We start from the raw sequence: 267578 nt of genomic DNA on the forward strand, positions 1-267578 counted from the left end.
AATCTTATAGAAAACAACATGCAGACAGAATTTTGGAAGTAGAAGGGAAGAAGACCCACACAAAGTGGGGACTTGAGAGATACAAGTTACAGTTAGCAGAACAGGAAGCAAATATTCATATATTAAGAAAATTACAAAGAGGAACTCGAGTAAGTAAGTTACCTAAAATTACAATAGAGGAACTAAAAATAATGAGACATCCATATTGGGAGGGAGGAGGGTGTGAGTGAACTAAATTCTCATCTATCAGAATAGGAAGGAAGTCCACAGATAAAGCCTGTCTGTCTGATAAATAAAGAAATGGTGATATAACTGTATTATTTAGAGATAGGGAAGTAACCACCCAGAATAATTTTTAAAACTGTAGCCGTTAAAAAGTCAGACTTGTTCTAGGGCTTGAGTGGAAGGCAACGGGGTGGGTTGGGGGCAGGATGGAGTGGCAAAGCTTTCTTACCTCTTACAATAAGCTCTTCAGCATTGTTGACTTTTTTGTAAATATGTGCATGTACTGCTTTGGTTAAAAAATTTTTTTGAAGACAACACAATAGTAAAACCATCAGACCCAAGAAAATGTCCCTTTCTTCAATAATCTAACCTAGTGCTGTTTCACTTTTTTTTTTTTTTTTTTTTGGAGATGGAGTTTTCACTCTTGTTGCCCAGGCTGGAGTGCAATGGCACAATCTCGGCTCACTGCAACCTCCACCTCCTGGGTTCAAGGGATTCTCCTGCCACAGCCTCCTGAGTAGCTGGGATTACAGGCGCCCACCACCATGCCTGGCTAATTTTTTGTATTTTCAGTAGAGACAGGGTTTCACCATATTGGCCAGGCTGGTCTCGAACTCCTGACCTCAGATAATCCACCTGCCTTGGCCTCCCAAAGTGCTAGGATTACAGGCATGAGCCACCGTGCCTGGCTCTATTTATTTATTTATTTATTTATTTTATTTTATTTTATTTTATTTTTAGTGAAAGCAAGTTTACTAAGCAAGTGAAAGAATCAAAGAATCCCTATTCACTTCTTGACCTGTGTTGCATACTTGCTAGTAAATTGTGTACATTTTCATCTTTTAATTGGTATCCTGGAATGACCCTTTTTCTTTCTGTTTTTCTTCCTTTTATTTTTTGCCCTCTGCAAACATTTTAGAGTTGACTTTTCTATACAAAAGATTGAAGACTATTCACTTATGGAAAGCTTGTTTCTGACAGACAGTTAAACAGAAGTTTATAGAAGTTTATAGAAGTTAAACAGAAGTTTATAGAAATTTATAGAAGTTAAACAGAAGTTTATAGAAGACAGAAGTCTTCTATAATTCAAATGGGTTAAAACATGCCTATGACAAACAGAGACAGAAAGTAGATTTGGGCAGAGGGAGGGTGGATGAACAGTAACTGCTAATGGGTTGCCATCATGTTTTCTGGGGCGGGGGATGAAAACATTTTGGAATTAAAGAGTGGTGATGCTTACACATCTTTGTGAATATACTAAAATCCACTGAATTGTACACTCTAAAGGAGTGGATTTTATGGCATGTGAAATATCTTAACAAAAAAAATGCCTATGAAAAATATTGCAAGGGAGTAAACAAAAATGACAGTCATTGTGTTATACTCAGGGGATGTTTTTTCTATTTTCTATTTCCCTAAAGTTTTGGTAATGTGATAAAAGTTTCATAATTTAAAAAATATTTTATTTATTTTATTTTTGAGACAGGGTCTCACTCTATTGCCCAGGCTGGAGTACGGTGGTGCGATCACTGCAGCCTCAACCTCCTGGGTTCAAGTGACTCTCCCATTTCAACCTCCTGAGCCGCTGGGACCACAGGTGCATGGCACCATGCCTGGCTAATTTTTTATTTTTCATAGAGACGGGTTCTCACTGTGTTGCTCAGGCTGGTCTCGAACACCTGGGCTCAAGCAATTCGCCCGCCTCAGTCTCTCAAAGTGCTGGGATTACAGGCGTGAGCCACTGTGACAGGCATAAGAAATATTTTAAAGTAACATCATTAGCCTGGATGTATGGTACTATCTTCAATTGTCCAAGTTTTCCTCTTAATTCCATAACACTTTTTATTTTCTTCTGCACTCTAATGCACATAATTGTTCATGCTCTAATCTGTTTTATTTGTAGTTTTGGCTTTGGTGTTACTCTTTTTTAAAATATTGTTTTGAGACATGGTCTCTTTTTGTCACCCAGATTAGAGTACAGTGGTGCAGTCATGGCTTACTGCAGCGTCTGCCTCCTAGACTCGAAGAATCCTCCTGCCTCAGCCTCCCAAGTAGCTAGGACCACAGGTGTGTACCACCACACCCAGTTATTTTTTTTTCATAGAGACAGGGTCTCACTACGTTGCCCAGGCTGGTCTCCAACTCCTAGGCTCAAGTGATCTACCTACCTCAGCTGCCCAAAGTGCTGGGATTACAGGTGTGAGCCACTGTGCCTAGCCTGGCATTACTCTTATAAAGGGTTCACCATGGTAAGGTTATAAAAACATTTCTATGAATTTGTGAATTTTGTTCCTAGAAATTTCATACTTTGCTTTTTTTTTTGAGACAGTCTTGCTCTGTCACCCAGGCTGCAGTGCAGTGGTGCAATCTCAGCTCACTGCAACCTCCAACTCCCAACTTCAAGTGATTCTCATTCCTCAGCCTCCTGAGTAGTAGCTGGGATTACAGGTGTGTGCCACCATGCCCGGCTAATTTTTGTATTTTTAGTAGAGATGGGGTTTTGCCATGTTTACCAGGCTGGTCTCGAACTCCTGGCCTCAAGAAATCCACCCACCTCGGCCTCCCAAGGTGCTGGGATTACAGACATGAGCCACCATGCCCGACTATACTTTGCTTTTTTATTAAAAAATGTCCAAGTCCTTGAGCTATCTGGAATTTAGCTTTGTATATGGCTTGAGAGGGAATTAATATTATTTATCCTAATCAATGGCCAGATGTCATAAACCAATTCATTTTATATTATATACTGATGTTGTTTAAAATACTAAGTGTGTGTGTGTGTGTGTGTGTGTGTGTGTGTGTATACAAAGTCTATCTCTACATTTTCTAGTCTATTCCTTTGACTTATTGCCTGTTCCTAAACCAGTACCATGGCTGCTAGGTTTTATGTCTAGTAGAACAAATTCCATCTCCTTGCAGTATCTTTTAAAAAACAAAAATCTCACAAATAAGTAAATAAAACTTGCATCCAAATATGCTAAATGACTTGGTCATATATCATTTAGAGATACAATTCAGAGAATAATCTCAGTCTTCTGAGTTCAGTCATTTATTTGTTCTGTTTAACAGATTTTTATTGAGTATCTACTATATAACAGAGTCTGTTCCAGCTTCTAAGGATCCAGTAGTGAAGGAAACACAAAAATCTATGCCTTTATGGAGCAAACACATATTCAACATTATTATTTATTTTTAAATAGCTACATCTCTGCTAAATTTTCCAGTTTTTGAGAAATAAATTTTAGTTATTAATTCAGCATAATTAGAAGAGTTGAAATCTTACACTTCATATCTCACAGCTTATTTTTCTTACACATACATTTTTTATTTTATTTATTTATTTTGAGATGGAGTCTCGCCTGTTGCTCAGGCTGGAGTGCAGTGGTGCAATCTCAGTCACTGAAACCTCCACCTCCTGGGTTCAAGCAATTCTCCTGTCTCAGCCTCCTGAGTAGCTGGGACTAGAGGCACATGCCACCACACACAGCTAATTTTTGTGCATTTAGTAGAGAAAGGGTTTCACCATGTTGGCCAGGCTAGTCTTGAACTCTTGACCTCAGATGATCCACCTGTCTCAGCCTCCCAAAGTGCTGGGATTATAGGCATGAGCCACCGTCCCTGCTCACAGTTTTTTTTTTTAAACTCTACAGTTTCATTTCTCTTTTTTTAATGCAAAGTAGTCCTTTCTCTATACCCATGGTTGATTTCTAAAAACCCCTTTGTAGGAAAATTCCCTGTCAAGAGCATAAGACTTTATGAAGCAAATGAGGAAAATTGAGGCCACTATTAAATTACAAAGAATACATATTTTCCTTAGCCATTTGTTCAAATAGGACAATACATCTGGCACATATTATGTATCTAAAATTAGTAATTAATTCCCATTCACCACTTCTTGCTTTGGGATAACTTTCTAGAACTTCTCTTTTATGAAGTTTCAGCAAGACGCATGATTATTTTACAACACATGATATTCATGATGAGTCTTTTTTCCCCTGTTAGTTCTGGTTGCTACATTTCTTGTTTTATGACTTACAGTTAAATTACTTCCACTCTCTACACCCAAAATGATCCCAAGAGAACTGAGTAACTTGAGAGAAGTTAAATACAATTACATGTTTGAACTCCAGAGTTATACAGATCTGCTTCAGACTTAGCTCCCCCACAGAAGATGTGACTTGGATAAGCAAGGTAACCTCTCTAAGTTAGGTTTCTCCATCTGTAAATTGATAAGAATAATATGTACCTGCCTCATAGGATTGTTGAGAAAATTAAGTGAGGTACAATATGTAAAATTAATATCTCAGTGCTTGGCACATAATACATGTTAAATAAGTGTTAGCCAATGTTATTATTGGTATGTTTGTTAAGACCATTTCACTACAAAGAACAGTGGTTCCTCTGGGTGATGGGAGCAGGAGTATCGTGATGGTATTTACGGTAATAAGGACTTTAAGAACCTTCTGGCATATCAAGAAAAGCTGTCGAGCTGGGCCTCTTGAACTCTGGAAGTCACTCAGGAACTAGAAGCATCCAGTGGAAGAGTCACTGATCTGAGTCATCTTCTTGCTGCCTTGGCAAGTTCTGGGATCCCATAAATGCAGTGACTCAGCATCCCTCCATCTGTACTGCTACCATTCCCATTTCTACTAATTTTTCAACTCTCCTATAAATACCTTTTGATTTTGGCTTACCTATAGCTTCTGCTTGTTCGTAACTGCTCACTCATCCTTTCTGATAACTCACAACTTCAACTTATTCACAACTTCTCAGTTCCACATGAAATTTCTAGGCAATAATGTCTGTTTGACTCAATAGTATCCCTATTGAAACAGAGGTTCTACGCTAAACCTCCTTGTGGGCCATAAACCATAGAAAAATTGATGGCCTTTGGATCATAAGCACATTCCTGATTCTAGTCAGCTGAGCTGGCAGAACTGGGGGTTGAGGGGTTCTGGAAGCGGGGTAGAGAACGTGGCACAGAACATGGCGACCTTCTTAGTAGGACCTACAGGCTCTGCAGTTCCCCCCAGAAATGGGCTGTGCGGTGACTGGCTTGTCTGTAAACTACACTTTGGGTAAATTACATCTCATCTATTCAACATAGCCAAAAAGAAATGTCTCACTCCTCCTCCATTTATAGTTTTTATTACTTTGGTTGGTTGATTTTAAAGGGCAGTAACCTAACTTGAACTAACTTAGACAAAAAGAGGAATTTATTGGCTCACAGAATCCAGGAAAGGTTTAAAAAGTTGCTGTCCAAGTCCAGTCTTCCCATATAACTTTGTTTCTTATTTTATTTTTATATTTATTCTTATTTTTATTTTTTGAGATGGAGTCTTGCTCTGTCACCCAGGCTGGAGTGCATTGGCACGATCTCGGCTCACTGCACCCTCCGCCTCCTGGGTTCAAATGATTCTCCTGCCTCAGCCTCCTAAGTAGCTGGGACTACAGGCTCGTGCCACCATGCCCGGCTAATTTTTGTATTCTTAGTAGAGATGGGGTTTCACCATGTCGGTCAGGCTGATCTCGAACTCCTGACCTCATGATCTGCCCGCCTCAACCTCCCAAAGTGCTGAGATTACAGGCGTGAGCCACCGCACCCAGCCTGTTTCTTATTTTAAATTTAAACCCTATTTCCTTTTTTTTTCTGATCCCCATAAACTGTGACTCCAAGCTTGAATGATCTAATGCTATCTCAGTGACCTGTTTCTCACTTATATAACACTTGGCCCATATGTGTATGGTTCGTTTTTAGCTCCTCCAGTTTTCTTTCAAACTCCTTTTACTCTCTCACATTCTTCATGTTTTACTTTCTTTAGTCTTGGGATTCATGTTACTTCCCCTTCCTGTATTCTGTCTTGAGTAGCTGAGGTATCTCCATAGTGCTTCTCATTTCCTTTTAGTTTCATTCCATTCACTTCCCTAAAGTTCTCTCCTGCTTCTTCCTTGCCTTTTTCTCATTGAGCTCATGAAGTTCTCTCCACTGTCTCAAGACAAAGGTATAACTGTTGGAATAAGTAACCTTGATTTTCTCTCCTCAGCAAAAGTTCATGTTGGGGATCCCTGGTGCACTTTTTCTTATCCTCTTATTGCTATCTCCACTATTTCCTGAAATTCATCTTCTTGTTTTTATCCAGTGTCTTCTATTGTTCCCTTTATCTCCTCTTTCCCTTATAGAATCAGTTAATTCTCTATATTCAAAAGAGTAAATGTTACCAGGTATTTCCCGTATTGCTTTGCTAGGGCTGCTATAATGGAGTATACCACAGAGTGGGTGACTTACACTACAGAAGTTGTTCTCACAATTCTGAAGGCTGTAATCCAAGGCCGATGTGTCCACAAGGTTCATCTCTTTTGAGGCCTCTCTTTGGCTTGTACATGGCCATCTTCACCCTGTATCCTCTTAGGGTCTTTCCTCTCTGTGTGTCTGTCTTAATTTGTGCTTTTCATGAGGACACCAGTCATATTAGATGGGGCCCGCCCTAATGACCTCATTTTAACCTAATTATCCCTTTATAGACCCTGTCTTTGTTTGTGCTGCTATAACAGAATACCACAGACTGGATAATTTGTGAAAAAAACAAAAAACCAGAAACTTATTTTTAGCATTCTGGAGACTGGGCTAAGATCAAGGCATAGGAAGATTCATTTTCTGATAAGGGTCCTATCTCTGCTTCCAAGATGGTGCTTTGAATGCCATGACCTCCAGAGGGGAGGAATGCTGTGTCCTCACATGGCAGAAGGCAGAAGGACAAAAAGGGACAAACTCCCTTCATCAAGCCCTTTTATGAGGGCACCTCATTCCATTCATGACGAAGGAGCCCTCTTGGCCTAATCACCTCTTAAAAGCCCCACCTCTTAATGCGATAACATTGGCAACATTTAAATTTTGGAAGGGACAAATTCAAACCATAGCAGATTTTATCTCAAAATATACAAAATACAGTCAGTCATATTTGGCATACTAGGGGTTAGGACTTCAACATCTAAATTTGGGGGTGGGGGCAATATTCAGCCCATAGCATTGCCTATACTTTAAAATCCAAATCAAAATTTTACTTCTTACCCGGCACAAAGGCACACACCTACCATCCCAGGCTACTGAGGAGGATGAGGCAGGAGGACTGCTTGAGCCTAGGCATTCACCTCCAGCCTGAGCAACATAGTGAGACTGTGTCTCTTTAAAAAAAATTTTTTTTTTAAATTTCTTTTCTTCTTCTCCAGGAAGTTTCCTGATCCAAAGAACTCACAGTGATTAGGTCCTTGTAGAACTTGTATCAAAGTTTTTATTCTTATCATTCATTGGTAATCAGCCTGTTGTTTTGCCATATTAAATTATTATGTGTGGTTTGTGTTGTTAATTTCTTAACCAAACAAGATGAGATGAAGATAAACCACACCTTCCACTTTCTGAATCTCCATAGTATGTTATGTAGCACTTTGCTTGTTGTATGTCCTCAATATGTAATTTTAATAATTTAGTCAATGTTCTACCACTTCAGATTCTCCTAAGTTCAAACCATATGAAAGCTGTCCACCCATTAATTGTTTTCAGTCAATTCCTAAAAAATGTATTCTTTTTGAAAAGGGTCCTATTCCGTCACATTAATAAGAATTCAGTTTGGTGAAATCAGAACAGTTGTGGATAGTGTTTGAGGTTGACCCTATCTAGATCAAAACCAGCAGAAATTAGTGGTAAGGCTTCGATGGGGTCAGTTCAGGAAGAGGTTTTTAATAAGATAATGGTCAGAGGGAAGGTGAGGGAGTCCCTTCAGTTGGCAAGAGGAATTTTGAGCACAGGACACCCCCGAGCTGCAAGTCAGGCAGAGGGACACTGCAGATTCTACTCAAGTCTGTGGCAGAGGAAGAAGCATCCGCTCAGAGGACAGCACCCTGGGTGAGTCTGAGGGAGGATGCATCCACTAAGAGGACAGTGCCTCAGGTGAGTCTGAGAGAGAAACGCTGCCTCATTACTCAGTGGGTGCAGGAGCCCTTTTTACTGACTGCTGCATTGTCAGGATCCATGGTTGATCTGTGGAAGAGATTTTATCTCCCTTTGTGGAGAAAAACCCTCCTGATCCAATGAGTGTGGCCTTGCAGAGGTCCTCAGTTTCCACTTCACCAGAGATGCTTCCACCACTGGTGCCTCAATCTCCTACCACTGGGTCTTGAAACAACTCTCCAATATTCCTAAATGGTCTTCAAAGAACACGGGGCTTGAGGCCTTTCTCATGTAGCCACATGCACATCACTAACAAAGCAGCCCTCTCACAAAGCAGCACGTAACTTCCTCTTTCTCAACAGGACCCTTGCCCCTCATTGCCTTCCTTTCTCAAACATGGTCATCCAAAATTCCATCTACTGTCAAGGCTTATTAAATATTCACTGTTTGGGGGGCACAGTGGTAACTAACTTCAGAAACATTTTTCTTTGACTGCAACAATTTGCTGAAGTGTAGTACATTGCCTTTCTATTGCTGCATGACAGATTATTACAAACACAGTGGCTTAAAACGAATGTGTTCTCTCACAGTTTCTGTGGGTCAGGAGTGCAGGTGTGGGTTACCTGGGTCCTCTGCTCTGGGTCTCATCAGCTCAGACATGGAGTTGTAAGCTGGGGCCATGACCTCATCTGAGGCTCACGGTCCTCTTCCAGGTGCACTGGTAGTTGGCACAGTTCATTTCCTTGCAGTTCGTTGATTGCTATTGTCTAAATTTATGTGTTCCCGCCTCCCAAATGTGTATATTGAAACTCTAACTCCCAAAGTCATGTTATTAAAAGGCGGGGCCTTTGGGATGTGAGTAGGTCATGAGGGGGGAATTAGTGCCTTTATAAAAGAGGCCACAGAGAGCTCGTTTGCCCTTTTTGCCCTTTTACAAAGAGAAGGGGCCATCTATGAAGAGGGGGCTCTCACCAGACACTGAGTCAGCAGGCACCTTGATCTTCGCTGTCACAACCTCCAGAACTGTGAGAAATAAATTTCTGTTGTTTATAGATTGCCCAGACTAAGGTATTTTGTCATAGCAGCACAATCAGACTAAGACAGTGACGAAGGTCATTGCTAACTCTTGCTAACTCTCAGTCAGGGACTGCTTTCAACTCTAAGAGGTCACCCTCAGCTTCTTACCAAGTGGCTCCTGCAGCTCCCCATACCTCTTCTCAAGGACTGTTTGATTTCTTCTGTGCCAGCGGAGTCTCTCTGAGTCTTCACCTTCTAGAAAGTTACCTTCTTCTTTTTTATTTTTCTTTTTTTGAGATAGAGTCTCACTCTGTTGTCCAGGCTGGAGTGCAGTAGTACAATCACAGCTCACTGCTGCCTTGACCTACCAGGCTCAAGCAATCCTCCCACCTCAGCCTCTTAGTAGCTGGGACTGGAGGCACACACACTGCCACATCCTGCTGATTTTTAAATTTTTTTTGTAGAGATGGAGTCTCTCTATTTTGCCCATGCTGGTCTTGAGCTCCTGGGCTCAAGCAATCCTCCTGCCCTGGCCTCCTAAAGTGCTGGGATTACAGGTGTGAGCCACCGTGCCTGGCCAAACGTTATCTTCTAAAAGTTAGGCTCACCTAGGATTATCTCTCTTTTGATTAACTCCAGCATAACTAATTAATAACCTAATTACATTACTTCCATCTATCAAAGTTCACCATAATTCTCACTGCCCTCATGAAGTCCTTTTGATTAACCACCCCTGATGTTGACCAAAACTAACCCTCATAGCTCCCAGGTATTCCAAACCATCTATCTGTTAAATATATACAAGACACACTGTGTATCAAAAACTAGTATTCTGTGTTTATGCTGGAAATATATTGACCGCTTTGTGTGACTGGCCAATGGTGTCAAAAAGCCTGAAGAATATTTTGTCCCCAGGAAAGCCTAAACATGATCTGAAACACAAAACTGAAAGCTTCACTTGTTTCCACCCCCTCCAAAGGCTACAATCAATATCATGCCCTTAGACCAAGAGATAAACTGTATTGGAAAACTAAAGTGTCTTTTGGGGATTGAGCCGACAACAGATGTAGCCTCATTGTGATCCCAAACTCCAGGCCAGGCTAAAAGTATCCAGACCAGTGGTCTAGAAGAAGCTTTGCTTTCTAATGCAGAGGGTCTCAAACTTGAATCCATCAGATCCCTCGGGGGCTGTATCCCTAAGCCTCTTCCCCAGGGTTTCTGTTCAGTAGGTCTAGGGTGGAGCCTGAGAACTGCAATCCTAACAAGTTCCCAGGTGAAGCTGTTGCTGCTGGGGCTGAACCACATTGAGAACCACTGTTCAGGAGGGAAGAACCAATGGGCAGAAAGTACAGAAAAGCTAGGTTTAGCTCAAGATCTGGTGGAATCTTTCTTTAAAGCAGTTCCTATTCTTCAACAGCAGAACAGGCTCTTTGATAAAAAGAGTTTTCTATTATTGGAAATAAGCAGACATTGAATAATTGCTCATTGGCAGATATAAAAATGATTGCTGCAATAAACAGTAGTGTCCTAAGTACAAGAAGCTGGGATTGATCTGGGAAGATTCATGCAGCAGAGGCACATGGAGTCCTACTAGGACACATTATCAGGAAAGGAAGTGTAGATGCTGCATGAAATATCCTTGGTATTATCTGGGAGGGAATTTAAAATTTCACCAATTATAGATGTGAAGTTAAAGTGGTAATTAGGAAGCAATGATTAGACTAGGGCCAGGAATAACCAGACCTGTATCATTCTAGAAAGGATTATGTGGTTCATAACTGAAGGGTGAGTAGAAATAAAAAATCAGAGCAGAAGGAAGGAAACCAAGGCATTCCAAGATGGTAATTCACAAGTGCTGGGCATCCCATACAGTGTCCCTATGGCACAAGTCTGGTCAGTTGTTTCTAGATTGAAAGAGTGGGTGGAGGATGGGGTGGCAAAGCAGGACCCCTAAAGGAGATGAATTAGGCAAAACAACAAGTTGTACTAGAATTGCTTCTCAAACCTGGCTGATCATCAGAGTCACCAAAGTGTAGCTTTTAACAACTACTGATCTCTGAATCCCATTGAATTCAAAATTAGCAATGGAGGGTCACAAGTAGTGGGAGGAAGATAGGAATCTGTAATTCCCAGGCACTGCCCAGTTTATAATTCATTGGCCCTGATGATCTCTACCAACGATGCCTGGTAGTTACACCTAAAGCTGTTTGGCAATAGAAGACTTGGGCCTGTGGGGTATTTCATATAAGCAATCCCTTCCAGTCTTCTTGATAAAAACAAAATCATCTTTCTGCATAGGCCACTTCAAATGAACCAGAGCACATCCACTTTTACGTTTGTTTTCTCTATACTGAACTACAATATAGTAATTTTATTATATTTTCATTAAAAAATTTTAAAAACTTCCACTTTTGTAACAAATTGTTTAAAAACCATCAGATAGTTGTAGAAGGAGAGCCAGACTTTGAAGACAGTTGAGAAGGAGGGCCAGAATTTGAATCCCAGCACTACCACTTAACTTGCAGTAACCTTGGGTGAGTTGTGTAATTTTTCTGAGTCTCACTTTCCTTATCAGTATATTGTGGGAAATGATGCCAACCTTGGAAGTGGTTATGCTCGCCTTGAGGTCATTGTTGTATTCCCACTTCCTGGTACTTTGCAGTTGCTCACAGCACATTTGCTGAATGAGCTAAGAGTTTATCTGTAACCGTCTAACACAGCCCCTGCTTAAGAAAAGGGTGTTAGTGTTATGATTACTGCAAGCTTTCCTTTTCCTGTTTTTTTTTTTTAATTTTGTTCATCATTCTGAAATAATACATATGCTTGTACTCCAGATTTCCGAAAAAGATACGCTGGGGAGGGTGTTGGGATTTGGCAGGGTAGAGTTGAGAGATGGTCCAAGGGGACTTCATTTTGACCTATAAATTTTGTAACTTTTTCAAGGAATATATATTCATGTATTACTTATTCAATTAGAAAAAAATAGAAAAATCGTAAAAGTAAGCTAAAAAACCTCCCGGCCAGGCGCAGTGGCTCACGCCTGTAATCCTAGCACTTTGGGAGGCCGAGCCAGGTGGATCACGAGGTCGGGAGATCGAGACCATCCTGGCTAACACGGTGAAACCCCGTCTCTACTGAAAATACAAAAAATTAGCCGGGCGTGGTGGTGAGTGCCTGTAGTCCCAGCTTCTCGGGAGGCTGAGGCAGGAGAATGGCGTGAACCCAGGAGGCGGAGCTTGCAGTGAGCCGAGATGGCGCCACTGCACTCCAGCCTGGGCGACAGACAGAGCGAGACACCATCTCAAACAAACAAACAAACAAAAACCTCCCTTATATCACCCCATGAAAGCTCTGCTTAGGAGTTCATCTTTAATTTTTCACTTATAATTCTGCCCCCCAACACACACACACCCATAGTAGACAGCCCACTTTCCATCTAATTAACATATTTTCCTTCCATTGTACAAGCTGCCCTGGATTGCATAACCTGTTTCTGCTGGAGAAATATATACATCTCTTCTTTTTTAGCAGCTGCCTCACCCTCTCTCATCTAAACCCTACATCTTATCATGTTCAGAACCATTTCGATTAACTTATTTAAGCCTCTTACCTTATCTCATCTCATTGTGAAAGCCTCTGGTTACCACATCTCTTTTTCTCAGTAGTACACACGCTGAGTTTATTGCGGCCTGGGGACAGAGTGGCCTCTTAACCCTTTGCTGCCCCAAACTCCCTTTTTGACAGCTATCAGTCCAAAATTCTCTGCCTGGCTGTCAGGACCCTTTGGAATGGGGCCTCACTTGACTTAGCACTTTCTTGCACCCAGAGGTAGATCCTCCGCTCCTCTAGTGAATGATAAACTTCTTGTGAGTAGAGCCTGAGGCTTTAAACTGTTTATGTCTCTTTTGTCGAACGGTGCCCCTTGGTCATATTGGAAAGCCTCCTACTGAATGAATGAAACTGGAGTTTTGATCTTGTATTTAAAAAAATTCATTTAGTCTCTACTTTTTGTCTCTGGTAAATAGAAGTTGCGGCCAAGAAGCAATCTGTCATTTTTGAAACAAGTAAATGGTCTATTATTTTTCAAGGTTATCTTTAACCTCTGATAAAAATTTTTAAATGTTAAGGTTTTAGCTTTTTTTGGCCATGTACTTAAACCTGTACGGAACTCTGCTCTGGGGCACCCTTTGTAGTTTTCCCTCTATTAATGTGGCTGAAAACATCTTTAACTTCTCCATTGGCTGTAGCAGAATATATTGATTTTATAGTTTATTTTCAGTGACAACTAAATCATTTGTTGGAAATATATTATTGGAGAAATTTCAATATCTTATCAAGAGATTTCGTTTGTTTTGTTTTTTGGAATGTAGGGGATACTACTTAGTAAAGACCATTGCCTTTGGAATTAAACCTGGGTTTGAATCTTGGATTTGCCGTTTAGTAGTTATGGGGCTTTGGAATACTAATTTCACTTTTCTTTTTTTTTTTTTTTTTGGAGATGGAGTCTCACTCTGTCGCCCAGGCTGGTGTGCAGCAGCGCGATCTCAGCTCACTGCAACCTCCGCCTCCTGGGTTCAAGTGATTCTCCTGCCTCAGTCTCCTGAGTAGCTGGGACTACAGGCACACGCCACCACACCCGGCTAATTTTTGTATTTTTCAGTAGAAATGGGATTTCACCATATTGGCCAGCCTGGTCTCAAACTCCTGACCTCGTGATCCACCCACCTTAGCCTCCCAAAGTGCTGGGATTACAGGCATGAGCCACCGTGCCCGGCCCTTATTTAACTTTTCTAAGCATCATTATCTCATCTCTAAAATTAAGATAAAAAGAAAAAACTGCCCATATATGACTATTATAAGGATTGAATGAGAAAATGATATTAAAGACAGACCACAAAACAAAAATGAGACATTCTCTTCCTGCTTTTACTCTATGCATATACATCTGTGTGTGTGTGTATTCCTTTACCATCTCTCTATATTTCACTATGCAAACCATGGTGATATATGTGATAAAGCAGTACCTGTAAGAAGTTCCTAGGAAGCTATAGTTACATATGTAAAAAAGGAGGACTACACGTAATTAGAATATCAAGGTACAAAGCTTTCGACTGCAGATCAGTGGTTGTCAGCCTGCTTTCAGCCAGAACACACCTGAGGAATGGTGATTCACAAGGACACACTCCCCTTTTAAGCCTGGGTTCTGGTGTGTCAACACATGCCCTATTATTCTTACTCACCAGGATTGAAAGTGAGTAAGTGTAGTGTTAGGGGTAGCAGTAGCTCTGAAATCAATCATTTTTTTTTTTGAAAAAAAATTACATTAGTAGCAAATCTCATCACTTTCACTGCTAGCAGGCACAAATGATTTGGCTGATGTTGAGAAACTGTCAGAAAAGGGCCAGAAACTAAAATGTCTGCAAGGCCAGGCTGATAAATGAGTGAAGTGAACTGAATAGGAGAACCCACAGGAAGCCATTAGGAAGACCTTGGTGCACAAGAGTACACGTACACACACAAACACACACACACTCACACACCTCTAAACTTTCACATGCTCACCAGCTCCAGCACATCACAGGTCCAGTAATGCCAGCTCCTCTAGTGTCTCAAAAACAGCCAGAAGTGGCTCACACCTGTAATCCCAGCACTTTGGGAGGCAGAGGCAGGCAGATCACAAGGTCAGGAGATCGAGACCATCCTCGCTAACGTGGTGAAACCCCGTCTCTACTAAAAATACAAAAAATTAGCCGGGCGTAGTGGGGAGCGCCTGTAGTCCCAGCTCCTCAGGAGGCTGAGGCAGGAGAATGGCGTGAACCCGGGAGGCGGAGCTTGCAGTGAGCCAAGATGACACCACTGCACTCCAGCCTGGGCGACAGAGCGAGACTCCGTCTCAAAAAAAAAAAAAAAAAAAACAGCCAGAAATCTGGAATTTTATGTGAAATCTCTGGATTTTATTCAAACCATTTTAAAACAGTACGAGACAAGTCAAACACGTTCACCGTTTACAAGACCCATGGGCTACTAGCCTGTAACTAAACTTCTTCAGACCAAATGTCTTTGATTCCATACTCTTATCAGTAAAATCACTGAGCATGCAATCTAGAATATAATTTGTAAATTATAAGCAAGTACTAAAAATCTGTAAATTAAATATTAATAATGCCTTTTTTTCTCTTAGGAAGAAAGCAAACATAAATATGTTGATGCTTTTGTAGTTCATAAGCATGATGATTAGGTGTTCACATTCAAGTGTGGGATGTGCCATCCTCAAACCTTGTCATGATGTCAGCACTTTGCCCTTCTGACATGAAAATAAATAGCAGATAAATAGATGTTCTCACATTTCACTTCGACACCCTCATGAATCTCTGTGGGTGTGCAGCGCCGTGGAGACCACCACTTGGACCCTGAAAGCTGTAAGGACTGGAAGACAGGGGGACCTAAAGAAGTAAAAGTCAGTTCATTTCTCCCGCTCTTCCACTCCTGACACTCAAATTCTCAATTCCTCTCCCAAAGCAGTCACTATAAAGAGTTGTGTTCTTTTTTTTTCCTTTCTGTGTGTATTTTTTGTTTTTATTAATTTATTCTAAAGAAATGGTTTTCAGCACCTGGGGACAAATATGGCTGCCCACATGGGACTTTACATTCTGTTAGGGGAGACAACTAATAAAAAACTAAATATGAAATAATGAAAAAAATAATAAACATGAAATACGGTGGTGCACATCTGAAATCCCAACATTTTGGGAGATCGTGGCGGGTGAATCACTTGAGCCCAGGAGTTTGAGACCAGCTTGGGCAACAAAACAAGACCTCATCCTTACTTAAAAAAAAAAATAAGGCCAGCAACAGCAACAATAGCAATGATTCCCTTTCTTGTGTCTGTGTTCCTTTGCTCTGTAACTCTGAGTGTACTTTCCACTTTGGCTCTGACCTTGACCATGTGACTTGCTTTGACCAACGAAATATGACGCAGTAGAGGCTTGAAGAGTCCTTGTGGTTTGGGCTCTTGGACCCCTGCTGTCATGTGATGAACTAGGCTCACCTTCTTGATGAGGAGAGAAACATAGTCCAGTCGTCTCATCGCTGCAGCCAACACCAAGACACGTGTCAGGCATTTGAGTGAGGCCATCTGGCACCAGTCAGCCCCAGCTAAACTGCCAACTGACCACAGATGCATGAGTGAGCCTAGCTAAGATCAGCCAGAAGAACGGCCTAGCAAAATTGTGAACTAAATAGATGGTTGTTTTAAGCCACTGCGTTTTGAGTTGGTTTGTTATGCAGCACAAGATAATTGATACAAGCTGCAGCATGAACCAGATACCATGCTAGGATCTCTCTTTACCATCATCCTGGGGCTGTCCTCTGCTTTTTCCTGTATTGGATCTCATGTTTCTAGTAATCCACATTTTCCTCCTGCTTGGTTTCCTTCAGTGACTTCCCAAGAAAGAGTACATGAGCAGTAAATTAATTGTATGAAACCTTGCATGTCTGAAAATGTCTTTTTTTTTTATTTTTTTCGATTCTTGTGTTTAAGTGCTAGTTTGGTTGGGAGTAGAATTCTAGGTCGTTAATTATTTTCTCTTAACATTTTCAAAACCTTACTCCATTGCTTTGTAGCCAATACTCCTGTTTACAAGTTAAAAGTCTATGCCAAAAGATGATGAGACCACCACTTAATATCTGAAGTAAAAGGACAAAGCTGAATTTACTCCTTGCTCTAGTGAGAGCTATGATGGTCAGAAACAGTCTTTCCACGCGGAGCAGGCTACTACAGTTTTGAGGAAGCATGAGTTCCGGGAGTTCAGAGACTTCAGTAGGATGTCATTATTTGCAGAATCACAGTTCCTTAGGGGAGGGGAAACTTTGTTGATTGTTCACCACTCAAAGGTGTTTTTACAGGAGTGAGTCCATCTACGACTGGCTGTTTTTCAGAAACAAAGACCTGATTTTGATGAGTTGGTTTGTAAAAGTGTGTACATTGAGGGGAATTGTGTTGATTGATTACATGGGTTTAAAACCAGTTTTTGATAGCTACTTCTTATAATGACTACAGAACAATTGCCTTTCCATAAGTTTTGGGAAACATTTTTATTCTCATAAATTGCTGATCCTGTGTATATGACCTGTATATTTTTCCGCTTTCTACAATCTTGCAGGATCTTCTCTTTGCCTTCAATGTATGAAATTTCACAATGTGTGCATTAGCCTAAGACTGTATTCACTTAGTAAATTTTTCCATCTGGAAATTCAGATTATTAACTTCTCTTCATTTTTTTCTTTTGGATGCTCTATAGTCCATTTTCCTGCTGCTGATAAAGATACTCAAGACTGGGTAATTTGCAAAAGAAAGAGGTTTAATTGGACTTCCAGTCCACATCACTGAGGAGGCCTCACAATCATGGCAAAAAGTAAGGAGGAGCAAGTCACATCTTACATGGATGGCAGCAGGCAAAAAAAAGAGCTTGTGCAGATAAACTCTCGTTTTTTAAAACCATCAGATCTCGTGAGACCCATTCACTATCACAAGAACAGCACAAGAAAGACCCATCTCCATGATTCAGCCATCTCCTACTGGGTCCCTCCCACAACACATGGGAATTATGGGAGCTACAAGATGAGATTTGGGTGTGGACACAGAGTCAAACCATATCAGATGCTAACATCCTTGACCAGTTTCCTAATCGTCTTATCTTTGTATCTCCTGTTTTCCATTCCCTTTTCTTTTTGCTGGAAAATTCTCAACTTTATATTCTGACCTTTCTATTGAAAATATTAATTTCTAGTTGGGTGGATTGGCTCACATCTATTATCCCAGCACTTTGGGAGGCTGTGGCTGTAGGATCACTTGAGCCCAGGAGTTTGACACCAACTAAGGCAACATAGTGAGACTCATTTCTACAAAACATAAAATAAATTAGGCAGGCATAGTGGCATGCATTTGTAGTCCCAGCTACTCAGGGAGCTTAGGTGGGAGGATTGCTTAAACCCAGGAAGTCCAGGCTGCAGTGAGCTATGATCATGCCATTGCACTCCAGCCTGGGTGACTGAGAAGGATCCTGTCTCAAAAAAAGAAACAAAGAAAGAAAATAAAATATTTCTTTCAGCTATGTATTTAATTTTCAAGATCTTCTGTATGTGTTTTGTTCCATTTATTTATTTGCTTGTTTATTTTTGCATAGAATTCTTTTCTTGTTGTGTAGTTATAGTAGCTTCTCTTTGTGAGATGTTTGACTTTTATTTTATCTTTATTTCCTTGACATTATTTTTTTTCTTTATTCATTTTCTATCTTCCAGGTTAAAGGCTTTCCTCACATATCTTATCATCTTTGTATCTGATAATATTTAAGAGTGAGATGCTGAAACACTGGCTGGAAGCCCTGAGAGTATGAGAGCTGGGCTGGTCTGATGTGGGTTTCACTGTAAGAGCATCAGGGTGGGTTGGGTCTACTGAGGGAACTTCCGATGTCAATATCTTTCCAAGGTCAGGTCTTTCATCATGGACCAAGCATATTTCCCAGAGAAGACTCCATGTCCTGCCTGGAGGGAGAAGGTCTAACTTCCAGTGTTCTTGGCCCAGAGAAGGAAAAGACGGATATGTATGGGGTATCCCAGAAGCTAATATGCATAAATTCACTTAATCCACTGTTTTTAGTACAATTCTCTCACACTCAACTGCACTGGTGTTCTTCCATTGTAGAACCATCTATTTTACCCCATTCTGAAAATAAACTATCACTCTTTTGTCAGTTAAGGAAGGTGTAGTCTCTGGGATGCTATACAGATCTGGGGAGAAGGCTAGGGATCCAATCAAATTCCTCCTAAAGAATACTTCCAAACAATCCTCCTTATTTAGTCCATATCCCTTTTACCCTCACTTCTTCAGGGACCTGCTGCCATTAGTTTCCAAGTCTTCAGGTATGCTATAAATCAGATTAGTTTTTAGTTTTCTCTTCTGCCTGATGGGATTTAAATTTCTCAAATCTGCTCATTCTATCACTATGTATTCACCTGTTTTCCAGCTTCCAAAATTGTCCCTTCTTCAGCTCTCTCCATCTATTGGGTTTAAGCCTTAAAATATCTATTTACTGGTAGTTTTACTGGGATTTCCGGAAGTCAACAAAACAGAAGTGTATGTTAGTCTCCTACCTTTGCACAAAGCTTGCTTTTAATTTTCTATTTATGGGAAGTGTGTTAATGGCTTCATAATTGAATCTAGTTTATAATTTATTTGTGATAGATCTAAAACTGCTTAATGAAAGATGGCTTCAATTACAGTAGGCTTAAAGCAATGTCTTTCTCCTTAAAAATACAGAAAATAAAAAGCAACTCAGCACTAACCCAGTGAAGGGGGATACAGATAAGTCAAGATTTGTATATGGGGGATGGGCACGGTGGATCATGCCTGTAATCCTAGCACTTTGGGAGGCCAAGGTGGTTGGATCAACTGAGGTCAGTATTTCAAGACCAGCCTAGCCAACATGGTGAAACTCCGTCTCTACTAAAAATACAAAAATTAGCCTGGTGTGGTGGCACATGCCTGTAATCCCAGCTACTCAGGAGGCTGAGGTATGAGAATTGCCTGAACCTGGGGGCGGAGGTGGCAGTGAGCCGAGATCACACCACTGTACTCCAGCCTGGGCAACAGAGCGAGACTCTGTCTTAAAAACAAAAACAAAAGTTAAAAAAAAGATTTCTGTATGGCAATATTCTTTCCATGCGTTTGTATGCCCTTGCTAAAATGCAGGTTGCATAACAGCCTTAGTAAGAAAATTCCTAAGCCTGTGTAAACTTGTGGGAGGGGTGTAGTCATGCATAATCTCACATCGAAATCTGCCAAGGCAGTGAATACTATAGAATTCACAACTTCAGTTTTCATTCTGCCCCACAGCTCAGAGCTGGAAACATATGTGCTTATGAATCTTTGTCAACTTAATCACTTTTTCCTTTTGCACCAAAAATTTAAAACAGACTTTTTAACAACTGTCGCTAGCGTAATCTGTTTACTAATCATATGATAAATCACACTCGAGGTAAGTTACTGTTGTTCTGCAAGTTCCTGTTACTCTGTTAATTGCTGTCATTTTTTTCCAGAGTTGTGCTCTCCTGCAGCCTTTTGCGGATGGCTGGCTATCATACCCAGAATCAATCACACCGCAACACTGAAAAAAAAAAAAGGAAAGTAAGTAGAGTCAGCTATTTCATCTCTGCGAAACGTCTCCTCATTCTCGGCCTGACACCATAATTTACCTTCCCAATCTTAAGAAAATCTTTTCTGCATTCTGCCACTTCTTGAAAGTTGCCTTTGACCTTCCAGTGGTCTTCTCTCACTTCCATTCTCTTTCAGCCCTGGCAGCATTTGTGAAGATGACTCAGACCCTCTTAACTGAAAGATAACTTATAAAACAACTCACATGTCATGAGCCTCCACAGAAAAGCTTCATTTCCCACTTCTAACCCAAGGTTTCCCTCCTTTAACTATATCCTAATTGGTAATAACAAAAGCATATATTGAACAATGACTTAAATATTGTGCCAAGCACTTTATATATATTAACTCTTTTCACCACCACAATAACACTATGAAATACAATCTATTGTTATATCCATTTTGATAAATAAGAAAATAGAATCCAGAGAGTTTATGTAATTTGTTCAAGGAAAAACATTGATCAGTGGCATGCCATTTGGTAATTGGTACCACCAACCATGCAGTCAGTTGTCCACACCAGAAACCTAAGAATCAGGATTATTGCTTTCTCTTCCTTTCTCTCCACATTCTTACCATCTTAGGCCAAGCTACCACCATGTCTCACCCAGACCACTGCACCAGCCTTCCAGCTATTTCCATTAATGTTCCTTTATAGACTATTCTCCATATAAATGACATATGAATTTGATAAATCCATAATCATAATGAGAGATTTTTAAAAACCTCTTTTTTTTTTTTTTTTTTTGAGACATAGTTTCACTCTTGTCGCCCAGGCTGGAGTGTAATGGCGTGTAATGGCGCTCTCTGGGCTCACCACAACCTCGGCCTCCCAGGTTCAAGCGATTCCCCTGCCTCAGCTTCCTGAGTAGCTGGGATTACAGGCATGTGCCACCATGCCCGGCTAATTTTGTATTTTTAGTAGAGATGGGGTTTCTCCATGTTGGTCAGGCTGGTCTCGAATTCCCGACCTCAGGTGATCCGCCCGCCACAGCCTCCCAAAGTTCTGGGATTACAGGCATGAGCCACTGTACCTGGCTGGTAAAAAACCTCTTTCAAAAACTGACTTAATGCAGACAAAATAGTCATATGACTCAAAAATATTTATATTTATTGTGCAAATAACACAATTAATGATCCAAATCTTACGGAAATATCTGGAACACTACACACACACAAACAAATAAAGAATACACAACAACACTTAGAACATTTACAAAAATTGGCTGGGTGTGGTGGCTCACACCTATAATCCCAGCACTTTGGGAGGCCGAGGCAGGCGGATCACTTGAGATCAGGAGTTTGAGATCAGCCTGGCCAACATGGTGAAACCCCATCTCTACTAAAAATACAAAATTAGCCAGGAGTGATGGCACATGCCTGTAGTCCCAGCTACTCAGGAGGCTGAGGCAGGAGAATAGCTTAACCCGGGAGGTGGAGGTTGCAGTGAGCCGAGATCACGCCACTGCCTTCCAGCCTGGGTGACAGAGCAACACTCCAACTCAAAAAGAAAAAAGTTTACAAAAATTGACTATGTCTTGTGTCTCAAAGTGAGTCAACAAACACCACAGTCATTATTATATAGACCACATTCCCTGATCACAATATAATAAAGTTACAAATTAGGAACAAAAGGATAGTTAACCCCTCTGTGCGTTAACTCTTCTTTATTCTTCCCTCTATAAAAAGGAACTAGCATTTCCCAGCTCCCTTGGTCTCTGGCAACCTGGTAGGCTCCGCAATGGGAAGCACTGACTGCAACCTGGGGAGTCACAGGGGGAAAAGCAAGATGTTCCCCACTTCCTGTGGATTGCTGTGGGGGCACGAGGAGAAGATTCCTTATAGAGAAATTTATATCCCAAAAAGCAAGTTCTAGTTTTGAGCCTCCTCCTCATTTTGCTGACTTCTTTGCACTTTGTTCGCCAGTCTAACTTTTTTCCTTTCTTTCACCATCTCTGTATAATTCCTTGATTTTTTATTTATTTATATATTTATTATTTTTGAGGTGGAATTTCGCTCTTGTACCCAGGCTGGAGTGCAATGGCACGATCTCGGCTCACTGTAACCTCCGCCTTGCAGGTTCAAGCGATGTTCCTGCCTCAGCCTCCCAAGTAGCTGGGATTACAGGTATGCGCCACCATGCCTAATTTTTGTATTTTTAGTAAAGACAGGGTTTCACCATATTGGCCAGTCTAGTCTCGAACTCCTGACCTCAGTTGATCCACCTGCCTCGGCCTCCCAAAGTGCTGGGATTACAGGCTTGAGCCACTGCGCCCGGCCCCCATTCCTTGATGTTTGAATAATCTGTAGCTCTGTTAGGAGCCTCTACCTGTCCTACCATCACCCCTGAAAACAGTGCTTTCCTCCTTCATGTCTGCCTCATAAACTTTATGCTGGCAGAGAGACTCTAAAACGTCTGTCTCTTGCCTTGACTTTTCTCTTGACCTTCTTTCCCATGTTTATAACTATGTACAGGACATCGCCACTTTACATTTTCAGAATGCCAAATTTTACATGGATAAAAGTAAATTTACCATTTGCCTCCCCACTCTCTAGAACATGTTGTTTCTAATGCAGCACTTGACCCCAGCACTTTCCCACAAACACCCCTCCTGGAAATCTCAGATACCCTCGGGGTACTGACTGCATCTCTGTCTGTAATGGCTTTTGTTCCAAGCCCAGAGCCTGACAGGTATGCAGTAAAGATTTTTCTAATGATTGTTAGACACTCCTTTCTCTTTCTCATTTCCTGTCCCTTTCTAATTTTTTTTTTTTTTTTTTTTGAGACAGAGTTTCACTCTTGTTGCCCAGGCTGGAGTGCAATGGCACAATCTCGGCTTACTGCAACCTCTGCCTCCCAGGTTCAAGCGATTCTCCTGTCTCAGCCTCCTGAGGAGCTGGGATTACAGGCACCCGCCACTACGCCTGGCTAATTTTTGGTATTTTTAGTAGAGACGGGGTTTCACCATGTTGGCCAGGCTGGTCTCGAACTCCCGAACTCAGGTGATCTGCCCACCACGGCCTCCCAAAGTGCTGAGATTAAGGGCATGAGCCACTGCTCCCGTTCTCTGATTTTTATACCTCTGTAATGCCCCCTCGAATCCCTTCTCCTCTTTCTATTTTCATTGTGACTAGTCCTCTGGCCGCTCACCTGGAAAGGCAGTGGAGAGGGTTGTAACTCTGGGAGTTGAATTATAACTAATCTTCTAATGATGGTGTTTAACAAAAGCCATGTTAAAGGCAAAGTGCTTCTGTTTCAAAAAATACTCTCAAACCCAGTTTTCTCTTGGTTCTCACACCACTATGGCAACAATCAAAAACACAGAAGAAGACTTCTTTGCCTAAATATGTGGGGAATTTCCTGACTCACATAGCAGCAGACACCAGCTGGATGTCCTCCAATTCAATTCCGACACCATCTACCTGGAGATAGCATCAGATTCTATTGGTTTAGGGCTTAGTCCCCAAAACTGCCCAATCCACAGACACCCATTGCAAATCTGGGCCTCTGGAACTTCTGACCAACCAACTTCAAGCTGGGGTTCCCACACCTTCTCTTTGTGTTCGGTTACTTTGCTAGAGCAGCTCACAGAACTCAGGAAAACACTTAAGTTTACTGGTTTGTTATAAAGGGCATTACAAAGGATACAGATGGAGAGATGCATAGGGTGAGGTATGGGGGAAGAGGCGCGGAACTCCCATCCCCTCCCTTGGCGGCCACCGTCCAGGAACCTCCATGTGTTCAGCTATCTGGAAGCTCCCTGAATCCAGTCCTCTTGGGTTTTTATGGAAGCTTCATGATGTCAGCATTCCTTCCCCCGGCTTATAGGGCAGGAGCATCTCTGGAGAGGATCTTAAGACCCGTAGTCAGAAAGGTGGGGTAAGATTAGAGTCCTGCCTTGGGGAAAGTGAAAGAAGGGCAGGAAAAGGTCAGAGAGATTCTGTTTTCTGAATCTGCTCCTGAGGCCTAACACACCCAATGTTATAACGAAAGGTTGTAACGAGGGATCTGGGAGATATGGTCCAGGAACTGTGGATAGAAATGAGTATGTGTGTGTGTGTAGATATATATATATATATATATATATATATATATATATAAATAAAATAACACCACAGCTTCCTAGCCAGAAACAAGAGGAGGCTGACCTTGACTGTAATGTCTTAATGCTGTTAACACAGCTGAGGAAAAAAAGTGTCAATCAGATGGGGCATTGGCAACTGGAAAACAACAGCAAAGGCTAAGGCCAGCGGGTCTGGTCAAGTTAGTTCAGGATGCCTCTGTTGTGATTATTTTGTTGGATTTAACTTCTCTAGAACCAAATGTAAGCAGTCTACATTTCTGGCAGTCTCACACCATTCCTTCAGTGATCCAGGCTCGAAATGTATAAATGATCGCTGACTCTTCTTCCCCTGTAGTCCTCATTATCTACTTGATTGAGCCTTTTTAATGCTTACCCATTTTTTTTCTCTTCCCTCCTCCCAGCCAACCATAATTTCAGGTGCTTATTAAAACACACTCAGATTAATCCTCTGATTAGACCTCTTTGCCTCTTCCTGACTCTCCCTAGAGTCCTGCCCTACTATTAGGTAATGACATAAGACCCAACGAGCAAGTATAAGGATTCCCAGTGGCCTTTCCGTCCTGGTATTTAAAACAGGCACCAACAGGCATGGTGCTCGTACCTGTAATCCCAGCACTTTGGGAGGCCAAGGCTGGAGGACTGCTTGAATCCAGGAGTTCAAGACCAGCATGGGCAACATAGGGAGACCCCTGCCTCTACAAAAAACAAAAAGCAAAAACAAAAAATACTAGCCACTTGTAGTCCCAACTACTTAGGAGGCTGAGGTGGGAGGATTGTTTGAGCCTGGGAGGTCAAGGCTGCAGTGAGCCGTGATTGCATCACTGCACCCAGCCAGGTGACAGAGTGAGACCCTGTCTTAAAAATAAATAAATAAATAAATTAATTAATTAAACAAACAGGCCTCACTTTCCTTAGGGATCCTCTCCCTACCCCGGACACAGTGGGTTCAGTTGGGTGAGTTCTCTGCTTTCCCCTAAACATGTTATGCTCACACTGGGCCCCCAGGGTTTGCACTCAGGGTGCCCAACTCACAGCCATACTGCAAAGTCCCATTTCCTCCTTGAGTCCTTTGCTGATATGCCCTGGTTTACATTGATTCCTTCCCTGGCTTTCTTTAGGCCCAAAGACATTTAGGCAAGGGCAGATGGGACATGTTGCTAAGGAGGCTTACACTTGAGGGCCCCTTACTTGGACAGTCCCCTCAAGACTGTGTACCTAATTTTTATTTATAATTTTGTATTATTTTTCCTAAGAAGATCATTTAAATTGTAAAAGCCTCAGGCCCCACACAATCTGGATCTGTCACTGCATTTAGACATTAATTTATATTCTTTCTTTGAAGGATTTTCTAGCTGGTTAATGTACAACAAACCTGTTTTCTCAACTTAGTATGAGCTTCTTTGCTAAATAATGCTGTGCAGTGTATAGTGTGGTGGTTGAAAGGGTCATCAGTAGAGTCCCACAAATCTGTGTCCAAAGATCACCTCTGCTGTTTCCTAGATATGTGGCCTTTGGGCAAGTTTAAATTTTCAACTTCATTGATCTTCAGCTTCCTCAGCTGTTAAATGGGAATGATTATGGTGAAGGTTGCATTATGACTTTCAGAGGCCCAAGGCACTTTTGCCTTCATAGGCCCCTTTCTCCATGAAAATGATTACCAGTTATATTTTGTGACTGTGTTGGTAAAAAGACTAATATAATTCAACAGGGATTCTGTTCTTTTTTTTCCTTTCTGATGCTAAAATGAACAAAAACATTTTCATGAGCCCCTAATAGTATCATGGACCCTTGACATAGTGCCTAGTGAGCCTAATGGATAAGTTGACCCTGATTATAGAGCACACAGAGAAGCCTGGTGAATAATAAATGAGACAATGTGCATACAACATTTGACGAAGTGCTGGTGTGTATTAGGTGTTCAGCGGACATCAGATATTACATTTGTTATTATTATTTGCCTCTTTCATATAGAAATGCTTACTAAATGGGATTGAATAGAGCTTATTTTACACTAAACCATTTATAGCAATGGGAGTTTGGAAACAGATATCACTTTCTTATATATTATAACAGAATGTCAATTAAAGCTTTTCTGTTTCCCGACTTGGTACCCATCCTGTATTTACAAGCAGTTATTGCCTACGGACCAGGTGCTTAGATGTCTTGAATTTGAACAGAGCTCCTTAAACACTAGGTTCCCAAGCTCTACTCAAGAGATTCTGACTCAGTGGCTCTGGAGGGAAATCTGAAAATGAGTACTTAAAAAAAATCTTACTTCCATGGTGATTTTGAAGAGCAGCTAAATTTGTTGGAAACCACTATCATAGGCAAGCCGGTAGAGGTCAGTGACAGCTAAAAGAGTGGTATACGGGGGCATTAGCTTACCTCTTCCCAAACTCTGTAACACCCACCCTCAATCACTGCAAATAAAATGAAGTGTCTGCTATGCAAATGCAGCTTCCAGACTAGTCCCCTAGGCACTCCCTTCCCAATCAGATTGTACCACTAGCCCCCCTTAGTAAAGTAATTTTGGAGCAGTCTGCAGAAGAGATATAATTCATATTGTAGCTTTCAAGGAACTTCCAGGATAGATATCAATACAAAACCAAGGTAGCATACTTTTAAGATTGTAAGGACCGAATGAGTACTGTGGATATTGAGCACTCAGAAGAGGAAGCAATCATGATAGACTGAGTTGCTGGGGGAGCCTCAAAGTGAAGAGTGACTTATGTTGAATCACGAAAGAAGGTGGACCTGAGACATATTGAGACAGGAAAAAAAGAATAATGGACTGGGGGTTAGGGGATGCAGGAATAAAACTGGCTTTGCCACACACTAGCTGGGTGTCTTTGAAAATGAAGATATGAAAAAATGTAAACTTGTCAACACCTATTCCAAACAAAAGAAACCTGGTATAAAAATGCTGATATTTGCAAAAATATAATTTAAGACAAAAAAGCATTATTAAGAATAAAGAGGGGGCCGCGTGTGGTGGCTCCCACTTGTAATCCCAGCACTTTGGGAGGCCGAGGCGGGCAGATCACGAGGTCAAGAGATCGAGACAACCTGGCTAATATGGTGAAACCCTGTCTCTACTAAAAATACAAAAAATTAGCCATGCCTATTGTCCCAGCTACTCAGGAGGCTGAGGCAGGAGAATTGTTTGAACCCGGGAGGCGGAGGTTGCAGTGGGCCAAGATTGCGCCACTGTGCTCCAGGCTGGGAGACAGAGAGACTCCGTCTAAAAAAAATAAAAAATAAAATAAAATAAAGAGGGATACAACACTCTGATAAGGAACAGTTCACCAAGAGGATAGAATCATCATGTACTTGTATGCACTAAAAAAAGAAAAAGAGTCCTGGAATATGTTAATTCACAAACTGGGAGAATTAACACATGCACATCAGATAATGATGGATCAAGTATTTAAAACATAATAAGGACAAAGAATAAGTGATTTGAACAAGAAGGAAAAACGAAGGCACAGAGCAATGAAATAACTTGCCCAAGATCTTGTAGCTAGTAAGTGAAGAGCTGGGATCCAGACCCAGGAAATCTGCTTTTACGCCACCCTCAGCTAAAGTTTCATCTTGAGTGATAGAGCCTTAAAATGTGTTTACACCAAAAAGAAATATTAAAGATAAGTCAGTTAAGCATTTAATATACAATTCAAGAAGTTAGAAAAGAAAGAAGAGGCCGGGCGCAGTGGCTCAAGCCTGTAATCCCGGCACTTCGGGAGGCTAAAGGTGGGCAGATCACGATCTCAGGAGTTTGAGGCCAGCCAGGCCAAAATGGTGAAACCTCATCTCTACTAAAAATACAAAAACATTAGCTGGGCATGTTGGCCCGTGCCTGTACTCCCAGCTACTTAGGAGGCTGAGGCCAGAGAATCGCTTGAACCTGGGAGACGGAGGTTGCAGTAAGCCGAGATCATGCCACTGCACTCCAGCTTGGGCGACAGAGCGAGACTCCATCTCAAAAAAAAAAAAAAAAGAAAAGAAAAAAGAAAAGAAAAGAAAGAAGAAATATCCAAAAGGAAAGAGAATAAAAAGTAAAAACAAGAATAAAAAAGAAGCTGGGCACAGTGGATCACACCTGTAATCCCAGCACTTTAGGAGGCTGAGGAGGGCAGATCTCTGGAGCCTAGGAGTTGGAGACCAGCCTGGGCAACATGGCGAAAACTCATCTCTACAAAAATTACAAAATTAGCCAGGCTGGGAGGCATGCACGTATGGTTCCAGCTACTCAGGAGACTGAGGTGGGAGGATCACCTGAATGCAGAAAGTTGAGGCTGCAGTGAGACATGAAAATGGTAACTATGTGGGGTGATGGATATGTCAATTAATTTTGTTGTGGTGATCATTTTACAATCACATATTGATATATGTATCAATATGTTTTGATACATATCAAAACATCAAGGCCAGGTGTAGTGGCTTACACCTGTAATTCCAGCATTTTGGGAGGCTGAGGTGGGAGGCTTGCTTGAGCCCAGAAGTTTGAGACCAACCTGGGCAACATAGTGAGACCCTGTCTCTATAAATAAATAGATAATAAAATAATAAAAAAGTTTAAAGGGTCATTTTGTTTTACAGTATACATATAATCATATAACTTTGCTATTTGCATATGGAGGGCGACAGTGAATATTCATTATCAAGAAGGGCTTTGGATTCAGAAAAGGTCGGATTTTTTATTCCAGTTGAAAATGGTCTGGAAATAAACATGCACAGTTGTTTGTCCTCGTTCACTCTCTCTTTCTTTCTCTCTCTCTCTTTTTTTTTTTTTTTTTTTTTTTTGAGACGGATTTCACTCTGTTGCCCAGGCTGGAGTGCAGTGGCACAATCTCGGCTCACTGCAACCTCTGCCTCCCAGGTTCAAGTGATTCTCCTGCCTCGGCCTCCCGAGTAGTTGGGATCACAGGCATGTGCCACCATGCCCAGCTAATTTTGCATTTTAGTAAAGACAGGGTTTCTCCATGTTGGTCAGGCTGGTCTCAACCTCCCAACCTCAGGTGATCCGTCCACCTCGGCCTCCCAAAGTGCTGGGATTACAGGAATGAGCCACCGCACCCAGCCTTTGCTTTTTCTTTCTTTCTTGTTTTTTTTTTTTTAAGACAGAGTCTCACTCTGTTGCCCCAGGCTGGAGTGCAGTGGCGTGATCTCGGCTCACTGCAACCTCCACCTCCTGGATCCAAGTGATTCTTCTGCCTCAGCCTCCCCAGTAGCTGGGACTACAGGCATGTGCCACCACGCCCCGCTAATTTTTTGTATTTTTAGTAGAGACAGGGCTTCACCGTGTTTCGATCTCCTGACCTCATGATTGGCCTGCCTCGGCCTCCCAAAGTGCTGGGATTACAGGCGTGAGCCACCGTGCCTGGCCTTTGCTTTTTCTTTTTTGTGACTTGCAAATGTTCTTTGTTTTACTGTTTTGAGTTTTGAGTTTTTACAATTGGTTCTTTTTTTTTTTTTTTTTTTTTTTGAGATGGAGTCTGGCTGTGTCACCCCAGCAGGAGTGCTGTGGCATGATCTCATCTCACTGCAACCTCCACCTCCTGGGTTCAAGTGATTCTCCTGCCCCAGCCTCCCAAGTAGCTGAGACTACAGGCACAGGCCATCACGCCTGGCTAATTTTTGTATTTTTGGTAGAGACGGGGTTTCACCATGTTGGCCAGTCTGGCCTCAGACTCCTGATCTCAAGTGATCTGCCAGCCTCCGCCTCCCAAAGTGCTGGGATTACAGGCATGAGCCACCGCCCCCCACCTGCAGTTGGTTCTTTGTTGTTTTTTTGTTTCTTTGTTTTGTTTTTTTATGCTGCCCCACCCCCTCTGGTTCTTTGTTTTAGAGAAAAAACAGGCCCAAATTGAAGGCTATTCTGTGAAGTAGCCAGCCAACACTCTTCAAAAATGTTAATGTTGTGAAAATGAAGATTGAGAAACCATTAAAGCTAATTTCCTGATATTAATCATTGAATATTTATTATTAATTAGTCTGAAATTATGTTGCAATAGTTACTAAGTGTACATAGACTATGTAGAAACACCGTGCTCCATTGCTGACAGAGTGCACATTGATGCAATGTCCCTGAAGGATAATTTGGCAATACCCTTCAAAAGCAGAAACGTACATAATTTTTGATCAAAAATTCTGCTTATAAGTAATTATCCTACAGAGTTGGTTTCACATGTGTGAAATGGTTTAAATAAAATCGTGTATTCATTATAAGGGCAGCAGGCCGGGCGTGGTGGCACACACCTGTAATTTCAGCACTTTGGGAGGCTGAGGTGGGCAGATCACTTGAGGTCAGAAGTTCCAGACCACCCTGGGCAACATGGTGAAACCTCTTCTCTGCTAAAAATACAAAAATTAGTCGGGCGTGGTGGCACATACCTGTAATCCCAGCTATTCAGGAGAGTGAGGCAAGAGAATCGCTTCAACCTGGGAGGTAGAAATTGCAGTGAGCTGAGATCACACCTTTGCCCTCTAGCCTGGGTGACAGACCTAGACTCTATCTCAAAAGAAAAAAAAAAAAGACATTGTAAGGGCAGAGTTTGGAAACAATGTACATGACAGTAATGGGATTTTTTTGTTCGTTTGTTTGTTCTTTTGAGATGGAGTCTCCCTCTGTCACCCAGGCTAGAGTACAATGGCACGGTCTCGGCTCATTGCACCCTCCACCTCCCGGGTTCAAGCAATTCTCCTGCCTCAGCCTCTGGAGTAGCTGGGATTACAGGCGCCCACCACCATGCCTGGCTAATCTTTGTATTTTCAGTAGAGATGGGGTTTCACCATGTTGGCCAGGCTGGCCTCGAACTGCTGACCTCGTGATTCGCCTGCCTCGGCCTCCCAAAGTGCTGGGATTACAGGCGTGAGACACCGCACCCAGCCAGTAAGGGGGTGGTTTTAAGTAAATTATGATATACTTTTAAAATATAGTAAAACGGACACAAAAGACTTCTATAAATGTACTTTTCTGGAAAGAATCCCAAGAATAGGGTTATTATTAACAGAAAAAAGTAAAGCATAGAACATTTGGTAGAATATGCCCTCATTTGTATTTGGGAAAAGGTATATGTGTATGTATGTGTATGAATTTATTTTATTATGCACCTATTTATATTTTATATGCACATATACACAGATATTTGTATACTTCTGTATATGTTTATGTACATATATTTGTAAACATTGGTATATGTATATATTTGTAAATGAATAGGACAGCTCTCTAATGATGCCTAAGAAAGTTGAGAAAATTTTGGCCTCAGAAAGGAACTGAGTTGCTGGAAGAGAGAGGGTAAGGGAGACTTACCTCAGTATTCCACTTTGTATTTTGTGCAAAATATGAGTATTCCTATCTTTAAAAAATTAATTAATAAAAAAAGCTATGTAGAATGTTAGAGAGCCAATATGAAATCAATAGAAAAGAGTGAACATTTGTTAATAACATCAGTGCAAGCAGATGGAGAAGGAACTTGTACTGAACAATTCTCCAAATATAGAAATAATTTGATTTTTTTTTCTCCAAAGGCAGAAGAACAAGGGGCAGGAAGCCAGAGAAAGTTAGACAAACATGGCATGTTCAGAAATCTGTTTCCAGCTTAAAGGTTATCTTTTTATAGGATGAGGATTATCACGTGATCCATTTCTTCTTTTTCAAAACCAAAGTAAAGTGGTTAATTTTATGGTATATAAATTATACCTCAATTTAAAAAATAAATTAACTTTTAAGAAGTTAAGGATGATGATACATTCATCGGCCATCACATTAGCCGGGCGTGGTGGCATGTGCCTGTAATCCCAGGTACTGGGGAGGCTGAGGCAGGAGAATCGCTTGAAGCTGGGAAGTGGAGGTTGCAGGGAGCTGAGATCGTGCCACTGCACTCCAGCCCGGGCGACAGAGTGAGACCCTGTCTCAAAATAAATAAATAAATAAAATTTAAATAATCAAAATTACTATATAATAATAGTTCAAATAAAAAGTTTAAAAAGCAAACAAATTCATTTAGCAATAAAATGAAAGAAAGTTTGGTTTTTTTTGAGATGGAGTTTTGTTCTGTCACCCACGCTGGAGTGTAGTAGTGTGCTCTCAGCTCACTGCAACCTCTGCCTCCCGGGTTCAAGTGATTCTCCTGCCTCAGCCTCCCAAGTAGCTGGGATTACAGGTGTGTGCCACCATGCCCAGCTAATTTTTGTATTTTTAGTAGAGACTACGTTTCACCATGTTGGCCAGGCTGGTCTCAAACTCCTGACCTCAAGTGATCCCCCGACTCACCTCCCAAAGTGCTGGAATTACAGGCATGAGCCACTGTGCCCAGCCAGAAAGGAAGTATTGATACCTGCAACAACTTGGATAAATCACAAAGGCATTATGCTAACTGAAAGAAGCCAGTGTTCAAGATTAGAGGCTGTAAGATTCCATTTACATGACATTCTCAAAGACAAAACTAGAGGAAGAAGAACAGGTTAGTGGTTTTCAGAAGCTAGGACTAGGTGAGTATAAAGGGATAACAGGAGGGAGTTTTTAGGGAGTGATGGAATTGTTCTGTATCCTTATCATGGTGATCTGCTGGGTGCGGTGGCTCACACCTGTAATACCAGCACCTTCGGAGGCCGAGGTGGGCGGATCACTTGAGGTCAGGAGTTAAAGACCAGCCTGGCCAACATGGTGAAACCCTGTCTCTATTAAAGATACAAAAAATTAGTCGGGCGTGGTGGCGGATGCCTGTAATCCCAGCTACAGGGGAGGCTGAGGCAGGAGAATTGGTTGAACCTGGGAGGCAGAGGTTGCAGTGAGCCAAGATCGTGCCACTGCACTCCAGCCTGGGCAACAGAGAGAGACCCTGTCTCAAAATCAATCAATCAATAAATTAATTAATTAAATTTAAAAACTCAAAACCACTATATCATAATATTTAAAATAAAAAGTTTAAAAAGCAAACAAAAAACCCCAAATAGAGTTGTATCAACAAGCTTTTGCTTGTGATTTGATTTTGTGGCCATAAATATCCTGTTCTCTTTCAATACAATAACCCTAACCCTCTCCCCACTTCTTTCAGAAAGAGTGAGGGAGTAATTCTAGCCTATTTTTACAAGAACACAGTGGCTATAGACAGTAAGTACTCTCCCATGTGAAAGCACCAGCTAATTAGACTTTGGTGGATGGTCATGACGTACCCAGTGACATGCTTTTACAGTTCGTTGTCATTGTCCTAGGTGCCGGTATGAAGATGATTCAGCAAAAGTGGAGAACCAAAGATTCTAGGGCAGCATCAAAACTGGGAAAGCAATTACAGCAGAAGTTGCGTTCCCCATGGTAGCTTAGCAACTTCGTGTATCTCCAAGGCAGAGAGGAAAATCAAGTCTAACAGGCCTTCCTGAAGGCTAGGTGTGAAATACCAGAAGCCATCTTTGTTTCCAGCGATGTCACTAAATAAATATTTGTTGATATAAAGTATTACACATCTGTTCTCCCACATCTCAGCTAAACTGCCAAAAGTTAACCCTTTCTGGAGATGCAGAATGGAGCAATGTACCCAGCTCTCATTCATTTATTTCCCTTGTTGATATTCTTGCATAGCTTTTAGTTTATGCATTTGTCCCAAATAAACCTAGAAAAAGCCACTTGTCATAGGACAAGATGAACTGATGATTTGAATCACTCTCCCACTGAGGAAGAAACCATCTGTGGAAAAGACTGTATAAGGTACTTCCTGGTTGAACGGTAGGGCTCTGGAGTCAGAAGTCTTGAATTTGAATCCCACCCCTAAAATGTATCAGCTGTGTGCCCTTAGGTAAGTAACTGAACTTCTCTGGCTTCAGATCCCTCTGTGTGTGTGTGTGTGTGTGTGTGTGTGTGTGTTTTGTTATTGTTTTTGTTGTTGTTATTGAGACGGAGCCTCACTTTGTCGCCCAGGCTGCAATGCAGTGGTGTGATCTCAGCTCACTGCAACCTCTGCCCCCCGGGTTCAAGCGATTCTCATGCCTCAGCCTCCCAAGTAGCTGGGACTACAGGCGCCCACCACCATGCCCGGCTAATTTTTGTATTTTAATAGAGACGGGGTTTCACCATGTTGGCCAGGCTGGTCTTGAAATCCTGACCTCAGGTGATCGGCCTGCCTCGCCCTCCCAAAGTGCTGGGATTACAGGCATGAGCCACCGCAATTGGCCCTCTCTGTTAATTGTAGGTGCTGAAAGGAACCCAGTGAACTAGTGATAATACTTATAATTTACCTAGTGCCAGGTCTGATGTTTAATTCATATTCAAAAAGTAGAAGCAATTTTCATATGATAGATCATTAATGCCAATTTTATGTATCTGAAAATGAGGATGTCGGGGGTTCCAGGAAGTTATTTAAATGCTTTTGGTGCACAGTTCCTTTACCCTGCCTAGGGTTACCTACAACATACCTTCGGGGAACTTTGCCTGCTTCTTTGCTAGGCTGGGGTCCCATTCTCTTGGATCCTTTGCTAATCTGCCCATCAATCTTGTAAACTACTTATTGCAGAGATGTTAATGACTTTATTTGACTTTTCTACTTAGAGACAGATAGATTAAGAAGTGTTTCAGGCTGTGGCCAGCTGGGACCATTCAGCAGCCTTCAGGTAACACCTCTTTTGGCACAGGTCAGCCTGGCAGCCTGGGCTGTGGCCCCTGTGTGAATTGGCCTCTTGCACTAGAGGATGGTTGGGTGGGTGGTTGAGGCTGTCCTTCTCATACTCCGGGGTCTTTGTTCATATTTATGACATCTACATTTCTGCTTCCCTTTCTAACTTCTCCCTTCCTTCCCAGATCAAAGTAGAATAGAGCTCATTAAAGCTTTATAGGGGTAGTGCCAATAGAGAACTTTAGGTCTGGAGAAGAATCATTCGTAAAGATCGACTGTGTGCTCTGGGTGCCTTTAGGCAGCCACTGTTTCCATTGGTGTTTAATATTTATTGCTTTCTCATAATCTTCCAGCTGCTATCTTGTCACTGTTAGGAAGACTGGGGAAAATGTCCCATGGATATTTATTTTCTACCACATATTTACTATATCACTTGAAAGTTTGAGTTTTGTGTTTCTTATATAAATTATGAATAATAAAATAAAAATCACTACTGCTTTCAGGCCAGATATATTTTTATTGCACAACATGTATTATGTACAAGAATATCACAAGATTTGGAAATGTTAGTCCTAGAAGAGTTTGACACAACACAATGATAAGACAGTATGAAAAATGGAGCTATGAATAAAAAAGAATCCATAAGTCCCCAGAGCCTATGAATGTATTATGTTGCATAGTGATGTAGTTTGGATGCCTGTCCTCTCCAAATCTCATATTGAAATGTGATCCCCAATGTTGGAGGTGGGGTCTGGTGGAAGATGTTTAAATTATAGGACCTGATTCCTTATGAATGGCTTGGTACCCACCCCATGGTAATGAGTGAGCTCTCATTCTGGTAGTTTCTGTGAGAGCTGGTTGTTTAAAAGAGCCTGGCACCTCCCCTTCCTCTCTTGCTCCCTCTCTGTCTTGCCATGTGACACTCCTGCACCCCTTTACCTTCTGCCATGATTGGAAGCTTCCTGAGGCCCTCACCAGAAACAAATGCCTACATCATGCTTCCTGTACAACCTGCAGAGCCCAAATAAACCTCTTTTCTTTATAAATTAACCAGTCTCAGGTATTCCTTTATAGCAATGCAAATGGACTAACACACATAGCAAGGAGGAATTAAGGTTGCACATGGAATTAAGGTTCCTAATGAGCTGACTTTAAGATAAGGAGATTATCCTGGATTATCTGGATGGGCCCAGTGTAATCACAAGGATCCTTTTAGTAGAAGAGGGAGCCCAAAGAGTGAGGCAGAAAGAGATTTGAAGATGCTACCTGCTGTCTTTGAAGATGGAGGAAAAGAGCCACAAGCTAACGAATACAGAAATTGGAATAGAAAAAGGCAAAAAACACAGATTTTCCCCCAGAGCCTCCAGAGGGAATGTAGTCCTGCCAACACCTTGATTTTAGCTCCACGAGACCCAATTCAAACTTCTGACCTTCAGAACTACAGGGTAATAAATTTTTGTTGGTTTATGTCACTAAGTTTGTGCTAATTTGTTGCAGCAGCAGTAGGAAACTAATACACTGCTGTTGAGGGCTTATGTCACCAAAGACAATACCAATATGAAAATACCTGTAATATAATTGCAAACACAAATATCAAGTGCTTAGTGGACAAGGATAGAAGAGCCTTCCCCCATGTAGAGTTCAGATGTTGCTTGATGATGGAGTTTACATGGGAAATTATATTATACATTACAGGTATTTAATATGTATAGCAACCCCATGACATAGTGATTGTCTCCAATTTATAGAGGAGGAAACAGATAAGAGAAGTTGTACCATGACCCACAGCTAGTTAATTGAAAGAACTAGGATTTATAACATGCATTGACTGTATCTGTAGCCTGTTGTTTCAGCCACTGGGCAATTTTGCCTCTTGCTTCAATGGTTGGTCAAGGGGATATGAATGGGTCATCAACAGTATCTACTAAATACCTCAAATCAACATGCCCCAGACTGAATTCATGATCTTAACCTCCAAGACTGCTCTTTCTCCTGGGTTTCCTGTCTCACTAAATGATCTCACTGCCAAACCAGAACCTTGAGCCTTTTCAGTATTATGCTAGATTCCTCCCTTTCCTACACCATCCATATCACATCTGTCACCAAGTCTTGTCAATTCTACCTTTAAACTTTTCTCAAATCCACCCACTCTGTGCCTTCCACCACCAATACATAATCTCAGGCTACCACCATCTCTCACCTGGATGCCTCCATAGCCCCCTCATTGGTCTTTCCAACTCCTATCTCCAGACTTTGTCTCTTCTAATCCATTTGCAATGGAACAATCAAAGTGGTCTCCAGAAATATACATTCAATTATGCATCCTATCTGCTAAAAACCATTCAGTGACTTGCCCTGAGGATAGAGGCCACAAGTCCTAACAGGTGTTTCTAGACATTCCAGGACCTTGCACTTGCTTACACCTTTAACTTCACGCGTTATTCCTTTCCTATTCAACAATTCCCTAAAAAATGTGTCTTTTCCCTTCACCTACACACATACTTTTTACCCTCAGTGCTTCAAATATGCCATGCTTTCTCCACTCTCAGGGCCTTTGCTCACCCTCTCTTCCTCTAGTTATGACTTACAATCCCTGAGATCACAATTACAAGTCACTTCTTTAAGAAAGTCGTCTCTGATCTCCTTTTCTTTTCTTTTTCTTTTTTTCCTTTTATTATACTTTAAGTTCTGGGATACATGTGCAGAACGTGCAGGTTTGTTACACAGGTATACACATGCCATGGTGATTTGCTGCACTCATCAACCCATCATCTACATTAGGTATCCTAATGCTGTCCCTCCCCTAGCCCCACACCCACCAACAGGCCCCAGTGTGTGGTGTTTCTCTCCCTATGTCCATGTGTTCAACTCCTATTTATGAGTGAGAACATGTGGTGTTTGGTTTTCTGTTATCTGTGTGATTCCCACAGCATCTTGTATGTCCTTATCATGGTATTTCTCACCCTGAATTGTAAGCTGCTTACCTGTCTAGATCCACCTCCCTCCTCCATAACTGAGAACTCTGTTAGGTAAGAACTGTATCAGACTTGATCATTGTTGTATCATCAGTACACAGTACTATCTGGCACATAGTATATACCTCTGGAACAGATAAATACCATTGTTCACTGAGTGAGGGAAAAAAAATTTTCTGCATCCTATGGCAAAAGTGATAAACATGTAAATCTGGCTGGCTATTGACTGTTTCCCAAATGCCTGAAATCTGAGAGTTCAAAGCAGTTTTTTTCTTTAAACACCACATAGCAAAGAAAAGGCCTCTCTTTGAAGTCAGCCTAGGAAGCCCAGGGCCGGGAGAGAGTGTGGTATAAATAGGCCTACCTCTCACCTGCTGCTGGAGGAATTTATCACAACTCTGAAGAGTATCCAAGAAGATATGTTTCCCGGAAAATCAAACCAAAGATCTTTCCAGAGCCCCAACTTTTAGTAATCCAGTACAATCGGTCTATTCATCTTTCTGGTAATGATTTCTTTCCCCCTCAAAGCACTCAATTCATTTTCCATCACTGACATGTAATCCAGAAATAATAGAGGTTAGTCTTGTATAACTCATATCCAAAAAGGGAAAGTGCCAACACCCTGAAAGAAAAGCTCTGAATTAAGTATTCCCAAAAACAATTCTCAGCAAATCTGGGGGATGTGAAAAGGCCTATTCAGTTGTCGATGATAATTCTTTTTGCTGTTAATTATAAATGTGGTTCCCCAACAGAAAGCGTTAAGTTTAAAAACACTACTCTGGCACAGTTCTTGTAATTACATCCCAGTATTCAAATCTGAAAATTGTTTCTAGTTCTATTTTCTAATAAAGTCTTACTTAGAGGTGCTAATACTTGAAATTGGTCTTTAAGAACTCTTAAAAAAAAAAAAAAAGGACCAGGCGGGGTGATGCATGCCTATAATCCCAGCACTTTGGGAGGCTGAGGCTGGTGGATCACCTGAGGTCAGGAGTACAAGACCAGCCTGGCCAACATGGTGAAACCCCATCTCTACAAAAATACAAAAATTAGCCAGGCATGGTGGTGGGTGCCTGTAATCGCAGCGACTCAGGAGGCTGAGGCAGGAGAATCGCTTGAACCTGGGAGGCAGAGGCTGCAGTGAGCCAAGATCATGCCACTGCACTCCAGCCCGGGAAACAGAGCGAGAATCTGTCTCAAAAAAAAAAAAGAAATTTAAACTCCCACTGTGTGACAATGCACAGTCAAACACATGATGAGACCCCCAGTGAACATGTATCAGGAGTGAAAAATAAATCTTTGTTGTTTTAGCCATTAGGATTTGGGTATTCTTTGTTTCTATAGAAGTAATAATTTCCTATCAATCCTTTGATTTAAAAGCCACTTCGGAAGTGAACAGAAGAATCAGGCAGCTTGGAGGAAAAAGAAAGCCCAGTTCTATTACTGAAAGGGCTAGTTTGGAGAATAAAGCATAGACATTAGACAAAATCGGGTTCCTAATAACTTCCCTCTAAATTGATCCAACCCATCCCAAACTTTAGGTCTCTCCACTGTAGGGCCAGATCCTGATATAAAAAGCATATTACCTTATGGAGATTCAGAAGGAGGGGTTCTTGAGGAGAGGCAGGACAGAGACACAGAATATAGCAAAGGGACTCAGCTGAGCACGCTCCGTTCCTTCTCCCTACACTCCAACCAGACAGGGCACTCCTCCCCGGAAGTATTCCCACATTTTCCCTTCCTGAGGGGAGGAACTTCTTTCCCTGCATTGAAAAACTCACAGTTGAAACAATGGAAAGTTGATCCATTTAAGCCCAAAGTAAGGCGGGAGGAACATGCAAGGCCTTCTTTCGCCTTAAATTATTTTTGAATTTGCAGTTACTAAAATTATGTAGTGTGACATCTGTCCTAGGACGTGGATGGTTCAAAGCCATCTATTTTCAAGGAAAGCAGGATCCTGTACTGTTTCTGAAGCTGTGAGAAACTGGATCAAATAAAACTATATCTGGGTAATAATAGCTTTATCTGGCCAGGCGCAGTGGTTCACGCCGGTAATCCCAGCACTTTGGGAGGCCAAAGCAGGTGGATCACCTGAGGTCAGGAGTTCAAGACCAGCCTGGCCAACATGGTGAAACCCTGTCTCTACTAAAAATACAAAAATTATCTGGGCATGGTGGTGCACCCCTGTAATCCCCGCTATTTGGGAGGGTGAGCTATGAGAATTGCTTCAACATGGGAAGTGGAGGTTACAATGAGCTAAGATTGCACCATTGCACTCCAGTCTGGGCAACAGAGCGAGATTCCATCACCCCCTGAAAAAAAAAATAAAAAAGCTTTGTCTGATCTCTAAGAACAAATCTGAAGGGGGAAAAGTCCTTAAAAGACAACCTGGATAGAGGGATGTGAGAGGGAAAGAGACAGTCCTATTATTTCGGCTTAATGAAAGAGGGCCCTGGGCTTGAGGACAGGCGTACCAGCCTCAGGTGTTGTGGTAGCAGATGATAGAAGCCCACATCCTCTTCTCATCTGCTTTCCTCAGCAGCTGCCTCCTTCATTTACCAAATGAAGTTTAACACGATGCACTGAAATCCAAGATTTTCTTGTAGGTTTCATTATAGAAGTAGTATGGAATTTGGCTTTAAGTTAATGACAAAGAAGTGTATTGCTGAGGAATGGGACACCACCAACGCTGAGCAGTTTTAAGCAAGAGGAGAAGCGTGATGTAGTGACGCCTTGGAAAAAACAACTAACTCATCCTATGATTGTCATGTGGAATTTATCAATTGAGTAACAAACATGTGTTTGACTTCCAAAGCCATAAAATGCCTTTGGCCTTTGCCAATTGTAAAACTGTCTCACTCTCTCTTTTTCTCTCTCTTATAGAAAGTCAGGATACATAGACAGATAGACAGACAGATAGATAGATAGATAGATAGATAGATAGATAGGTGGATAGATAGAAAGATGGTAGATAGATAAAGATAGGAAGGGAGGAAGAAAAAGGGGGTGTCTTTTAAAAAAATTTGTGGACTATATAACAAATTGAGTCATTTTTGGTCAAATGTCTTTATTACATGCAACAGCTGAGAAACCACAAGCTCATCATGTGAAGAGGAAGAGTTTGGCAGCTCGTCTTAAATTGTAATTATCTTCTTTGCATGAATCCTGGAGAAAAGGTCTTCATATCAGTTTATTTTTATAAAACCGTCTGGTTCTGCTGATGGTAAGACATCACTTGGATGAGCTACACAGAAGCTAAGGAACTGTCAGGGTAGGCCCACTTCATTGGTATTGCTATTTAGATGTAACTTCTTTTGCATAAAGCTTTGCTACTACTATTTGTTCACTACCTTTATAGTTTCTTGAATAGAATGTAGGAGCCTGAATAAAACTCCTGGAGAAGGAATTTTCTTTTTCTTTTTCTTTTTCGGGGGAAGTGAGGGTGGGGAGGGGCTGGGTCTCACTCTGTCACCCAGGCTAGAGTGTAGTGACACCATTACAGGTCACTGCAGCCTTGACCTCCTGGGCCCCACCTCAGCCTCCTGACTAGCTGGGACTACAGGCATGCACCACCATGCCTGGCTAATTATTTAATTTTTTGTTGAGATGGGGTCTCCCTGTATCGCCTGGGCTTGGACGTACTTTCTGATGGCCATTGTTTCTGGGGTTCCCCAAACTCAAAACATTAATGTATCTCATTGTAAAAGAAAATATGTATTTTCAAAAACATTGGTAGCTGATTATAAATGGTTGTTACATCTTCCCTGTGGAATACAAGTAATTTAGTTTTGATGGATAAAATGACAATCCTTTAATATTATATTGCTTATTCTGATAGATCGGATTTGAGGTTGGGTATATTTATAAATTTTATTAAATGGATGTTTCAGAGAGCTGTGATTAAGATTCTAGGAAATTTTTTAGCCAGGGAAGCACATAGAATCTTGATAGTCTTCATCACTCGTGAACACTTTTTATCAATAGTTTTAATTTCAGGTTAGAATTTATGATTTATTTAATCTCTGCTTGTTGGCAGGAATTCTATTTATATTATATATTTTTTCTTTTTCTTTTTCTTCCTGGCTTGTCTTCAGTATGATATACTCTAAATTTTGCTGTAAATTTCCAGCATGGTGCTAATATTTGGGTGAGACAGAATTTCACCAGTGGGATGTGATTTCTGGTGCTTTTAAACCTGAATTATGATTTATTGTGATGAATTGTTTCTGGACTCTGGTAACTCTTCCAAGGTGGGCAGCATTGAGCCCCAGGACACCAGGGGAAGAGATAGAAATCTATTTCCTATGGCAGAAGAGATTGTAATCACTTCTGCCCGCTGTGGCCTGTTGGTTACAAGAATCAATACAAATAGCAGCTCTCCACGGTCCATTTGCTTTATCGGTGGCCCTCGGGTGAGCAATCATCTCAATTTACCTGGCACTGTGGGGATTCCCCAGAGGGACTCGGGACTATTTTCCCACTTTTTTTTTTTTCAATTTTAGAAATCCTATTGGTTTGCAGTGGTGCCTCACTGTGGTTTTGATTTGCATTTCCCTGATGACCACTGATGTTGAGCATCCTTTTACATGCTTGCTGACCACTTGTATGTCTTTTTTGGAGAAATGTGTATTCAAACTGTCTTCGTTATAGCTAAATAAAATCAAACAAAATCCCACTTCACATAAGGTGAAGTTTCCAGCTGTAGAGCGGATGAACTTTTAGGTCACCTGAGCAACCCCTTTTCTGACACGTTTGAGATAAATTAATCTTCTGATGACAGCACAATTGTCATGGGACTTATCTCAGGTCCAGGCGTTGTGCAGTGAGGTGATAAACAGATCCAGAATGCTTCACCCAGCAACTCCACTCAACTTTTGTAATAGGTTGGATTTTGAGTTCCTGCAGAACAGGTAAGATGCCAGTCAACCTGGCTCTTGGTCCTTCACTCATGGGTCAGTCCAAGCATGTGGTACAATTATTCCTCCAGTGGCAAGTCAGCAAGAGGGAGCAGATGAGGTCAGCTACAGACAGGATAATAGAAAGCAGGAGAAGCCTATTGTCCACCATTGCAATTTTAATTGGCTACATTTGAAGCTGGTAGGAATACGGACCACTGAGTGCCCTGGAGGAGGCAGTGCTTTAAGCCATTTTTGTTCAATCACTTCCTATGATTTAGTTTATTGGCATAGTAGAAAACATTATGAGGGCCGGGTGTGATAGCTCACGCCTGTAATCCCAGCACTTTGGGAAGCCGAGGTGGGTGGATCACCTGAGGTTATGAGATCAAGACCAGCTGACCAACATGGTGAAATCTTGTCTCTACTAAAAATACAAAATTAGCCAGGCATGGTGGCGGGCGCCTATAATCCCAGCTACTTGGGAGGCTGAGGCACGAGAATCTCTTGAACCCAGGAGGTGGAGGTTGCAGTGAGCTGAGATCGCACTATTGCACTCCAGCCTGGGCAACAAGAGCAAAACTCAGTCTCAAAAAAGAAAGAAAGAAAGAAAACATTATGGAATACTGAGTAAACAAGTTCAAGCAGGGCGCAGTGGCTCACACCTGTAATCCCAGCACTTTGGGAGGCGGGCAGATCCACGAGGTCAAGAGATCGAGACCATCCTGGCCAACATGGTGAAACCCTGTCTCTACTGAAAATACAAAAATTAGCTGGACATGGTGGCACGTGCCTGTAGTCCCAGCTACTCAGGAGGCTGAGGCAAGATAATTGCTGGAACCCGAGAGGTGGAGGTTACAGTGAGCCAAGATCAGGCCACTGCACTCCAGCCTGGCCACAGAGCGAGACTCCACCTCAAAAAAAAAAAAAAAGTTCAGATGTGTGGGGAGGAAATAGGAAATGTCCTGGAATAGTGAGTGATGGATGAGTCTTATTGGGAAAAGCTTTAGGGGACTAGAGGTGGCACAAAAGGACTGGGCCACGTTTCAAGGGAGAGAAGGGATGCAGGGGTATTGTGGCCATTGCCTTCTTCTTCTTCTTCTTTTTTTTTCTGAGACAGAGTCTCACTCTGTTGCCCAGGCTAGAGTGCAGTGGCACGATCTTGGCTCACTGCAACCTCTGCCTCCTGGGTTCAAGCTATTGTCCTGCCTCAGCCTCCCAAGTAGCTGGGATTACAGGCACGTGCCACCACGCCCGGCTAATTTTTTTGTATTTTTAGTAGAGATGCGGGTTTCACCACGTTGGCCAGGCTGGTCTCGAACTCCTGACCTCAGGTAATCTGCCCGCCTCGTCCTCCCGAAGGCCGAGGATTACAGACTGGGATTACAGGCATGAGTCACCACACCCAGCTATGGCCATTGTCGAACCTGTTTCTTTCTCACTCACCCAGACTGCAGACTAACACAGGTCTTTTCAGACAATCCCTTACCATGCCGCTCCAACGTGAGGAAAGGTAAGGTAGGAAGAAGCTGCGTTTAGAGGGAGGGGAATTGTGGGAATGATGCACCAATAATACACAAAGGCTTCATTAGGGCACATCAATCCAGGAGTCCTTCACTTTATAGTGTCCTTTAAGAACTTCTCCTGGGACTGAATTCCTCTGGACTAGGACAGTCTGAGCTTTGGGACAGCCCAGGAACTTCTTGGAAGAAGTGAAAGGCTCTTGAGTCTGTCAGTATTTGTTTCCTTGCTCTTACATACACAGTGCAAGAGTGCATTCCCAATGCATGCAACTCTTGAACTGTAACAATGATAATGATGGGTTGGAAGCTTACAATATTACAAATGTCTCTAGTTTTCCCAGAAATTTTTCTGTAATTTGCTTTCCCTTTCTCCGTTGATATTTTGAAACCCTTAAAGAAAAGCCACTTGCACACTGGATTTTGTTTCTGTTAGTATAGGCCTTTCAAATGACAACCTAGTGACAAATGGAACGCCAGGACCTAAGATCCAGGATCTTACCACTTCTCTCTCTCTTTTTTTTTTCTTTTGAGACTGAGTCTCGCTCTGTCACCCAGGCTGGAGTGCAGTGGCACGATCTTGGCTCACTGAAACCTCTGCCTCCTGGGTTGAAATCATTCTCCTGCCTCAACCTCTCGAGTAGCTGGGATTACAGGCGTGCACCACCATACCTGGCTAATTTTTCTATTATTAGTAGAAACGAGGTTTCACCATGTTGGCCAGGCTGGTCTTGAATTCCTGACCCCAGGTGATCCACCCGCCTCAGCCTCCCAAAGTGCTGGGATTACAGGTGTGAGCCACTGTATCCAGCCCCCCTTCTCTTTTTGAATATTAATTCACAGGGCTTCTTCCTGTTGGCTACACCAAACAAAATTGTATCTATTCTGTTTTTGTTTTTCCTTTTTTGTTTTTTTTCCAGTTTAGAAAACATTGGCCCTTTTAGCTGTAATTATATGGTTGGAAGAAGAAACAAAATTGTGAGCTGCAATGGAGCTGAATGTTTGTGTCCCCCTCACCAATCCCCCTCAAAAAACTCACAGGTTGAAATCCTAACCCCCAGTGTTATAGAAAATGGGGCTTTGGGAGGTAATTAGGTCATGAGGGTAGAGCCCTCATGAAGGGATGAATGACCTTATAAAAGGGACTTCAGAAAGCTAGCTTGTCCTATTTCTGCCATGTGAGGACACAACAAGACAGTAGTCATCTGCAACCCAGAAGAGGGTCCGCACCAGAACCCAACAATGCTGGGACCCTGATCTCAAACTGGCAACCTGCAGAACTCTAAGAAATGCCTGCTGTTTATAAGCCACCCAGTTTATGGGACTTTGTTATAAGCAGCCCAAGCTAAGGCATGGGCAATGAAAATATCAGAATTATTTGAAACTTTAATCTATTGTATTAACTCCTTTCACATTGTGTATAATACATTGGTTTAAGAATACGTAATAAAATTTTAAAACAAAGAAGGCATCTATTCCAAGAATTAATTAATTATATTAATTGAACAGACACTTACTAATTCATTTAAAAAGTTGCTGAACACCTGATATGTGCCAGATATTTTTCTAGGTGCTGGAGATACAGTAGTGAAAACAAAGAGCAAACCCTGACCCTTGTGAAGCGAATTGTCAGGAGTTCAGCTGAGCTGGGAGAGAGAGAGCTGTCAGAGTAGCCGGTTATAGCAACAAGCCAAAGATAAAAGAACCAAGCCTTTAATCACTCACTGCAATGGTAAAAGCAAGAGCTTAAAGCAGTTTTATGGAGCCTGAAGCAGGAGGGCAGCGGTGAGAGCTTGGAGTGGAAAAGTCCTGGGTGATGAGTCAGAGTAGGGAAATGTATCACCAAGGTCTCCCTCCTCCCCACGTAAGGAGGTCTTGGCAAAGGCATCTGAAAAGGTCGTCTACCCAAGGTCTGCTAGAGACTAGCAGTGAAGACTCTGGGGCTAGGAATGTAAATATAGGAAAAGCATGACTGACCAGGAGAGCCTGAGTCCTTGACTGCAACTTCCTTCAGAGACCGTGACCCACTGGCTGTGCACCAAATGTCTCTCAGAGAGCAGCAGCTTTCTGTGCGAAGCCTGCCAGGTAAGGCCTTCGTAATTGCCTGTAGTCAGGCCTGAAAGATCACATGTTTGGCTTAAGCAAAAGCCAGACTCCTCACTAACATTCTAGATGATACATATTCAAGCCAAATATATGCTATATTAGTGGTAAGTGCTGACAAAAAAGGTAAATAAATAAATAAGCAAGCAAGCAGGGAAGGCAGATAGGGTGTAAATGAGAGTTAGGGAGTAGGAGTGTAATAGCAATTTGAGTCAAAGGCAGGCAAAGGAGGCTTCATTGAAAAGGTGGCATTTGGTGAAACACTTCAGAAATTGAGACCTGCAGCTACTCAAGAGAAGAGCAGGTCAATCAGAGGGAACAAGAGGTAAAAATTTCAGGAGGTGGAAGTCCGTTTGTCTAGAGTGGAGCAAGCAAAGGGATAGGGGCAGGGGTGATGGAGACAGAGAGCTAATGAGGCACCGGGTCTTGCAAGGCCCTGTAGCCACTGCAAGGACATGAGCTTTTTTCTGGGTGAGACAGGAAGCCACTGAGGACTTTGCATGAATAACATGCTCTGACTCTAGGTGCCCTCCTGAGAATAGATTTGGGAGAGAAGAGGAGGAGATGTTAAGGACAGAAGCAGGGAGACCTGTTAGGAGACTACTGTAATAATCCAGGAAAGAGATGATGTTGGTTTGGACCAGAGAGATGAGACTGGAAGTAGGGAGAGCTGGTTGGATTTTTGGAGAGAGAGATATATATATATATATATTTTTTTTTTTTTTTGAGATGGAGTCTTGCTCTGTCACCCAGGCTGGAGTGCAGTGGCACGATCTTGGCTCACTGCAACCTCCGCCTCCCGGGTTCAAGCAATTCTCTGCCTAAGCCTCCCAAGTAGCTGGGATTACAGATGCCTGCCACCATGCCTGGCTAATTTTTGTATTTTCAGTAGAGACAGGGTTTCACCATCTTGGCCAGGCTGGTCTTGAACTTCTGACCTTGTGATCCACCTGCCCTGGCATCCCAAAGTGCTGGGATTACAGGCATGAGCCACCGTGCTTGGCCTTTTTGGATATATTTTTAATACAGTGCCCCCCATTTCATTCATTCTAAACACGTTTCCCCCCTTACATCTTAACATATCTAAAATCAGATTGCATCTTATATTGGGATGGTATTCTATAGTTGCTGTCAAGCAGGTGACAGCTGTGATGTAGTTGTCTATTAGTTGAAAACCTTCCAGTGATACTATCTGGTAATTGCCAGCATCAATCCATAATGCAGTTATGTTGTGACAAATCCAGGTTTTATTGTCATTAAATTTCAAAGCTTAATATATTTTCTCAGAAACATATCATAAATGTGGCTTCTCTGCTTACGTTCATGAACAATACCTTATTTGTAAACCTCATCCTTTTCGTTCCAAAGCTGATCCTGTCACTCAGTGTGTATGTCTCTGATGCGGTGTGGGACTGCAGAATTCATCCCAACCTTGACAGCTTCATATATGACCGTCACAGTCGGCCTCTCATTACATCTTCAGCCTCATTTCCCACCACTCCCTAACTTCATATTTTCTGCTTAGGTTGCACTCAATGCTCAGTTGCCTGTGAGACCAGGACCTTGTCCCAGCTGTACACTCTTCCAGTTTTTTTTTTCTTTGTTTTGTTTTGTTTTTGAGATGGAGTCTCGCTCTGTCACTCAGGCTGGAGTGCAGTGGAGTGATCTCGGCTCACTGCAACCTCTGCCTCCCAGGTTCAAGTGATTCTCCTGCCTCAGCCTCCCGAGTAGCTGGGACTACAGGTGAGCACCACCACGCCCAGCTAATTTTTTTTGTATTTTTAGTAGAGACAAGTTTTCACCGTGTTAGCCAGGATGGTCTCAATCTCCTGACCTCATGATCCACCCGCCTTGGCCTCCCAAAGTGCTGGGATTACAGGCGTGAGCCACTGCACCCAGCCTCCAGTTATTTTATCTGTCTTTCTCCCATTGGCTATTATCCTTAAAGATCCAGCTCAGATGACACCTCTTTTGTGAAACTTTTTCGACCCTCCAAACAGACTTTTGGCATCCCCTGAACATAGTGCAGCTTGAACAACACTGGCTTGAACTATCCTCGTCCACTTATATATGAGTTTTTGTCAATAAATACAGTCGACCCTCCTTATCCTCAGGTTCCACATCCACAACCAAAAGAGGACGAAAAATACAGTGTTCTTGATGTGAAACCTATGATACAGAGGGCCAGTCTTCATACAGGTAGTTTCCCCAGGGCCAACTGCAAGACTTGGGTATGCCTGGATTTTGCCTTCATAATTGCCTGCAGTCAGATCTGAAAGATCTGCAGTGGTCCTAAAACCAATTCCCCCAAGAATACTGAGGGACAACTGTAATATACTTGGCATAGAACAGTTATGCAATATTTGTAAGTATCCGTTTTTATTATATTGGATTTGATGAACCACAGTTTCCTGTTCTGCAAAATGTAGATGGTAATAGTAAATAGCATAAAGGTGTTTTAGATGTTTTGAAGATTACTTAAAATAATACATACAAGCAGGCCAGGCACAGTGGCTCACACCTGTAATTCCGTCACTTTGGGAGGCCAAGGCAGCCGGATCACTTGAGGTCAGGAGTTTGAGACCAGCATGGCCAACATGGCAAACCCCCATCTTTACTAAAAATACAAAAATTAGCCAGGCATAGTGGCATGCACCTGTAATCCCAGCTACCTGGGAGGCTGAGTCAGGAGAATTTCTTGAACCCAGGAGGTGGAGGTTGTAGTGAGCCGAGATCATGCCGCTGTACTGCAGCCTGGGCAACAGAGCAAGACTCAGTCTCAAAAACAAACAAACTAACAAAAAACAAAAAAAAGTACAAGCAAGAATAATGTTTAGTACTTAAGTGCTCAGTAAATGTTTGTTTTTTTTCTTTTTTTGACACAGGGTCTCACTTTGTTACCCAGCCTGGAGTGCAGTAGTATGATTATAGCTCCCTGCAACCTCGAACTCCTCGGCTCAAGTAATCCTCCCGCCTCATCCTCCTAAGTAGCTGGAATTACAGGTGCCTGCCATCATGCCCAACCAAATTTTTGATTTTTAATTTTTATAGAGATGGGAGTCTCGCTATGTTGCCTAGGCTGAGTTCAAACTTCTGGCCTCAAAAGATCCTCCTGCCTAGGCCTCCCAAAGTGCTAGGATTATAGGCATGAGCCACCATGCCTAGCCACGCTTTTAAAAATTTGTATTACATTATGAATACTAATACATTTTAAATGATCATATTTCAACCCCATATAGAAATAGTAACATCTATTTTTAAGCCTTAGATTTGTCTCATCACAGAAACTTCTAGTGTATTCAATGCAAAAGAAAAAAGCAATGAAAAGAGGAGATAACCCCATTTCATTTTTCTCTTGGTGCTAAAGTGCTGCGATCTATGATTATGTGAAGATTCTAAATATAGATGCTGATGACCCAAAAGCTCTTCTCAAATTTCATTTTTTTTTTCTAATAGCTTCTAAAAAATACTCTCAGGAGTACCAACTCTTGGTGTCAATTAGGTAGTTTGTGCAATTTACAGTAGTTCATTGCATTTAATCATAATGACTTTATCTTACAAGTCCTTTCATGTCTAGTCTGCCTTGGTCATGATAAATATACCATTTAATTATTTATTTAGTCTCTTTTCTAATAACAATCTCGTCTCACTGCAACCTCCACCTTCCAGGTTCAAGCGATTCTCCTGCCTCAGCCTCCCAAGTAGCTGGGACTACAGGCATGCACCGCTACTCCTGGGTAATTTTTGTTTTTTTAATAGAGACAGGGTTTTACCATGTTGGCCAGGCTGGTCTCGAACTCCTGACCTCAAGTGATCCGCCTGCCTCGGCCTCCCAAAGTGCTGGGATTGACAGGCATGAGCCACCACGCCTGCCTAGATAAGCAATTTAATGCATTGGTTAAGTCACTAAAATAGACATTATTGCACTGGGTCTGTGTTCATTCTATAATGCATGACTCTGAATAAGACTTTGACACCTTCTTCCATCCATGACTTAGGAGTTTTCCTGATTGCTACATCAACATTAATGAATGCTATGGTTTGAACGTTTATCCCCTCTAAAACTCATATTGAAATTTATTTTTTAAATTTGTTTTTGTTTTCATGTTGAAATTTAATTGCCATTGCAACAGCGCTAAGAGGTAGAATCTTTAAGAGCTGATTAGGTCACAAGGGTTATATCCTCATTGGTGGGATTGGTGCCATTATAAAAGGGCAAGTTTGGCCTCCTCTGTCTGTCTGTTTCTCTCCCTCTGCTCTTGCCCTCTCACCTCCCACCATATGGTAACACAGCAAGAAGCCCCTTGCCAAATGCTGGCACCTTGATATTGGACTTTCCAGCCTTCAGAACTACGAGCCAATTAATTTCTGTGTATTATAAATTACCCGGTCTTAGAGCTGGGCACAGTAGCATGTGCCTGTAGTCCCAGCTACATAGAAGTTTGAGGTGGAAAGGGTCTCTTAAGCCCAGGAGTTCCAGGATTTAGTGTACAATAATCACACCTGTGAATAGCCACTGCACTCCAGCTTGGGCCACATTGGGAACTCTGTCTCTAAATTTTAAAAAATTAAAGTAGAAATAAATAAATCACCCAGTGTATTAGTCTGTTCTCAAACTGCTAATAAAGATATATCTGAGACTGGGTAATTTATAAAGGAAAGAGGTTTAATGGACTCACAGTTCCACATGGCTGGGGAGGCCTCACAATCATGGCAGAAAACAAAGAAGAAGCAAAGAGACGTCTTACATAGTGACAGGCAAGAGAGAGCTTGTGCCAGGGAACTCCCATTTATAAAACCATCAGATCTTGTGAGACTTATTCACTATTAGGAGAGCAACATGGGAAAGACTCTCCGCCATGATTCAATTATCTCCCACCCAGTGACTCCCATGTGGAAATTATGGGAGCTACAATTCAAGATGAGATTTGGGGGACACAGCCAAACCGTATCACCCAGTCTCAGGTATTTTTGTAGCAGCACAAAATAGACTAAGACAATACAATTTCATCATGTGATTATTAAATTCCCCTAGGGATTTTTTTTTTTTTTTTTTTTTTTGAGACGGAGTCTCACTCTGTCACCCAGGCTGGAATGCAGTGGCGCGATCTCAGTTCACTGCAACCTCCACCGCCCGGGTTCAGCAATTTTGCTGTCTCAGCCTCCCGAGTAGCTGGAATTACAGGGGCTCACCACCACGGCCGGCCAATTTTTGTACTTTTTTTTTTTTTTTTTTTTGAGACGGAGTCTCACTCTGTCGCCCAGGCTGGAGTGCAGTGGCGCGATCTCGGCTCACTGCAAGCTCCACCTCCTGGGTTCACGCCATTCTCCTGCCTCAGCCTCCTGAGTAGCTGGGACTACAGGCGCCCGCCACCACGTCTGGCTAATTTTTTGTATTTTTAGTAGAGACGGGATTTCACCGTGTTAGCCAGGATGATCTCCATCTCCTGACCTCGTGATCCGCCTGCCTCAGCCTCCCAAAGTGCTGGGATAGCAGGCGTGAGCCATGGCGCCCGACCAATTTTTGTACTTTTTAGTAGAGACAGGGTTTCACCATGTTGGCCAGGCTGGTCTCGAACTCCTGACCTCAAGTGATCCGCTCGTCTCGGCCTCCCAAAGTACTGGGATTACAGGCACGAGCCACCGCGCCCGGCCTCCCCTAGGGATTTTAAATAAAAATTCTTCCAAAACTTCATCTTGATTGGTGCACTATTGTTCTTGATACTTACGATGGCTCTCCTCCTCTTCATTCTTTCTCTTGTTTGGGACCCTGAGAAACTGTAGAGTTTCTTGGGTAAGTGAAAGTGTTGTATGCATGTACTATTTTCGAATTAGTGTAATGAACCCGAGATGTAAAGTACACTTGGGGAATTTTCTTTCTTTTTCTTTCTTTTCTTTTCTTTTTTTTCTTTCTTTCGAGACAGAGTCCCCCTCTGTCCAGGCTGGAGTGCAGGAGCACGATCTCGGCTCACTGCAACATCTGCCTCCCAGGCCGAAGCTATTCTGGTATGTTTCTAATCTCCCCTTTCCTCCCTCTCCTTCTTACTGATGACCTTGATTCATGATTCGCGAAAAAAAGAAGCAAACAAGCACTCTCTCATCTCTCTAGCCTTCTGAATTGGGACCCATTCTTTCTATAGGAGGAAATGTCTCTGCTCCTAGTTAAGGCCAACCCTTCACTTCTACTCTGGATCTTACCTCCTTGTAACTTATGAAGGACTTTACTCCTACAAATCGACCTTTCTCTCTTGCATTCTTGATTTCCCTCTCCAGGGGATTGTTTTCACCAGCAAACAAACTTGTTCCTGAGTTCCCATTCCTGTCTAGCTGTTGAATGAATGGCTTTCCCCATGACATCATCTTTTCTCTCACCTCAATCCATTTCAATTAGACTTCTGTCCTCCCCACTACATCTGAAACTTCTAAGAGATTAGCCAGTGACCTTCATGTCACCAAATACAATGTTCAGTTTTCTGATTTCGTCTTACTCAACACCTCAGCTGCCTTTGTCCCAAGTGACCACTTTCTACCTCTTGAAACTCTTTCTTATCTTGGCTTACATAATACCCCACTCTCCTGATTTTCTTTAATAGCATTGTCTATTTTATTGACTATAGGATAGTAACTCTCAAATGTATATATCTATATTAGGCTATTCTTGCGTTACTATAAAGAAATACCTGAGACTGGGTAATTTACAAAGAAAAGAGGCTTGTGGTTCTGCAGTCTGTACAGGAAGCATAGTGGCATCTGCTTCTAGGGGAGGCCTCAGGAAACTTGCAATCATGGCAGAAGGCAAAGGGAGAGCAGGAACATCACATGATGAGAATGGAGCAAGAGAGGGGAGGGAGGGGCTGCACACATTTTCAACAACCAGATCTTGTAAGAATTCACTCACTACCACAAAAACAGCACCAACAAGATGGTGCTAAACCGTTTCTGAGAAATCCGCCCCCATGACCCAATCACCTCCCACCAGGCCTGACTTCCAGCATTGGGGATTACAGTTCAACATGAGATTTGGGTGGGGACATAGATCCAAACTATATCAATATCAAATTCTAATCTTCCCCAGAGTCGCATCCCCTATATCTAAATACTACTTGGCATCTCTACTTGGGGGTCTAATTAGCATCTCATACCTAACTGTATATTATGATCATCTTTCAGTGTAAATGAATATACATTTAGAATCCTGTTGCTCTTTCCTCTGCCTCATACTCTCTCCCCCTACCCTTTACCTTCATTTCCTGCCCCTATTCCTAGACTGGCCCCCAGTACATTAGGTCCCTTGATGATTTCATAACACCTAATAGTTTTCTGTCTGCATAATTATCCCACTTATAGTCAATTAGTCAGATTATCTCTTTAACGTCAAACTTCCTTCTTTGGCCTCTATGATCCCTGAAGCCAGAAATTTGCTACACTGTTTACTGTATCCTCAAGGCTCAACACAGTACTTTACACATATTTGGAGCTCAATACATTTTTTGTTTTAGAAGAAAGAATAAAGAGGCCTGTGCGGTGGCTCATGCCTGTAATCCCAGCACTTTGGGAGGCCGAGGTGGGTGGATCATTTGAGGTCAGGGATTTGTGACCAGACTGGCCAACATGGTGAAACCCTGTCTGTACTAAAAATACAAAAACTAGCCAGTTGTGGTGGTGCATACCTCTAATCCCAGCTACTTGGGAAGCTGAGGCAGGAGAATTGCTTGAACCCGGGAGGCGAGGCTGCAGTGAGCTGAGATCATGCCACTGCACTCCAGCCTGGGTGACAGAGTGAAACTCTGTCTCAAAAAAAAAAAAAAAACAAAGAGATGGATGCTCTACATGACTTTTAACAGTTACATAGCATTGGTTTAGGGATATACTATAATTTAGTAAATAAATTTGTCTCTTTGTATATCTAGGTTGTTTTCTATTTTTCACTATTATAATCACTTCTACAATGAACATCCATGTAGCTAAATCTTTGGCTCATATTTACTCATGTGCTTAAGTAAATCACTAGAAATAGAATCACTGGTTTAACAGTGAAGTGTACATTTTCAAGGCTCTTGCTATAGGGTGGTAGTCTGCGAAGTTGAACATCATTAACTCCTCTCTTCCCTGTACAAGCAGGCCACTCATCCCATCAAAAGGTGATGTCCCTTCCTTATCCTTGGATGACTTGCCTGTAGAATACGGTGGAAGCAGGGCCACCAAATAAAATACCCAGTTATAATACTGTGATATAATAAGATATATATATTTGGTCTTCATCCCCAGTTCCTGGCACATAGCTCTTAAAACCTTTGGAAATTTCTTATAGAGGAAAAGGAGCGTTTTTGGTAAGGGAAAAGACTTTTGGAAAGCCCTAGAATGAGGAGCTGTTTGTCAAGGGAACTAACCAGGTGATTGAGGCTTGAACAAGTTGGACCCTTCAGCTCATCCTCTGACCTGCAAAGAAGGGAGAGGGGCTAGAGATTGAGTTCAATTACCAATGGCCAATGATTTAATTAATTATACTATGGCAATGTGATGGACCTCCATGAGAACCCTATGTGGCAGGGTTTTGGAGAGCTTTCAGGTTGATGAACACATGGAGATGCTAGGAGAGTGGTGACCCAGAGAGGACGTAGAAGCTGCGTACCCCACCTCTATACCTTGTCCCATGCATCTGTCAACTGAAGAATGATGAGGTTCATAAATTTGTAAAGGAGTGCTTTATTCTTTATAAAGGGTTGCAGCCTGAGGGTGGCTATTCTGTCAGGCTGAGAAATATAGCCTCTGTCAGAAGCTGGAAACAGACACTTCGAGGGAGTGGCAAAAGGAACATGAATTTATGCTGAACAGAGTGGCTGAATATACATATTTAATAAGTTATAGGAGGAGACATGAATATTTATGAAAGGAGAAGCGTGTGCATGCACAATTGAGCTTCATGTCCCTTCATGGGATCCCTGTTCAAAAAAATGGCCTCATTAGCATAATCTGAGGATGGAGTTTTCAGCCCTCTTATGTCAAAAGGTGAAGCACGGGACATGAAAACCCTTATTGTGCATTCTCCATAGACTGACCAGAACCACTCCATTGTCAGTGGTCTCTTATCAGGAAGGAATGCTGGTCAGTTGCTTTGTCAAAATCACGAAAGGAAGGAGCAGCATCAGATGGTTGGTTGAAATCAGCCGTGCAAAGAGTCTTTTGAAAGGGTTGGTTTCTGTTTAACCCTTAGGGAAGAAAGCCTAATGGCAGCTAGCAAGGAAGGGCATATAATGAGATGTGTCCTATCTCCCATCGAGTCATCACGGGAAACTCAATTTTCAAAGTTTCTTGGGGGTTCTCTTGGCCAAGAGGGGGTCCATTCCGTTGGTTGGAGGGATTAGGATTTTATTTTATTTCTCACATCTCTTCCATCTGTTTGTATGTACCCTTTAAAATTTCTTTTGTAACAAATCAGGAATAGTAAATAAGCTTTCCCTGGGTTTGTGAACCATTCTAGCAAATTATTGTAACTGCCCAATAGGTGCACACATAAAATCAACTCACTGAGACTTCAGCATTGCAGTAGGTGGAGTTATTACTCAAATCAGTCTCCTCAAAGGCTCAGAGTTAGGGTTTTTCAAGGATAGTTTGGTGTTTGGGGCTAGGGAGTAGGGAATGTTGATTGCCTGAAGATAAGGTCATGTGGGTGTGGCCTTTGGGTGAGGGCCACGGACCCCATGGTTGGGGGGATAAGAAATGCAAAAGTCTGCTGGGTGAAGTGGTTCATGCCTGTAATCCCAGCACTTTGGGAGGCTGAGGCAGGCGGATCACTTGAAGTCAGGAGTTCAAGACTAGACTGACCAACATGGTGAAACCTAGTCTTTACTAAAAATACAAAAATTAGCAGGGCGTGGTGGCAGGCAACTGTAATCCCAGCTACCTGGGAGGCTGAGGCAGGAAAATTGCTTGAAGCCAGGATGCAGAGGTTGCAGTGAGCCTAGATCGTGCCACTGCACTCCAGCCTACTCAACAGAGTGAGACTCCATCTCAAAAAAACAAACAAACAAACAAACAAACAAAAAAAGAAATGCCAAAGTCTGAAAAGACATCTCAAAAACCAATCTTAGGATCTACAATACAATACAATAGTGATGTTATCTACAGGAATAATTGGGGAAGTTACAAATCTTGTGTCCTATGGAGCAATGGCTGGTTATTGTTTATGCTTACATCTTAGCAGAATTCAGGCCTCTCTCATAACCGTAACCTTGTGGACTTTCATTAGTTTTACAAAGGGGGTTTAGTTTTGGGAAAGGCTATTATCATCTTTAAGGTTAAGCTATAAACTAAATTCCTCCCAAAGTTATCTTGGCCTACTCCCAGGAATAACCAAGTACAGTTTGGAGGTTAGAAGCTAGATGAAGCACACTATGTCAGATTGCTCTTACTCTCATAGTTTTGCAAAGGCGGTTTCATTATTGAACCTGAAGAGGTGGTTGTGGGAGCCTTTGATTTGTAGCCAAGTCATACAGAAGTTGTGGATAAGTGCCCATCACTTGTGATTGGCATCTGAAGTGTGCGTGGATGGGGGCGGTTTTGTGGGACTGAGCCCTTAAGCTATGGGGTTTGCACTAACTCTGGGCAGTTAGTGTCAGAATTGAGTTAAATGGTAGGATGCAGCCAGGTACGGTGGCTCTCGCCTGTAATCCCAGCACTTGGGGGGTCAAGAAGGGCAGATCACCTGATGTCAAGAGTTCGAGACCAGCCTGGTCAATATGGCGAAACCCCATCTCTACTAAAAATACAAAAATTGGCCTGGTGTAGTGGGGGAGGCCTGTAATCCCAGCTACTCAAGACGCTGAGGGAGGAGAATCGCTTGTACTTGGGAGGCAGAGGTTGCAGTGAGCTGAGGTCGTGCCATTGCACTCCAGCCTGGGCAACAAGAGTGAAACTCCATCTCAAAAAAAAAAATTGTAAGATGCTCAGTCAATGTCCACTAAGAATTGAGGAATTGGTTGGTGTGCGGAAACAAGAAACCCATACATTTGATGTCAGAAGTGTTGGGTGAGTAGTACAGAAAAATAGTTTTTTCTTTTACCAGTTAAATTTGAATGTCAAGTAAACAGAAAATTGGGACATACTTATACTAAAAAAAAAAATTGTTGTTTATTTGGAATTCAAATGTACCTGGGCATTCTATATTATTATTTATTAAATCTGGCAACCCTAGGTATGATGACACTCTTCTAGTTCTAGGTGTAGCCTTAAGAGGCCTGGCAGTCTCTCCTTTTCCCCTCCAGAAGCCAGCCACTATGCTATAAAGAACTTTGGGCTGGACTACTGAATGAAGAGAGGTCACCTGGAGAAGCCTGGAAGATGAGAATTGATTTTATATGTTCCAGCTGCAACTGAATGGAACGTCTATTGTGGGTTTCCTTTCCCTTTCTAACCATTGCGTTCCTGGTGGGGATGAGGGAGTTAGGGGTATCTGGGGAGGATCAGAAAACAGTTTACAGGTCTTTAGATCCAGGAAAGCTGTACCAGAGGAGCTACATCCACATCTGGACATATAACTGGTCATGAATATTGGACCTGATGCTTTAATAGGATAAGACTTTGCAGTATGTTGGGAGGGGTTGAAAGAATGTAAATAATTCATTGCCAGAGGGCAGACTGTAGTTGACTCAAGATGGTCATGGTTTTATTGCCACTTCTCTGAACAAGAGACAGAGTCTATTTGCCACCACCCCCACCCCCTCATGAACTCTGGGCTGGCCTTGTGACTTGTTTGGACAAACAGGAGGCAGCAAAATTGCTGTGTGACTTTCAGGCAATAGTGTTCTGGAAAACCAGATCTATAAAAAAAATTGTTAAAGCCCTAATTCATATCACTTGCCTATTTCTGTGGTGTAAATACTCTCACCACGGCTGATTTCAATCTATCAATATGATATCACCGACCATGGAGTTGGGAATAGACAAGCACAACTGGCTTTCATGAGCCTGTACAAATTGGCTCCAGCATGTCATCACTCTCAGACCTTGTCCTTGAGAGCTCTGTCAGCTTCCATTTTTGCTTCCTTGAAATCCACCCAACATGAAAGATCTTCAAGATAGGCTCATGAATGATGAGAGGCCGAATGGAAAGAAAGGACAAGTAGAAAAGGAAGGAGCCTTAGGCATTCTTGCCTCAAATTGGCTCCCAGCAAAGTACAGCTGTATTAGGGACCCTGGCCAACATTACATAGAGCAGAAGACCACCTCACCAATCCAGAGAAATATGAGAAATAATAAATTGTTGTGCATTGAAGCCACTATATTTTGGAGTGGTTTTTCTTTTTTTTTTTTTTAAGATGGAGTCTTGCTCTTGTCACCCAGGCTAGAGTGCAATGGCACGATTCCGGCTCACAGCAAACTCCGTCTCCCAGGTTCAAGTGATTCTCCTGCCAAAGCCTCCCGAGTAGCTGGATTACAGGTGCCCGCCACCATGCCTGGCTAATTTTTGTATTTTTAGTAGAGACAGGGTTTCGCCATGTTGGCCAGGCTGGTCTCAATCTCCTAACCTCGTGATGTACCCGCCTTGGCCTCCCAAAGTGCTGAGATTACAGGTGTGAGCCACTGCACCCAGCCTGGAGTGGCTCTTAAATTAGCAATAAAATGAAACATATATTGCCAAGCTGTCATTAAATAAAGCTGTATCAAGTTTTACTCCCATTGGCAATGCATGGGAGTGCCTTATTCTTCCAACAGAAGCCCACACTGTGAACTACCATCACCAGTTTGGCAAATTAAAAAATATGTCCGTTGCAGTTTAATTTGCATTTCTTTGAAAATGAGTTGGAACATTTTTTCACATGCTTATTAGTCATAAACTGATTATTCCCTCAGTCTGTTTTTCTATTGATTTGTAGGAGCTTTTACTGTTTTAATAATAGTAATAATAAATTGAGGCTATTTTGCCATATGTATGACTACATAGTTTACTGGTGTGTTCTTTGTAGTAAAAAGCTGCAACTATTGATATAAAAATGATGCCTGGCTAGAAAATTTTCTGAGTGTTTCTTATAAGCCATCATATCCAGTTTTGAGTTTGTTCATTTTTAGCATTCCTTAAATTATTCTGAATAGTTTCCTTGGATTTTCTCTACTAGTGATTTTCTTTGATGGAATCTTCAGCTGAAACCCAGTACAAAATACATCTCCCCTGCCACTTTAATTTGAACACCACTGGCTCAACCCACTGTAGTAGGTTAATTCTTCAGCTACTCTTTTGTTAAAACCAATGAAAAGTCTTTGATACGTAGTGCAATTACATTTCATACCAATTTAAATTTCACAAATTGGAAACAGCGCTATATAAAAGTTATTGGTTTGTGCAAATTATAAATAATGTGAATTATCCCTAAACCAAAAGTACTAAAATTGGATTGGATTCTAGAACCACAATAAAAAAAGATGCATTAATGGGAAAATAGAAAATTTAGAAAAACTCAAATAAGATCTAGAGTTTGTTAACTTTATCAATGTTGTTTTCTTAGTTTTGACAAATGTACCTTGGTAATGTAAAATATCAGCAACAGGAAAAACTGCGTGAAGGAGTATGTGGAAATTCTCTATACTGTGTTTGCAGCTTGTCTATAAGTTTAAAATTATTCCAAAATGAGACGTTTATTTTTTTAAGCATTTAAATATTTGCTCTAAGAAATGTTATACAGTGTTATAGGCCTGTGTGTTCTAAGAATACTTTTCCTCATGTTATATTTATTCCTCTGGAGGAATACATTGTCTAGAATTAGGCAAGTTTTGAGTTATATGAGGTTTTCAGGACCTTATCTCCTGAATATAATTACTGCCATGTAAATTATATATTCATATCCTATTTTGAAAACTAAAATAGGAATAACTGAAGATCAAAGCCTGAATCATAATTTTTTTATATATTTTTTTGAGATGGAGTCTCACTCTGTCACCCAGGCTGGAGTGCAGTGGTGCAATCTTGGCCCACTGCAGCCTCTGCCTCCCGGGTTCTGCAGGAACAATTCTGAGGTAGAGATTTTCCTACCTCAGCCTCCAGCGTAGCTGGGATTACAGGTGTGTTTCACCATGCCCTGCTAATTTTTGTCTTTTAGTAGAGATGGGGTTTCACCATGTTAGCCAGGGTGGTCTCAAACTCCTGGCCTCAAGTGAGCCGCCCCGCCTCAGCCTCCCAAAGTGCTGGGATTACGGGCCTGAGCCACCGTGCCCAGCCCTCTGAATCATAAACTAAAAGAAATCCTTCCTCTCAATAAAAACCAAAAACAAAACCCAAACTCTCTCTTTTTCGGTTTCTGACATTGGAATTGTGGCAGTAAAGCCTTATCACGCTACGGTGATCTTCGGACTAGTATGTGAGTGGAAATCTGGCTTTAAGTGTGGAATGTGGAGACAAGGTCCCAGGTCCCAGGTAGGGCTTTTTGTCTACCTCTAAGAGGCAGAAGTGTAAGCACATAAATCCAAACCTTGCAGCCACAATCATAAATCTTTACGAGAAATTGGGCTTCGCTCATGAAGCTGGTAAGGAGACCCTCTTGTCCCGCGCTGTTGTAGTCTCCTCTCCCATCACAGCAAGTGTCTTGGGAATGAAGGAAGGGGTTTTAGTTTAGTGTTTTGCATTCCTCTGTATGTTTCTTTGCATATAAAATGTGTCTTTTTATGGGCTTCCCAGTTGTAAAAGAAATTCCAATAATTTAAGTTCTGGGTGTTTCAGGTTTTACAGTTCCTACTGTTTCCCCCTCTACTTAGATTATATATTTCGAAATACTATGATACACTCCCCTGTGCCTCATTTCTTATACAGATGATAGCCACCGATATTGAGTGGCCTCTGAATAAACAGTGCAGTCATATTTTGCACTAATTTGAATTAGCAAATTCGAAACAGTGAGAGATGAAAAATATTATTAAAGTCTCACTTTATGCACACAAGTTGAAATAATGTAAATTCCTCACACTAAAATTTGTTTATTCTGCACTAAATAGTAAATTTGTTATAAGAAATGCACTACAATGACCTAGGTTTATGTGCACGGAAGCTGTTATTTCTTGTATTACATTCATTCTTAAGGGAAAAATCTGTCTGAAATTATGCGTATTTTGAGTTATGTGAGGTTTTCAGAAGCCCTTCCTAGAGTGAGTCTGGAGTAACTTGGGTGATTTAACTCCCCCAGTGGGAATCTGTTTTATTATTGTTACTGATGTGATTTCTAATGGCAAAAGTTATTGATTGCTTAGTCCTATGCCCAGTACTGTATTGAGTACCTGTATGATGTACTCAACAATGTATATTATTCCATCACATCTATGAGGCAGGTATTATTACTTTCATTCTATAAATGAAAAATTGTATGCTTGGCAAATTTAAGTAACTTCTGCTTCTTCTTCTTCTTTTTTTTTTTCTCACACAGAATCTCACTCTGTTGCCCAGGTTGGAGTGCAGTGGTGCAGTCTTGGCTCACTACAGCTTCTGCTCCCTGGGTTCAAGTGATTCTCCTGCCTCAGCCTCCCTAGTAGCTGGGATTATAGGTGCCTGCCACCACGTCTGGTGGATTTTTGTATTTTTTTAAATAGAGATGGGGTTTCACCATGTTGGCCAGGCTGGTCTCAAACTCCTGACCTCAGATGATCTGCCTGCCTCAGCCTCCCAAAGTGCTGAGATTACAGGTGTGAGCCAGTAACTTGTATCCAAGGGATTATCTTTGGATTTAAGGCTGGAATCTAAATCCCTTATTTAGGGCTGGAATGAATATTTTTTTTCTCTGCAAGTTCTAAGACTTTTGCTAACTAACTCAGATATAAAATGTTTACCATACATCAGTTATTTCAACCCTGTAGAAAAGTAGATGGGTCTTTGCTTCTGTAATCACGGTCTTTCAATGCTAAATTTTGATTTTGCTTCTTGATTCCTAAGTCACTGCTAAGTCACCTTTCAAGAAAGCAGCCTCATCCTGTTGAGGTTATTAAAAGACTAATGCAGCAAACCAGTACCTCTGGAATTGCCAGGATTGGAGAAGCTGTTTGACATTTTTTTGTTAGCTTGCTTGTTTTTGCTTGTTTCTTTTGTTGTGGGAAATTTTCCATATCAATTGAAACTGCTCAAAATCTTTTTCTAATGGGTTCTATGTGCCCCTTCTTTAAACAACAGTGTCACTAATCAGTATTTCCCCTCCTCCTAGGGGTGGTTGATATTGTTAAGACAAAATGAAAAAGGGTACTTGTAGGGGGAGGGTACGGTTTGTTGTTATTATTGTTGCTGTTTGCTTTACAAATATTTTTCCTTTTTGAGTTAAAAAAAAAAAAAGGTAAATCTACTCACAGAGGCAGTTTGGTTCCTACTCATCTGAGGCATTCTATGGCCTATGATGTACTTTCCCTTACTAAATCCTTCAATGTGGAGAGACAGAGTAGCCCCAGGACAAGGAAGAAACTAAATCTTTTTAATATCTTCCAATCTCTGGGCGCAGAATGGAGGAAGAATGGACCTAGAATGCAGGAAGATGAGCTGATCTGGAATTGGGACTGTCATACTCTACTCCACTTACATTTTTTATCTATAAAGGTGTAACCACACCTATTAACCGAAGACCTAAAGTTCTGCTCCATATCAATAATCTTTGCAAGATCCTCAACATTAGTTTTCATTAATAATTCATATTGTGTCACCCCCACTAAAAGTGAGCTTCCTGAAGGCAGAGACTTTGTCATGAAGACTACCTGACACAAAGTAGGCATTCAGTTTATTTTCAATGGATGACTGAATTAATAAATGAATTATGGTTTCATAACTGAGACCTCATTAAAGCAGCTTCCACCTGCCTCAGCCTCCCAAAGTGTTGGGATTATAGGCGTAAGCCACTGTGCCCGGCCTGGAGACTTCTATGCTAATGCTTGTACCTATGTATCTACTTTAATTAATTAATTACTCAATTTATTTATTTTGAGACGGAGTCTCACTGTCACCCAGACTGGAGTGCAGTGGTGTGACCTTGGCTCACTGCAAACTTTGCCTCTGGGTTCAAGCCATTCTTTTGCCTCAGCCTCCCTAGTAGCTGGGATTACAGGCACACGCCACCATGCCTGGCTAATTTTTGTATTTTTAGTAGAGACAGGGTTTCACCATGTTGGCCAGGTTGGTCTCAAACTCCCGACCTCAAGTAATCCTACTGCCTCAGCCTCCCAAAGTTTTGAGATTACAGGCGTGAGCCACCGTGCCCGATCTGATTTTTAAAATTCTATTTCCTATTCTATTTTGTTGGTTATGAATCACTAAGTTAGTTTCATGACCTTCTCTAGAGGTTTGAGAGAAAAAAATCAAGACCACTACTGTAGAAGATTTCAGGGGATTCAAAGGGAAATAATGGCCACTGGCCAACAGAAAGCACATATAGGCCACTGAATTATCAACATAAGTCCAAACAAAATGCTGTCACTTTTAACAAATGGTGCTGGGACACCAACTGTGTGTTCAAGTGTAATGAAATGAAATTGGACCTCTACCTGACACCATATATAAAAATTAACTGGAAATGGTTAAAGACCTAAGTGTAAGAGGTAAAATTATTATACTCACAGGCGAAAATATAAGCATAAATCTTCAGAGCTTGGATTAGGTGGTGGTTTCTTAGATAGGACAACTAAAACACAAGCAACAAGAGAAAAATAGATTGATTGGACTTAATCAAAATTTAAAACTCTTATGCTTCAAAAGACACCATAAAAAATTAGAAAGACGGCCAGGCACGGTGGCTCACGCCTGTGATCCCAGCACTTTGGGAGGCTGAGGCAGGCAGGTCACTTGAGGTCGGGAGTTCGAGACCAGCCTGACCAACATGGAGAAATCCATCTCTACTAAAAATACAAAATTAGCTGGGCGTAGTGGCACATGCCTATAATCCCAGCTACTCAGGAGGCTAAGGCAGGAGAATTGCTTGAATCTGGGAGGTGGAGGTTGTGGTGAGCCGCGATCACGCCACATTGCACCCTAGCCTGGGCAACAAGAGCGACACTCCATCTCAAAAAAAAAAAAAAAAAAGAAAGAAAGAAAGAAAGGAAAAATTGGAAAGGCAACCTACAGAATGGATTTTTTTTTCAAATTATTTATCAGATAAGGGATATATGTCTAGAATGCATAAAGAACTCTTACAACTCAATAATAAAAAGACAAACAAGCCAATTAAGAAGTAGACAAAAGATCTGACCAGATACCTCACACATTTTTTTAGTGTTTGGTGAGGGAAGGAGGAAAGGGAAAAAGGAAGAAAGGAAGGAAAGAAGAAAGGATGGGAGGAAGGGAAGGAGACAAGGAGGGAGAGAGGAAGATTCTTGCAGGTCTTTGGGTACTAGGTATATTTTAGGGCAGGAAACAGAGATTTGGGAAAAAGGACCTTGGGTGAATTTCAAGATCAGTATCAGATGATTATTCATTACCACAGAATCTCCATATCTTCTAGTAGGGAGGGACCCTGATCTAATTCCTTCACTGAATAAGATAAACAGAGTCCCAAGAGGTGTAGTGACTTTCTCAAGATCACATGTCCAATATGAAAGAAGCTAGGGTGAGCAGAGTTTAAGTCTCAAAAGACTTATGAAATATTGTTATAAAATAGGAGAAAATACAGAGAACAGAAGGACAAAGAAGCAGGAAGTGGGGGGATGTTAAAACACAAAATATACATTTGCCATGATAACCTTTGTTCTCCTGGACAGAGGCTTACATTTTGCAATATTGTGAAATAGTGGTTAGGAGGGGAATAACTCATGGATGCTAGGCCAGAATCACCACATGAGTACTGTGGGGACCAGTAAAATTTTTAAAGTTTTATAATACAAAATACTCAGTGTTCTTTTAGTGCCCTCTGTAGTTCTCTGCAGAATCAACTTAATGTGGAATGATTTCTACTGGGTGCCTCTTTGTCCTCTTTATTTTCTTAATAAACCACTTCCTTCTTTCAGTCTCTACTACTACCAGAGATCTGGATTCCTCATTTTCTATTCTGGGAGAAAGCCTATTCTGCAGAAGGATTAGCATCCCCCCACCAGTTATTTATATACTATATATAAAACATATATTAATATATATAATTTTATAACAAAACTGTGTAGATTCATTGATGAAAATGTAGAAGATATGGGAGTAAAAGCAAAATTTTTAAATCACCTTTAGTCTCACTATCTAGATATTAATACTAATAATATTTTGTGGCATTTCCTTTCAGTCTTTTGGGGGATTTTTAAAAATACATATACACACACAGAGATACACACTTTAAAACAATTAATTGGGCCAAATTATACAAATGTAACATATTATCACTTGCTGTTTTCATTTAACAATGTATCATTGCCACTTTTCTCTATCCTAAAGTAATCTTCTATAATATTTTAATTGTCTCAAATATTCCATTGTATAAAGTGCCAAAGAATATTCAGATCATCTGCTAGTCTTGGATATTTTTGTTGCCTCCAATTTTTTCCTAATATAGAAAAAAATGTGGCTGGGCGCCATGGCTCATGCCTAAAATCCCAGTACTTTGGGAGGCCAAGATGGGTGGATCAGGAGGTCAGGAGATTGAGACCATCCTGGCCAATATGGTGAAACCCCATCTCTACGAAAAATACAAAAATTAGCTGGGCATAGTAGCGTGCGCCTGTAACCCCAGCTACTCAGGAGGCTGAGGCAGAAGAATGGCGTGAACCTGGGAGGTGGAGGTTGCAGTGAGCCAAGATTGCACCACAGCACTCCAGCCTGGGCAACAGAGTGAGACTCTGTCTCAAAAAAAACAAAAACAAAAACAAAAAAATGCTACACTGAAAGTCATTGGAGCTAAATCTTTTGGGTGTGTCAACGGTGATTGTTTACTCAGGATAAATTCCTAGAAGTAGGTCAAAGGTAATCACATAATTAAGCACAAATAGGTAAGTATATAATTTAAAAGTTTTGATAGGTACTGTCAAATTGTATTCCAGAAAGATTGTGGAACTTTATAGCCCTATTAAAAAAGCAAAGTGAGGTTGGGCACGGTAGCTCATGCCTGTAATCCCAGCACTTTGGGAGGCCAAGGTGGGTGGATATCGAGGTCAGGAGTTGGAGACCAGCCTGATCAACATGATGAAACCCCGTCTCTACTAAAAATACAAAAATTGGTCGGGTGTGGTGGCATGTGCCTGTAATCCCAGCTACTCAGGAGGCTGAGGTAGGAGAATCGCTTGAACCTGGGAGGCTGAGGTTGCAGTGAACCGAGATCACACCACTGCACTCCAGCCAGGGCAATAGAGCAAGACTCCATCTCAAAAAAAAAACAAAAAACAAAAACAAAAAAAAGAAAAGTGTGCCTGTGTATTTGTGTATATTTGTATGTGTGTGCATATAATGTGTGTGTATATGTGTGTGTGTTTTACCCAGTATTGTGGGAAACTCCTTAGCTTGGATCCCTATGATAGAGTAACTCTGGTTGCTATAATAAATAAACTCTAAAATTGCAATGGCAGAACATAATATAAATTTATTTTTTGTGCATGTAACTGTCCAATGAGGGGTTCCTGGTTGAACATGACTTTCTCCACAGGGTAATTTAGGGATTCAGGCTTTTCTATCTTGTGGGAATTTTCTGGTGCTTCCCCACTGTTGTATCCATCTGATGGGGACACAGGGAAAAGAAAAAACATAATGGAGACATAACTTCACATTCCATTGGCTAGAACTCAGTCATATAGTCAATCTAACTGCAAAGGTGTATGGGAAATGTAATCAGGAGGCGCTGCCACAGTACCCAAAAAGGATAAACCTGGGTAAAACAATGCAGCAGTTTCATGGAATTAAAAACACATTGCTGACTCTTTGACAGAAGAGACCAATTGCAGTCATTAGCAATAACATTTCCATGGACACATTGAAGTTGAAAACACAACTTAAATTCTCTAAAGGCTTTCCACCTATATATTTGCAAACATATGATAGGGTTTTTTAAAATACTAATTTTATACTGAATAAGGCTTTCCCATTCAATATCCTACTGTTAGATTTTGTTAGTATACTATATATTACAACAAAAAGATACTAAACGCCTAGTTAAAATAATTAATCATGCACAGAGCATTATTTCATTTGACAATGTTCTGTTCATTTATCTGCTGTAATTCCTACAATACGACTCAGGCAGGTGAATTTGTAGGTTCATTGATGTTCCACAGTGAGCAAGTCTATGCAAACCTAACCCCAAAGGCCAAGGAAGCTGAGAGTCTGAAGAATGAGGCTGACAAATCCACTCCCTCAGAAAGAAATATTTAACAGGGAGTTATGAAGAGAAGCTATGTCCTAGGCAGCCACAGAAAGAGATGCTGGATTCCCAGGCCATTACCACCCAGACTCAGGGTATATACCATAGGGAAGGAATGTGTAGGACAGTTAAAGCTGACCGCTCAGGGAAAAGCAACAAGGCAATGTGAATCTACCTACAGGCAGGATGTATGGTAAAGGTCGTTTTGAACAAAGGGCAGGATTTACAGTAACAGTAGATAAAGGAGAAATCTTAGAGGCATTCCTGGAACAGGGGTCAATCAGAAGTCAACATGCAAATTAGCATCCAAGATGGAGTTGCTTTAATCTTCACAATTGGACAATCATAGAGGCTGTCCTAAGATTTTTATAGGCGTGTTTCCTTTTGTCCTCTTCTAGAAGTCAATTTATGGCTTGACAATATATTTAACGTCAACTTGTAGAAGTATGAATGGCTTTATATTTTTTCTCCTTTCACATTAAGTGCAAGTTAAGTAGTCTGCCAAGTAGATCATAAAACAGTCTTGAAAATATTGGCCAGGCATGGTGGCTCACACCTGTAATCCCAGCGCTTTGGGAGGCCGAGGTGGGCGGATCATGAGGTCAGGAGTTCGAGACCAGCCTGACAACAATGGTGAAACCCCATCTCTACTAAAAATACAAAAAATTAGATGGGTGTGGTGGGACATGCCTGTAATCCCAGCTACTCGGGAGGCTGAGGCAGGAGAATAGCTTGAACCTGGAGGCGGAGGTTGCAGTGAGCTGAGACTTCACCATTGCACTCCAGCCTGGGAGGCAGAGTGAGACTCCATCTCAAAAAACAAACAGAAAAAAACAATCAACCAAACAAAAAAAAACCTGATTCTTTCCTGAACAATTCTCCTGCCTCACTGATTATGGCATTTTGCCTCCCCAGGTTGAACTGTGGTAGATAGAGAAAAAAACAGATCCGCCTTCCTTCAAACATTTATGTGTCAAATGGAGGACACTATAAGAGGTCGAAGCACGATTTTGAGTTATTTTGTGAAAAGTAGTAATATATATTTATTAAAGACCATGCTGTTCAATAAATGTTTTTGTTATGACTTACCATTTTCGAGCAATAAGAATGTGTTCACAAGGTGTAAAACAGGCAAACAATAGGCATTAGTATTTGCAAAGGAGGCTCTGATAACAAAATATTCAATAGGGTTACTGCCCAAACATTAAACAAGCAATAACGATAGGAATTGAGCCCAATTGGAACACATAGAGCCTATATTATAATATTAATAATGGAGAAGGAGGAAAATCATTGCTTTCCTATCTTCAACAAATATACTGAATAGCCATGGACTAACAAACTCAGTAAATATAAACCTGTAGTGGTCAGAATGTCAGAAAAAGAACAAAAAAGAAAAATGAAAATAAGATGAGATAGAATATACTAAAATTTTTGTTTGTTTGTTTGTTTTTTTGTGACGGAGTCTCACTCTTTTGCCCGGGCTGGAGTGCAGTGGCGTGATCTCCGCTCACTGCAAACTCCGCCTCCTAGGTTCACGCCATTGTCCTGCCTCAGCCTCCCGAGTAGGTGGGACTACAGGGGCCCGCCACCATGCCTGGCTATTTTTTTGTATTTTTAGTAGAGACGGGGTTTCACTGTGTTAGCCAGGATGGTCTCGATCTCCTGACCTCGTGATCCACCCGCCTCCGCCTCCCAAAGTGCTGGGATTACAGGCGTGAGCCACCATGCCAGGCCATACTAAAATATTTTAATGTATCTTAAGAGATAAATGACATTTAAAAAAATAAACCACTACCAAAAAGTACATGCCAAGATGTTAACAAAACCTTTATGATCTGCTGGCCCTGATCGACAGCCCCTGATTCTTTTCTACTCAAAAAAGTTTTCATTTCTGGCACTTTAAGCAAAAGAGTTTGCTGACACACATAAGTGACCCACTCTACATATATTCTGGAAAATAGCTACCTCTACTCAAATCCCTGTTTGTTGTTTTTGTTGTTGTTAATTCAATGATACTCTACTGAATTCTTCTACAAAAGTTACCATTATTATTTTTTTTTGGTGGGGGGCGGAGTGTCACTCTGTCACCCAGGCTGGAGTGCAATGGCAACATCTTAGCTCACTGCAACCTCTGCCTGCCAGGTTCAATCAATTCTCCTGCCTCAGCCTCCTGAGTAGCTGGGATTACAGGCACCTGCCACCGTGCCCGGCTAATTTTTTTGTATTTATGGTAGAGACAGGGTTTCACTATGTTGGCCAGGCTGGTCTTGAACTCCTGACCTCGTGATCTGCCCACTTTGGCCTCCCAAAGTGCTGGGATTACAGGCGTGAGCCACCGTGCCCGGTCAATTCAACCTTTTCTACCCGTTCAGTCCCTCATTTTTCTCCTGCAAGGCTCCCATTCTGCATACCTCTCTTTGGTGTAATTGCCTAGACCAGAGCTGGAATATACCAGTCCAATAACAATCTGTCATTATTGTGTTCAAGGCCCAAGCTGAACCTCATATGCTCAGCAAGATTCCATAATTCCTTGATGACCCTTCACTGACTTTTTGTTTCCTTCTTTCCTTCATCAACAAATATTTATCAAGTGCCCTATGGGACAGACATTATTCTCAGCCTTGGAGATACAGCAGTGGCTGAGATAAATCCCTGTTCTCAAAAAGCTTTCATTTGAGTGTGGAGATACAGATAGTAGACAAGTATATAACATGTCAGGTGATTGTAAATGCATGCAATAAATTCTCTTGCCAACTTCCAATAGCTTTCCTTCTCACTCAGCAACAGGTTTTGCTCTCCTGTTGCCCCTCAGACCCTCTTTCATCATGCAGCCCCTCGCTCATTCTACTGTAAGCACACTGGGCTCCTTCATGTTCCTGGGACTTGCCAACTTCTCTCCTTATCAGGACCTTGTGGTAGCCAGGCTCCAAATTATCCCCAGTGGTCCCCACCTCATGGTGTTCATGAGGTGTATAGTCCTACACTGAATAGGGTGGATCTGGGAAACAACTGGATATTGCAGAGATGACAGCGTGTGATTTCTGAGGCTAGATCATAAAAGACATGTGGTTTCCCCCTTGCCCCTTCTTGGACTGCTTGTCCTGGGGAAAGCCAGGCATGGCACGATATCTACCATATCATGAGGGCAGACATTATTCTCAGTCTTGGAGACACAGCAGTGAATGAGACAAATCCCTGTTCTCAAAAAGCCTTTCTTTGAGTGTGGAGACACAGATAGTAAACAAATATATAATATGTCAGGTGATTGTGAATGCCACTAAACGAAAAAAAAGCAGGGAAAGGGGGACTGAGCATGATGTCACAGTGGAGAGGGAATGCTATTTTACACAAGTGGTCAGAGTAGGCCTTATTATACGGTGACATTAGAGCAGATAGGAAGTATAGGAATCATGTAGGAATTTTGATATAAATTATTCCAGCTGAATGCGTGCCAAGACCTGTAATAGATACATCTATTGCTACAAAACAAATTATCTCCAAACTTTGTGGCTTAAAATGACAAGAAATATTTATTACCTTACACAGTTTCTGTGGGTCAAGAATTTGAAAGTGACTTTACGGGGTGGTTCTGGCTCAGGGGCTCTTCAGGCATTATAATCAAGATGTCAGCCAGGGCTATCACACCTGAAGGCTTGACAAGGTCTGAAGAGCCTGATTCCAATGATTCACTCACATGGTGTGGTTGTCAGCAGGAGGCTTCAGTTCCTCCCTGTGTGGACCTCTCCAAGTTGCTTGAGCGTCCTCACGACATGGTAGATGCCCGGCTTTCTCCAGGACAAGCAGTCCGAGAAGGGGCAAGGAGGAAGCCACAAGTCTTTTATGACCTAGCCTCAGAAGTCACACACTGTCAATATCCACTTGTTTCACAGATCGACCCTATTCAGTGTAGGACTATACACCTCATGAATACCATGAGGTGGGGACCACTGGGGATTATTTGGAGCCTGGCGACCACAAGGCCCTGATAAGAAGAGAAATTGGCAAGTTCCAGGAACATGAAGAAGCCCAGTGTGCTTACAGTAGAATGAGCAAGGAGCTGCATGAGGAAAGAGGGTCTGAGGGGCAACAGGAGAGCAAATCATGTCAGACTTTGTAGACCAAAGTTGGGGATTGTATGCCGAGTGAGAAGGGAAGCTATTGGATGGTGGCAGGAGAATTTATTGAATTATGAGATTGTGTTTGTTCTTTTTTTTTTTTTGAGATAGGGTCTTGCTCTGTCACCCACGCTGGAGTGCAGTGACGTGATCTTGGCTCACTGCAACCTCTGCCTCCCAAGTTCAAGAGATTCTCGTGTCTCAGCCTCCTGAGTAGCTGGGATTACAGGCATGTGCCACTATGTCCGGCTAATTTTTGTATTTTTAGTAGAGATGGTGTTTCGCCATGTTGGCCAGGCTGGTCTTGAACTCCTGACCTCAGGTGATCCTCTTGCCTTGGTCTCCCAAAGTGCTGGGATTACAGGCATGAGCCACTGCACCCAGCCTGTGGTTTTTTTTTTTTTTTTTTTTTTTTGAGCCGGAGTCTCCACTGTTGCCTGGGCCGAAGTGCAATGGTGCAATCTCAGTTTACTGCAACCTCTGCCTCCTGGATTCACGTGATTCTCCTGCCTCAGCCTACCAAGTACCTGGAATTACAGGCGCATACCACCATGCCTGGTGAATTTTTTGTATTTTTAGTAGAAATGGGGTTTCACCATGTTGGCCAGACTGGTCTTGAACTCCTGACCTCATGATCCACCTGCCTAGGCCTCCCAAAGTGTTGAGATTACAAGTGTGAGCCACCTTGCACAGCCTGTTCTTAAAACATTTTTCTGGTTGGGAGCGGTAGCTCACGCCTGTAATCTCAGCACTTTGGGAAGCCAAGGCGGGTGGTTCACTTGAGGTCAGGAGTTTGAGAACAGCCTGGCCAACATGGTGAAACCCATCTCTACTAAAAATATAAAAATTATTTGGGGGTGGTGGCAGGTGCCTGCAGTCCCAGCTACTCGGGAGGCTGAGGCAGGAGAATCTCTTGAACCCAGGAGGTGGAGGTTACAGTGAGCCGAGATCACACCACTGCACTCCAGCCTGGGCAATAGAGCAAGACTCCATCTCAAACAAACAAACAAACAAAAACCTAAAAAACAATTTTTCTTTCCTACCTCATTTTCAGCAGGTTTTGCTTTTCTTTGTCTAAGGATTTATGATAAGGCTGAAAGCAAAAGCAGCCTGCAGCCAAGAGATCCTCTAGGGTTAATTGAAGCTTTATCTCTCTGAAGGGCTTCTGTTAGGTTTCTCTGAGGAGAAGGGAAGGGAAAACATTGCTTTGAGAAGCTCCAAGGCTGGGAGAAAGGGTTCCCAGAAGCACTGAAATCTATTTACAATCCTGAGCTTTGAGTACCTTGGCTTTGCTCCCTTCCACTGTCACTGGGAGAGCATGGGAATGGTTTTGTAGGGTACTTGGGATGGGGGATGGATTGAAGCAGCTAAACCACAGAACATGAGTGTGTTTGTGAGGTGTGTGGATCAACAGTAACCAATATGTTTGAAATGCTAGTTCCCTGATGCCATAAAGAAATAGCACTTGAACATAAATTTAATTTCTTCAGCAAGGCCATTTTTATACTTTCTGCAGAAAGGGTACACTCGCCAGCAGTATTGCCATGATAGTACACCTAACAAAGGAGGCAGAGTCATTTATAACCTGACGCGTCCACCCTACTGCTGTGTCCAATTTTCACTGGCTGGAATGGGACCTCACATTCTGTATTTGTCCCGACTGGCTACCAACTTAGAGCTTTTTAAAAGAGGCAAATGCAGAGGAGAACAAAGGAAGCAGGAAGTAACTTGTGGAATGCTGAGAAAGGTAAAAACACCTTTGAATAAGGAAGAGGAACAGGCTATGACCTAATGCTTGCTTGGACCAGTATAAGCATGCCAGGCCAAATATTTAGGCTAAATTGTGGGAGCTAAGAACATAAAGTACATTTATTTCTTTATTACGGCTAGCAGATATTAAAGAATGCTAGCACAGGTCTTTGAATACATTTTGCTTCTAAGAGGTTACTATTTATTCCTAATTAGACGGGGAGAAAAGTCTTGGAAGAGGAACCTCTTCTTTACTTTTTACAAGTATCACACTATGTCAACTCCAGAACCCTTGAACAACTCTCCTTGGAGGACAACTTTCCAAAATATGTGAAGTTGAGTTTCTCACCAGTCTGAAAGAGAGAGGCTTGTAGTCATAATGAAGTTAATTTAAAGAAAGTAAAGATGGCCTGGCGTGGTGGCTTACGCCTATAATCCCAGCACTTTGGAAGGCCAAGGCGGGTGGATCACCTGAGGTCGGGAGTTTGAGACCAGTCTGACCAACATGGAGAAACCCTGTCTGTACTAAAAATACAAAATTAGCCAGGTGTGGTGGTGCATGCCTGTAATCCCAGCTACTCGGGAGGCTGAGACAGGAGAATTGCTGGAACCCGGAAGGAGGAGGTTGTGGTGAGCCTAGATCGCGCCACTGCACTCCAGCCTGGGCAACAAGAGTGAAACTCTGTCTCAAAAAAAAAAAGTAGAGACATAGTATTTTTTGGACAACTCATTTTGTGCACTGATATTCATTCATAACACATAGCCAATGTCTTTTCCTTAACGCCATCACTGTTAATGTCTGCTGCTTGGGGCTGAGATAAAGTTCCTGGCTTACCTTTAAACACATCACATTGGCATTGAAATTTTGAATTTAGTTGGAATCCCACAAGAATCTCCCTCCTGCTCATCTGTATGGTCACAATCAGATGGCCAGTCTGCCATTCTTATTTGTGGCAGCAGAGTCTCTCCAGTTTGGGCTTCAAGCTGCAAGTGCTGCAGACATCTCCCTAAAGATGACAACCAGAAACAAAATGCAGACCTCTGGCTCAGGTAAAACCATTCCCACCAAGACTTCTTATTTGGTGGCCACACCCATGTCAGAAGAGCATTTCAGGTCTGTGGCATCCACACCCGAAACATTAATTGCTGTGCCCTGTGCAGTTGTACATTCATGATCTCTAACTAGCCAGTGGTAATGGAGGCTCAAATGGACCCTGGAAAAGGCAGCTGAGAAGGCAGTGGCTGCTTTTCTGCATCATTGCATGATCCAAGAAATACCTTCCATGGCTCTAGAGTTGAACATTATTGAGGCTGAGCTGGCTGTACTTTCCAGTACTGATGACTGAGTTGTATTTGAGAAGAGGAGCGTGATGGCTGTTAATTCAAGCCTGGCAGGAGCTCTCAGAGATATTAGTGGGAGGGTGACAGAAACAGCTGGACTGCTTGTCTTATTTGGCATAAGGACCAGTGTGTGTGAATCTGGGCTGCAGGCTGTGTTCCCTGAAAATCAGACATTGGGAATCTGAGATTTGCATGTAGGGAGTCTACAGGGGCTGATGCATGGTGGGTATTTTGGGCATCAGTATCTGCGGGGGAGTGAAGGACACAGGAATAAGCAGAGGGAAATGATGAATTGCTGTGTAGTCACAATAAAGGACTCAACTGACCCCTGGAGGCACTGTGGACCTATAAAGTTGTCCCAAGCAGAGGCAAGCATGTTGGGCTTTCATTCCTCTCATCCTCCCACCTCCCATCTTTAGATAAGGGCTGCCTCCAGGGCAGTGACCTTGAGTGAGGCAGCTTTGGTGATTCAGCTGAGAGCTGTCAGCCTTCAATACTCCCAGCAGCTAGGAAAATGAGTGCTGTATTTCTGAAAAGATGGTATCGGGTGAGGGGAGAGATAAATCTTACATCCCACAACAGCATCCACTGTAATCTTACATCTCACAGCAGCATCCACTATATTCTACGGCACAGACATGTCAGATAAGAGGCATTTCTTATAACTTTACAAAATTGGCGGGGAAACCTCTCTGCAGCTCTGCATACTGACTGCATATAAAACCTAACATCATTGAGGGTTGCACAGTAATTGTGTTGCCCAGTAAGCTTGTGGCCACGTCAGAAGAAGACATACTGCTCCTATTCTCATGACCTCACCGTAATTGCAATGTAGCTTTTCTCTCTGTACACGTCTTCCTCTCCTCGACCTCCATTTCAATTGTTTTCCCCTCCCTCTCTCTTTCTTTCTTTCTCTTTCTTTCTTTTCTTTCTTTCTTTCTTTCCTTCCTTCCTTCCTTCTTTCTTTCTTTCCTTCTTCCTCCCTTCCTTCCTTCCTTCCTTCCTTCCTCCCTCCCTCCCTCCCTTCCTTCTTTCCTTCCTTCCTTCCTTCCTTCCTTCCTTCCTTCCTTCCTTCCTTCCTTCCTTCCTTCCTTCCTTCCACGGACTTTCGTTCCATCACCAGGCTGAAGCATAACAGCCCGATCTCAGCTCACTGCAACCTCTGCACCCCGGGTTCAAGCGATTCTCCTGCCTCAGCCTCCCAAGTAGCTGAAATTACAAGTGTGCACCACCATACCCAGCTAATTTTTTGTATTTTTAGTAGAGATGGGGTTTCACCATGTTGGCCAGGCTGGTCTTGGACTCCTGACCTCAGGCAATCCACCAGCCTCAGCCTCCCAAAGTGCTGGGATTACAGGCGTGAGCCACGATGCCCAGCCCAGTTATTCTTTCTTTTGCATTCGTATCTTCTGAAGAGAAAATATATCTGAATCTCTGAGTTGACCTCTGATACAGGATGTTCCAGTTCGGTTGATCTTTTGGGCAAGGCCAGCTCAACCTATAACTAGTTGTCTTTGGTCTGGAAATTGTTTCAGCTGTGGTCGCATGACACAAAACAAGTGAAGATAAATAGAAACAGGCACAGTCCTACACAAAATTAAGGTGTTGAATTAATAAATGCATTTTTATGATATTTGTGGATATTATTAATAAATAGTAAACCCCGGTTGTGGGAAAGATGATATAGAAGCACTGGATATATCTTATGATATTACTATGCACAACAACTATTTAAACAAATTTTTTAAGAATCTAATCAATATGTACTTATATACAAAAAATTAGCTGGTCGTGGTGGCACACGCCTGTAGTCCCAGCTACTAGGGAGGCTGAGGTAGGACAATTGCTTGAACCCAGGAGGCAGAAGTTGCAGTGAGCTGAGATTGTGCCACTGCACTCTAGCCTGGGTGACAGAGCGAGATTCCATCTCAAAAAAAAAAAAAAGAAAAATGTACTTATGACTTTTTTGAATGGTAGCAAAAGCAGCAGAATTTTTTTTTTTTTTTTTTTTTTTTTTTTTGAGACGGGAGTTTTGCTGTCACCCAGGCTGGAGTGCAATAGCATGATCTTGGCTCACAGCAACCTCCACCACCTGAGTTCAAGCGATTCTCCTGCCTCAGCCTCCCGAGTAGCTGGGATTACAGGTGTGTGTCACCATGCCCAGCTAATTTTTGTGTTTTTAGTAGAGTTGGGTTTTCATCATGTTGGCCAGGCTGGTCTCAAACTCCTGACCTCAAGTGATCCACCTGCCTCAGCCTCCCAAAGTGCTGGGATTACAGGCGTAAGCCACTGTGCCCGGTGAAAAGCAGCAGAAATGTGAAGGTTTAGAATAGCATAGGAATGATGTCTCCTTAAGAATAGGACCTTGCCCCACTCACCACTCTTCGTTCCATGCTTATCATCTTTTAGCTGTTTCCTTTGTTTGCCACAGTTTACGCTATTCCTTCATTTTAGACATTGTCAAATTTTTATTATGGTATATGAAAATTAAGTTTTCTTAAGCTCTTCCTTCTTTTGACTAGGGGATCATATTAAGCTCAATCATCCTTAAAAAGTTGCAAGCATTATATTACTATTAGCCATTAATGCTTTAATATGAATGAATCCTTCAAAATTTTCCACATTCAACAGCTAGTTGAGAGCATTTTGGAAAAAGTGTGGTATCTGCACAGAAAAGTATGCCTAGCAAATAGACATGGTGACAAGAGAGTCAGAGAAAAATGTGATTTCAACTCTTTCATCTGATTGTTTTGGTGTTTACCTCCGAATATCTAAATAACCTGTCACAATATTGGCCTTAGTTATAAGATTATAACTAGTAATAAGATGGAACAGGAAATACAGCTTTTTAGCTGGGCACATTGTCACTGTGAATAAAATCTTGGTTCTTTTGGAGTAGAAGAAGGACAGAATGAATATTTAGTAGGTGACTAGAAGTCACTTTCATGTCCTTGTAATTCAAATTTTTTTTCTTTCTTTTTGGAGACAGTTTTGCTCTTGTTGCCCAGGCTGGAGTGCAGTGGCACGATCTCAGCTCACTGCAACCTCTGCCCCCTGGGTTCAAGTGATTCTCCTGACTCAGCCTCCCAATTAGCTGGGATTACAGGAACCCGCCACCATACCTGGCTAATTTTTTGTATTTTTAGTAGAGATGGGGTTTCACCATGTTGGCCAGGCTGGTCTTGAACTCCAGACCTCAGGTGATCCACCCAGCTCGGCCTCCCAAAGTGCTGGGATTACAGGTATAAGCCACCGTGCCTGGCCTTTTATTTATTTATTTATTTTAAATCTTAAAAGTGACAGCATTTAACTGTCTAAAGAAAAATGATGGAGAATACTAGAGGGAGTGGAAATGAAGAAGATTTTTTTTTGCGGGGGGTAAAATAGCTGTAGATTTCCTTTAGTAGAAAAATGTTTATATATGTTGAATACTAATTCTAATAATAACTTATAGAGAGCTACAAGGTTTTCAAAATTGTTTCAGAGAACATTATACAAGTTGATGGTCCTAACAGTGCTGTGTGATAGGTGAAACAGAGATTGTAGCCTTTATTATACAGATGATAAAACTGAGGCATAGACTGGGCACAGTGGCTCACACCTGTAATCCCAGCACTTTGGGAGGCCCAGGCCAGTGGATCACCTGAGGTCAGGAGTTCGAGACCAGCCTGACCAATATGGTAAAACCCCATCTCTACTAAAAATACGAAAATTAGCAGAGCATGGTGGCATGCGCCTGTAGTCCCAGTTATTTGGGAGGCTGAGGCAGGAGAATTGCTTGAAGCCAGCAGGCGGAGGTTGCAGTGAGCCGAGATTGTGCCACTGCACTCCAGCCTGGGCGACAGAGGAAGACTCCGTCTCAAAAATACAAGACAAAGCAACAAAAAAACTGAGGCATAGAAAGAGTAAATGTCTTCCTCAAGGTCACATGGCTAATTCATCTAATACATTCTCTAGTTTTCCTATTTTAGCATCATGTGGAAGGATTGTGGGAAGGAGATGCTTCCGTATAGGGCTTTCATAGTGTTGAGATGGGAATGGGAGTTGCTACACGCAAACGTGGCACCAATGTCACTTCATTTGTCTTCTCCCCAGGCTGTTTTTCCTCTAAATCACTGTATGTTTGTTAAACGGGGCTGGAACCTCCCCGCCTACTGTTTAGGACTTCCTTTCACTATAGTGTAACAAAAAGTGTTGGCATCAAATCCAGAGACTGTGGATTTGAAATCCTCCATAAGGTACCACAATACCAATATGGTAATTACGGGCATTTGGTCACATAGTTAGTAATGTAAGTGTTAGTGGCCTGGCCTGTCTATTTTTATGCATAAAGAGAGATCAGCAAGAATCAGATTATTTAGAGTTGCACATTGTTCAACAATAGACACAGTGAACATGAAAATAAGTGGTTACCCAGAGTTTAGGGAAACTGAAAGTGCTGCATGCATCTTACACATTCAGATGTCATGCAATGGTTACTTTCATTTAGTTATTCATTTGAGTTGTGCCTGGATTAGAGATACCGTAAGTGGCAAGTCTACCAGAGTGGAAAAAAATTCAGTCATGGTATCATGCCTTAAGGAAAAATGTGGTTATTAAAGCAGGTTAATTTTTAACTGAAAAATAGCTGACTCTTTTCCTGGAAGGATGTGAGCAATGCAACTATTTAAAAGTAAACTTTTTAAGCCGCATAACCAGCACCCAGTTGAGGTTTGTGTTGTATTAAGTACTGAAAGCATTTTATGGAACTCTAAAATTACTAACAATATATCAAATACAAACAAAGCATCTGTAAATACAAACCATATATATAATTGCATACTAGTAATTTAAGGAAATGAAACTTTCTCCTTCAAATTCTTATTACCATAGTAGTAATTTATTCAGGCTCTCTAAATGTTCAATAACAGTAAAGATATATTATATACCAAATTCATGGTATCAGAGGTGTTTCTGGTGGCCTTGTCTTTCACATTACATAGCTTTTTGGGGGAAAATCTTTATTTTTTTGAAATTTCTTTGTTGTTGTTGTTGTTGTTATTTTAGATGGAGTCTTGCTCTGTCACCAGGCAGGAGTGCAGTGGCGTGATCTCAGCTCACTGCAAACTCTACCTCCTGGGTTCAAGCAATTCTCCTGTCTCAGCCTCCCGAATAGCTGTGACTACAGGCATGTGCCACCAAGCCCAGCTAATTTTTTTTTTTTTTTAATTTTAGTAGAGATGGGGTTTCACTACGTTGGCCAGGATGGTCTCTCCTGACCTTGTGATCTGCCCACCTTGGCCTCCCAAAGTGCTGGGATTACAGGTGCGAGCCACCGTGTCCAGCTCTGAAAATTCTTTTAATGAAAAATTTCAAACATATATAAAAGTAGAATAATATAATGAACTCCCCATATACCTATCATCCAGCTCCAACTATGTTGAATTCTTGGCTAATCCTTTTTCATCTATACTCCATCCCCTTACTACCCCAAATATTTTGACGGAAATCTCAGACCACATATTTTTCATCTATAAATACTTTAGTTAGTATATACCTCTAAAAGATAAGAGAATCTTTTAAAAATATAAGCATGGTGGTAGATTATAGATGGTCTTACATTTTTTTTTACTTCTCCTATTGAGAGGGGAAGTCTAATTCCCCTCATCTTGAATCTAAGCTGGTCATAGAGACTTGCTTGATGAGTAGAACGTGGCAGAAGTATTATTTCAGCACTTCTGAAGTTAAGTCTTAAGAAGCTTTGAAGCTGCCATCTGGACCTCTTGGGATACATCCTTTGAGAACTCTAAGCTTCCATATAAGAAATCTGAAAACCCTGAAACGCTGATGAGATCACAGGTCAGTGCTCTAGTATAAAGTCTCAGTTGAGGTTAGCCTTCCAGTCTTCCTTTCCAAGGCACCACACATGTAAGTCAAATCCTCTTAGACCTTTTAGATCTGCCCATCTGCCAAGTGAATACCACCAAGTGGCTTTGGTTGGTGCCACGATGAAACAGAAAAACCATCCAGCTGAACCCTATTCAAAATTCCTGGCTCACAAAGTTGTAAGATTTAATAAAATGGTCGTTGCTTTAAGCCACTGTTTTGGGATTATTTATTTTGCTGCAATAGATAAAATGGAACAACCACAGAACCATTAACACTCCTAAAATAATTAGCAATAATTCCCTAAAATATCAAATATCCATTGTTCAAATCACAACTAATCTTTTGGAATAATTTTATTATTATTATTATTTTGTAGAGACAAGTGTCTCACTATATTGCCCAGGCTGGTCTTGAACTCCTGGGCTCAAGAGATCTTAATGCCTCAGCTCGCTAGAGAGCTGGGATTACAGGTGTGAGCCATCATGCTTAGCTACGAATAATTGTTTTTGTTTCAAAATTATCTTGAATATTTTTTTTAAGTGGGATCTAAACAAGGTCCATACATGGTGATTGATTTTTATATATAGATATTTTTTTGAGATAGAGTCACACTTTGTTGCCCATGCTGGAGTGCAGTGGTGTAATCTTGGCTCACTGGAATCTCTATCTCTCAGTTTCAAGCAATTCTCCTGCCTCAGCCTCCCAAACAGCTGAGACTACAGGTGTGCACCACCATGCTCGGCTATGTTTTGTATTTTTAGTAGAGACAGGGTTTTGCCATGTTGGCCAGGCTGGTCTCAAATTCCTGACCTCAAGTGATTTGCTTTCCTTGGCCTCCCAGGTGCTGGGATTACAGGCATGAGTCACCACGCCCGGCCGATTTTTATATTTCCTAAGTCTCTTTTAATAGTTTCCTCTTCCTTTTTTTTGTTTCAAATTATTTAAGAAACTATATAATTTGTCCTCAGAATTTTCCATAATCTGGATTTCGGTACTGTTTTGTTGTTGTTTGAGACAGAGTCTTGCTCTGTCACCCAGGCTGGAGTGGAGTGGCATGATCTTGGCTCACTACAACCTCCACCTCCCAAGTTCAAGCAATTCTCCTGCCTCAGCCTCCCACGTAGCTGGGACTACAGGCATGCACCACCACACCCGGCTAATTTTTTGTATTTTCAGTAGAGACAGGGTTTTCCTATGTTTTCCTCAAGTGATCCACCTGCCTCAGGCTCCCAAAATGCTGGGATTACAGGTGGGTGTGAGGCACTGCATCCATCCTGGATTTTAACGTTGTTAACACTTTCTCCTATCACCTGTGTCTCCTGTAAGTTGGTAGTTGCATCTAGAGCCTTGGTCCATTTCATGTTTGATCTTTGGCAAGGCTATTTTACGGTGGTGGTGTATACTTCTATCAGGAGACATATCATATCAGATTGTCTCTTGTTCTATGATGTTTGCAGCCATTGACAATCATTGCCTTGATCCATCAATTAATTTGGGTTGCAAAATGAAGATTGTATTAGTTAGCTGTATCTGCATAAGAAAAGAATAAAAGAATCTCAGCAGCATACAATAATAAATATTTATTTCACTTATTTACCATCACCTTCACCTCAGCTTGTGGGCCGAAGCACGTCATATAGCCAAATCCAAAGTCAAGAGGTAGCAAAGTAATCTTGCCTCGAGTGGAAGGTGAGGAATCAGCTTCCAGTCCAAAATCTTATGTGTTATCTTCCAGACCTGATGATGGGGAATTAGAAAGCTTTACCTGGCAAGACTCATGAGGGGAAGCTGCCCTCTTCACACCACACTTGGTGCACAGCCAGTGCATTGCAGTCTCTGGAGGAAATTACAGTCAAGGACCCATGGCCTTCTCCGCAGACCAGCCATGTCCTTATATATTCTGCATTCCTAACTTAGGTGCCTCCATTCAAAGGTTTCTTTATTGGGGGACCTCATCTAAGGTACTTCCGATGTGCATCTTCCAAGATCCCCTTACTGGGAGCCTTGACTGAGGCCTTTTTCTGTACTTTGACTCAGTACTTTTGCACTCTGAGCCCTTCCATCTCTCCCTCCTTCCAGTCCCTTACTCCATTTTTTCAGGGTTCCCCAGCAGTGAGATGATTCCCACTGTCTATGCTGTACCCACCTGACCCTAGTCCGGTGATGTTCCCTGGGAAAACTGGGACACTGGGGAGGTGGTCCCTTTCTCTTCCGTCTCTTGCCTCCATTGTCACAGTAGGTGAATAAGCCTTAATTGTTACTTTAAGTTAGTCTTGTCCTAACTGACCACCTTGACACCTAGCAGCTCTGCAGGAGGGAGTTACATGGGAAAGCTACATAGAAACAAAGTTACATGCTAGGTGTGGTGGCTCAGGCCTGTAATCCCAGTACTTTGGGAGGCCGAGGTGGGTGGATCACTTGAGCTCAGGAGTTTGAGACCAGCCTGGCCAACATGGCGAAACCTCATCTCTACTAAAAATACAAAAATTAGCCGGTCGTGATGGTGCACACGTGTAGTCCTAGGTACTCGGGAGGCTGAGGCCTGAGAATCACTTGAACCCAGGACACAGAGATTGCAGTGAGCTGAGATCGTTGAGATTGCGCCACTGCACTCCAGCCTGGGTGATAGAGTGAGAGTCTGTCGAAAAAGAAAGAAAGAGAGAGAGAGAGAAGGAAGGAAGGAAAGAGGAGAAGGAAAGAAAGAAAAAGGAAAGAAAGAGGCATGGATACTGAAATTGGAGAATTATGTCAATACCATAATCTGTCAGAGTCAGTGATAGTCCACTATTATTCTTCCTTTATTAAATAGCAACAATATTTCTAGAAAGAAAAACTAACAAGTTTTTCAAAATGGTTACCTAATGTTTAGCACTTTAGAAACGTGACAAATGCGTGGGCGTGGCAGCTCACGCCTGTAAACCTAGCACTTTGGGAGGCAGAGGTAGGCAGATTACTTGAGGTCAGAAGATTGAGACTGGCCTGGTCAACATGGTGAAACCCTGACTGTACTAAAAAAATTCAAAACTTAGCTGGGCATGGTGGCACCTGCATGCAGTCCCAGGTACTTGGGAGGCTGAGGTAGGAGAATCGCTTGAACCTGGGAGGTGGAGGTTGCAGTGAGCCAAGATTGCATCACTGCACTGCAACACTGGAGATGATAGAGGCAGACTCCATCTCAAAAACAAACAAACAAAACCCAGAAAGGTGACAAATGAGTTTTTAAAGTATCTTTAAAATTAATTTATGGATAAATGCAAATCAAAACCACAATGAGATACCATCTCACACCAGTTAGAATGGCGATCATTAAAAAGTCAGGAAACAACAGGTGCTGGAGAGGATGTGGAGAAATAGGAAAACTTTTACACTGTTGGTGGGACTGTAAACTAGTTCAACCATTGTGGAAGATAGTGTGGCAATTCCTCAAGGATTTAGAACTAGAAATGCCATTTGACCCAGCCATCCCATTACTGGGTATATACCCAAAGGATTAGAAATCATGCTGCTATAAAGACACATGCACATGTATGTTTATTGCGGCACTATTCACAATAGCAAAGACTTGGAACCAACCCAAATGTCCAACAATGATGGACTGGATTAAGAAAATGTGGCACATATACACCATGTGTATATGCATATACTATGCAGCCATAAAAAAGGATGAGTTCATGTCCTTTGTAGGGATACGGATGAAGCTGGACACCATCATTCTGAGCAGACTATCACAAGGACAGAAAACCAAGCACCGCATGTTCTAATTCATGGGTGGGAATTGAATAATGAGAACACTTGGACGCAGGGTGGGGAACATCACACACCAGGGCCTGTCATGGGGTTGGGGATATACCTAATGTAAATGACGAGTTAATGGTTGCAGCAAACCAACATGGCGCATGTATACATATGTAACAAACCTGCACATTGTGCACATGTAACCTAGAACTTAAAGTATAAGAAAAAAATTAATTTATGGATTTTAAACAGACAAAAACCCCAGAAAGGTGACAAATGAGTTTTTAAAGTATTTTTAAAAATTAATTTATGGATTTTAAATGTATTTGATATTTAATCTATGGCAATTACTACTCTGATTATTGGTAAAACTGCTCCGTCTTTTGCCAGGAGGTGCCTCATGAAGAGGTTTCGCAATCTTTTTGACATGACCACAGTCATCTTTGATAGTTTCCTTGCTCCTGGTATGACAGGATATTGCAGACCTGAAATCAGGCATTCAGCACTTAATGTTATAATGTACAGGTAGATCCAGTGATGGAAGGGTCAACTTATTTTTTAATGTATCTGAAAAGAGGTTACTTTTGAAAGATTAAGTAATTTGGTTACCAGGACAAATTATGTATAAAAATACGCTGTACAAATTCAACATACTTAATCTGGCAGTATAATTATTTCTGCCGTATTTCAGAATGAAAGCCAGGCCATATTTGTGGGGGCTGACTTCACAGAAAGATCTCTGTCATGTTTCCTATCAGCCTTCATCCCTCCTCAGTCTTGAAACAGGGTTCTTCTATGTGACGTCTTGCTATCAATGCCCACCATGAGAATTCAACTTTGGCTTTAGCCAGACCTTTGTGACAACAGCTACATCTCTTCTATAGTCAAATGTATTTAATTTATTGTTCAATTCAATTTTAAAAAGTACTAACTGAGCTCTAGCATTGAGTAAAAGCAACCAGCTGGGCTCTATATGAAATATAGAAGAAATAGATTAGAAAAATAAAATATATTCTCTGATTATATAGACAAGATGAAGAGACAAGATAAATGTAGGAACAATTAAATTATGACCCGGGGTGATATGTAATTATGTGTTCAAACAAGTGATACTAATGCTTATCACTGTGGGATTTCAGAAGAAAGTGAGATGAATTAGCTTAGCATGGTCCGAGGTAGATTTATGGAGAAGCTGTTCCTTGATCCAAACCCTAAAGAATGGGTGTCATTTCCATGGGCAGAAGAAGGAAAGGGGGTGAGGAAATGTGGAAGCAGTTATAAAGGTGGAGGTACAAATGCCTCGGAGGACAGTGAGGAGGCCAGCTACCTTGGAACAGAGGGTTCTGATGAGGAAGTTGGGCAGATTATGTGTGGAACACATGGGCTGGAATCAGTTTCTTGGCAAGCTTAAATGTTAGGCTGGAGAGATTAGATTTCAGAAAAGCATCTGTGCCCTTCATGTCAGCTGCCAAGGTCTTTGCTGTTACCCAATAGCTAGCATATTTATTGTGGCAAAATGTCTAGGAGTATGATTAAAGGTGGAAAACAACTATCAGAGTTCGGAGTGGTAAAGGCTAGACATGCAGAATAGAGATTCAAGCGAATGGTGAGGAAGAGGAGGTAGTAAATTCAGAAAGGGGAGTCTGTTCATTTATTGAACAAATATTTATTGAATACCTCTGTGCAAGGCATGTGCTAGGCACTGAGAAGGGAGAACACCATTTTTTAAGAACAGGTTAATGGTCTGAATAATTGAAGAAGAATCAATATCTTGATGTAGATGTCTTAATAATTTAATCCTTAAGAGTAGAATTTCAGATGTGATGATAGTCCAGGAGAGAAGGTATTTTTTTTTTTAAATCACAGTTGCCTTTCCTGTTGTCTCAAATAATCCTGTGTGTTCAGACACCAACTCTGTCACCAATGTGTAATGCGAAGCTGAAAAGTGAATGGATTTCCTCCAAACTGAATCTCTCTCTCTCTGCCCTCTCATCTTCCTGGCCTTTAAGAGCTCCTAGGAGGACAAGGGAGCAGTAACAGCAAGAGCTCTGAAAAGTTGAGGATAATGGTTCCAACAACATCAGCTGAAGCTAGCTACACTGGAGCAGAGGGCTTCTTTAAGAAAAACTGTCAGGAAACATTTGTCATACATTTATTTTATCAATAAATATTAATTCAGGTCAGGCCCAGTGGCTCACTCCTGTAATCCCAGCACTTTAAGAGGTCAAGGCAGGAAAATCACTTGAGGCCAGGAGTTTAAGACCAGCCTGGGCAACATAGCAAGACCCCATTTGTAAAAAAAAAAAAAAAAAAAAAAAAGTTTAAATTAGCTGGACATGGTGGCATGTGCCTGTAGTCCCAGCTACTCAGGAGACTAAGGCTGGAGGATGCTTGAACCCAGGAGTTTGAGGCTGCAGTGAGCTATAATTGTGCCACCGTGCTCCAGCCTCAGTGACAGACCAAGACCTTGTCTCTAAAAAAGTAAAAATTAAACAAAAAATATTAATTGAGCTCCTTCTATGCTTTAGGCACTGATTTAGGTGCTGGAAATACAGCACTGTATAAGACAGAAAAAGTTTCTGCCCTCATGGAGCTGATATTCTGGTGGGAAAATACACATACATACACACACACAGACACACACACACACACACACACACACACACAAACACACACAGAGTAGTTCCCGTTAGGGATAAGTACTATATATATATATATATATATATTTTTTTTTTTTTTTTTTTTTGAGACAGAGTTTTGCTCTTGTCACCCAGGCTGGAGTGCAGTGGCACAATCTCAGCTCATTGCAACCTCCACCTCCTGGGTTCAAGAGATTCTCCTGCCTCAGTCTCCCGAGTAGCTAGGGTTACAGGCGCCCACCACCATGCCTGGCTATTTTTTTTTTTTTTTTTGGTATTTTTAATAGATACGGGGTTTCACCGTGTTGGCCAGGCTGGTCTCGAACTCCTGACTTCAGGTGATCTGCCGGCCTCGGCCTCCCAAAGTGCTGGGATTACAGGTGTGAGCCACCATGCCTGGCCATAAGTGCTATTTTAAAGAGAATATAGGAAGGTAGGAGAATGAAGAGTGATGGGAGTGTGTTGGGGGTGGGGGGCATGCACCTGAGCACGCTAGGCTGGGAGAAGTAATTTTATTTTATTTATTTATTTTTTTGAGATGGAGTCTCACTCTTGTCACCCAGGCTGGAGTGCAGTGGCATGATCTTGGTTCACTGCAACCTCCATCTCCTGGGTTCAAGCGATTCTCCTGCCTCAGCCTCCTGAGTAGCTGGGACCACAGGCACATACCACCGTGCTCAGCTAATTTTTGTATTTTTAGTAAGACAGGATTTTACCATGTTGGCCAGGCTGGTCTCAAACTCCTGACCACAGGTGATTCTCCCACCTCGGCCTCCCAAACTGCTGGGATTACAGGCATGAGTGACCACGCCCAGCCAGGAGAAGTAATTTTAGATTGGGTGGATTGGGAAAAACCTCTCTGAGGAAGTAATGTTGGAACACTTTGGAAATAATGTAAAAGAAGAGAATGCAAGTGTCCTAGGCAAGGAATAATGAAGGAACAGCAAGAAGGTGCTTTGGCTGCCATCTTGTGAGCTGGGATTAAGTGGGAGAAGAGGTAGGTAGAGGGCTGTTTATTTAGGACTTTGAAGGCTTCAATAAGAAATATAGATTTTATTCACTGTGCTGGGAACAGTGGGAGGCTTTTGAGAATGAGAGTGACGTAATCTGATTCACATTTTTAGAAGATCTTTCTAGATATTTCTAATTTTGAGAACAGACTGTATAGGGCAAGAATGGAAGCAATTCCATCAGGAGCAGTTCTGGTAGTCAAGGCAAGAGGTGATGGTGGTTTGGGACCAGAGTATCAAGGTGGAAGTTGTGAAAAATAGTTGGACTCAGGAGGTGTTTGGAAGGTAAGAGCTGGCAGAATTGGTCGATGTACTAAGGTGTGAGGAACAGAGGTGAATAAAGAGTGACCCTTCCTCACTTTAGCATGCCTTGGAGGTTCATTTACTCAGATCATGAAAGGCTGGTGGAGGAGAGGGTTCAGCACTCACTAAATGTTTATTGAACAAATGAATGTATCAAACAATTAATGATGTTCCAAACTTGGGGTGATGAGGATGATCAATTGTTTATGTCTTCACTATTATGAGATAATGAGTATATAATAGCCTGGAGTCATTCTAGGTCACAGTAGGGTTTATCTAGAGTTTCAGGGGTTAAGAGTTGGGAGGATCATCTGAGCCTGAGGAGTTGGAGGCTACAGTGAGCCACGCCCGACTGGATATATGTAATTTAAAATTTTTTTACTTTGAAAATATAAGGCCAGGTACGCTGGCTCACGCCTATAATCTCAACACCTTGGGAGGCTGAGGCGGGCAGATCACTTGAGGTCAGGAGTTTGAGAGTAGCCTGGCCAATATGATGAAACCCCGTCTCTACTACTAAAAATATAAAAATAAAAAATTAGCTGGGTGTGGTGGCGGCTGCCTGTAATCCCAGCTACTCGGGAGGCTGAGGCAGGAGAATTGCTTGAACTCGGGAGGTGGAGATTGCAGTGAGCCAAGATCGTGACACTACACTCCAGCCTGGGCAATAGAGTGAGACTCAGTCTCAAAAAAAAAAAAGAAAGACAGAAAAATGTAAATCTACAAAACAGTTGCCAACAATAGTATGATGAACTCTCATACACTCTTCGTCTCAATTCTCTAATTGTTAGCATTCTGCAGTATTTGTTCTACCACCATCCCTTTATATCTATGCATAATAAAATACATACTCACATATTGTTATTATGACTACTAATAGTGTTGTTGAACTCTTGATGAGGAAGTTGCAGATGCCATAACCCTTTCCCCTTTCCTGATGTGTCTCCTAGGAACAAGGATATTCTCTTATTTAACCACAGAACACTGATAAAATTTAGTATATTTAGCTTGGATACCATATTATCATCTAATGCACAGTCCATATTCAAATTCCAGCAGTTACTTCTATAACTTTCTTTTTAAAAAACATTTAAAAATTTATTTTAGTTGATATTTATTTTAATTATCATGTACATGTTGTCTTGAAATATGTACACATTGTAGAATGGCTAAATTGAGCTAATTAATATATGCATTACTTTGCATACTTATTTTTTGTGATGAAAACACTTAAAATCTACTCTCAGCAATTTTTTTTTTTTTGAGGTGGAGTCTTGTTCTGTCACCCAGGCTGGAGTGCAGTGACGTGATCTTGACTCACTGCAAGCTCTGTCTCTGGGGTTCACGCCATTCTCCTGCCTCAGCCTCCCTAGTAGCTGGGACTACAGGTGCCCACCACCATGCCTGGCTAATTTTTTTGTATTTTTAGTACAGACAGGGTTTCACCATGTTAGCCAGGATGGTCCTGATCTCCTGACCTCGTGATCTGCCCACCTTGGCTTCCCAAAGTGCTGGGATTACAGGCTTGAGCCACTGCGCCCGGCCTACCCTCAGCAATTTTCAATAACATAATACATTGTTATTATCTCTAGTCACCATGTTGCACAGTAGATCGCTAAACTTATTCTGACTATGTAACTGAAATTTTGTGTTTTTTGATCAGCAGCTCCCCAACCCTTCCTCCCCCTAGCACCTGGTAACCACGATTCTCTTCTCTGGTTCTTTAAGTTCAACTCCTTTAGATTTCACATATAAGAGGGATCATATGGCATTTGTCTTTCTGTGCCTGACTTTTTTCACCTAGCATAATATCTCCCAGAATCATCCATGTTGTCACAAATGACAGATTTTTCTGAAAGCTGAATAGTATTCTATTGTATATACCTACCACATTGTCTAATGCATTCATCTGTTGATGGACACAGGTTGATTCTGTATCTTGGCTACTGTGAATAATGCTGCAATGAACATGGGAACACAGAATATGTATTTGACATAAAGTTGGCCCTCCATATCCATGGGTTCCACATCCATGGATTCTACCAACCATAAATCAAAAATGTTCAGAAAACAAAACAATAAAAATAGCAATACAATAAAAATAAAAAGACAATACAGTATAACAACTATTTACCTAGCTTTTACACTGTATTAGGTGTTGACATGGTTTCGCTCTGTGTCCCTACCCAAATCTCATCTTGAATTATACTCCTCATAACCCCCACGTGTTAAGGGAGTGACCTGTTGGGAGGTGATGGGATCATGGGGGCAGTTTCCCCCGTGCTGTTCCTGTGATGGTGAGTGAGTTCTCATGACAGCTGATAATTTTACAAGCATCTAGCACTTCCCCTGCTTGCACTTCTTTCTCTCCTGCTGCCCTGTAAAGAAGGTGCCTGTTTCCCCTTATGCCATGATTGTAAATTTCCTGAGGCCTCCCCAGCCATGTGGAACTGTGAATCAATTAAACCTCTTTCCTTTATAAATGTTCCAGTCTCAGGGAAGTTCTTTATAGCAGTGCGAGAACAGATTTATACAGGTATTAGAAGTGATCTAGAGGTGACTTAGAGGTATATGCAAATACTATTCCATTTTATATCAGAGACTGAGCATCTGCTAATTTTGTTATCCTCAGGGGTTCCTGGAGCCAATCTCCCGAGGACACCAAGGGACAACTCTACCGATTTAATTTCCTTTGGATATATATCCAGTAGTGAGATTGTCAGATTATATGGTAGTTCTATTTTTGATTTTTTAAGAAACCTCAATACTATTTTCCATAATTGGCTGTATTAATTTACATTTCCCACAACAGTGAGTGAGGGTTTCCTTTTTTTCTGCATCCTCTCTACCACTGTTAACTTTTGTCTTTTTGGTAACAACCATTCTAGTAGGTGTGAGATAATATCTCATTGTGGTTTTAATTTCTATCTCTGTAATGATTAATGATGTTGAACATTAAAAAATATACCTGCTGAGCATTTGTGTGTTTTCTTTTGAGAAATGCCATTCAGGTGTTTTGCCCATTTTTTATTTATTTATTTTATTTTTATTTTTATTTATTTATTTATTAATTTTGAGACAGAATCTTGCTTTGTTACCCAGGCTGGAGTGCAGTGGCATAATCTCAGCTCACTGCAACCTCTGCCTCCCAGGTTCAAGCGATTATCCTGCCTCAGCCTCCTGAGTAGCTGGGATTATAGTTGCCGGCAACCATGCCTGGCTATTTTTTGTATTTTTAGTAGAGATGGGGTTTCACCATGTTGGCCGGGCTGGTCTCAAACTCCTGACCTCAGGTGATCCGCCCGCCTCAGCCTCCCAAAGTGTTGGGATTACAGGCGTGAGCCCCTGCGCCTAGCCTGACCATTTTTTAATTAGGTTACCAGTTTTCTTACTACTGAGTTGCTTGAATTCCTTATATATTTTGCATATAGTCCCTTCATAAATAAATGGTTTACAAATATTTTCTCCCATTATACAGGTTGTCTCTTCACTCTGTTCATCATTTCCTTGGCTGTGCAGAAGTTTTTAGTTTGATATAACCCTATTTGTCTATTTTTGCTTTTGTTGTCTGTGCTTTTGGGTTTGTATCCAAAAATCATTGCCGAGACCACTGACAGGGAGCTCTCCCCCTGGCTTTTTTGTTTGTTTATTTTGTTATTCTGAGGCAAGGTCTCACTCTGTCACCCAAGCTGGGATGCAGTGGTGCATTATAGTTTACTATAGCCTTGAACTCCTGGGCTCAAGGGATTTTCTCACCTCAGCCTCCTGAGTAGCTAGGACCACAGACATGTGCCACCACACCCAGCTCATTTCTTTATTTTTTGTAGAGGCATCTTGGTCTTGGTCCAACTCCTGGCCTCAAGCGATCCTGCTGCTTCCACCTCCCAAAGTGCTGGGATTACAAATGTAAGCTACCATGCCTGGTTCCCCTCCTCTCTATTTTTTTCTAATACTTTTATAGTTTCAGGTCTTACATTTAGTCTTTAATCCATTTTGAGTTAATTTTTTAATATGACATGAGAGATAAGGGTCTAATTTCATTCTGTATGCGGATATTGTGTGTCCTAACATAATTTACTGAAGAGATTCTCCTTTCCTCATTGTGTGTTCCTGGCACCTTTGTTGAAAATCAACTAACTATAAATGAAGTGGATTTATTTCTGGGCTCTCTATTCTCTTCCATTGGTCTATGCATCCAGTTTTTTTGTTTGTTTGTTTTGCCAGTACCACACCATTTTCATTACTGTATCTTTGTAGTATATTTTGAAACCAGATAGTATGATGCCTCCAGCTTTGTTCTTTTTGTTCAACATTGCTTTGGCTATTTGGGGTTTTTTGTGGTTCCATATGAATTTTAGGACTTTTTTCTATTTCTGTGAAGAATGTTATTGGAATTTTGATGGGAATTGCATTGAATATGTAGATAATGTTTAGTAGCATGGAGATTTTAACTATATTAATTCTCTTAATCCATGAACACAGGATGTATTTCCATTTATTTGTGTCTTCTTCAGTTATTTATTTATTTTTCTTTTTTAGACAGGGTCTCCCTTTGTCACCCAGGCTGGAATGCAGTGGCATGATCTCAGCTCACTGCAACCTCTGCCTCCCAGGCACAAGCCATCCTCCCACCTCAGCCTCCCAAGTAGCTGGGACTACAGGCACATGCCACCATGCCCAATTAATTTTTGTATTTTTTGTAGAGATGGGGTTTTGTCATCTTGCCCAGGCTGGTCTCAAATTCCTAAGCACAAGCAATCCTCCAGCCTCAGCCTCTCAAAGTGCTGGGATTACAGGCATGAGCCACTGCGCCCAGCCTCTTCAGTTACTTTCATTTATGTTTTATCATTTTCAGTACTCATCCTTATGCATTAATATTGGCTTACATATTTCCGTTTCAGTTTTGAGATGTTTACATTGACCTCAAGCACTTCATTTTTAAGTGAGGATTCCTGGCAGGTAGAACCATCCAGGGAAACTTGAGTTTACTGTGTAGTACCTCTGTGAATAAGGTATTTACATTCATTGGCCAAGGTATCTCAGCATTGGCACTATTGACATTTTCAGCCAGATAATTCTTTGTCATAGGGACTGTCCTGTGTATTACTGTAGGAGGTTTGGCAGCATCCCTTGCCTCTACCCACTAGGTGCCAGTAGCATTTTCCCCACTGTGGCAATCAAAAACTTTCTGCAGAAACTGCTAGATGTCTTTTGAGGGGTAAAATCAACCAATCAAGAGCCACTACATTGAGACTGAGCTCAATAACAAAGAGGATTTCTGATTTACTTACTATTGCATGGTAAATACCATATCAGGCACAGAGTTGGTGCCTGATAAAGAGCTAATCAACCAAAGCACTAGATTTCTGCTAATTTGTTCAGTATCCTTACTATGTTTGTATTGAATTGTATCAACCACAAGTTTTCCCAGGGATTGAACAAGGAAGGGTTGGGTTAGCTTCATGGAATCTTGTGATGAAACTGCATTTCAGTCAAAGTTCAAAGCCCTAATTATACAGCATAAATACATAAATCCAGCACAGTATGCAGTTAGTTTTAGAAGGTTTCTTCATTTATGTAAGAAAAAAGGCCGGGTGCAATGGCTCACACCTGTAATCCCAGCACTTTGGGAAGCTGAGGCAGATGTATCACGAGGTCAGGAGTTTGGGATCAGCCTGGCCAACATAGCGAAACCCCATCTCTACTAAAAATACAAAAATTAGCCAAGCGTGGTGACACGTGCCCGTAGTCCCAGCTACTTGCACGGCTGAGGCAGGAGAATTGCTTGATCCCGGGAGGCAGAGGTTGTGGTGAGCTGAGTTCACACCACTGCATTCCAGCCTGGGCAACAGAGCAATATTGCATCTCAAAAAAAAAAAAAAAAAGAGAGAAAGAAAAAAGAAAAACGATCACTGACAGTTTAAGTCTGGCAGGGAAGCTGATGGGATGGAGGCAATTGATTCACCACACAGCGAAATCCTGTGTGTATTATGCAGGGGTCTGGTTTTGATGCTTCTGGGTAAGTTATCCACTTGGTCTGTGAGGAAGGTTGAAGGCTCATTCATGCTGAACTATCAGAGACCTTTCTTATCTTAGCTGCAACAAATGCACAATGTGAAAAGCAATCTTTTTTTTTTTTTTTTTGAGACAGAGTCTCACTCTATCGCCCAGGCTGGAGTGCAATGGCACGATCTCAACTCACTGCACCCTCTGCCTCCTGGGTTCAAGCGATTCTCGTGCCTCAGCCTCCCAAGTAGCTGGGATTACAGGTGTGTGCCACCACTCCCGACTGATTTTTGTATTTTTAGTAGAGACAGGATTTCACCATGTTAGCCAGGCTGGTCTCAAACTCCCGACCTCAAGTGATCCGCCTGCCTCAGCTTCCCAAAGTGCTAGGATTACAGGCGTGAGCCACTGCACCCAGCCAAAGCAATCATTTAACTTATATTTGTCAGACAAGAGAGGCATGGAAAAATTGTGTGTAAAATCATTACATTAAAAATACTATCTTGAAACCGGGTGCAGTGGCTCACGCCTGTAATCCTAGCACTTTGGGAGGCCGAGGCAGGTGGATCATGAGGTCAAGAGTTTGAGACCAGCCTGACCAATATGGTGAAATCCCGTCTCTACTAAAAATACAAAAATTAGCTGGGCATGGTGGCACACATGCTACTCGGGAGACTGAGGCAGGAGAATCGCTTGAACCCGGGAGGCAGAGGTTGCAGTGAGCTGAGATCGTGCCACTGCACTTCAGCCTGGCGACAGAGCAAAACTCCATCTCCAAAAAAAAAAAAAAAACATAACTGGTTGAGGATGTAGAAATGCAGGAACTGAACAATAAATGCTGAATAGTGTTATCAAATTCTATTCTGTGTGTTATCTATGATAGCCACTAGAGAATATCAGAGATAAAACTAGTGGTTCCAGATTAGGGGCAGGTGAGACATAGGGTAAGAGTAACAGGTGACAAAGCAGAACACAGTGCTGCTGCAAGCTGGAAACAGGATGTGTCAAGAACCAACAAATGATAGGTTGTACCCACCAACAAAACTGCCTTGCAGGAGACAGGGGAGTATAAATCCTGTAGAAAATGTCCTTAATTTGCCCCCTAAAAGGTACATTTATATCTCTAGGTCTCATTTGTTTAAGCAGCAAGCTACTGCATATGCAGTTGTTATTAGTCTACTTTCTTTTTTTTTTTGAGACAGAGTCTCACTCTGTCGCCCAGGCTGGAGTGCAGTGGTGCGATCTCTGCAAGCTCCGCCTCCCGGGTGCACACCATTCTTCTGCCTCAGCCTCCCGAGTAGCTGGGACTACAGGCGCCTGCAACGACACCCAGCTAATTTTTTGTATTTTTAGTAGAGATGGGGTTTCACCATGTTAGCTAGGATGGTCTCGATCTCCTGACCTCGTGATCTGCCTGCCTTGGCCTCCCAAAGCGCTGGGATTACAGGTGTGAGGCACCGCGCCCTGCCTATTAGGCTACATTTTAAAAGGTAAATCTTGCAAAATCTAAAATACCTAGAGTGCTGCTTTACCTTGCAAAGTCTCCTTTATTGTGCTTTCAAGGGATTTGAACTGCAGTTCAATTATAACATAAAACAGGTACTTTCAAAATCATGAATATATAGATGGTAAGAAGACCAGGCAGCCAAATCTCTCAGAAAATACTCATCTTGGAATGACCTTAACTTTAGGTCTCCCCTGCAGGAGTTTGCCTCATTAATGTCTCCTTGGAGCAGCTTTTATCACTGAGACAGTATGACTTTTGAGGTCATTAAGTATAAGAGAAGGATGTTAAATACAAAATAGAAAAATTTGAAAAATATAGAGTCCACGAAACCTAGCATTAACATCTTAGCAAATGTTAGATAATATTTTTTTCAATAGATCTTATTTTTAAAAGCAATTTTAGGTTTACAGAAAATTGAACAGAAAATACAGAGCTCCCATATACTTCCTGCCCCCACACATGCCCAACTTTCCTCACTACCAACGTCCTGCACCAGATCAAGATAGTATTTTTGTTTGTTTGTTTGTTTGTTTTTGAGACGGAGTCTCGCTCTGTAGCCCAGGCTGGGATTACAAGCATGAGCCACCGCACTTGGCCATGTTTGTTTATTTATTGTCTACTTCCTCCCTCTAGAATATAAGCTCTACAAAGTCAGAGTCTTATTTGTTTTGTTTTGTTTTTGAGATGGAGTCTCACTCTGTCACCCAGGCTGGAGTGCAGTTGTGCAATCTTGGCTCACTGCAACCTCCACCTCCCGGGTTCAAGCAATTCTCTCACCTCAGCTTCCTGAGTAGCTGGGATTACAGGTGCATGCCACCATGCCTGGCTAATTTGTGTATTTTTGGTAGAGATGGGGTTTCACCATGTTGGCCAGGCTGGTCTTGAACTCCAGCTCATAGGAAAGGCACTATTCAGGGGCCCTCTGCTTATAATCTGAATTTGCTCAGGCTTTCAAATGTGTACAAGTTCATAGTAGTGGCTGTAGCTCTAGCTTCACTGTTTGCGCTCCCACCTGCACACACACATAATGCCTGACTTCCAAAGATCTCCTATTTTCCCTCCAACTATTTCTGGATTCCCTAGATGCTCTTCACATGTTCTCGCATATAAGCCTTCTTTTAAAAAGTAATTTATTTTTATTAAAATTTTTATGAGGTTAAATTAGCATAACATATCAACCAGCCAGGCGCGGTGGCTCACGCCTGTAATCCCAGCACTTTGGGAGGCTGAGGCAGGCGGATCACGAGGTCAGGAGATGGAGACCATCCTGGCCAACATGGTGAAACCCTGTCTCTACTAAAAATACAAAAAAAAAAAAAAATCAGCCAGGCGTGGTGGCAGGCACCTGTAGTCGCAGCTGCTCAGGAGGCTGAGGCAGGAGAATGGCGTGAACCCAGGAGGTGGAGCTTGCAGTGAGCCGAGACCGTGCCACTGCACTCCAGCCTGGGCGACGAGCAAGACTCCGTCTCAAAAAAAAAAAAAAAAAAAAGAAAGTGAACACTTCAGTGGCATTTAGTACATTGATAATATTGTGCAACCAATACCTCTATCTAGTTCCAAAAGATTTCATCACTTTAAAAGGAAATCCCATACCCATTAAGCAGTTGTCCTCTTTCAATTCCCTCCCCATATTCCCTGGAAATCACCAAGTTATGCTACCTATTGGGGATGTTTCATGTAAATAGATCATACAGAATGTGACCTTTTATGTCTAACTTCTTTAACTTAGCATAATGTTTTCGAGGTACATTCATGTGGTAGCACACAGATGTACTTCATTCCTTTGTATGGCTGAATGATGCTCCATTGTATTTATGTACCACAATTTGTTTAACCTTTCATCCACTGATGTACACTTGGGCTGTTTCCACCTTTTGGCTATTTTGCATAATGCTGCTATGAACAGTTTGTACATGTACCAAGGCCTTCTCTTCCTGGATGAAGCCACTGTGTTATGGGGGACCACAGAGTCTACCTCTTGGCATTGTTATTGCCCACCTGGGCACTCCCACCAGTGACCTCGATGGTACCTTGTGTTTCCAGGTTGTGTGGTTCTTATTTTGTGATTTGGGTTGTATTCTTAAAGCCTTGGTCCTTAGAAAAGAGGAGAAATTCTATGTAAAACATTGTATTGGTCTCATTCCTTTCGTCTCAGGCTCACAGAAGACCAGTGGAGAGAGGAAAGTAAGAACGAAAATTCTGTAAGAAATTTTCAAAGGAAGCAGCTCTTTCTTTCTTACTTTCCTCTCTCCACTGGTCTTCAGTAAGCCTGAGAGGAAAGGAATGAGACCAATGCAATGTTTTACACAGAATTTCTCCTCTTTTCTAAGGACCAAGGCTTTCTTATAGGTCACTATTGCTTCCTAGTTCTTTCTTAGGATGAGTCGTTTTCCAGCAAAATCTCAGTCTTCCTTTGCCACAGGTGTCAGTTTACCAGCCAATACCATTGAATTATTAGACTCAAGCTAGAGCTCCAGCTACATAGAGATATAAAGGTTCACAATTAAGTCTTCAGTAAATTCATAAATGGGTACATCTTGACTTGAGATAATTTGACTATAACTAATAAATGTTTATTTATTTATTCGGGCAAGTTTTTCGCTTGTGGTGGTGATACAGTTTGGATATTTTCTGCTTCAGATCTCATGTTGAAATTTGATCTCCACTGTGGGAGGTGGGGCCTGGTGGGAGGTGACCGGATCACGGGAGCAGATCCCTGTGACCTGCTTGGTGCCATAAGAACTGCTTGTTAAAAAGAGGTTTGCCTCCTCTCTCTCTCATCCTCTCTCTCCTTGTAATATACTGGCTCCCCTTTGCCTTCTGCCATGAGTAGAAGCTCCCTGAAGCCCTCACCAGTTGCAGATGCTGGTACCATGCCATGCTTCTTGTACAGCCTGTAGAACTGTGATCCAAATAAACCTTTTTTTTTTTCTTTGAGACAGAGTCTCACTCTTTCATCCAGGCTGGAGGGCAGTGGCGCGATCTTGGCTCACTGCAATCTGTGCCCCTGGGCTTCAGGTGATCCTCCTACCTCAGCCTCCTAAGCAGCTGGGACTACAGATATGTGCCACCATGCTTTGCTAATTTTGTATTTTTTGTAGAGACAGGGTTTCACCATGTTGCCCAGGCTGGTCTTGAACTTCTGAGCTCAAGTGATCTGCCCACCTTGGCCTCCCAAAATGTTGGAATTACAGGCGTGAGCCACCATGCCTGGCCCACCTGTTTTCTTTATAAATTACCCAGCCTCAGGTATTTCTTTATAGCAATGCAAACAGACTAAGGAAGATTGTTTTAAAATGTCCAGAAACTCACGCCTGTAATTCCAGCACTTTGGGAGGCTCAGGTGGGTGGATCACGAGGTCAGGAGTTCAAGACCAGCCTGACCAACATTGTGAAACTCTATCTCTACTAAAAAAATACAAAAAGTAGCCGGGCATGGTGGCATGCACATGTAATCCCAGCCACCAAGGAGGCTGAGGAAGGAGAATTGCTTGAACCCGGGAGGTGGAGGTTGCAGTGAGCCAAGATCGTGCCACTGCACTCCAGCCTGGGCAACAGAGCGAGACTCGGTCTCAAAAAAAAAAAGTCCAGAAACTTGACGCTGTTTGCTACAAAAAGTGGAGCCTCATTTTTCTCCTGTTGTATATGCGCCATTCTGAGTGACTTTCTTCTAATTAATAGAATATGATGGTGTGACTTTTGAGGCTTCTTTCTTGCTCTCCTTCTGATACTTATTGCTCTGGGGAAAGCCAGCAAACCACCAAGTGATGGAGCTACTCAAAAAGCCTGTGTAAGGGCTAGGCACAGTTCTTCATGCCTGTAATCCCAGTGCTTTGGAGGGGTGAGTTGGGAGGATCGCTTGAGGCCAGGAGTTTAAAACCAGCCTGGGCAACATAGCGAGACTCCCATCTCTAACACAAACATACACACACACACCCCCACAAACAAAACCAACTTAGCCAGGCATGGCAGTGTGTGCCTGTAGTCCCAACTACTTGGAAGGCTGAGGTGGGAGGATCACTTTAATTCACTTTAATTCAGGAGCTCAAGGCTGCAGTGAGCTATGATTGCACCACTGCATTCCAACTTGGCAACTGGTGAGACCTTGTCTCAAAAAAAAAAAAAAAAAAAAAAGGAACTGAGGCCTTCTGCTGACAGCCATGTAAGTAAGGCATCTTAGAATCAGATCCTCTAGCCTCAGCCAAGCCTTCAGATGATAGCAGCCCAGGCAACATCTTGACTGAAACCTCATAAAGAGACTGGGCCAGAACCACTGAGCTACACCCTGAATTCCTGGCCCACATACATTTTAAAATAATTTTTTAAGCTGTTAACTTTCAGAGTGATTTGTTACACAGAAATATATAATTAGTATATTTGTTTCTTGAATGAGCTGGACTTTGTAGGGCACAAACAGAGAATAATGTTATTCTTTATTACCTTTTCTCCTACAAACTTGTTTGCTCTATTTGTTCTTTGCTGTCCCAGGATGAAACAGTAGGAATTTGCTTAACTTTTCTGAATATGCTTAGATATTAGAATGTCCATTTTAGTCTAAAAGTTATAACTTCTAACTCTTATTCAATTAAACTACACTCCTCTGCCAGCCAAGGCCTATTTCAGGCTTAAAAGCCTGCAGTTGGGAAGAAAACTTGGCTCACCTCTTTATTTCACATCGTGCTCTATTACTTTTCCCCCACTCACAAGGCTATCTCTGATGCCTCCATGGGTAGGAGTCAGAGTAGAGAAATGAGGCCAGGTAAGAATCAGGAAAGGCCTTGATTGACTGCTTTGGCTGTAATCTGGCTTTTGTGCCTTCTGGAAACGGTACAGTGGTATGTGGGAACTGGCCTGCACTGACTCAAAAGAGCTGACAGTTAAATTAGTTAAATCAGGGATTTTTGCAAGGAGGTTGTTAAATCCAGCCATCATTATAATTAAATGACAAGGACAGGCATGGTGGCTCACTCCTTTAATCCCAGCACTTTGTGAGGCGGGTGGATCACTTGTGCCCAGGAGTTTGAGACCAGCATGGGCAATATGGCCAAACCCTGTCTCTACAAAAAATATTAATACAAAAATTAGCCAGGTGTGGTGGCACATGCCTGTAGTCCCAGCTACTTGGGAGGCTAAGGTGGGAGGACTGCTTGAGCTCAGGGGACAGAGGTTGCAGTGAGTTGAGATTGTGCACTCCAGCCTGGGTGACAGAGTGAGATCCTGTCTCAAAAAAAAAAAAAAAAAAAGAAACCAAAAATAAAAAACATACTCATTACCTCCAATTATTTAACTACATTTACGATTACTTATGCTCTTATCTTGAGTTTACTTATACCTAATTGTAAATGCAGAGTGGAAATACTCTATATAATGATGTTCTGTTGTGCATCTTTTCTCAACTCCATGTTCAGTGACATCACATTAGTAACTTGAAGTTGGCCTTGGTAGGAGTCAAGAACCACGAAATTATAACGCAGGCATCAGAAACACTTCATATATGGGCTGTTTTCCTAGAGATCTGGTTGTGAAATCTTTACTGGAATACCAAATGCAAATTTATGTTCTCATGGAATGCTTCTGCTGGGAAATATGGTATATTCCAAATACAGATCTCTGTTTTCACAGGATGTTTCTGCTGAGAAATATGTTTCCTGGAGTTCACTGGACATGGGTCCTGTCTGGTTTACCTGGCCATTGAGTCATTGTCTGTTAGGGGTACTGCATCCCTCTAGGCAGCCCTAGTGGACAGAATCCCTCATGTCATAAGAAACCCATTATGGCTCTTTCCTCTAAGATCCACTTCTGGCCCATGAGAAATTCATCTTCATTGCCCCGCCTGGAAGTACAGGCCATTCCCATCCAAGTTCCATCTTCTTATCTTGCTGTCAGAGTAGCAAGCCTCCTGTAGCCTCTAGCTGTAGCCTCACCCCAAGACTGGGGCACCAGTGTCCCTTAAACCTGAGAGAATATATGCCAAGATCTCTGTATGCTCTCTCTAAGTGCCCACCTCCCACTTTGCTCGGCTTGGGAAGGGAAGAAGCATACCACCCAAATCCCTGTGGGGATGCTGATAGTGATATTCAGATCATGTGATAACTCTTCAAATAAATTCATACTTACCCATCTCTTCAACTCCTCTATGGGTTCTTAGTCTACATATACAGGCTGGATATGCATGGTGTGCTGATGGTAAAGCTGGCTAAGACACACTTTTTATAAGTCCCACATAGATAGTCTAATACCTCACGTTACACTATGACTATCTTTGCTAACTATTTTTTGTTCTGTGCTTTCATTATTAAGCAAACAGGCTTGGTGCCTGATGCACACGGAAGCCAATAACCATAGCACTGGCTTTTGAGAAAAGAAAGGCTTTATTGCAAACTGGCCAGTGAGGAGATAAGAGTCAAGTTCAAATCCATCTCCCTGATTTGGAGTTTGGGGCAAGTTTATGGGTTCAGAGAGCAAGGCAAAGGGATTTAGAAATGTTGGCTTGGCATGGTCTGATTGGAAGGCTTCAAATTTGACCATTTACCAAATTATGGCATTCAGGTTCAGGTCATGTCCCAGTCTTGATGGGTCTGAGGAGAGAAATTGTTGGTTCCAGGTATTGTTAAGGTCAAAGCTTTTTCTACTGCACATGCCCAGGCAACATGACCTTCAGTTTTTGGCTCTGTTATACCTATAAGGTAACTCAACATTTTATTATCAACAGAGTAGACCTAGTTTGGGCTGGTCCTGCCACTATACTTTGAGGGACTCTGTTCAAAGCAGAAGAAAAGAAAAGTCATACCTAATAATGTGTTACACATATCACGGCCTCAGTCTTTTTTTTTCCAAATCTTTTTCCTTGGGGCTTAAGGCAATCTGGGATGTTCACTGGTCATAGGGGTTGGGGAAGGGTCCCAGGGAGTATGAGGCTCAGGCTGAGTTGTTCACTTAGTGACAAGAAGCAGATAGGCATTTAAGGGCTGGTGCAAAACTTATCCTCTGAAGGTTCACTGAAAAACCAGCTCACGAAAGACAGGTTAATAGGTGAAATGGCATACAAATGTATTAACATGTACCAAGCTGCCTGCCATTTGAGTGGCCCACGCCAGCAGACTACAGCATGGTAATGTAAAGAGTCACACAGTGATTACTCCATGCAGAAAATGAGGCACAAAAGCTTATAGAACCTCTTAAGGTTACAGAAAGAATGGAGGGTTTGATGGTGGCAAAATAGGTTATAGTTGGGGAAGAAGAGGACTGGCTAGAAAAGATGGTCTTGTTATGTAGAGGAAATCTCACAGATAGCAGCCCTCAGAGAGAATAGATGGTAAATATTTCTTGCAGATCTTTAGAGGTATCAGATTCTCAGTTAATCTTCCTTAGATTTGAATAAGAGAGAGCCTCTGAGAAAGCCTGGCTATATCAATGCAGATTTTCTCTACAGATGCAACTCTCCCCAACAAAAAGACAGCTTTTCAGCTGTTCTCGTATTTCCAGCCCTTCTGAATAGCCATCTTGAAATATGTTAAAGAATTCTGTTTTGGGGTGAAATATTTTTATTTCCCTCAATGCAAATTACAAGAAAGAGCCAATGTTGTCCTGGGTGAGTGGTATCCGATATCAGGAGCAGAGTACAAGCCAAAAGATATTGTTCAGATTTGTGTCTGCACCCAAATCTCTTGTCAAATTGTGATCTTCAGTTGGACAGGGGCGTGGCGGCAGGTGACTGGATCACAGGGGCAATTTCCGCCTTGGTCTTCTCACAATAGTGAGTGAGTTGTTACAAGATCTGGTTGTTTAAAAGTGTGTAGTACCTTCTAGAAGTTCTCCCTCCTACTCCAGCAATGCAAGACATGCCTGCTTTTCCTTTGCCTTCCACCATGATTGAAAGTTTCCTGAAGCCTCCCCAGCCATGTTATCTGTACAGCCTGTGGAACTGTGAGTCAACGTAACATTTTTTTTCTTTATAAATTACCCAGTCTCAGGTCGTTCTTTACAGCAATGCGAGAATGGACTAATACAGAAAATTGGTACTGAGGAGTGAGGCATTGCTATAAAGATACCTAAAAATGTGGAAGTGACTTTTGAACTGGGTAATGGGCAGAGTTTGGAACTGGGTAATGGACAGAGGTTGAAACAGTTTGGAGGGCACAGAGGAAGACAGGAAGATGAGAAAAAGTTTGGAGCTTCCTAAAAACTTGTTAATTCTTGTGACCAAAATGCTGAGCGTGATATGGATGATGAAGTCCAGGCTGAGGTGGTCTCGGATGGAGAGGAGGAACTTACTGGGAACTGGAGCAAAGATCACTTTTGTTATGCACTAGCAAAGAGGTTGGAAGCATTGTGCCCCTGCCCTAGAGATCTGTGAAACTTTGAACTTGAGAGTGATAATTTAGGGTAACTGGCTGAGGAAATTTCTAAGCAGCAAAATGTTCAACACATAGCATGGCTGCCTCTCACAGCCTATGCTTATATTCATGAGGAAAGCAATGATCTGGAATGAGATAAAAGGGAAGCAGAGTGTAAAAGTATGGAAATTCGCAGCCCAGCCATGTGGTATAAAAGAAAAAACAATTTTCTGGGGAGGAATTCAAGCTGGTTGCAGAAATTTGCATAAGTAAAGAGGAGCCTAATGTTAATAGCCAAGACAATGGGGAAAATGCCTTGAAGGCATTTCAGAGACCTTCATGGCAGCCTCTCTCATTACAGGCCTGTAGGCCTAGGAGGGAAAAATGGTTTTACAGTCTGGGTCCAGGGCCCTACTTCCCTGAGCAACCTCAGGACACTGCTCCCTGCATCCCAGTCACTCTGGTTTCAGCCATGGCTAAAAGGGCCCCAGATACATCTCAGGCCACTGCTCCAGAAGGTGCAAGTCGCAAGCCTTGGTGGCTTCCATATAGTGTTAAGCCTGCAGGTGCACAGAGGGCAAGAGTTGAGGCTTGGGAGCCTCTGCCTAGATTTCGGAGGATGCATGGAAATGCCTGGGTGTTCAGGCAGAAGTCTGCTGTGGGGGCAGAGCCCTCATGGAGAACCTCTACTATGGCAGTGCAGAGGGGAAATGTGGGCTTGGAGTCCTCACACAGAGTCCAAGTGGAGCCATCCTCCAGAACCCAGAATGAATCCATCTACAGCTTGCACCATGCACCTGGAAAAGCTGCAGGCACTCAATGCTAGCCCATGAAGGCAGCCGAGAGTGCTGTACCCTGGAGAGCCACAGGGTCAGAGATGCCTAAGGCCTTGGGAACCCACCCCTTGCATCAGTGTGGCCTCGATGTGAGACATGAATTCAAAGGAGATTATTTTGGAGCTTTAATATTTAAGGACACCTGCTGGCTTTCAGACTTGCATAGGGCCTATAGCCCCTTTATTTTAGCTGATTTTTCCCTGTTGCAATGAGTTTATTTAGTCATTGCCTGTACCCTCATTATATCTTGGAAGTAATTAACTTGTTTTTTATTTTATAGGTTCATAGGCAGAAGGGACTTGCCTTTTCTCAGATAAGATTTTGGACTGTGGACTTTTGAATTAATGCTGAAATGAGTTAAGACTTGGGGAACTGTTGAGAAGGGATGATTGTATTTTGTTATGTGAGAAGGACATGAGATTTGGGAGGGGCCAGGAGTGAATGATATGGTCTGGATTTGTGTCCCTGCCCAAATCTCAGGTGGAATTATAATCCCCAGTGTTGGAGGAGAGGCTGGGTGGGAGGTGATTGGATCATGGGGGGTTGGGGGGAAGACTTCCCCCTTGCTAATCTTGTGATAGCAAGTGAGTTCTCATGAGATCTGTTGTTTATATTATTTACTTATTTATTTATTTTTGAGACAGGGTCTGGCTCTGTCACCCAGGCTGGAGTGCAGTGGCATGATCTGAGCTCACTGCAACCTCTGCCTTCCAGGCTTAAGCAATTCTGTCATCTCAGCCTCCCAAGTAGCTGGGTGATATGGTTTGGCTCTGTGTCCCCACCCAAATCTCATCTTGAATTTTATTCCCATAATTCCCACATGTTGTGGGGGGCACCTGGTAGGAGATAATTTGAATCATGGGAGTGGTTCCCCCATACTGTTCTCATGGTAGTGAATAAATCTCACAGGATCTGATGGTTTTATCAGGGAATTTCACTTTTGCATCCTTCTCATTTTCTCTTGCTGCTACCAGGCAGGAGGCACCTTTCGCCTCCTGCCATGAGTCTGAGGTCTTCCCAGCCATGTGGAACTGTAAGTCCAATTAAATCTCTTTTTCTTCTCAGTCTCAGGTATGTCTTTATCAACAGGATGAAAACAGACTAATACATTGGGACTACAGGCATGTGCTACCATGCCTTGGGTAATTTTTGTGTTTTTTGTAGAGACAGGGTTTTGCAATGTTGCCCAGGCTGTTATCAAACTCCTGAGCTCAAGTGATCCACTTGCCTTGGCCTCCGAAAATGCTGGGATTACAGGTGTGAGCCACCACGCCTGGCCTCTGGTTGTTTAAAAGTGGGTAGCAACTCCTCCATTGCTCTCTCCCTCCTACTCCAGCCATATAAGACGTGGCTGCTTCCCCTTCAGCTTCCACCAAGATTGAAAGTTTTCTGAGGCCTCCCCAGCCATGTTACCTGTACAGCCTGTGAAACTGAGTCACTTAAACCTCTTCTCCTTATAAGTTACCCGGTCTCAGGTAGTTCTTTATTGCAATGTGAAAATGAACTAATCCACCAAAGATGGCAGATGAGGGAACAAGTTAGAAGCTGAGGTCAAGACCACATTGGGAAGTGGGTGTGGCTGTCAACGAGCTCCTCATTACCATGCCCTAGTCGGCTGGCATGGACCACTCAGCTGGCAGGGGGCTTGGTCAGCTGCTTGAAGGCACAGGTTGGGCATAGACAGTGCCATTTTAAATTGCTCAGGAGCCAATCAGATGGGCTTTTTGCTTTCTTATCCAATTCCCTACCAATTATGCCTTCAACAATAAGATACAATAGGAAGTGATACCCAAGTGAGATCATTTTCAAAATCATCATTGATTTGGTTTGCAGCATGGTACAGAGTACCAAGAGATGTAAGCCAAAAATAAAATTTCCTGATCAACTGAATCAACCCCTCCTCTCGGCCAAGGACATTCCAAAGTTAACCAGAAAAACTATTTCAGGCCATGATGGGAAGTGAGGGTCAGACATGATTCATTATACCCTCCTCCCTTTGGAATTCAGGCACAGCTGACCAGCATTAACATTAAAATAGAGATCTTAAAACTGATGAAACACAGTTTTTGTAGCAATAAGACACCAAATTTCAGCCTGAATCGAGAATGGCATCACATGGCAGATAGTGGGCCTTGAGAGAACTCAAAGTATTTTACCCCAAAATATATTAATTTGACGGAGGATACTAGAGAAACGCATTTAGTTTCGGTGTCTGCTAACTTAGCAAATACCTGCCCAATTTGATAATCAGTTTTGTCTATAACATGATTTCCCTAAGGGCAGACCCCATGTCTTTTGTAGTACTTCCACAATACCACCACACTGGTAGATATCAAGTGGACATTCAATACTTTTTTTTTTTTTGATATGGAGTTTCGCTCTTGTTGCCCAGGCTGGAGTGCAATGGCACAGTCTCGGCTCACGGCAATCTCTGCCTCTCGGGTTCAAGCTACTCTCCTGCCTCAGCTTCCTGAGTAGCTGGGATTACAGGCATGGACCACCACGCCAGGCTAATTTTGTATTTTTAGTAGAGACGGGGTTTCTCCATGTTGGTCAGGCTGGTCTCCAACTGCCGACCTCAGGTGATCCTCCTGCCTTGGCCTCCCAAAGTGCTGGGATTACAGGCATGAGCCACCGTGCCCAGCCAATATTTTCCAATCTACTGAAAGCTTTTCTCCCTTACTTAAATGCCCTTAGGTTTTCATCACATACAAATTAAAAACTCTCTTGCCTAGTTTCCAAAGCACGCTTCAGTCTCCCCAGAACTCACCTGACCTGTCTTATTTCCCACTGATTCTCTATATATATGCCAAACCAGTTTTACACTTGCCTATGAACATACCTTTTTTGTCTTGGTCACCACAGTTTAACTCACTTGGAAAAAATTCCTTTTCCCCCTTATTAAAATCCTACCCATCACTGAAATCAAGCTCAGATTTCACCACTTTTTAAAAGTCATCTCTATCAGTATCTACCTGAATAGGTCACTCCAGGATTCTGGTCCGTCCCCTCATGGGCATGACAATAAGTGGGGTACAGAGTTGGCTGAGGCAAAATTAATGTAAGTAGAGTTAATTTGGGTCAAGCTTGAAGATTGCAACCGAAGAGCATAGATTCAAGTTGCCTTGCATATACACACTGATTAGCAGCCATCTTCAAGCAAACACTGCCTAGGGATGCTTATTCTATGGATGTTGGGAACTTTTATTCAAATCTCTGTGAATATATTACTCCTCCAACTTGCCAGTAAACCCCTTGAAACTTATGACTTGATTGCATGCAATAACCCTTAATACTTTAGATATCTCAGAACCTCCCAAGTTTATGACGTTCACTACAGCATGATTTACTCCATAAAATGTAGTAAGGTGGCCAGGAGCGATGGCTCATTCCTGTAATCCCAGCACTTTGAAAGGCAGAGGTGGGCAGATCATTTGAGGTCAGGAGTTCGAGACCAGCCTGGCCAACATGGTGAAACCCTGTCTCTACTAAAAATACAAAAGTTAGCTGGATGATAGTGGTGCATGCCTGTAATCCCAGCTACTTGTGAGGCTGAGGCAGGAGAATCATTTGATCCTGGGAGGCGGAGGTTGCAGTTAGTCGAGATCGAGCCACTGCACTCCAATCTGGGTGACAGAATGAGATCCCGCCTCAAAAAAAAAAAAGTAGTAAGGTTCAAATTCAAAATAAGTCTTTTATATACAATAATTTTTAAAAATTGTTGACCTCAATCCATTTAACTACATCTTAGAAGGAAATCAAATCAACAAACATTTGTCAAGCTGATCATGTGCCCAGCATTCTGGTAGGTACTGCAGAAAATAAGATGATATAGAGTACTCTTGTGACAGACTGTATATAGAAATGGACAATGACCAGAGCATATATAAAAATAGAACTCTGACCTACAACCTCTCCAGGAACTAGTCCAGAAAGACAACAGCTATTTCTGCGTTAATCATCCCAGGACTTGATCAACTGCCAGTTTCCTTAGTTTTTGTCCTGTTTCCAACCTAGGACCAACCAGAGAAAGCCAAATATGTATCCCCAACTGACCACATAGGATGCCGTGCTTCCACTTAACCTGCCTCTAGCCAACAACATCAAATCAGGGCATACCTGAAGTCTTTCCTTTTTTCACATTATAAAGCTTTCACACTCTCCTGCCTGCCTTCCAATCTCTGAAAAACACAAGTGATGGTGGCTGACAGCTTTGCTACAGCAAGCTTTGAATAAATATCCTTTGCTTGTACTCATTTGAGTATTCTCCATTTATTTCTGCTCTTGGAATTACAGAATTATTATAGGTGGTTTCAATTATTAATTTATACCCCCAAAGACTCAAGACATAGTCATTTATAATTTTAGTAGGGCTGGGATTTGAATTATACTATTTGAGACTGATATATGGCAGTAAGTGACTGCCCTGTACACACGTATGACTTTGCTTTTATATTCACACTGTGACACATGCACGTTACTGGGGAAATTATATTCTCTACAGTGTATTTTGGGGGATTATTTTTGAAGGCGTTGAACTTAACACCTGATGTATCTTAAGGGTCTACTATTGAGAAATTTCAAGAGTGATCGACTTTGAAGAGTAAAAACAAAATTAATAAAATTAAAAGATCAAGCCTGTGGGACTTAGAAAAATAGTGCTACTCTGTTGACCTAAAAGGAAGAAGCTGAAGCAAAATTAATATAAGTAGAGTTAATTTGGGACAAGCTTGAAGATTGCAACCTAGGAGCATAGATTCAAGTTGCCTTGAATATACACACTGATTAGCAGCCATCACAAGTGAATCTTTTTTATTTACTTATTTATTTATTTTGTGACAGAGTCTCGCTCTGTTGCCCAGGCTGGAGTCAATGGCACCATCCCGGCTCACTGCCACCTCCGCCCCCAGGTTCAAGAAATTCTCCTGCCTCAGACTCCTGAGTAGCTGGGATTACAGGTGCGTGCCACCATGCCCGGCTAATTTTTGTATTTTTAGTAGAGACAGGGTTTTGCCACGTTGGTCAGGCTGGTCTTGAACTCCTGACCTCGTGATCCGCCTGCCTCGGCCTCCCAAAGTGCTGGGATTACAGGCGTGAGCCACTGCGCCTGGCCCACAAATGAATCTTTAAAGGCAAAAAAGGGAACAAGGAGTGGGCTGATACCACGTTGTGAACAGAAATTCTTATTGGTTTATGGAAATAACATTTATTAGTGATTGGTTACATTGTTAAGCTATAGGATGTGGGTTATACTGTCCAATGGGACATTAGGTTAATTTATAGCTACTTGTGGCATAAGCAAGTAGTTTCAAGAGATGAATACATAGCTCAAGGGAGAAGTAGGATGTGATTGTTGTCTCCTTTTAATGTCCCTCTGGGCCTGACAGTTTAAAATAACTACATTCCTCAGATAAAAATAATTTTCTTTTCTCACTACTAAATGACAGAAATGGAGACTTCAGAAAGGAATTAAGTATGAGGAAAAGATCAAGAGCCAGCAGGATGTTCAAGTTCATTGAACAAACATTGACTGCCAGCTAGAGAATAGTAAGCACTATTCTAGATGCTGAGGATAATAGTGAAGAACAAAATAGACCAAAATCCTTGCTCTTGTGGAACTTACATTTGAAATTATACAGCTGAAGATTTAGCTTTGGGTAAGACATAGACATAAGGACGAAAAAAGGAATGCCTGAGATGCTCAGGATGGTGCCGAAGCACAGAAACACACTAGGGCCTATGTTACAGCAGTCCAGTGGAATTTCCCTTGAAGACCCAGGGAAAAGATATTAATGGAAGTTAAACTATGTTTTGAGACTAGCTGAAGACAGTCTGCCAGAATTACTTTATCCGTTACAAGAATATCCACAGCTTGTCCTTTAACAGATGGTCTAGAAACAGGTGGTAATAATGGTAACTTAACAAAGTACTATCATTTACAATGTTTTAATTCAGAAACCCATATTCATAGAAAAAACTAAGGCACAGTAGAGAGTGGAATAATCCTCAGGATTACATAACAAATTGTAGTCAGAGTAAGAATTGGTATCTAGCTTTCCTGACTCTTAGATTCTAAGAGAGATTTATAATGCTCTTATTTTTTAAGACTATACATCAAATATGTAGGATAAAGAATTCTTAGGCGTATTACGGGCTGATACCCTAAAGAATGCTAATGAAATAAAAAACCAACTGGTGCCGGAACAATGTGATTAATGTCTGCAACCAAATTTCCTCTAAGTAGTAATACCAAGTAGTTGGTTAAGGATTTATTTATTTATTTATTTATTTATTTAGAGACGGAGTCTTGCTTTGTCGCCCAGGCTGGAGTGCAGTGGCGCGATCTCGGCTCACTGCAACCTCCGCCTCCCGGGTTCACGCTATTCTCCTGCCTCAGCCTCCCGAGTAGCTGGGACTACAGGTGCCCGCCGCCACCCCTGCCTAATAGTTTGCATTTTTTTTTTTTTAGTAGAGACGGGGTTTCACCGTGTTAGCCAGGATGGTCTCGATCTCCTGATCTCTTGATCCGCCCGCCTCGGCCTCCCAAAGTGCTGGGATTACAGGCATGAGCCACCGCGACTGGCCTGGTTAGTTTTCTTTTACTCTGCACAATAGGTTTCTGAATGATTTATTAGAGGTGTTTGATGCTGATAGTTTGAAACTGATGCGATCAATTAAAAATGTTCATTGGTATTGTTTTAGTAGTTGCTAGAATATGCATTCAACTTCACTGAAACGAGACTTAAAAGGTAAGAGGTACACTACATCTCGACTATGGGAGTAAGAAAATTTAATTTCTTCACACCATCTGACCAAGATGTTAAATTACAGAACCCTTTAGTCTTGTTTTTGTTTTCTAGATAGAAATCAGGATGCTGGACAAACCTTTCTCATGGAATAGTCAAAATATTTAAGGAACAGATCTATACAGTTTAATAACTGCCAACACTTGGCAGGGCGTGGTGGCTCATGCCTGTAATTCCAGCACTTCGGAAGGTCGAGGCGGGCGGATCACTTAAGACCAGGAGTACGAGACCAGCCTGGCCAACGTGGCGAAACCCCGTCTCTGCTAAAAAAAATACAAAAATTAGCCGGCATTGGTGGATTGCGCCTGTAGTCCCGGCTACACTGGAAGCTGAGGCTGGAGAATCGCTTGAGCCTGGGAAGTAGAGGTTGCAGTGAGCTGTGATTGTGCCACTGCACTGCAGCCTGGGTGGCAGAGAGAGACCCTGTCTCAAAACAAACAAACGAACAAAAAATTGCTAACGTTTGTGAGGTTCTTATTATGTGCCATGAATTGATCTAAGTCCTTCACATATGTAAACTCATGCAATCCTGGCATACACACAAAAAACGAATATGGCAGGTACTATCATTATTGTAGACAAGGAAATCGAGGGCCAGAGAAGTTGAAGTAGCTTGCCCTAGGATGTAGCTTGTAACTCCTAGAGCTGAGATCTTGTTTATATACAAAAGGTTTCAAGAATCAAAAGTACTCCAAGCCACTTTGCGTTTCGGCTGTCATCGAGAAAGGGATATCCAAAGTTTCAGGTTCGCAGTTTGTGAAAGGGAGCCGCCAGCTTTCGTTCTAAGACGGGCGGAGGTTTGGCCACTCCCTCGTCCTTCGCTCTGCCCCAGACACCCACGCTCGCTTTCCTCTTCTTCCTCCACCTCGCCCTACTTCCCTTCTTCCTATCTTCTCTCTTCTTTCGCCTCGCCGCAGTGTGTCTTCGCTCGGTGCCCAGCGCCTCGCATTACTTCCCTTGGCTCGGCCAAGCCACGCTGAATAAGCGCCCACGCGCAGTCCGCCGTCGCGCCTCTATGACGTCACCCGCGCGCCACCGCTTTCGGGCTGGGGACGGGGGGCGGGGCTGCGCGGAGGGCAAGCCGGGGGCGGGGCCGGGGCCAGAGCAGAACTCCGGGCCTCCGCGGCCATCGCTGACTGTGCCGTCCCTTCCCCTCACCCGCTCCACGCCCTCCTGGGCCGAGTGGAGTTGGGTGGTGTCAGTAGCCTCTCCCTGAGGGGCACCGCGGCTTCAGGAGCTGGGCCTCCAGTGCGGCGCGATGTCTGGCGCGGTGACAGCTCTGTGAGTCCGAGGCCGCGGCCGTGGCGCTGGGCGGCTGCGGGGCCTGACCGGTCCGCTCATGGTGCCGCCACGACGCCATCGCGGGGCAGGAAGGCCAGGTAGGCGGGCAGGGAAGGGCCCCGACATCACCGGAGCCCAAACCGGGACGGAGTGCCCACCAGCAGCACCACCTCCTGCCTTTGGTGGCAGCAGGAGCGCCTTGACCGAAACCGTGAAGGTCTCTAGGGGCGGAGGGAGTGGGAGCTGACAGGGGCGCCCGAGTCCTGCGCCCACCGCTGGCAATTGAGGAAGCCGTGCGTGCGCCGTCGCCTCGGCTCCCCGGGGAGGTGTCGCTGCCTTAACTGTCTTCCCCGCTGCAAAACAGAAGGATGATTCCTTTTCCCAGCTGTTTCTTCTAAAATGACTGGATGTTTTGACAGAGGTGGGTGGAGGAGCGTGGAGATTCCTTTTCTTTTACCACTTGAAAAGATTGGAAAGGTGCCTTCAAGACCCACAACAAATCACTTACTCTCCGATAACCAAATTCCATTCCAGGAGATCAGGGACACAAAAGACACTTTTAGAAACAGTGTCTAGACGCTGTCCCCGGGGGTGGATTCCTCTGGATGGAGAGGTGAATGGAGTTCCGTATTTGTGCAACTCAGAGAAGCTATTTTCTAGTAGTTAACTATTCTTAAATGTGCCGTATGTTGTATATTACTCCCCCTCCCTGCCCGCCCCGTATCGCGTATCTCTCTATAATCTGAAGCGTACAGTGGATACCATGAAAGTACTGAGAAAGGTGGCAAGTATGTTTAACACATTTTGGTCCTTTTCATTGATTTGCTTTCAGTTTGAAGATGAACAGTAAAAAACTATGTGATGAATCTTACCTTGAGTTATTCACGTTTTCATAGCATAATTTCATGGTTGTTTTTAGGGGTGCTGAGTTCTTCACCTCCTTTTAGACTGAGATCTGCCAAGTTTTCCGGCATTGCTCTTGAGGATCTCAGAAGGGCTCTTAAGACAAGGTAGATTCCACATGTTTATCCTCTATGTAACTTTCACACTGAACATTAGCTAACAAATGTCAAATGTTTCTGTTATACTAATTTTCTCATTTTTAATGGTTATTTTCCTAAAATCATCTCTAATGTGATCTGTATTTTCTAAAAAACAGACTGCAAATGGTGTGTGTATTTATTATGAACCGAATGAATTCACAGAACAGTGGTTTCACTCAGCGCAGGCGAATGGCTCTTGGGATTGTTATTCTTCTGCTTGTTGATGTGATATGGGTTGCTTCCTCCGAACTTACTTCGGTATGTACCTTTGGTCCAGGAATGATGTTACATTACAACCACAATGTTACTGTTAACCTGTATTAACTCTAGCCATTACAATCTCCTGCTTTCTAAAAGCAGTATCTTAAATACTATTGAGTTTTTAAAAAATGTATTATTTTTAAAAATAAAATAAATGAATTATTTTAAATGATTCATAAAAAATTCATAAAAAAATGAATTATTGCCACTTGAAGTTAAAACTGAAAGGATGATCTTTTTTATTGTTTCATACAGTTTTCTTGTACCTTTTAGGGAGGGTTACTTAGAGAGACTATGCATATTTTCTTATATTTGAAAGTGTTACTCGTGGCTTTTTTTCTAAATTCAAATTCTTTCTGTAAATATTATTTTCTAGTGAAATAATTGTCAGGATGCAAAACAATGTCACCATTTAGTAGAAAGTTCAGAGTGCTTTTGGACAAATGCGTAAAAATAATGAGTTTTCTTGTATAGGTCACTGTTATAATGCCCATGAGTGGTTGCATCCACATTTATGCTTGCTGACTCAAACCTTATTATAAGGTGCATGGTACACCTCATAATTTTCCTTCAGTTAAATTGTATCTTTACAGTTTCCTTCAGTTAAATTGTATCTTTATTGATGACCTATTGGTAGTAATGTGGCATTTTGAATTTGCAAGCTAGTTTTTCTTTCTACTTGTATACTTCATTCTGCTTGGTTAATGATCCCTATAAAAAGCAACTTTTATTTTCAGAAGTCGGCATTTCAACTTCTGTGTTGCAATTTTAAGGCGAATGTACAGCAGGAAACTGGCATTTATAAAATGAACCTAATTTTCAAAAGAAGCAGTTTAATACTCAGTTCTTCTCATATTGTAGCTAAGTAAATATTGACATTGTATCCTATGAGTATATAAGTTTTTTGTTTTTGTTTTTGTTTTTTTTTGAGATGGAGTCTTGCCCTGCTCTGTCGCCCAGGCTGGAGTGCAGTGGCGCGATCTCGGCTCACTGCAACCTCCGCCTCCCAGGTTCAAGGGAGTCTCCTGCCCTGGCCCCCTGAATAGCTGGGATTACAGGCATGTCCCATCACGCCAGGCTAATTTTTGTATTTTTAGTAGAGACGGGGTTTCACCACGTTGGTCAGACTGGTCTCAAACTCCTGACCTTGTGATCCGCCCGCCTCGGCCTCCCAAAGTGCTGGGATTACAGATACGAGCCACTGCGCCTGGCCAAGTATATAAGTTTTTATGCTTTTCGGAATTAATCTCTGGAATCTAATAGGCCATATATTTTTCACTTTAAAACTCTTCTATAACCTTTTAGATGAACATTTTGTACTTTTACCTCAAAGAAATGTCTTTGATATTGACAGGGAACTAAACCTATATTTTAAATTTTATTTTCATTTAAAATAAATAAGTTGTTTTTATTTATCAGTTAATAAAATTTAGGACAAAATAGCACCTGGTTAAATTATAATTTAACCATATCTAAACAAAGTAGAAAAGAAAAAACAATTTGTTGTTTGTGGTAATCATTTCACAATGTATACATATATTGAAACACCATGTTGTAAAAAGTACATATATTTGGTGTTTGTCACTTTAATGAAACTGGAGAAGAAAACTCAACTTATCTTTATTTTTTTAAAGTAAAATATTTTAGTAAGAGGATATTTTTTAATCTCATTATTCAAGAATATATGTAATGTCTCTACTTCTTCAACCAGATATACTCATTAAACTTTGGAGATAGGGCCGGGTGCAGTGGCTCACACCTGTAATCCCAACACTTTGGGAGGATCAGGTGGGCAGATCACCTGAGGTCAGGAGTTCGAGACCAGTCTGGCCAACATGGTGAAACTCAGTCTCTACTAAATACAAAAATTAGCTGGGTGTGGTGGTGGGCGTCTGTAATCCCACTTACTCAGGAGGCTGTGGCAGGAGAATCGCTTGAACCTGGGAGGCAGAGTTTGCAGCGAGCCGAGATCATGCCATTGCTCTCCAGCTTGGGCAACAAGAGTGAAACTCCTTCGCAAAAAAAAAAAAAAAGAGAAAAAACAAACTTTGGAGATAAAATGTGTATTTCAAAAAGAAAATCAGTCTTTTTATTATGGATATTTTCTAACATACACAAAGTAGAATATTATAATGAGTTTCCATGTATTCATTACTTACCTTTAGCACTTAACCAAATTTGCCAACCTTATCAACCTGTCCTCAAAACTTTTTTTCCTGGAGCATTTTAAAGCATATTTTAAAGCATATGTCACATGCCATTTCACCCACAATTTCTTTCCTATTTACTTTAAACTGAAAAGGACTTTTAATTTTCTTAAACATAATCACTATGCCATTAACATAGTTAGCAAAATTAACTGTAATTCCTTAAGATCATCTGATATCCAGTCCATGTTCAGTTTTCTCCAGTCCAGTTTTCTCAAGTGGTGTCAAGGACTATTTTTTCCCATTAAGTTTGTCAGGATCTAAACTAAGATCACGCACTGCATTTGTGATATCTTTTATTCCTTAACTGCATCTTCCCTCCTTTTTTTTTCATACCATTAATTTGTTGGAGAAACTGGGTCATTTTTCCTATTGGATCTATCACACATTCTGGATTTGGCTGATTGTTTCCTTGGGGTATCATTTAACTTGTTATTTTTCTCTTATTTCTTGTAAAGTGATAGTTAGGTGTAAAGTCTTGATTTAGGTTTAGTTTTCAGAAAAGAATACTTTGGGGTACTGAGTACTTCCTGTAACATTCCAGCATGACATACATAATGACTGCAAGTCTCACTTTAGATGATGCCGATTTAAGTACCATAAAGTTCCTCATCAACTTTTAGGTAATAGTTGAATATCCACATTTCAGTTGTCTAGATAAAGTATTTCATTAGGGGTTGCAAAATGGTGATTTTTTTTTGAGTTATTCCCTCTGTATTTATTAGCTGGAATTCTTTAAGTCTTTTTAATATGGACTTATTAATCTTTTTTTTTTTTTTTGAGATGGGACAGAGTTTTGTTCTTGTCACCCGGGCTGGAGTGCAATGGCGCGATCTCAGCCCACTGCAACCTCCGCCTCCCAGGTTCAAGCAATTCCCTGCCTCAGCCTTCCGAGCAGCTGGGATTATAGGCACCTGCCACCATGCCCAACTAATTTTTGTATTTTTAGTAGAGACTGGGTTTCACCATGTTGGCCAGGCTGGTCTTGAACTCGTGACCTCAAGTGATCCACCTGCCTTGGCCTTCCAAAGTGCTGGGATTACAGGCGTGAGCCACTGTGCCTGATATCTTATTAATCTTTAACATTTTCTTTCCACCACAAGATGCCCTGGGCCCATCTTGTACATTTTCTGCTCCATACCTGGATTTGGACATTTATTGTAGGAGCCGTTGTTTCTTTTTTCTTTTTTGGGGACAGAGTCTCACTCTGTTGTCCAGTCTGGAATGGTGCAGTGGCATGATCTTGGCTCACTGTAACCTCTGCCTCCTGGGTTCAAGCGACTCTCCTGCCTCAGCCTCCAGAGTACATGGGATTACAGGCGGGTGCCCCCATGTGCTGCAAATTTTTGTATTTTTTGTAGAGACAGGGTTTCACCATGTTGGCCAGGCTGGGCTTGAACTCCTGACTTCAAGTGATCCACCCGCCTTGGCCTCCCAAAGTGCTGGGATTATAGGTGTGAGCCACTGTGCCTGGCCAGAGCCATTGTTTCTTTTAGTGTAAAATGGCGTGTATCACCATTTACGTCCTAGAGTTGCACTTTCCTCCTGGATTGTCATTTTTTTCTATGCCTTTTTAGTGGATATAACTAGGAATTTTGTTAGGATATAAAAAATTGTGAGTTTATATTCACAATACACTAAAACAAATGAAAAAAAAAACAGTCTCCCTTGGGAAACGTCCATAACCTTGAAATTTGTCAGTCTCCTTTTGGTGCTCCCATGGCATCCTGAACCCCTCTCTTGTTACTTGGCACATTATGCTGTCTTCTCTTCATATATATGTCTCTTCTATTAGATGTTAAGCTCCCCAAGGGCAGGATAACTTCGCTTACTTCTCTTTTGTTTTTCTTTATGAGATAGGGTCTTGCTCTGTTGCCCAGGCTGGAGTGCAGTGGCTTGATCATGGCTCACTGCAGCCTCAACCTTTGTGAACTCAGGGATCCTCCTGCTTCAGCCCCCCAAGTAGCTGTGACTGAGGGTGCACGCCACCACGCCTGGCTAATTTTTCTATTTTGTTGCAGAGACAGAGTTTTGCCATGTTGCCCAGGCTGGTCTTGAAATTCTGGGCTCAAGCAGTCTTCCTGTCTTGGTCTCCCCAAGTGCTAGGATTATTGGCTTGAGCCTCCACGCCTGGCCCTGTCTTACTTTTCTTTAGCTCCTAGTATAGGCACTGTTTCATCGTAGGTTTCAATGAATGTTAAACCAAACTTATTTTAGCAGGTTGTTGCTGCTTTGTTTTCTGATATCCTTTTGTATGCAAGGTAAATACAGTATTCAGAAATGAATCTAAAATATTTTTGTAATCCCTTTGACTTTTTCTTTCCAAGTGAACTTCTGAAGAGTTAAAAATCATGTAGTCACTTTATTTTGGAGATGAGTAATAAGGTTTAAGGTCATCTCAGAGTTGTCTGTGTAACTTTTTCCTCTACAGTATGTTTTTACCCAGTACAACAAACCATTCTTCAGTACTTTTGCAAAAACATCTATGTTTGTTTTGTACCTTTTGGGCTTTATTATTTGGAAGCCATGGAGACAACAGTGTACAAGAGGACTTCGTGGAAAGCATGCTGCTTTTGTAAGTTTTTAATTTTAACTGTCTGTTAGGAAGGGGGTATAGATATATTTTTTCAAAGTTTAAAGATGTATTCGTTTCTTTAAGGACAGTCATATGTTAAGTTGTTCAGTTAAGTGAGTGAAGATGATATAAGAAAACCGGCTCTTGTCCAGAATTTTAAATTTATTCTTCTATTAAGTAGTATCAGAATATTTTGTGAGAACTCTTACTCCATGACATTTTCTGAGTTGTTAAAAATTGTTGAATTAGCCCAAATCAATTAATGTGGCGATGAAGATGAAAGTAAGGAATAAGAAGAATATCAAGAGTCTGTCATTTGCAGATTGGATGAGTATCCTCTAATTGTTAGGTGGATTCTGGAAGCAAAAAAATTCAAAGTTTTATGTATTAAAATGAAAATATCATGTTTCCAGACATATTTTAGATGTTTGGCTAATCAAATTATATTCTTTGATTGATGTAATATAATATGCTCATTCATAGTGTTGAAAGAAATATGAGTTTATATAATGATATATCTTCCTTATAGAAGTAGAAATTTTGAATTATTGAGAATGATGAATTATAAGACTTTCTTATATTAATCCTTTTAAAAAATTCTTTATTATGTTAAAATATATATAATGTGAAATATACCATTTTAACTATTTTTAAATGTATACTAGTGGCATTAAGCGCATTGACTTTGCTGTACAACCATCAGCTCCAGAATTTTTCATCATCCTAGACAGAAAGTCTGTACACAGACTTAAAAATAACCTCTATTCATTCTTCCCTCCAAACCCTAGTAACCACTGTATTATTTTCTGACTCTATTAATCTTTTTCTTTCATGTGTATTATTTTTTGTGGGTTAAAATAGTATTGTTTCTTGTCTTATCTAATAAGTACATTCTTTTTAAAATTATTGATTTATTTTTAGAGACAGGGTCTCACTTTGTTGCCCAGGCTGGAGTGCAGTGGTTTAATCACAGTTGGCTATAACCTTGAACTCCTGGGCTCAAGCAGTCCACTTAGTCTCTCAAGTAGCTGAGTACATAGCCACGCAACACCACACCCCACTAATTTTTGTATTTTTTGTAGAGACAGTGTCTCATTATGTTGCTCAGGCTGATCTCAAAGTCTGGCCTCAGGCATTCTACCGTCTTGGCCTCCCAAAGTGTTGGGGTTACAGACCTGAGCCACTGCACCCAGCAGTCAGGGGCTTTCAATAATTGTTTTTTAAAGCTGGGCTTGGTAGCTCATGCCTGTAATCCCAGCACGCTGGGAGGCCAAGGCAGGCAGATCTCTTGAGCCTCAGGAGTTCAAGACCTGTCTGGGCCACAGTGGCTCATGTCTCTTATCCCAGCACTTTGGGAGGCCAAGGGGGCGAATCATGAGGTCAGGAGATCGAGACCATCCTTGGCCAACATGGTGAAACCCCGTCTCTACTAAAAATACAAGAATTAACTGGGCATGGTGGCGTACTCCTGTGGTCCCAGCTACTCGGGAGGCTGAGGCAGGAGAATTGCATGGACTCGGGAGTCGGAGTTTGCAGTAAGCTGAGATCGTGCCACTGCACTCCAGCCTGGTGACAGAGTGAAACTCCGTCTCAAAATAAATAAATAAAAAACAATTAAAAACAATTTTTTTAATTTAGGTGAAGCCTGCAAATGTATACTCATGTAGACACACAAATTTAGCTTACCAAAAATATGAGTATGTATTTTTTTACTTTGCAAAAGTAATACATATACATTGTAGAAATTATATGTACATCATAATATATGTAGGGATAAATTGTATGTGTATTAGCATAGGTATATTGTTGAAAATTTAGAAGCTACAGAGAAACAAAAAGAGGAAAATAAATTCTACCATTCAAGGAATAACCACCGATAATATTTTGACATATATCCTGCCATTCTTTTCATGTGTGTATTTTTTATTTTTTACAAAAATGGAATTGGGCCTGGTGCGGTAGCTCATGCCTATTAGTCCAGCACTTTAGGAAGCTGAGGTGGGTGGATCACTTGAGGCCAGGAGTTTGAGACCAGCCTGGCTAACATGGTGAAACTCTGTCTCTACTAAAAATACAAAAAAGTAGCCAGTCATGGCAGTGCACTCCTGTAATCCCAGTTAGTCGGGAGGCTGAGGCACGAGAATTGCTTGAAGTCGGGAGATGAAGGTTACAGTGAGCAGAGATTGAGCCACTGCACTCCAGTCTGGGTGACAGAGTGAGACTGTCTCAAAAAAATAAAATAAAAATGAAAATGGAGTAGTTTCTTTTCAAGGTTTATCCATATTGTAGTGTTTCTGTACTTCATTCATTTTTTGTTGCTGTTGTTGAGACAGAGTCTCACTCTCTTGTCCAGGCTGGAGTGTAGTGGCGTGATCTCGGCTCACTGAAACCTCCACCTCCTGGGTTCAAGTGATTCTCCTGCCTCAGCCTCCTAAGTAGCTGGGATTGCAGGTGCCCGCCACCATGCCCGGCTAATTTTTGTATTTGTAGTAGAGACGGGGTTTCACCATGTTGGTCAGGCTGGTCTTGAACTCCTGACCTCAAGTGATCCACCCACCTCGGCCTCCCAGAGTGCTAGGATTACAGGCGTGAGCCACTGCGCCCGGCCAAATAATGTCATTTTTAAAGCTTTTAATTCTTATTGCTAAATTACTGTCTGTAATGGTTGCATTAATTCTTATCTCTGTTAGCAGTATATAATTAAACCCTTGTTAAATACTCATTAAATCTCATGATTGAACCCTTACCAACATCCCATCATTTGCCAACTTGACAGGTGAACAATGATAATAGCTTGTTTAATGTGCATGTTTTTGGTTACTTTTTCATATATTTTTTGGAAAGTAGAACTCTTGTGTGTGTTGTCTGTGTCTTATTTTTCTACATTGACTCCCTTTTTGTTATTGATTTGTTAGGGTTCTTTTACAGCATGGGCTCTAGTGTTTGAATCTTGTTCTATCACTTGCCAATTTTTGACCTTGGACAAGTTTTTTTAACCTCTTCAGACTTTCAGCAGAGATAATGATAGACTAGCTGTGGATATGAAATGAAATCATACTTACATAGCATTAGTGCAGTGATTCTTAAAGTGTGATCCAGACCTTGAAATTCATTCAGGGTTTTTTTTTGTTGTTGTTTTTTTTTTGACATGGAATCTTGCTCTGTGGCCCAGGTTGGAGTGCAGTGGGGTGATCTCGGCTCACTGCAGCCTCCACGTCCTGGTTCAAGCAATTCCCCTGCCTCAGCCTCCTGAGTAGCTGGGATTACAGGCACGTGCCACTGTGCCTAGCTAATTTTTGCATTTTTTAGTAGAGATGGGGTTTCACCATGTTGGCCAGGCTGGTCTCAAACTCCTGACCTCAAGTGATCAACCCACCTCGGCCTCCCAAACTGCTGGGATTACAGGTGTGAGCCACCATGCTTGGTCTCATTCAGAGGTTTTTGAGGTCAAAACTAATTTCATAATAATACCGAGATGTTTCCTGCCTTTTTTTTTTTTTTTTTTTTGAGACGCAATCTTGCTGCCTAGGCTGGAGTGCATTGGCACAATCTTGGCTCACTGCAACCTCCACCTTCAGAGTTAAAGTGATTCTCCTGTTTCAGCCTCCCAAGTAGCTGAGATTACAGGCACGTGCCAACACTTAGCTATTTTTTTGTATTTTTAGTAGAGACAGGGTTTTACCATGTTGGTCAGGCTAGTCTTGAACTCCTGACCTCAAATGATCCACCAGCCTTGGCCTGTTACTTGCCTTTTTAACTAACCCATCCCTCCTTTCCCTACTTAGCTGAAATGTTATAATAGTGTTGTGAAAAGGGCATAAGCTTTGGTTTTAGACTAACTTGGGTTTTAATCCTGACTGTCAGGATTAAAAATCTCTCAGCCTCAAATTTTTCATCAATAAAATGAAGATAATACCTACCTCACAATGGTGAATATGTGGCATTAGCTGCTATTATTATTAGTAACAGTTTTAGTCTTATAGGTTGATTCTGGATTTTTGCTTCTATTTATTTGAGTTATGTCTGACTAGTCCTACAGTATAATGTAAGTTTCATTGAATTTTGTATCTTGTTATCTGTATTTAGTTTGCAGATGCTGAAGGTTACTTCGCTGCTTGCGCAACAGATACAACTATGAATAGTTCTTTGGTAAGTGCTTCTTTTCTTGTCAGGAATGGAGAGGTGGGGTTGAGCCATGGTAGGAAAAACTGAAACAGTTTTGATGGCAGCAAAGCTGTATTACAATATAGATATGGCTCAATATTGGGTGCCCATCATGAGGATTGTAATTTGGTACTTCTTTTCTCCTTAGGGATACCTGGGGCCTAGAGGTAAGCAATTTAGCTGCCTCTGAAGAGAGAGGGAAAGGGGAAACTGGTTCAGGAGTGAAAATAATAAAGGACAATCCTTTGTTACTAACCAACTTTTTCACTTCATGCACATTATTACTATCATTTAGAAACAAATATTTTTGACACTGAGACTATATAGGCAAATTATTCGTTTGTTCCACAGATTTTTTACAGTGACAAATATGTGTTAAACACGTTCTAGGCTCTGAAGATACAGCTTTGTTTTAGTGTGTGAGTGTGTGCGTATTTGCGAGGGGACAGGTAATAAGCAAGTAAAGTAATTGACATAGTCACTTATTTTAAGTATTTGTAATCTAGTTGGAGAGGTAGTATATAAAAATCTGTTTTTTTAAGATGATCACTCAGGCATCTCTTTTTTTATTTTTTATTTTTAGATTTCTTTTTAGAGACAGGGTCTTGGTCTGTTGCCTCGGGTGGAGTACAGTGGCACAATTATGGCTCATTGTAACTTTGAACTGCTGGGCTTAAGCGATCCCCTTGTCTCAGCCTCCTAAATACAAGCATACTCCACCACTAACTTTTTATTTTTACTTTTTAGAAACATGGTCTTGCTGTGTTGCTCAGGGTGGCATCTCTTTAAAATGTATTTTTAACAATACTTGTATTCTTTCCAAACGTGGCATTTTATCTGAGAAAAATTTTAGTTACTTTAAAATTTAATAGCAATTTGTGAAGCACTGGCTTGGTGACCTTATTCACAGCACCGTGTTTTGTTTGTCTCTCTGTTTTTTAGAACTACAGTGGCATGCAGAGTAGGTTAATAGGTACTATGAAGAATTTTTTTTTTCCTGGGATCTTAAGCATCAATAAAATAATTTAATATCATTTGTCTCTATCAGTACAGAGGGCAGAGTTGAGATGGCAGCCTGCTCTTCTGACTACTCTTGTACTAATTCTTACTATTATCTGTAAGATGGATATGTCAAATTGCTCTAGGCCAGATGCTGTATTGAAAACTTCAGTATAACAAAGAGATTATGTCTATTTCCAGACCCACTGTCCCTTCATTTACTGATTTTTTTTTTTTGTTGGTAGAGCGCTGTACCAGGAGTTAAAAGAGAAATCAAAGAAATAAAAAAAGTTCTGTTAATTTTGAAGAATTAGCCTAGTTGGAGATTTGTACCTTAAATATAGATCATCTGAAGAACATTTGCAAAAACAGTTGAGGAATTTATAACTACCTAAAAATATGGACCTTTGGAGCATGGTTAGACAAACCTGGCTTTAATTCTTTTGTCTGCTACCTGATTACTTTATATCTCAGCTTTATTCTCTAAAATTATAAATATTATTATTATTTTGAGATGGAGTCTCGCTCTGTCACCCAAGCTGGAGTGCAGTGGCGCAATCTCAGCTCACTGTACAACGTCCGTTTCCTGATTTCAAGCGATTTGCCTGCCTCCACCTCATGAGTAGCTGGGATTACAGGCACACACCACCACGCTCAGCTAATTTTTGTATTTTAGTAGAGATGGGGTTTCACCATGTTGGCCAGGCTGGTCTCGAACTCCCGACCTCAAGTGATCTGCCCGCCTCAGCCTCCCAAAGTTCCGGGATTACAGGCATGAACCACTGTGCTGGCCATATTCTATAAAATTATTGTGAGGACTAATGAGAAATATACATTTAACTGCTCTAGAGTTGGTGCTCAATCAGTAAGAACTGGTAAGTAGTAGCTATTTTGTGTAAAGGTCTTCAAGAATTTTAGTTTTTTATTGAGTTTTACATAATAAGAGGAGACAATTTAGTAAATATAAATACATACTATATACCTGGTTATCAGTTTGTTATCTGCCTTGCCTGTTACACTGCATGATCACTGAGGAAGAGACTGCTTTTATTCACCCTTATATCCCCAGGACTTAGAACAGCGTCTGACCTAGTAGGAGCTCAATAAGTATTTGTTAAATGAATGAAAAGGAATGAGAGATAATCTGTTAGCTGAGATGGAATCTGTTAGCTAAGAAAGAGATATGTTTTTATGACATTTAAATATTAGATATCATAATATGCCAATGCTGTTATATTACATTTCTAAACTGTAAACTGATTCTTTTCTGTCATTGTACCTGTATGGATCTGTTGAATTTCCTTTTTTAAGTCTTGAAAATTGCTGTTGAAACTTGATGGCGAACAACCATGTTTTAGATGGTATCTGTGTCTACGTACTATCCATTTAAATTTTAACCACTACGTTAGCTTTTATATTTGTTGTTTATTTTTTTTTTGTTACATTCCAGAGTGAACCTCTGTATGTTCCTGTGAAATTCCATGATCTTCCAAGTGAAAAACCTGAGAGCACAAACATTGATACTGAAAAAAGTAAGCAAAACTTGGAAATGGGTAGAAAGTTTACCTTTATTCAAGCCACTTCAGAACTTAGCGATGATGTGGGTTGACTGAAACACGTAGCAGTTCTGCTCCATGTGGTGTTGGCTCAGCCTATAGTCTTCTAGAAGTTTGACTGGATTGTGAATCTAATATAGTATAATCATTTTGTATTATTTCAACTGGAAATAATTTCCAAATACCAGAAATCTCTATGGTTTCATCATATATATGTATACACACATACACACATGCATCACACACATATATATATCTATATTAACAAATAATATCCTCTTAAATATGCCCTCGAAGAGCCTGATAGCAAATTATAAGAGTTTTGCTGGTTCTGTGAATTTAGTAAAGAATGCCACCTTTAACATAAGGTGCAGTATTTATCCTTAATTTCCCTTGCAAGGAATGGACCTATAGAGAATTGTTCTGCATGCTTGCCCAAGAAACTAATTCTTGTAAATTGGGTATGCATGAGGAAAAATACAAATAAAGTTTTACTAGAAATACTAAAATAGTAATCAAACTAAAATCCTGAAATACGCAGTTGTATATATACAATACACAATTGCAGAAAACTTGTTTGAATATTGGTCTCATTTTAAACCTTTTACAACATTTTTGTAAATGAAATCATTTTTCCTTTTAACTCTTTTAAGTGAACAAAGTTGTCTCTTTTTGGTTTACTTTGACTGTCTTACTCTGATCATAGATGAACTTATACATTTATCAGTAAATTAAAACTTGTGACTTTTGTTGGAGAGGAATTATTTAATTATTTCATATTATGCTTTTCCTTTTAAGCCCCCAAAAAGTCTCGTGTGAGGTTCAGTAATATCATGGAGATTCGACAGCTTCCCTCAAACCATGCATTGGAAGCGAAGTTGTCTCGCATGTCATATCCTGTGAAAGAACAAGAATCCATACTGAAAACTGTGGGGAAACTTACTGCAACTCAAGTAGCGAAAATTAGCTTTTTTTTTTGCTTTGTGGTAGGTCTTTTTATGATATGTTTGCATATGATGTTTGAAACTTGAATTTTAAGACAGTATACATACCAACAATATAGGATTGAAGTGTGAGACAATTAGGTTGTTTAATCATGACTTTAAACTCTGCTATTTGATACTTGTAGGAAGTTAGGGTATCAAAATTAATAAATGCTTGATATACCTCAAAGAGTTAGAATTCAATAAGTCCTATAACACTTCAGCTATTTACATATGTACACAAACTTATGAACACACACAGGTTGGGAAGTTCTTCAGAATTTAGCATTGCCTCATGGTCAAAATTATGAATAGAGTTATTTTACACTGTGATATATGTATATACAAAGGCTAGTAAATATCCAGATAAGAGTTTACTCTATGCATTGATTTTTTTCAAATAAGTCTTTTGCAGTTTTATATTCATATAAATGAGGTTAAGTATTATTTTGTCAAGTACTCAGTATATTTCTACAGAATTTCTGGTTGTATTATTTATAGTTTCTTACTTTTTAAAGATAGAAACTGAAAAATGTGCTTAAGATTTCACATAGAATAATGATGGAGTAAATAAAGTATTGTTATTTTGGGCTAAGCTGGGATTAGAGACTTGTCTGAGTTAGAACTCTAACATGTAGAATTTAAAGAATGAATTTCTGTGATATTTTATGTATACATCATTGGAAGTAGCCTAATCTAAGGTTTTTAAATATGAGCCTTTAAGATTCAAATTTGTACTGAGCATCTTAAAACCCTAAACAATGAAATGCTAATGTCAATGTTATTAGCCTGATTATAAAATTTTTTTAATGTCATGATTTTGCCTTTCATACTCATTAAATAGCCCATTTTTCTCCATTCCTTGGCTCTATTAATAACACTATTCTTTATAGCAGATTTAAAGATATGTGCAGATAATAGCCTTTTTAAGAATTAATTTTTGAAATTATAATAAAGTATACATAAAATATACCATTTCGATCTTTTTTTTTTTTTTAAATGGAGTTTCGCTCTTGTTGCCCAGGCTGGAGTGCAATGGCACGATCTCAGCTCACCACAACCTCTGCCTCCTGGGTTCAAGCAATTCTCTTGCCTCAGCCCCCCGAGTAGCTGGGATTACAGGCATGCGCCACCACACCCAGCTAATTTTGTGTTTTTGGTAGAGACAGGATTTCTCCATGTTGGTCATGCTGGTCTCGAACTTCCGACCTCAGGTGATCCCCCCTGCCTCAGCCTCCCGAAGTGTTGGGATTACAGGCATGAGCCACCGCTCCTGGCCCTGATCATTTTTAAGTGTACAATAAGTGGCATAAAGTACATTCACATTGTTGCGCAGCCATCACCCCATCCATCCACATAATTTTTTCATCTTCTAAAACTGAAACTATCCGTTAAACAATAACTCCTCTTTTCCACCACCCCCAGCCCCTGGCAACCACTATTCTGTTTCTGTTTCTATGGATTTGACTACTCATAAGTACCTCATGTTGAGTGGAATCATACAGCATTTGTCTTTTTGAGACTGGTTTATTTCACTTAGCATAATGTCCTCCGGGTTCTTCCAGGTTGTAACTTGTGTCAGAATTTCCTTTCTTTTGAAGGCAGAATAATATTTCATTGTACAGATATACCATCTTTTGTTTATTCATTATTCTGTCAATAGACGCTTGGGTCACTTTGACCACAAATTGTCTTTAAAAAATAGCAACTTAAAATACATTGTGAAAGCAGAGAGCTAACAGATAATTTCAGTTTTATAAGATGAAAAAATCTGGCCAGGTCGGGTGGCTCACACCCGTAGTCCCAGCACTTTGGGAGGCTGAGGTGGGTGGATCACGAGGTGAAGAGATCGATACCATCCTGGCCAATATGGTGAAACCCCATCTCTACTAAAAATACAAAAATTAGCTGGGCATGGTGGTGTGCACCTGTAGTTTCAGCTACTCAGGAGGCTGAGGCAGGAGAATCGCTTGAACCCAGGAGGCGGAGGTTGCAGTGAGCCGAGATGGCGCCACTGCACTCCAGCCTGTGACTGAGCGAGGGTCTGTCTCAAAAAAAAAAAAAAAAAAGAAAAAGAAAAAAATCCTGTGGATGGATGGGGTGATGGTTGCACAACAATGTGAATGTACTTTATGCCATTAACTGTACACTTAAAAATGATCCAAATGGTATATTTTATGTATACTATAATTTCAAAAAAAAGTTTTTAAAAACACTATTATCTGCACATACCTTTACATCTGCTCTAAAGAGTAGTGTTATTACATAACAATTTACGTAGTACCTTTCTCTCAGAGTTTTAAGTCAGGAAAACATTTGCTTTTTCCAAGGAAGGGAGATAGTTCCTTTTAACAGACAATAAGCTGTGTAACTCAGGGGCTTTCCTATTGCCTCCCTGCCTTTTTGCCTACAGATGAGTTGTGTGCTCACCTGAAGTAGCTTTCTTCCTTTAAACTGAAGTTTCTGATATAATCATCATGTTCCACAGCCAGCTCCCACTCCATTACCCATTTAATCTGGCTCTTATCTTTTTACTCTTGTTTTAATTTTTACCGTATGCAATTGGTCCTTGAACAGCATGGGTCGGTATTGCACAGGTATGCTTACACACAGATTTTCATCTATCTCTGCCACACCTAAAACAGCAAGACCAATCCCTTCTCTTCCCCAGCCTTCTTACACAACATGAAGATGACGAGGATGAAGACCTTTATGTGATGGTTCATTTCCACTTAATGAGTAGTAAATATATTCTTTCTTATGATTTTCTTAATAGCATTTCTTTTCTCTAGCTTACTTTATTATAAGCGTATAGTATACAATACATACAACATACAAAATATCTGTTTATCATTACTTATGTTATTAGTAGGGTTTCCAGTCACCTGTAGTCTATCAGTAGTTACATTTTGGGGGAGTCAAGAGTTATAGCAGATTTTTTATTGCCTGAGGGTTGTCCCCTAATCCCCATGTTGTTCAAGGGTCAACTATAGATGCTTTTATTATACATCTCCTTTGAAAACTGGGTAGCATATAATTAATACATTTTAGTCCTGCCTGACACTCATTTAAAACAAGCAAACAGAGATCCCAACTAATAAAATAACATGAATATATGAGACTTTAAACTATTTTTATTACATATGTAATTATCATACTACAAATCCCAAAGATTTTCTTTTGATTTACATAGCAGAATATTATTAATCAAGTTAACACTAAAATAAAGGCATTTCTTTGGGAAGTCAGAGGAATATAGTCCAGACATACAGGTGGCCCTCCAAATCCTTGAGTTCTCCTTCCTTGTGTCCAACCAACTACAGATCAAAAATAATGAAGGTGAAAAAATAGAAGAATAGCAATACAACAATAAAAATAATAGGGATTAAAAAACAATAGCACAACAACTATTTACATTGTCTTAGGTACAAGTAATCTAGAGACGATTTAACATATATGGGAGGATGTGTGTAAGTTGTATCCAAATGCTGTGCCATTTTATGTAAGGGACTTGAGCGTCTTTGGATTTTGATACCTTTGGGATTGGGGTCCTGGACCCAATCCCCTGCAGATACTGAGAGAAAACTAGCTTTTTGGAAACCTAGCTTAATATAATGATAAGCTTTAGATAAGGTTAAGAGCAGTGCTGTTCAATAGAAATATAACGTGAGCCTCAAATGCAGGCCACAAACATAGTTTTAAATTATCTAGTAGATACATTTAAAAAAGGAAAAGGAAACAGATGTTATCAATTTCAATATTATATTTATATTTAGCCCACTATATGTAAAAATATTATTTCAACATGTTATTGATGTAAAAATTATTGATGAGATAGTTTACATTATTTTTTGGTACTAAAATCTTCTAAACCCAGTATGCATTATATTTAAAGCACTTTTCAATTCAGACCAGCCAATTTCAATTGCTCAGTAGCCATGCGTGGCTAGCGTCTAATGTATTGGACAGTATAGATCAAAAGGAGTTAATGATTACTGTATTTGCCAGTCTTCTTTGAATATCTTTTGTCTTACTAGGTTTTTTTTTTCTGTAAAATATAATTGAGGTGATACTGGCTTTATCAAGAATATCTCTTACTACATATCCAAAGTAAATGAAATCAGTATCTCGAAGAGATATCTGTACCTCCATGTTTATTTTACAGTATTCATCATAGACAAGATATGGGAACAACCTGAGTGTCTATCGATGGATGAATATATATAGTACATTTTCATGGCTGAACATAATGTAATATTATTCAGCTCTAAAAAGAAGGAAATCCTGCCATCTGCAACAACATGGACAAACCTGAAAGACATTATGCTAAATGAAATAAGCCAGGCATAGAATGTCAAACACTCACAAATATGATCTCACTTATGTATGTAGAATCTAAAAAAGAAGGAAAGAGTAGAATGGTGGTTGCCAGAGAGTAGAATGGTAGGGAAATGGGGACGTGTTGGTCAAAGAGTACATTATTTCAATTATAAGATGAATAAGTTCTGGGAACTAATGTGTATGGGGACTTCAGATAACAGTACTATATTCTTGTAATTTGATAAGAGCAGATTCTTAAGTGTGTTCATCACATATACACACAGAAAAATGGTAACTATGGGTGATGATGGATGTGCTAATTAATTTGACTATGGTAATCAGTAGACAATGTCGTGTGTATATTAAATCATGTTATATACCTTGAACATACACAATTTTTATCAAATATTAACGTTTAATGCAATTTAAAAATGAATTACTAATGAAATTATGAAATATATTAATTATTTGCTATAATTATTCATAAATGGTTGTCCTCAACTCTGAAATAATGAAGGGAGACGTTGTATGGACAATTTTTATTGGAGGATGGTTGAGACGGGTCTTCTTTGGTGATGAGGGTGCTGTGGAAACAAGAGCCAGAGAATGGAGTTTGGGGAGAGGTAGAGAATGGGAAGGTTATTCTGGAAAGAATTCACAGCTAATGAAGGATTCTTACAACCTTTGAATGCTTCTTATCTAAGTGATCTGTTTTTATTTATTTACCTTGCATTAGCATGGACCAGTGAGGTTGTCTGGAAAATAAGCACAATATTTAAGTATAAAAATAGTAAGAGAAGTGGGTCAAGAAAGCTAATAATCACTCTGTGAGCATCATCTGCTCATGGAGAAAATCTTTGACAGATAAGATTAAGGGTAGAATCTTCTAGCACTTCATCGGCATGCAGATTGTGGCTTCTCTTGCCATATATGTTTGATATTGCCCATCAATTGTTAACTTGTTTTATCTAGATAGGCATGTGAAATTATCTAGGAAATCAAAGGATTGCAGATGGAATCAGAACCACATTGCCACAGTTTCATTCTGGCTTTAGCCTTGAGTACAGTATGGACTGAATGGAGACTACTAGGCTCTCAGCCATCTGCTGCGTTCTGGTAGTGCTCTACAATCATGTGTCTCTACTGCTTCTTTGCAATGTAAATACGAATGTAAAACTACTCAGTCACAAGCTCTGAGAGAGATCGAGAGATGTCCTTCTCTTAATAGAGATAAATCATTTGGTGGAATAACTCTTCGAGTCAACCAGTGTAAGTAACAGAGACACCAAAAACAGTAGCCATTAGTTTACTTTGCTTGACCCAGCAATCTTAGTGTATGCTTTGGTGACACTCATGTACTTATGCACCAGGTGGCAGGCGTGTACTAGAATGAAGATATTCATAGTAGCATTGTTTCAGATAGTAAAAAAGTGTTATCCACAAAAAATGAATGAATTATCAGTGAAAATTACTGAACTTTGGACACACACACATCCTTCCAGCCTTCATCAAAAAAAGTATTATTTCTTATTCTCCATCCTAACCTAGATAAGTGGAAGAGAAGAAAGAATTTTTTTAAAAAAGTCCTGATAGCTGGAAAACTTCCTTCACTGTATCCAAAGTTATGAGAACTCTTTGGGTTGTGTCTCCAAACTGAGATTCAGAAAAGCAATCACAATTAATCAATAAATTAACATTTTCATAGGACATTTCTAAATTTCCAAAGTGAATATAGCCTTTTATTTTTCAATCCAGCTAGCTAGCTAGGTCCATCCATATCCATGCACGTCATCTGGTTTAATAGATATCTACATTATGCTGTTTTCATCTATATGTATTCTAATGTTGGAGAATTTTCTCAAATTTAAATATGATTTAGATAAACTTAACAGAGTGTCAGCAGTACTTAGATAAAGCAACTTTTTTTTTTTTTTTTTTTTTGAGAAATGGTCTCTTTGTCACCTAGGCTGAAGAGCAGTGAGGCAGTCATGCCTCACTGCAGCCTCAACCTCCCGGGCTCAAGTAATCCTCCCACCTCAGCCTCCTGAGCAGCTGGGATTACAGGTGTGCACTACCATGCCTGGCTAATTTTTGTATTTTTTTTTTTGTAGAAATGGGGTTTCACTGTGTTGCCCAGGCTGGTCTCTCTGGGCTCAAGCAATCCACCCACCTCAGCCTTCCAAAGTGCTGGGATTACAGGCATGAGCCACTACGCGCAGCCTAGATAAAGCAAATTTTTAAATTGATTTGATACTTGATTTTACTCTCATTAAAAAAAAAAAACCTGAATGCTAATTGTTAACCAACTATTGTTAAATTTTAAGGGAAATTGTGTAGCAAGGTCTTAGGTCTGATTATAAATGTTTGTCTTTTTTGGGAGCCTGTGATTTTTTCAATACAAAGCAGCTTTTAAAACATCTTGTGAGAACAGTATTTAGGAGGAGAACAAAAAAGGGAATTCTGAATTGTAATGACAGATGTAAACATGTTTTTCATTAGGGTTCACTTTGGTTTTCTTTTTCTTTAGTGGTTTTTGGCAAATTTGTCATATCAAGAAGCACTTTCAGACACACAAGTTGCTATAGTTAATATTTTATCTTCAACTTCCGGTAAGAAATTTGTCTTTAAAAATCTGCATTATAAATCAGTGTATGTATTTCTGGTATATATGTGCATACATATACAACATTTTTATCTTGTTATAGCTCCTTACATTAGTTCTAATATACATTAGTCTATTATAACTGCCTTTTAATCTGTATACAGTCAGGTGCTGCATATGATGTTTCAGTCTACAACAGACTGCATATATGATGGTGGTCCCATAAGATTATAATACTGTATTTTTATTGTACCTTTTCTATGTTTAAATATGTTTGGATACACAAATACTTACCACTGTGTTACAATTGCCTAGAGTATTCAATACAGTAACATGCTATACAAGTTGGTAGCCTACGAGCAATAGGCTATAGCATATAGCCTAGCTGTGTAGCAGGCTATACCATTTAGGTTTGTGTGAGTATGCTCTATGATGGTGGCACAAGGATGACTTTGCCTAACGACACACATTTTCTCTGTATTTGTCCCTGTTGTTAAGCATGACTAGTTTCATGCCTTAGCCTGTGCTGTTTATGTTCCTTCAAATACTTTACAATATTTTTTATATAACAATATATTACAGTTTTATAGGCTGGCCTTTTGTATTGTAGTTGCCTTTCCCTTCACACATCCTTTCCAGAGATCTTTTTCTAGACCCTTTGGCTAAAATGTAATTGCTTATTTCAGAACTATAATTTGCCCTGTGATAGGTGTTTTATTTTTAAGATTGAATCACCTTTCAAATCTGGAAGACAAAAGTATTTTTGAAGCTATAAAAATAACTTTAGGACACAGGCTTGATTATGATGAAGTCAGCATGTTACTCTGAATAAGATTTAAGTTTCCTATTAGTTTAAAATAAATAGGACTGTACTTGATCTGTACTGTTGAAATAAACATGGTTTAGTTTGGAGGCTATTTTATGCATGAACTTTAAACATTTCAGTCTAGTCATTACTTAACTGCAGTCATTTTCTTAGTTAAGAGTGACAAAAATAATTTGAAAGGTAGGTATATAATTTGCTTATTTAAACAATGAAGTTGGTAGTAAAAATGTTGACAGTATTTAAACTCATGTACCATTTTTAAATTCTTTTCTCCTCATAGGACTTTTTACCTTAATCCTTGCTGCAGTATTTCCAAGTAACAGTGGAGATAGATTTACCCTTTCTAAACTATTAGCTGTAATTTTAAGGTAAGCATATAGTGTGATAGCTGGTTTACTCTGCTTAAAAATACAATGTTACAATTTCTGATAGTGGCACCAGGGTAGTTTATATTGTAAGAGCAAAGAAAGGTGTGGATAAAAGAAGGCTTTAAGTGGACATGATGCTACTTAGCCCTGTCACATCCTGCACTAGGTTTCTAAACCTTCCTGGGTAGGGTAACCAGAGGGTAAACCCCAAGGCTGCTTTGGTTCCCGTTCATGTGTCTGCAGACTCATCAAGTATTGGACTGACATTCACACTTAATGTGGCAGCTTAATCCTCATAATCTCCCAAGTTTCTATTTCTTTTTCTTAAGGCAAGTTCCCCTCTTTGTTTTGATTTTTATTTCTCCTTTTTCTACTTCTCTTAGAAAGCTAACGTTCAGTTTTCTCTAATTGTCTAAGCCTCCGGTGATGTTTCAGTTATTTTCTGTATAATTTATTTGGCAATTTTGCACTACTGCATAATATCAGTGTTGCTGATAACTATACTTAAATATTTTATTTTTATTTAACTTTGTGTATGTTTGTCTTGTCTTCCCTACTAGTTTGTAAACCCTTGAAGGCCAAAGCCTTATTTTATATTTGTGTCATCAAAGACCTAGCATAGGGCTTTGCCCATAGACAGTACTGAAAAAAGATGTGTTGGTTTAATAAAACTTATTTTTATGAAAGAAAATCAGAGAAGGTAGCAGGATGATTTAATGGAGAGTAGTGTTTCTTGGTTATCAAAGCTGAGATTGAATAAGAGCTCTGCTCTTTGCCCTGGGGCAGTTTTCTTAAACTCTGAAAGGGTTTCCTAGTTGAGAAAATGATATTGTCTATTATACCTTGCAGCCTTGTTTTAAAGTTTAGTGGTAATAGCTACGAAGTGTCTGGTATTGGACAATCATGTAAGACTGGTAGCTCTTAATATTAAATGTTTTTCTTTTTTAGATATAAGGGTAAATTAACCACAGTTGCTCCAATGGGCAGCTGGTTGATCCAACTTAATTTATCATTTAGACTTTATGGCCACTAGGGATTTGTTCTTTTACATGGTTTGCTAATGTTTTAAGCCAAGCAAATTTTTGCATTAGGGAAATATATTTGTATTGGAGAAGTAAATGAGGTTTTATTTAACTTTATTTAAAATATGTGCTAATTTATAACTTTTCTTCGTGGTATCTTAATAAAGACTTGATAAAGAAGGAAATGGATATAAAATATTGAACTTGTAAGTATTTTGACAGACTACATTACTTCTTCTCATTAAAGTAGGTAGACAAACAGAGGTTGGCAAACTATGTTGGGCCAGCTGCTGGTTTTGTAAATAAAATTTTATTAGAACACAGCCACTCTCATCTATTTGCAAATTGTCTATGGCCGTTTTAGCACTACAGAGGCAGAGTTGAATTGCAATACCATGTGGCCCAAAAGCCTAAAATACTTACTATCTGTACCTTTAAAAAAAAGTGTTACTTAGAATTTTTTTGTGTAAGTATATGTTCTTAAGAATTATGTATTAAACATTGTTTAATATTTTGTTTTGAATTGGCATTTTACTAAGAGATTCAATTTCTGAGGATATAAAAATAATTTTACATAGCAACAATTTTGAAGGGAATCTAAGCAAAGAAATCTCATTTCATCAATTGAGAGACAAGAGTGTGGCCTCAAGCCAAACAACTTGGAATCCAATCCCATCTCCATCATTACTAGTTTTGAGATCTTGAACAAGTTCCTTACATTTCTGTGCCAATTTTCTCGTCTGTATATTGGGGATAATAATAGGATTTCTCTCATAGGATTATTATGAGGATTAAATGAGTAGAACTTCTAAAGTGCTTGGAACAATGTCTGATACACAACAGGAGGTGCTCACTATATTTAGCCATTATCATAATCATCTTCATTTAAATGGAAACAAAATCCCTGGTTTCTAATATATTGTGGATACTCAATAAATAATAGCTGAATCTGAATACGAACAGTGATTATTACAGAAAATTGTGATGATTTAATTGAAGGGTTTGCATATTTAATGTAAGGACTACACTTGAGTTCTGATGACATCTTTCCATAAGGGAATACATATTTTCTTTCATCTTCCTCTCCCACTGCCACCCTGGTCTTTCTCGCCAGGGTGAGAGAATTAGGCTAATTTTTTTTTTTTTAATTAGCAATATCTCATCTACTTGAAAACATGTTACAATTTATAAGATTCATAGAAATAGAAAGACAATGTAAACAGTTCCCTGAGGACAGGAACCACATCTGTATTGTTCACTTCTGTAACCCAGTGCTTTGCCCATATTAGATGCTCAGCAAATAACAATTGAGTTTATGAATGACCTCTGATATCTCTACATCCTTAATTCAGTCTTATTTTTATCCACTAAAATCATGAGATTAGTGAAATTGTTTAAGCACATGAGGATAGTTTTACTGTTAATTTAGATTTTACCAATAAGCAAGAGTACTACCATTGCTGGATTTATATGGGTTTGATATATTTGTATAATCCAAAAGAAAGATTGGAAAGGGATGACAAGTTGGTTAATTCATTCTTAATTGAAAGACAGTGGATAGCATAGCACATAAAAGCAATGGACTCTGGAGTAAAACTGCCTGTATTTCAGTCTCGGCTATGTGATCTTGGTCAAGTTACCTTACCTCTTTGTGTATTAGCTTTCACATGTAAAATGGGAATGGCAGTAATAACACTTCCTTATAAGGTATAATATTGTACATTCTGTGAGGATTGAGTTAATACAAATATAACACTATATTATATTGATATCGTTAGATATTATTATTGAAATTGCTAAATTATTTGATAGTTTTACCCAAAGTTGAGATTAGTCTTGATCACTTATAAATAATTTTTATCTTTATGATTAGCCTTTTCAGAATTCTTTAGCTCATCATTAATGACTGTTATTCCCATAGCATTGGAGGTGTTGTACTGGTAAACCTGTCAGGGTCTGAAAAATCTGCTGGAAGAGATACAATAGGTAAGTACTTGACTCTGGATTCTCTCTGTTAGAGTATACAAGAAAGTTTTTTGTTAGAGTAAACAAGAAAGTTAAATATGCATGCTCATGTGCACAGATACACGTACAAAGGGTAGGCACTAGCAGGGTTTTTTTTTTAACTTCTCCTTTGGAAATAATATAAAAAAATGAGTAAATAGTTTAGTGAATTCTCATAGCCTTCACCCAGATTTTTCAAATGTTAACAACTTACATAACTATTATACAGTTATAAAAATCAGAAATTAACGTTGATTATAATACTGTTATCTATAAAGCCTTTTCAAATTTTGCCATTTTTTCCACTAATGTTCTTTTTCTGATCTAGGATCATTTATTGCATTTAATTGTCATGTTTCCTTAGTTTCCTTTAAATGCAGAAGTGTTCCTCAGTCTTCTTGTCTTTTATGACCTTGACACTTTTGTAGGGTACCACCTAGTTGGTTTGTAGAATGTTCCTCAATTTGCATTTGTCTGACATTTTCTTTGGTTAAATTGAGGTTGTGCATTTTTGGTAAGAATATAATGGAAGTGATATTGTTTCCTGATCAGTGCATTCTACCAAAAGGCACATGATATTGATTTGTCCTGTTGCTGGTAATGTTAATTTTAAGGTGGTTAAAATTAACCAGCCTACTCCAGTGTAAAGTTACTAATTTTTCCCATTGTAAGTAATAAGCATCTTGTGGGGGATACTTTGAGGCTATACAAATTTCCTGTTGCTGTCATATCTTCACCCACGAATATTGTCATTCACTCTTGATTCTTGATTCATAGTTACTGCTATGGTGAACACTTAGATTTTGATCCATTGCTTAGACTTAACAAAAACAAAAGTAATCAGAACCTAGCTGGGCTGAGCATGGTGACTCATGCCTGTTATCCCAGTGCTTTGGGAGGCCAAGGTGGGAGGATTGCTTGAGGCCAGGAGTTCAATACCAGCTTGGGCAGCATAGTGAGGCCTCATAATAAAAAATAAACCTAGATTAATTATTTCTCTTTTAATACTTCTTTAGATATTTGAGGTTTATTGAATAGAACAATGCTTTCTAAATTATTCCTAGCTACTACCCAGTGAGCTGCGCTTTGAACCTCCTCACCTCTTTCTCAACCAGAGCAGCTTTGTGTATATAAAACAATATATGTATTTGGTATGTGCATGTATATGCAAGATTTTGTTGACAGGCTTTTCCTTAGCTTTAAAAAAAAGTTTGAAAATAATAAAAAAAATTTAATAAAACATTCATCTTTTGAATAATTGATTAAAGTATTGAATATGACCACTTGGTAGAACATTATTTAGCTGTTTTGAAAAGTTTAAATGTTTTTGAGAGAGAGTTAATAAAGAGAATCAGTGTTTATTATTCATGTACTGTGAGATCTGTATTATGTTAGCTATTTTGGAACATTAAAAAGTATAAATTATATGTTTGTAGTTTTCAAGGAGTTCTTGATTTGGAACAATATGAGATTTATAAAATGAAGCTACTAGGGATTAAACTAATACCATACTTGACAATAGTAAGTATTGTCTAAAACAGAAGACAGGACAGAAATACAGCCAATTAGAAAGAGGATGCTTTGTGGAAGAAATGAAACTTTAACAGAGCCTTTAAGATGGGAGTGGTAGTGCAATACGTATTAAGAATGATATATGGGGGTAAGGAAGACAATACAAGCAACAGCTTAGTGATGGAAAGAGACATTTGTTAAGTTGGAAAATGCCAGGTGTCAAGATTGTTTATGTAGGGTAAAATAAGAAACATGCATTTCTAAATTAAAAACAAAGTGTTACTTTGGAGTTGTATTATTATAATATGTATAGGTTTTGGTCAGATCATTGAGGTGAATGCTTTTGCATTTATTTGTTAACACATTAAACTCCTTCCTGTACTCCTAGAAGACGTGGATGGGGTCGGCTATACCTTTTCATTATATATCTTTATATCAATATAAAGGTGATTTATATCATTATATATCTTTTCACTTTTGTATATTCTTGCAATATTATCTGACACATTATTGGATTTTAAGTGTATATTGAATGAGTTAATGAGTGATTGCTTTAAATCATGTCCATTTTTACAGGTTCCATTTGGTCTCTTGCTGGAGCCATGCTCTATGCTGTCTATATTGTTATGATTAAGAGAAAAGTAGATAGAGAAGACAAGTTGGATATTCCAATGTTCTTTGGTAAGAATATGTTTAACTTGGGAGGCTATTTACTCTAAATGATTAACACAGGGTTTTGCTTTTGTTTTTTGGAGGGAATAGGGAAGCCTTTTTTTTTCTTCCATATGATTCTTTAAAACCATTTAAAGATTATGAAGGCCAATCCCAATGTTTTCCTTACTTTATCCTGCATAGTTGTGCACCTATGAGGGAATGCCCACCTCCTCAGTGTGAGACAGAAGGAAACTCCTAACACTTTTTTCAAATTGATGTCTTCAGACTGCAAGTCAGATATTTATCTCATTGATATGACAGATTTATGCTCTTGTAAGCATGTGAGAGTTTACCTGCTGTATTTTACATTTTGCCATTTTTGAATAGTTAGCAAAGGATTGGGGAGACTGCCCCTGAATTGTGTGTTTAATGCTGTCACAGTCTATGTACTTATGTACATTAAAAATTGTAGGCCATTTAAAGGCTTTTCATTTAGATTTTATCTTTAAGACACAGACACTTTTATAACATAGATTCATTCTCAAATTACCCAATTATAGTTGCTGGATATGGTTTATAAATTTTCCTTTGCCTAACATCAGTTCAGGAAAGAACTTGCGATGTCTGTAGGACTGCAGAAGAAGAACACATTGACAAGATATCTTTCAAAAGATATCTGAATATAAATAGATAAAGAAGCTCTGTGATAAGAGTTCAAAGTGCAGCTTACAAGGAGTCAGGAGACCTGGAATCCAGCTGTTGTAACTTTAGTTATCTCATAGGCATCTGCAATATGAGGAAATTGGACGAGACGAATGGCCTCTAAACTGTGATTTAGGGAATAGGTAGGCTCCTGGGATGGTTGGAAGGAAATAGAGTTGCATGCAGGGGTCTAGTTCTTGGACTCCTTTGCTGCTTCACCTGTGGAACAGCTCTACTTTGTTGAGCATTTTGCATTAGAATTTAATTTGAAGTAAAGATTTTTCTTATGGCTGGGCATGGTGCCTCACGCCTGTGATCCCAGCACTTTGAGAGGCTGAGGCAGGAGGATTGCTTGAAGCCAACGATTCAAGATCAGCCTGGGCAACATAGGGAGACTGCATTTCTATTTAATTTTTTTTTTTAAAAGACTATTTAAAACTATTTTAAAACTAAAAATAGTTTAAATACTGGTACCTAAAGACTAACAAAAATAAAATGTTTGAAAAGCCATGAGGCTGAATGATTGCTTAAATTCTTTTTAAATATAGAATTCAAGAAATATAGCATAATAGCCAGGTTTGGTTACATGTGTTTGTAATCCCAGCTGCATGAGAGGCTGAGGCAGGAGAATCACTTGAGTCCAGGAGTTCGAGTCTGCAGTGAGCTATGATTGTGTCTCTGCACTCTAGCCTGGGTAACAGAGTAAGATGCTGTCTCTTAAAAAAGAAAAGGTAATTTTAATGATATTTTATTTGAGAGTCATAGAAAATTTTATTTGGAATGGAATAAAATGCTAGTTTTTTTTAGTGTTATAGGTAGGTGGTTGGGTCAGTGGTACTTTTTAAAAATTTAAACATTGACAACTTGCAAGAAAAATTGCTTAATTTACTCATATTAGGGAGAGTGCCTATAGACATGTAGCTTGTGTTGGTCCTGTTCATATGTGATGTGATATGTAAAGCAATATTGATCTGCCCTGGGCTTTAGAATAGACAGGATTCGGAGAAGTTAGGATTGGGATGTTGGGGGCTCTTCAGGCAAGGGAGTGTGAGCAGAGGCTTAACAGGGAGCGGTGAGTAGATCTGAATGATTGTGCTGGAACTTCACTTTGTGGAAGAAGAACAGAAAGACATGTGGAGCTAGATTCTGGGCAGTCTAGGGAATAGGTGGGGTCATTGGGACTTTTGTCTCTAGGTCAAAGGATGTTAATTTATGTGGGATTTCATAGACTCAGCACTTCAGGGACTAGAAAATAGATTTAGTTCTTGGTAATGCCACATTTTGGTGTTTCATTAAAACAACTTTGTAATGTTATTTAAGCATTTTAGGTCATGTGTCCTTTCTGTATATGTGTTCTTTTGTTGTTTTTTTTTTTAATCAATAGATGTCTTAAGTTGGTATATTAGTCTGTTTTCACACTGCTATAAAGAACTACCTGAGACTGAGTAATTTATAAACAAAAGAGGTTTAATTGACTCACAGTTTTGCATGGCTGGGGAGGCCTCAGGAAACTTAGAATCATGGCATAAGGTGAAGGGGAAGCAAGGCATGTTTTACACACTGGCAAGAGAGAGAACTTGAGAAGGGGGAACTGCCAAACACTTTAAAACCATCAAATCTTGTAAGAACTCACTATGATGGGAACAGCATGGGGGAAACAGCCCCCATGATCCAGTCACCTCCCACCAGGTCCCTCCCTGACACATGGGGATTACAATTCGAGATGAGATTTGGGTAGGGACACAGAGCCAAACCATAATAGTTGGGCTGCCTAAAACAGGATATGAGATGGGGAATTTGTGTGGGTGATTTATTTTGGGGAGTTCACTGAAGGAAAAAGTTGGAGTGAAGGAAGCAAGATAGAGAAGGGGAAAGAACCGGGTGGCGCACAAGTATAACTGAGGTTTGGCCCAATTCATTGCAGGTACTGAGGCAGGGAGCAGAGGGAGAGCAGCTAATATGTCTGGGCCTTGAGTCGTGATGGCCGGCCTCGTAAAGCCTCCATCAATTAGTCATGAGCTGCAGAAGATGGGGTGGGGTGGAGGGTGGGAACTTGCTGGGAAAGGCAGACTTATTTGCCCCCCTTCACAGAAGTGGGGTGGCTGTGAGTCTTTAGCATCAGATAGAGAGTGGGTGCTCCTGCCCTGTTAAGATTTAACTAGGCATCCTAATGACCGGTTTATTATTTAGGTGACATAGTAAGTATCAATTATATATCTACTGTAATTTAATTTTCTTTTAAGAAAGCTATATAGTTACCACATAAATCATATAGCAAATTTGTGACATAAACTGTATAGGAAGTACAACAAAATTTATTATACAATTGTAATCTTTTTTCTTTATGGTCTTTACTTTCACATGTATATAGTCATATATAAACTTAATTTCTATAATAATATTAGCTAACTTTTATTAAGTGCTTACTATGTGCCAGATACTATGCTATATATTTTATGTGTTTTGTCTAATCTTCCCAGCAACCTAATTAAATATTATTAAACATTATTTTATGTTTATAGATTGGAAAACTGAGGCTTAAAGCGGTATAAGGCTTGCACTATTATTGAATGATAGATAGAGCTGGGATTGGACCCAGGCAGTCAGACTGCCGAGCACACACTTAACCACTATGTGGGATGGCTTTCCTTAATAACTAGTCAGTCTGTACTTTGCTCATATGTTGAATAGCTCTTTGTGTGTACATACTTTCTCACTAACTAGTTAGAGGTCTGGGAATGCAGGAACCAAGAGTTTTATCTCCTTTGGAACCTTCTTCCATTATTGCTCGCATAGCACAAGTGTTTTGGACATAAATAATTGAATCAGAGAGCAAACCATCTAATTCCTCAAAACTAATTTAGGCTGAGTATGCAAACACATACATACCAGTTATTTCTTTTAAGTTCTAGTGCACTATATTATCAGTAGCTAAGGTTAACAGCCCTTCTTGCTGAGTTGTCCTAAGTGGTTTATTCCACAGTAGTTGCTCCCATACAATGTGGATAGTTGAACTGAGTGATCACCAGTTGCTTCAGACAGTTTTTTTTTATGGTGTTGAGCTTCACAGGACTGACTTAAAAACAAACCAACAGAAGTTTTAGCTAAGGAAAGCTCCCAGAGTAGTTTTGTGCAAAATCTAATTTTGATTTTAGAGTTAATAAGCTTGGAAAATAGAAATAAATCACAATTTTAACTTTTGTCTCTTTTATACATGTTCAGGTTTTGTAGGTTTGTTTAATCTGCTGCTCTTATGGCCAGGTTTCTTTTTACTTCATTATACTGGATTTGAGGACTTCGAGTTTCCCAATAAAGTAGTATTAATGTGCATTATCATTAATGGCCTTATTGGAACAGTACTCTCAGAGTTCCTGTGGTTGTGGTATGTACTGTTTATTCTCCAATTATTAATTATCAAGTTGATTAATTTTTGGATATTTTAAGCGTTTATATTTGTCTGTTTGCTGGTGGCCCTTCCTGTGCACCCCATTCTGCGATACACATACAACTGAATACTTTAACTCCACTAGAGCAGGGACTTTGTTTTTTAACTTCTGTGTGCCCATTCCAGAGTAGTGCCTTGTCCACAGAAGGAGCTCAATAAAAACTTGTTGAATGAAAGAATGAATATGAATGGTCTAAATCTGTAAAAATGTTTTAGAAAGTGGAGTATTATGCAAATGAAAGTAGTCATTATCTAATGGATATCCAAACATATGAGGTATATATGCCAAGTATGAATGCATGAGTTCTAATTGAGAATCCAGGAGATGGTGCTTATTTAAGAGGCTTTGGAATATCTGTTTGCTTGTTCATAGGTGTTTTTGTTTTATTTATTTTCAGGACCTTTCATATGGGTGAGCCAGATAGGTAAACCTTAAACTCTGATTGATTTGAGATGTTAACATACTTTGATATGCTATATATCCAATATATTGATATGCGATAATAAACTTAAAATAATTTGAAGACAGTATCATGTATGGAGTTTGAGAGACCTTTCAAATAACAGAGCTTTATACTTAGTCCTATTTTTATTTAATAGAAACTTGGATAGAATGAATAAAACATAAATGAATAAAATGAATTTTATTACATACCCATTGAAACTGTTAACTAGTTTTCGCTTGCAAAAGACTGCAACAGAAATAGACTTTTTTGTGGAGTCTTCCTTAATGCTCTGCCTATAGTGCTGTGTCTCCCTGCCCAGTTAAGGAATACCTATTTTCTTGGTATCCCCCATATCACTCTCTTTTGTGTAATACTTAAAGATTTACTTTGTATTGTAGTAATTTATGTTCTTATCTAAACTCCTTTGCTGATCTAAAATTCTTTAAAATCATAATCCATTTACTCATTAATTTTTTCATCTTTAGTTATGTACATTTTAGATACTTGATTTTTTTAATCTCAACTATTAACAGATGACAAAAGGCTTTAGCCATCAGCTAAATTGGATCCACCTTAAAAGCTGGATTAAGTCAAACAGGCTTTATAATTCTACCTCCCAGGTTTTTTATTAGAGTACTCTGCATGATAAATATCCAAGAACATATGCTGTATTTGACCCCGAATGCTCTTTTCACAGAGCAGCTAAGTAGTGGGAACCACAAGTACTTAAGTTTCCTTTACCTCATCAATAAGGACTCATTGTTCAGCCTCTGTTCATTACTTCTAGTGACACTTTATTGGGAGATAGCCCCTTTTATTGCAGGACAGCATTATTAATTCTGACATATACTGAGCTAGATTTTACTTGCCTATAACTTCCATGGATCTGTAGTCCTAACGATGTACATTATGGTTTTATCTTGGCTTATAATTCATTTTCTCCTTATATACCCAAATTATCAGTCTTTATAAATGGCTCATGTGTCTCCATTGGGTATAATATTTTCTTTCAATTCAACAAAATTGTATGCAGATAGATATTTCAAAATTTCATGCCCACATTGATAATTCAAGGTGAAAATAAAGAGCTTACTTAGCTTTTGGTTAGGACAATTGTTAGAAAAATGGAAAACAACAAGAAAATATTTTTTAAGAATATTCAAGTCTTTCTTTTTTTATGCCAAGCCAAATCAAAAGAATAACACATTATTTTAGTGTTCATGAAGGTGAGATATTTTTGCTTGGTGACAGAATCATATGTTGTCTTATCACTTCCTTAAAGTCTATGTGTGAAATATTGTCCTGCAATGTTACTAATGCTGTTTTCTTTGTTATCTACATATCATCACAAAACTGTAATAACTGTTCAACAGTTTTTAAAAAAAATTAATGAAATATAAGCTATACACCCAAAGTTGAATAATATCTGCAAACAGATCTTGAAAATAGCATAAAATATTTTGAGCTTTTCATACTTATATATTTGTATTTTTAATAGTTGAAGAAAAACTTTGAGAATCATCTTAATAACTTTTATTATATTTTATGTCTCAATCCATCCTAGCCTCTTATCTTTGCTCCTGATCTCACAAGGCTATATTATAGGATAGAAAGTCTTTGTTCAGTGTTTTTCTTTGGTTGTTTAATTTTTTAAATATAGAAATGTATATTTTCTTTTTTTAGGGGCTGTTTTCTTACCTCATCATTGATAGGCACACTTGCACTAAGCCTTACAATACCTCTGTCCATAATAGCTGACATGTGTATGCAAAAGGTAAGGAAACTATTTATTATTCATAGATATTTTAGGTATGTTATTAAAACAAACCTAATGAAAGTTGAGATGTGATTAAATTATAAGGATACAAACATAAATAATACTTGATGCTTTCTCTCCCAAGGTGCTTTACTGCATAGAAATATAAAAAGTACTGAAGAAATAGATAATTTCCATTTTTAGCTTTTCAATCTTTTCCCTAAATTTCTAAGTTAAGGGCATCATCTTCATATGTAGTTCTCCAGTTTTTGAGCTGATTCTGTTCCAGTTGTTCTTTGGTAAGTCACATTTTATCATATAAGCATTTTAGTTTCTGCGATAAACCCTATCACAGGTTCCTTAACACTGTGCTGAATGAGCAGCACATGAATCATGTTGTTTGCAGTAAAAGTTAGCCATCTCTGTCTGGACTCAGCAGAGTGGGTATCCCATCCCTCTTCTCTGAAGGCCTAGTATGGATGTGGGGATTCTTGTGATAAATATTGGCAATGCTAACACCACAGAAAAGAGAATCTGGGATGTTTCTGCCAGCAGCCTAGAAGGGAAGAGTTTATTCAGTGCTCCTGGGTATAGCAGGAAGAACAGAGGTATGCTGTTGCCCAGCACTGAAAGATGGAGCATAGCCATTTATCACACAGTTCAGTATATGTAGTCATTTAACTTTTAACTGCAACTACTAAGTCACAGAAATGTGTGTGTGTGTGTGTGTGTGTGTGTGTGTATGTGTGTTTTAGTCTAATATAATTTGAAGAGGGAAATACTTCAAGGCCCAAAGGCTTATAATGTGTACAAGCAATAATCAAAATTTTAAACCTATTTTTCTCTAGGTCTTAGCCAGGCGCGGTGGCTCACGCCTGTAATCCCAGCACTTGGGAGGCCGAGGCAGGCAGATCACTTGAGGTCAGGAGTTCGAGACCAGCCTGGCCAGCATGGTGAAACCCCGTCTCTACTAAAAATACAAAAATTAGCTGGCTGTGATGGTGTGCACCTGTAATCCCAGCTACTTGGGAGGCTGAGGCAGGAGAATCACTTGAACCTGGGAGGCAGAGGTTGCAGTGAGCCAAGATCATGCCACTGCACTCCAGCCTGGGCAACAGAACAAGACTCCATCTCAAAAAAAAAAAAAAAAAAAAAGATAAAAGCAAAATATGCTTAGTGCTGTGTATTTATTTATATATATATTTTATATTTATAAAATTTATTTATAAAATAAATTTTTATTTTATTTTATTTATAAAATAATTCTTTACTGATATTTAACTTTGTTTTATGGTTCAGTAAATTCTTACTTATTTGTCATGGTTAAAGAACTGAGATTCTCTCCTTAATTGAGAATTAATTATCTTACATAACTTGCATTTTCAAAGAATGTGGATATTCTATATAACACTAACATTGCACATTATTACACATCATTCTTTTATAGATTTAATTAATATCTAGGCCCTTCTTCATCTTCAGGTCATAATCCTGAATATGAACCAAACTGGTTGTGAAACTGGGAAGGTGCTACTTGTTAGAGGATTTTGGTAGACTACTGTGTAAATCATCTTTATTGTACTGATATTTTAAAAACGTAAGCTTTCGTAGATTGAAAAAAAATTGCAGCTTAATGTTCAGGAATTTTTAAGAAAATAGTCACAGGGGACCTAATTGTATTAAATGATTAGTCATTTCATAATTATCATTACAAACAATAATGGTTATAATTTGTTTAATAAAGTCTTTTAGGATAAAGACAAAACAGGGGGAAATGTATGCACATGCAATTAATTATAAAAACATAACCAAACTTTAACTGATTGCCCAGTTCTGGATATGAAGACAATCAAGAAAAGATTTGGTGTTCTTGATTGTCTTCATATCTAGAACTGGGCAGTCAGTTAAAGGAGCAGGCTGTGTGTTGGTGTCAGGATTGAGGTTAGGGAGATTCCATCTGGAAAAAGCAGCAGGGTGTGTCCAGAACTGTAACAGAAACATGATAACAGAAATCTACTTTTATAGGGTTTTTAGGTTTAATTAGCTAACTGTATTTATATATAGCTTCTGAAATGTTAGCATTTATTAACATTGTGCTTGAAACAAATTGGTTATTTAAATCTATTTATAATCATTTTATATAATAGGAAGCATCCCTGATCATATTCTATTTGATATTCAGATATATTTAGGAATTAGAAAAAAAATTTTTGTTTACATAGGTAATTTTCTTTGTTGTAATAAATGGCTTCATTTCTTTTGTCTTAGCTTGTTGGAAATCAAATTAGAAGTTTTTTATTATGAGACAACATCTAAACAAGTACATTGTGGAAAGTGAACTTGCCTTCTAAAGTCTTCTAGGGCTTTATCTATCTTTATTAAGTTTGCTTTGATTCAGTTATGAAATAAGGTTTTCAGTTGAATATTCATGAAATAATTCTATCAACTATATCTACATTTTTAATCACATTATTTATAACTTCTTAATACCTTTTCTGATCTTGGATAATTTAAATGCAGCATGGTTTTTCCTGATTATTAGTCATTCTGGCAAATATTCCAGGAATATGTTAAAATATATTGGTAATTTCATAACTAAATGAAGGCTTTTCAGTTTAATGACTATTCTTTCCAGGGTGTTCTTAGGCTGACTCAGTCATTGTGTATGAGTACCATACAAATAGGGCATGCATGTTAAAAATTGTCATCTGTATATCTTTTCTCTGTACTGTAGGCATAGTTTTTTGGGGTTTGAAAAGAGAAATAGATTGATTGCCAATTATAGATTTGAGGATTTCACAATTTCTTTCTAAAACGAAATTTGTTCTTTTATGTGGGTAAATGTTTTCATTTTCCAAAGGATGAGAAGAAAATCTATTTTTTGTCAAAAGTAACATTCGCACATATTCTGTGTCATGGAAAATTATGGGATTTGTGTCCTTTTGTTCCTGTAGATTAAAGAAAAGAATAATTAGTCGTAAAAAAAAAAAAAAAAAAAATTGTCAGTTATTATTCTTGTGTTATGCATTGTGAGTTCCCTCATAAAAGACATTATGCTCACAAAACTCGTTTACTCTGACTAATGGTGCTATGAAATGGAATAGTATATGTTTTTCACCAGAGGGAGTCTTACCTATGAGTCCGTGCCTTTTTTTTTTTTTTTTTAAATTCTCAAAGAGGGCAAACACAGTTTTCCTTCCCTATTTTATAGATAGAAGTTACTATTTTCATCATTATTTTTAAAGCAAACCTCCTGTGTGTTACACTTAAGTCTCAGTGGTTGATCAGTATAGGCTTCTTTGACAGTTGTTTCTGATCTTTCGCTGAGTCTAGATGGTAAAAGTGAACTAGTGAAAGGGAAGAATGAGTTTTGTTTTGGATGGCATCTCATTGTTTTTTATTTTCTTTTTATTTATGTATTTGTTTTTCTTATTTTTTTCTTATTTATTTTTTTCTTTTTGATTTTAATACCTCCACCCTGCTTACAGAGATTTTTTATTTTCTTGACAACCCTGATAAATGATGGATTGGAGGATCAGACTTGTTGACATCACTGATGAGGCTTGTCTTGTTGCTTGTCTTCTCTGGCTAACATTCCTTAGTAAAAATATTTCTGTATTTTTTTCTTTATTTTACTTGGTCATTGTTTCATTTTGAGCTTTTTTCATTTATTACTGGATAAGCTAGTTTTGAGTGTCAAATTTGCACCTAATTTGTTTTTGGTACTGTCATAAGAACTGTAGCATACACAGCATACCACAACTATAACTTTTTACGAAAACGTACATTTTTTGAGATGACTTCAGAAACTGAGGGAGAGAGACCCACTTGAGACTAGGCAGCAAACAGTGAAGAAGAAATGAGCAACATGGTGTGCAGGACCAAAGTTTCATACTGTATATCTCTACTCTAAGTGTACAATGCCTATAAATGGAAAGTATGCTTTCTTGGCTTTCCTTTAGCCTATTTTCCAAGCAAGAACTATTGTTGTTGGTAATTTAGGTACATGGAATTGTAAGTTGAAGTCTTGAATTCTTATTTAATAATAATACACTTAATACATTGTTAGTGTTTAATTTTGTCTTCCCATTTTTCTTATTCCTGCTAGTTTTCACAAATAGAAAACTTACATTGAAGGGGGAAATTGCCTTAATGATAATTGTGGGTGTGTTTTTTCCTCTATCTTTTATTTTTAGGTGCAGTTTTCTTGGTTATTTTTTGCAGGAGCTATCCCTGTATTTTTTTCATTTTTTATTGTAACTCTCCTATGCCATTATAATAACTGGGATCCTGTGATGGTGGGAATCAGAAGAATATTTGCTTTTATATGCAGAAAACATCGAATTCAGAGGTAAGTTTAGTCTCAATACACATTTTTAAAAATAGCGTTTGCTAGATAACTGAGAATCGCATCATGCTGGCCTAGCTTTTAGAGATTTTGTGAGGAATTATTGAAAGATGATAACTTATATGTTACGGCAGATAAAAATAAAATAATTTGTTTAGATCTTTTGGGTAATAAGATTATTTCTCTTTCTTTCTTTCTCTCTTTCTTTCTTTCTCTCTCTCTCTCTTTCCTTTTCTTTCTCTCTCTCTCTCTTTCCTTTTCTTTCTCTCTCTCTTTCCTTTTCTTTCTCTCTTTCTTCTCTTTCTCTTTCTTGACAGAGTCTTGCTCTGTAGCCCAGCCTGGAGTGCAATGGCATGATCTCAGCTCACTGCAACCTCTGCTTCCTGGGTTCAAGTGATTCTCCTGCCTCAGCCTCCTGAGTAGCTGGGATTACAGGCATGCAACACCATGCCCAGCTAATTTTTGTATTTTAAGTAGAGACAGGGTTTCACCGTGTTGGCCAGGCTGGCCTTGAAGTCCCGACCACAAGTGATTTGCCTGCCTAGTAACTACATTTTTTTAAAAAAATTTTGATTCACAGGTAATACTAAAAGGTTTACTGTTTTGCCATAACAAACTTAAATATAGAAAACTTTTATTGGTTTGAACATAATTCATGATAGAATAGTATTGCCTCAGTTTTTCTTTCCAATTTCTTTCTTTTTAAGAATGAAAGCTTTTTACATTTTGCTATAAAAAGAACTTGGTTCCAGTGACTCTGGAGGCTGAGGTGGGAGAATTGCTTGAGGCTAGGAGCTCAAGACCAGCCTGGGAAACATATCAAGACCTTGTCTCTAAGAAAATTTAAAAAAAAAAAATTACCCAGACATGATGGCATATACCTGTAGTCCCAAGCTGCTTGGGAGGCTGAGGTAGGAGGATCACTTGAGCCCAGGAATTCAAAGCTGCAGTGAACTATGATAGCACCACTACACTTTAGCCTGGGTGACAAAGTGATACCCTGTCTCTTATTTAAAAAACAAAAAGTGAGACCCTATCTCTTATTTAAAAAACAAAAACAAAAAACACTAACTTGGGACAAGTTCTTGGGAAATTTTATTCTAGTGTTGGTTCTGCCACTGACTTGCATCCTGTCCACATAGCCTCAGCCAATGGAATAAATAAGGTTTAAGGTTCCTTTTCAGCTCTAAAGCTTTCCTTAATTATTGCTTTTTTTTTTTTCTCTTAAGAGTTCCAGAAGACAGCGAACAGTGTGAGAGTCTCATTTCTATGCACAGTGTTTCTCAGGAGGATGGAGATAGTTAGCTGTTGTCTGTAGCCCAGGTTTGTATGTGAGCTGGGTTTAGTATTGAATAAGGTTCTTATTTGTGTAATATTCCAACAAAGGATTGATTTTCTATAATTAGTTGTTTGAGAGGCAATACAGCCTTAAAGGCTAAAGGGGCTAAAGCCTGGACTCCAATTCCATCTTCTCCACATACTAGCTGTGTGGCCCTATGCAAGGTTCTTAATCTCTTGATGCTCCGGCTTTCTTATTTGTGAAATGGGATTACAGTAGAACCTCCCTTATGAGGGTGTTAAAATAGTAAATACTTGGTAAATATAAAGTATGTATAACAGTGCCTGACTCAAATGATCAGAAAGTTTTAACTCATTTTTATTCATGCTAAGGGTCATTTTATTTAATAATATGCTTTAGAAAAATATTTTTTCTCTGATGATAAAAGAAAAATGTAATATTCTGGTGTACAATATACTGGTTGGAAAATACTAGTCTTTATGTGTGTGTTTTACATAACTGGCACAGTGTTTATCCTCATTCTCTGACATTGCTTTGTCATTTAACAATGCTTCTGGAATATTTTTCCATTTTTTACATTTTAAGAAATAGTGTCTTTTATATGTCTTTGATGATAGAGTACATGACATTTAATATTTTGCTGAATGAATGCTTGAATTAAATGCAACATACAGATTTTGCAGGTACAAAAGTGATTATTTATTTAGAATGAAAGATCACAGTAAACTACTAGAATTTTTCTAGTTTTTCTAAGACATCTTTAGGCAATTTATATTGAAATGTTTCTTGATTGCTACTGAGTTTTCCCTCCCTATCTAGAACATTGTACAACTCCTGTCAGTTGTTAACACTTATATTAGCCTTGAAGATTGTTTCATTATCCTCATGGTAAACTTGCTTCTAACCTACAGCTAATGGTCCTGGTTTTCTGTTTTTCTTTAGTGTGCTGTTTTTAAATCTAGTTTATACCTGCACATGGTTTGAGCTCTAGTTCTCCAAGACTTTTTGTACAAGGCAGCTACCCCTGCCCTTCCCTGCCCTGCTCATCCTGCTTTCATTTTCTTCCCACTCTGAGGAAATTAAACTCTTAGCTGATTCTTTTGGTATTTTCCTTCTTGTCTCCCTAAGTATCATGCTTATGACTTGTGTTTCATGAGTTCTTGGTTTTAGGCATCTTCAGCTGACTTTTCAAGTTTACAGATGAGGACAGATTATTTTCAAGTTTACTCCTCCTCTGCTCCCACCTCACATGCCTTCTATCTCTATATCAGTTCTGCCTCCTCATCATCCCTGTATAGTTATTGCATAATTTTGTATAGATCTGTAGTCAGTGTTTATATTGTTGTCACTAAAAAACTGTTACTTATAACTGAGCTATGTAGGATTCGTCCTGCTATTTCACTTATCCAGAGATTCTCTGTTACTACCCTTTTTGGAGAGTAAACCTTAAAGTCTTCTCCTGGGATAGAGAAAAGGCACTTGGCCAACTGTGAAAAGTAAGAGAGGGCATCTGAGTGTCTGTCTGCTTTTTCTATAGACATTATACCAGTCTTCTTGTTTTTAGTTGTTTCTTCACCCCTCCTTACAGAGATATCTGGTCCCATTTTTCCATTGCTAACAAAGAGTTGGCTGTTATTTTTTCATCTCTCTACTTTTCTTTTTGTCCATGTGGTTTATTCCTTTTAAGAAAAAAATTCCAGGCTGGGCATAGTGACTCATGCTTGTAATCCTAGCATTTTGGGAGGCCGAGGAGGGAGGATCACTTGAGCTCAGGAGTTTGAGACTAGCCTGGGCAACATAGTGAGACCTTATTTCTGTTAAAAAATATATTTTTTAACCCTTTGTTTCCTTTTTAGTGAGGTTTTGGAGAACAAGTGGAACTAAATATATGTTTATGTGCCATCTTTAAATTTAAAAAAAACATAAACACAATTACAGTAAGTCGTCACTTAACATCATCAATAGGTTCTTATAAACTGTGACTTTAAGCAAAATTACAGCAAAACTATTTTTTTTTGCATCAACATTATAACATAACAACACTGAACAAAACAATGTTATTCGGGGACCTAAAGTCAGTTTCCTATAACCTATGACATTAAGTGAGGACTTTGTATTCTTGAAAGCTTTTTAAGGCTGTAATTTATGCATTATTTTTCTTGGATATGCTGTGCATTATTCTCATACTCACACTTAAACCTACCCATATCCAGCAAGGTTTCAGTATTTTTAGAAGTGAGAGCTGGGTAAAGAAGAAAGAGTGAAGACTAGAGAGGATGGATTGCAATAGAGTAGAATAGACTGGGCAGGTGTCTTTGTCTTTGCAGGAGTAATGGTGGAATATACCAGGAGTACAACTAACTGCTAATACACAATCTTTAGTGTTGATGTCAGCTTTTGACATTGCTATAGAAGTCACATTCATAAGTTCTTAGTACTCCAAATTTGAGTATCCAGTTATTAAGTATGTATACAGTGAAAATAGGTATTTCAATTTTAGGATAATTTGCTTTTTAAAATGTAAACTATAGAAAACTAAAACTGTGAAATTATAATCTAATCACATTTCTGTGGTTTCTGTTTTTAGCTTGATAATGGAACTATACAGCGAAGAGACAATCTCTGGCAAGTTTTTGTAGAAAAAATGTTTCAGTGCCTAGTCTGAAAAATAACAGTTTCAGTTCTTTGAAACTCTAAAATATATTTTTCTCATACCTGTTTTCTTCATTTTCATAATGAAGCACTTTGCTATGTAGCTGTGTACATATCACTACAGTTATAGGAAGTTCCAGTCTACAGTCCGTCCAAAGGACCAACCTGCCTTACACATCTCAAGGAATTCAGCTATTGAAATCATTTGAACTAATCAAGGAATAAATCCTAATGTTCTGGGACTTTATTTTCACATGTTAAATGCTGGAATATATTATGAAAATGTTTTCAAGAAATCACTTAAGTGTTCATAGACCAGTGTTTCTGACAGGTAAAATGCTAAAATAAGCTACCTGTAATAAGTGTGGATTATATTTTTGGGTTTTGTAGAATATTGCAAATTAACCACACAAAAAATGTTTAATTTATGCAACAAGCATGTTTGCGCAAATTTCATGGGACTTTAAAAAGAATAAATATATGAGAAAATATCTGGTTCACTTACACTACATTTACTGTATTATTCTTTTATAGCATTAGGTGCCTTGTATTTTAAATCTGTGACAAGCCATGGCAAATTTTTAAAGGGGAAGTATTATTATAAAATGAAGAAATGTGTATTTCTAAAGGCTATATTGCTGTAAACTTAATTGATAAAGCTCTGTTTAATTTAGAGTTTTGAAGAAATAGTCTCCCTTCAATTAAGAAATTTTCATAATGGAATGATTTAAATTGAAGTGACAAAGAGTATTATTAAAATACAATGTTTATATGTGTATTTGTGTATTATAGATGTATCAAGTGATTTCTAATTTTTTTCACATAGGAATGTGCCACATTACTCTAGAACTAGATGTCTCTTCTTTAAATAATTTTAGTTTTCCTGAATAAATTTGTAATGGTTAAAGTACCAAGTAAGTAAGGCGAGAAGGGATTCTGTTTTTAAAATCACATCAGAACTTTTCCTCTACTAAGATTAAATTAAATGTAAAATACTCCCAATTGCAATTCTTAAACTTAGGCCTTACATGTACTTATTGTGCAACTGCTCCTGGACTCTATTCACCATAGATATCAGTAAACATATGTCCCAGGATTCACAGGCTTTTGATTAATCAATATTCTTTTCAAGTTTTCTGTGAAGAGTTTAGTTCTCTTCAAAATTTCTTAACTAATCTGATTTTTAAGAATTCTCTTTGCAGTGTTTAGCTTCCTATTCACATTCTTAAAATTACTTTGGTGTTACCATGAGTCTAAAATGAAGTTTAGCCTTCCTTTTGTTTCATCCTGAGAACTTCTATATTATATTACTTTTAAAAATTGTTTATGATATTAAATTTAAAATACAAACAGCTCTCTTTTCTTTTTTTTTTTTAATCATCCAGCCCAAAGTGGCAAAAACAGCTCTTTTCTCATTTGGCACCACCAATAACGCAAGTTAAAAATAATGTTGAGTTTATTATACTTTTGACCTGTTTAGCTCAACAGGGTGAAGGCATGTAAAGAATGTGGACTTCTGAGGAATTTTCTTTTAAAAAGAACTTAATGAAGTAACATTTTAATTACTCAAGGACTACTTTTGGTTGAAGTTTATTATCTAGATACCTCTACTTTTTGTTTTTGCTGTTCGACAGTTCACAAAGACCTTCAGCAATTTACAGGGTAAAATAGTTGAAGTAGTAGAGGTGAAACTGAAATTTAAAATTACTCTGTAAATACGATAGGGAAAGAGGCTGAGCTTAGAATCTTTTGGTTGTTCATGTGCTCTGTGCTCATATCATCACACAGGTCATGTATTACTCAGGATTCTGGAAGTACTAAGCCGTAGTTAACAGGCTGGATAGATCTTCAGCCAGTCTTTTTTCACTATACTGCTGCTTTTCTGTTTCTTTAAAAAAAAAAAAAAATCAAAGAACAACTTCTTTAGAAGGAAGCACCACTGTTCAATTGGTTAACTGAAAGTAGGAATCACTGCCGCTTTGCTTGCCCACCTGTTAGCTTTTTCTCACAGGTTTTATTTATCTGAATGATTGTTGTATTTGAATACTGTAGCCATGGTGAGTGAGCAGTTGAAGACTTCCTTTCTGCATCTTCATAGTTAAGGGTTCATCTTCTCAAGAAATAAAGTTGTGCCGGGTTGTTTCAATTCTGTGGATTACCTAGAATCTAGGTAACAAGGCCCTTAGATCACAATGAGCACATTGCCGGTCTTTGGAAATGCTGGGAAGGGGTTACATTCAAGTAACTGCTGACATCCTTCCTCTCTGTCAGACCCATGTTGGCCTGTTAATTATATTTTTCTGAATCTAAAAACAAATAGAAATTTCTGATATCTTTTCAGTCTCCTACTTTTCTTTCCATTCATCACTTAAATCTCATTATTGTATAATGTTTCAAATTATGACCTGGATTGAAGGAAGTCTGTTTTGTCAGAGACTTTGTTAGGTGAACATCAGAATCTCAACTACAACAAAGCTGAAAAATGAGGCAGCCTTAAAAGTGAATGCTTTTGGGCCGGGCGCGGTGGCTCACGCCTGTAATCCCAGCACTTTGGGAGGCCGAGGCGGGTGGATCACGAGGTCAGGAGATCGTAGACCATCCTGGCTAACACGGTGAAACCGCGTCTCTACTAAAAATACAAAGAATTAGCCGGGCGAGGTGGCGGGCGCCTGCAGTCCCAGCTACGCGGGAGGCTGAGGCGAGAGAATGGCGTGAACCCGGGAGGCGGAGCCTGCAGTGAGCCGAGATCGCGCCACTGCCCTCCAGCCTGGGCGACAGCGAGACTCCGTCTCAAAAAAAAAAAAAAAAGTGAATGCTTTTGAAATGAATGCTTTTTGAAGCTTAGAAGAACCATTAGGTTTATGTAATGCACCCATACTTATTCCTTTAAATAAATTTTAGTTTAAAAACATTGAGATATTGGCTTCTGTCAGCCTGATTTAATGAATTCTTTACATTAAGCTGATTTTCCCCCTGGCAGCTGACAAATAAGTTCATTGTTCTTGTAGAAGTGAGCTCACAAGGTTAAATGTGAGTGTTCTCAAAGGTACACAGCCTTGTTTCAGAAGAATTTTAATGCCCACTGTAAAATCAATCATGCAGAGCCAGTTTGGGGTTGCAAGGTATGACTCCTCTGGAAGCCAAGTTTTTTCATAAGGCACTGTGGTAATACCCATAGCACTAATCCTCAGTGTGCTGGTTGAAGAAATAAAATGTTTTTAAAGAAGGATAAAGGAGGAATTAATTAGAAATTTTTTTTTCCACATATTAGCAAATAAATGAAATGTCATTTTCATACTAAATAATTATAGTTATGATCTTGCTTCATTTCTACCTACTCTCCTTTTGAAATATTCTTTATTACTAAATAATATTTTAGGAGGAATTAACAGAAATAATTAGTGTAACATCTGCCGATAAACTTACATAGCTAACATTGTGTGCTGACTTTTTTAAATGGTGAAGTGGCATTAATGAGATGTTCAGTTTACAGAATTTGAAGTTTGAGTTCTATTTTAATAGTCTGCCATGTCCCCCAAATCCCATTTAGATAAATTGAGGTTCATTTTTCACACAGACTTGCAATTTTTAGACACCACTTTTTTTTTATAGTAACAGCCTCATTTGCCTGTACAATAACTAATAATACAGTATTTCATAGGTACATTGTATGTGCACAGGAAATTTTTCTTTAAATCATAAGAGCCTTTAATAAACTGGGGATATTTTAATATTTTAATGTTACTACATTTAAAAAATAGTGTTTTCCTACAAAATTTTCTGTATTCAGTATATGTTAACTATGAAAATGTCAAACAATGAAATCACTGAAATATATTTAAGGAAAAATTACCAACCAAAAGTAATGAGTACCCTCTATATGCATACTTACTGGAATGTTCATGTGAAATGGCAACATCTCCAATAACAGCATTTTGAATCTGGGGTGACACAAACATGATTTTTATTTTTGAGCTAGGGATTTTGATGGAGAAGCACCTAGATGAAGACACCATTTCATTAATGATATTTTAAAATTAGAAAAGTAAAGCTAAATTGAAACTCTTAACAGGTCATTTCATGAAATTTTTAGTTTTAAATTTAATTTTACATGAGATGTCTTTCTGAAGAGCTACTTATATTAACTTTCACTTAGATCCTTGTATGCTAGGCATTCAGTATTTCTCTACTTGATTTTCCTATGCGTAGTTTTGATTACGGCAAGTATTTAATAATAAAGTCAGTCATGTGAGAGTATCCATTAATTTCAGTGGGTCCTTGCAAGGCAGGCAGAAGATTTCTGTCCAAGAGTCTTATTTTTGACATGAGGTGAAATTCTTTTTTTTTTTTTTTTTGAGATGGGGTCTCTCACTCTGTCACCCAGGCCGGAGTGCAGTGGCAGGATCTTGGCTCACTGCAACCTCCCAAGCTCAAGCCATCCTCCCACCTCAGTCTCCTGAGTAGCTGGGACTACTGGCATGTGCCCCCATTCCTGGTTAGTTTTTTGTATTTTTGGTAGAGATGGGGTCTTGCTATATTGCCTAATTTTTGTGTTTTTAGTAGAGATGGGGTTTCACCATGTTGTCCAGGCTGCTCTTGAACTCCTGAGCTCAAGTAATTCACCCGCCCTGGCCTCCCAAAGTGCTGGGATTACAGGCATGAGCCACCATGCCTGGCTAAAAGCAATTCTTTAGATTGTTTTTGCCACCATTTGCTTACTTGGAATAGCTTTCACATTCATTTTTCTTATGAAGGAATCCAGTGTCAGACCATGTAACATCAAAGCAAAATTTCATTGAAGGCTATCCTTGTCTTAATTGTTCTAAAATAAAGTACAATAAAGTGAATTATTTTGCCCTTTGTAGTAGCATAGTGTTAAGTTATATATATTTTAATATGCATACTCCTAAGTAAAGTTTCAGAGACAACATGCTGGAGTGCGGTGGCTTTCAGACAGCATCAGCATCACCTGAAGGCCTTGTTGAATACACATTATTGGAAGAGAGGGGAGAACACAGGCTCATGCCTGTAATTCCAGTGCTTTGGGAGACTGAGGCAGGAGGATCACTTGAGCCCAGGAGTTCAAGATCAGGCTGGGCAATACAGCAAGACCCCTGTCTCTACAAAAACAAAAACAAAAAACAAACAGGTATGGTAGTGCATACCTGTAGTCTGAGCTGCTTGGGAGTCTGAGGCAGGAGGATCACTTGAACCCAGGAGTTCGAGGCTGTAGTGAGTTATTATTGGGCCACTGCAGTCCAGCCTGGGCAACAAAGTGAGACCCTGTCTATTAAAAAAACAAAACCAAAAACTTGATTGCTGGGTGCCACCCCAGAGTTTCTGATTCAGTAGGCCTGGCGGTGGGGGTGGTGGGCCTGGGAATTTGCCTTTCTAACAAGCGTCCAGGTAATGCCCCAGCTGCTGGTCCCAGGACCACACTTTGCAAATTATTACTCTGAGAAGAGCACTAACTTTGACATGGGATTCCTTCTGTTCCTCATTAGTGAATTTATTTGGGGGAGATTATTCAATCTGGTAGATCCACGTTTACTTAGCTGTGAAGTGGAGGTTAATGCAACCTGCCTGAGACTGTGAGAATGAGAAATTTTAATTGAAATACCAGGCCCAGCGTGCCTGGGTGCTTGAAAAATGCTGACTCCCATGGTCCGTCCTCCCTTTACTCTTCTCAGCTATAAAGTGAGGAGCGAAATTTACTATCTTTTCAGAATCTTAATCCTCTCAGGTGTAAAATGCTGTGATTCTAAAAGTTTAATTTTGTAGTTCCAGAGACAATGCCAAACACCTATGTGTACTTAGTGCTTTATAAAGAGTGGTAATAACAGTGATACCACATAGGCCGTAGTTTTGTTTTTGCTTTTGTTAGGGTGTTTAGCATCTTGACTCCTTAAAAGTTTTCAGTCAGATTTATAAAGCAGCATTGAAGAAGTTGTATTATATTTGAGTACAGTTTGAATCTATGGCAGTTTTATGGAGGCCAAATATATCAGATGAATAGGCTAATTTCCCTGAGTTGCTGGCCTTATTAGTCCCTACTATGTTGCCCCCTGGTTACCTAATGCATGTTCAAAAGGTATAGTTTTCATCACCTGCTTGATCTTGATTTTCAGACAGCATCAAGTCAGTTGCAAAACAAATCCAAGCTAAAATTGTGAGCATATGATTAATTTACTATAGCATGTAATTATGCAGTATTTTATTTTTTGTTTTTTTTGAGACAGAGTCTTGCTCCATTGCCCAGGCTGAAGTGCAGTGGCATGATCTCGGCTCACTGTAACCTCTGCTTCCTGGGTTCAAGTGATTCTCCTGCCTCAGCCTCCCGAATAGGTGGGATTACAGACATGCACCACCACACCCAGCTAATTTTTTGTATTTATAGTAGAGACGAGGTTTTACCATGTTTGCCAGGTTGGTCTTGAACTCTTGACCTCAAGTGATCTACCCGCTTCGGCCTCCCAAAGTGCTGGGATTACAGGTGTGAGCCACTGCGCCCAGCTATCCAGTATTTTATTTAAAAGTTGTCACTAGGGTGTTCACTATTGTGAATTTATAATCTTAAAAGTTGGGGATGCTAAAAGTACCAGACTAAAATACCACTAGGTTTTCTCATCTTTTAATTCCATTTTGTCAGAAAAAAATAATCACAACCAGGGTTCTTTTACCTTTCCCCAGCCATCTAGACTGCTTTACTGCAATGGTGGGAAGATTACGTGCAATAAAAAGTGTAGCTAGTTGATTGGGATTTGGAAAAATTGAATCAAGCATTTGCATTCATCCAGAATGGTCTTAAACTGCTGACTGTGGGGTGCCCACAGGATGAGCACTGGTGGCGTGGGTGGGAGGAATTTCCTTGGATGCTGCAATTGCATTTGAAAGATCTATTTTCCAAAACCTGAGCAGAGAGAGGCTAGGAGGAATGCAGACAGGACATTGAAAATGCTAATTCCCTTTACTGGTAGAACATGAAATATCTGATAATGGTTTAAAAAAAATAAGTGCCAGGATACATTGTAGTATAAAGGTTCAAGTAGTATAATTTAAAATGAGTCTTTATATTCAGGCCAGGTGCGGTGCCTCACACCTGTAATCCCAGCACTTTGGGAGTCTGAGGCGGGTGGATCACCTGAGATCAGGAGTTCAAAACCAGTCTGGCCAACATGGAGAAACCCCTTCTCTACTAAAAATACAAAAAATTAGCCAGGCATGGTGGTGCGTGCCTGTAGTCCCAGCTACTTGGGAGGCTGAGGTAGGAGAATTGCTTGAACCCAAGAGGCAGAGGTTGCAGTGAGCTGAGATCACACCACTGCACTCCAGCCTGGGTGACAGAGCGAGGCCATTTCCAAAAAATAAAAAATAAAAAGTGAGTCTTCATATTCAAATTAGTATATGAGGTTAGGCAACAATTCTTATGTGGGACCAGGTATATTTAATTTGCCTTTCTTTGCAGTCATCCTAGTAAATCCTTGTAAAGGGTTGTTTTATATACAATTTTGTAGTATATTCTAAATCCCCTTTGGCAAATAAATTAAAGCTGAAGTTATCTAGTGTCAGCATACTGTGATTTGTATATTTATATAAGACAAGATTGCATCATTCTGATCAAGTTGCAGCATTTTAATTTTATCTGATAGGTCTGTATTGAGTAATCAGTAGCTATGTGCAAATATTAAGTCAACTTAATTACCAGACCCAGAAGACCAGAGGTAATCAAAGAGTACTTTAGGAAGATGAAATATTTATAATGAGTTATGGAAACAATGTTTTAGAAATGTTTTTCTTGGTGTAATTTAATGCAGATTTTTACCTCAATTTTGTTAAAAAACTTGATAATTTGATCCCTCCATCTATTTAATATTTAATATTTTCAGATTCTAGAGTATTTAAAATTTAAACACAATTATAAAATTAATTATAATTCCTACTTATGTTAGCTATGATTTAGGGCCAAAACTATCCTGGTTTTTTCTGCAACTTGAAACATTGTGTATTTTAAACTATATAATTTGGGAACATTATTTTATAGACTGTGGATAACCAAATATAAGATTTGTGATTTTTAATGCTTCATTTGTGTAAAATCATTTGTATATTCTATTTATAGTATGCATTTTCTAGCTCATTAAAAGTACAGAAAAACTTCAAATCTATCCTTATACAAATATTTGATTTCTAGTTTCCTTTTATTAAAACATTTTCACTCATTCATTCTTTCACACCTTAGTCTCTAAATGTGTCTCGGGTATTTGATAAAGTAGGTCTTCTTGTGGAGCACATCACTCAGTTTTGGAGACCAAACATTAAACACACTGAGTTGCATCTTATGCATGTTAAGGTCTAAAGCCAAAAGGTGAAATTTTTGAATAATCAAATTGCCCTTGGGAGGGTCCTGAATAAGAGACCTACATTCCATCTTATGATAAGTCCCTTCCATTGAACTTTTCCTCCAAAATTGGAATAGAAATTAGCAACAGCAGAAAGCCAATACTATCCCTAGGATGGTGGAGTGGAGGGAGGAAGCCGTCATAAAGCTCAAGGCCAGGGTCACCCAGAGGAAGCACAACCCCCGCAGCAGAGCACAGGGGCCTTCAGGGTGCTGCAGCTGGAGGCAAAGGAGGAGGGAAAGAAATACTCTCACTTTGCTTTGCTTTTTGCCATTGACTCCCAGTGGCAGGACCTGACTGGAAGCCAGCTGGCGCAGGAGCTTGGGAGACGTATCCCTCTGGTGTCGACTCCCCTGACTTAGAGCAGAGCCGCAGATCTCAGGTCAAGCAGGCTCAGAATTGGCACAGGCGCTAAGTAGCTGGCTTGCACTGGGGGCCATATTGTATGGACAACACTTACTTTCAACAATAGAATCACAGCCTGCGAAGATGTCACAGTACAAGAAATATTCTGGAACCAAGATCACCTTTATCCATGTCAAGTCCACTCCAGAAAGTGGAATTAGGGGAAAGTACCTGCCCTGGACTAGTATTTCGAATCCCATCCCTCCTCTACTTACTCCCCTTTCCCTTTTTCTTCTCCCAAGCTAAGCTAAAGGGAAATGTGAAGAACATTATTGCCTCTTTAAAACCAAACATATATAAAACATGAAAAATATTTTTCAGTGACAAAAGATAAGAATGAAAGCATTCAGAATAGTGTATTCATAGAAGCTTTGGGAAAGAGTAAAAATAATTTCTTAAATTTTTTTCTTGAAAGCCTGAAAATAGAATCTTAAGGAGATAGTGTTCTTAAAGCCTTGATCTGACTACTTGACTACTTACAACTTCTTTCTTCATCTACTAATTATTTTGAAAAGTCACTTAGTCATTTGTCAATCCTAACCTTTAGAGATAAACATTTAAAATCAGTTCACTAATCACAGCATTTTTTTTTTTTTTTTTTTAGATGGAGCCTTGCTCTGTTGCCCAAGCTGGAGTGCAGTGGAGAGATCTCGGGTCACTGCAACCTCCGCCTCCTGGGCTCAAGCAATTCTCCTGCCTCAGCCTCCTGCGTAGCTGGGACTACAGGCGCACGCCACCACACCCAGCTAATTTTTGTATTTTTAGTAGAGACGGGGTTTCACCATGTTGGTCAGGATGGTCTCGATCTCTTGAACTCGTGATCTACCCTCCTTGGCTTCCCAAAGTGCTGGGATTATAGGCGTGTGCCACCACACCCGGCCCACAGCATCATTTTTCAAGGGTCTTTAGGGTGACCAGGTGTCCAGGTTTGCCAAGGACAGTCCCAGTTTCTACCTGCTGTCCTAGGACAATCATGAATAGTGCCCCTTTCAGTTTCAAAAGTGTCATAGTTTAGACATTAAATTACCTGACCACCCTTATATGCCCCATGTTTCTTAACATCTAGGCTGCTGACAAAATTCACATTTTCTGACTGTCAGTCTAGTGTTCTTTATACTAGACTGATATGGATCCGCAAAGGAAGCAATATTGGCCAACAATTAATCTTGAGTCTTTGGATTAGCGAGAGGTGACAACATGCTGGCAGCCCTCACAGCCCTCACTCACTCTCCTCGCCTCCTCTGCCTGGGCTCCCACTTTGACGGCACTTGAGGAGCCCTTCAGCTTGCCGCTGCACTGTGGGAACCCTTTCCTGGGCTGGCCGAGGCCGGAGCCGGCTCCCTCAGCTTGCGGGGAGGTGTGGAGGGAGAGGCGAGGGCGGGAACCGGGGCTGCGCGCAGTGCTTGTGGGCCAGTGCGAGTTCGGGGTGGGTGTGGGCTCCAGGAGCCCCGCACTCGGAGCGGCCGGCCGGCCCTGCCGGCCCTGGGCAATGAGGGGCTTAGCACACGGGCCAGTGGCTGTGGAGGGTGTGCTGGGTCCCCCAGCAGTGCCGGCCCACTGGTGCTGCGCTCGATTTTTCGCCGGGCCTTAGCTGCCTCCCAGCGGGGCAGGGCTTGGGACCTGCAGCCTGCCATGCCTGAGCCTCCCCCGCTCCGTGGGCTCCTGTGTGGCCAGAGCCTCCCCAACGAGTGCCGCCCCCTGCTCCAGGGCGCCCAATCCCATCAACTACCCAAGGGCTGAGGAGTGCGGGCGCAGGGCACGGGACTGGCAGGCAGCTCCACCTTCGGCCCCTGTGCGGGATCCACTGGGTGAGGCCAGCTGTGCTCCTGACTCTGGTGGGGAGTTGGAGAACCTTTATGTCTAGCTAAGGGATTGTAAATACACCAATCGGCACTCTGTATCTAGCTCAAGGTTTGTAAACACACCAATCAGCACCCTGTGTCTAGCTCAGGGTTTGTGAATGCACCAATCCACACTCTGTATTTAGCTAATCTAGTGGGGACATGGAGAACCTTTGTGTCTAGTTCTGGGATTGTAAACGCGCCAATCAGCGCCCCGTCAAAACAGACCACTCGGCTCTCTGTAAAATGGACCAATCAGCAGGATGTGGGTGGAGCCAGATAAGAGAATAAAAGCAGGCTGCCCTAGCCAGCAGTGGCAACCTGCTGGGGTCCCTTTCCAGGCCGTGGAAGCTTTGTTCTTTCGCTCTTTGCAATAAATCTTGCTGTTGCTGACTCTGGGTCCACACTGCCTTTATGAGCTGTAACACTCCCGGCCAAGGTCTGCAGCTCCACTGCTAAAGCCAGTAAGACTACAAACCCACCAGGAGGAATGAACAAGTCCAGACGCGCCGCCTTAAGAGCTGTAACACTCACCTCGAAGGTCCACAGCTTCACTCCTGAGCCGGGGAGACCACGAACCCCCCCAGAAGGAAGAAACTCCAAACATATCCGAACATCAGAAGGAACAAACTCCGGACATGCTGCCTTTAAGAACTGTAACACTCACCGCGAGGGTGCATGGCTTCATTCTTGAAGTCAGGGAGACCAAGAACCCACCGATTCCGGACACATTAGGATGTTAGAGTCCTACCTTCAAAGCATTTTCCTCTTGGAGTGGACTTTGCACAAATGGTAGGGTGATTGTGGAGTCAGTGAAGAACCAGGCTAATCCAGCTTGTTTTATTGGCCCTGATTTTTCTACTCAGGGCCGAAAACCAGTTATTACCAGGAAACAAAAGCGACCAAGCAAGTATTTAGTTTTAAATTGGTATTGAGGAGAAACATTTAAAATCAAATCTCACCACATAAACCCAAATCACCCCCAAAGCTAAGGGGATCTAAAATATACACCCCCAAAGCTAAGGGGATCTAAAACAGGTGCTGTTTTCATCAAGACTATGGAAAAGCCTTCACAGGTAAGTTGCTATACCTTCACACAAAGAAAATAGCAGGTTATTATGCTTTTGTTAAAACAAGTGACTAACTACTACATCATCTCTAAATCATTCCAGAATTAAGATGAGTCCTAAAAAAAAAAAAAAAAATACCGTGACTCTGATAAGTGTATTTAGATTTGCTTGAATGAGGGAGCAGTTATTACTTGCCGCTAAAATGCTCTGGAAACTCTGGTGCATACTCCAAAAAAATGCAAATAGTTAGGCCTAAGGAGGGAATGATACATTACATGAACACCGGCAAAGAGCCTTACAAGAATATAGCTGTGGAGAATGTGACCAGGGCTTTACAAACCACCAATTAATAAAATTCTGTACATGTGATAGAAAAAGACTTGTCTTGACCATAGTATCAGTCTGGGCTGCACTATACTCGAGCGGAAAAAATCCAGACGTTTAAGAGTGCGTTGAAGCCCTTCAATAATCAAAATGAGAGAATATTAATGAGACCTTTTTTTCTGTCAGGTACATTTAATCCAGGAGACCTATTAACCCTGTGTTCTTGAATAGTGCTTACGAATCAACCACTCAGTCTTCAGTGTACGTGTATGTCCTATAACCTGAATTTTTAAGTCGGATAATTTTTGTTTTAACATTCATTTTAGATGGATGATACAAGCATACCTACATGAAACTGTTTCTCAATTAAAACCAGTACTAGTGGCTCAGAAGATAATGGGTGTTCCAAAACAAAACATAAAAACAAAAGCGAATTCTAGGATGGAAAACTTGGGAAACATGTTCACAGATTTCACTGTAGCAGTGAAACAGGACTCTCTACTGCAGCATTGTGTGAAAGATTTAACATGTATATAAATAAAGGGGATTTTAAAGAGGATGAGAGGGTTTAAGAGAGGATGTGGCCTAATTTTCAGTTTTCTTCATGCTCATTTGATCACCAATTCCTCATACTCCCCCACCCCATAAGTCCTTACTTTTTTGCTAACCATCTATTCTCATATGCAGAGACACTTCCATTCCATGGAATACACTTTAGAAAATGCTGGCAAAAGGACTCACAAGGCTGGGCGCGGTGGCTCACGCCTGTAATCCCAGCACTTTGGGAGGCCGAGGGGTGCAGATCACGAGGTCAGGAGATCGAGACCATCCTGGCTAACACGGTGAAACCCCGTCTCTACTAAAAATACAAAAAATTAGCCGGGTGTGGTGGCGGGCGCCTGTAGTCTCAGCTACTTGGGAGGCTGAGGCAGGAGAATGGCGTGATCCCGGGAGGCAGAGCTTGCAGTGAGCCGAGATGGCGCCACTGCACTCCAGCCTGGGTGACTGAGTGAGACTCTGTCTCAAAAAAAAAAAAAAAAAAAAAAAAAAAAGACTCACAAAAGGTCGGGAATCTTTATGCGTTTTTGTGTCATTTTGCATTTTTGGTAGAAGAAATGTTTCCCTTTCTGAGATAATGAAGAGAGTGAATAGATAATATGTTTTCCCAGGCACAGATGGCAGAATTGAAGTGCTCTGGCAAGCAACTTTGTGTCCCTAATATGTATGTAGTACTTTTACCTTCAGCTTGTAGTAAAACATCACTCAGCAGAAGATTGATAAGCAGTAAAAAAATAATGTATCATGTCCTTTTTAAATTAGATTCTCAAACCGGAAGAAGCTTTGCAATTACTGCCAAAATGTCTCAGAGGGCATTAGGTTAACTGAAGCTGGAGAGGAGTGAGAAAACAGGCAGCTGCTAGTCACTGAGAATAAGGACTCTCTATTTGCTGTGAGGTTTGTAGGGGCAGCACTTTGCTGTTGGGGTTTGGTAAGGGATTTGTTTTAAAATTGGAATTATATTTTGTTGGCTTTAATCATAAGCAGGGAAATACATTTTTCCTACGCCTAAGAATATACATAAGCTAATTTGTTCCATAATTAGAAAAATCATTGCTTTTAGCATATGGACTGTAACAATAGGGGTGGTAACTCATGAATCGTGTGACACATTGTTTCCCTTTGGCGAAGTTTTACTTTAAGATCTGTTGAGTATATCCAGGGAGAGAAAGAGATGAAGGTCAAGACATGCTTATTTTTACAGATGAGAGAGAGAGAGAAAGAGAAAGAGATTCATTAAACTTTGAGTTATACTTATTTTTATTTATTTATTTTTTTTGAGATGGGGTCTTGCTCTGTCACCCAGGCTGGAGTGCAGTGGCATGATTTTGGCTCACTGCAACCTCCACCACCAGGGCTCAAGTGATTCTCCCACCTCAGCCTCGTGAGTTGCTGGGACTACAGGTGTACACCAACAAGCCTGGCTAAGGTTTTTGATTTTTAGTAAAGATGAGGTCTTGCTGTGTTGCCCAGGCTGGTCTCGAACTCCTGGCCTCAAGCAATCTGCCTGCCTTGGCTTCCCAAAGTGCTAGGATTACAGATGTGAGCCACCATGCCTGGCCCATATTTTATTCAGTAGGAATCTTTGCTATTTGCTATGATTTTTAGTTCTTCTTGCATCTTAATTTTGCTTCCCCAATGAGTATGTTAAATGTTCTTTAAAATCTTCCTGTAAAAAAATCATAAACATATTAAACAGCAGTTCTCTAATTGAATGTGCTAATTTGATAAATATTTGAGTGGATACCTACTATTTGCAAAGCTTCAAGGAATACAGTGATGAATAAGATAGTCTTTTTTTTTTTTTTTTGAGACAGAGTCTTGCTCTGTCTCCCAGGCTGGAGTGCAGTGGCGTGATCTCGGCTCACTGCAACCTCCGCTTCCTGGGTTTCAAGTGATTCTCCTGCTTCAGCCTCCCAAGTAGCTTAGATTACAGAAGCACGTTACCATGCTTGGCTAATTTTTGTATTGTTAGTAGACATAGTTTCACCATGTTGGCCAGGCTGGTCTTGAACTCCTGAGTTCAAATGATCCCGCCTGTCTCGGCCTCCCAAAGTGCTGGGATTACAGGTGTGAGAGAGACTGCGCTTGGCCAATAAGATAGTCTTTAATGTCAAGGAGTTTATGATTTTTTTCTTGGCGGAGGTGATAAGAACCATATGTAAAAACAATAAACATAGGTTACAGTAGTTGCCATCAAAGGAATGGGGAAAGGCTTTTTACCAAGCTTGTCTAGCTTGCGGACCGCAGGCTGCGTGTGGGCCAACACAAATTCATAAACTCTCTTTAGACATTATGAGATTTTTTTTTTTTTTTAAGCTCACCAGTCATCATTAGTGTTTTATGTGTGGCCCAGGAAGCCAAAAGATCGGACACCCCTGCACAGAGAAAGTAGCACTTGAGATGAACTTGAAGATTGAAATTAAACTTTGAGAGGTGTTGTTGGCAGGCAGGAGATAGGAAGCAAATAACTGCATAGAGTTGGAGAAATTTGTTGGTCTTTGGGGAAAAGCAAGTAGTTCAGTCTGGCAGGAGTTGGAATAAGTGTTAGGGAATAATGGGAAATAGAGTTAGAAAAGCAAATTGTGAAATACTGTGTATCGGTCGGCTTAGGCAGTTAAACTGCAGTAACAAAGGACTCTCCAAATCACAGCAATACTACAAGCTTATTTCTCTCTTACATTACATTTCCCTTGTGGGTATCTGTAGCTCTGCTCCATGACTCCTTTGTTCTGGGGTCAGGCTGAAGAGGCAGCTTTGATCTGGGTTATCATCAATTCTGGCCAAGGGAAAGAAAATATGGCAGAACTGTTCAATGGTTTTCACAGTGTCCGCTTGACTGTGGCATATGTTACGGCTGTTCACGTTTCATTGGCCATGCCTGCCATCCCTGGGAAAGGGGAAATATAATCCTCTTACAGGAAAGGACAAAAAATATATAAAACAATTTACCAAAAGCCTTGAAAGCCAGTCTGAGTCTTTTGCATTTAAATCTTTAGATGGTTTGGAGCCATGGCAAGTTTCTGGACAAGATAATATGGCTTAGTAAAACAAACAAACAAAAACATCAGGGTGTTTTTTTTGTTTTTTTGTTTGTTTGTTTTTTGAGATGGAGTCTCGCTCTGTCGCCCAGGCTGGAGTGCAGTGGTGCAATCTCTGCTCACTGCAAGCTCTGCCTCCCGGGTTCACGCCATTCTCCTGCCTCAGCCTCCCGAGTAGCTGGGACTACAGGCGCCCACCACCACGCCGAGCTAATTTTTTGTATTTTAGTAGAGACGGGGTTTCACCGTGTTAGCCAGGGTGTTCTTGATCCCCTGACCTCATGATCCACCCACCTCAGCCTCCCAAAGTGCTGGGATTACAGGCGTGAGCCACCGCGCCCAGCCCAGGTTGGTTTTTATATTGTGTGTGTGTTTGTATGTGTGTGCATGTACATAAAAATTATTTAGGGTATTTATTATAAATGCAGGTTCCAGGATTCCAGAAGGTCTGATTCAGGGAGCTCAGGAATCTGCCCGGTAGCAAGCAGCCAGGTGGAGAGGATGTAGATTGTCCACAGACCTCATTTTATAAAACTCTGGATCAAGGAATAAATGGAGAGTGCTCAGGCAAGTGCAGGTGAGATGGGGCAATGAGTGAGGGAACGGCAGGTAGGTCATGAGTGCAGAGGCCCAGATGCAATGTGGGCACGTGGTAAATGGCCAGTACGGAGGCAGATAGATACAGAGAGAACAGATGGAACTAGAATTACTCAAGGTGGGAGGCTATGGTGCAAACAGCCAGGAAACAGGGTAGTGGAAGGGGCAAATCTTGGGAGCTGAGATTAGGAATATCAGGGGATCTTGATCTTCCCTGAGAAGGAGGGGGCAAGCCTAGCTGATGCAAGAAAAAGCTGAGAACTTGAGGAGAGCAGAGGCAATAAACAGGAAGTCGCAGGAAACTCAAAGCTTATAAGCAGCTATGGAAAACTGTTGACTGGAAGTGACCACATAAATTTGATTTTGTATTCGGCCAGAAGAGGGCACTACAGTAGCACATATGCTGATGTCTGGGCTTAGCCGCCCAAACTGAGTAATGCCAGCTCCTGTCCCACAGGATTATTAACCCGACCCACAGTGCAGTATTTTGGGCGATTCATTTATTACTTTTATAGCCGTGAACCTTTTTAGAAGGAACTTTAAGTTTTCTATTTAATTATTAAGGAATCTAGGGTTTTTTTTTTTTTGAGCTGCCAATTCCTATAGTCAAAAAGAAATTAATTCCATGGAGTTTAATTTGGCATCACTTGAGGCATGGAGAGGAGATTAAGACAGAGAGGAGAAAAAACCTAGAAGACAGAAAAGTACATTTGAGGCATGACTTCTGGGAGTGTAATTGCTGAGCCCAAAGGGTTGGAATCTTACAGTTTTTTTTTTTGTTTTTTTTGTTTTTTCCGAGATAGTAAGAGTCGCGCTCTGTCGCCCAGGCTGGAGTGCAGTGGCTTGATCTTGGCTCACTGCAACCTCCGCCTCCCAGATTCAGGCGATTCTTCTGCCTCAGCCTCCTGAGTAGCTGAGATTACAGGCATGAGCCACCATGCCCAACTAATTTTTTTATTTTTAGTAGAGACGGGGTTTCACCATTTCGCCAGGCTGGTCTTGAACTGCTGACCTCAAGTGACCCACCCACCTCAGCTTCCCATAGTGCTGGGATTACAGGCATGAGCCACCGTGACTGGCCTATTTTTATGACCAAATAATATTCCATTGTGCGGACAAACTACATTTTGTTGATCTATTTACTAGTTGTTGGGTGTTTGGGTTGTTTCCACCTTTTGGCTATTATGAATAGTGCTGCTGTGAATGCTCGTGTTCAAGTTTTTGTGTGGACACGTTTTTATTTCTCCTGGATATATACCTGGGAGTAGAACTGCTAGTTCGAATGGTAACTCAGTATTTAATGTTTTGAGGAACTGCCCAGCTGTTCTACAGTGGCTGCACCATTTTTCCTTTCCACCAGCAATGTATGAGTGTTTCAGTTTCTCCACATCTTCAACAACATTTGTTATGCTTTGTTTTTTAGGGGCTTTCTTGTTTTCATACAGCCTTACTCGTAAGTCGAAGTGGTATATCACTGTGATTTTTTGGTTTTGTTTTTATGGTCTATGCTTGATATAGTTACTCTTACGTGTCAACTTGACTGGGTGATGGGATACCCAGCTGGTTGGTTAAACCTTATTTCTGGTGTGTTTGTGAGGGTGTTCCCAGAAAAGATTAGCATTTGAATGGTTGGACTGAGTAAAGAAGATGGTCAATGTGGGTGGGCATTATCAGTCTACCAAGGGCCTGAATAAAACAAGAAGGCAGAGGAAGGTTGAATTAACTCTGCTTGACTACTGAGGTGGGACATCAATCTTCTCCAGCCCTCACCACTCCTGGTTCTCAGGCCTTAAGACCTGGACTAGAATCTACACTATTGATTCTCCACCTCTTGGACTTTGGGACATCACAGGCTTTCCTAGGGGTCCAGTTCACAGGTGGTTTGCAGCGGGACTTAGCCTCCAGAATCATGTGATCCAATCAACATCTTTTTAATTTAATTTAATTTAATTTTACTTAAATTCTGGGATATATGCACAGAACATGCAGGTTTGCTACATAGGTTTACATCTGCCATGGTGGTTTGCTGCACCTATCAACCTGTCATCTAGGTTTTAAGCCCCACATGCATTAGGTATTTGTCCTAATGCTCTCCCTCCCCTTTCCCACCACCCCTCAATAGGCCCCGGTGTGTGATGTTCCCCTCCCTGTGTCCATGTGTTCTTATTGTTCAACTCCCTCTCATGAGTGAGACATGTGGTGTTTGGTTTTCTGTTCCTGTGTTAGTTTGCTGAGAATGACGGTTTCCAGCTTTATCCATGACCCTGCAAAGGACATGAACTCATTCTTTTTCATGGCTGCATAGTATTCCATGATATATATGTCTCACATTTTCTTTATCCAGTCTGTCATTGATGGGCATTTGGGTTGGTTCCGAGTCTTTACTATTGTAAATAGTGCTGCAGTAAACACACATGTGCATGTATCTTTATAGTAGAATGATTTATAATCCTTTGGGTATATACCCAGTAATGGGATTGCTGGGTCAAATGGTATTTCTGGTTCTAGATGAGCCAATCAATATCTTATAAACAAGCAAACAAACAAATTCTACTGGTTCTATTTCTCTGGAGAACCCTGACTAGTACAATGCTTTAATTATTTGTTTCTTACTGTGGTAAAATATGCAGCACATAAAAGTTATAATTTTAGCCTGTTGTTGCTGTTGTGAGACAAAGTCTCACTCTTACCCAGGCTGGAGTGCAGTGGTGCAGTCACAGCTCACTGCAGCCTCAACCTCCCAGGCTCAAGCGATCCTCCCACCTCAGCCTTCCGAATAGCTGGGACTACTGGCATGCACCACTACACCCAGCTAATTTTTTATTTTTTGTAGAGCTGGGTTCTCCCTATGTTGCCCCAGCTGGTCTTGAACTCCTGGGGTCAAGGGATCCTTTCACTTTGGCCTCCAAAAGAGCTGAGATTACAGGTGTGAACCACTGCACCTGGCCTATTTGAGGCATTTTTAATTGTACAGCTCTGCAGCCTTCATGACATTCACATTGTTCGCATCATGGTGGTTTTGGTTTGCACTTCCCTGATGATTAATGATGTTGGGCATCTTTTTCCTGGGCTTGCTGGCCATTTGTATATCCTCTTTGGAGAGCTGTCTGTTCGAGATCTTTGCTCATGTTTGATTTGGGTTGTGTTTTTATTGTTGAGTTGTGACTATTCTTTATATATTCTGGATACTTGTCTCAATTGTAACGGCAGGATTTTAGTTTATGGAGGTGACTGAATGATGACACAGAGAGGCCAATGCTCCTGAAAGAAGAGTTTTCTTACAATTCCTGAGAGGAGGGGACATGCCACAACACACAGGGCCACAGCGAAATCATTAGGATGGTCAAGAGGCAAAAGATGAGTGAGAAGGCATGGGCCAGAGCCCTTACTGGAGTTTCTGCAGGAAAGGTGAGGCAGGGCCGGGCCATCAGTTTAGGACTGGCTACTTTGAATAACATGGGTAAGCCTGGGCTATAGGAGGTGGTCTCTAGTTGCCTGGAACCTGGCCTTGAGATGATTTAGGATAAGGGAAATATTGGTTTGGTGTGTGAGAGTTATATAGAAGGCAGGTGGCGGCACAGACTTGGATCAGCCTGTCTGCACATGAAAGGAGAATTCCAGGCAACTTGACATATATTTGTACAATTGTTTGATAATGCATTTCCCTGTTTTTGGAAACGGTGAATCAAACGTGGACGGGAACGAGTCTCCCTCACTTGCCTCCCACACCCAGCCTTGCCTCACTGTGGGAATGCCCCATCCTTGGAGGGGAATGCCCCTTCTTGAAGGAGAGAGGTAAACACTTGTCTGCTGGCCTTGCAGTTACTAGATGCCAAATAGACATAAAGAATTTAAGGCCAGGCGTGGTGGCTCATGCCTGTAATCCCAGCACTTTGGGAGGCCAAGGCGGGCAGATCACTTGAGGTCAGATCACTTGAGGTCAGGAGTTGGAGACCAGCCTGGTCAAAATGGTGAAACCCCATCTCTACTAAACATACAGAAATTAGCCAGGTGTGGTGGCCTGTGCCTGTAATCCCAGCTAATTGTGGGGCTGAAGCAGGAGAATCACTTGAACATGGGAGGTGGAGGTTTCAGTGAACTGAGACCATGCCACTGCACTCCAGCCTGGACAACTGAGCGAGACTCCATCTCAAAAAAAAAAAATCTAGGAAATCACAGGACAATATTAGACAGACCCTGAACAGATATATACAGTTGGCAAACATATTCTCTCATTCTGTGGGTTGTCATTTCACTTTTTTGATAGAGTTCTTCAATGCACGAAAGTTTAAAATTTTGTTGAAATTCATTTCATCTATGTTTTTCTCTTGTTGCTTGAGCTTCTGACACACTGTGAGGGAGTCGGCATTCTCAGAACAAAGAACCCACTGCCAAATCTAAGATCATCAGGATTTATCCCTGTGTATTCTCCTACATTTAGGCCTTTGTTTCATTTTGAGTTAATTTTTTATATGGTATGAGGTAAGGATGTATCTTATAAAAATTTTTATGTTATAAAGTGACAAGCCAAAGCCTACAAAGGACAATTTGGTGATATTTATTGCAAACGTATATCCCTCGCAATTCTATTTCTAGGAATTTATTCTGTAGATACAATGCAAAAGATATATGTGTAAGGTAATTCACTGCAGCATTCTTTTTTTTTTTTTTAATAATAGTAAAGCATTGTAAACAGTCCACGTGTTCCTCAATAGAGGCTTTGAAATAAATTGTGCAAAGATAAAATACTATAGGGCTACAAAAAATGAATTTCTATATGTGCTGCTTTGGAAAGCTCTCCAAAAAATATTGTTCAATGAAAAGAAAAACAAGGTTTAGAACAGAATGGTTTTTTGATGTGTGAAACATTTGGGACAATAAGATGCACATTTATTTGTGAAGTTTTTAGTTTTTTTTTTTGAGACAGAGCCTGCGCTCTGTCGCTCAAGCTGGAGTACAGTGGTGCAATCTCGGCTCACTGAAACCTCTGCATCCTGGGTTCAAGTGATTCTCCTGCCTCAGCCTCCTGAGTAGCTAGGATTACAGGCACATGCCACCACACCTGGCTGATTTTTGTAGTTTTAGTACAGAGTGGGTTTCCCTATGTTGGTCAGGCTAGTTTCAAACTCCTGACCTCAAATGATCCCCCCTCCTCAGCCTCCCAAAGTGCTGGGATTACAGGCATGAGCCACCACAGCTGGCATAAATTTTTTAAAAAAATTTAATTAAAAAATAATTGCATGTATTTATGGGTTACAATGTGATGTTTTGATACACATATACACTGAGGAATGATACAACCAGGCTAATTAGCATATCCATCACCTCCGATAGTTACCATTTCTTTGTGGTGAGAACATTTAAAATCCTCTCCTTCAGGTCTTTTGAAATACACAATACATTAGTATTAACTATAGTCACCACGCAGTGCAATAGAGCACCAGAACTTAATCCTTCTAACTGATGATGACTTTGTACCCATTGGCCAACCTCTCCCCTTTCCCTGCCCGCCCCTCCCTCCAGCCTCTGGTAACCATCATTCTACTCTCCACTTCTGTGAGTGACGTTTTTAGAATCCACCTGTAAGTGAGGTCATGCACAATTTTTGCTCTGTATATGCACATGTCTTATGTACAAGTAAAGAAGCTCTGCAAATTTTAAGACACCAAGGATGGGGCATTCCCACAGCGAGGCAGGTGCTGGGTGCAGGAGGTAAGTGAGGGAGTGTTGTTCCAGTCCAGATTTGATTCACTATTTCTGAAAACATGGAAATGCATTACCAAACAATTGGACAAATATGCATTAAAATTTAAAAAGAACCTTCTGCAGAAAAGAAAGGAGCAATGGGGATAAAACAGCCACACTGTCATGGGTGTTGCACGTATAATATTTTGTTCCAGTTGAAGCTCTGTGTTTTCTTAGCCGGTTTTCTCATGACTACTGACGTACTAAGTACAATCACACCAGAGCTGGCCGAGGTTAGACTGCGAGCTGTGGCCACAGATGTCGAATAACAGCCCTGGCCTCGTCCACACAGTAAAGAGCCGACCTCACACGGGATGGTTTACCATCAAGGGGTCCAGACAGAAAGGCTGTTCTAGAACCCCTATCACTTAAAGAGCACAAATCCGAATGAATACATAGTTTTATTGTTTTACCAGTAAGGTTCTTAACACTGATGACTTACCTTCCTATCCCCAGGAAACAGACGGTAAGTGTCCTTGAGAAGAATATCCCTTCACAGCAAATTCACATCTGTCCTTCAGCCTAGAGAGATCGGACAGAGATGAAGACCTCACCACTAAAGACCCACTCTCCTAGCTGTTTTGGAGAGGTCGCTCTTGTCTTTATAAAGTTCTGAATTTGTCTCTTGGCATATTTCCCTCCCCTCAAATCCTTATAAAAACAGGTGTGGCTAAAGCCTGTCTTTGCTGAAAGAACACTCTCTTCCTTAATAGAAAATTCTCTATTGAAAATGTATTTTCCCTGGCTGGGCGCGGTGGCTCATGCCTGTAATCTCATCACTTTGACAGGCCAAGGCGGGTGGATCACACAGTCAGGAGATCAAGACCAGCCTGGCTAACATGGTGAAATCCTGTCTCTACTAAAAATACACAAATTAGCTGGGTGTGGTGGTGCATGCCTGTAATCCCAGCTACTTGGGAGGCTGAGGCAGGAAAATAGCTTGAACCAGGGAGTTGGAGGTTGCTGTGAGCTGAGATCGTGCCACTGCACTCCAGCCTGGCGACAAAGTGAGACTCCATCTCAAAAAAAAAAAAAGAAAGAAAGAAAGAAAGTAGTTTCCCTTTCTGGCTTCTGTGGTTAGCGGTGCAACAGTAGCAAAACTGGTCCCAGACGTGTGAGTGGGAGGCAGGAAATCTGCAAACCGACAATGGTCACCATGTGTACTTTTCACCCTTTCTGTGTGTGCTAGACCAGAGGCCCTTGCTGGCATGCCATTCTGACACGCACTGTGAGGGAGTTGACATTCTCAGAACAAATGCCGCATGTGTGGAAGATGGAGGAGCACCGTGTGAAGGAGGCAGACCAAATTCCTTCTGTTTTTATCCTCCTTCCAGTAGGAGCCCCAGATATCAACTCCACAAATTTGAAACTGTGCTGGACCAGACTGTGTAGAGAAGTGATTGGGGAACTGTGGGAGGGGGAGAAGATAATATTGGTATAATAAAATCAAATTCGGGGGTGGGCATAGTAGCTCACACCTGTAATCCCAGCATTTTGGGAGGCCAAGGTGGGTGGATCACTTGAGGTCAGGGGTTCGAGACCAGCCTGACCAACATGGTGAAACCCTGTCTCTACAAAAAAATACAAAAATTAGCCAGGCGTGGTGGTGCTTACCTTTAGTACCAGCTACTCTGGAGGCTAAGATAGGAGAATGGCTTGAACCCAGGAGGTGGAGGTTGCAGTGAGCTGAGGTCATGCCACTGCACTCCAGCCTAGGTGACAGAGTGAAACCCTGTCTCAACAAACAAACAAACACACACACACACAAAAAGAAAAAAAAAAGAAAAAATCAAACTTGAAAAAGAACTCCGTTAAAAAGAAAAAAACTGATTTTATAACTATAATAAAAATACACTATAAATATAATAAAATGCCATGGAGTCTTTGTCTAACCCTGAAGAAAAAGAATTGTCATCTAAAAGACAAATTCTGGAACCAAACACCAGAAAAGTTCTCAAGAAATGAATGGCTTCTTTAGAAGACAAAGAATGAGTAAGTTCAGTTGTAACCAGAAGTGAAAGGAAAGTCATCTACAGTTATGCTTGGAGATGTTGGTCTTTTCATAGCATGGTCTTTTTGTGGCATGCAGCAGTGAGGGCAAAGAAACCACTAGGGAACTTTGAAGCCTTGGTTCGCTGCTGCTAGGGATTCCTTTTCTTCTCTGGTAGTGCAGGAGCTGTGAAGGAATGGAGATTCTGAGAGCCAGGAGGCAGGAGAAGCTCCATTTTGAAAAATGGGAATGAGCTTTGGTGAATGCAAGGCACACAACCCTACTTTGTGGCTCCTGTCTTGTGGTTGGCACGAGACACCACATGCATCCTTTCATGTGGTGAACTTCAGCTCAAAGTAAAATCAGATTGTTTGCTTTATTGTTTGAAAAATGCTCAGTTGTTAAACTTTCCTGTTGGACCAGTTTTACCAACTGCATTCCATCCTCTGGGTTTGAAAACTTGGAGGCAATTTGACCACATTTTTTCACCCCATGTCTCCAGAAGTCACCAAAATGTAGCTAAATCTTTCTTGGTGGAGTTAAGCTTTTTTCCTTTTATTTTTGCAGAAATCTTAAAAGAAACATTAAAGGAACTCTACTTCTATCTTCCATTCATTGCTAGGGTCCTCTTATCTTTGATAAGAAACCACATAACCTTTTGATTAAAATCTCCAGAGATGTGAACTCACCTCCACTAAAGAGAAGTCCGGTCATAGGTGGATAACTCTCTGGTTTCACACATTTCCTTGCGTTTCACTATTTTGCTTCCCTAAGAGCTCAGTGTTGCCCCATTGAGCAAGGCTGACTCTTCTTTCTTTTGATGGCCCTTCAAATATGGGAAGTTAGTTCTCGTGTCTATCCTGTGAGCTATTTCCAAAGTGAGTCACACCTTTCCCCAGGATTGTGGCCCCATCTGCCATTTGGATCTTCAAACTGCCGATGCCTTCTGCAATCAGGCTTGCACATTGACGCTAGGTTTATCTAAAAACAGCTTTTCCTTTGCCATCCCTTGTTGAAACATCAACAAAGTGTTCCTGTTATACAAAAACACATTTCCTGCTAAGGCTTTTTTTTCCCCTCCAACAGCCCTATCATTGGTTTATAACCTGGGTCTCTATTTCCCAATAAAGCCATCTCCTGCTCTGGTTAGGCAACCTTCACAGTGGTCCCTCCATTTACTTTGCTCATCTCTCAGCTTCTCACCATATGCATTCCTGGGCTTCCTCATCTGGCAAGCTTTACGTTGCTTTCTCCAAAATCGTAATTATTTTTTGTAAGCTTAAATGTCACCTTCTCTATAAAGCCTATCCTGAACAACGTTAGTCTCAATTATGTGACATGTATTTTGAATGTGTCCTCGTAACTGAATGTCTCCGTTCAGGTTCCCCCAGAAACAAACTATGAAATGGAGATTTGCATGTAGGATGTTTATGGGGTGTAGTCTCAAATACAAACCTGATAGGAAGTAAAGGAAGAAGGATTGCATACAGGGTAAATTTGAACTGCGATGTTGTTGCAACAGAAGCTTCAGCAAAGTCGTGGGGCACCCTGGAGCTGGGATTGCCTGTTGAGGCCGGGCGGCCAGACTTTCTATTGCTGTATGGACCTGTCATTGGATGTGGGCTGCCTCCTGTGAGAAGCAAAATCTTGAGCCAGCAACTTTCTTTTGCAGAGAACAATTTCTGGGGAGGAGGTGGCTGTGAGTTCTCAGCAAGCAACACTCCCAGCAGCTGGGAAGATGAAGATGAGTCTCTCAGCTCTGAGGTGGAGTCTGGGTGGCAATCCTTAACATGAACAACATGCGGTTAAGAACAACCTAGCTTGTGCTTGTCTAGATGTACAAGAACTTCAGGTGATTCTTTTGTACCTCTTGGTAAGAACCACTGTTCTAGCCCTTCAGGTGACTCTACGGACCCATAGATGTTTGTGGGTGTTCTTTACTATCTAACAGAAGACAGTATATTGAGAGGAGACAGGTAGATATAGGTCAAAATAGTTGAAGGTGGTTAAAAATTAAAATGCCATGAATATTGTATGCAGTTTGGATATATATTTTCTTGCCCTACAAATTAGGAACTTTCTACAATTTGATTGTGAGAAAAATATTTAAATGTAACCCTATAGATTCCAGATTTTAAAAATTGATGAGTTTAATTTTATTACTACATGTGGTATATTCAACAGTATATTACATACAGAAAAAATACACAGATCCTAAGTGTACAGCTTGATACATTTTCACTTAGTGAGTAAACCCATATATCTGGCATGCCAATCAAGAATGAGAACTTTACCTTATCCGAGAAGTGTTCATGTACCCATTGCAGTTTCCCTAATTACAGTGAAGAGTAACCTCTCTCCTGACTTCCTGCACCGTAGTTTAGTTTGCTCACTCTTGATATTCATGTAAATGGAATTATACAGTGTATCACTTTCACAAACTTGTGCTCAACATTATGAATGTGAGTCATTCATGTTGTGATGCACAGTTGTAATCCATTCATTCTCCAAAATGTATTTATCTATTCTACTATAGATGGACATTTGATTGTTTTGAATTTGGGGATATTATGATTAGCGAGACTAAGGACCTTCTTTTACCTATCTTTTAGTGAACCTGTATATGCACTTCTGTTGTTTGTATATCTAGGAATACAATTGCTGAACTATACATATAGAAATGTTTCTTTACTTACAATGGAATTATGTCCTAATAAACCCATCGTAAGTTGAAAATACTATTAAATTGAAAGTTTATTTAATATATTTAATATATTTAATACACTTAATCTACAGAACACCATATCCTAGACTAGCCTACCTTAAATGTGCTCAGAAAACCTTACATTAGCGTACAGCAGGACAAAATCATCTGGCAATGTAGTACACCACACAATATCAGTTGGTTATTCTCATGATTATGTGACTGACTGGGAGCTGTTGCTCCCCGCACTGCCTAGCATCACGAGAGAGCACTGTCCTGCATATCGCTAGCCCAGGAAAATATCAAAATTCAAAGTATGCCTCCAGCTGGGTGGAGATGACACCTATAATCCCAGCACTTTCGGAGGCTGAGGTGGGCAGATCACCTGAGGTCAGGAGTTCAAGACCAGCCTGGCCAACATGGAGAAACCCTATCTCTAAAAACCCCATCTAAAAATTAGCTGGGCATAGTGGCGGGCACCTGTAATCCCAGCTACTAGGGTGGCTGAGGTGGGAGAATCACTTGAACCTGGGAGATGGAGTTTGCAGTGAGCTGAGATCATGCCATTGGACTCCAGCCTGGGTGACACAGCAAGACTCCGTCTCAAATCAAAACAAAATGAAACAAAAGTATGCCTTCTACTGAATGTGTATAACTTTTGCACCATGTATGTTTAAAAATCATAAGTTGAGTCATCACAAGTCAAGGACTATCTGCACATATGTTTAGCTTTTCTAGATACTGTCAAACAGCTTTCCAAAGTGGTGGTACCAGTTTACCTGCCCATCAGAAAAGTATGAGAGTTCTAACTGCTTCACAGCCTTGCCAACATGTGCTTTTATCTGTTTCTTTCGTTTCGGCTATTTTGGTGTATATGTAGTAGTATTACATTGTGGTTTTAATTTGAATTTCCTTGATGACTAATGAAGCTGAACATTCTTTTAATGTATATTGAGCATTTCCTTCAAAAATCGGTTTTTTATTTTATTTTATTTTATTTTTTTTTGAGACAGGGTCTTGCCCTGTTACCCAGGCTGGAGTGCAGTGGTGCGATCATGGCTCACTGCAGCCTCAACCTCCTGGGCTCAAGTGATCCTCCCATCTCAGCCTCCCGAGTAGCTGGGACTACAGGCAGGCACCACCACACCTGGCTAATTTTTGTATTTTTTGTAGAGACAGGGTTTTGCCATGTTGATCAGACTGGTCTTGAACTCCTGGGCTCAAGTGATCCACCCACCTCAGTCTTCCAAAATGCTGGGATTATAGGTGTGAGCCAACAATGCCTGGGCTGCTTAAGTCTTTTGCCCATTTTTCTGTTGGGTTCTCTGAGCTGAGCAAAGGCTTCTTTATGATATGATGTGATGGATTTTTATTTATTAACATATAAAGATGCTCATGATACTGGAAGAGAAAGTAAAAATTATAATGGCTATAACACAGCTTGCTTAATATAATCATATTGTCTTAGTCCATTTTCTGTTACTATAACAAAATACCACAGACTAAGTAATTTATAAAGAAAAGTAGGTTATTCATCTCATGGTTCTGGAGGCTGGAAAATCCAAGAGCATGGTGTTGGCATCCGGTGAGGCTTCCTTGCTGTGTCATAACATGGCAGAGGGCATCATATGACGGGGAAAAAGTGTGCATAGCAGCTCAAGTCTCTCTTCTTCTAATAAAACCACCAGTCCCATCATGGGGGCCCCACCTGATAACCTTATCTAATCCTAATTACCTCCTAAGGGTTCTACATCCAATCAATGTATAAATTTGGGAATTCAGTTTCCAATACATAAAATTTGGGGGACACATTCAAATCTTACACGTTTTTATTTAAAATTACATAAACTTGAAGGATAATACACTAAAATATGATCCATAACTCTCTCTGGTTGGGAAGATTATGAACAGTTTTAACTACTTTCTAGCTACCCTTATTTGTTTTGTCTTCATTTGTTTTAATAACAAGCATGGATTACTTTTATAATCTGGAAAAACAATAAAACTGGTTTTATTTGGAAACAAACCATCAAAACTCAAAATGAAACAAAACCTTCTCAGCAGGTGCAGGTTTGGCTTAGCCATCAGCCCTGTCCCATCTGGAGCTCCAAGAGACACTGAGGAAAAGTGTCCTCTCTGGGCATGTTTTGAAAGTTTGAGTTAGGAGAATAGAGTGTAAAAATGAAGAATTGCTTTTATTGCCCTATAGCCATGTGCTTCCTCCCATCCCACTGAGCCTGGAAGATGATCAGGGCCATAAAGACTGGCTAATTACTTAAATTGCCTCTTCTTTGTGGGAGCAAACTTTCTCAACACCATCAACTGGGCTTATTTGGTCTGATGACTGGAGTCCTGCTGTTAGCTAGGATGAGGAAAGCACATTATTACAGTGTGTAGGTATAATGCTTTTGTTTACATTTCACAAGGCAAAGAGAGTGACTTCCAGTCTTATGTAACCTGGAATTCTACCAGAACCAGGGCTAGGAAACACGTGATACTTCCCTCTGTTTCCCATTTTGTTCTATTTGGTCCTACTCACCCATAAATCAAAAACAAATATGAAACCACCCTACCCATTAATATACAGGTTCTAAAACTTTTTGAAACAATTTTAAATTTCTAGAAAAGTTGCTAGTGCAAAGAACATTTACCCCTGGACTGCTTGAGAGGAAGTTGTCCACATGATTATCCATCACTCAAAATACTTTAATATTTTCCACAAAGAGGGTCATTCTCTTACATAAAGAGAATACAACCACTAAAATTGGGAAATTGACACTGAAACATTAATACCATCCAAATTCAAATTTCTTCAGCTTTTCCATATAATGTTTTTTATAGCAAAAAATCCAGTTCAGATGTGTGCATTGCATTAAATAACTGAGTTTTTGATGACTGTGTTGAAAACTTGCATTTCTTTAAAATCTGAGCATTCCTTGGCCAGGCCTTCTTGTCTCTGTCCCAGGAAGACTTCCTCCCTCTCCTCTACCACCCACAGGAAGGTGCTATGGATGCTCGGTCTTGAGGGGCACAGACACAGGAAGAGTGCCAATGTTGCAAAAACGAAGGGCAGGCTTGGCATGGGGAAGCAGGGTGCAGACAGGAATGTGGGGCAGAGAATCCTCCCATGATGGGGATAGCACCCAGGAAATGTCAGCTAAGCCCCATATAAAATTCTCCATCTCTGCCTTTTAATTTTTTCTCTGTCTCTCTTCTATGTCTTCCTTTTTCCTATTCCTTCTAGTTCTTTCTTCATACCTTTCTCATTTTCAAACTCTTCCATCATTCTCCTGTACTCCTCCTCTGTTTTCTTTTTTTTTTTAATTTAATTTTTTTTTTTTAATTATTATACTTTAGGTTTTATGGTACATGTATGCAATGTGCAGGTTAGTTACATATGTATACATGTGCCATGCTGCAGCGCTGCACCCACTAACTCGTCATCTAGCATTAGGTATATCTCCCAATGCTATCCGTCCCCCCTCCCCCCACCCTACAACAGTCCCCGAAGTGTGATGTTCCCCTTCCTGTGTCTATGTGTTCTCATTGTTCAATTCCCATCTATGAGTGAGAATATGCGGTGTTTGGTTTTTTGTTCTTGCGATAGTTTACTGAGAATGATGATTTCCAATTTCATCCATGTCGCTACAAAGGACATGAACTCATCATTTTTTATGGCTGCATAGTATTCCATGGTGTATATGTGCCACATTTTCTTAATCCAGTCTATCATTGTTGGACATTTGGGTTGGTTCCAAGTCCTTGCTATTGTGAATAATGCCGCAATAAACATACGTGTGCATGTGTCTTTATAGCAGCATGATTTATAGTCCTTTGGGTATATACCCAGTAATGGGATGGCTGGGTCAAATGGAATTTCTAGTTCTAGATCCCTGAGGAATCGCCACACTGACTTCCACAAGGGTTGAACTAGTTTACAGTCTCACCAACAGTGTAAAAGTGTTCCTATTTCTCCACATCCTCTCCAGCACCTGTTGTTTCCTGACTTTTTAAAGATTGCCATTCTAACTGGTGTGAGATGGTATCTCATTGTGGTTTTGATTTGCATTTCTCTGATGGCCAGTGATGGTGAGCATTTTTTCATGTGTTTTTTGGCTGCATAAATGTCTTCTTTTGAGAAGTGTCTGTTCATGTCCTTCGCCCACTTTTTGATGGGGTTGTTTGTTTTTTTCTTGTAAATTTGTTGGAGTTCATTGTAGATTCTGGATATTAGCCCTTTGTCAGATGAGTAGGTTGTGAAAATTTTCTCCCATTGTGTAGGTTGCCTGTTCACTCTGATGGTAGTTTCTTTTGCTGTGCAGAAGCTCTTTAGTTTAATTAGATCCCATTTGTCAAATTTGGCTTTTGTTGCCATTGCTTTTGGTGTTTTAGACATGAAGTCCTTGCCCATGCCTATGTCCTCAATGGTAATGCCTACGTTTTCTTCTAGGGTTTTTATGGTTTTAGGTGTAACGTTTAAGTCTTTAATCCATCTTGAATTGATTTTTGTATAAGGTGTAAGGAAGGGATCCAGTTTCAGCTTTCTCCATATGGCTAGCTAGTTTTCCCAGCACCAGTTATTAAATAGGGAATCCTTTCCCCATTTCTTGTTTTTCTCAGGTTTGTCAAAGATCAGACAGTTGTAGATATGTGGCGTTATTTCTGAGGGCTCTGTTCTGTTCCATTGATCTATATCTCTGTTTTGGTACCAGTACCATGCTGTTTTGGTTACTGTAGCCTTGTAGTATAGTTTGAAGTCAGGTAGTGTGATGCCTCCAGCTTTGTTCTTTTGGCTTAGGATTGACTTGGCAATGCAGGCTCTTTTTTGGTTCCATATGAACTTTAAAGTAGGTTTTTCCAATTCTGTGAAGAAAGTCATTGGTAGCTTGATGGGGATGGCATTGAATCTATAAATTACCTTGGGCAGTATGGCCATTTTCACGATATTGATTCTTCCTACCCATGAGCATGGAATGTTCTTCCATTTGTTTGTATCCTCTTTTATTTCCTTGAGCAGTGGTTTGTAGTTCTCCTTGAAGAGGTCCTTCACATCCCTTGTAAGTTGGATTCCTAGGTATTTTATTCTCTTTGAAGCATTTGTGAATGGGAGTTCACTCATGATTTGGCTCTCTGTTTGTCTGTTATTGGTGTATAAGAATGCTTGTGATTTTTGCACATTGATTTTGTATCCTGAGACTTTGCTGAAGTTGCTTATCAGCTTAAGGAGATTTTGGGCTGAGACAATGGGGTTATCTAGATATACAATCATGTTGTCTGCAAACAGGGACAATTTGACTTCCTCTTTTCCTAATTGAATGAATACCCTTTATTTCCTTCTCCTGCCTAACTGCCCTGGCCAGAACTTCCAACACTATGTTGAATAGAAGTGGTGAGAGAGGGCATCCCTGTCTTGTGCCAGTTTTCAAAGGGAATGCTTCCAGTTTTTGCCCATTCAGCATGATATTGACTGTGGGTTTGTCATAGATAGCTCTTATTATTTTGAGATACATCCCATCAGTACCTAATTTATTGAGAGTTTTTAGCATGAAGGGTTGTTGAATTTTGTCAAAGGCCTTTTCTGCATCTATTGAGATACTCATGTGGTTGTTGTCTTTGGTTCTGTTTATATGCTGGATTACATTTATCAATTTGCGTATATTGAACTAGCCTTGCATCCCAGGGATGAAGCCCACTTGATCAAGGTGGATAAGCTTTTTGATGTGCTGCTGGATTCGGTTTGCCAGTATTTTACTGAGGGTTTTTGCATCAATGTTCATCAAGGATATTGGTCTAAAATTCTCTTTTTTGGTTGTGTCTCTGCCCGGCTTTGGTATCAGGATGATGCTGGCCTCATAAAATGAGTTAGGGAGGATTCCCTCTTTCTCTATTGATTGGAATAGTTTCAGAAGGAATGGTACCAGTTCCTCCTTGTACCTCTAGTAGAATTCGGCTGTGAACCCATCTGGTCCTGGACTTTTTTTGGTTGGTAAGCTATTGATTATTGCCACAATTTCAGCTCCTGTTATTGGTCTATTCAGAGATTCAACTTCTTCCTGGTTTAGTCTTGGGAGGGTGTATGTGTTGAGGAGTTTATCCATTTCTTCTAGATTTTCTAGTTTATTTGCGTAGAGGTGTTTGTAGTATTCTCTGATGGTAGTTTGTATTTCTGTGGGATCGGTGGTGATATCCCCTTTATCATTTTTTATTGCATCTATTTGATTCTTCTCTCTTTTTTTCTTTATTAATCTTGCTAGCGGTCTATCGATTTTGTTGATCCTTTCAAAAAACCAGCTCCTGGATTCATTAATTTTTTGAAGGGTTTTTTGTGTCTCTATTTCCTTCAGTTCTGCTCTGATTTTAGTTATTTCTTGCCTTCTGCTAGCTTTTGAATGTGTTTGCTCTTGCTTTTCTAGTTCTTTTAATTGTGATGTTAGGGTGTCAATTTTGGATCTTTCCTGCTTTCTCTTGTGGGCATTTAGTGCTCTAAATTTCCCTCTACACACTGCTTTGAATGCATCCCAGAGATTCTGGTATGTTGTGTCTTGGTTCTCATTGGTTTCAAAGAACATCTTTATTTCTGCCTTCATTTCGTTATGTACCCAGTAGTCATTCAGGAGCAGGTTGTTCAGTTTCCATGTAGTTGAGCGGTTTTGAGTGAGATTCTTAATCCTGAGTTCTAGCTTGATTGCAGTGTGATCTGTGAGATAGTTTGTTATAATTTCTGTTCTTTTACATTTACTGAGGAGAGCTTTACTTCCAAGTATGTGGTCAATTTTGGAATAGGTGTGGTGTGGTGCTGAAAAAAATGTATATTCTGTTGATTTGGGGTGGAGAGTTCTGTAGATGTCTATTAGGTCCGCTTGGTGCAGAGCTGAGTTCAATTCTTGGGTATCCTTATTGACTTTCTGTCTCGTTGATCTGTCTAATGTTGACAGTGGGGTGTTAAAGTCTCCCATTATTAATGTGTGGGAGTCTAAGTCTCTTTGTAGGTGACTCAGGACTTGCTTTATGAATCTGGGTGCTCCTGTATTGGGTGCATATGTATTTAGCATAGTTAGCTCTTCTTGTTGAATTGATCCCTTTACCATTATGTAATGGCCTTCTTTGTCTCTTTTGATCTTTGTTGGTTTAAAGTCTGTTTTATCAGAGACTAGGATTGCAACCCCTGCCTTTTTTTGTTTTCCATTTGCTTGGTAGATCTTCCTCCATCCTTTTATTTTGAGCCTATGTGTGTCTCTGCAAGTGAGATGGGTTTCCTGAACAGCACACTGATGGGTCTTGAGTCTTTATCCAATTTGCCAGTCTGTGTCTTTTAATTGGAGCATTTAGTCCATTTACATTTAAAGTTAATATTGTTATGTGTGAACTTGATCCTGTCATTATGATGTTAGCTGGTTATTTTGCTCGTTAGTTGATGCAGTCTCTTCCCAGTCTCGATGGTCTTTACATTTTGGCATGATTTTGCCGTGGCTGGTACTGGTTGTGCCTTTCCATGTTTAGCGCTTCCTTCAGGAGCTCTTTTAGGGCAGGTCTGGTGGTGATAAAATCTCTCAGCATTTGCTTGTCTGTAAAGTATTTTATTTCTCCTTCACTTATGAAGCTTAGTTTGCCTGGATATGAAATTCTGGGTTGAAAATTTTTTTCTTTAAGAATGTTGAATATTGGCCCCCACTCTCTTCTGGCTTGTAGGGTTTCTGCCGAGAGATCTGCCGTTAGTCTGATGGGCTTCCCTTTGAGGGTAACCCGACCTTTCTCTCTGGCTGCCCTTAACATTTTTTCCTTCATTTCAACTTTGGTGAATCTGACAATTATGTGTCTTGGAGTTGCTCTTCTCGAGGAGTATCTTTGTGGCGTTCTCTGTATTTCCTGAATCTGAATGTTGGCCTGCCTTGCTAGATTGGGGAAGTTCTCCTGGATAATATCCTGCAGAGTGTTTTCCAACTCGGTTCCATTCTCCCCGTCACTTTCAGGTACACCAATCAGACGTAGATTTGGTCTTTTCACATAGTCCCATATTTCTTGGAGGCTTTGCTCGTTTCTTTTTATTCTTTTTTCTCTAAACTTCCCTTCTCGCTTCATTTCATTCATTTCATCTTCCATCGCTGATACCCTTTCTTCCATTTGATCGCATCGGCTCCTGAGGCTTCTGCATTCTTCACGTAGTTCTCGAGCCTTGGTTTTCAGCTCCATCAGCTCCTTTAAGCACTTCTCTGTATTGGTTATTCTAGTTATACATTCTTCTAAATTTTTTTCAAAGTTTTCAACTTCTTTGCCTTTGGTTTGAATATCCTCCCGTAGCTCGGAGTAATTTCATCATCTGAAGCCTTCTTCTCTCAGCTCGTCAAAGTCATTCTCCGTCCAGCTTTGCTCCGTTGCTGGTGAGGAACTGCATTCCTTTGGAGGAGGAGAGGTGCTCTGCTTTTTAGAGTTTCCAGTTTTTCTGCTCTGTTTTTTGCCCATCTTTGTGGTTTTATCTACTTTTGGTCTTTGATGATGGTGATGTACAGATGGGTTTTTGGTGTGGATGTCCTTTCTGTTAGTTTTCCTTCTAACAGACAGGACCCTCAGCTGCAGGTCTGTTGGAGTACCTGGCCGGCCGTGTGAGGTGTCAGTCTGCCCCTGCTGGGGGGTGCCTCCCAATTAGGCTGCTCGGGGGTCAGGAGTCAGGGACCCACTTGAGGAGGCAGTCTGCCCGTTCTCAGATCTCCAGCTGCGTGCTGGGAGAACCACTGCTCTCCTCAAAGCTGTCAGACAGGGACATTTAAGTCTGCAGAGGTTACTGCTGTCTTTTTGTTTGTCTGTGCCCTGCCCCCAGAGGTGGAGCCTACAGAGGCAGGCAGGCCTCCTTGAGCTGTGGTGGGCTCCACCCAGTTCAAGCTTCCCGGCTGCTTTGTTTACCTAAGCGAGCCTGGGCAATGGCGGGCACCCCTCCCCCAGCCTCGCTGCCGCCTTGCTGTTTGATCTCAGACTGCTGTGCTAGCAATCAGCGAGACTCCGTGGGCGTAGGACCCTCTGTGCCAGTTGCGGGCTATAATCTCCTGGTGCACCGTTTCCTAAGCCCCTCGGAAAAGCACAGTATTCGGGTGGGAGTGGCCCGATTTTCCAGGTACTGTCTGTCACCCCTGGAAAGGGAACTCCCTGACCCCTTGCGCTTCCCAAGTGAGGCAATGCCTCGCCCCTGCTTCGGCTGGCACATGGTGCGCTCACCCACTGACCTGCGCCCACTGTCTGGCACTCCCTAGTGAGATGAACACGGTACCTCAGATGGAAATGCAGAAATCACCCGTCTTCTGCGTCGCTCACGCTGGGAGCTGTAGACTGGAGCTGTTCCTATTCGGCCATCTTGGCTCCTCCCCCGTCCGTCTCTGTTTTCTTAGAAATTTCTTTTTATTTTCTTTTCTTTCTTTTTTTTTTTTCTTTTTGAGACGGAGTTTTGCTCTTGTTGCCCAGGCTGGAGTGCAGTGGCACGATCTTGGCTCACTGCAACCTTTGCCTCCAGGGTTCAAGCAATTCTCCTGCCTCAGCCTCCTGAGTAGCTGGGATTACAGGTATGCACCACCATGCCCAGCTAATTTTTTGTATTTTTATTACAGACAGGGTTTCATCATGTTGGCCAGGCTGGTCTCGAACTCCTGACCTCAGGTGATCCACCTGCCTTGGCCTCCCAAAGTGCAGGTATTACAGGTGTGAGCCACCGCACCCGGCCTCCGTTTACAATCGCTACAGAAAAATTACCTAGGAATACATCTAATCAAGGAGGTGAAAGTTCTCTACAAGGAGAACTGCAAAACACTAATGAAATAAATCATAGGTGCCACAAACAAAGGGAAAAGCATTCCATTCCACGTTCATGGATTAGAATTAATATCTTTTTTTTTTTTTTTTGAGACAAGAGTCTCACTATGTCGCCCAGGCTGGAGTGCAATGATGTGATCTCGGCTCACTGCAACTTCTGCCTCCTAGGTTCAAGTGTTTCTCGTGCCTCAGCTGCTCGAGTAGCTGGAATTACAAGCACACAACACCATGCCCAGATAAATTTTGTCATGTTGGCCAGGCTGGTCTTGAACTTCTGAGCTCAAGTCATCTGCCTGCCTTAGCCTTCCAAACTGCTGAGATTATAGGTGTGAGACACCGCGCCCGGCCAGTAAACTGATTTTTGATAAAGGTGCCATGAACACACAATGGGGAAAAGACAGTTTTTTAAATAAATGGTGTTGGGAAAACCGGATAGCCACATGCATAAGAATGAAATTGGATCCTTATCTCTCCCCATACAAAAAACAAACTCTAAATGGATTGAAGCCTTAAATGTAAGCCCCCAAAACTATGAAACTGTTAGAAGAAAACATAGGGGAAAGCTCCATGACATTGGTCTGGGCAATAATTTACCTCAAAAGCACAGGCAGCAAAAGCAAAAAATGGACGAATGGGATTACATCAAACTGAAGAGCTTTTGCACAGCAAAGGAAACAATGGCGTTAAGACACAACCTACAGAATGGGAGAACATATTTGCAAACTGTGTATTTTATTTTATTTTTTTGAGACGGAGTTTCACTCTTGTCCCCCAGGCTGGAATGCAATGGTATAATCTTGGCTCACTGCAACGTCCGCCTCCCGGGTTCAAGTGATTCTCCTGCCTCAGCCTTCCGAGTAGCTGGGATTACAGGTGCGTGCCACCATGCCCAGCTAATTTTTGTATTTTTAGTAGAGACAGGGTTTCACCATGTTGGCCAGGCAGGTCTTGAACCCCTGACTTCAGGTGATCCACTTGCCTCGGCCTCCAAAAGTGCTAGGATTACATGTGCGAGCCACCACGCTCGGCCAACCTATATATTTCATAAGAGATTAACGTCCAAAACACATGAGGAACTCAAGCAACTCAATAGCAAAAATAGATAACCTGATTTTAAAAATCGGCAAGAGATCTGACAGACATTTTGCAAAAGAAGATATACGAATAGCAAACAGGTACATAAAAAAATGCTCAACATCACTAATCATCAGAGAGATCACTTCTTGGCCCTTTGGCTAAGATGAAGTAATCACCAGAGAATGCAAATCAAAACTGCAATGAGATATTACCTCACTCCGGCTAGAATAACTTTTATCAAAAAGACAAAAGATAACAAGCGATGGAAAGGATGTGGAAAAAGGATCCCTTACATACCACTAGTGGGAATATAAATCAGTCTAGCCATTATGAGAAACATTACGGAGGTTCCTAAAAAATTAAAAACAGTACTACCAGATGATCTAACAATCCCACCACTGGGTATGTAACCAGAAGAAATCAATATGTTAAACAGATATCTGCACTCCTATGTTTACAGCAACACTATTCACAATAGCCAAGATATGCAATCAATCTAAGTGACTATCAACAGAGGCACGGATAAACAGAATGTGCTATATATATATATATAAATATATATATACACAATGGAATACTACTCAGCCATTAAAAAACATTGAAATTCTGTCATTTATGACAAAAGGGAAATGAAACTTAAAAAAATAAAAAATGAAACATGTCTCATTAAGGCATTGTAGACTTTTTTTCTTTTTTGTAGTTCCACAGATATTTCTGTTCTAACTCTTCTCCTCAGGCTCCATAGGTGTGTGTTTTCTAGAAGATTCTATACTGTCTTGCTTGTTCTTAACACTCACTGTCATGATGATCTCCCTCACTCCCATAATTTGAACTCTGTGTGTGATTCCCAAATGTATCTCCTTCAAACTGACATATCTCTGAGCTCCGGGGTTGCATTTCTAGGTGCCTATCAGACACCTTAAACTCAACCAAACTTGTTAGTAATATTTTGTATCCTCCTTAGAGCAGCTCAGTCTACTGACTTCTGATGCAAAAACTTGTGATTTTTCACTCCTTCCTCTCTTTTACCCTGCCCTTCCAAGTTTTAGGAATTGTCAGTTATTTCTTTGAAATGTTATGTTTATCTTTTTGGGTTCATTCCCACATCATTTGCTTCTGCAGTATTTAATAAACATATATTAATTTTTCTGTTTCTATTCTAGTACTTTTTCATTTTTAATTAATTTTAGTAGCTTTATGGAGATACAATTTACATGCACAAAGTTCACCCAAGATAAATGCACAGTTTAATTACTTTTGTAAATGTAGAGAGTGATGCAACCATCAACACCATCTAGTTTTATGACATTTTCTTCAACTCATAAAATGCCCTTGTATCCATTTGCAGTTCTTTTTCATGCTCACCTTCAGCCTCAAGCAACCACTGATCTGCTTTTTATTTCTATAGATTTGCTTTTTCTAGAAATTTTATATAATTGGAACTGTACAATATGTAGCCTTCTGTGTCTGTTTTTTTTTCATTTAGCACAATGCGTTTGAGGTTTATTCATGTGGAAATATCAGTAGTTTGTTTCTTTTGTATTGCTGAGTAGCATTCCATTGTACAGATCTACTACATTTACTTTATGTACCAGTTAATGGATATTTGAATTATTTTCAGTTTTTACTTATTATGAATAATGTGGCTTCAAACACTCCCATGTACGTTTTTAGGTAGACATAAACCTTCAATTCTCTTCATAGATACTTAGGAGTGAAATTGATGGATCGTTTGTTAAGTACAAGTTTAACTTTTTAACACACTTCCAAACTATTTTCCAAATGACTATGTCATTTTAAAATCTTACCAACACATACTTGTCAATACTTGGTATTGTCAATCTCTTAATTATAGGCATTTTAGTGGGTATGAACTGAATGTACGTTATTGTGGTTTTAGTTGCACTTCCCTAATGATCAATTATTTTGAACATTTTTCATGTGTTTATTAGCCATTCATATATCTTCTTAGGTGATATGTCTACTAAAATCCTTTACACATTTTTAATTAGCTTCTAACTATTGAGCTGTTCAAATTCTTTGCATTATCTGTATATAAATCCTTGATCAAATAAATCATCTGCAAATATTTTCTCTAAGTGTATGGTTTATCTGTTTACTTTCTTAATGCTATCTTTTGAAGAACAAAAGTTTTAAATTTTGTTGAAGTATAATTTATCAATATTTTATTTTATGAATCATATTTTTGATGTCAAATCTAAAAATCTTTTTTTACCTAATTCAAGGCCACAAAGATTTTTCTTCTATCTTCTAAAGAAGTTTTATAGTTTTAGTTCTTACATTGAAGCTTATGGTCCATTTAAATTAATTTTTGTGTATATCTGCTGGTGGGAATGTAAATTAGTACAACCTCTATGGAAAACAGTATGGATATTTCTTTAAAAACTAAAAGTAGAGCTACCATTCGATCCAACAATCCCATTTCTGAGTATCTACCCAAAGGAAAAAAAAATTATAAAAAAGACACCTGCATGCATATATTCATTGCAGCACAATTCACAACTGCAAAGATAAGGAACTAACCTAAGTGCTCATCGACCAATAAGTGGATAAGGAGAATAAGGTATATGTACACCATGAATACTACTCAGCCATAAGCAAGAATAAAATAATGTCTTCTGCAGCAACTTTGATGGAACCGGCGGCCATAATTGTAAGTGAAATAACTCAGGAATAGAAAGCCAAATATTGCATGTTCTCACTTACCAGTGGGAGCTAAGCTATGGGTATGCAAAGGTATACAGAGTGATATAATGGACTATGAAGGCTCAGAAGGGGGAGGGTAGGAGGGAGGGCAAGTTATAAAAAGCTACATATTTGGTACAATGTATATTACTCAGGTGACACTTGCATTAAAATCTCAGACTTCATCACTATACAATTCATCCATGCAACCAAAAACCACTTGTACCCCAAAAGCTATTGAAATAAAAAATATTAAATAAAAATACAAATTAAAAAGGCAAAAAATAATAATTTTGTGTATGGTGTGAGGTAAAGGTCTAAAGTCATTTATTGTATAGCAATTCACTTCTATAAGTATATTAGTCCATTCTCACGCTGCTAATAAAGACATACCTAAGATTAGGTAATTTATAATGGAAAGAGGTTTAATTGACTCACAGTTCAGCATGGCTGGGGAGGCCTCAGGGAACTTACAATCATGGTAGAAAGGGAAACAAACACATCCTTCTTCACATGGTGGCAGCAAGAAGTGTCAAGTAAAAGGGGGAAAGGCCATTATAAAACCACCAGATCTCATGAGAACTCACTCACTATCACGAGAACAGCATGAGGGTAACTGCCCCCATGATTCAATTACCTCTCACCAGGTCCCTCCCCACGATACATGGGGTTTATGAAAACTATAATTCACGATGAAATTTGTGTGGGGATACAGCCAAACCATATCAATAAACATTATCTGTTGAAAAAAAGCTGTGTTTTCTACAGGGATTGCATTTGAACCATTGTCAAAAATCAATTGTCCATAAATGTAAAGGTTTATTTTTATACTCTCTATTCTGTTCCATTGACCAACATGTCTGTCTTTATGCCAATACCGCCCTGAATTGATTACTCTAGTTTTACAGTAAATTTTGAAATGAAGTAATATGAATTGTGGGTTTTTTTCAAACTTACATTGGCTAGTCTAGATCCTTTGCATCTTAATATATATTTTAGAATCAACTTGCTAATTTCTACAAAATCCTAACTGGAGTTTTGGTAGGGATTGCATTTGATTTGTAGATAAATTTGGGTAGAATTGCCATCTGAACAATACTGAGTTTTCCAACCCAGGAACATAACATATTTCTCCATTTATTTAGAGCTTCACAAAACATTGTTTCGAAGTTCTCAGTGTATGAGTCTTACACTTCTTTTGCTAACATTTTCCCAAGTGTTTTATTATTTTTTATTGCATTGTGAGTGCAATTTTTTTCCTTAATGTCATTTTAGATTGTTCATTGCTAGCATATAAAAATACAATTGATTTTTTATATTGGTTTTATATCCTGCAACCTTCCTAAACTTACGTATTAGTTCTAGCAGGTTTTTTAAAATAGATTCCATCAGATTTTCTACACACATCTTCTGTGATTAAGGACAGTTTTATTTCTTTTTTCCCAGTCTGGATGCCTTTTATTATTTTTTTCTCGTCTATTCCTGGCTATAACTTTCAGTAAAATTTTCAATAGAAGTGTTAAGAATGGACATGTTTGTCTTGTTTCTGATCTCAGTCTTTCACCATCAAATATCACATAGATACAGGTTTCTTGAGAAAAGTTCTTTATAAGGTTGAAGAAGTTCTGCTTTTTTCTACTTTGTGGAAAGTTCTTTTTATTTTATCATGGATTTCGTCAAATGATTTTCCTATATCTATTGAGATAATCATGCGATTTTTGTTCTTTATTCTATTAATATGGTATGTAATATTAATATATTTTAAGATGTTACTCTAACTTTACTTTCCTGGGGTAATTCCCACTTTGTCATGGTGTGTACTTAAAAATATATGTTTATGTATTCAGTTTGCTAGTATTATTTTTAAGAGTTTTTGCATCTATTTTTATGAGAGATTTTAGTCGATAGCTTTTCCTACTTCTGATATCTTTGTATTGTCTTGGTATCTGGGTAACGATGCTGGCCTCATCAAATGAGTTAGGAAATATTTCCTCCTCACCTATTGGTATGGGCTGAACTGTGCCCTCCTTCCCAAATATATATGTTAAAATGCTAAGCGCCAGTGCCTCAGAATGTGATCTTATTTGGAAATAAGTTTTCTATAGAGTAGTAATCCAGTTAAAATGAGGTCTTTAGGGTGGGTCCCAATCCAATACGACTGGTGTCCTTATAAGAAGGGGAAATTTGGACACAGACACAGAGAGGAGACAATGTGAAGACAAGCGGAAGATGACTCTGCAAGCCAATGAAAGAGGCCTGGAACAGACCCTTCCCTCACAGTCCTTGGAAGGAACCAACCTACCCACACCTTGGTCTTGGACTTGTAGCCTCTAGAACTGTGAGACAATAAATTTCCGTAGTTTAAGCCACATAGTGCAGTACTTTGCTATGGCAGCCCTCATAAACAAATACACAGATTTTCTGAAGAGTTTGTGTAGGATTGGCAAGATTTCCTCCTTAAATATTGGATACAATTGACCAGTAAAGTCACCTGGGCCTAGACTTTTTTTTTTTGTGGGAAGATTTTAAGTTACTAATTCAATTTCTTATTTGTTATCAGTCTCTTCAGATTTTAAATTTCTGATTGAGTCAGTTTTTGTCTTTCTAGGAATTTATACATTTCATCTATGTTGTGTAATTTGCTGGCATAAAGCTGTTCGTAATATTCTCTTAAAATCCTTTCTGTAGGGTCAGTAGCTGCATTCCCTTTTCATTCCTGCTTTTGGTAATTTATGTCTTATTTCTTTTTTTCTTTGTCAATCTAGCAAAAATTTTATCAATTGCATTTCTCTTTTCAGATAATCAGCTTTTGACTTTCTTCCTTATTGTTTTTATTTTATTGATTTGTATTTTGATCACTATTGTTTCCTTCCATTTACTTTGGGTATAATTTGCCCTTATTTTTCTACCTTTTTGAAGTGAAAGATTAGATTATGGATTATAGATCTTTCTTCCTTCTAATTTAAACATTTAAAGCTTTCAGTGGTTTTGTTTTCATTCAGTTTGAAATATTTTCTAATTAACCTTATGACTTTTTCTTTGACCCATGGTTATTAAATTATTTATTTATTTATCTATTATTTTATTTTTTGGGGGGATGACGTTTTGCTCTTGTTGCCCAGGCAGGAGTGCAATGACATGATCTCGGCTCACTGCAACATCCACCTCCCAGGTTTAAGCGATTCTCCTGCCTCAGCCTCCTGAGTAGCTGTGACTACAGGCGCATGCCACCATGCCGGCTAATTTTTGTATTTTTAGTAGATATGCGGTTTCACAGATGGAGTTTCACTGTGTCAGCCAGGCTGGAGTGCAGTGGCTCAATCTTAGCTCACTGCAACCCCTGCCTCCCAGGTTCAAGCAATTCTCCTGCCTCAGCCTCCTAAGTAGCTGCGACTATAGGTGCTTGCCACCATGCCGGCTAATATTTTTTTTTTTTTTTTTTTTGAGTTGGAGTCTTGCTCTGTCGCCCAGGATGGAGTGCAGTGGCGCAATCTCGGCTCACTGCAAGCTCCGCCTCCCGGGTTCACGCCATTCTCCTTCCTCAGCCTCCCCAGTAGCTGGGACTACAGGCGCCCGCCACTGCGCCCGGCTAATTTTTTGTACTTTTAGTAGAGACAGGGTTTCACTATGTTAGCCAGGATGGTCTCGATCTCCTGACCTCGTGATCCACCCGCCTCGGCCTCCCAAAGTGCTGGGATTACAGGCATGAGCCACCGCGCCCGGCCGCCGGCTAATTTTTGTATTTTTAGTAGATACGGGGTTTTGCCATGTTGACCAGGCTGGTCTTGAACTCCTGACCTCAGGTAACCTACCTTCCTCAGCCTCCCAAATTGTTGGAATTACAGGTGTGAGCCACCGCTCTCGGCCTCCACGGTTATTTAGAAGTATGTTTTTCAAATGTTTGAAGTTTTACCAAATTTCTTTCTGTTGTTAAATTTCAACTTAGTTCCATCAGGGTGGGAGGACATACTTCAGATGACTTCAATCCTTTTAAGTTTATTGAGACTAGTTTTGTGATCCAGCAAAGGCTCTATCCTGGAAAATGTTCCATGTGGATGTGAAAGGACTGTGTACCCTGCTGTTGGGTGGGAGCGTTCTATATGTTAGTTGGGTAAAGTTGGTTGACAGTTGTGCAAGATTTATATATCCTTATTCATTTTATGTCTAGTCATTCTATCAGTTACTTAGAGAGGTGACTTAAAATTTCTGATTACAATTACTAAATTGTCCATTTCTCCTTTCCATTCTGTCAGTGTTTGCTGCCTGTATGTGTTATTCAATGCCTATGTCTTTGTAATTGTTTTATCTTTCTGATGTTTTGATACTTTTATCATTATGAAATGTTGTTGCTATTTATCCCTAGCAATATTTCTTGATTTAAATTCTATTTTTTTCTGATATTAACATAAGTACTTCAACTCCCTTATGGTAACATTTTGTATAATTTACATATATTTTCTCCATTCTTTTTTTTTTTTTTTTTTTTGAGACAGAGTCTCTCTCTGTCACCCAGGCTGGAGTGCACTGGTGCGATCTCAGCTCACTGCAACCTCCGCCTCCCACGTTCAAGCGATTCTCTTGCCTTAGCCTCCTGCCTCCTGAGTAGCTGAGATTACAGGTGCGCACCACCATGCCCAGCTAATTTTTGTATTTTTAGTAGAGATGGGGTTTCACCATGTTGGCCAGGCTGGTCTCGAACTCCTGACTTCAAGCGATCCGCCCACCTGGTCCTCCCAAAGTTCTGGGATTACAGGCATGAGCCAGCTATATTTTCCCCATTCTTTTACTTTGTAACAACTTTTGTCTGAATTAAAAGTGCTTTTCTTGAAGACAGCTTATGTAGTCATGTGTCAATTAATGACAGGGATGTTTTGAGAAATGTGCCTTTCCAGAAACCTAGATTGTATAGCCTACTACACACCTAGACTATATGGTATAATCTAGTGATCCTAGGCTACAAACCTGTACAGAATGTTACTGTACTCAACACTGCAGGAAATTGTAACATAATCATGACTATTTGTGTATATAAACATTTCTAAAGATAAAAGAGATAGAGTAAAAATATGATATAAAAGATAAAAAATGTAACCCCTATATAGAGCACTTACCATAAATGGAGGTTGTAGGACTAGAAGTTGCTTTGGGTGAGTCAGTGAGTGAATGGTGATTGAATGTGAATGCCTAGGACGTTACTGTACCCTACTGCAGTCTTCATACACCTGTATACTTAGGCTACACTTAATTTATTAAAAATAGTTTTCTTTCTTCGATAATAAAATAACATTACATACTACAACTTTTTAAATTTATATCCTTTTATTTTTTTGAGACAGAGTCTAGCTCTGTTGCCAAGCTGGAGTGCAGTGGTGCGATCTTGGCTTACTGCAACCTCTGCCTCCTGTGTTCAAGCGATTCTCCTGCCTCAGCCTCCTGAGTAGCTGGAATTACAGGCACGTGCCACCATGCCCAGCTAATTTTTGTATTTTTAGTAGAGATGGGGTTTCACCATTTTGGTCAGGATGGTCTCGATCTCCTGACCTCGTGACCTGCCCACCTCGGCCTCCCAATGTGCAGGGATTACAGGCGTGAGCCACCACGCTTGACCTATATCCTTTTTAATATTTTAACTTTTTGACTTTTTTGCAATAACACTTAGCTTAAAGCATATATTGTAGAGCTGTACAAAAGTATTTTCTTTCTTTATATCCTTATTCCATTTTTTTATTTTTAAAATTTGTAATTTTTTTCCTACTTTTCAAACTTCTTTGTTAAAAATGAAGAGACAAACACACACATTAGTCTAGGGCTCTACAGGGAGGGTCAGAATCATCAATATCACTGTTTCCCACCTCCACATCTTGTCCCACTGGAAGGTTTTCAGGGTCAGTAACATGGACGGAGCTGTCACTTCCTATGACAGCAATAATTTCTTTGGGAATATCTCCTGAAGGACCTGCCTGAGGCTGCTTTACAGTTAACTTAAAAAAAAATAAGTAGGTGTACACTCTAAAATAACAACAAAAAAAGGTATAGTACGGTATATACATAAACCAGTAGCGTAGTCATTTATTATCTTTATCAAGTATTAGAGACTGCAACTATAATTATGTGGGCTATACTTTTATATGACTGGTAGTAGATTTGTTTACACCAGCTTCACCACAGACTCATGAGTAACGCTTTGTGCTGCAACATGACCACAGATATGACATCACGAGGCAATAGAAATCTTTTAGCTTCTTTATAAACCTATGGGACCACCATCTTATATGCGGCCTGTCATTGACTGAAATGTCATGATGTAGCACATGACTGTAGTTAGACCATGCTTTTTTGTCCATGTTGATAATGACTGCCTTTTGATTGGAGTGTTTAATCCATTACATTTAATTTAATTGTTGATATCACTGGATTTACATCTGCCATTTTACATTTGTTTTTGTATGTCCCATGTCTTTTTTCCCCCATCCTATTTTGCTGCCTTCTCTTGTGTTAAACACATCCTTTTTTTTTTTAAGTGTGAGACATTTTAAGTCCTAGGTTATTTTATTAACTATTTTGTAATTTAATTTTCTTTGTGGTTACTCTAGGGATTATAGTACATATCTTATCACAATCTACTTTAGATTAATACTGGGAATTTTGAAAAATATAACAACTTTATTCTAATATAGCTCCATTTCCCCATTCTTTGTGCCATTAATGCTATATTTATTATACCTATATATGCCGTAAATCTGACAGAACAGTGATATGGTGATTGCCTTATGCAATCATATAATATTTAAACAAACATTTTAAACTATTTTATATTAGCAAATGTATATATATTTATATATCGTATGAACTTATATAATCTATAAATATATATTTAAAGAGAACATTTAAAACAAACTCATATAAAAAAAGAGAAAAAAACCTGTTCATACAGCCTTTTATGTTAACCTACATATTTATCATTTCCATTGCTCTTCATTTCTTTCTGCGGATTCATTTTCTGGTACCATTTTCTTTCAACCTGAAAGTCTTCCCTTAGTATTTCTCATGGGACAGTTCTGCTAGCTACAGATTCTGTTTTTGTTCATCTTTCTTTTGAGGCAGAATCTTGCTCTGTCACCCAGGCTGGAGTGCAGTGGCATGATCTTGGCTCACTGCAACCTCCACCTCCGGAGTTGAAGTGATTCTTGTGCCTCAGCCTCCAGAGTAGCTGGGACTATAGGTAACTGCCACCAAGCCTGGCTAATTTTTGTATTTTTTGTAGAGATGGGGTTTCACCATATTGGCCAGGCTGATCTCAAACTCCTCAGCTCAAGTGACCCATCTGCCTCGGCCTCCCAAAGTGCTGAGATTACAGGCGTGAGCTGCCGTGCCCGGCCTGTTTTTGTATATCTTTGAATGAATTTATTTTAGCTTCTTTATATATACATATATATATATTTTTTATTATACTTTAAGTTATAGGGTACATGTGCACAACGTGCAGGTTTGTTACATATGTATACATGTGCCATGTTGGTGTGCTGCACCCATTAACTTTTGTCATTTACATTAGGTATATCTCCTAATGCTATCCCTCCCCCCTCCCCCCACCCCACAACAAGCCACAGTGTGTGATGTTCCCCTTCCTGTGTCCAAGTGTTCAATTCCAAGTGGACCAATTGGTCCAGTTGGACCTGTGTCCAAGTGTCCAATTGTTCAATTCCCACCTATGAATGAGAACATGCAGTGTTTGGTTTTTTGTCCTTGCGATAGTTTGCTGAGAATGATGGTTTCCAGCTTCATCCATGTCCCTACAAAGGACATGAACTCATCATTTTTTATGGCTGCATAGTATTCCGTGGTGTATATGTGCCACATTTTCTTAATCCAGTCTATCATTGTTGGACATTTGGGTTGGTTCTAAGTCTTTTTGCTCTTATGAATAGTGCCGCAATAAACATATGTCTGCATGTGTCTTTATAGCAGCATGATTTATAATCCTTTGGGTATATATCCAGTAATGAGATGGCTGGGTCAAATGGTATTTCTAGTTCTAGATCCCTGAGGAATCACCACACTGACTTCTACAATGGTTGAACTAGTTTACAGTCCCACCAACAGTGTAAAAGTGTTCCTGTTTCTCCATATCCTCTCCAGCACCTGTTGTTTCCTGACTTTTTAATGATCGACATTCTAACTGGTATGAGATGGTATCTCATTGTGGTTTTGATTTGCATTTCTCTGATGGCCAGTGATGATGAGCATTTTTTCATGTGTCTGTTGGCTGCATAAATGTCTTCTTTTGAGAAGCGTCTGTTCATATCCTTTGCCCACTTGTTGATGGGTTTTTTTTTTCTTGTAAATTTCTTTGAGTTCTTTGTAGATTCTGGATATTAGCCCTTTGTCAGATGGGTAGATTGTAAAAATTTTCTCCCATTCTGTAGGTTGCCTGTTCACTCTGATGGTAGTTTCTTTTGCTGTGCAGAAGCTCTTTAGTTTAATTAGATCCTATTTGTCAATTGTGGCTTTTGTTGCCATTGCTTTTGGTGTTTTAGGCATGAAGTCCTTGCCTATGCCTATGTCCTGAATAGCACTGCCTAGGTTTTCTTCTAGGGTTTTTATGGTCTTAGGTCTAACATTTAAGTCTTTAATCCATCTTGAATTGATTTTTGTATAAGGTGTAAGGAAGGGATCCAGTTTCAGCTTTCTACATAAGGCTAGCCAGTTTTCCCAGCACCATTTGTTGAATAGGGAATCCTTTCCCCATTTCTGTTTTTGTCAGGTTTGTGAAAGATCAGATAGTTGTAGATGTGTAGTATTATTTCTGAGGGCTGTGTTCTGTTCCATTGGTCTATATCTCTGTTTTGGCACCAGTACCATGCTGTTTTGGTTACTGTAGCCTTGTAGTGTAGTTTGAAGTCAGGTAGTGTGATGCCTCCAGCTTTGTTCTTTTGGCTTAGGATTGACTTGGCGACGTGGGCTCTTTTTTGGTTCCATATGAACTTTAAAGTAGTTTTTTCCAAGTCTGTGAAGAAAGTCATTTGTAGCTTGATGGGGATGGCATTGAATCTATAAATTACCTTGGGCAGTATGGCCATTTTCACGATATTGATTCTTCCTATCCATGAGCATGGAATGTTCTTCCATTTGTTTGTATCCTCTTTTATTTTGTTGAGCAGTGGTTTGTAGTTCTCCTTGAAGAGGTCCTTCACATCCCTTGTAAGTTGGATCCCTAGGTATTTTATTCTCTTTGAAGCAACTGTGAATGGGAGTTCACTCATGATTTGGCTGTCTGTTTGTCTGTTATTGGTGAATAAGAATGCTTGTGATTTTTGCACATTGATTTTCTATCCTGAGACTTTGCTGAAGTTGCTTATCAGCTTAAAGAGATTTTGGGCTGAGACGATGGGGTTTTCTAGATATACAATCATGTCATCTGCAAACAGGGACAATTTGACTTCCTCTTTTCCTAATCGAATACCCTTTATTTCTTTCTCCTGCCTGATTGACCTGGCCAGAACTTCCAACACTGTGTTGAATAGGAGTGGTGAGAGAGGGCATCCCTGTCTTGTGCCAGTTTTCAAAGTGAATGCTTCCAGTTTTTGCCCATTCAGTATGATATTGGCTGTGGGTTTGTCATAGATAGCTCTTATTATTTTGAGATACGTCCCATCAATACCTAATTTATTGAGAGTTTTTAGCATGAAGTGCTGTTGAATTTTGTCAAAGGCCTTTTCTGCATCTATTGAGATAATCTTGGTTTTTGTCTTTGGTTCTGTTTGTATGCTGGATTTTCCTGGACATATTGGTTGATACTGTTTTCTTTGAGTCTTTTGAATATGTTGTTCTACTGCCTTTTGGCCTCTATTGATTCTGATGGAAACTCAGCTGTTAAATATGTTGTTGTTCTTCTGTACATGGGAGTTATTTTTCTCTTACTGCATTCAAGATTTTAAATTGTCTTTGGCTTTTAGCAATTTAACTATGATGTGCAAATCTCTTTGTGTTTTTCTTACCTAGGTTTGTGGGGCTTCTTGAACTTGCTGATTAATGTTTTTCAGCATAGTTGGGAAGTTTTCAGGGCATTATCTCTTCAGAAATTTTTTTTTTTTTTACCTTTTTTCTGCTCTCCTCCCCTTCAGGACTCCTATTATATGTATGTTCGTATGCTTGATGTTGTCCCAGAGGTCTCTGAGGCTCTGATCATTTTTCTCCAGCCTTTTTTCTCTGTGTTCTTCAGAAAGGATAGTTTTTCCTTCTTATTTCTTTCTTTTTCTTTGAGGTAGAGTTTTGCTCTTGTCGCCCACAGTGCAGTGGCGCTATCTTGACTCACTGCAGCCCCCGCCTCTTGGGTTCAAGTGATTCTCCTGCCTCAGCCTCCCAAGTAGCTGGGATTACAGGCACCTGCCATCATGCCCCACTAATTTTTGTATTTTTAGTAGAGGTGGGGTTTCATCATTGTTGGCCAGGGTGGTCTCGAACTCCTGACCTCAGGTGATCCACCCGCCTCGGCCTCCCAAAGTGCAGGGATTACAGGTGTGAGCCACCTTGCCTGACTGCAGAAAGGATAATTTCTACTGATCTATCTATGTCTATAGATGTGAGATAATAGAAGGAAATAATCAGTAAGTTCAGACTCCAGCTGTTCTTATATGACATTTGGGCATATTTCATGAATAGACTCTTTTTGGTTTATTATTTGCTTTTGGTTGATTTCAAGTCCTAAAACGCTTGTTTAAACAGTTTTGTACTTATTTTTAAAATGAAATGCTTCATGAATTTGCATGTTATCCTTGTGCAGGGGCCATGCTAATCTTCTCTGTATCATTCCAATTTTAGTTCACGTAGTGCTGAAGTGAGCAAAACAACTTTATACTTTTATATTTGTTTTGCGGGGAAAGGATTTGTCCACCTTTTTAGGCTGCTCTAACTTGAAGTATCATCTCTGGTATGTTTATAGTTTTTTTTTTAATGTTTATATTTTGGAGTTTTAATTTTGTTCATTCAGTAGCTTGAGATAGGGATCTAACTTTGTTTTTCTTCCAAATGAATAGATAATTTACCAAACAACTTCTGGCTGACTGACTGCATCCCCAGCTTCAGTCTGTTTGTGTATATAATTTTTGGTTGAGACTAATGTTTGAGTATGTGTGTGTATGTTGGTGCAGCTGTGGAAGTAAATGAATGGCACGTAGGTCCTCAAAATAAAATGAATCACCTCGAAATGTTAAGATAAAATGGAAGCATCTGTATGCAATGGGTGAGATTAATCTGTGGAAGACATCCCAGAGATGACCAGTGTTTAGACTGTTATTTGTGATGCTGCCGTGTCTGACTTTGAGCCATTTATGACTCTACATATTTGTTTTTTTACATCCTGTCTGCATCTTTTCCTGTATCTAATCTTAGTCCAACATTTTGATTTTAGCTTTTCTGCTATTTTTGTACATTTGGCAACAACATGGGACCCTTATTTAAAAGTGCAAATGCCCTTGTAAAAGAGACCCCAGAAAGATTCCTCACCCCTTTTACCATGTGAAGACACATAAAAAGACAGCCATCTATGATCCAGGAAGCAGACCTTCACCAGACTCCAAATCTGCCAATGTCTTGACTTTGCACTTCCAGCCTCTAGGACCATGAGTAACTAATTTCTGCCTATGGCATTTTGTTATAGCAGCTTGAACAGACTAAAACAATGACTTATGTACAAGGAAAATTAACTTTTGGCAAGTTATTTTTATGGCAATGACCCTTCACTCAAGGATATTCAGCAGGTAATTGCAGAAGGAGATAGGAACTCACCTCTGTCTGCAACGGTTCTGAAAAATTCTCTTAAACACCACAATTCAACAGGGGGATGTGTCCTGAAAGAGAAATGGGCTTCATTTTAGGTAGGTAAGTCAATCTCCATAGTAATTAGAGACAAAGTACATAAAGCACATCATATGAAATAGGACTCAATAAATGGTAGTTATCAGTATCATCATCATTATAATCATTATATGATTGTTGTTTTATGATACAGCTAAAATTAAAAAAAAATTTAAGGATACCGGCCACCCCTAAATGAAATGTTAGGATGAAATTGCAGACTCCAACAAGCCAAGGCCCAGATAGAACCATAATGCAAGGTCCCCTTACATGTCACTACTATGCTGAGAGCTTGGCCCTGCCTGGAAGGGTCACCTACCTTATCAGTTGCACCATCACTGTAGTTAGCTACCTCATGCTGGGGAGTGTTTCTATGGTGTACGATAGGCCCGCTGAGAGAAAGAGTCCTTGATGCTATTTATTTGGGCTGAGATGGGTCTATGGCTGCCTACATGGGCAACATTTCAGGGGTAGCACACAGGCTTTGAGATCTGGATCCAGCCCTACTCATGTCCTAGCTGCGTGAGCTTAGCAAGTTGCTTTATCCCTCAGAGACCCAGGTCTCTTATCTATAAAACAGGGTTGATGATACTTTGCAGGGTTTTTGTGAAAATTGGAGATAATATGTAGGAAGTATTCAGTACACCCTAAGTGCTATATAATGGTATTATTTAGACACTTCAACAGCATCCATTAATGACCCCTATCTTGGAGGTTTTACTTGAGGCTTAAAAGAAAAAATATGTAAAGTACCTAGTACATAATAGACCCTTAATAATTGGTAGACTATTATGTAAATTTCAAGGAATACAGTTATCGAATGGACTTCTTTAAGTGTAATTCTCAATTTGTAGTTAAGAGGCTTGGGTCCTTGGATCTAGAGCTAATTAGATGTGTACTTTTAAGCAAATCACTGTGGGTCTCAGTTTCCTCACTCGAAAATTACATATTTGCACAAATGAGAAGCTAAGATGTCTCTTTTTATAAATTGAAAAGGAAACTTTTTTACAATTAGCAAAGAAGGAGCTTTGGAATACTAGGGAACATTCGAGAAGCCTGGCTTAACGCTACTAAGTTAGGGTCATTAAATTTTCAAAATGAATGAATTCATCACGAATAAGAGAGGAAGAAAAATATGCATAGCCGAGTTAATTCATTCAGCTATGTTAGCTGTGCACCTGAGTCTTGGAGAAATGTCTTGCTCCTCTGAGCTCCTCCAAACGGGATTTTTGATGGAGTCTTACATGTTTTGCTTTCTTCTCACATCAAAACATTCCACGTACTTTGAATTTAGATTCAGCCCTTCCTCCTGGTATTAAGGAAGCAGTGAATACATCACCATCAACCTTCTTTCTATCGATATGAGAGACCTACCTGCTGTTTTTTTTTTATTTTTATAAGAAGAACACCTTTTTGCCAGCCAAAAGATTCAGCTTACCTTGAATCTTTCCTCTTAATTAAGAAGCTATTAACGACATGCTCTGCAAAACATTTCTTTGAGTTGAACATTGGTGTTTGTGGGGGAGGGGTGCGAGGAGAGGTTGGTGAATGAGAAAGTTCTGCTTTGGGGATTTTGATACAAAAACTATTAAGGGATTACATAGTTGCCTTAGCCCTGCATACATTCTTCATGATTCATTTATTTGTTCTGGTACGCTTAGTGCCTGGCACATAGTACAGGTAGCTGCTAAAATGTTTGTTGAATTAGTAAATAAATAAGAGAAATGTCTTTTCATAGTCTCTAGTAAGGAAAATAGCATAAATAATCTTGAACGTGTTTCTGGTGGATCCCATTTGAATGGAATTTAACTGGGCAAGGCACGTGGACTTTGGGAAACTGGGTTTAGGAGCAGTCAGAGAAGGGGAGATGCTAGCTTAGAACCTGCTGGGACCTCTTCCTTCAGACAGAAAAAGGGATGGCATAGTGTGAGGAGGTTAACAACCCATTGCTGTGGGCTTAGCATTCAGTCTCCAGCCCGAATAAGGCCTGTTGGCCTCCTCCAACCATAGTTGGGAATTGGGTGTGCATGTGTGGGAAGGATGGGTAGGAATGGCTGAGCCTTGCCTGAGTTATTGGAAAGAAGCGAAGGCTGCAAAAACAAAAATTAAAACGAAAATGTTGAAACTAAAAATGTGTTTATATGTGTTATGAAGCAAGTGAATGACCCTTAAACTCACATTTGGTACTTGATGCCACTCTTTAAGGATGATGACTTTTCATACTGAAGTTGCCCTTTCCTTTCTAGAGGACCAAGAACTTCGCTTTATTCCTGGCAGCGTGCATTGCTCATGGCAGCATGAAAAAACAGAGTCCTGAGTATGAAGTAGAACAAAGAATAGACTAGAAGTCATGGATCACTTGGTAAGTTGTGAGGCTTTTGGCAAATTAACCTCTCTGGGGCTCTGTTGGAACATCTGCAAAGTGAGGCGTTTGGACTAGTTGATCTTTTTTATTCAGCAACATAAACTGGGCTGGGTGCTAGGCAGTAGGAGCTTGAGTTGAGTCACACACAGTCCCGGTTCACATTCTGGCTGATAAGAGCTGGAAGAGGAGTTAATTAAAAATACCAGCAGACACACAGGAGGGGATAATTCATTCTGTTTGCTAGGGCTTGGGAGCTGATATTTGAAAAGTAAGAATTCTCCAGAAATTTATTAATTTTATCATCATTCATTCATTTATTCAACAAATGTTGACACTATGGCAACTGTATACAAGGGTGCCTGCTTTCTATAAAGAATGGGGAAATAGTTATCAAGAAAGACGACAAAATCGACTTTCAGTTTAATCTAAGCTGAAGGTGCTAGGGGAGGTTGGGAAAAGGTACTATTAGTTTTAGCTTTGAATGAATATTTAATATTGTTTCATTTCACTCTCCCAGCATACCCACAAAGAAGGCAATATCCTCACTTTACAGTGAGAAACCTGAGGCCTAAAGGAGTGAAATCATTCACTGAGCTCATACTAATAAGTCATAAGGACTCAAGCCCACCCCTGCCTGTGTTCAGAGCTCCAGCATTTACCCATATTGCAATTTTATGGCAGAAGTGGCTTCCTAGGCCACTGGGTGAGTGAACACTTGTTTCACCTTCCCAACACTCCTTCCTTGAGTAACAGTGCACCTGTTTTCCTCTGGAGAGCTAAGCCCTCCCACTCTCAATTCAGTCCTGTAAAGAGGAGCTCTCATCCCTCCTACAGGTGTCAGAGGCGAGGTCATGATGTGGGCTTAATGTATCAGACCGCATGTCCTTCTAGGCACAGTGATTGGCCCAACCAGTGATGGGCACATGACCAAGCTGCACCAATTGGCATCAATGCCTGGACTTTTGCTGGAAATATTGAAAAAGAGTCTTGTTTTTTTCCCTGGGATTGTTAAACTGTAGACTGTAAGCCTAGAGTAGCTGATGTTCTCCAGAAGGGGTGAGGGAGCCCGCCTGAAAATGAAGCTTATAGAGAAGTATATTAGTTCATTCTCACATTGCTATAAATAAATACCTAAGACTGGATAATTTATAAGAAAAGAGGTTTAACTGGCTCAAGGTTCTTCAGGCTGCACATTAAGCATAGCACCAGCATCAGCTTCTGGGGAGATCTCAGGAGGCTTCCAATCATGGGGGAAGGTGAAAGGAGAGCAGGCTTCTCTCATAGTTGGAGCAGGAGGAAGAGAGATAGAGAGTGGAGAGGGAGGTTTTGTTGTAGGACTTTTCCCTTAGTTCAGCTAAGAGCTGGGTTCTTGTCACATGGCCATGAGAGATCAGGCTTGCAGACACTTTGAAGTGTGAGAATAAATGGAAATTATTGGGCAAAAGGGAAAAAAAACCCAACAGGGACCTTCTACAAAGCCAGAATCCTGCTAGTGTGCTTCCCGCCTCGCAGACTGAATCCTGCGTTCCGCCCAGGAAGAGGAGGGGCCAGGCTCCTTCCGGCTGCAAACAGCACGAACTTCCCGAGGCTCCACCCCAGTGTGCACGCCTCCCAGTGCGCAGGCCATTTGGAGTTTCTCTTGGGACCCCTTTACACTTGGCTGTCTCGATTTCATACACTTTTAAATGACCAGATGTCTCGAGAACTTGCTCACTATTTTGAGGACAGCTCCAAGGGGACTGTGCCAAACAATTCATGAGAAATTTGCCCCCATGATTTAAATCACTTCCCACCAGGCCCTACTGCTAACATTGCGGATTATAATTCAGCATGAGATTTGGGCAGTGACACACTTCCAAATCACATCAAGAGGAAAGCAAAATCAGAGTAACAATTTCCAGAAAACATTGTTGGAGGCCTTGAATCTAATTTTGCCTGAAACGGGCACTTATTCCTGTGCTTTCAGTTCTATGAGCTAATACATAATTCTTTTTCCTGTTAAGATAGTCTGGGTTATTATTACTTGCAATCTAAGCATCTGGAAGAATAAAGCCTCCAAGAGAGTGCAGACAATGTTTATTTCTCTTTCTCCCTAGTGTATTCTTCACAGTACCTGCAAAAGTCTCTACCAACTTCACCTAAACTTTTCTTCTTGGAGGTAAACAGGACATGGTTTTTTGCTCTGCTCTGTCTCAGAACTCTGTCCCCAGGGTCATATTTCTATATATGAGGTGATGCCAGGCTTCGCATGCTCAAGTATGGATTGGGCAGCCTCCTTATTGAATGTTAACCAACATCTCTCCCTCTGTCCTCCCCAGGACCTCTGCTATCCAGTTCTGGCTCCTTTTCTCACCATGCTGTGACCCAGACAAGCTCTGTCTAACACTGAGGATGTCATGCTCAGAGTCTATATGACCTGCTCTACGGTGGCAGCATGAATGAAGGCTGAGGATGACCAGAGGGGACAGCTTCTTCCCTGATCCTAGTTTCCAGTAATGTTTTTTCCAGACTCAGATTCCCAGAATCTCACCTCTGGATAGCCTGCCGGATGTAGGCTAATCTTTATAAGCTGAGAGTCAAAGGAGCCCTTACTATCTTTTTATTAGGAATGAGAGAGGTTGTTGGGTGCTGCATTTGACCTTACCTAGCCTCACCATCTGTCTCACTGCTGACATCTAGGACCCAGTCTGATTGTTCCACTATTTTCCTTTAGAGTTCCATCCTCCAGGGTCATCAGAACCCATTTATTCAAGGGAATGGGGTGACTCTTCTGCTTCCTGTTCATGTTTCCTGACTACTCCCAGGCAAACTAGCATCTGAATTGGTAGGTATACCATTGCTGTATGCTAACAGGAGATATCCTCTTTCCCATAACCAGAGCAAAATGATAGGTGTTTTCACTTCATTGGGTCTTTAAGTTTTGCCCAAGAAATGATCCACTTGGGTTTGGGCGGTACCTTCTCTAAAGTTATGGCCTATGGAGTCCCAACCAGATAATTCTCTGAGGTGCACGGAGTCCTGCCTGTATTGACTAGCACAGCTTACGCAGGGTCTCCACCTTGACCTTGGATGCCTCGGCATCCTCCTCCTCACCATCAGAAGGGATCTTCCTCTTCAAGCCAAGTCTGGGGTTGAATATTGCAGCAAGTGCTTTGTTGTGCATAATCATGTGTTGGAGGTTCTTAAGTGTATAGCTCTCAGTAATAGAACCATCAGCCTCAGTATTTAAGCAGATACTTTTAATCTACTGTCTGGAAAGTGTTGGGCATCTGAACTGCACAGCCTGGAGACCTGAGGCATTTGGCCCCCAACAACAAAGCACTGTTCCACTTGAGGACACGAATGAGTTAAACATGGGTCTCTATGACATTCTCTCCAATAGCCATCTCTTTCCACCTTGATCCCTGCCTGTGTGGTCCTTGAACCAGGAATGAATTTTTCTCTTCTCGCAGAGTTGCAGGAGCATTCTCTGAGACCAGTCTCAGCTTTTGTTAAGAAAGAGCTTTGTAAAACGCCATTGACAACAAATCCAATGCCTGCCTGAGGACATGAGTCTGAGCTCTAGGGGGGGCTCCTTGGCAGTATTTGGTCTTGACCAACACCTCCAAAATGAGTTCACTCTAGAAGTCTGACATCACTTTGTAAGTATGAAGCCATCCTTTTCAGAAATACTGTGTAGACAGTAGCTTGCAGATCAAACTTCACAATGCCTGGGAGGGAAGTCTGAATGGAAGGTCAGATTAAAAGAGGGTCAGTGAGTCCTAGAAAGAAGGAATCCTGCATAGTAGGCCATATTCTTTAGTAGGGCTTGATAATAGTGAGGGAGGACACAACTTTTTCTCTGCCCTCTTAATGTTGTGACTGAGACCTATGAATTAAGCTGACAAAAGACAGATTAATAATGAAAAATCATTTAAATTTTATTTGAGGTTAATATTTGCATGTGACACAGGAAGGGGGCCTTCATAGAAAAAAAAGTGAAAACCTCAAGGAAGTGGTGAGACTTGGGGGCTTATGGTACCATCATAACAAAGGGCAATAAATTGTGGGGAAATGACTAGAGAAAGAAAAGGAATTTGGGCTTCTAGGGTTGGCAAATTGAGGGGGGAAAACTAGGAAATATGTGGGAGAAATGAATGGACAATAAGGGCTATTTCCATAAAGTTTATTTGTGCAGACTCATATCAGAGTTGACTTCTCATCTCCAGTGATAAGAATGTTTTCTTCTTCCTAGTATTGGAAAGACAAATTTCTCACAGAAAATTTATACACTGCTTTTAGGCAGAAAGGAGGAGGGCAGAGAGCCCTTCCTGCATTGGCTGTTTCTTAATTGCCTTCACCTGAAAATGGCATATTTTGGGATGGCATGTTCTAATCTTCAGTTCCAAGAATAGCATACTGATACCTACCATGAAACAAGCTATGGGGAAAACCTTTGTGTGGCCTGAAATTTCTGTTATACTGGATCCCAAAACCCCATAATATTTAAGAAGTTGTGCATCCTTCCTAAGTGAGTTAGAAAGGATCAGTAATTAGGTGGGTTTTCCTTTCTAACAGGCATCGTTGAAACTCCCTGAGACTAGTGACATAGCTCTGCCCGCTTGACTGGGGCAGAGGTCCAAGCCAGTGTGGGTAGCAGCCTGCTTGCAGAGAGAAACAAGGCTGCAGAATGGTGCCTCCACAGTGACACAGACTCAGGTTGACAGGCAGCCCAGGCTCACTGTTGGCACATGTAAGATACATCCTGGTGATTCCCAGGAATATGTGGAGCAGAGGAGAAAAACTGTGAGAATTGAAATTCTTGACTGGGCAAATGGATGCTTAGGCCTAGGGAATTTCGGGTATCAATATTCATGTGATTGCATTCGACTCACCCTGGGGAGGCTAAGGAGCATCCGGTCTCATGGTGGCTGGGGAGGGTGTCTTGTGAGGAACCTGTTAATTTTCCACAAAGTGTGAATTTGCACCAGTCTAAGATGCAAATCATTTCTCTCCTTGCCTTTCTCCTTTGCATCATTCTCAGTGCCCCGTCACTGGAGGGGTGGTGGAAGGAGGGGAAAAGAACTGTGCTGAGCTCAGTTGCTCTTGAGGGGGGCCTGCCACAGTCAAAATAGGGAACCTCTACCAGGACTCTCAAGCCACAGGCGACAATAGACTTCTGGAAGTGTTTGGTAGCATAGCTTTAAGGAACCAGCAAGGAAAAAGACCCTGCAGTAAATGTCAGGGGAGCCCTAATTTATTTCTCTAAAAGCCCCAAAGCCCCCATTACTAACTTCTCTACCAAGGCCTAAAAGACCTCTATTAAAATGCAAATGGATTTGCTAAAGACTTTCCATTAAGTCATTACTAACAATTAATGCCTTAGCTGCCCCTCCTTTTTTTAGGTACCAATACCGTAGGGAGTTTGGACACAAGGCAGCTAAATTTTGATGGGAGAGGGTGAGAACCTGATCTACGCATGGGTGGAGCTAGGCACATAGACACATCACAGGAGCTGGCAGTAGCATGAGAACCTAACTTTCAAGAAAGGAAAGAGAATGGCTTTTTTTTTTCTTTTCCTTTTTTTGAGAAACAGCCTTGCTCTGTTGCCCAGGCTGAAGTGCAGTGGCACGATCATAGCTCGTTGCAACCTCAAACTCCTGAGCTCAAATGATTCTCCCGCCTCCTGCCTCAGCCTCCCAGGTAGCTGGGACTAGGAGTACACACCACCATGCAGGGCTTATTATTATTATTATTAGTAGTAGTAGTAGTAGTAGTAGTAGAGGCAGGGTCTTGATGTGTTGCCCAGGCTGGTCTTGAACTCCTGGCCTCAAGTCACTTTCCCACCTCGGCATCCCAGAGAGCTGGGATTTACAGGCATGAGACACTACGCCTGCCTGAGACATGGAAAAGAGATGAAGAGAGCCCTTCAGACCAATTTGACCAGTTTTCAGTTTTACTTGGGGTTGAAATTGTCCGTATTACTTAGCACCAGCCTTTCTCAAGGCATGACTGACCCACTCGAATCACACTTTCCTTTTGGAAATACCCATTTTGAAGAGCATTGGAGGTGCTAGCCACACATGACTAAGCTCTCTGTCCAAGAAAAGACCACCCTCAACATCCCCGCCCCCAACGCCTTCTTTTGGCGCTTTCAGATTAATGAACTTTGTTTGGACACTTCTCAGATGGGTTTTTTGGCTGCCCCAGCCAGCCTCCCTAACTGCATAATTTTTGCATAATTTTCTTTTTTGAGACGGGGTGTCGCTCTGTCGCCCAGGCTGAAGTGCGTGGTGCGATCTCCGCTCACTGCAAGCTCCGCCTCCCGGGTTCAAGCCATTCTCGGATTAGTCGGGACTACAGGCGCCCGCCACCACGCCCGGCTAATTTTTTTTTGTATTTTTAGTAGAGACGGGGTTTCACCGTGTTAGCCAGGATGGTCTCGATCTCCTGACCTCGTGATCCGCCCGCCTCGGCCTCTCAAAAGTGCTGGGATTACAGGGGTGAGCCACTGCGCCCGCCCCTTACTGCATGATTTTTAGCTTTAAACAGCTCTTCCTTCAGGAGGACCTTCACACAGAGTCTCTGGCCTGCTAACCAATTGCAGCAGGCATTGTATTGTTGATATACTTCACTTTATAAACAATTAATATGAGATGTGTTGGTCTTTCAGCCTGGAATTATTTTCAGACTCAAATCTTATAAATTTAGACTCTCCTTTGAGTTTTCTGAGGCCCCTAAGTGGTTTCCATGCAGATTCATATCACCTAATGGCGATCGGTGGAACTGCAGGGTGTATTTGTCAAAGTGCTGTTTAATCATTGGGGTAATTTTGAGTGTTTCTACGACTGGATGATTTCTGGAAGAAACGTCCAGTATGTTTCAGACATTCCTAGCTGACATCTTTTTTTTCTGATTTCAAGACATCTAAATTGATCCTCCAATTGCCTCTTAATTTTACAGAGGCATATAAAATGTTTCATGCTTAAAGCTGGCATATTAATTTTATGTCAAATTTATAATAGGGTTATTATTATGTGCTCTATAACATTTTAGAGAACAGTGGAGTCCCTTGGATGATCAATACGTTAGGTTCATTTATGACAGTTTTATAGGGACAGAAGCATAATTTTTTGCTTTACTATTGTAGACATTTATAGTTATTTCGTTGTAGATTGCTGGTCATGTCTGTAATTTACTGGATGCCAGTTTCTTGACCAGTGCTCTACCCTCACCCCCTTTCCTTTACATTGGACTCTCCTGAATCTGGATGAATCTTGCTTTCTAGTGTTAAGGTGAAATTAGGGGCTTCCTAAATAATCAGTCCAAACTGTAATTCCTTGAAATATGTGAGTATGAGTGCATTTTAGACAATGGAACCCAAGAAGCCAATGGTTTTGCAGCCTTCTCAGTATTATAGAGCATGAACAGATTCTTAAAATGCATCTCAACCCCCAGCCTTGAAAATTCATCTCTGTGCCCAGAGTTGCAGGCAGGGAGAAGGCTGTGGCTCATCTAGACTGCCACTTCTGGGTCGGTGGCATAGGCCTCCGGACTGCTGCCTTACTGTCCCTGGGCTTCTTTTGTTTTATTTGGCTTGGCTTTACCTGTTCTTATTTGAAACAGCTGGTGGGTGTGTGCTTGCAAGAAGGAACAAACAAGCAGGCTTGGCTGAAACCTTAAAATGAAAATGAATCCATTCCCAAATGTGGGCTGTTTTCTGTTTTGCTTCTGACTTATTTTCTCACCATGTGACCTCAACAGGGATCCATTTTTATAAGATGGGGGCGGTAAGAATCCTTTGTTCATCCCTGAATCAGGTTGAGTCTTGAAGATCCCTGGAAATATTGATGCCATCACTGAACATGTTAGCCCTGGGATTTCATGGCAGCGGGTAACAGATATGAAATGGTGGAAGCTCTCTGGAAACGAAATTAGGGATTGATGTTTAGCAGTGCAGAAGAGTGCCAAAACAGGCCCTTCTTTTCCTTGAAGATTGGTTTGACACAAGGCGATTTTAATGGTGCCAGAAACCACATGCTAAGCTGTAATTGAGCGTAATTATTGCTCTGTGTGCTGCAAAGTGCTGGACTTGAGGCATCCTACAGAATCCCATTAATTTCTTGATTGGACTCTGAAAAACGGTGCCCCCCACAAGGTCAGTGAGAGCTGTGTTTATCTGTCTGGTCTTCAAATGAAGAAGTCACTGGCTGTCCAGTTGGCCAATGTTTCCCCCTAACTCTGGGGCCTCTACTAGCCACAATCCAGGACTCCATTGTCAACACACTTGCTTAGAATTCTGCTATGGTATCGCGTCAGCCTTGTGATATTTCCACATAGGAAAACTGAAATGGTCAATGGAAGAATTCATATGAATAATTCAAACACACACCTAAAATATGCCCAGAGTACAAAATAAGCCATTTGTAATTATCTGGTTATTTCAAGTGAGATATTTGTTAAAAGGCCAAATTATTTGGGTAATTGCCTTATCCTTCTGATTCGACATGTATAATGACCCAAACTTCATCTGTGTTACCTAGAAGTTCTCAGGGATGCAGGATTCTGCCTCTTTCCCCAACATTATGTAGTAGCCTATGTGGGGATGTGACTGTCCACTCCTAAATATCCTCCAAGCTTAGGTATATTTTCTGAAAGCAACTTAAGCATGCTACAATGGTTTCAATTGCTCATTGTTAAAGTATCTTTCCAAAATGTTTGTGTCTGGTGTCCTGCCTTCATAAATACAATTTGTGGAGCAGAAGTTAATTTTTGCCGATTAAATTTGTCCAGCCCTTCCAGGATCTTTGTCTTGATCATTAAATCTCACTGTTCAACCTGTCATTGTGAATGGAAATGAAAACTGGGATGAATGCTAACTGTCCCTAGGAATTTTTTTTGAAAGAGGCATGTTTTAAACGATCAAGGCTAGATATTAGATTTTGTTTTCTCATGACTTCTCTTTTCTCTTAAGAGAAACCATGCCAAATGTCCAGTTAACCGAAGGTTTCTTATGTGCATTCCAGTGAACTTAAATGTTGACAAATTTTAGGTGGTCTAGAAAAGTCAAATGGCTGTCGTGGCTCCAGTGTCTTTACAACAGGAAATTTCCTGTTACTTTCTCTGGAAGCCTCACTTCTTACCACCTCTGGTAGCGATTAGGGAAGAATTTCTTCTTGCCAGCTTGCAAAGATGCCAGCCATGTCTGCCATACTATGGATTCAATAGGCTACCAAATCATTTTTGTGGAAAACATATTTGGAGTTCCAGCTCTGAATTTGAAAAACTGGGAACCCATCCCTGTCCCAGCTTCTCCATGGGGATAGCAAGAAAATATTCCAGTGTTTTCCCCATCATCCATGCCCCATCCCCATGCCCCACCTTGCATATTGCAGGACTGTACATATACTGGTTGATCATGTCGTGAAGGAGGCTGCTGGTCTCTTTATTTAGTGTCCAAGTCCACTTCCTCTGTAAGTATATGTGCTAGAAATCTTTTCCTCTAGGATGGTATTGGTGTTTAACACTATTTGTGGTGACTTTTATTTATTTATTTATTTTGAGATGGAGTCTCGCTCTGTCGCCCAGGCTGGAGTGCAGTGGCATGATCTCGGCTCACTGCAACCTGTGCCTCCCAGGTTCAAGCGATTCTCCTGCCTCAGCCTCCTGAGTAGCTGGGACTACAGGTGTGCACCACCACATGCAACTCATTTATTGTTGTATTTTTAGTAGAGATTGGGTTTCACCGTGTTGGCCAGGATGGTCTCAATCTCTTGACTTCGTGATCCACCTGCCTTGGCCTCCCAAAGTGCTGGGATTACAGGTGTGAGCCACTGTGCCTGGCCCCGACTTTTATTATATAGCAGTTTCAAAATATTATGAAATCTAATTAATCAAAATTCTCCCTCATTCTCCAAGATTCTAGGCTCTGTTCCTTCTTTAGGAAAGACTAACCCAAACTAAGATAATTAAAAGAGATGGAATAAAAATTGTTTCTGTCTATATTTGTTTTCTATTGCTATTTCTATTTCATAACCAATTGCCACCACAAATTCAGCAGATTAAAACAAACATGCACTTATGACTCACAGTTTCCTTGGACCAGGATTCTGAGCACAGCCCAGGTCTTCTGTGCAGTGTCTTACAGGGCTCCAATCCAGGTGTTGGCTGGGGCTGGGGTCTCATGTGAGGCTTGAGATCCTCTTCCAAGCTCCCATGGCAGAACTCATTTCCTTGCAGCTGTGGAACTCATGGGGTTTGCTTCTTCAAGGCCAGCAGGAGTGTCTTTGAGGCTTTAAGTCTCTCACTTCTAGATCCTCTTCTAAGTGTTCATCTGATTAGGTCAGGCCCTCCAGGGTAATTTTCCTTTTGATCACCTGAAAATCACTGATTAGTGATCTTAATTACATCTGTAAAAATCCTTTTGTATTTTCCATTTAATACAATGTTATCATAGCAATGACAATCATCATATTCACAGGTCCCAGTCATACTCAAGGAGAGGAGATAATATAGGTCTTGTACACCAGGAGTTGGGAATGTTGAGGTTCATCTTAGAATTCTGCTACCACACTGCTTTTAAATAGCACTGTTTAAAAAATCGCTTTATAAAGAAGGCTGAGAATTTTAATAATTATATATGGTGTCAAGTAGGTACAAGAACTTCTATTATAACATGATAAAGTTTTTCTGAAAACCCTCATATTCTGCAAGAGCACACACTAAAAATCCCAGGGTTATGGGAAAATCAAAGTTAAGGAATGACCGCTCAAAACCTAAGCAACTTTGTAACCAGAGCACTAAAAAGACAATAAGAATCCTAATAAAGCTACTAGCACAGTTTAAAAGACAGTTTAAATGCTCAATAAATAATGACATATTGTAGCATATATAGAATTCTACCTAACAGAAAAAACTGAGCGTAGCTTAATGGTTGAGGAGTAAGAAAAGATGGAGACTGCTAAGTGCAGCAATAATGGAAAATGTGCAAAGAGTGGGGAAGCCACATCACGGGCATGTTGCTAAACTAAGCCCAGAGAAAAATATACAGTGAAGAAATACTGCATATAGAATTGTGTCCCTTTGCAGATTATACATTCAGCTGTTTTAGCATATGTTGTGGTCAGCTGCTGTTCATCAGTTGCAAAAACTTTAATTTCTTGGAAACCCTTGAATGTGAACATGACTCCACATTGTACTGACCTGATTCTTTTATTTACCAACAGCGTATGAGCTAATTTGTATTACAGAAACTCATGTTGTACCTAAAGAGATTTCACATAATTAAAATTTCTCTTCTATTGTTAGAGTGTTATAACACTATATGTTGAATAGTCTATCATTCCTTCTCCAGTTATTTTTTTGTTTTTATTTTTTTAGATGGAGTCTCACTCTGTTGCCCAGTTTGGAGTGCAGTGCTGTGATCTTGGCTCACTGCAACCTCTGCCTCTTAGGTTCAAGTGATTCTCCTGTCTCAGCCCCTCCAGTAGCTGGGATTACAGGCACCCGCCACCATGCCCAGCTAATTTTTATATTTTTAGTAGAGACGAGGATTTGTCATGTTGACCAGGCTGGTCTCGAACGCCTGACCTCAGGTGATCCATTCACCTCAGCCTCCCAAAGTTCTGGGATTACAGGTGTGAGTCATCGCGCCCGGCCCAGTTATTGTTTTTAATTTGGCTTTTATTCTATCAAAGTATACATACACATAGTCAAATAGTTTTACAAGACTTGTTACAAATGATAGCAGTCCTGTGTATCCACCACCATTTTCCTGCTCCCTGGGGCAAGCATTTCAACTATTTTAGTTGATTCTTTTGGTATCTATCTCCGTATCTCTACATGCTTATATTGCTGTTTCTTGGTAGCTTTTTTTTTTTTTTTTTTTTTTTTTTTTTTTTTTTTTTTGCAGTTTGAGCCATTATCTATTGACTGTCTATCAGAGAAGATGAAGATTTAGCTCATGTTAACTCTTCTGTCTGGTACCTAAAACATTACCCCCTCACCACTCATTCTTCCATCCTCCCAATAGAATTTTATTGTTTTTGTTTGGGCTACATGTAGTATTGGCATTGGTACTGCTATATAAATGCAAATCATAACCAGCTGGTGAAGTTGCCAGTGGTTATTTTTTCTTTCTTGCCCCACGTCTTGTATTACCTAGAATCATTATAAATAACTTAATTTTGTTTTATTTCCATGTACATATGAATACGACCCTAAACTTTCCTCCAGGTAGATAAATCTCTGGTTTATTTATTTTTTGTCCTATGTTTCATGTGTTTAAAGTTTGCTTTGTCCATTAAAGGAGAAGAGGCTGTGGATTAAATTAAGCAATTGATGATGTTGATCTTTTCGCATCTAACTCTTGTGACTGACTAGGTGATATTTTGCATGGTTCATGTATGTTTATTTAATCGCAGTCACTTTTTTCCAACACAAATTTGAAGTAACTTGCTATTTAATTATCACAAGCTTAGCCTTTAGAAGGATTTACCCAATGTAAAAATCACAAAGAAATTACTACAGTAGAAGCTACAAGAGATGGTAATATTCCCAGGATGCTGGGAAGTTAGCACCACCCTCCCATTTCCAAATTTCCTATTTTGTCCTTGTGTTTTAAACCCATTTCAAAAACCCACTGGTTGCAGAGAGGTGAGAAATGTTTGTCCAAGGTCGCAAGGTAGATGGAAACATGAGGTGATGAAGAACAGTAAACTCTGGCCCATCTGCCAAATCTACCTGGGAGCCTGTTTTTGTACTGCTAGAGAACTGAGAAGGGTTTTTACATTTTTAAAAAATTGCAAAAAACAAAACGAAAGCAAAACCCTCCAAATGAAGACATGCGCCATATGTGGTCACAAAACCTGAAATATTTACTACTTACTTGAACCTTTACAGAAAAATTTTGTTGACTCCTACTTAAGAGCTCTGGCTCTAGAATCAGATGGACCTGGGTTTGGAGTCTAGTGAGACCTAGGCAAATTACTAATGTCTTTGAGCCTCAGTTTCCTCATCCATAAAATGGGATTGATATGAGGGTTGAATGAAGTTGGGTTGCAGAGTCCTCCTCACAGAGCCTGCTAAGTGCTCAACATAGAAGCTTATCTATTTGTATTGTTTTTAAGGGAGCAAATTCTCCTGATACTTTCTAGAGCAGGCTACTCTCTGCCCTGGCTGGGTCTCCAGAGGTGTCATCATCTTCGTGTATTGAAGGTGCCATGGCCTTTCTCCTCCCCCTGCTCCCAGCTGTAATCAGGCAATCACTTTGGCCCTAGCACCTAATCAGACAATTTTGCTATTTCACATTCAAACACTCTGTGTTTCTCAGACTATTCTGTGAAACCTATATATTTTCATTAAGAGTTGATAATAAACTCTCGCACTGAAAGTTTTTCCAAGTTCATGATTGATGACAATGTGATAGGGAGCTGAGTGGCTCCAGTCGCCAGCTCAGGCGAGAATCTGCTTGGGGCAATTGCAGAGCCTCCCAGCAGCGCATTCCAAAACTCTTCAGTTTCACTGCCTGCCCAGAGCCATCTGGAGACAGCCCCCTCCTCCAGGCATGATTTGCAGAGTAAACAGACTGGGCATTTGGCAACTTTCTATTTCCTTCTTCTTGTAGTGCTGCTCTACAGGCAGAGTATTCTGGCAGAAGGCAAGCTGTGACCATAATCCAGAAGGCTTGGAAATGTGGTCTTTATTTTTATGCATTTCAGTGGTAGCAAAAGATGAAACCTGTGAATTCTTTCTTCCTTGCTTTTCCTTTTGTTTGGTTTCTTTATCTTTCTCTTAAATTTGCCAACACTCTGAAATCTGAGTTTCTTAAATTCTTGAAGGCAGGATAGAGAGGGTCCCTTTCGAGTCTGTTCCAGGAGCTGAGATGTGACAAGATCTGAGAGAAGCCAGAGGGGCCAAGATCCCCACTGCTGGACAACTAGATGTTTGGGGGATGGGCAGCTATTGCCCTGTCCTGGGAGCACTGCAGCTTTAGCAGAAGCAGGATGTGCCCACACCCGTGTACTCCAGCTGCAGCCTAGCCTCTGTAGGAAGTCAACGCCTGGCACTAGGTCCTGAACAGTTTGGAAGTGTGCTCCTCCCCTCTGCCAAAGCGGGAAGGACCAGGGAGATTGTAGGGAGCTCTGCCCACTCGCTAGTGGGAAACAGAGCCACTTGGACAGGAAGTCAAAGGCAAAGAGGAGTGGGTGTTGCGAAGAATGTCGATGGCCACACACATTTTGGGAGGGAGCCTAGCACCAAGTACTAGGATGAAGATGGCAATTACCAATTTTTGCCCATGTGCACATAGTATCAGCTCAGAGAAGCTTTGGGAAGTGGAGCTTAGTGATCCCCAGCCAAGGAGATGAGAGTCTGAGTGTGGGTGTCATAAAGTTGTGGTTTAAGAGGGGATTGTATTACTGGGGGAGGAGTGCGCCTGGGTAGGGCTTGTGGGCTGTGCAAACAGTCTGGAGCCCCTCCCTCCTCCAGGAATGGGACTACTTGTGTCAACTTTACCTCCATCTGTGAGGCCAACCCAGATGACGGAATGTATGTTTGGCCTTGACTTTTCCTAATTGATAAATTTTGTTCACAGCCAACCCAGAAGTGTTTCTAAGGAGTTTAGAGTAATGGAAACTAATTGGAATTTGGGGGTCAATTAGATGTGTCCCTTTTTTTAAATCCTAAAACTTAGTTTATTTTTCAGAAAGGTATTTCAGTGCATATTTTTTCTTCTTCCTATTAGATTTTCATTCATATGTGTGCCAAGTCACACAGCCTTAAAGTGCGAAGACAGTTAACAGTCTACCTTTGCCTGTACTTTCTGCATTAGAGGAGAAGGGAGATGATTTGCTTTTTTGGTCTCCCTAGCAAAACCTTGGCTCTGCCTTTAGGAGGTCAGTGAACAGAATGCAAATGGGAGAGCCTTTTATTGTTCCATCCAGAAAAAGCATCAAGGACAACGGATACAGGGTGAGACCATGAAGCATTGGCAAAAGAAGGTAGCAAAACCTGGAAGCTGGTGTTGCCTGTCAAAGAGGGCCACCATCTTGCTTTGGGGAATCCTAGCATTTCCTTCTCTCAAAGGTTCTAAGACCCTAAACTAGACCCCACTTTTGTGTTAAGCTTACCCATCTCTGAACTATCCTGGCTTACCTTTTTCCTTCCCAAGTCCGTTCTACTGAGGGGCTGAGGGCTGATGCTAAATAGAAAGGGGAAGAGTTAATAGAGCAAATGTCCTCAACTTTAAAATTGAACAACCCTTCCTCATTCTCATATCCTTTCATCCCCTCTCCCATGCAAATTCCATCTCTTTCACAGCCTGCTCGAAGGATAATGTGTTTTCTCTTGCTCATATACTCTTGGTTTTTTTGTTTGTTTGTTTTTGTTTTTTAATATTTCTTCCATCAAGAGGAGAGGATTTCTCACTTAGCCTAAAATGTGAATGGTTGATAGCTGTGCCCTAGAAGTCTTGGAACAGAAAGATAGATGTTTAGAAATTAACCTCACCTTCCCTCAATGTTGACATTCCTGGAGCTGCTCCTGTTTTTTACAGCAGTGATATTGGAATTAATTGAGAGAATTGCAAAGGGGAATATTTGCTGGACTCCCTTGTACTAAACTAGCCTTATGATTTACTTCTGTGAAATGTAAGGACATGTTTGCCTTTTTGATGCAGAATTAAATTGCTTTTTTTTGAGACAGGGTCTCCCTCTGTGATGGCTAATACTGAGTGTCAACTTGATTGGATTGAAGGATGCAAAGTACTGTTCCTGGGGTGTGTCTGTGAGGGTGATACCAAAGGAGATTAACATTTGAGTCAGTGGACTTGGAGAGGCAGACCCACCCTCAATCTAGGTGGGCACCATCGAATCAGCTGCCAGCGTGACTAGGATAAAGCAGGTAGAAGAAGGTGGAAGGGGTGAACTTGCGAGTCTTCCAGCCTCCATCTTTCTCCCGCGCTGGTTGCTTCCTGCCCTCGAACATCAGACCCCAAGTTCTTCAGCTTTTGGACTCCTGTACTTATACCAGTTGTTTGTCAGGTGCTCTCAGGCCTTCATTCACAGACTGAAGTCTGCACTGTTGGCTTCCTTACTTTTGAGGTTTTGGGACTCATACTGATCCACTACTTGCTTCCTTGCTCCTCAACTCACAGACAGCCTATTGTGGGACTTTACCTTGTGATCGTGTGAGTCAACTCTCTTTAATAAACTCCCTTTCGTATATACATACATCCTATTAGTTGTGTCCCTCTAGAGAACCCTGACTAATACATCCTCTGTTGCCCAGGCTGAGGTGCAGTGGTGTGATCATAGCTCACTGCAGCCTTGACCTTCTGGGCTCAAGCCATCTTCCCACCTCAGCCTCCTGAGTAGCTGAGATTATAGGCATGTGCTACCACACCCAGCTAATTTTTAAAAATCTTCTGTAGAGAGAGGGTCTCACTGTGTTCCCCAGGCTGGTCTCAAACTTCTGGCCTCGAGTGATTCTCACACCTCAGTCTTCCAAAGCTCTGGGATTACAGGTGTGAGCCACCGCATCCAGCCTTAAATTGTCTTAAATCATAGAGCATAGCAAACCAAAGACACTTTTATAGAATGAACGAAATAAACCACAACTCTTACACATTTTTCCTGCGGCTCTCAAACTCCCTAAAAGGGACATTAAATAATCTGGGGGGCTTGTTAAACCAAAGACGGCTAGGGCCCAGGATTTTGCGTTTCTAGCAAGCTCCTAGGTTTTGCTGATGCTGTGATCAGAAGATGACACTTTGAGAACTAGAGCATTAAAAAGGTTATGGAGTCTCCATCATGATTTCTTTTCTCAACAAATCCCATGAAGTGCTTTGTTCTCTTGAGTGCATCTGAAAATATTCCCAGAGGACCATCTTTTCCTTTCATTTATGTGAGAAATAATTTAGGTACCAAACTGAACATTAGCATGACCAACTTTGCAGCTGCTCTCCAGAATGTGGCTGCTTGGTCTGCCTTCTTGGAGACCTGGCTGGCAAATGGACCCTACTAGCAGGAGGGCTTCTAGAGGCTTAAGGAAGGGATGGTATGCTTGTTCCCTTCCCAGTCATTGATAGGATTTCCTGGGGATTCCTGAAATTTTCTTCCTTGCCATGCTCAGAGCAACTTTCTTTATCTGGAACCAGCTTAAGGGAAGGTGGGGCCAGCAGGAGGAGAATGAGGATTTGGTCCCTGCCAAAGGTTCTGGAGTGGGACTTTTTAAACGTAATTGGTTGCTTTCAGACTGTATTCTTCATGCTTCACTCTTTTAGGGGCCAGTGAGAAAATACAAAGCTCAAGCCACCTTAACTAGAAAAAAAAAATGCACTAGCTCAGGTAACTGGAAAGGTCAGAGGAAGTCTAGCTAGCTTCAGGCACAGCTGGATCCAAAAGCTCCCAAGCTACTTTCAAATGAGACTCTCTGTACTTCCCAGATAGATTTCTGTCCATATTGGCACTACACCTACCATTTGAGTGTCCACTGTGAGTGAAGAATTGTTACGGGTGCTAGGAAGAGAGGTTCCACATACCAAAAGAAACCTGAAAAAAACAGGAAAGAAAATGCTTTCCCTTTTTTATGCTTGTTCCTTTATCATAGGTGCTTTTACCTCCTAATTCCGGACTGTTCAATACCTGTAAATGTTTCATCGCCCACAAACCATGAAACCTTCCCAGATTTCCCAGTTAGTAAGGTCTCTGTCTCTGAATACCACCAGCGGTTTACTTGTGAGAGGCGGTGGAGATTAACAGCTGAGTGTCTCTGCTCTAGTGGGCACTGCCTGGCACTTGCTAGCTGTCTGGCTTCGAGCAATCACTTCATCTCTCTGTGCCTTAGTTTTCTCATCATAAAAATGAAGGTAATAAGTTTCCACCTCCCAGAGTTGTGAGAGTAACAAAACAATGGATGTAAAAGTGCTAAGGTGGTGTCTGTCACAGAGAAAATCCTCAACAAATGCTTCCTTTTATTAATTTTTCCTCTGTGCCATTCCCCATTTTGTACTTTGTATTATTGTTTCTGGTAAAAAGAACCCCAATTTCCCCCTTTTTACAGGCTAGGCCCCCTTGGCTACAAAAATGTCCCGGCCCACAACTTGTAGATGTTGACACTGTGATGTCTGACAACATCTCCTGATCGCCAGCTATACCATGACTCCAACGTGGTTCAGAGGAGAGCTTGTTGATGGATATACTGCTGGCTTGTACCTTGTATTTTCCTTGTTTTCCACCACCTCTAATTTCCTTCCACAGTAACCAGCAGCTCATGGTGAACAGCTTTAGTGGAGTGCCAGCATTTACTGTCAACCAATAAGGTATTAAAACCTTGAGGAGTCCAACCATCCCAGTCTTCTTGGCACTGGTATATTTTTTAAATGCTTCCAAATTCTCGTATCCGTATGTCAAAACATGGATTTTTATATTATACCTCACGTTTGATTACAAGAAAAGCCAATTCCTTTTTTTTCTTTTTTTTTTTTTTTTTTTTGAGACAGAGTCTCTGGCCCCCAGGCTGGAGTGCAGTGGTGGGATCTCGGCTCACTGCAAGCTCCGCCTCCCGGGTTCACGCCATTCTCCTGCCTCAGCCTCCTGAGTAGCTGGGACTACGGGTGCCAGCCACCATGCTCCGCTAATTTTTTGCATTTTTTAGTAGAGACAGAAGGTTTCACCGTGTTAATCAGGATGGTCTCGATCTGTTGACTTCGTGATCCGCCGACCTCGCGATCCGCCTGCCTCAGCCTCCTAAAGTGCTGGGATTACAGGCTTGAGCCACTGAGCCCAGCCCATGAAAGGCAAATTCTTATGCCTCCTCAAGAATTTATCCTCGAATCCTGGTTTGAGAAAAACTATCTTAAAAAAATAACATCTTACTCTGTGGAAATATTTGACTTGCTGATTATTGCTGTTAAAGAGAAATTTTCTTTTCTTTTCTTTTCTTTTTTTAAATTTTTTGAGACAGAGTCTCGCTCTGCTGCCCAGGCTGGAGTGCAGTGGTGTGATCGTGGCTCACTGCAACCTCTGCCTCCCAGGTTCAAGCGATTCTCCTGCCTCAGCCTCCCAAGTAGCTGGGATTACAGGCACCTGCCACCATATCCAGCTAAATTTGTATTTTTAGTTAGAGACAGGGTTTCACTATGTTGGCCAGGCTGGTCTCAGACTCCTAACCTCAAATGATCCACCCGCCTCGGCCTCCCAAAGTGCTGGGATTACAGGCATGAGCCACCGTGCCCGGCCGAGAAATTTACTTTTTATAATTAGTAAAGGACAAAAATGTTAAGATTATCTTTGCAATGAAAACACAAAGTAGTTCTCTATCAGGAGGACTGATAGAGATACACACTATCACTAAGAGGAAATACATATACTGGGTGAAGAGAATTCCAAAGTATTTGCTGGGAAAAACAAAAGAAATAGAAGCAGGCAATTAACGAATGAACGGGACAGTTAAGGATTCAGAATGGACTCAACCTGGACGTCCTTTTTGAGAACTCAAAAAAAAAAAAGCAAGGAACTGAATTGAGAGCCTTCTCTCATCAGCACCATTCACTCCAACTTTGTGCGAACACTGGATTTCTGGACGGTGAATTTAAAGCCTCTATAACACCTACATTTATTATTTATGTATATTTTCTATCTCTTCAACTAGACAAAATTTTCAAGGACGGGTTTCTGTATTTTGTTCAAACCAAACAAGGCTCTTCCTTTAATTTTGTGTAGGTGATAAATTGAGATTGTCGATTTTAAAGCAACATCAACATCTCACAGGGTCCAAGGATCTTTTCAGATTACATGTTTTCAGATAGAACTTGAGGCGCAAAGATGGAAAGACAGAGAAATGAGACATATGTAAAGGATTTGGCAGAAGGAATGAATTAGTGCTGGAGTCTGCTTTGAAGGATCATATCTAGGAACGAGGAAGAATGTATTTACTTATAGAGAAGGAGAGGTATAAACATTGTGCTTCACAGACAGTATTTTTTCCTCTAAATTAGTTAAAAGACTAAACCTTCATTAAAGTCAGGCAGTATGGAGGATGGTAAGCAGGAAATCCATCATTTCCTTCCCTTTCTTCTTGGTCAGTGGGTTGCAGTACTTGTCAGGCATGTGGTGTCTCGGGAACCTGGGGCCCAAAGTGCAGTGTGGCTTCTGCATATATCTTGAGGAGCCTCCAAAACAACTCTCGCCAGTTAGCTCCTAATAGCAGGCTTCTAGGGACACTTTTAAGGCCTTAACCCAGGAGTTGGCAACCTTCTTCTGTAATGGGCCCGATAGTAAATATCCTAGATTTGCGGCCATCTGGTCTCTGTCGCAGCTCCTTGGTGTTGCCACGGTAGCTCAAAAGCAGCTACAGAGGATACATAAATGAAGAAGCATGGCTGTGTTCCCATAAGACGGCACACATGGATGCTGAAATTCAAATTTCATATGCTTTTCAAGTTAGAAAATATTATCCCTCTCTTCATTTTTTTCAGTCACTTAAAAATGTAAAGACCATTCTTAGCTGTGGACCATACAAAAACGTGTGGCATGTGGCAGGCTGGACTTGACCAGTAGGCCATAGTTTACTGATCTCTGATTGATTGATTGATTTGAGACAGAGTCTCTCTCTGTCACACAGGCTGGAGTGCAGTGGCACGACCTTGACTCACTGCAACCTCCACCTCTGGGTTCAAGCAATTCTCTTCCCTCAGCCTCCTGAGTAGTTGGGATTACAGATGCGCACAACCATGCCCAACTAGTTTTTGTATTTTTAGTAGAGACTGGGTTTCACTATGTTGAACAGGCTGATCTCAAACTCCTGGGCTCAAGTGATCTGCCTACCTCAGCCTCCCAAAGTGTTGGGATTATAGGCATGAGCCACCATGCCCGGCCCCTGATCCCTGATTTAGAAACCCTCCTAGCTGGTGGTAATGTGCAGCCAATGTTGAGAATCCCTAGGCTAGCCTTGGAGTTTCTCGAGCCATAGGCCTAAGTTATCTTTGCATCCGCACATGGTAGGCGAGTGGTTGATCAAAGTTGAATGGATTAATCTTTATAGGTCCCCTGCATCCCCATGCCATGTCAATATTATTGACATGATTAATAATCCAAGATTACTAGGGAGCAGGGCAGGTTATCATTGGTAAAGAGGAGAGACCAAGCAGCAGCAGGTGCTGGAGGGCTCACGGGAGGCAGAGATGTGGGAGGGGCTGTGTTGGCCATAGGGAACTCCACTCAGACCTTGCTTCAAGAGAACCTGCTGTGAGGAGGGTAGCTGGTGGACAGTCATTAAGTACTGCACCTTTGCACCCGCCAGGGTTCACACAGAGGCCGCACTTTCCCCGGCTGTTCCCAGCTAATACTAAGCATGGCAGGGGCCGAGAGCCGGGCCATTTCTGCCCATTGCAAGACCTTCTGCTGGGCTGTCTCCACCCTGGGGCTCTGCACCAGCCTGGCTGAGGCTTTCTCAGAGCTTCACTGCAGTGTGAGGCTCCTTCCACCCCTTTCTTCCTTCCCTCTCTCGATTCACAGCTGTCAGACCTGCATTATGGTCTGAAGCCATTCCCCAGGTATACCAGCTCCCTCTCCTCTTTATCCTTCACAGGGATTTCTTCCAGTAAATCTCTTCTTGGAGGACTTGGACTGACACAGGGATGCTCAAGGGGGAAGACTGGGAAAAGTAGATAGATCTCACTTTGTCTCCTGTTTGAGATTTCTTTTTTAAAAAAATTCTTTTTCTGTTTTTTTCTTATTTCCCTGAAGATAGAATGAACAGGTTAGCAATAGCCATTCTAATTTTAATGGGATTGTTTTCATTTATTATCATTATTATTATTATTATTTTATTTTCAGGCAGGGTCTCACTCTGTCACCCAGGGTGGAGTGCAGTGGCGTGATCGCGGCTCACTGCAGCCTTGAACTCATGGGCTCAAGAAATTCTCCCACCTCAGCCTCTCAAGTAGCTGGGACTACAAGCATATGCCACAATACCGGACTAATTTTTTTTTTTTTGTAGAGACCGTGTCTTACTACATTGCCCAGGCTGGTGTCAAACTCCTAGGCTCAAGCAATTCTTCTGCCTTGGCCTCCCAAAATGCTGGGATTACATGCATGCACCACTGTGCCCAGCTTATTCTGATTTTAATGGAATTGATGAAAGAATTGCAGTCAAGTGTGAAATTTCCTCCGGAGCTCACAGGTATTCTCGACTTGAGACTGGCAACTCCTTAGGGAAATTTTACATCGTGCTCATAGCTTCAAGTAAAAACGAATCCTTCTTCCACTTGTTTGTGCTAATGGTTGTGCAGTTGCCACAGCACTGAGACATTTGAGAGGCCTTCAGGTGGGAGGCCTGGGAGCTACACTGGGTTTGACAATCTGAAGACTGACTCCAGCCTGGGTTGGTAACCAAGGGGTGAGGAACCAGATGAGCTGGGATGCATGGAATGTCCCCAGCTTTTGTCTGTCTTCATTGTCATTTTGTAGAATCTATTTGAGAATAGATATTAAAGTTCATCCCTGGGGAAGAATGATGCATAGAAACCAGACAAAAGCATCAGGGCTCCCTGCCAAGTGCCTGAGGTCTGGCGCTATCCTGCCACCCTCAGAAAGGATGAAAGGGGAACTACAGGCCTGAGAGAAGACAGAGGCCACAGCTCAGTTCCTACCCTTCCCAGGCTCGTTTACCTGGATGCAGAGTCATGGGCTGTATCCAGCTACTACAGTGGGTTGAGGGCTTCTAGCATGGTTCTTATCGGGTCAGACTTTGGGCTGGGTGGAGTTTGCAGATGCCATCATTAAGGGACTCTTTAAGTTGGCTGGGGGTGATAGAAGCTGACAAGATCTGGCATGCAGCTCCTGGGACTGATGAGCCAGAGAGGGCTAGGGGATACTGGCAGCTCCCAGCTTATGTGATGCACATTGGTAGAAACTCCAGGAGACGAGAGCCTCTTCTCTGACAGTTTCAGGCCAAATCCTTGGAAGGGCATTGATTGACTAGTCCTGAATCATGTGCCCACATTTGGTCAAAGGAAGCCCATGTGGAAGGGGCCCTGTAGCAAAAAAGAGGGGGTGATGTTTCTAGAAGAAGATGAGGTAGGCTGCGTGGATTGTCCCTTACCCCCACCACAGGGGACACAATAGCTACCACTGTCCTCTGCATGTGACAGGAAGCAGGTCAGAGGCCAGGCCTTCAGATGAGATCCGAAACTACACCAATATGAAAAGTAGTAGTCCAGACTTCAGGAAAATAGCCAGGAATGAGACCTGTGGGAACAGGGCTGAAGAAGGATGGCCAATATAAAAGTAATAACAGTGAGCACATGCTGAATGCTGTATCAGCTAGGATGCTTTCACCTACAAATAACGAAAAATCTTACTCAACAAGTTTAAACAATGAAAAGGCTGAAGGTAGAGGCCTCTGGGATGCTTAAAACAGCAGCTCGATGGTCTTCAAGAACCTGGGTCTCTCCACCCTCCCACTTTCACTTCTCATCATTTTTATCTCCCTCGCTAGGTGAGGCTCCCTCACAGTCCTACAATGGCTACGTGTCTAAGTGTTACCACCTTGTGTAATGAAATACAAGTGTTTCCCTTCCTTGAGTAACCCTTCCCCTAACCTTTTTCTAATTATGGTATAATATGCATAACATAAAATTTACCCTCTTAAGCATTTTTAAATGTACAGTTCAGCAGAATTAAGTACATTCACATTGTTGTGCAATCATTGCCGCCATCCATCTGTGAACACTCTGAATTTTTGAGAAACACAAACATTCAAACCATAGCCCACCCACTCTCCCACAGGCACTGGCATGCAGTATTCAACTTTCTGCCTCTATAAATTTGACTACTCTAGGTGCCTGATATAAGTGGAATAATACAGTATTTGTCCTTTTGTGAATGGCTTATTTCACGTAGCATAATGTCCTCAAGGTTCATCCACGTTGTAGCACATGTCAAAATTTCCTTCCTTTTGAAGGTTGACTTATATCCCACTGTATGTATAGACCACATTTTGTTCATCCACTCATCCTTTAAGGGACACTTGAGTTGCTCCTACCTTTTCACTATTGTAAATAATGCTGCTATGACAAATATCTCTTGGAGACCCTGCTTTTAATTCTTTTTTTTTTGAGACGGAGTCTCACTCTGTCGCCCAGGCTGGAGTGCAGTGGCACCAACTCGGCTCACTGCAAGGTCTGCCTCCCGGGTTCACGCCATTCTCCTGCATCAGCGTCCCGAGTAGCTGGGACTACAGGCGCCCGCTACCACGCCTGGCTAATTTTTTGTATTTTTTAGTAGAGACGGGGTTTCACCGTGTTAGCCAGGATGGTCTCGATCTCCTGACCTTGTGATCTGCCTGCCTCGGCCTCCCAAAGTGCTGGGATTACAGGCGTGAGCCACCACGCCCAGCCGAGACCCTGCTTTTAATTCTTTTGGAGACATACCCAGAAGTGCAGTTTCTGGATTGTATGATTATTTTATTCTAGTTTTTGAGTCTCTTTTAAGCCTGAAAAAATCTTTCTAGAAGGTTTATCAAACAGGCTTCCCCTTCCACTTCTTTGTCCAGATTGCATCATATGGCTATTCTTAATCAGTCATTGGCAAAGCAAGCAGAAATAGAACTGCTATGATTGGCTTACTCCTGTGGTCAAGGGTGTTGGCTGCCAGAGTAAAATTGGGGTTCTACCAGGAAGAAAGAAGGCAAGAGGCATGCCTGTATGGCAGGCTGCTAGGCTCTTATCCAGCAACTACACGTGTCCCTTTCTTTCCTACTGACAGGGGCTGCCACCCATGAGAGACATAAAATATTCCATAATCTGCATCCTGACCTCTTTTGCAAGAAGGGGTAGCCATGTGATCCAATTCTGACATGAAGCAGGTGACCAACTCAGGTTTGCCTGGGACTTTCTTGGATTTCGTACTGTAAGTCCTGTGTCCTGGAATGCTGTGGGGAAAATCCTTCCATTTGATTATAAAAGAGAGACATGTGAGGGGAGTTCTTCTTAACCCCACTTCCTCCCTGGCTTAGGCAAGTTTGTGTGAGGTCTTGATGCCTGGATCTCTGGCAGCCGTTTTGCTATTATGAGGTGATAAGTTTAAGGATGAAAGTCAAGCTCCTTAGTTTAATTAGATCCCATTTGTCAGTTTTGGCTTTTGTTGCAATTGCTTTTGGCGTTTTCATCATGAAGTCTTTGCCCATGCCTATGTCCTCAATGGTATTACCTCGGTTTTCTTCTAGGGTTTTTATGGTTTTGGGTTTTACATTTAAGTCTTTAATCCATCTTAAGTTAATTTTTGTATAAGGTGTAAGAAAGGGGTCCAGTTTCAGCTTTCTGCATATGGCTAGCCAGGTTTCCCAGCACCATATATTGAATAGGAGATCCTTTCCCCATTGCTTGTTTTTGGCCAGTTTGTCAAAGATCAGATGGTTGTAGATGTACTGTGTTACTTCTGAGGTTTCTGTTCTCTTTCATTGGTCTATATGTCTGTTTTGGTACCAGTACCATGCTGTTTTGGTTACTGTAGCCTTGTAATATAGTTTGAAGTCAGGTAGTGTGATGTCTCCAGCTTTGTTCTCTTTGCTTAGGATTTTCTTGGCTATATGGGCTCTTTTTTCTTCCATATGAATTTTAAAGTAGTTTTTTCTAATTCTGTGAAGACTACCAATGGTAGTTTGATGGAAATAGTATTGAATCTATAAATTACTTTGGGCCGTATGGCCATTTTCATGATATTTATTCCTCCTATCCATGAGGATGGAATGTTTTTCCACTTGTTGGTGTCCACTTTTATTTCCTTGAACAGTGGTTTGTAGTTCTCCTTGAAGAAGTCTTTCACATCCCTTGTTACTGCATTCCCAGGTATTTTATTCTCTTTGTAGCAATTGTGAATGGCAGTTCATTCATGATTTGGCTCTCTGCTTGTCTATTGTTTGTGTATAGGAATGCTTGTGATTTTTGCATATTGATTTTATATCCTAAGACTATGCTGAATTTGCTCATCAGCTAAAGGAATTTTTGAGCGAAGATGATGGGGTTTTCTAAATATAGAATCATGTCATCTGCAAACAGAGACAATTTGACTTCCTCTCTTCCTATCTGAATACCTTTTATTTCTTTCTCTTGCCTGATTGCCCTGGCCATAACTTCCAACACTATGTTGAATAGGAGTGGTGAGAGAAGGCATCCTTGTATCATTTTTTTTTTTTTTTTTGAGATGGAGTCTTGCTCTGTTGTCCAGGCTGGAGCACAGTGGCACGATCTCGGCTCACTGCAAGCTCCGCCTCCTGGGTTCATGCCATTCTCCTGCCTCAGCCTCCCTAGTAGCTGGGACTACAGGCGCCCGCCAACACATCTGGCTATTTTTTTTGTATTTTTAGTAGAGATGGGGTTTCACCGTGTTAGCCAGGATGGTCTCGATCTCCTGACCTGTGATCCGCCTGCCTCGGCCTCCCAAAGTGCTGGGATTACAGGCGTGAGCCACCGCGCCTGGCCCCTTGTATCAGTTTTCAAAGGGAATGCTTCCAGCTTTTGCCAATTCAGTATGATGTTGACTGTGGGTTTGTCATAAATAGCTGTTACTATTTTGAGATATGTTCCATCAATACCTAGCTTATTGAGAGTTTTTAACATGAAAGGCTGTTGAATTTTATCAAAGGCCTTTTCTGCATCTATTGAGATAATCATGTGGTTTTTGTCTTTGGTTCTGTTTATGTGATGGCTTACGCTTATTGATTTGTGTATATTGAACCAGTCTTGCATCCCAGGGATGAAGCCGACTTGATTGTAGTGGATAAGTTTTTTGATGTGCTGCTGGATTTGGTTTGCCGGTATTTTACTGAGGATTTTCGCATTGAGGGACAGCCAAAGTGCTTTGTTAAACAGGTCCTGTTCACTGAGACCCCCCAACAGGAGTTGTCAGACACCCTATACAGGAGCAATCCTTCTGGCATCAGGTTGTTGCCTGTCAAGGTCAGAGATCCCAGAAGAAGGAGAAGGTAGCCATCTTTGCTGTTCTCCAGCCTCCCTGAATGACATCTCCAGGTGCAGGAGCAAATCAGATGAATAGGGCCTGAAGTGAACCCCCAGCAAATCGCAGCAGCCTTACCTAAGAGGGACCTGAATATTGAAAGAAAAACAAAAAAACCAACAAACAGAAAGCAACAACAATAGCATCAAGACCCATCTCACATGCAAAGACACACATAGGCTCAAAATAAAGGGAAGGAGGAAAATTTACCAAGTAAATGGAAAGCAAAAAAAAAGTCCTCACAAAAACCTCATCCAAGGGTAAGAAGCCTCAAAGATTGAAACTAGACACTCATGAAGATGAGAAATAATCAATTAAAAAACTCTGAAAAACCAAAAGGCCAGAGTTCCACTTCTCCAAACGATAACAATGTCTCTCCAGCAAGGGTGCAGAACTGGATGGAGGATGAGATGGACGAGGTGATGGGGTAGACTTCAGAAGGTGGGTAATAAAAAACTCCACTGAGCTAAAGGAGCATGTTCTAACCCAATGCAAAGAAGCTAATAACTTTGGCAAAAGTTTAGAGGAGCTGCTAACTAGAATAACCAGCTTAGAGAGGAACATAAATGACCTGATGGAGCTGAAAAACACAGCTCAAGAACTTCATGAAACATACACAAGTATCAATAGCTGAAGTGACCAAGTGGAAGAAAGGATATCAGGGTTTGAAGACCACCTTGCTGAAATAAAGCATGCAGACAAGATTAAGAGAAAAAAGAATGAAAAAGAATGAACAAGGCCTCCAAGAAATATGGGACTATGTAAAAAGACCAAACCTACTATTGATTGGAGTACCTGAAGGAGATCAAGCGAAAGGAAATGAGCTGGAAAACGCTCTTCAGGCTGGGACTACACAGCCAAGGTTTTATATACAGAAGAACTTCCCCAACCTAGCAAGACAGGCCAACATGCAAATTCAGGAAATACAGAGAACACCACTAAGATACTCCTCGAGAAGATCAACCCCAAGACACATAATCATCAGATTCTCCAAGGTCAAAATAAAGAAAAAAATATTAAGGGCAGCCAGAGAGAAAGGTTGGGTTACCTACAAAAGGAAGTTCATCAGACTAACAGCAGATCTCTCTGCAGAAACCCTACAAGCCAGAAGAGAGTGGGGGCCAATATTCAACATTCTTAAAGAACATAATTTTTAACCCAGAATTTCATATCCAGCCAAACTAACCTTCATAAGCAAAGGAGAAATAAAATCCTTTCCAGACAAGCAAATGCTGAGGGATTTCGTCATCACTAGGCCTGCCTTACAAGAGCTCCTGAAGGAAGAACTAAATATGGAAAGTTAAAACCAGTACCAGCCACTGCAAAAACACACCAAAATACAGAAACCAATGACACTATGAAGAAATTGCATCAATTAGCATGCAAAATAACGATAGCATCATGATGACAGGATCTAATCCACACATAACAATACTAACCTTAAACGTAAATGGACTAAATGCCCCAATTGAAAGACACAGACTGGCAAATTGGATAGAGTCAACACCCAATGGTGTGCTGTATTTGGGAGACCCATCTCACATGCAAAGACACACATAGGCTCAAAATAAAGGGATGCAGGAAAATTTACCAAGCAAATGGAAAGAAAAAAAAAAAAAAAGCAGGGGCTGCTATCCTAGTCTCTGACAAAACAGACTTTAAACCAACAAAGATCCAAAAAGACAAAGAAGGGCATTACATAATGGTAAAGGGATTGATTCAACAAGAAGAGCTAACTATCTTAAATATATATGCATCCAATACAGGAGCACCCAGATTCATAAGACAAGTTTTTAGAGACCTACAAAGAGACTTAGACTCCCACACAATAATAGTGGGAGACTTTACCACCCAACTGTCAATGTTAGATCAGCGAGACAGAAAATTAACAAGGTTATTCAGGACTTGAACACAGCTCTGTATCAAGCAGACCTAATAGACATCTACAGAACTCTTCACCCCAAATCAACAGAATATACATTCTTTTCAGTGTCACATGGCACTTATTCTAAAATTGACCAATAATTGGAAGTAAAACACTCCTCAGCAAATGCAAAAGAACTGAAATCATAACAAACAGTCTCTCAGACCACAGTGCAAATTAGAACTCAGGATTAAGAAGCTCACTCGAAAACACACAACTACATGGAAACTGAACAGCCTGCTCCTGAATGACTCCTGGGTAAATAATGAAATTAAGGCAGAAATCAAGAAGTTCTGCGGCCAACGAACATATGAAAAAAAGCTCAATGTCACTCATCGTTAGAGAAATGCAAATCAAAACCATAATGAGATGCCATCTCACACCAGTCAGAATGGCGATTATTAAAAAGTCAAGAAACAATAGATGCTGGTGAGGTTGTGGAGAAATTGGAATGCTTTCATACTATACATGGGAGTGAAAATTAGTTCAACCATTTTGGAAGACAGTGTGGCAATTCCTCAAGGATCTGGAACCAGAAATACCATTTGACACAGCAACCCCATTACTGGGTATATACCCAAAGGATTATATATCATTCTAGTATAAAGACACATGCACACGTATGCTTATTGCAGCACTATTTACAATAGCAAAGCCTTAGAACCAACCCAGATGCCCATCAATGATAGACTGGATAATGCAAGTGTGGTACATATGTACCATGGAATACTATGCAGCCATGAAAGGGAATGAAATCATGTCCTTTGCACAGACACGGATGAAGCTGGAAGCCATCATCCTCAGCAAACTAACACAGGAACAAAAAACGAAACATCGCATGTTCTCACTCATAAGTGGAAGTTGAACAATGAGAACACATGGACACAGGGAGGGGAACAAAACACTGGGGTCTGTCTGGGGTTGGGGGAGAGGGGAGGGAGAGCATCAGGACAAATACCTAATGCACGCAGGGCTTAAAACCTAGATGATGGGTTGATAGGTGCAGCAAACAACCATGGCACATGTATACTTAGGTAACAAACCTGCACATTCTGCACATGTATCCCAGAACTTAAAGTAAAATTTAAAAAACAGCCACAAAAAAGAAAGTCAAGCTCCTGAGTGGAAGATGGAAAGAACTTACGTCCTCAATACATACCTGGATGGTGGAGTCAAACTTGGGACTTTCCTTTACTCCCACCACCTCCAACTGCTGTCAGTGTTACTGTGTATCAGGAAGTAAACTTCACAGGCAGCCTCTGAGTCAGGAACTCTCACTAGCTGTTCTCCAGGTAAGGAAGCTGGTGCCCAATTTGTTAAGTACCTTCCTTGAAGACACCTGGCTCATATGTGAGGGAATTGAGACTTGAACCTAGGCACTCTGTAGTACGGAGCACACAGCTGAGTATCAAAGGATAGATATATGGATGGGGTTGGTGTGAGGGGAGAACAGTGTCTATTGAAAAGGAGCCACGATTTCTTCCTCAGTAGCTGGCACTGGTTGTTCTAGCAACACCAGCTATTCTCCCCACCCACACCCCTGCTCAAAGGCTCAGTTTCACTTCCAGTCCCTATAGGTGAACCCAGGGAGTCATATGTGAATCTGGCAGTCTCACCCCCACTGACAGTTGATTGGACTAAAGTCAAATATTTAACACAAAGGGAGTGAATCAGAACTCTCTCCTAGGACTGTGGACTAAAGACATTGATTCAGTTGCTGTGAGGCCATGTTGCAAGGTCAGTGTCAAGGTTGGAATCAGCACTTGGGGTTTTGGTAGAGAAGCATCCTCAGCTAAAGCTTTTACTTTTTCTTAAATTCATCCTTATCAAACTTTTAAGATAGATGCTCAGGGATCCCAGGGTCAGATCAAAGTGGGACAAATCTATTGCTGCTATGCCAGGATCACCAGGTGAGCCTTGAGAAGCACTGGAATTCATAGAGTCATAGCTCAGCAAAGGAAAAGAGGAGTCCACGAGTCCACAGAGTCCAGCCAGTGATGCCCGTATAGCCGAGAGGGGTACAGAAAGGTGAGGGCAGTGTCCAGATGACTGTCCCTCACCATCCTGGTCAGCCCCCTAGGTGTACAGGTGCACAGATAGGAAGTCCTGTGCTCACTCTGTGTGGGAAAGCCAAGGTTTTGTTTTCTGGTTTTTTGTTTGGAAGTGGGGTCTCACTCTGTCACCTAGACTGGAGTGCAGTGGTGTGATCTTGGCTTACTAAAACCTCCACCTCCCAGGCTCAGGTGATCCTCCCACCTAGCCTCCCAAGTAGCTGGGACTACACAGGCACATGCTGCCACACCTGGCTAATTTTTGTATTTTTTGTTGAGATGGGGTTTTGCCATGTTGCCCAGGCTAGTCTTGAACTCCTGAGCTCAAGCAATCCACCTGCTTCAGCCTCTCAAAGTACTGGGATTACAGGGTTGAGCCACTGTACCAGGCCTGGGAGCCAAGGTTCTACATACAGATTTTTAACACAGAATTCTTATAGCTAACAAAATATTACCAACACCTTATTAGGGGAAAGCAGAATGTTCCCTTATAAGTAATTTACTATTACGAAGTGGTTTGGTGAGGGTGGGGGGTTCAAGGTGACCTGGCCAGAAAATTGGGCTTTTTCTAGCTTTACACATGGCAAAGCAGAGCTACAGGGAAGTCAAAGTTAGTGAGAAGCAAAACCTTAGAGTGTTTCGGTGGGGCCCTTTTCCAGATTGGACAACAGCAAACTGGCCTTTCTTTCCTGATAGTCACAGACCTCAGCCTTGCTTACAGAGTCTGTGCACAAATTATCTTTGTGCTCTATAGTTTACCTTTTGACTTAAAGAGTCAATTTTCACCTCACTTTCATGCTAAAACTTCACCCCAAAGTGAATATGGAATGTACGTTTCATATATGTTTACTCACTGCACACACTCCTGACTTCCCTCATGAATATTCATAGATTTCCTCCAAACCTGATGAATATGTATGTAAGGCTAACCTTGCAAAACATGAATATACCAGCTTTCCTTTCCCTTCCATGGAGCACATACTTTGTTTTCCTTGGAGGTGGCATTCCCCAATATGCAGATTATTTCTCCCTCTGAAAATAAAGTTTTCTCCTTTCATTCCTCAATGAGGCTTTTTTGTTTACAATCCTTATCCTCTGCCATATGTCTTCTGCTGTGTTCTCCAAAAGTAGACCTGGAGTTCAGGACTCATGTGTAAATTGTCTGTTAAGGAAGTGTTCCCTGGAGGGCATGGAGAGGAGGAAGAAACGAGACAGGGCTGTGATATTTATTTTATTATACTTTAAGTTCTAGGGTACATGTGCACAACATGCAGGTTTGTTACATATGTATACATGTGCCATGTTGGTGTGCTGCACCCATTAACTCATCATTTACATTAGGTATATCTCCTAATGCTATCCCTCCCCCCTCCCCCAACCCCATGACAGGCCCAGGGGTGTGATGTTCCCCTTCCTGTTTCCAAGTGTTCTCATTGTTCAATTCCCACCTATGAGTGGGAACATGCAGTGTTTGGTTTTTTGTCCTTGCGATAGTTAGCTGAGAATGATGGTTTCCAGATTCATCCATGTCCCTACAAAGGAGTGAAGTCCACTCCTCAGCTTGATGCCATGGGGCCCTCTGGAGTGGGAATTACCCCACAGTTTATCCCATCTCAAGACAAAGGAGTGGGGCTTTCACACTCCCACACCCTTAGTAGTTAGTGCACGGGCAATCACTGAAGAAGGGAACACGTGCTGGCCATTAGAAGCCAAGCATGGAGAAGCTGTGGGACACTGCTGAAGGGATTTTGTAGGCACGTAGGTGGAGGTCAACCAGAAGACAAGTGACCCGGGATCAGAGCCACCCAGCCAACCTGCAGCTGTGTGAGAAGGGAAGGCTTTTTGGTCTGTGCCAGTGAGATTTTGTTGTTGTTTGTCATGCAGCTTTATTGCAGCAGTAGCTAACAGTAAGTTATTGTGATTTTCTGGCTCCTTATGGTTTTCCAGTGCTTTGAAATGCTGCTGGACATTCTGCTGCTGGGTTCTGTGGTGTACAAAGGATCCTAATTTTAAAAAACAAAACAAACATTTCAACTTCAGCTAGTTTAAGCGGTTTCCCTTTCCTTGCAAGGAAAAGATTTCCCACCTATCAGCTATGCAGCTGCGGTTGTTCAGGTTAAGATATGCTTTAACATACTCTGTGGCTTCTTCTTGGCTTAGAATATTTCTAGACGTTTTTGAAAGAATGTCCCTTGAGCTTAATCAGCCCAAGGTACACTCAGCTCCTTTGAGCCTTCGTCCAGGATGTCAGCTTTACCTGTGGGTCTTGGCAATTAAGTAACTTTTTATGGGAGTCCTGTAGGGGCCCAGAGGAGCTGGGCTCTGTGTATTGATGAAAGGAACCCGGTGCTTCCTCTCCTCAGAAGCTTGAATGGCAGAAGTGTTCTCAGCCTTGAGCTAAAGCAGGGATAAATCATTCACTGTGGATTCTTTATTATAAAAGCCCAGATGGGCTTCCTGGTAGAAGGTGGTGGAAACAGAGCTGTCTGCCTCCAAAGGGCACCTCTCTGTGTCTTCATTCCCAAAGTAGGTGCATACGTAGAAATCCTGCAATTCTTCTTTAAAACGTCTCTAAGGTTTTCCTTAAGATTGTCACTAGTGCCTTAAATTGTAGCATAACTTTATTTTCATGATTGCTGACACCTCATACTACCAGCATCAAGGTATAATTTCCCCTAAGGTATTAATGAGGAGAAAAGATAGGGCCACTTTGACTTCCTCGAAGCATCCCTATTCTTTTTCTCTGGCCTGTTGCTGTTCTTTTCATTTTAATTTTTAAGAAACATCCAGGCTTTTTGCTGTAATTGCAGAGCAGGGAATTGAGTTGCTTTTGGACTTTATTGGGCTGCTTATGGGTTACAAATGTTTTGGACAATTGTTTAAATTGTAAATTCATGATCTTATTTCTTTTTCCTCTCTGTTTAATTTCCGTTTCTCTTTCTTCCTTGGTTATGAAAATGGGAGAGTTTTCTGAACCCCCTTGCAGGGCGCGTGGTTTATCTGTTCAGCCTTCATGTGCACTCAAACCCCCTTATGGGAGGGAGTGCATGCAGATGGGCAGGGGCAGGAGCCTGGGCGAGTGCCCCTGGGCTCTGGTTCCATAGCAGCAACCAGGGGTGGGTACCTAAGGCTCCCGAAGCCCAAGTGGGCATGTGTTACAGCATGCTCTCTTAGCTTTGCCGTCCATGGACAGTGTTAACCAGCTCAGTACCCTCTTGGTACCCGGGTCCTGGTCCAGAATCCAGGAAGAATCAGGTCACACACAGACTTGAAGGATGAATGCACGGGTTTTATTGAGTGGTGGAGGTGGCTCTCAGCAGGACGGATGGGGTGCTGGAAGGGAGATGGAGTGGAAAGATGATCTTTCCCTGGAGTTTGGCTGTCCAGCGGCCGATCTCCTCTCCGACTGTCCCCAGTTGAACTCCTATCAGTGTTCAGATACTCCTTCTCTTCTGTCTGCTGCACCATTCTGCCATTCGTCTGTTTTTCTGTTCATCTCCTCGTCTGCTCATCTGCCCATGGAGCTTGAGGTTTGGGGGCTTATGTGGGTACAGGGTAGGGGGTGTGGCAGGCCAAAAGGCAACTTTTGGGTGCAAAAACAGGAATGCCTGTTCTCATTTCGGGCCGTGGGTTTCCCAGTTTGAGAGTGGGATCTTTGCCAGAGAACCTCCCTCTTCTACACTGTATTTCCCTGTCTTCTGTCCATGTCAATTAGAGTGTAAGACATTTGGTCAGCAAAATTAACTAGATCGTGAGTTTGAGAGGTAGCTCAACCAAGATATTGTCTCTTTATTATAATTGCCAGTTTTTCATCTAGTCCATTTATAAATTTTGGGTTAAGGAGAATATAATTTTGGTGATTAGAATAACTTTCTTCTGATGGGCCTGAATATTGTTGAAATACTTTTTCAAATCTCTCATAGTATGACATTATAGGCTCATCAAAATTTTGTTGGCATTGCGGTATTTTACTCCAATCAACTACTGTTTTGAAAACTAAGGGAATAATATCTAGTAAAGACTTGGCAGTACTGCAGGCCCATTCATGATCTGCTTCAGAAAATTTATGCAAGTTTTTCACAATATACCTGCAGTTTACCTTTGCTACCCAGTCTTGGCTTTTCTTTCTGATATTAACATGTGAACCAATTGGTATATGTCAGAAAATCCAGCCAGAGTCATAAGTTCAAATATTTAGTTCAAATTATTTAGTAAATTCAATGGAGTTCTGAAGAGGATACAGGAATTCTTTATGCCTTTAAGTTCCACTTTTGACCATAATCAATAACCAAGGCAGATTCTCCTCTGTCAGACACAAAGTATTCCCAGAATGGAGCCAGAACAGCAGAAGGTAGAGGAGGAAAGAGAGGTAAGTTTGGACAAGGAAGTTCTGGCTAAAGAAAAGAAGACAAAGAAGGGGGAAAATTTTTGGCAGTCTTTTTCAAATCGGAAAGTGTTTTAGACAATCTTTTGTTTTCCACTTGCAAAGAAACGACTATTAGAACCTGTCTAGAAACTTCTAAGTACCATTGAAAATAGGTACCATCCCCAGTTATTTTATTTTAGAGCTTGCTTTTTCTAATTGACTGCACCGATAAACTAGGCTAGGTATTTCAAAGGTACTCCATGTGGACCATTGTAATTTGGGGTCTCTGGGAGTTATGTGAGACCATTTTTCTAAATATTTGCATGAAGAAATGCTGTAAGTATTACACGTAAGTCCAGTTAGTGTTTCTAAAGGTGATTCTCTCTGTGAGGAGGAAGACTCAGTTTTAGAAGTATAATTGTCCACAATTTAGATCTTCCTTTCGCATGAGCAAAAATATCTAATGGGATTTTGTTTTGGATCAAGTGTGCAGCTTATAGGAATAGCTCCTCAAGGTGTCGGCCTTGAGTGGGTTCTTCTCTTTTACATGTCTTGGTGGTTCCAAGAAATTTGGTGCTTAAGGCATTAGATGACCAGCCTTTATGTGTGTCCACTGGGTTAAGCAAGGCTCCCTGCATGTTCTTCTTAAAAGACTTCTGTGAGACCGTTCACACTGTAAGTGATTAGCTCCAATATTCCCACAAGACCTTAGCCACCTAAGGTGCCTTTTGGTTAGGAGGAACAGCGTCTTATTTTGTCCTCTTCTTATTTTGGTCACTCAAGAAGAAAGTGTAGATTTATCAATTGAGCCAAGCTTCAGAATCTGGCCAGCTTTTAAAGTTACACTTTTTATTTATTTTTACATTTTTGCTTAAACCACAAAGATCCACTTCCTCTTTCCAGAGAGAAACTGTTTCCCCCAACTAAAATTTTGAATGAGAGAAAAGGTTGAAAATCAAAATCTCTAATGAATAATTCCAAAACAACCCCTTAATCTCAGAGAAAAGTAAAACTCACAAATTCATGATTAGCAGAATCTCTAGAGAGTAACAAATGAAACTCCTAGCTTGAGGTAGAGATTCAATTCCAACTCCGTTGAGTTAGGAATGTGTGTAGCTCAATTAGTCTGAATCCGCAACCGAGCCTGGGATGATTTGGACTGAGAGGGGCCTCACCAGAGATCTCCATTGACTCTTGTGAAACTGGGTGAACGTAAATCCTTTGCGTTGGTGCTGTTACCAGAAAGGGGTCCTGATCCAGACCCCAAGAGAGGGTTCTTACATGTCATGCAAGAAAGAATTCAGGGTGAATCCACAGAGTAAAGTGAAAGCAAGTTTATTAGAGAAGTAAAGAAACAAAAGAATGGCTACTCCATAGACAGAGCCGCCCTGAGGACTGCTGGTTGGCTATTTTTATGGTTATTTCTTGATTATATGCTAAACAAAGGGTGGATTATTCATGAGTTTTCCAGGCAAAGAACCTGGAGTTCCTGGAACTGAGGGTTCTTCCCCTTCTTAGGCCATAAAGGGTAACTTGCAGACATGGCCATGGCATTTGTAAACTGTCCGTGGCACTGGTGGGAGTTCTTTAGCATGCTAATGTATTATGATTAGTGTATAATGAGCAGTGAGGCTGACCAGAGGTCACTTTAGTCACCATCTTGGTTTTGACAGGTTTTGGCTGGCTTCTTTACTGCATCCTGTTTTATCAGCAAGGTCTTTTTGACCTGTATCTTGTGCCAACCTCCTATCTCATCCTGTGACTAAGAATGCCTAACCTCCTGGGAATGCAGCCTAGCACGTCTCAGCCTCATTTTACTCCACTCCTATTCCAGGTAGAGTTGCTCTGGTTTGAATGCCTCTGATAGTACCAGTGCTCCATCTGTCGGTGAAGTGACAGGGATCACTGAAGGTCCACAAGAGAATTTCTCGGCTGCAGCACCTGATTAAAGCCTTCTTCCCTGGCAACATTCATCTCAGTGATTGGCATTCTGTGTGGCAAGCAACAGGATCTAGACCACACTCTTGGTGTTTTAGTGACAAGATTTCATCATGCTACTCAGAACTGCATGTAATTTAAAATGTATGCATTGTTCATTCCTGGAATTTTTCATGTACTATTTTCTGACCATGATTGGCTGTGGCTAACTGAAACCATAGAAAGAGAAACCACACATAAAGGCAGACTACCATAGTCAGAGGTTGCCAGCATGTTAATCTTAAATAATGAGATTCAGAAAAGATGATTAAGTATAGAGTTTATTTGAACACAAAGCTTGGGAATGGCCACCCACAAAAGCACTGACTCCAGACAAATAGGGTCAGCATTTGATAAGTGGGGAAGCTAAAGTTTCAATTGTATAGGCAAAGACAGAGAAATTCTAGCAGGATTACAACATTTTCCATATAAGATCAGGTATACATGCCATAGCAATTTGATTGCTTACAGATTGCCACATTCCAATAGAGATTACTTTATTACTCTTTGAGGAGGGGCAGTAATCTGAGGGGGTCTTATTTCCAGCACTGCTTGGTCTTTTTAATTATTTACGGAAACAAAAGGCAGAATTTGCAGCTGGATGTCATGTGACTCAGGTTTTATAGGCACATTCAAGACTCAGGATAATTTAAAGTCCCAAGAGCTTTAAGTTTGAACTATTTAATTTCACAGCCTAAAATATTTCCTATCTTCCCCAGGCTAAATCGATGGTTTGAAACTTTAGGGGAGCAAAAATAATTTTTTCTTTACCCCTCTGAGTTATTAGTTGGACAGATCCCTGTAACAAAAGACAGATTAGCAAGAGAAAAGCAAGTAGAAGTTTATCAACATGTATACTTCAAATACACATGGCAAATACTCAGAGAAATGAGGATATCTAAAAGAGATGACTTTGAATTCAGGCTTGAATACTACTGTCTGCTGAAAGCTAAGGAAGATTGGTCTGGGGAAGGCTAGCCATGGAGAGGTATACAGCAGAGAACAGTAAACAAAGTAAGGTTTGTCATGTAGATTTAAGTCAGTGCCTTTGCCATGATACGTGTCTCTAGTGATTTAGTCCTCTTTCTTTTCCTGGTACAGAGAGGGAGACACTCTTACAAATGAAGATTTCATTTATGGATATAAATTTCTCTTACAAAAGTGTAACTTGTACTCAGTTTTCAAAACTTCTCTTACGTCTGCAGAAATAAACAGCTTAAAATAATTCTTTGGCCAAAGAGACATAATATGGGGTGGCATATTCTGGACTCCTACAGAACTTATTTCTCTTGTGCCAATCTATCTCTCATAGAGATGAAAAGGGGAGAGGGAGGAGAGAGGGAAATGAGGTCCCCTCTCCAGCCTCCAATCCAGATTCCAGCTTTGCCCAGAGGGTTATTTGTTAGGATTAGTGGTTGTTCACATTAGCCTTCACTGGAAGACAGTGGTCTCAGCTAAAAACTTGGGAAAACCTCTAACTAAAGTAGTCTGCCTTTATCTGTGGTTTCATTTTCCATGGTTTCAGTTACCTGCGGGCAACTGTGGTCTGAAAATATTACGTGAAAAACTCCAGAAATAAACATTTCATAAGTTTTAGATTGCATGCTGTTCTGAAATCTTGTTACAAAACACCAGAGATTCGATCTAGGTCCTGTTGCTCACCACACAGAAAACCAGTCACTGAAATGAGTGTCGTCAGGGAAGAAGGCTTTAATTGGGTGCTGCAGCCAAGAAGAGCGGGAATGAGTCTCAAATCCATCTCTCTGATGACTAAAATTGGGAGGTTTGTATAGTGCAGAAGGAGGGAAAACAGGAATTAGGGAGGAGTAAGGAAGCAGTTATGATGGATGAAGGGTCTGATGTCTCACTGTCTGGATGCAGTGATCTGATGAGTTTCAGTTCATCTCCTGAGGAAGGAACTCAGATGAGACAAATGTAAGTTTGAAGTGTTAAGACCAGGGAGAATCAGTTTCAAAAATAAACACAGAGCTGAGATTGCGCCACTGCAATCCAGCCCGGGTGACAGAGCGAGACTCCATCTCAAAACAAAATCAAAAACAAAAAACTGAGACATTTATTCTCTCATGGTTTTTGAGGCTAGAAGTCCAAAATCAAAGCTTTAGCTGAGCTGGTCCTTTTTAGAGGTTCTGACAGAGAATTCCATGCCTTTCACCCCACTTTCAGTGGTTGCTGGCAATGCTGGTTGTGGCTCGGCTTGTAGCTGTATCACTGCAATTTCCTCCCTCAGCAGCCCATGGCATTCCACTCTCTGCATCTCTGCATGTCCTTCTTCTTCTCATAAGGGGTCAGTTATCAGATTTAGGGCCCACCTAAAATGATCCTGTTTCCAAATAAGGTCACATCTTGACGTTCTGGGTGGACACAAATTTTGGAGGGACACTATTCAACTGATTACAATAATCATCCAGGAACTATCAATGACCCTACTATAATTAAACTACCAATGTTTACACATTCTTCTTTTGTCCGTAGAGGTACAGTGACTATAGCAAATTCTTTGGTAATTTCCTAATCCAGGAATGGTGTGGGTATTCAGAAATCTAGATCAGTTTTACTCTGTATATGTGTAAGAAAATTTCTAAGACTAAGAAGTAAGTTTTGGACTGTAGCTGATTATAAGCTACTTTTTGAGAAGAATCAAAATGAAGCAATAATTGTGGATGACGAAAGTCTCAGGACAGCCATAGTTAAAAACACAGTTGACAAAGAAATTTGGTTATTTCTGTGTCATACAACAATTTAACATAATAATCATTATTACTATTACTGATAATATATACTAAGACATATAAGAATTTTAGGAATCTCATACAATTTTGGAACACATTAATAACATGTTTATATGAATATAACCCAGAGAAAGTTAAACACAACTTCATATTTGACAATGTTTTCTGTATGATTTTAACATATCAAATAAGCTTACAGGTCTCTCTTGGACTTTGGGGGAAGTTAATATCTCAAAAGTTAGTTTGAGATAAAAAAAAAAACTGAATTTAGAACTTGAGATTTTTGCTTTGAAAGTCCGTCAAATATCAAAGATCTAAAGCACTTGATATTCCCAAATAGGATCACAGGTCATTCATCTAGCCAAAATGACAATTCAAAGATTTCAAAAAAATGATAACATTTATTCTTTGATAGAGTGGAGACTCAGTTTCCCAAACAATAAAACCTAATAAAGGCAGCATGAAGCCAACTAAATCTCTCTCTTTCTTTCTCTTTTTTCTGCAGTTTACTCAAAAGGTAGACAACAATCTTTTATTATCTCTTATTAATATTACATGAAAATTTTGTTCAAAAGATAAAACCAAATTTTAACATTTGTATAGTGTACTATTTATGTTAAAGCTAATTTTAATAGAACCTTATGAATAAGTCTATCTAATTTTAATCAGTTTGACCAAAAGATAATATTTCCATAAATCCTTTATAACCTTTTACAATTTTCTATTAAAATGTAGATCAGTGCTCCAAGAAAACCTTGTTATTCTAACACAGGGTCCCAGATGCTGGCCTTGCATTGGTGTGGTTTTGATATTAATGTTTAATTTGTAGAAAAATTCTGAACTAATCTTATCTCTCAAGATCGGCCCTTAAAATCTCATGTACTCACCTCTTCCTTGATAGTCCCTAGGCCTGGAAGGATTGAATAGTTTTAATATATAGCTCTGTGTCTCATGAAAGCAACTCATTTTGATTGTTGCCTTCTCCCAAGTCTGAAGACAAGGCTTTGACTGGTGTCAATGTTTAAGATTTAGCAGGAGTCGGTGCCTTTTTCAGACCCAGGAGTTAAAGGCCTGTAACTTGACAGCCAAGGACTTTAAAAGCAATACAGAAAGTTACATGGATGTAAAAACCTTAATTTATTTATATTTTAATTTTATTTATTTTATTGAGACAGGCTTTTGCTCTGTTCCCCAGGTCAGAGTGCAGTGGTGCAATCATGGCCTGCTGTAAGCCTCAACCTCCTGAGCTCAAGCAATCCTCCCACCTCAGCCTCCCAAATAACTAGGACTACAGGCAACTGCCACACACCTTGCTAATTTTTTTTTTTTTTGGTAGAGATGGGACCTCCCGATGTTGCCCAGGCTGGTCTTAAACTCCTGGGCTCAAGTGATCCTCCCATCTCTGTTTCCCAAAGTGTTGGGATTACAGGCATGAGCCACCATACCTGGCCCTTCATTCCTTTTAATTCCAGTTTTCCTAAGCCATCAAAAACCTAATAACAATGACATAGGAATTATCTCAATAAAACGTAGAATCTGTTTCTTAGGCCAGTTACCAAAAAGCAAAGAAAGACCATATGTAGTGTGATTGTCTCTCCTATAGTATCTTAACTTTTTCATATTCCTCTCCCCTACTTACTGTTTCCTTTCTTCTTTATTTTATAAATCACCTTTTCAAGTCCATAATGTGAATCAACCTTTAGATAACTTTTGAATTTAGAGAACTTTTTTCTCAGTAGAGATATATTTTCTTTGTCACATTTTATATACAGAATTATATATTAATTAGAATTCTTATTCTTTAGCAACCTTACATTTTAGTGAAAAACCTAGGAAGCAAGAAATATTGAACTATCTATCAGATATCAGCATCTTTTAGAGAAGAACATTCCATAATTTTTAAAAACATGTTTCTCCATTTTATAATCCCTTCTTAAGTAGAAATTACCAAGACATTTAATGACCATTCAAATGATTTCAAGATTTTAAATTACACAAAAATTTCACCTACAGTATTTACCCCATTTATATTTTATTCACTTTTAACAATTTATCTAGATTACTTAGGAGAACTGAGATATTAGACGAAACTAGTCATTATTTCCTTGTCAACTATTTTTTATAACCTGTGCATATTAGGTGTTCACCTAAGTAAGAAGCTTAAAGTTAAATACATGGGTATTTTCATCAATAACTCAGAAGATTCAGCTGTTTTCATAAAACCAAAAATGTGAAATTAGTCTTATTTGTCAAAAAAATCACCCAAAGATCATTTTTTTTGGGTTGGGTTTATAGTCTTATAATCTTTTGTGCCAAACCCTGACATCTTTAAATATGTAGCACAGGCAAATATAAAACCTGGACCAAAAATGTATGCTGAAAATTCCAAAGACATTTCTATTTTTATTTTACCCATAATCTTAAAGCCAGCTTGTTTATTAAATATTTACTAAAGTTATGTGAACTTGAAAAATGCTTAGACTTATTAACTTATGGGTGCTCTTTTGTTTACAAGCCAATTTGGTACTCTGTAGACACGATATATAATAAATGTACATTCACATAAACTCATCTAGACATATATGCACACACATAAAAAAAGATCCAATAGCTTTTACCTTGAAACTCTAGCCATGAGATAACAACATAAATTTATTGGTTTATGAACATGTTCACATGGCTAAACTTTGTTTACCTCAATAGATAATCCAATGAGGGCCGTGACCAAAATTTTGGGTAAAGCAATGGTAGTTTAATTCTAAAGGACAAAGCTCCCCAAACTCCAAAGAACACTGGGAGCCAAGCATACTACAGAAGAATGTCACATACTAACTGTGCCTGACTAGGGTTAGAACAGAAGCATAAAAGCCTGCATACATGGAACTCCATCCTATTTTCCCATTCAACAGCAAAATGAATCCATTTGTAAGACAGCACTACAACTGAAAGACTCATGGAGTCCAAGCCTCCCCAAACTCCAAAGAATGCTGGGACAAATAGCATTACAAAAGAATAGCATTTTTCTTTGTTCTTTTGGTTTATAACTATATGCAGACCAATTTTGAAGAACACACCCAAGTCAACTGCATTCTAGGATCAAATTCCAATTTCCCATGACTATATCAACACACAGAAAAAAAATTATCAAAAATACAGTCTAACTGCAGTAGTTACTAACAAGCCCCAAGAGTATCTGAACTATAGTTGAGGTGCTTCCCTTTTATAGTTGATTGGGCTTGTTCAACCTGCAAACAGAAATTCCTTCAAAATTCCCCATATCAAGAGGAACCAATCCTGCTCTCTGATATCCACAAAAGATGCTCATTTATCTGGTTACACACACAAACAATTACTAACAAGCCCCCAGGAGTGTCCAGACCGAAATGGTCAGAGTGCTTCCCTTTTTCAATTGGTTGGGCTTGTTCAACCTGCAAACAAAAATTCCTTTAAAGTTTCCCAAATTGAGAAGAGCAGATCCCACTGACTGGGCCCACACAAGACACTCACTGATGTGGAGGCAAATATCATATTTCAAAGGCTGTCTTCCTAGGCAATCAGGAATACAGTTGGGGCTGGCAACAGTGCAAGCAGAGAGAGAGACACAAAAATCCACCTCTGGCTAAAAAGAGACAGGTGGCTAGCTGCTTAGGAGGGCTTCTGAGACTCTCCTGTCCCTCGACAGCCAAGTCACAAGCAATGCACTCCTGATCAGGGAACCAAGATCTGTTAGCAAAATGCCAGGGGTTTGGTCTAGGTCCTGCAGCTCACTGCACAGAAAGCCAATCATTGAGACAACAAGTATTGCCAGGGAAGAAGGCTTTAATCAGATGCTGCAGCTGAGGAGAACAGAAAATAAGTCTCAAATCCATTTCTCCAACTGACTAAAATTGGGGGATTTCTCTTCAAAGAACCCTTATTTTACTTAATAGTGGCCCCAAAGCACAAAAGTAGTGATGTTGGCATACTGTTATGATTGTTCTATTTTATTATTAGTTATTATGGTTAGTCTCTTACTGTGCCTAAATTATAAATTAAACTTTATCATAGATATATAATAGTATATATAAAGAGTTTGGTTGTGGTTTCAGGTATCCACTGGGGGCGTTAGAAGGTACCCCCCTTGGATACTGGAGGACTAAAGTAGATGTTTTCTAAAGTTTCTCACAGATCCAACATTCCAAAGTTCTTCATTTCCAGCAAATTCAGCTCAGAGAGTTAGAGTCAAACTTTATTTGAAGACTTTTTAGTAATTCAATGTCAATTGGAAGTGATTTACAAAATGGAACAAACACTAACTTTGTAAAACATAGAAAAAATATTTTTAAAACATAGTACATAACAAAATACCTGTCTTGGAGGTATTATAAAAAAATTCCCTGGAATGGAAAATACATTTTGAGGAAAATCTTGAAAATTGCAAAGCATCTTTAAAGAGAGTTCAACCCTGGGCTAAAGTTGTGGCAGATACCCATGCCCCATCCCACCACCCTGGCCAGGTGCCACTTCCATGTGCTGTCCTCTGGGAATAGGGGCTGGCTGAGTTCAGGAAAGCAGCATTAGGGTTGTAAGAGTGATTCAGTTTTTCACTGCTAAGAGGTGAAAAAAATTTTACTTTTAAAAAGAAAATGTATTTATCAGATCTCAAGTATGTTTTTTTCCCTTAAGAATGAAACTTTCACTTTGTTGAGTCTATTTAATTTTATTTATTCATTTTCCTTCCTGAAATTTTGGACTCGTTTATTAGGCTGACAAAGCCCACTGCCATTCATATTCAACGTACCTGCATAATGGTCTCATTTGCAATTTGTGGGCACGCTGAAGGAGCGTTGCTGGGCTGTCCTTCTGACTTTCTTCTGCTGTGAAGACCATTTGTGAGTTTCCAGGTAATGGGGGGGTGGGAGGGATTTCTCCCAACTGTAAAACCCAGGCTTTCAAACACTTGAATGCCAACAGTTCAACTCTTATCAGAGCCTTAGCATTATTCCTGAAGCTCCTCACAATAAACTTCTGTACCAAATTAATTAAAGAAAAGCCTGATAATTCCATTCCAAGGCATTCAAATGAAAGCAATTTCAGATACATAGTGCACAATTAGCTTTTCCACTTAACTTCCAAATGAAATGCTCATAGTATTTAGTACCATTTGCATTAATCAGCACAACCATCAAATCCTTAGGCAGAAGAGAGAAACAAAATCTTGGGGAAGAAGATCTTCGTGAAGCGTGGTGGTCATTAGATTATCTGTGTGAAGTGTGGTGGTCATTAAGCTATCTAAATAAATGGTAGACAAGTGGCTACAGGGTTACCTCCTGCGTTTCATAAAGAAGGAGCAATTTTAGGAAAGAATATGATGGGAACTACTGTAGAAGAAAAATTATTCACTGGACACTTGTTAAAACAGTAAGAAAAAAAAAAAGCAAGAAAGACTTTGTTCAAGACTATTATAATACCAGTCAACTCTATTGCAATAGGAGAGAGAGACTGAGCTAAACTCCTAATACAGTAGACAGCTTGGGACTTATGGCCAATGGGTAGAATGAGAGGTCAGTGGATGGAAAATTACGAAGAGGTGACACCAAGGGTAGGAAGATTCTTGCTAAAAACAGGCAGAGAACTCAGATATCAAGGATGGGGGCGGGGAGGAACTGATCAGATATCAAGGATGGGAGATGACTTAGAAGGATTCTTGCTAACATTGAGCTCACCAAGGGCACACAGAAAACCAAGGTGAGGCCTGGTAGAGAAAAGGGCTCAGGGGAGTCTAACTAAAGTTTGGTTAAGGAGGGCCGTCTTTGTCACTGATCTTCAGCTATTTTGTGATAAAATAGTAGAAAGTGGGCTCATGAGGAAATCACAGGGTTAAACATTAGGCACTGGGCAGAATTCAGTGAAGATGGTTATCTGTGGGAGAAAGGGAACTAGTGAAGACCACAGAGGCCTCACCTCCTGGGCATCCCTTCAAAGTCCAGAATCATTGGTGTATTGCCTGTGAGTTGATGTGGCCCTACCTAAGAACATGTACAATCTCAGCATCACAACAAGGCTCCTGTGGGAGCCCCAGGTGAGTTATTGCTGGCATTGCCTGCCAGAAGCTGCACCTCCAGTTAGTTGCTCATCACAAGGGGAGGCTGGCTGAGGTGCCATTGGCTCCCACCCCAGTAGCAGGCATAGAAAAACTCCCAGGTGAGGTGAGGGCCCATCCTGACCCAAGGTTTTCCTATTGCCAGCATTACACAGCAGTGCTCCTGCATGGCTGGCCCCATCCTACCTCTTTAGTTTCCACAAATCTTTTACATCTGGTTTCTCTATCATCTATCCAACTACTAGTTCTTCCTTCTGGGATCTGGTGTGTCCAGTATGCTGTTGCTGGTCAAGTCAGTATTGAATTGATAATACATTTATGTAGCCTGAAGCCCATAAACTCTAAAAATATAATATGTGCACTTGCACAAGCCCACAAAAGATCTTGTGCCCTGTTCTTATAATCTCTTCATCAATAAGGTGCATGAAGAGCATTAAATGTTGAATTGACCCTGCCAAAATTAAATCCTGGCGTGGAGAGATGCTACAGAAGACAGTCCATGTAGACACAAGTGGAAGCAAAGTGAACGTCACTTTTTTTTTTTTTTTTATTTTCCCAACAGTTTCCCTCTGTCGCCTGGCTGGAGTACAGTGGCATGATCTCGGCTCACTGCAACCTCCGCCTCCCGGGTTCAAGTGATTCTCCTGCCTCAGCCTCCCGAGTAGCTGGGACTACAGGCATGCACCACCACGCCCAGCTAATTTTTTGTATTTTTATTACAGACAGGGTTTCACCATGTTGGTCAGAATGGTCTTGATCTCTTGACCTCGTGATCCGCCTGCCTCGGCCTCCCAAAGTTTAACTAGGTTCTCAGTAACCTGAGACTGAGAGCTAGTTGTGAGATCGGTGACTCTGCTGTCATGTGATGCTGTTGTGATGTATTATCCATATGTTAAGGATCATATTAAACACACACATTTACAGTGGGCCTACTGTCAGTTCATATTTAACTTACCTGCATCATGGTCTCATTTACAGTTGGTGGGCACCCTGAAGAAGGCTTGACGCTGAAGTAGCTGCCAGGCAGATTTTACTTAATTCTTGTTTATTCACAAGGAACTGAGGCTCTGACAGGCTGAGGGGTCTGCCTAAGGTTGTAGGGGAAAAAAGTGACACGGCTGGAAGCTGAGCCTTACCCTTGTGATTCCAAGTCCAGACTCTTTCCTACATGTTGATAGTCATCTGTACATACCATCAGTGCTGGTCAGTGCGCCTCACTCACCTACTAAAGGCTGGCCATCTAACTTCCGAATTCAAGGGTACCTCCCTTATCTTGCAGCCATCTGTTGCCTGCCACAGCAGCAGGGAGGAATTAAGAGCAGCAGCTGCAGCTCCAGCAGCTCAGGGGCAGCTCTGGGCTCCCTAAATCCACCAGTGGAGACCAACATGCAGTTGTGGGGAAAAGTTTAACAGCCTTGATCATTTTCCTTCCAGTATATCCTGCCTTTAGCTTGCCTACCTGGTCCTGTCTGCTGGCTTGGCATTGACTTTCAGAGAGATATGCTCCAGACTACACAAGTGGTTTTAAGCTCCTGGCTGTGTTGATCACTGTCCTTCCCCCTGGGCCTCCAGTTTTTCTGTGCCTGTCCTGCATCTCTGAAATCAGGTGATATTTATTCATAGCTCTCTAAACCTCTGGTTTGGGTTTCTTCCAGTAAAGACTAACTCTTCTTTCTGCTGAGGAACTATGCAACACTCCGGCCTTCTCTCTACTTCCTCTTTCATCCCTAAACCTTTCAGGAAGTGAAAGATAGGTCTTGTTTAGAAAAAATGTGGAAGCTGCTTCAGCACAGGTCTGTGGCCACTCTAGTCTGTTTGGCTTCCTCTGTTTTCTGCAGTCTTGACTTGATGCCACTTGTGCACCCGGCAGCATGGGCATTGGCATCTATTGTGCTGGCAAGGGTGGAGGAGAAACAGCTTTGCTGTTAGTCCTGGCCTGAGCATTGCTCATAGTGCCGACTTTAATTACCAAACCTTTATCAATGGACCCCACAAAAGGCTTTGGTTCATTCCATTTTGCTTTCCCCTAATTTACTTTTGAGAATGCTGGCTGAAAGCTTTAGTCATTCACAAAGTTGGCTTCTGACCCAGAAATCTTTCACTTTCTCTGGCCTGAGTGCTTGGCATCTCTACTCCCTCCAGCTACCACATTCTTCAGCTCCTTTGGAAAGATCAGTATTATTCACAGTGGTGATCAAAGAGGCATCATTTACAGTCTTATCTCATCTCCCAACTTCTCCATCATGGTTGGAAAATTGATTCCCTACTGAATCAATAATATGGCACAGCCATATTTCTTATGCAATAATATTAAACTTTCCCTATTAACAATTGATTCATATCCGTTGTTGTGAATGTAACACAAAGAAATGAAGTATCCTAATAAATGAATTGGACCTGGTTGACTACAGTGTAGAACCACTTGTTGGCATCCTCACACCAGGGCGTGTGGGAAGAAGTGCATTTGCGCATCTGTGGCCATACCCATTCCTGAGGGAGGTGAAGAGATGGATTGAGGCTGGTGATGCTTGGGAAAGGTGTTCATAAAAAATACCCTCATTTATCAGCAAACTAGAGATAAAGAAGAGGCACAATTCAAGGCTTTCAGATGTCAATTTCTTTTCAAACTAGAGTAAGAATTCAGTGTAAGTAAATCCATAGGGATAGAAATTGAATTAGTGATTGCCAGGGAGTGGCAAAAGGAGAGTTGGGATTGACTGCTAATAATTTCTTTTTGGGGTGATGAGAATGTATGGGACCAGATACTTGTGATGGTTACACAACCTTGTGAATATGCTAAAAACCACTGCATTGTACACCTTAGAAAATGTTAAAAAAATGTTTTGGCCAGCAGGGACCTCACAGCTCCTCTGGTCAGAACATGTGCCAGACTAACCAATTGTCTTCATTTGTCTGGGACTAAAGAGGTTCCTGGGGTCTGAGACTGTCACTGCTGAAACCAGTGACAAAGCAGGATGATTCAGTCACCCTAGTGTGTGCTGGGGCACTGTTCAGGGGTCACAGGGAAGGCAGGCAACCTCCCATTTAACAGGGCGATTTCTCATTCACAATGCTTTTACTACCACCTTGTGAAGTAGCTGCCAGGACAGGTTTTACTTAATTCTTGTTTATTCACAAGGAACTGAGGCTCTAACAGGCTGAGAGGTCTGCCTAAGGTTGTAGGGGAAATAAGTGACAGGGCTGGAAGTCAAGCCTCACCCTTGTGATTCCAAGTCCAGACTCTTTCCTGCATGTGGATAGTCATTTTTACGCACCATCACTCTGGTCAGTGTGCCTCACTCACCTGCTAAAGGCTGGCCATCTAACTTCCAAATTCAAGAGTACCTCTTTCATCTTTCCTTCCCACCCCCAGAAGCTGCCTCCTGTGGAACCTCTTCTGACACAGTGATCTACCCAGCACCATCTCTAAGTTCGTCTTCCTTGTCCCTCTGCCATCTCTGGAGGCAGGTACTGTGTCTCAGTCATCTCTGCTCTTGGTTCCTATTACCTTGCCTGGTGCTCGATAAGCCCCAGCTGAAGGAAGCCTGGCCTCTGTTCCAAAGAACAAACAGGAAGAGAGGTCCCAGATAAGAGAATCTCCTGTTGTCCAACTCTTTTTTATTCCTTTCTTCAGGCTGAATGAGTCTTTTTTCCTGATGTGTTCATATTTCTTAGGTGTCATTTTCTGAGGAGCTTGTGGGTGGAGCTGGCACAATCTGTCTGTTTTCCTGGGTTCTGAAGTGCTGCTTTTCAAAATGTGTTGTAAACATGCTCCAAAGGCCAAGCCAAGCCAATGGGCAACAGGCAATGAGTGGTGCAGCTCGTGCAGTGAGGACTGTGGCCTGGGGGAAGGGATGTGCCAGAAGGCAGGCAGGCTTCCTGGCAGGCAGGCAGTTCTGGAAAGTCTTAATATCGGGGAAGACTGTCATCAGTCTTGACCATAGGTTGCATGCCAGTGTGGGGATAGGTGGGTAAAGTGAGGGTGCTACTGCCAGAAGTAAGGCAGGGTTCCAGATCCAGAGAGATGGAGTGCTGGAAGACTCTAGGCACAAGGTTTCAGAACTAGTTAAAGGTAAAAAGATTGGGGCAACATAGGCAATGTGACATCAAATCCAAGGGTATGGAATTAGAAGACCCAGACCATGGGGCTCCAATGGCCAAGGGATGCTGCTGGGGAGGCAGGTGGGCAGAAACTGTGACCAAGAAGAACTTGGCACAGATGATCCATTTAAATGAGAGGGTGGAGCTGTCCTTGCAAACCAATGATGCAGCTGATGCCATGCAGTGGATCTTTCTTCCCCCTAAACAGAGAGTATAAGTATGACTTTGAGAAATGTGCTATAAGCACACAGAAACTCATGCACACACGCAGGGAGGAGATTTGCCTTTAATTTGTTTTGCTTGCACCTGTTGACTCATGGGGGTCAATGGTATCCTGTAAATATACCAGATACCAAATGAAAGTTCCCTCAGATAACCTCAGATAAGACAGCCAGTTCTCCCATGGCTTATTGTTATTATTATTATTAGAATTATATTTATACTGTCTTTTTTGTCTCTAATTTTTTTATTTTTTAATTTTTTTTTCCATAGGTTTTTGGGGAACAGGTGGTATTTGATTACATGAGTAAGTTCTTTAGTGGTGATTTGTGAGATTTTGGTGCACCCATCACCATGGTAGTATACACTGAACCCGATTTGTAGTCTTTTATCCCTCACCCCACCGACCCTTTCCCCCAAGTCCCCAAAGTCCATTGTATCATTGTTATGCCTTTGCATCCTCATAGTTTAGCTCCCACTTATGAGTGAGAACACACAATGTTTGGCTTTCCATTCCTAAGTTACTTCATTTAGAATAGTAGTCTCTAATTCCATCTAGGTTGCTGCAAATGCCATTAATTTATTCCTTTTTTATGGCCTAGTAGTATTCCATTGTGTATGTGTGTGTGTGTGTATACACACACACACATATACACATCATACCACATTTTCTTTATTCACTTGTTGATTAATGGGCATTTGTGCTGCTTCCATATTTTTGCATTTACAAATTGTGCTGCTATAAAAATGGATGTTCAAGAATCTTTTTTGTATAATAACTTCTTTTCCTCTGGGTAGATACACAGTAGTGGGATTGCTGGATCAAATGGTAGTTCTACTTTTAGTTCTTTAAAAAATCTCCACACTGTTTTCCATAGTTGTTATACTAGTTTACATTCCCATCAGCAGTGTAGTAGTGTTCCCTTTTCACCACATCTATACCAGCATCTACTATTTTTTTTTTATTATGGCCATTCTTGCAGGAGTGAGGTGGTATCGTATTGTGGTTTTGATTTGCATTTTCCTGATTATTAGTGATATTGAGCATTTTTTCATGTTTCTTGGCCATTTTTATCTCTTCTTTTGAAAATTGTCTATTCATATCCTTAGCCCACTTTTTGATGGGATTATTTGTTTTTTCTTGCTAATTGGTTTGAGTTCCTTGTACATTCTAGATATTAGCCCTTTGTTGAACGTATAGATTGTTGAATGTATAGATTGTGAATATTTTCTCCCATTCTTTGGGTTGTCCATTTACTCTCCTGACTGTTCCTTTTACAGTGCAGAAGCTCTTTAGTTTAATTAAGTCCCACTGATTTATCTTTTTATCTTTGTTTTTGTTGCATTTGCTTTTGGGTTCTTAGTCATGAAGTCTTTGCCTAAGCCAATGTCTGGAAGGGTCTTTCCAATGTTATTGTCTAGAATTTTTAGTTTCAGGTCTTAGATTTAAGTCCTTGAACCATCTTGAGTTGATTTTTGTATAAGGTGAGAGATGAGGATCCAGTTTCATTCTCCTACATGTGGCTAGCCAATTATCACAGCACCATTTGTTGAATAGGGTGTCCTTTCCCCACTTTATGCTTTTGTTTGCTTTGTCAAGGATCAGTTGGCTGTAAGTATTTGGGTTTATTTCTGGGTTCCCTATTCTGTTCCATTGGTCTATGTGCCTATTTTTATACCATGCTGTTTTGGTGATTATGGCCTTATAGTATACTTTCAAATCAGGTAATGTGATATCTCCAGATTTGTTCTTTTTGGTTAGTCTTGCTTTGGCTATGCAGGCTCTTTTTTGGTTCCATATGAATCTTAGGTTGTTTTTTCTACTTCTGTGAAGAATGCTGGTGGCATTTTGATGGGAATGCATTAATTTGTAGATTGCTTTTGGCAGTATGGTCATTTTCACAGTATTGGTTCTACCCATCTGTGAGCATGCGATGTGTTTCCATTTGTTTGTTTTGTCTATGATTTCTTTCAGCAGTGTTTTGTTGTTTTCCTTGTAGAGGTCTTTCATCCCTTGTCTAGGTATACTCCTAAGTATTTTATTTTATTTTATTTTTTGCACCTATTGGAAAAGGGATTGAGTTCTTGATTTGATTCTCAGGTTGGTCTCTGTTGGTATATAGCAGAGCTGCTGATTCATGTACATTAATTTTGTATCCTGACACTTTACTGAATTCATTTACCAGTTCTGGGAGATTTCTGGAGGTGTCATTAGGGTTTTCTAGGTATACAATCATATCATAAGCAAACAGCAACAGTTTGACTTCCTCTTTACTGATTTGGATGCCCTTTATTTCTTTCTCTTGTCTGATCACTCTGGCTAGGACTTCCAGTACTATGTTGAATAGAAGTGGTGAGTGTGGGCATTCTTGTCTTGTTCCAGTTCTCAGAGGGAATGCTTTCAACTTTTTGCCATTCAGTATTATGTTGGCTGTGGTTTTGTCATAGATGGTTTGAAGTATGTTATTACACTGAAGTATGTCCCTTCTATGCTGATTTTCCTGAGGGTTTTAATCATGCTCCCATGGCTTACTAAGTGATGACTGTCTTTAGATTAGGTTGTGGGTTTTTGTTTTTTTAAACATTTTGACTAGTTCAAAAAGCATTGAGTTGTTATTCTACCCCAACATGCACCTATTAAGAGAGAAAGGTGAGAGGAAAAAAAAATGAAAGTCCCACTGTACATGATACTGATTGTTACCAGTGTTTTATCCTTTCTAGCAAACCCCTTGATCACAAAGTTGTTCAAAATGCCCTATTTCCAGCCTTTGGCACCAACCTGCAATTGCAGTGTTGCCTTTGACCTTCATCCTAACATCCACCCTCATTAGTGCCATTTTTCTCTGGTAGTGTCATGATTTAACACTCATTACTTCCAACACAAAGTTCTGCTTTGCCAAATCAGATCACAATACAGAAGTAGCACACGCATACTTTCCTCTAATTTAAAAGGTATATAAGGAAAACTAGTATTTAGCCTTAGGCTTGGGACTCCTCAGCACCTGTGAAATGCTGGGGCTGGTGTTTACATTTCCCGAGGGTCCAAAGGTTTCAGGTAAGGCAGAGCCAGCAAACTTGTGGCCTGCAGGCTGCTTCCAAGCTATTGAACTGTCTTGCTGGCAGAACATGAAAAACTCAGAGGCCAGGTGCGGTGGGGCTCATGCCTGTAATCCCAGCACTTTGGGAGGCTGAAGCAGGCAGATCACCTGAGGTCAGGCGTTCAAGACCAGCCTGCCCAACATGGCGAAACCCCGTCTCTACTAAAAAATTAGCCGAGCGCAGTGGTGGGCACTTGTAATCCCAGCTACTCGGGAAGCTGAGGCAGGAGAATCACTTGAACCTGGGAGGCGGAGGTTGCAGTGAGCCAAGATCACGTCACTGCACTCCAGCCTGGGCAACAGAGCAAGACTCCATCTCAAAAAAAAAAAAAAAAAAAGAAAAGAAAAGAAAAGAAAAACGGAGAGTTCCAGCTTCCTCTGAAACAATTGTGAGATTTGGCTGCAGTCAGCTGGACTTGGGTGCTGGATGCTCCTTTTGGACAGATATAGGTTCTCTGCAGTCCCCACCCCTCCCTATTGTTTTTTGCCAGCTACATCCTTTGGTGATACTCACCTGCCTGGGCTCTGGAGGCATGTCAGTTTGTAAGTTCATGAAATTAGCACTTAGCTGAAACTACTTGACTATAGTGGACAAATCATTCCATCATCCCCCACTCCTCATTTGAAATATCAAAACGAGGGTGGACCATAACTCTCTTCTCCAAGCCTTTCTCACCTCTCTTCTAGTTCATTTGTATTCCCCAGATCCTTTCTCCTGTGACCAATAAATCCCATCTTTAGGCTTTGGCCTTCTGCTTTTCTCTCTGGACCTTCTCCCTGAGATGCTTCTTGCATTCCTGTGGTCCCCCAATTGACTGTTGGCTGATGACCCCACAAAGCTCTTGGTACCTCATCTTTCCCCTCAAGGTCTCCTGCTAGGATTAAACTCGGAGAGCAATGGAGACTTGATTGACTTTACTGTGGGGCAGCCCTGAATCAAATCCTGGGTTGGCAGGGTGGCTGTGGGCACATATGGAACATCCCTGGGTCTTCACACCGGTGTGATGGTTGTAACATTACTTATGGTGATTGAGGATATTTAAGGTCATTTGTAGTGGGTGCTTGGCAATGGCACCTGTTTCCTAAGCCCAAGGTCACCGGGTGTCAAAGCCTTGTAGTTTCCACACTATTGCACTGCCTCAATCCCACAAGCCTTGTCTTCAAACATGACTTTTTACAATGAGTTGTCAGTGTTGTCTCCCTTGCAGTGCCCAGGAAGAGGCCTGCCAGGGAGTTGGCAATGGATGGATGCACAGGCAGGCCACCCTGACAAACTGGACAAGGTAGAATCTGCTGACAAGGCAGATTGTCACGGAGTTTTTTAGGAGTCTGGAGGTGACAAGAATGGCGCATGTGCCCGGTGGCACTCTGCAATCTTGTCACATCAAATTGGAGCTGTTATTTCTATCATTAGCAGCAAAGGAAGCAACTCAGCTCTCTGGAGCTTCCTTATTAACAATCACAACCAGCAACTAAACAAAGGCAGGAAAGCAAAGAGTGTCAATGGTGATCGGAACTTTCCTCCGCAGCTTCCACAAGCACCATTTTCTCCTTAATAATGGGTTACATTTTCAGGAGAGGCTTATTTTTTGTTTTGTTATACTCTTGTACTTTAAAAGAAAAAAAAAAGAAAAGAAAATGCAGATATTTCACGGAACTATCTGTGGGAAGTTAGGGATGGTTAGGGAGGGGAAGGTTAGGGAGGGGAAGGGAGAGGAAAGGAAGTAAGATTTGGTCCACTTCTAACACTGGGCTTGGTGCATTGCATTAATTATTTCACTTTCCATGATCCAGACTTAACTTTTTAAGATCCTAGGATAGGTTTAAGTGTAGAAATATGAAGTCATAGAATGTAATACCTGGTTGGGTGTAGTGGCTCACACCTGTGATCCCAGCACTTTGAGAGGCTGAGGCGGGTGGATCACTTGAGGTCAGGAGTTGGAGACCAGCCTGGTCAACATGGTAAAACCCCATCTCTACTAAAAACACAAACAAATTAGCGAGCTGTGGTGGCACATGCCTGTAATCCCAGCTACTCAGGAGGCTAATGCAGGAGAATCACATTAACCCAGGAGGAGGAGGCTATAATTAGCTGAGAATGCGCCACTGCATTCCAGCCTGGGGAGGCAGAGTGAGACTTCCTCTTAAAAGAAAAAAAAAAAAAAGAATGCAATACTCTTTCCATTCTACAACTGAGAAAGAAGTCACGTGGTGGCTAGTGATAAAAAGAACAGGTGGCAGGTCTCCTTACCCCTCATACCACAAGTCTCCATGTGTCTGAGATCCAGGGACATTTAAAATACTGCTGAAAAGTCAGGGGACATTGGTGAAAATAACTATGCAAGCAAAGAATATTTTTCTTCCTGTGCAGAGAAAGAAAATCTCACTTTCTCCGTGTGTGAGCCATGGTATGTGGGCTCCCTGAGCCCAGTGAAATATGCAGAGATGGTAAAACTGCATTAAAATCTGATTTTCTTTTTGTTAAAAAGATACCTAAGAAGAAACTATTTCTTTTCTTCTTATTATTGGATATTGTCTTGTCTAGGCTAGGTACCTGGAACTGAGACAGCTGTCTCTATTAAGAGTGCTAAGCTGGCACCCTGGGATGGCAGAAGAAAAGAGGGAAGGAACTTAGGTTTCGAAGATTAATATTGGGAGAGACATGAACGAGTCTTGGAAGCGAGACGCTTCCAGCCTTCTTTTTATGTGCAACATTAAGTTTTCCTTATTTTTTAAAGGAAGTGCAGTCAGCATTTTATATTCTGCCAATGAAGCCATCCCAAGGAGATTCTTTGAGATTCTGACACATCATCTGTTAAAGGGAAATAAACAGTGGAGAGCTGGAGCCGGCTCACACCAGCCAATTGCTAGAATCTCTTCCTAACTCTTCATTCAGTGGCATCACATAGGAAGCTCCGGTGAAGTCATGTGGATGTGGAAATTCACTGTGGTGGGAATATTTAGATGGCAAAAATCAGCAACGCTACAAATTGGGGCTTTTTTAGGAGTCAGTTTACCAGCACATTGCTGGAAAATCGTGCAGAACCATTGAAAGCATTAGAGATATGTCTAAGGCCTCTATTAATGCGCTTGCTATAGCAAATAGAATTTACTGCATTCCCCCCTTGCTCCTGCGCACCCTCCCCACTGTACTGCCATACCTCCTATTGCTTCTGAATACCCCCATTATACCCTACTGCTCTTGAACAACCCCATTGTACTCCCCACTGCTCCAGAGACCCCCACTGGATCACCTGGCTCCTGATCACCTTCCACTGTGTCCCACCTCTGCTCCAATCACCTCCCACTGTGTCCCACCTCTGCTCCTGATCACCTCCCACTGTACTTCCAGCTACTCCTAGACAACCCCCAGAGTACTTCCCACTTCTCCTGAGCACCCTCCACTGCAACCCCACACCACTACTGAACACCCCCACTGCCATAACCACCACTGTTCCTGAATACCCCCACTGCTTCCGAACACCTCCACTGAACCCTGACTACTCCTGAAAACACCTCAGTGTATCCCCTACTCCTCCTGAACATCCCCCTACTATTTCCCCTACTGCTCCTGAACACCCCCACTATACCTCCCACTGCTTCTGAACACCCCTGCTATATCCCCCACTGTTCCTGAACACCCCCCATTTCTCTTGAACACACCCCTCCCTCACTGCTTCTGAACACTGCCACTGTACCTTGCACTGCTCTTGAACACTCTCCATTGTACCCTGACTACTCCTAAAAACACCTCACTGTACCCTTTACTGCTCCAGAACATCCTCCTACTATTTCCCCCACTGCTCCTGAGCACCCCCACTATATACTCACTGCTCCTGAGCACCCCCGCTATATACTCACTGCTCCTGAGCACCCCCGCTATATACTCACTGCTCCTGAGCACCCCCGCTATATACTCACTGCTCCTGAGCACCCCCACTGGATCAGTCACTGTTCCTGAACACCCCCACTGTACCCCCTACTGTTTCTGAACACCCCTTCACTGCACCCCCACTGCTTAACACCCCCCACTATATACTCACTGCTCCTGAACGCTTCTACTCTTCCCCCGACTGCTCCTGAAAACCTCTAACTGTACCACCTACTGCTTCTGAACACCTCAACTACCCTCTACTGCTCACGAACAACCCCACACTATATCCCCCATTGCTCCTGAACACCCTCACTGTACCTCTCAGTGCTCCAGAATATCTCCCACTGTAACCACTATCCCCAAATATCCCCCCACTGCTCCTGAACACCCTTTGCCCTACCCCCACTACTTCTGAACACCCCACACTGTAATCACCATTGTTCCTGAATGTTGCCTCACTACTCCTCAATAGCCCTACTGTACCATCCACTGCTCTTGAACACCCCTCACTCTACCCCCAACTACTCCTGA

At 40.8% G+C, this 267578-nt stretch overlaps 1 protein-coding gene and 2 non-coding genes across 10 annotated transcripts; 2 read left to right on the plus strand and 1 right to left on the minus strand.

Moving 5' to 3' along the window:
* The first annotated feature begins 15393 nt into the window (after positions 1 to 15393).
* LOC129032289 (small nucleolar RNA U13) lies at positions 15394 to 15497 on the plus strand. Its single transcript, XR_008501300.1, has one exon. It is a non-coding gene; the product is annotated as a small nucleolar RNA U13 (small nucleolar RNA).
* A 25432-nt stretch (positions 15498 to 40929) lies between these two features.
* On the plus strand, positions 40930 to 155912 carry SLC35F5 (solute carrier family 35 member F5). Of its 8 annotated transcripts, XM_063647377.1 has the most exons (18): positions 40930 to 41334; positions 92447 to 92525; positions 111774 to 111891; positions 114311 to 114401; positions 114551 to 114692; positions 119334 to 119477; positions 123564 to 123626; positions 126091 to 126172; positions 126995 to 127182; positions 134027 to 134108; positions 135208 to 135295; positions 138239 to 138303; positions 140410 to 140514; positions 144412 to 144571; positions 146764 to 146854; positions 151033 to 151187; positions 152414 to 152507; positions 155072 to 155912. In XM_063647377.1, the coding sequence occupies exons 3-17, from the start codon at positions 111870 to 111872 to the stop codon at positions 152487 to 152489; spliced, it is 1554 nt and encodes a 517-aa protein (XP_063503447.1). In that variant the 5' UTR covers positions 40930 to 41334; positions 92447 to 92525; positions 111774 to 111869; the 3' UTR covers positions 152490 to 152507; positions 155072 to 155912. The 8 variants fall into 8 exon arrangements, 7 of the variants coding, with proteins under 7 accessions (XP_063503447.1, XP_063503446.1, XP_063503449.1 ...); XM_063647376.1 differs by lacking the exon at positions 92447 to 92525 and having other exon boundaries at positions 41115 to 41334; XM_063647378.1 differs by lacking the exon at positions 92447 to 92525 and having other exon boundaries at positions 41253 to 41334; positions 111777 to 111891.
* A 50214-nt stretch (positions 155913 to 206126) lies between these two features.
* LOC129032191 (U6 spliceosomal RNA) lies at positions 206127 to 206236 on the minus strand. Its single transcript, XR_008501217.1, has one exon. It is a non-coding gene; the product is annotated as a U6 spliceosomal RNA (small nuclear RNA).
* Between the last annotated feature and the right edge of the window lie 61342 nt (positions 206237 to 267578).

The sequence above is a fragment of the Pongo pygmaeus genome, chromosome 11 (assembly GCF_028885625.2).
Source record: "Pongo pygmaeus isolate AG05252 chromosome 11, NHGRI_mPonPyg2-v2.0_pri, whole genome shotgun sequence".
NCBI lineage: Eukaryota > Metazoa > Chordata > Mammalia > Primates > Hominidae > Pongo > Pongo pygmaeus.

Coding starts and splice junctions, on each gene's coding strand:
- SLC35F5 (XM_054477622.2), top strand. CDS start 113,450: ATGGTGCCGCCACGACGCCATCGCGGGGCAGGAAGGCCAG. Junction 114,693..119,333: donor CTTCCTCCGAACTTACTTCG/GTATGTACCTTT, acceptor TTTCCTCTACAG/TATGTTTTTACCCAGTACAA. Junction 151,188..152,413: donor AGAAAACATCGAATTCAGAG/GTAAGTTTAGTC, acceptor TTTTCTCTTAAG/AGTTCCAGAAGACAGCGAAC.